General features: G+C 60.3%; 2 protein-coding genes and 1 pseudogene across 5 annotated transcripts; 2 read left to right on the forward strand and 1 right to left on the reverse strand.

Moving 5' to 3' along the window:
- Positions 1–42,980: 42,980 nt before the first annotated feature.
- Positions 42,981–199,655, forward strand: TRIO (trio Rho guanine nucleotide exchange factor). Of its 4 annotated transcripts, none has more exons than XM_055136851.1 (57): positions 42,981–43,146; positions 96,509–96,583; positions 101,352–101,466; positions 104,324–104,516; positions 106,410–106,922; positions 108,391–108,513; positions 112,911–113,102; positions 114,158–114,289; positions 115,509–115,739; positions 118,476–118,598; positions 119,964–120,155; positions 122,686–122,855; positions 123,133–123,307; positions 124,717–124,912; positions 125,445–125,611; positions 126,173–126,292; positions 127,527–127,718; positions 128,150–128,299; positions 129,317–129,431; positions 130,598–130,713; positions 132,281–132,403; positions 134,900–135,094; positions 135,172–135,287; positions 135,733–135,799; positions 136,437–136,546; positions 137,495–137,564; positions 137,836–137,925; positions 140,389–140,481; positions 141,606–141,717; positions 142,809–142,999; positions 144,406–144,507; positions 147,804–147,946; positions 148,054–148,153; positions 155,882–156,125; positions 169,166–169,458; positions 170,161–170,331; positions 171,711–171,806; positions 171,925–172,073; positions 173,906–173,972; positions 175,104–175,207; positions 177,053–177,122; positions 178,858–178,947; positions 179,789–179,881; positions 180,928–180,978; positions 181,186–181,263; positions 181,937–182,128; positions 185,165–185,342; positions 186,235–186,917; positions 189,573–189,820; positions 191,602–191,740; positions 192,249–192,276; positions 192,385–192,547; positions 193,089–193,210; positions 193,862–193,940; positions 194,894–195,094; positions 197,034–197,172; positions 197,450–199,655. In XM_055136851.1, the coding sequence occupies exons 1-57, from the start codon at positions 42,981–42,983 to the stop codon at positions 197,990–197,992; spliced, it is 9,189 nt and encodes a 3,062-aa protein (XP_054992826.1). In that variant the 3' UTR covers positions 197,993–199,655. The 4 variants fall into 4 exon arrangements, with proteins under 4 accessions (XP_054992826.1, XP_054992831.1, XP_054992837.1 ...); XM_055136856.1 differs by lacking the exon at positions 42,981–43,146 and adding an exon at positions 43,722–43,776; XM_055136862.1 differs by lacking the exons at positions 42,981–43,146; positions 191,602–191,740; positions 192,249–192,276; ... (4 more) ...; positions 197,034–197,172; positions 197,450–199,655 and adding an exon at positions 43,722–43,776 and having other exon boundaries at positions 186,235–186,441; positions 189,573–189,709.
- Positions 199,656–220,857: 21,202 nt separating this feature from the next.
- Positions 220,858–249,202, forward strand: OTULINL (OTU deubiquitinase with linear linkage specificity like). Its single transcript, XM_055141846.1, has 8 exons — positions 220,858–220,979; positions 238,653–238,812; positions 239,008–239,039; positions 239,407–239,498; positions 240,950–241,099; positions 244,464–244,592; positions 246,816–247,085; positions 248,715–249,202. The coding sequence occupies exons 1-8, from the start codon at positions 220,922–220,924 to the stop codon at positions 248,886–248,888; spliced, it is 1,065 nt and encodes a 354-aa protein (XP_054997821.1). The 5' UTR covers positions 220,858–220,921; the 3' UTR covers positions 248,889–249,202.
- Positions 242,869–242,951, reverse strand: LOC129401207 (U4 spliceosomal RNA; annotated as a pseudogene).
- Positions 249,203–279,326: the final 30,124 nt, after the last annotated feature.

Below are 279,326 nucleotides of genomic sequence, written 5' to 3' on the forward strand. Positions count from 1 at the left end.
AAGGAAGGAAGGAAGGGAAGGAGGAAGGAAGGAAGGAAGGAAGGAAGGAAGGAAGGAAGGAAGGAAGGAAGGAAGGAAGGAAGGAAGGAAGGAAGGAAGGGAGGGAGGGAGGGAGGAAGGGAGGGAGGGAGGGAGGAAGGGAGGGAGGGAAGGAGGAAGGAAGGAAGGAAGGGAAGGAGGAAAGAAGGAAGGAAGGAAGGAAGGAAGGAAGGAAGGAAGGAAGGAAGGAAGGAAGGAAGGAAGGAAGGAAGGAAGGAAGGAAGGAAGGAAGGAAGGAAGGGAGGGAGGGAGGGAGGGAGGGAGGGAGGGGAGGAAGGGAAGAAGGAAAGAAAGGAAGAGAGGGAGGAAGGGAGGGAGGAGGGAGGGAGGGAGGGAGGGAAGGAAGGAGGGGAGGAAGGGAAGAAGGAAAGAAAGGAAGAGAGGGAGGAAGGGAGGGAGGGAGGGAGAAAGGGAGGGAGGGAGGGAGGGAGGGAGGGAGGGAGTGCCACTCCAGGGTTAGTGCTTGGGGGGTCCGCGCAGTGTTGGGCTTGGGCCTGGGCCCCCACGCAAGGTGTGTACCCTCCCTCTGAGCCACATCTTTGACCCCCTGGGATTTCTCTGACTCCCAGGGAGCCTCTTGTCAGAGTGTTTCATTGTTCACCCATGATTCCCTTAGTCTTCAGGGAGCCGCCTGATGCGGGCGAGAGCTCCAGAAACCTTCCTTTCTCTGTCAAACTGCCTTCCTGCTGCCAGAGACACCCATAGCACAGGGTCACGGTCATTGCCTTGCAAGCAGCCGAGGCATTCTGATCCCGGCTACCGCGTGTCGTCCTGGGATCCCGGCCTGGGTAAGCCCTGAGCACAAAGCCAGGAGCAGCCTCGAGCACTGCTGGATATAGCCCCAAAACAGAGCACCAAAATCCAAAACAAAACAGCGTCTGTTTCTGGAAGAACAGTGGGGCTGTCTGTGGCCATGAAGTAGCTCTACCGGGGCCACCAGGCCACTGTCCGGACCGTGAGTCAGTGGAGACCCTGAGACCCAGAGTACGCAGAGGCCACTCACCCCGCCCGCATTCCCCGCCGCCTCTGCAGCCGCTCAGGGCCACTGGCCCCTTCCATGCCGGCGGAAAGGGGGTGCGGCACGAGGGACCCCATCCCGGGCCGCCGGGCGACCACACCACCAGGACCACGTCCCCTGCTCTCTGCTCACCTTTTTACCTCCCAAGGTTACCTTCTCTGGGCCAGGCAAGGTTGTTTGGGTTTGGGGTTTTGTTTGTTTGTGTCTGTGTGTTTACAAGCATATGTTGTCCAAACAACTGTTAATACAAAGTCTGGTTTATGCTCTTGCAGGAAGATTATTTCGGTTAGAGTTCTCATGCTTGTGAGCTACGGACAACTGGGGCAGTGAAGGACTATCAGGAGTCATCTACATGTTCCATACAAGGAGGAGGCTGAGGAGGGCGGGAGGAGGAGGGGGAGGAGGAGGAGGAAGAAGGAAGAAGGAAGAAGGAAGAAGGAAGGAAGAAGGGAGGGATAGTTCAAGAGATGGGATGGGAGGAAGGAAATAAAGCTGGCCACTCTGAGCCTGGAGTGATAGTACACTTGCCTTGTGCGTGGCCAGCCTGAGTTTGATCTAAGCATCCCGTGTCCTAGAGCACTGCCAGGGGGTGATTCCTGAGTGTTGAGTCAGGGTACCCCTGAGTATTGCCAGAGTGCTCCCACCTGCAAAAGACCACATTAGATACAATAGAGAGCATTCTATCGATTATAAAATGAGAAGCAATAACAAAGTTCTTTCCTAGAGTGCAGAGAGAGGACAGGTTGCATGGGGTGCTTGCCTTGAATGGATCAGAACCTGCTTTGAACCCAAGCACTACAGATGGTTCCCAGGGCAGCACCAGGGGTTAATCCTAAGCACAGAGTCAGGAATATCCTCTGAGCACTGACATGTGACCCCAACCTTCTCCCCACAAATGAAAACTATTCCCCACCAGAAACAACAGGTAGGACCAAGAATAACTGAAAATATTTGCTTTGACACAGCTAATTCTGTCAGTCATTATCCCACGTCAGTCATTATCCCACATTTTCTCCCAATTTTTATTGAGGCACCATGACTTGTAATAGTAATCATAGAGCTTCAATGAGCACAGCTTTCTACCACCAAATTGTCCTACGTTCTTTATATGCATTATTTTCCTTGATTCTTCTAATTATACTAGGAGCTAAGCATTTTGTCATCATCATAATTATTATTGTATCACACTTACTTTGCAGATAAGGAAACTGATAAGGAAGCTCATCCACTGCCGGTGGGAATGTCAACCAGTTTGACCTGTTTTAGAAACCATTAAGACACTTCTTTAAAACAAAATTAAGAACTGAGCTTCCACGTTGACCCAGCCATTCCACTTTTTGGTACCCACCCCAATGGTCTAAAGAACTTTTTTCAGAAAATGCATCCTTGCTCCTCTGTTCATGGCAGGATTATTCACAACAGCCAAAATTGGAAACAACCTCAGTGTCCATGAACAGACAACTGGATAAAGACAACACCATGGTACATATCCACAGTGGAATAGTCCCTGACTCTAAGAGAAGATGAAATCATGCATATGGGGAGATCTGCAGAGTACCATGCTGAGTGAAGTTAGCCTGAAGGAGAGAACAGACACAAAAGGATCTCTTTCACATGAGGGACCTTAAGAGACATAGAAGAGGAATAATAAATGTTCAACAGCAACAGAACCTGAGAACTGAGTTTGGGGGCGGGGGGGGTGGGGGCGGGGGCATGGGGCCCAGTATGGAAGAGGCCAGTGGGCAAGCCAGATGCCAGATGCCAGTAGTGGAGGGAGGGGTGGAGGGATGGGAGGTGATGGAATGTTGTACCCATAAAATTCTACATGGGCACAGCGGGGAGGGCATTTGCCTTGCACACAGCCGACCTGGGTTCGAATCCCAGCATCTCATATGGTGCCCTGAGCACCGCCAGGAGTGATTCCTGAGTGCAGAGCCGGGAGTAACCCCTGAGCATCGTCAGGTGTGACCCAAAAAGAAAAAAAAAATTCTACCAGCCATAGTACTATGAATCATGGCACTTAAAATATATATACTTTTTTTTAAAAAAAAAAGAAAGTAACTGAGCCCACAGAAAACCTCATTGCCTGAAGTCTCCCCGCTGTAGAAGCAGGATTCGAATCCAGATCCTTCTGCTCTCTGAACACGACACTGGGCAGAGCACTGCCAGGAATGAGAAAATCAGGTCAACACTGCAGGCCCTGCCAAGAGGGAGCATTTGTGCCATGCCCACTGTCTCTTATCCAGAGCCTCGGGTACCATTTGCCATGGAATTGGCACTCGGGTCGTTTTGTTTGTTTGTTTGTTTGTTTGTTTGTTTGTTTGTTTGTTTGTTTGGGGCCATGCCCAGCCATGCTCAGGGCTTACTCGTGACTCTGTGCTCAGGGATGATTTCTAGCAGTGCCCGGGGGACCAACTGTGGTGCCGGGGATCAAACCCACGTTGGATGTGTGTGAGGCAGGCGCGCTACCCATTGTACTATCTCTCTGCCCGCTCAAGTGGTTCTTCAATGAATGAACGAGAACTTCACAGGCCTGCGAGGGGCTTCGTGGCTGGAATCTGACGGCCGCCTTGCTGCTGCCTCGCAGTGAGAGCCCACCGCAAGGAGAAGCACCTCAGGCGAAGACACAGCCGTGATTCTGTTCGTGCGTCCTTACCACCCGGCACTCAGAGGGAAGCACAGGGCATTCTGGGTAGTGCTTGTCGCAGAGGCACCCCTGCGGGGCTGGAGCGATAGCACAGCAGGGAGGGTGTTTGCCTTGCACGAGGCTGACCTGGGTTCAATTCCCAGCATCCCGTATGGTCCCCTGAGCACTGCCAGGGATAATTCCTGAGTGCAGAGCCAGGAGTAACCCCTGTGCATCGCCAGGTGTGGCCCAAAAAGAAAAAAAAACAACAAGCAGAGGCAACCCTCGCAGACCCTGTCTTGCTGAAGCCACAGAACTACCCTTTGGGTTTATATGGAAGGGGGCAGTGCTCAGGGCTTCCTCCCGGCTCTGGACTCAGGGTCCACTCTGGGCAGTGATCAGGGAACCAGATGCAGTGTTGGGGATGGACCCTAGATGGACCGAGTGCAAGGCGAACACCCTACCCCCCCCCCCACAATGGCTCCTGTCCCTGTGAGGATTTAGTTCCACTTTTTTTTTAAGTGTTTTATTGGATCACCTTGAGACACAGTTACAAACTTGCATGATTATGTTTCAGTCACACCGGGATGGAGCACCCATCCCTCCACGAGTGCCCATTTTCCACCACCATTGTTCCCAGTGTCCCACCTGCCACCCCACTCCCTGCCTCTGCGGCAGGTACAATCCTTCTTATTCTCAATTTTTGGGCAATTTGAGTTGCAATACAGATACTGAGAGGCCAGCATGGTTGGTCCTTGGTCTACTTTCAGCACATATCTCCCATCCCGGGCGATCCCTCCAATGGTTGTTTATTTAGTGGTTCCTTCTCTCTCTCCCAACTGCCTTTTCCCCCAGCACGTGGGACCAGCTTCCAAACCACGGTGTGACCTTCCTGGCCTTTATCTCTACTGTCCTTAGGTGTTAGTCTCATATTAAGCTACTTTACATTCCACAAGTAAGTGCAGTCCCTCTATGTCTGTCCCTCTCTCTCTGACTCATTTCACTTAGCATGATACTCTCCACGCCCACCCGCTTGTATGTGCAATTCATGATTTCATCTCTTCTAACGGATTTAGTTCCACTTTACGAGCTGAGAACGCTGAGGGGCCCCGGAGAGGGCATTTGATGGGCTGAGTGTATGTGGTCCGTGCAGGATGTGCGCCCCCCCCCCCAAATTAGCATGAGGTCCTCTGAGCACAGAGAGACCCATGAGCACTGAGCACGTAGCACTGCACACCACTGAATGTGGCCCCCAAACCAAAGTCCCCAGACACGGAGGTTCCGGGGAGCAGCCAAGGGTCTCACCGGGCCCAACCTCACGGCCCCAGGCTCATTCTGATTTTCCTGGCAATCTCTGGTGAAGAACAAATGCTGAGACAGGAGCTGAAATCACTGTTTCCTGGATTCTTCCGGTCGGCTCAGCCCGGGCTGGCTGCCTGCTTGGGGGTGATGTCAGTGGGGCTGACGTGGCCAGGTGTCTTCCAAGACCCCCCCCCCCACGGCACGGGGCAGATGGCTCTCCTCCTAGCTGGGGTCTCGGGGGAAGCTGAGCGAGGTTCCGGGCACGGCCCTCACCCAGAGCCTCCGAACTTCCTTTCTGCAGTCGCCTCTTGATAATGCCACGGCGTGGAGCGACCAGGCTGGCCCTGCAGATGATGCTGGCCCCAGCCACCTGGGGCGGGAGCTGTCCCTGCAGTCATCTTCGGAAAATATGCTCTGTCACTCAGCTTTGTCATAAACCTGCGAGGAAGCCGTCCGGCTGCCGCGAAATTTCCATTTCCACACCGTTCTTCTGTGTGTTTAATTGGGCACAGAGTAATATTTGGTTTATTTTTCGAAACGGTTGCCAAGGTTACATTTGGGGCCGTAACTGTTATTAGTTCATACCCTCTTATGCCTTCTGAGGCTGTGCTAATTTTACCAAGCTCACAAGCCCAGCGCTTTGCATACTCAGGGGACCCGGGGCCTGGGTGTAGCTTCCTCAGCCGAGCCCCTATTCCCAGTAAGCCCCATAAGCCCTGGAAGTTCCCAGTTGTTCCGTGGGGACCGGGCAAGCTCAGCTCCATTGAAAGAGAAAAAAAACTATCATTAGTTTAATGTCATGATTGTTTGGGGGCTGGAGCGATAGCACAGCAGGTAAGGCGTTTGCCTTGTACACGGCTGACCCAAGTTCAATTCCTCCATCCCTCTCGGAGAGCCCGGCAAGCTACCGAGAGTATCCTGCCCACGTGGCAGAGCCTGGCAAGCTCCAGCTCCCCGTGGTGTATTCGATATGCCAAAAACAGTCACAACAAGTCTCACAATGGAGACGTTACTGGTGTCCACTCGAGCAAATCGATGAACAACGGGAGGACAGTGCTACAGTGCCACAGTTGTTTGGGGGCCACGCCCCAGTTGGCTAGCCAAGGGTCACTCCCAGAGATCTCAGGGAAAGCTTCTGCTCCAGTCCTTTGAACAGACTCTTGGTCAGTTTCCCTTCCCACGCGCACTCGTGTTTCAGTCAGACGAGGTGTTGTACGCCCCACAGTCCCTGGACGGGGGTTGTATCCCACCTCCCCATTTGTGAAACTGCTGCTTCCTTCCTGGCAGATTCTAGGCCACTTCCTCACCCCCCCTCCCCCAGTGCAAGCTGGGTCGAGCCCTGCTCCCTATCAGCCCCTAACTCTTTTTTTTTTTTAGGTTATTCTTACATTCAGTGACTATTTTATTTATTTATTTATTTATTTATTTATTTATTTATTTATTTTTGCAGATTCACACATTTTTATTCTTGTTTTTCCCTCATGCAATGTTTGAGAGCCCATCTCTCCACCAGTGTCCATTCTCCACCACCAATGAACCCAGTATCCCTCCCACCCCCGCAATCCCATCCTCCCACCCCACCCCACCTCTGTGGCGGGGCATTCCAATTTGATATCTCTCTCACCTTTTGGGTGTTGTGGTTTGCAATAAGGGTATTGAGTGGCCATCCTGTTCAGTCTCTAGTCTACTTTCAGCAGGCATCTCCCTTCCTGCGCAGGATCTCCAATCACAGTTTACTTGGTGTTCCCCTCTCTATCTGGGATGACTTTCCCCCAGCGTGTGAGGCCAGCTTCCAAGCTATGGAGCCAACCTCCTATCAGCCCCTAACTCTTGTCTGCAGCCTCCTGGGAGTTGATTTTGCCTCCACGGAGTCCCCGTCCTGTTGAAACACACCCAAGTCCCTCTTCCGCTCTTTGCCTACATACCTGAGCACGCCACCTCCTACATCGCAGGTGTTCTGCTGACAAGGGTTGACTGGATTGAACCTCACCCGGATATCCCGTACCGAGCCAATCTCACCGGGGTGGCCCAGATGGAGCAGGTGCAGCCTCCCCGCCTGCTCCAGATGGAATCCCGGTGTCCAGGAGCTTCTACAAACAAGGCCCAGGTATGAGGGTTCCAGGATTGAGTCTCCAAGCCTCATGTCGGCAGAGGCTCCGGCATGTCCCTCCCTGGCCCTCTGTCCACTCCTCAGCTTGGCTCTCATGCCCACAAGCTTCCGCCAGACGTCATCTTAGCGCATCAATAGCCCTGGTCCAGAGACTCCCAGTTGAATCCCCAAATGGAGTCGTGCCCTACAGAGATGTCTCTGGAACCCAACCATTGACAATGCAAGATTCCAGAAGCGCGCGGCCTCTCATGATATTCAAAATGAGCAATAGAAAACAAATTATCTAGCGTCTGCCCCTGGCAGGCAAGCTTGAATGGTGGTAGGGAAATTCGGGCAAAGCAAAATGCCAAAAAAAGTAGAGAGAGAGAGAGTATTGGGGAAATTATCTGCCATAGAGGCATGGGGAGGACTGGGATAGGGGGGATACTGGGGGCATTGGTGGTGGGGAATATGCACTGGTGGAGGGATGGGTGTTCCATAGTTGCATGGCTACATCTCAAACATGAAAGCTTTATAACTGTATCACACGGTGATTCAATAGAGTAAATAAATAAAATAAAAATAAACCTCACCAGGATGGTTCTTGCCACCAGCCATTGTCCAGAAACTCTTGGGTGTTGGGGCTGGAGCAATAGCACAGCGGGTAGGGCGTTTGCTTTGCACGCAGACAACACGGGTTCGATTCCCAACATCCCATATGGTCCCCTGAGCACCGCCAGGGATAATTTCTGAGTGCAGAGCCAAGAGTAACTCCTGCGCATCGCCGGGTGTGACCCCCCCAAAAAAGAAAAAAAAAAAACAAAACAGAAACTCTGGGCTGTTTAGGAGACCTCTCTTTCCTCTTTGGGGTGGAAAAGTCCTGGTGGGGGTGGGGGAGTTTCCTCCTTCACAGTCACCCACCCCTTCATCCAGCAGCTACTCCTTAACTCAGTAGATGTTTGGGTTTTTTTTTCTTTTTTGGGGGTCACACCCAGCGATGCACAGGGGTTACTCCTGGCTCTGCACTCAGGAATTACTCCTGGCGGTGCTTGGGGGACCATATGGGATGCTGGGATTCGAACCCGGGTCGGCTGCCAGCCAGGCAAATGCCCTACCCGCTGTGCTATCGCTCCAGCCCCCTTAACTCAGTAGATGTTTAACCGGAAATGTCAAAGCAAAAACCATACACTGAACCCACAGGGTGATTGAACATAAATCTAAATTGACCCGAAAATCATCCCACCTCTATTAGCAAAATTACCTTCACCCCAAGAAAGAGGCATCCGAAGTCACAGTTTACTGCAAATTAGTCTCCGTGAAGACCTGAAAGAGCTTCTGGTTCCCGTCGTCTCGTTCCCCACATGCCCGTGACCTGCCACTGGCTCTCCCTGTGACCACAGTCGCAGACGGAAGCTGCCGGCTGACCCGTCTTGATTCTGCCATTGGTCCACCTGCCTGTCCCAAAGAAAATCACAGGAGAAGGTCCCTCGGGAAGAAGGGCTCCTTGGCAGGAGGGCGCCTGCGGGATTGGGGGGTGCCTCTGGCCCCGCTCAGGCTGCAGGGAAAGCTCCCAAAGTGGGAAGTGGGGAGGCGGGGCCTGGCTTTGCACCAGGCTGAGCTCGGGTGACGTAACAGTCTCCAGGCACCCAGGCGTTTCCTCAGACAGCCGGGCTGATTTGTGGGGAGACAGGGAGGACGATGGAAGACTGCACAGTTGAGGGTCTGGAGCGATAGCACAGCAGGTCGGGCGTTTGCCTTGCACACAGCTGACCCGGGTTCGATTCCCAGGATCCTGTATGGTCCCCTGAGCACCGCCAGGAATAATTCCTGAGTGCATGAGCCAGGTGTGACCCTAAAAGCCAAAAAAAAAAGAGAAAAGTAAAGTGAAAGTAAAGTGAAATTTACCAGTTACACATGTGGGGTGGGGGGCTGGGGAGGTGGGGGGAAGGGGGGAGGTATACCGTGATTCTTGGTGGTGGAATATGTGCTCTGGTAAAGGGATGGGTGTTTGAGCATTGTATAACTGAGACTTAAACCGGAAACTTTTGTAACTTTCCACAAGGTGATTCAATAAAAAAATAAAATTAAAAAAAATGAAAAAAAAAGAAATATAAATTTTATCTGTTGAAAATTTAAAAAAAGGAAAGGAAAGGAAAGAAAAGAAAAGAAAAGAAAAGAAAAGAAAAGAAAAGAAAAGAAAAGAAAAGAAAAGAAAAGAAAAGAAAAGAAAAGAAAAGAAAAGAAAAGAAAAGGAAAACTACACAGTTGAGGTGCACACAATAAACAACAGAACTCTGCAACCAAATGGCCTAGGGCAGTGCTATTTGGTACATGTGGAAGAAGCTGGTCAAGTGCTGACTTGGAAGAGGAAAATGGGGGTCTGCTGGGGGGCGGGGGATGGGGTACTGGCTCCGCACTCAGAAATCACTCCTGGTGAGGCTCCGAGACCTATAGGATGCCGGGAATGGAGCTCGGAGCTGCCACATGCAAGGTAAACGCCTTCCCCGCTGTACTACCTTACCATCTTGGGGCCCGTCTTGATCCGATGAAGGTCAGCAGATTTCACCCAGTGGTTGCTCCCGGGAAGGAAGGGCTGTCTCGGCTCCCGCCAACCCTCAGGCCAGCGTGTCCTGTCCCTCTGCCCACAGAGAGAGCCCGTCTGCGTCCTGATGGCAGGAGGCACAGAGCTTTCACTCTTTTACCCCCTCCAGGCTGGGTGCCCCGCCCCGGTGGTCCTACCTATTCCCCACAGCTGGTCTTTCCTCCAGGGGAAAGGATGGCTGGCCGGGGCCCGGGCCCCCCAGGAGGGTGCTCAGAGATACCTTCCCCAAGCTCGAGCTGAGTCTTCGGAGATGTAAATGCCCGGTGCTTGCCACTCTCTCCCCAACTCCTCCAGGGAAGAGGGGGATAAGAATAACCCGTTTCCACAGCTCACACATCTCGACATGTCACAGCTGTGTCTGGCACATCCGCTGCAGGCCCCCCTCCCAGTGCAGCAAGGCTGCAGGATCGCTGGCTCTGAGCTCGCGGCTCGGAAGCAGAGCCTGAGACAAGAAAGGGCTGCTCTAAAGCACCGTTACCAGCATGCATGTTCCGCCCAGTCCTGCAGGGCATCAGGGGAGTGTGTGTGTGTGTGTGTGTGTGTGTGTGTGTGTGTGTGTGAGAGAGAGAGAGAGAGAGAGAGAGGGCGCCAGCCAGGAGTACCCCTGAGCATTGCCAGGTGTGACCCCAGAATTTAAAAAAAAAAAAAGAGAGATTGTGTCTGTGTAACTTTGTAACTGTATCACAGGGCAGTTTTTTTAAAAGAAATTTTTTTTTTAGTGTGTGTGTGTAGGGGGTGGGGTGCATCCACTGTCAAAGGCACAGGACCACCTAGGGCGAGGAGGAGGAGGAGGAGGAAGAGGAGGAGGAGGAAGAGGAGGAGGAGGAGGAGGAGGAGGAGGAGGAGGGGGAGGAGGAGGAGGAGGAGGGGGAGGAAGAGGAGGAGGAGGAAGAGGAGGAGGAGGAGGAGGAGGAGGAGGGGGAGGAGGAGGAGGAGGAGGGGGAGGAAGAGGAGGAGGAGGGGGAGGAAGAGGAGGAAGAGGAGGAGGAGGAAGAGGAGGAAGAGGAGGAGGAGGAAGAGGAGGAGGAGGAGGAGGAAGAGGAGGAAGAGGAGGAGGAGGAAGAGGAGGAAGAGGAGGAAGAGGAGGAGGAGGAGGAAGAGGAGGAGGAGGAGGAGGAAGAGGAGGGGGAGGAGGAGGAGGAGGAAGAGGAGGAGGAGGAGGAGGAGGAAGAGGAGGAAGAGGAGGAGGAGGAAGAGGAGGAAGAGGAGGAAGAGGAGGAAGAGGAGGGGGAGGAGGAGGAGGAGAAGGAGGAGGAGGAGGAGGAGGAGGAGGAGGAGGAGGAGGAGGAGGAGGAGGAGGAGGAGGAGGAGAAGGAGGAGGAGGAGGAAGCATTCAAGCATCCTCTGGCCCAGCCTGCCCTCCTCACAGACAGGCAAATGCCTCCAAGACCCGTCCCCTCAGAACGCTTCCACCTGCTTCCAGCCAGATTTTTGTTTGTGGTTTCTTTTTTTTTCCTTTTGGGGTCACACCGGCGATGCACAGGGGTCACTCCCGGCTCTGCACTCAGGAATTATTCCTCAGGGGACCCTATGAAATGCTGGGAATCGAACCCAGGTCGGCCGCATGCGAGGCAAACGCCCTCCCCGCTGTGCTGTCGCTCCAGCCCCAGCCAGCCCGTCTTTCCACCAGCCACTACCCCTGAGCTCTGCCCGGTCCCCGGCACCACCAGGACCTACAAACTGAGCCCTAAACCAAACAGGCACGACAGACAGCGTAGGCCAGCGTGCACTAGTTTGTCTTTCTCTAAAGGAAGGGAGACTGGAAGGCGAGGAGACTGATGAGAGAAAGAGGTAGAGGGATGAAGGAGGAGGACGGAAGGAAGGGGCGGAGGGACAATGCTACTAGAGAAGCCACACCCCAGGCCCTAAGCCAGCACTCTAAAGTAGACCTGGTTTGGGGCTGGAGCAATAGCACAGTGCGGAGGGCGTTTGCCTTGCATGCGGCCGACCCGGGTTCAATTCCCAGTATCCCATATGGTCCCCTGAGCACCGCCAGGAGTAATTCCTGAGTGCAGAGCCAGGAATAACCCCTGTGCATCGCCGGGTGTGACCCAAAAAGAAAAAAATAAAATAAATAAAATAAATAAAAATAAAGTAGACCTGGTTTTTAGCCAAAGTCAGGAAAGATATGAGTAACTGCATAAGAGCAATTGTGACCCAAGAATGCTACAATTAGAATTGCACCATAGCACTGTCCTCCCGTTGCTCATTGATTTGCTCGAGTAGGCACCAGTAACGTCTCCATTGTGAGACTTGTTGTGACTGTTTTTGGCATATCAAATATGCCACGGGGAGTTTGCCAGGCTCTGCTGTGCAGACGGGATACTCTCGGTAGCTTGCCAGGCTCTCTGAGACGGGCGGAGGAATCGAACCCGGGTCGGCTGCGTCCAAGGCAAATACCCTACCCACTGTGCTAATTAATTAAATTAATAAGATTGATACTTCTCCTAAACCTTAGTGGACCTATCACAGGCAATACTCTCCCCCTCCCAGTTCTGGGGCCACTTACCAGAATGTTCGAGAGCTACTCCTGGCTTGGTGTTTGGGGGTCGCTCCTAGCAGGGGCTCCTATGCAAATCACACGCTCCAGAACTTTGAACTATCTCCCTAGCTCTCGTGACATTTAAGAAAACAATATAGACGTATAATTTGTACATAGGAATGCAACCACACTGCCCCAAACTTAAACATGTTAGTCACATATAATTCCATTTCTTTAACATAACTGCCTACTTAATGCATTTATCATTAGCCTTTGGACAGTTTCTCCCAATCTTTTCTTTCTGGCTACATTTTTATATAAATTTGAAATCATTAGTGTATATTTGTGTATTCCTTTCTCAATGTTATATAAATTTGAAATCATGAGTGTATATTTGTGTGTTCCTTTCTCAAAGCTGTAATTTGTGATGTGGGCAGGAGTGTTTGGAACACACCCTGTGGGGCTCAGAGCATTCCTGGCTCTGCGCTCAGGAGTGACCCCTGGCCGTGCCCCAGAACATACGGGTGCCAGGGACTGAGCTGGGGCCTGCCGCCTGCCAGGCAAACACCTCAGACTCTGCACCATCTCTATTTTGCACTATCAGTTGGCTCTCTTGTTTCATGCATCACCATAAACACTGTTCCATAGACTATGCAATTATTATCTTACTATCACTAGTTTGCAATACGGCAAGAGCATTAAAAACATAATGAACATGAAAACGAGTGAAGAAACGCTCCCCAAATTTTGCCATATCATTGGTTTCTGATGGTTCCCCGTAGTCTACGGCGGTCAGCTCCGCCAAACACAGAAACAAAGCTTCGGGATCATTTCCTGTGCAATTCTTTTCGTGTATATTTTTTCCCGGGTCTGGGGCCACACCAGCAGTGCCCGGGTCCTCCCCGGCTACCCTTCACTAACCCCTGGCCTGTGAATAGCCCTGTGGGTTGACTGCAATACTTTGCCTGCTGCATCTTAAACTCAGAAAACCTATTCCGAAGTAGGACTTCCAGTTCTGCCCCAAACAGAGGTACCTGGGTGGTCCCTTCTACCTGGGAGCACTTTTGCAGGATGACTTGGAGAACACACGCGCGCGCGCACACACACACATACACACACACACACACACACACACACAACCTTTGCCTGTGGCTTCCTGTTTGCTGGGTTGGAGGAAGTCTCCCTGCGTTTACAGGGGGCCTGGAGAGGAAATCTAGGAATTCGATTCTTATCTCCGAACATGTCCCCCAAGGGCAGTGGGGACCTGGGCAGGGCGGCAGAGAGCAGAGGAAGGGCGTTGGCTGCCCACTTCCGGGACGATGACCCCCGCCAGTCCCACCCGCCCCGTTGTCACAGGCTCTTCAGAAGGTTCTGCCAGGCCCACGACATCCGTGAGACACGGACTGAGACAAAGGTCCTCAGGAAAGCGCGCCAGGAAGGAAACGTCCAGGAGAAAGTGCCTCTCGGTGGCCTTCCGGACAGCCAGCGCCAACCATTGTCCAGAAGCAGAAGGTTCCAGATTCAGAGTCCCTCTTCTGGGTCAGCGCAGCTCTGGACAGCAGTGGGGAGAGCTGGGATGCAGAGTCCAGAATCTCTCTCTCTCTCTCTCTCTCTCTCTCTCTCTCTCTCTCTCTCTCTCTCTCTCTCTCTCTCTCTCTCTCTCTCCCCCCACCCCTGCTTGCCTCCCCCACACCCGAAGCCCCCAGGAGGCAGTGAGCAGGGCCGCTGGCTCCTGGGCCTTCTCCCTCCTAGCCCTGGCACGCACCCACCTCCCACTCCCGCTCCTTGTAAACCTGAGTGGAAACATGCCACCACCACCACCACCCCCCCCCCCCCGCCTCCAACCCTGCCCCACGGACGCTCATCCGCACACCACACCGTGCAGGGGCATGAAGCACTGTCTGGTTCTTTTTTGGGTCACACCCAGCGATGCTCAGGGGTTATTCCTGGCTCTGCGCTCAGGAGTTAACCCCTGGTGGTGCTTGGGGAACCATATGGGATGCCAGGGATGGAACCTTGGTTGGCCGAATGCAAGGCAAACGCCCTCCCCACTGTACTATCATTCCAGCCCACGGTCTGATTCTTTTTTTTTTTTTGGATCACACCCGGCAATGCACAGGAGTTACTCCTGGCTCTGCACTCAGGAATTACTCCTGATGGTGCTCAGGGGACCATATGGGATGCTGGGAATCGAACCCGGGTCAGCTGCGTGCAAGGCAAATTCCCTACTGTGCTATCGCTCCAGCCCCCCACAGTCTGATTCTTTTGATGGCTGTTGCTGCTTTTGTTTTGGGGGAGCCACACCCAGAGGCGCCCAGGGGCCTACTCATGAGTTGGTGCTCTAGCGTCTAAACCCTCGCCTGTGCCCCAGCCCCCCGGAGCTGGCCCCGACCTCTTTTTTTTTTTTTTTTTTGGTTTTTGGGTCACACCCGGCAATGCACAGGGGTCACTCCTGGCTCATGCACTCAGGAATTACTCCTGGCGGTGCTCGGGGGGACCATATGGGATGCTGGGAATCGAACCCGGGTTGGCCGCGTGCAAGGCAAACGCCCTCCCCGCTGTGCTATCGCTCCAGCCCCAGGCCCTGACCTCTTGATGCTTTCATTTTACTATTTTCATCGAGTTTCGAGGCACCAGGCCTTGAACCCAGGCCTTCACACGTGCCAGGCAGTGCTCTAGCTTTTGCCCTCATGCCTCAGCCTCAAGTTCGACTTCTCGAATCTGCCCCAGTGACATCCCGTCCGGGAAGATGTAGGTAAGAGAACGCAAGATTTTAGAGCAGATGGACTGCTCGGGCAGGGGGTGGGCTGTGTGGTTCAGGGGTGGACACGGGGCCAGTCTGCAGAGACCCCGGGTACAGGGAGCATGGTGGAGGTAGAAATAGATTTCATCGTTTTAGGAAGGATGACATTCTCCCGGAAGCATGGCAAGCCTTTCCCAGCAACCTCTGTGTCATCACCGGCCTTTCCTGTGACACACGGGCTGGTCGCTGAGTCCGCCCCAGGGCAAAGGCTCAGCCTGGCTGCGGGTTGGCGCAGATGGATGGGGCAGGGGTGGCCGTCGGGACTGACACCGGGGGTGACCTCACTCCGCCTGCTGCCCGCTATTTTTAGCAGGGCTCAGGAAGGGGCCTTGACAAAACAATAAAACACTTCCTAAAAAGAGACAAGGGAAATTAGCTTAAAACAAAAGTGATGACTCAGACCCGGACTTCAGGGGGGTTTTCTTGGGGGGGGGGGGAGGAGGAGGGAGAAGCAGTAGAGGGAACGAATCCAGCAGTCTTCTGGGGCTACTCCGGACTCTGCTTGGGGGTCAGGGATGCTCAGGAGACAACGCCCCCGTGGGCATCCCGTCAGGGCTGGCTGCATGCAAGGCCAGCGCCTTGGTCCTGCCCTGTCCCCCACCCTAGCACTCATGCTGAAGTTGGACGCCAGGACAGGAGTGACCCTCACCTGAACCCTGAGTTGGGAGTCACCCCCTGAGCACCACTGGGTGTGCCCCACCCCCAGTGAATAAAATGCAAGGAAAACAAAAGTGAACTCCTGGTCCTTGACTCAGTCAACTTGAGGTCAACAGTCATCTGTAAGGAGATGGATAAGGAGAGAGACAGAGACAGAGACAGAGAGATACAGAGAGAGAGAGAGAGAGAGAGAGAGAGAGAGAGAGAGAGAGAGAGGGCACACACAAAAGGCCAGCGTGAGGAGGAGCCCAGGAACAGAAAGCTACAAAAAAGGATTTCCCTGAGGCCCTGGGCCCAGGGGGGTGGGCTCAGAGCCCAGGATCTAGCCTATCGCAAAGGCAAAAGCACTGGGGACATTTGGCACGGGAGCTCCCAGGAAGGGTCTTGCTGACGGGCTGGGAGTCGGAACTCTGGGAAGGGGCTGTCAGTTATGTAGGTGACCGTCCGCAGCGTCAGACAGAATACAGCAGGGAAGGCGCCGGCCTTGTGCGTGGCCAACCCACGTTCAGTCTCCCGTATCACAGAGCAGCCTCCGAGCCTGGCCAGGGGTGACTCCTGAACGCGGAGCCCGGAGTAAGCCCTGAGCACTCAGGCTGTGACTCCTAATAAATAAATAAATAAATAAATAAATAAATAAATAAATAAATAAATAAATAAATGGAAGAAAAGTCACCGCCTACTTCCATATGTTCCCAAACCCCACTTGCTGCTCCTCCTCTCCCTAAGACTCCGACTTCCCCAGCATGGAAGACCAAGAGTGAGCACCCCGGGCTCCTTCGGACACCTTCTCTCCTTGGGTGCACGAGTGGGTCCACAGGGACCCCATTGAGGGTCCCCACCCCTAAGTGGCCCTAGCCGTCATGCTGGATCGGCTCAGTGCTGAGGCGGGGAGAGGCAATGAGCCCCTCCGGCGTCCTTGAGAAGTGGTAGCGCCCTGGGGTGCCCTCCAGACACCTGTGTCCGCCAACCCTCCACTGACGCCTGTACTTAGCAGCAGAGCTCACTATCCTGACCTTAAGGCTCCCCGGGGACACCGACGGGGAATTTTGTTAGGCAGAGGGCACTGAAGTCACTGGCAAGGGTAGGTCACACGGTAGCAGGAAGGGCAGACCCCAGAACACCCAACAAACAATTGGAAGTATTAGCTCTTTCGGGGAAGGCTGCTTAGAAAATGTCCCTGCCTCTTATTTTTATTTTATTTTATTTTATTTTATTATTATTGAATCACCGTGAGATACAGTTACAAAGATTTCATGTTTGAGATTCTGCCATACAATGATCGACCACCCATCCCTCCACTAGTGCACATTCTCCACCACCGACGTCCCCATTATCTCCTCCCCTCATCCCAGTCCTCACCCTGCCTCTACGGCAGACAATTTCCCTAATACTCTCTCTCTACTTTGGGGGCATTATATTTGGCTCAAATTTCCCCACCACCATTCAAGCCTGCCTGCCAGGGCAGATGCTAGACAATTGATTTTCTATTGCTCACCTTGAATATGATGAGAGGTGGCCCCTGGGACTCTAAGATTGTAAAAGGTTGGGGTCCGGAGACATCTCTGTAGGGTGAATCCATGTTGGCATTCAACTGGGCACCTGGACCAGAGGTGTGGGTGCGCTAAGATGGCACCAGAGGCAGCTTGTGGGCGTGACACAGGATCCCTAGACGCTCTGAAAGAAGCAACCCCGACCTGCACACAATAAGGGAGAGTCAATGGGGAGAGAAGCCGACTCCCCGAGCCAGGGAAGTGCCTCTAGTGCTCCCCAGACACATCCCATTCTCCTGTTCAACAAAAGGGGGGTGGGGGGCATGGGCAGAGATCCTGCTGGCCAGACAACTCCATGATATCCAAACTGCTTGCCGTGGGCCAACCACTACTTCCGTTTGTTTCCTTTCCATGTTGGTGCTGCTGGGATCAAACTCAGGCCCGGACACCTGCAAGAAGCCTTTTTTTTTTTTTTTTTTGCTTTTTTGGGCCACACCCGGTGGTGCATGATGCTCAGGAATTACTCCTGGCAGTGCTCGAGGGACCATATGGGATGCTGGGAATCAAACTTGGGTCGGCAGCGTGCAAGACAAAGGCCCTACCCACTGTGCTATTGCTCCAGCCCCAAAGCCTGTTATTAATATCTTGTCTGTATGCTTTTCCTCTGCTAGACTTTAATCTAATTCCCATCAGGACCACCAGGTGCTCTTTTACTTATGTATTCGTTTCTGCAATCTGCACATGTACATGATACATCCTACCAGTGAACGAACGAGTGAATAAATGTGCAGGATGATGTTTATTGAATTTACCCCTGAAAGCTGCTCACAAAGGTCAGTGAGAGATGATACGGGATACAGAGCTGGTTCCAGAGCAGGTGGGGGGCTGATTTTAAAGGTTGGCATTATAGGGCTGGAGTGATAGCACAGTGGGTAGGGCGTTTGCCTTGCACGCGGCCGACCCGGGTTCAAATCCCAGCTTCCCATATGGTCCCCTGAGCACCGTCAGGGGTGATTCCTGAGTGCAGAGCCAGGAGTAACCCCTGTGCATTGCTGGGTGTGACCCAAAAAGAAAAAAAAAAAAGTTGGCATTAGGGGCAGGAGCAACAGCACAGCGGGTAGGGCGTTTGCCTTGCACGCAGCCGACCTGGGTTCCATCCCCCAGCATCCCATATGGCGCCCCCGAGCACCGCCAGAGTAATTCCTGAGTGCAAATCCAGGAGAACCCTGAGCATCGCTGGGTGTGACCCAAAAAGAAAAAAACAAATCCCTGACATCTCATATGGTCTCCCCACACCTCCGGCCCCATGCACCACCAGGAGTAAATTCTGAGTGCAGAGCCAGGAGTGAATCAGAGCATCCCCTAGTGTGACCCAAAAACTTAAAAAAAAGTTGGCATCTACAGGTCTAGCTACAAAAGTGACACATTTAGAAATAGGGCTGCTGCCGGAGGAGAAGGCGGCGCATTTATTCCCAGTCCAGGCCGGGGCGTAATCTTCAGTGTCCTCGTGGAGGCTTCTAGAAAGGCTTCTTTCAAAGGTCCATATTCTGCCCCACCCTGTGTTGGCAGCATGACGGCCAAGGGACGACTCACAGGACTCAGAGTGCCAAGGACTCTCAACCCCACCAGGCGGCTGTCTGTCCCAGGTGACAATAGTCAAACCTGCAATGTCAGCCTGAGACACAAAATTCTCAGACTGCATCTTCAGCAGGGCCCAGCTGATAGCGCAGCAGGTAGGGCATTCGCCTTGCATGCAGCGGACTTGGGTTCAATCCCCGGCACCCCAGAGAGTCCCCTGTTTCCTGCCAGAATTGATCCCTATAAATGCAGAGCCATGAGGAAGCCCCGAGCCCTGCTGGGTGTGGCCTCCTCCCACCACGAACCAAAGAACACCGACAAAGCAAAGCCAGACAAACAAACAGAAGACTCTCTTCAACACAGGCCCTGTATACCTAATACCGGCGGGCACCCGCCCTTCCCAGCCTGGATAGACGTTCCTCCTCTCCCAGGTCTCAAATATACGACAGGAGAGACATGAGCGTGTGTGCAGACAAGCCCTGTTTGATCCCTGCCACTGCAGAGGGTTCCCCGAGCGGGCAGGGCATTCGCTTTGCAGGCGGCTGAACCAGGTTCAATCCCGAGTCGCTCCAGGAGTGCAGAGCCAGGAGGAAGCTGTGAGCAGGGCTGGGTGTGGCCCCAAACAAACAAACACCAACCAAGCAAAACCCAAAAAGCAAACAAAAGAACAGATCTGTGATGCGGGCGCTCTGTGGGAACCTAATGCGGGAATTCTTCCTCTTCTCAAATATCGGACAGGACAGACGGTGCACAAGAGCGTGCAGGCAGCAACCCCGTTCATCCCTGCCACTGCGTAGGGTCCCCGAGCCCTACCTTCCAGGAGCGATCCTTGAGCCCCGAGCAAGGAATGAGCCCCGAGCACCACCAGGGATAGCCCCAAACAGAAAACGAAACGAAAACCCCACACGAATCCAGATTTCAATACAGTTGTTGCTTGTTTTTCGTTTAAGTTCTGACATTGATAGGCATTTGTTATTCTATAATGTTTGGGGGGGTGGGCGGCTGGAGTGAAAGCACAGTGGTAGGGCGTTCGCCTTTCACGAGGCCAACCCGAGTTCGATTCCTCCGCCCCTCTCGGAGAGCCCGGCAAGCTACCAAGAGTATTGCACCCACATGGCAGAGCCTGGCAAGCTCCCTGTGGCGTATTTGATATGCCAAACACAGTAACAAGTCTCACAATGGAGACGTTACTGGTGCCCACTCAAGCAAATCGATGAGCAACGGGATGACAGTAACAGTGAATGTTTGAGGGGCGTTGGAGCTGTCCCTGGCAGTGCTCGGGGGCTGCTCTCAGCCCTGGCTGCAGGAGTGATTTGCACCTGGCACCCAGAGCCCAGGGAGAGCCAGAGGCAACCCAGGCCAGGCACATGCTGCACCCTGTGTCCCACCTGAGCTTGTCACCTCTTATTTATTGGTTTCTCAGTTGGGCCTTCTAAGAATCACTCAGGAACGGGACGGGGAGCCGGGGTAGGGAGCGAGGAGGCAATCCTAGACACTCGGCAGGGCCCGAAGCGTCAACATAACTGCTCTGGTCCAGCGACAGGGGCCACGAGCACACACACACCCCCGCCCCGCCACCACTGGCAGTGCTCGAGGCACAGAGGAAGAGCACGTGGGCTCAGAGCTGAGGCGGGGGGCCCAGGGCACGCCAGTCCGACAGCCCGCCCTATGCGCTCTCTGAGCGGGCGACTTTTAAAAGAGACCCAGTGTTCGGGTCAATAGTTGGAAGCTTGCCAGAGTGTGTAGGGGGCAAAGGGCAGTTAGGATAGAGAAGGGACCAGTGTGATGATAATAGATGGGAGCGACCAGTTTAGACAGGAACTGAGCGCTGAACGCAGGTAACGGGACATGCATGATAACCTTTCGGTATCTGTGCTGCAAACCAGAAGGCCCAAAAGGGGAGAGACAGAGACAGAGAGACAGAGACAGAGACAGAGAGACAGAAAGAGAGAGACAGAGACAGACACGGAGAGACAGACAGAGATGGAGACAGAGACAGACAGAGAGACAGAAGACAGAGACAGAGGGAAGGAGGGAGAGGGCATGAGAGTGAAAGAGAGGGAGAAGAAAAGTGTCTGCCTTAGATAAAGTAGGAGATGGGGCGGAATGAGAACATGGGACACTGGTGGTGGGAAATGTTCACTGCTGAAGGGCCTGGTGCTGAAACATTATATGACCGAAACCCAATCGCCAACAGCTTTGTAACTGTGTATCTCACTGTGATTCAACTAAAAAAAGAAAGAATTAAAAACTAAAGAAATAAAATAGACCCAAATTGGAATCAAATAGCTATTCCATATGCCCGCATCTATTCTTCAGTTGGACCCGATGGCCCTGGACATAATCTTTACCTCCAGATCTTCGGAAAGTGAGGTTTAAACGGAGTCCGCCGCACTGGGGGAAGGAAATGAATGTGCGTTGGCCTGAGCCCAGCGTGGCACCGCTCGCCAGAGTGTAGGACGAGGAAGCAGAGCCCCGGACTAGCCTCTGCCTGGCGCCTGCAGACGCGTCTCTCGCAGGGCCGGACCCTCCCTCACTGCGGGACCCCTTACGGCCCTCACGGCACCGTCTCTCCGTTTCTGCCTCCAGGGCTGTGTCCAGAGAGCAGGACCCTTGCCTCCAGCCGAGGGGCTCTGCCACCTTACAGTGTCACAGACTGCCACGGGTTGCCCGCTGCGAGCAGGCCCCACGACCGTCACAGCTGACTTCCCAGAGTGAGAATAACCCACTTGCCTTGTCCTGAGCTGGGCAGTAAAAACCCCCGAACAGACCCTGCCCTGGGGCATGACCCTGGGCCAGCTCTCTGCCACCAGGACACTGTCGTCCTCAAGTGGGTGACAGCTGGCGTCCGTCCTCTCACAGTGCATCAGCAGCTGGGGTGATGCATCTTTTATGGAAGGGACATTTGGCAGGGACAGAGCAGGGTCTGCTACTAAAGTACCCTGAAATTCAGATACAGCAGCGAGTCCCGGAAGACCCCACAGCACCAGAGACCTCTCCGGGCCCCATACCGGGCCAGTATCACCGGAGCACCCCAGATGGAGCAGGTGCACTCTCCCCACCTACTCCAGATGGAATCCCGGCAACCAAGAGCTTCCGCAAGCAAGGCCCAGGGATGCGGGTCCCAGGACTAAGTCTCCAGGTACCACAGCAGTGGCAGAGGAATCGAGCTGTCCCTCCCTGGCTCTCTGCCCGCTTGGCATCCTGGCTGTCACGCCCACAATCTGCTTCCGGGCGCCAGCACAGCGCACCAGCAGTCCCGATCCAGAGATGCCCAATTTGAATCCCAAAATGGATTAGCGCCCCACAGAGATGTCTCTGGAACCCAACCACTGACCATCAAGGATTCCAGAAGCGAAAGCGGCCGTGCGCCTCTCATGAGATTCAAAGTGAGCAAGGGAAAATAATAAACGATCTAGCGTCTGCCCCTGGCTGGCAGGCTTGGATGGTGGTGGGAAAATTCGAGCAAACTATAATACCCCAAAGTAGAGGGAGAGTATGGGGGAAATTGTCTGCTATAGAGGCAGGGGGAGGGGTGGAGTGGGGGGAGGATACTGGGGACATGGGTGGTGGGGAGTGTGCACTGGTGGAGGGATGGGTGTTCCGTCATTGTATGTAACTGTATCTCGTGGTGATTCGATTAAAAAAAAAAAAACAACAACAACCTGAAATTCAGACCTGCTGAGAGTCAGACAGCAGCCAGGAAAAGATGGTGCCCTGGTCAATTCAGAGAAGGGAACACCAAGTAAAATGTGGTCGGAGGTCATGCAGGGGAGGGGTGACGCATGCCGAATGTAGACTAGAGACTGAACACAGTGGCCGCTCAACACCTTTATTGCAAACCACAACACCTAATCAGAGAGAGAGAACGAAAGGGAATACCCTGCCATAGTGGCAGTGTGGGGTGGGGGAGACGGGTCTGGGGAGGGTAGGAGGGACGCTGGGTTTACTGGTGGTGGAGAATGGGCACTGGTGAAGGGATGGGTTCTCGAACTTTGTATGGGGGAAACACGAGCACAAAAATGTATAAATCTGTAACTGTACCCTCACGGTGATTCACTAATTAAAAATAAAAATTTAAAAAAACACACACCGTGATTTAAAAAAAAGAAAAGAAAAGAAAAGAAGGTGCCCTGGGAGGGGGACGGAGAGAACCGAGCACGCAGCCCTGTGGGGACACGTGAGGGACCGAGCACGCAGCCCTCTGGGGATACGAGAGGGACTGACTGGACACATCTGTAGGCACACAGATGGCTTTTCCAGGCCCACACTGGCGTTGCTGGGCTCTGATGGACAAATCAGCTGCGAAGGGCCAGAGTTCAAGGCCAGCAGCTGTGCTGAGGAGGCGGAAGGACACCAGGAGCGGCCTCACCTGCCCCACCGTAGACCAAGGCTCTCAGGGGCCCCGGAGGCTGCATGCAGAGCGGCGCCTCACGGGATGCTGTTTGCAGAGACGGGGAGAGCTGCTGTCTGGGGGCCACACAGGAAGTGGGGGAGCGGCTCCAGGGGAGGCCTGACCGTTATTCTGACTGTCGCCGTCACTCAGGTAAGAGACCAGATTGACCCGTGGGGGTGCACAGCAGTAGACGGAGTTCAGAGACATGCAGGTGACAAGATCAGATCAAGAGCTTCTGGTGCCGGGGGTGGGGGTGCCTGGGGACGGAGCCCAGGTGGTTGAAGGGGACCCGTGAGCGGAGATGGAGTGGAGGGAGGAACCGGGATGATGGGAATCCCGGTGGGCTGGCCAGCACTGTCCCCGAATCCCTGCAGCCCCGGGGAAGGGATGCTTCATCTCCGCCTCTGTGGCGACTGGCACGCCCTGCAGCTCCCTGGCACCGTCCTGCTCCTGCTGGGAGCTCAGAAGCCACAGCCCGAGGGGGCGGAGACACGGGACAGGGACTGAGTCCCTTGCCTGGCAGGCAGCCCCCCTAGGTGCCATCCCGCCCTGCCAGAGCTCAGGCACGGGCCTGCCCTGCCACAGGAAAGCTCCCACTTCGGTCCCGGGGGTGTGGGATGCCGCCCCCCACCTCCCTGTCCTTTGTGTCATGACGGTGGGAATCTCTCGCTTCTCCCACGGCAGCTGCCCTGTGGATCTGAGTCCGTTCAGAGGGAACTCAGGGCCATCGGACACGAGTGTGGCCCCTCCCCGCAGGGCGCTTCACCAAGCCCCTCACAGCCCTCCTGGGCCCTTACGCCGCCTGCGGCTCCTCCGAACATGCCCCGCGCAGCTCTCCAGCAAGGTCCCTCACCCCTGCTCCTGTGACTGAGGTCACAGACACTAGTGAGACCTCCTTCAGGCGGGAGCCTCGTTCAGCTGAGTGCAGGGCACTGACCCAGGTCAGAGGTGTGTGAGGCAAATGCCCTCACCCCTGTCCTTTCTCTCTGGCCCCAGAAACTGTATCACTGTATCACTGTCATCCCGTTGCTCATCAATTTGCTGGAGCGGGCACCAGTAATGTCTCCATTGTGAGACTTGTTGTTACTGTTTTTGGCATATCGAATACACCACGGGGAGCTTGCCAAGCTCTGCCGTGCAGGCGAGATACTCTCAGTAGCTTGCCGGGTTCTCTGAGAGGGACGGAGGAATCGCACCCGGGTTGGCCACATGCAAGCAAACGCCATACCTCTGTGCTATTGCTCCAGCCCTATGGCCCCAGAAACATGGATTTTTATTTTTAATTTTTTTTGCTTTTTGGGTCACACCTGGCGATGCTCAGGGGTTACTACTCCTGGTTCTACACTCAAGAATTACTCCTGGAGGTGCTCAGGGGACCATGATATGAGACACCAGGGATTGAACCCGGGTCAGCTGAGGGCAAGGCAAATGCCTTCCCCACTGTCCTGTCTTTCCAGCCCTGAAACCTGGACTTTTCCCTGCGGTGCCGGACCCCAGTGGGTCTTCTCCCCCTGGGCCTCCCCACTCAGCATGACAAGGAGAGGACCCAGGCCAGCTCCCCACAGCAAGAGGAGAAGGAAGGAGCAGGAAGACCGGCTGGGAGGTAGCAGGGCCGGGACACAGCCCCGCCAGGCCCCTCCCTCTCTGGAGAGCGAGGTGGGAAATGGGCGTGCAAGTCAGCCAGGCAGCGTGCAAGAGGCGAGAAAGTGGAGTCAGTAGCTCTTTCCAGGCCTTTCCCGGCTAGCTTCTGCAGACCTCCCTTGCCTCTGGCTTTGGGGGATCAGCCGGCCTTGGAGACCGGACACCAGATCATCTGGCTCTAGGGAAAGAGCTAAGAGATTCCAGAAAATATACACATCTTGTGAGTGGGGGCAAAAATCAGGGATGCTGCCTCGTTTGCCAAGGCATCAAAAATCAGATGGGCCGGTCATGTAATGCGATTCAGAGGCGACCGCTGGACTAGAGCTGTTACCGACTGGATTCCATGGGACGTCAGAAGAGCTCGTGGCCGCCCACCAACTAGATGGTCAGATTTCTTCGTCAAATCCCTGAAGGAATGATTTGAGGCTCTTCCTGTTCCTGGAGCAAACAGATATCATTGGGCTGCACTAGCACGCGACAGGGACAAATGGAGATGTTACTGGCACCCGCTTGAGCAAATCGAAGATCAACAGGACTACAAGTGATACAAGTGAGTGGGGGCACTGGAAAACCTGCAGTAAATGATGTGGGTTAAGCCCTGGAGAGCTGAAGAGCTGGGGAGTAGCACGTGGGCCTGGGTGTTTACTGTGTCCCGTGCTGTGCCGACCTGTGGAAGAAGACGCAGGAAATGGACGACGGGGACCCAGGGTGGCCACACTTGCCAACACCACCACGACATGAAGAATCACGGTAGCAGCAAAAATCTGGGCTATGAAGAGATGCTTACAAAGAGAACCTGGCAAGCTCTCTTCATAAGAGACACTGACAGTGTCTTGCCCGCACGGCAGAGCCTGGCAAGCTCCCCATGGCGTATTCGATATATCAAAAACAGTAACAACAAGTCTCACAGTGGAGATGTTCCTGGTGCCCGCTCGAACAAATCGGTGAGCAACGGGATGACAATGCTACAGTGATACAGTGATGAATCAGTGATACAGTGATGAAGAGGGAGCAGGCGTCCTCCACCCACCTCTCTCGCCCAGCCGGAAGCTCCAGCCTGCTTTAGCCTTATCTAAAACATGGTGAGCTGGGGTTGCCGTTGTGGTCGGGAGCGCAATAGAGGTGCCGAAACGGGGATGTCTGTATAGAATCTACGCCACACGGCCCCTTCTCGTGCAAGGACATGCAGTCCCTGGGCTGTCCAGGAAGAGAAACACGCCTAGCAGAGTCCCCCTGGCGAGGTGATCTGCTCGCCAGCCGTGAAGGGCGTTTTCCCCATGGGCTCCGACGAGCCAATGAGAGGAGCGAACCCATCCGGGATGGAAGCCACGAGCGGCCACGGGGAATCGAGAGAAGCTCGATCAATCGATACCCACCAGGGAACAAGACTCTGCCTGGCTGTGCGGAGCTGGTGCTCCGTGGGTCTAGGTGTTGAAGCGGGACGAGGACAGCGGCACCTGTGTTCTACATCACCCCCCCCAAAGGCGCTTTCTGGATCCGGGAGACGGTACAGGGCTGGGTTTGATCCCGGCACCACCGGGACCGGACTCCGGCCCCTCCAGCCGCCGCTCTGGAGGCCCTGAGCACCACAGGGTCCAGGCAGCGTCCACACCAGGCTGGCGCTGAGCCGGCAGCCTGGTTGGCTGAGAACTGCCGCTGGGGGCCCCGAACCCCAACACCCGCCCCGCTCCCACCAAAATGAAGAGCAACAAAAACAAGGTTTGGGCCGGATCCATAGAACAGTGGGCGGGGCTCTTGCTGTGCATCTGGTTGACTTGGATTCAATCCCCAGCACCCCATAGGGTCCCCCTAAGCCCTGCCAGAAGTGCTCCCTGAGCACAGAGCCAGGAATAGTCCCCGAGGACCACGGGGAGTGGCCCCCAAACCCAACCCAACCCAACCCAACGGGGCATTTTCCCCAGGGGCTGTGCTCCATTTAACACGCGTGCTCTCTTACCCGAGCGTTCCCACCACCCGGTCAGAGATCGGGTTCAGGGCAAGGACGGGGATTGCTGAGAAGAGCAGCGTGACTGAGTTCAGTGCAGACCCACGACAAAGTCTCCAGTGGGCGGATTTGTGCTTTGCTCTTTTCTTTCTTGCCACAGGGTGCACGTGAGGCAGAGACCAAGGCTTGTGGGAATGTCCCTCCGGGCTGGTCCCATTCCCTGGCACAGACTGGCCCTGCTCCAAGCCTTGTCAAGGTCTGCGCCTCTGAGTAGCCTCTTCTGAACAGCCCAACCCACAATTAGAGACAAGTAATCTGAGGAAAAACAGTAACAACAGTAATCTGCCAAAAACAGTAACAAGTTTCACAGTGGAGACGTTACTGGCGCCCCCTCGAGCCAATCTGAGCAATGGGACTACAACAACAGTGCTAATCTAAGGAAAAGCTTACATCTTCCAGTGGGAGCCTATAGCTAGGCTAACACTCTGACTTAAAAATAAACGACAAGGGCCGGAGACATTGTCCAGCGGGAAGGTCACTTGCCTTGCACAGGACCCAACCGAGTTTGATCCCTGGCTCCACATGGACACCCCCGGGAGTGATCCCTGAGCACAAGACCAGGAGTGAGCCCAGGGAACCAGTGGGTGTGGCTCCCAAACAAAACATAAGCAAATAAATAACAGAAATCTGATTTTGCAACCCATGATTTCAACAAGACTGTATCTTTTTTTTTTTTCTTTTTGGGTCACACCCAGCAATGCACAGGGGTTACTCCTGGCTCTGCACTCAGGAATTACTCCTGGTGGTGCTCAGGGGACCATATGGGATGCTGGGAATCGAACCCGGGTTGTCTGCATGCAAGGCAAACGCCCTACCCACTGTGCTATCACTCCAGCCCCCAAAAGGCCTTTATAAAGCATTCTAAGTCTGTGGGGCAGGTATTGGTATCCCTGTCATGACACCACTGGGGTGTCCCCTACCTCTGCCCCCTCCCCCAAGAAAAATTCAGGTCAAGAGAGAGAGAGAGAGAGAGACAGAAAGAGAGAGACAGAGACAGAGAGAGACCGAGACAGAGAGACAGAGAGCTTCCTGAACCGAAGCATGTCCTTGTGACCCAGGGGCTCTCCCGCCTGGCCCTGCTTGCTCAGCCATGACGACCGCTGAGCATTGAACCAGGAGGAACTCCCGAGCACCACTGGGTATGCCCCCAAAACCAGAGGGGAGAAATGAAATCAAACAAAATGAAAAACAAATAAGAACAAGTCTTATACCCTAAACCAGGTATGGGCCCGGGAAGCCCCTCAGATATCCTCATTGATGAATTGGAATAAATGTGGATTTGGAATAAAGGCACCAGGAGAGTCCGAGATCGGGCTCTCAGAAGGTGGGGGGTGGGGGGGTGCAGGAAGCAAGGGCAAAGGGGCAGGAGGAGGGGGGCCCCACCCACCAAAGCCCCAGGAGCCCACTGACCTGATGGGGGCCGTCTAATGAGGACCAAGAGTGGCCGATGAGCACTGGATGGGGACTCTCCAGGGTGGAGGTCAGGGGCCTCAGCACGTGGGCAAGGTGCTTGCCCTGCATGTTTCTAACCCAGGTTCAATCCCCAGATCCCCATATGGTCCCCCGAGCACAAACCCTGATCACTGCTGTGTGTGGCCCAAAAGGATGAACTGAAACAGCGTGAAGGTCAGAATGAGAGCTGGGGTAGACCCCCCAGCCCCTGTTTATTCACACTCCGGAGGCTCCCCCAGATAGCTCCAGCCTCAGGCCCCGGCCAAAGCCACTGAGTCACGTGATCGAGAATTCCTCTTTCACGGGCTGGATACTCACCCGGATAGCACAGGTCTCACTAGCCCTCGGGCTCGGGTCCGTGAGGCCCAGGGGCTCTCCCGGGTGTAGACCCCTGCCCCACTGCCCTGGGCAGTACACCTCAGCTCCTGCCAAGGCCTCTCCACGTTCTGCCTCTCTGGAAGCAGAGCCCGGCGGTGAGTTGCTGGGTGAAGAGAGAAGCCCCCATGACGTGGTCAGGATGGGCTCTCATTGAGAGACTTATTGTTACTGTTTTTGGCATATCCAATACGCCACGGGTAGCTTGCCAGGCTCTGCCGCACGGGCTCGATACTCTCGGTAGCTTGCCGGGCTCTCCGAGAGGGGTGGAGGAATCGAACTTGGGCCTGCCGCGTGAAAGGCAAACACCCAACCGCTGTGCTATCGCTCCAGCCCACCCAAAAAACAAAGAACAAAAAGACTCTTACGCCGTGGGACCGGAGAGATCTCGGGGGTAGAGTGCCTGCCTTGCCTGTGTGAGGCCGGGAGCCTGTCCCCGGCATTGCCCAACGTCCCCAGCTCTGCTGTGTGTGGCCCCCAGGGCCACACCAGGACACGGTAGGACAATGTCCACAACCAGATTGTGCAGGCCTGCTCATGGCCGCAATCACAGCCCCACGCGGCAGAGCCTGGCAAGCTACCCGTGGCGTATTGGATATGCCAAAAACAGTAACAATAAGTCTCTCAATGAGAGATGTTACTGGTGCCCGCTCGAACAAATCAATGAGCAACAGGATGACAGTGACAGTTTTTTGGGTCACACCCGGTGATGCACAGGGGTTACTTCTGGCTCTGCACTCAGGAATCACACCTAGCAGTGCTGGGGGACCACATGGGATGCTGGAGATCAAACCCGGATCGGCCGCATGCAAGGCAAATTCTCTACCCGCTGTGCTATCCCTCTGGCCCCAAGAGTCTTAACTCTAATAAGACAAGTTAGAAAACTCCAAGGTAGAGAACAGTGGTTCAGACTTAGGAAGATAACTGTGGCAGGGAAGCAGCAAAAAAAAAAAAAAAAAATGGTGGGGGGAGTGGAGAAAACGTGACATCACTGAGGGGTCATAATACGCAATAGTGACTACCATCCATTTTGAGCCTTTGCTCTAGGTAGACCACATTCAGCACTCACACAGCCCGTAGGATATAAGGAATGTTTTTAATCCCCAGCCTATGGATGAGGGAATTAAGAATAAGGTTCTCATACTTACATAAATACTACAGCTAACTTAACTATTAAATCTGATCCTGATTTCCGAGCCATATCATTAGTTACTGTATTATACAGCCTCCCAAAAGAATTTGGATAAAAATATAAATTCTTGGGTCTCTGAAAGAGAAGATAAATCCACAGCGTTAAGGAAGATGAGAAAAGAGAGGAGCTTTGTTGAAGATCTTTTTGTCCCTTACAACTCAGGCTAATTGGTTCATCTGTCTAACCATTTAAAAATTTATTATCTAACCACCTACTTGCCCACAGATTCCTCCATTTATCTACCACCTACCCATTCGCCCACCCATTTGTCCGTCACCCATTAACCTACTCAACCATCCATCTACCACCTACCCATCCACCCACCCACCATTCATCTATCCATCACCCATCCACCACCCACCCACTCCCTCATCTACCACTCATGCACCACCCATCCATTGCCTTCCATCTACTCACCCATCAATCTACGTCTACCCATCCATTCATACCTCAATTCACTCATTTCTCCTCCTACCATTCCCAATTTTCTTCTGAAAAGCACTTGAGAAACAGAAAACTTGGGAGAAACAGAAAAGTTTTAAAAAACGAAATAGAGGCTGGAGAGATAGCACAGCGGGTGAGGCACTTGCCTTGCATGTGGTCGGCCTGGGTTCAATCCATGGCATCCCATATGGTCCCTCGAGCGACACCAGAAGTGATTTCTGAGTGTGGAGCCAGGAATAACCCCACAGCATTGCCAGTGTGGCCCCAAACCCAAATAATAAATAAACATCTATGAAAGAATAAAAGTCATGTGGCAAAGAAGAGTAAGCTACTGTAAAACCCATGCAAATAAGCATGTCACTGAATTCTGAGCATCTTGACTTCCAAGGAATAAAAAGAAACACGTCGTTTGCATGAGCTCATGAAAGGAAGCACAACCATCTGTCGGCAGAAACAAACTTTTCTACTACCAAATCTTAAAACAGCTAACACATGGGCCTTTATTTATTAAAAGGAAATTAAATAACATAAGGCCAGGAGCTTCAAATGCAGCTGAGTCCCAATAAAACTAGAGCACATAATGTTAAGTCTTCATTATTTCTGCAGGAGCCCGGGGTAAAAATAGTCTGGACATACTCTGGGGTGATTTTGGGGAGTTTCAGACCGGCAAAGTGTGATCTATAATTCTCCTGTAGTTAAGTAGAGGATCATTTTTGCCTTATCAATGGCTTCGCCAGTCCTATATGTCAGAGCTGAGGAAACGGGGAACCAAGGCCGGGGACCCACAGGGGCGGCTGGGAAGGAGGAGCGTGAGTGGATGGAAGAGCCTGGATTTTCAGTGGCTTCAAATGTCAGTCCCACCGTGTCAGACAAGTCCAGACACCGTATTTAAGAAATCTAGATCTGGGGCCGGAGCGATAGCACAGTGGGTAGGGCATTTGCCTTGCACGCGGCCGACCCGGGTTCGATCCCCGGCATCCCATATGGTTCCCCGAGCAGTGCCAGGAGTAATTCCTGAGTGCAAAGCCAGGAGTAACCCCTGAGCATCGCTGGGTGTGACCCAAAAAGCAAAAAAAAAAAAAAAAAAAAATCTAGATCTGTTCCTTCCCAGGGAGGCGGGGCCAATGTCCCCTGCGAGGTTGGCTGTGGGCTCTGACTGGGAAGGATGTCACACTTGTTCGGAGTCGAGAAGTCCCACCCGGAGCTCTTTCTGCACCACCCCGCTGCCAGGGGGCTCTCACCCTTCCCCAAGTCCTCCCGTTCTGTCTGTGCCCGAAGCTCAGGTGAACCCGCTTCTGTTGGGGATGCCAGTGGCCTTGTCTGGGGGTGGGGCCTGAGCAGTCTGACTCCGTCTAGGCCCCCGCCCCAGGCCCAGTGTCGGGTTTGAGATGCCGGTTGATGGGCGAACCCTTCCCCAGTGATGATGATGCTATGATGATTTGGCTCTGCCCTGGGCTCCCTTCCCCACCTGTCCCTTGGACGCTGACGCTTGTGGGCTCAAGATACCCCTCGTGGGGGCTGAAGCAATAGCACAGCGGGTAGGGCGTTTGCCTTGAACGAGGCCAACCCGGGTTCGAATCCCAGCATCTCATACGGTCCCCTGAGCACCGCCAGGGGTGATTCCTGAGTGCATGAGACAGGAGTTACCCCTGTGCATCACCAGGTGTGACCCAAAAAGCAAAAAAAAAAAAAAAAAGATACCCCTGGCGCCAGGGGGGCGCTTTTGCATCCCAAGACCACCAGTCTTTATTCTTCCCTGCCCAACTCTGGGCTAAAGAGGAAGCTCCCCCCCCCCCAAATGCGGACACTGTAGGCAGAGACTCTTGTCCATCTCATGACCCCCAAGGGCTGAAGGAGGTTCGGGACCCTCCTCTCCCGCCTCGTCTTTGGCGCTAAGCTGGCAAGGAAAAGGGAAGGGCCAGTGCCCGGCCCTCACAGAACCGTGGTACTCTGCAGAAGCCACGGCCACACTCTGCTCCATCAGGGACAAGGGACAGGTGCCTCGCCTTGCTTCTGGCTGGGGGAGGGAGGGAACCATCCCTTGCTTTGGTCACGGTCAGCGTCTGCTGTGGACAGTCCCCAGCTGACCCTGTGAGGGACGCAGCGGCCCCTGGAGCCTCAAGGTGGTGGGTGCGTCTTGCCCAAGGAGGTGTGCTTGGCACTCCCTCAGGGCACGGCCTCTGGCCCATGTGGGGTTTGACCCGAGAACGTGCTCAGATGCCATCTCCCTGCTGCCAGGTGCTGTCACGCACTGTCCCCATCTGGGAGGTTCTAAACAACACACACACATTTCCCCCCGTTCTGTGCGTGTGGCTTCAGCCAAGCCCATGGTGCCGGCCACGTTCGGGGGCTGATGGGCTCCCTTTGGAAGCTCTGTCTCTTCCCTGGGCCCCAGGGGGCTGCCGGGAGCCCCCTAGGTTTTCTTTGCTGAGCTCTCGCTCCCATTCATGAAGGTTCCACCCGCTGGAGCCACCCACTTCCCAGAGCCTCACCTTGGGGTTAGGGTTTCACCATAGAATTGGGGGAGAGGGGTGGAGACGGGTGGGGCTCGAGGGGTGGTGGCACAAGCATCCAACCCACAGTGACTGCCCCTGTTTGGGTTTAGCCTCAGATCATCAGCTTCATTGTTTTTTGTGGTGGCTTTTTTATTTTATTTTTTTTCCCAGCCTTTCCAGGTTGAAACTGCTTAATTGAGATCTGATTCCCTTCCCATTCAGGGCACCCACTCCAAGGAGACCCCTCCATGCTTCCTCGGTGCTTTCACAAGCTCATGCAATCCCCACCATGGTCCAATTTTAGAACCGTTTCCATCTCCTCTGCAAAGCAGCCCTGCACACATTAAAATTCATCTCCCAATTCATCTCCACCCCCCGCCCCCCGCCCAGTCCCTGGCAACCACGGCCGCTTTCTGCCTCTGAAGATTCGCCTTGTCTGAATAGTTCCCACAAACACACCAACATATCGTGTGGTCTCATGCGGCTTCTCGCTCCTAGCATCATGCTGGCAGGCTTCGTGTGGTAGCACGTGTCGGAGGTACGTGCTTTCTGCCATGCTAAGCACACACGGATCCACTGCGCGGATGGTCCTTGTCTCTGTACAGCCACTGAGAGACCTGCCCGTGGGTTCCCCGTTAAGGCACCGTGAGCAATGCCGGGAGGGACACTTGCCTACAGGGTTTTGCATGGGCACCTGTCTTCATTTCTTTTCCAGGCACACTAGGAGGCACGGACCAGCTGGGTCTGAAGACGCCCCTGTATTTAGCTCTTTGAGGAACTGTCAGATCGTTTTTCTCAAGTGGTGGCACTATTTGCCATCCCGGCCAACTCTGCAGGTGTTTCTGCTTTCTCTGTCTCCTTGTCCACACTAGGGCACATCTCTCAGAACCACGGTAGTGGGTGCCAAGTGGTGTCTCCTTCGGTCTACCTCGTTCCCACGTGGACATGGTGTTCCAGGCTTTCCACGGGGATACTGAGAGATAGAGAAGCACAGGCAGCACCATGACAGGCGCATAAAGAAGCCAGAAGAAGCAAGGCCTGGGTTTGGGTTCCAGAATTCCTGGACTTGAGCACAGATACCTGGAACTGAGTCACAATTTCCCCGAAGTGAGATAGCCACGGTGAGGTCAACTAAGGGTTACCAATCAGAGGCAGGTAGGAAAGTCCCTCTCCCTCCCCTATATAATCCTTATACAACTCTTATGCAACTCCTATGTAACTCCAACGTACACCCAATCAGCTAAGTACAAGTAGTGGAAAGCCCCCACACTGCGGCCAAAACAGGTCCACAGAAAGTCCCTGTTATATAGTGCTATGGTGTAAATGCCCCTCACTTTTGAAACTCGGGGCTGCTCATTCCGAAAAGGCTGCCACTGTGTTAGTGTGTCGGACGAGGGCTCAAGCTTGAGCTAGCCAATAAAGACCCTTTGCTTATTGCATTGCAATTTGTCTTCATGTGATTTCTCTGGGGCCATCTCGGCCCGGTTTAACAACACAATCCTTAGGGTTCTGTTTCCATGCTTGAAACCACGGGACTAAGAAGGGCTGCCAGATTCTGAAGCTTCTGAGAGTTTCTGTGTTTGTTTCAGGCCCACACCTGGTGGTGCTCAGGGTTTACTCCCGACTCTGCACTCGGGGATCACTCCTGGTGGTTGCTTGGGGGACCTTATGTGGTGCCAGGTATCGAAGCCAGGTCAGGCACACACAAGGCAAGCGTCCTAGCCTCCGCGCACTCTCTCCCTCTGTGTTTCTGAAAAATATCTGAATATTGCAGCTATGGAAAAGTCACATTGTCCACGAACTGTGAAATAATTCATCCCTCCCAGGGCCTTGGACAGCGGCCATAAATTGCAGCCTTCAATGCTGGACGGCAAAGTGATGCTTCCCCCTAAAGGGGATAAACAGAGCCCACCTCGCCTCACAGCCCTGCTCGCCAGTTCACCTTTGGGTTTGAGCTCACAGAGGTGGCACCAGAGTGAGATCTGCCTGTGTTGCCAGCCCAGCTCTCCCTGAACACACGGGCAGTGGCTGGCACCGTGAGCCTCCTCCCCAGAAGGGCACAGGGCACAGAGAGGGGGTTTGTTTTACCCACATCCCTTGATGTGCTTTTGCACCCTGAACCCCCACCGCTAAGATGTGAGAGGTGTGTCCAGCTTGGCCCAGGCCTGATGCCTTGTGAGGTGGGGGTCTCTGCACTTGTCCGGAGAAAACGTTCTGCTGGGGGCTCTGGAGAGGGAAGATGACATTACCTGTGGGGATGGGGGGGAGCTTAGAAGTGGTAAGTCCTTCAGCATCCCCGAGAGCCCCACGGCACTGCCCAGAATCTCGAACTCTGGGAGCAGAGAAAGGTGGAGAAGTCAGTTGCTGCTGGAACTGGACACATGGGTCGTGCTCGTGGCTCCAGGCTGGCTCAGCCTCCCTTTATTCCCTCCTTTGGGTCACTCCTTCTAATAGCTGCCCCTTGGGTCAACTAAGCTGGTGGTTCAGTGCGAGGGCTGGACCAGGCGGTGTCATTCATCAGTGCCACGGATTACACGGGGCCTTGAAAACCAGGCGGTGCTGGGAGATGAGCTGAGGCCAGCTGCATGCAAGGCATGTGCCTTCCCCCCGTTTCCTCCCCCTGACCCCTGAGCTTGGCACGTCTGGCGTGTCTCACTGGCCCCAGCCCCAGTATCCTCCGGCCTTCTTCCTGTGGACCCCCCCTTTGCCTCATTCTGCCGCACCAGCTTGCTGGCTGTCAGCCCATCGCACCTGCGAGTCAGCTCAGGGACGGTGACGCAATTTTTGCTGGTTCTGTTTGCTGTGGCTTCCACGAGTCTGCCGGCCAGGACGGGGCTCATTGACTGCTTACTGCATGAATGGGCCAGAGCTTCCAGAACAACACCAAGGAGGATGTGGAGCCCGCTGATGGTCTTCTGCGTGCGGTGAGCAACCTTTGGTGAGTGATCCGTGACCCTCAAGGATAAGTGTCTTCCTGCCCTGCAGATGAGTGTGGTTGGGACATTCTGCCTAGTGGGACATCCTCCACTAGGCAGAAGTGGCAAGACCAGCTCCAGGAAAAGGCAAAGAGAAGTTTTCCCCCGCCCCTTGCCTTTCGTTTGTCCCTCATTACTCGTAACCTAATCTACTAAGCCTCTCTATCAGGCACTAAGTGATAAAACCTTAAGAGGTTAGCCCTCCCACGGGGTTCGACCCCTCAGAGAGAAACCGTGAAGACCCAGAGTTGGTGAAAACTGGGAATGAATGAATCTTTCATGGCAGAATTTCAGACCCTGCTCCTTTTTCATTTGCTGGGCTGGCAACTCTTGGAATCCTGGGGCCCTGGGCTAGGAACTGGACGTCAGCGGCCAGTCAGCGGTGAGCTGGTTACGCCGAGGGTTTTGAAGCGGATGTGGCGAATCTAGACATCGCTGCATCTCCGGCACACCAGTGAGAAGGAAATTTTGCAACCCCCCAATCTGAGTTAATTCAAAGCCCAAGCTTCCTGCGTGACCCAGCTTGCCTCCTGCGAAATGAAGGTCTCCACGGATTCTGCCCCCAAACCCGGGCGAGGGAGCAGAGGCCTGTGGGCACCTGTGAGTGTCTTGTCCTCCCCACTGTCAGTTTGACTTGAACCCCTCCCGACCCTGGGCCCTGTTCCTTTCCTAAGCAGCCCCCATCCTTCTCCCCTCCGACCGGAGCCTCTCTGGAGGATGGGTCTTTTCTGTGGCATCTCAGTGACTGGGGGGCAATACCGGTGGGCAGGGGCTCAAGAGAGAGAGCCTCAGGGCCAGCCAGCAGCCCGGCGGCCCCCGCCTGTGTCTTAGGCCTTCGGCTGGGGACGCACGACTCAGCCTTTCTGGCTTAGGTCATCCCCCAGCCCAAGAGCAGCCGTGGCAGGGCTGGAGTGACAGTACAGTGGGGAAGGAGTTCGCTTTGCACCCAGCCGACCCAGGTTCGATTCCCAGAATCCCATATGGTTCCCTGAGCACCGCCAGGAGTAACCCCTGAACATCGCTGCTTCTGACCCAAAAAGCCTGTGTGTGTGTGTGTGTGTGTGTGTGTGTGTGTGTGTGTGTGTGTGTGTGTGAAGGAAACTTTTTTGTCTATTACTTCTCTGTTTTTTGGTCTTTTTTGGGGGGTGGGCACAACTGGGGGTTACACCTGGCTCTGTCCTCAGGACAGTCCTGGTGATACTCAGGAGACCATACTGAGCGGGGATTGAGTGGGGTCACTGTGACAGAACAGAGTAGTCACAGGACGACCTGCACAGCTGTCCTCTCTCTGGCCCTTTCGTGTATTTTTAAGAAAGAACTAGCACCTTCCAAGACAGGCCCATCTGGGGTGTTTGCCTGCCGAGGCCCCAGCCCCCAAAGGAACAGCTTTCCCCCACCTCTCCCCTCACCTCCCCTCTCCCCTCTCTCCTCTGCTCTCCTCTCTCCCCTCCTCTTCTCTCTTCCTCTCCCCTCCCTGCCTTCTCCTCCCCTCCCCTCATCTTCCCTCCCCTCTTCTCCCCTCCCCTTCTGTCCTCTCCCCTGTCCTCTGATCTCCTCTCCCCTCTCCCCTCCCCTCCGTTTCTCACTTCTCCCTTTTCCCTCCCTACCTCTCCTCTCCCCTCTCCCCTCCCCTCCTCTCCTCACCTCTTCCCCCTCTCCTGTCCTCTCTGCTCTCCTCTCCCCTCTCCCCTGTCCTCTCTGCTTCTCATCCTTCTATTCTCCCTCCTCCCCCCCCCCGTCCTTTTCCCTCCCCTTTCCCCTCTCCTTTACCCTTGGCTCTCCTCTCCCCTCCCCCCTCCCTCTTCTCTCCACTCTCCTCCCTTCCTCCCCTTCCCTCTGGCTCCAGGGTTTCTTTGGTAGAAGAATCTGGAGGGATCTGGCTGGTTTTGTTCAGGTTTGTTATTGTCTGGGGCCATCCCCAGTGGTGCTTAGGGCTCACTCCTGGCTCTGTACTCCTGATGGGGCTCGGACAACCACAGGGGGTGCAGGGGAGCAAACCTGGGTTGGCCAGGTGCATGCCCTACCTGCCGTGCTGCTGCTCCAGCCCCAGAACTGCCTGAACCAGGAACCCCACCTAGTGAGATCCCCGACTTCAGGCACTTCCTAAAGTTGGGGTCTTGGGGAACAGGACCCTCCTTTCTCTTGGGGAACAGGAGTTTCTCGTAGAGCTCTATGAAGAGCTGTACTGTCCTCGGGGTCGGTCTTTTGTTGGGGCGTAGGGTTTGGGCCACACCCAACAATGCTGACGGTGCTCAGGGAACCGTCCATGGTGCCGGAGGCTGAGCTGGGGTCAGCCACATGCAAGGCCAGTGCCCGGCCCCTTGTCACATGTCTCCAACCCAATCCTCCCTTTGGAGGGCACTTCACTGTCATCATCCTCTCCACGTTCAGAGGAGCAAAGACAGAGGAAGGGCGAGCACACGGACCCTTTGTAGGGAGGCCCAGCCTGCTCTGCGTGTGTGTCCCCCAGACCAGCCCCCTGTCACAGGGCACCACCGCTGAGAAGCAGAGAGTGGGAGATAAACCCGGGTGCTGGTGGAGAAGAGAGCAAGAATCCCCCGCCAACCCGCTGCGTCTGCCTCTCCGCTTTCTTGCTTTGCTTCCTCTGGGGGAGCTGGAGGGCACCACACGGGCAGTGCTCAGAGCTTTTACTCCTGACTTGGCCATGGCACAGGCAAGCGCCTCGACCCCTGGGTTATCCCTGAGGCTCCTCAGCTTGCAATGGATCTAGGCATGTGGACACCGAGGCCGCCCCATGTGCTGACTGCCAAGGATCCCAGGAGCCCCGTGGGGTGACTCGGGGTACTCGGTCAGATGCCAGCAGCCCCGTCCAGGGAGGCAGCTGAGCAGGGCCCCCCCAGCTGAGTTGGGAAGGTTGGGTGGGGTCAGCGCAGTCGTCAGGAAACCCTGTTCAGATCCCGCTCCCCGCGTTCGGGGGCAGAAAGGAGAGAAACCCAGAGGCACCTCTTCCTCTTCTCAGTCTGGGGGAGCTGGCAGCAATGCTCACACCCAGACACCCGCCTTCCACACAGCGGTCCTGGAATTCCCTCCACCCCAGCTCGAAGGATGCTTAGGCGGGCACCGGGCGGTCCACCCAGATGGCTGGTTTTGCCCCAGTCCCACACTGAAGGAAACTGCCAACACACGGCAGCCTCCCCCGAGAACCCTCCGACACTAGTTGGCCTTTCCGGCGGTACTTCTGAGTCTCACCACTAACGTACTCCCATTGCTCCGTGGCCACGCGTGCCCAGGCTCTCCCTCCAACCCACACTTGTCCCCCCCTGCCCCCAAATCCTTGGCCTTTCTCACTAGTGAGGCAGCAGCCCACGGGCTCTGCCTGCAGCCGCTGTTTGACCTGTAAAGGGACACAAAGGGACAGGAAGTGACAGGAAGTCTCTCGTACTGGCCTTCTGTGTCCCCCCAAGGCCCCCTCTGGACATCCATGGTAGAACACTCATGGGAGGGAAAAGGGATTTGGGATAGGAAAACTGTGATCCCTAAAGTACACCCATGGCATGCCAAAGACAATAGGTTTGGATGAAAGTGGGAGTGAGGTTTTCTTCCTGCAAAAGGAAATAACAGCTTTGCCATGGGGAGGCGAGGGAGGAGAAAGCATTAGTGCCTAATGGGGGGGGGGGCTGGGTGGGGAATGAGAAAGGAAGCCAGAGCTCAGCTCTCTGGGGGGACCCTGGAACAGTGAAAGCTTGCTTTCTGAGCTGGTTCTGGGGCCAAAGGGGGTCCCATCACCCCCACCTGCAGCAGTCTGTGGCCCATCAGCTTTGGGAACCCCTTGGGGCTGAGGAAGGGAAGGAAGAGGCAATAGCAGAAGGCGTCGGGTCACAGCAATGCCCAGGGCTTAGCAGGTGGGGGGGATACAGAGCTGGGCCTTACATCTGCCTCGATAGCCTCATGAGCCCCTGATACCCTGGCTAGGCCCCCCTGATTCCCTGCTACAGTGTAATAGCATCAACACCTTGGCGGTGACCTTGGGGACAAGGCGGGGTGGGTGGTGGGTGGGAAAGATTGCATCAAGAAAGTGCCCAGAGATCAAGCGCTCCTGAACGAGAAAGATGCTTTCCATCTTGCCGGGAACGGGAGCCGGAGTTAGAAATTAACTCAGGGGAAAGAGACGGGAACATTGTCAGCATACCTGAGCTGGTGGCCTGTGAAATTGGGACCGACTGCACTTTGGCTTTGGGACAGACGGCCCGCCCAGTGGAAGAAGCAGAAAAGCCCCCCCTCAGTGATCCATTAGAATAGATTTGGGTTTGGGGAGAAGTTGGGACGCTGGTGCCGGGGTTCACATCACTCAGAGTCTCACCCAGCGAGTTCGGTCGTGCGCGAACCTGGGCGACTTGTGACCTTGACGGTCTCCCCAGCTTTCCTTTCTGACTTGGGATCACCTTGACCGCTGGGGAGAGGATGGGTCAGGCAGACTGCAGAACGTGTCTGAAGTTCTTCCTCACGAGTGGACTGAGGAGACGGAGACGCACGGAGGAAAAGCGTCGTGGCCACCCTTCCCCGTCTCGGGCCGGCCCACCGCCACGACGGCGCGCTGCTGGGGGTCGCCGCGTCTGCCCCGCGTGTCCAGGTAAAGTCCCTCTCTCCCGTGGCCCCTTCCCACTGGCTCTCCTGGGCTTGTCCGTTCCGCTGGGCTCCCATTCCCCACTCCACCCTCCTTGCGGTCCAGAGTGCTGGACCAAGTTCTCGGCCTGCGCCTTCAGGAGGAAACCTGCCTGAGGGTTTTGGAATTCTTGGGTACAGGAGATAGTTAACCGCTGCCCCCGCCCCCCAGTTATTGATTTGTTTGTTGTTGTTGGTTTTGCTTATTTTTGACAGTGTAGACTCATGGAAGTTATTTGATACTTTGCACTATAAGAAAGTATTCTTTTGCTAGTTTGTTGTTTCGATTGGTCCAGATTTGACCACGGTTGACTCATACAATTGACTCCTGATGATTATTTTATTTTATTTCTTTAGGGAAGAGGGATGACACTGGGTTGTGCTCAGGGATCACTCCTGGAGGTTCCCAGGGTGCTATCTGGGGTGCTGGGAATTGAACTCCAGTCTTGCTGGATGCAAGGCCAACGCCCTTCCCAATGTATTATCTCTCCAGAACCCCCTTGTCTGTGTTCTTTTTTTAATTTTATTTTTGCCTTCCCAGCAGTGCTCAGGGGGCCCAGAGTCCACTCCTTGCTGATTCTTAGCAACTGGAGTGTCTAGGTTAGTGATAGGGCTGGGAACCACCAGGCAACAGGCTGGTGACGCTGGTGGTGAAACATGCAGGGAGGGGGGGTCAGGCTTGGATCCCTAAAGTGCTCATGCCAAGCACGCCGGGTCCCGAGCTATCTCCTCGGCTCCTCCTGTGGCCTTTGGATAACCGCCCCTCATTGTTGTGGTTGCTGATTTTTAAAAATGTGTTTTGTGCACTTCCTTACCTTCTGGCACAATAGGAGACACCGGACTCCTTTTGTTTGCTTCCTGCCCCAGCCCCACAGTGGCCAGGAGGTTCCTGGTTCTTTTTACTAGAGAAGACTGTGAAAAACATCTGTGTGCTGAGAGGGGGTGGGGGGGTGTGCCTGTTGCTACCCAGCCTTACTCCTAAACCCACCCAGCTCAGAGAGGCAAATATAGGTGCCCAGTCACCTAGGATTGTCACTGCATACCAACTCACATAAAAGTGAGCTGACACAGATGTCTCCAGCTGGAAGTCAGTGCCAGGAGGATGTGGCAGCTTTCTGGGGAGGGGGCTTATCTGTGACCTCCAGCAGGGAAGACCCTTGCACCCACCCACCGTTTCCAGAAGCGTTCGTTGCCAGTGGTTCCATGTCTTGCGGCCACATGAAACCGTGCAGGCGGCGGTTCGCGAATATCCTCCAGCCGGTGGTTTGGCGTGACCTTCCCGACAGCTGGATGTCACTTCCTTTGGCCTGCCCAGCCCCGGTCCCTTCCCCATCCCGGCTTCTAGACTGACCACCCACATTCCTTTCTGAGGGCGTGGGTGGGGTGGGGGGCTGTGCCCGCGCCCCCCTCGCCTCCCGGGGGATTGGAGCCCATCAGCCGTTCCCCCCCGCCCCCAGCCCCCTGCTCCTTTCCCAGCTAGGATGGAGCCCCTGCCTGCATGCGTGCCAGGCCCGCGGCTGCGCCAAAGGGAGACGCTCCGGCCCAGAGCCTGAGTCACCGGGCCCCCGCAGGCGGCCGCTGACGAATATGAAAGCAGCAGCTGGAGTGCCAAGGCGGGGAGGGGGGAGCGGCTCGCCGGGACTGGGAAGGTCCACCCCGCCGGGTCGGCGCGACCAGGTTGCAGCCCGGATCAGAGCCTCGCGCCCGGGCGGAGACGCGCGAGGTGCTACCGGGCTGTAGGGCTGCGGCCGCCGCCGCTGCGGCTGCGGCAGACCCCGCCCACAGCTGGGCCCCGCCCACCTCTGAGCACACTCTCAGGCCGCTAATGCTCCGCCCACCGCCGAGCTCACGCTCAGGTCGCCGCGGTAGCAGACTCCGCCCACCACCTCTAGGCTCCGCCCACATCCCCTCCGAGCGGACTCCCGAGCCGTGCTACCGCAGGCTCCGCCCACCTACGGGCCTCGCCCACCTCCGAGCTCACGCTCGGGCCGCCGCTACCGCAGGCTCCGCCCACCTACAGGCCCCGCCTATCACCGAGCCACGCTCGGGCCGCCCCCACAGCGGCAGGCTCCGCCCACAGCCAAGTCCCCGCCCATCGCGGAGCTCACTCTGGAACCGTTGCCCCTGCGGCAGGCTCCGCCCACCACCGAGCTCACTCTCGGGTCGCCGCCCCCACTGCGGCAGGCTCCGCCCACGGACAGGTCCCGCCCGTCGCCGAGCTCACTGTCGAACCGCTGCCGCCGCGGCAGTCCCCGCCCACCGACAGTCCCCGCCCACAAGCTTCAGGCCCCGCCCTCCGCCGAGCCCACGCTCGGGCCGCCGCCGAAGCCCGCCGGAAATGCCCGAAGCCCCTCTTTTTTCCCTTCCTCTCCTTTCGCCGCTCTCCCTTTTCCTTTCACCCGGGTTCCCGGGGCTGTGATTCCCCCTCCCCCCGCCTTCCTTCCCCATTTGCAACCAAGATGGAGGCGGGCGGCTGCCCCCGGCGCCCGTGAGCCCCGCGCCCGCCGCCGCCGCCGCCGCCCGCGCTCCGGCCGCCGCCGACCGGGGCCGAGGCTCCGCGCCCCGCGGGCCGAGCCGCCGCCGCCGCCCGCCGCCCCGGGGCCCCGCGTCCCGCCGCGGCGCCGCCAGGGCCCGCGCCAGGCGAGCGAGCGGCGCGCGGCGGCGGCCGGGGCGGCGGGGCCGGGCCGGGCGCGGCCATGAGCGGCAGCAGCAGCAGCGGCGGCGCCGCCGCCCCCGCCGCGTCCTCGGCGGGCCCTGCCGCCCCGGCCAGCGCGGCGGGCGCGGGCTGCGGGGGCGGCGCTGGCGACGGGGCCGAGGAGGCGGCCAAGGACCTGGCCGACATCGCCGCCTTCTTCCGATCGGGTGAGTGCGGCGGCTCGCGGGGCGCCCCGCGTCCCCGGCTCTTTGTCTGGGCCGCGGGCGGGCGGCGGCGGCGGGGACCGCCTGGGCGGAGGCCCCCGGGCCGGGCCCGGGCGCTCGGGGACCGCGGGCGCCGCTCCCGGGCCGGCGGGGCGGGTGTCACCCACGCGCGGACCCTCCCCGGTGGCCCCGGTGCCGGGCGGGGCCCCTCCGGGCCGGCGCCCGCGGACCCGTCCCCGTGCCCGGCCTCGCGCCGCACTTGGGCTCCGCGGGGCCGTCCCCGGCCCGGGCCGCACCCCCTGCCCGAGCTGCGGCGCGGCGGGGCCGCGGGCCATTGTCTCCGGGGGGCGGGGGCGGCCCGCGGTGGCCCCGGGTGCGGGCGGGGGAGCGGCGCTGCCAGGTGCTTCCCCGGCGCGGCGTGCTCGGGCCCCGGCCCCCGCGGGGAGGAGGCGCGGGGGGCGTGACCGGGCGTCCCCGGGACCGCGGCGGCGGCGGCGCCTCCCCGCGGCCCGGCCCAGATCCCGCGTCCCCGCGTCCCCGCGTCCCCGGCGGGGCCCGCGGCCAGGAGCGCAGTGCCGGCGCGGGCCGGGAGGATGCAGCGCCGGCGCCCGAGGTCGGAGGAGGGCGGGCCAGGTGCGGGGTGCGGGGGTCCGGGGGAGTCGGCGTTAGGGCGTGCACGGGGGCGCAGCGGGGTGGGGGAGGCTCAGGTATCCCCGGGGCGCGGGAGTGGGGGTAGGGGACCTCGGGGGAGGGTCAGATCCGCGTCCTCGGGCTTGGGTGAGGTCAGTGGGGGTCGAGCCCAGGACGCGGGGCGGCGTTGGGTGGCCGGTGGGGGACCGTCCCGCGCTCTGCCTTGCCCCCACCTCCCCAGGTTTCCCCCAGATTGGCGCGGTCGCCGCGGGGGGCCGCGCTACCCTGGAGTGGCTGGACCCCATTGGTTGTGGCTGGGAGTGACAGGCGGCGGCTCTGCGGAGTGCGCCCAGGACCGTGCTCCGGGAGGGCGGCAGAGGTTCCGGCGAACGCTGACGCCTGCAGGGGAAAGCCGGTCGCACCTCGGAGTAGCAGAACTGGGACGTCTTCCCTGGTGCCCCCGAGCTAGCGCCTAGCCTGGCCTCTCCGTTGTCGCGGCCACCTGTCACCCCTAGCAGAGCCTGTGCACACGCACGCACACATGCACGGGCAGCCGCCTGGGCTGGGCATGGGGGCGGGGGGCGGGGGGCGCCACCAGATCCGCCGAGCTCCCCCCGCGATGGTGCGCGCTGCCCAGGGCACACGGCTTTTGTTCCGGAGTCCCCCCAAAGACCCCCGCCAGCGCGGCACACCTAGCCCCCGGCTCGCTGGGGGGGGTGGGGGGTCTCTCTGCTGGGTGACCTGGCCCAGAACCCAGTACGGGGCAGAACTAGGTCGTGCCCCCCAGCCCCTTCCCCAAACGCTCCAACCGGGCTTCTTAGCAGGTTGACTCAGAACCCTGAGCCTGTTGGGATGGACGGGGTGGGAGGGGCAGGGGGAGCAGTGGGTCTCTCCCCAGGGTGCCTCATCTTTCCTCCCTGGGGCAGCCTTGAGCCCCAGAGAGAGCCCCTTCCCTGGAGGGGACCCCTTGTGCGGCGCGGCGGATGGGGTGGCCTTGGCGAGGAGACTGGGATGGCAGGTGGCTGTGATGGTGTGAGCAGCGCTGTCTCCTCTGAGGCTGCAGGAGCGTGGAGGGGGTGGGTTCCCGGGCTCCAGGGAAGACCTTGTGGGCGCGGGGACGAGCCTGTCCCCGCAGGTCCCCTCTGTCTCAGTCTGGGCTGGGGACTCCCCAGCCCCCCCCCCCCCCCGCTCCCTTTACCAGCGTCCCTCATTGTCTCCCTTGACTCGGTGAAAACCCCTCTTTGTAGGCACTGGGCACTGGCCTGGCGTGTGCCAGTCCTGAGTTCCGCCCCAGCCAAGCCCCCCCTCCCAGCCCCGTCCCCCCCGGGAGAATCCAAAGAGAGAGAAAGAGAGGCTTCTCTTCATCACCCCAGACAGCACCCGGCTGGCACCGCTGGCCGGCGGGAGGGCAGCTTCAGCCCCAGAACTTTGAAACAATCCGAGCAGTTCATAAATAGAACGGCCTGCCATGTGGTGGCTCCGTCACCGGAAGCGCCGGGCAGAGGCGCTGCCAAGGTCGGCCCGGGGGTGGGGACTGGAGTCCTGCCCTTGGACGGGGTCTGGGGAGAAGGGCCCGGGGCCCGCCTTTTCTCCCTGGGATTCTCTGGGTGCCTTCTGGGGGGGGGGGTGTGGGGTGGAGGGGTCATTTGTGGCTTCAGAACAGGACGTCCCTCCCCGGGGGTCGGTCCCACCTCCTAGGCTATCACTGCCGCTGCGTGGCACGGTTCTGCCCCAGACCCCCTGCTCCCAGCTCAGTTACCGTCCCTTCTGGGGGCGGGGGCAGTCGGTCAGTGCCCCTGCGTGAGCCCAGCACCCTAAGGAGACGAAGCCGATTTCAAAGCCAAATGGGTTGGGGCGGGGGTGGGGGCAGCATCCCAGAATTCACAGTCCAGTTTGGTTTTGTTTAAAATAATTTTTTAAAAAAAAAAAACAAGATGAATTGGGCTTCTCTGTCGGCGGCAGCAGGGGCGGCGGGGGGTCAGGCCCAGAAGCCCAGCCCCGACTCTGGCACTCTTTCCCCAACGCCTCGAAGGCCAGGACTTTTGCTTACATTGGTTCGCAACCCCGCAGGGACCAATCACTTTTATTGCCAATCTATTTTGGGGCTCTGTTCCTGTGGTCATAAATCATTCTTTCAAAGCTCTCTATTTAACCTTGCAAGAGAGAGTGTGTGTGTGTGTGTGTGTGTGTGTGTGAGTGTGTGTGTGTGTGTGTGAGTGTGTGTGTGTGTGTGTGCGCGCTCGTGCGCGCGTGGGGGGTTGGTGCTTACATAAATGCATTATTTTTAACCTGCCCGGCATGTTTTAGGTTGGCATTAAGTGCGTGTGTCGAGAAGGAAGATTTGTGGTTATTCTGAAGCATCGTGCTCGGCCTGACGGCCCATTTTCTTCGTGAAATTTCGCCTTCCCAGCGCGCGTGGCTGGGAAACGGGGTCTGTCGGCGTCCCTTGCTAAGTTCTCACCCCCAGGGCTGGAGCACGCATACGCGCGGGGGCACGGAGCCCCCCGGGAGTGGGAGAGCTGGTCTTGGCAGCTCTGCTTCCCATAACACTTGGGTAGCTGCTCCCCACCCCCCACCCCCCGTCCCCCCGCCTGGAAGTTTGGGCTTTGTGGGCACGGAGGGTGCGGGAAGTGAGTCCTGGTTACCGCGGAGAGGAGCAGCAGTCGGCCATGGACACTGGCTCTCCCTGGCGTCTGGGGATCGCCGTGGAGGGAAACCATCTGATGGCTCCGGTGATCCTAGAAGGGACTTCCTAGACATCACGGAAGCGCAGTGGAGAAGCGTTCAGCAGAGCTGACGCATAAACTGACTTATGGACAACATGGGGTAGTGATTTTTTTTTTTTTGCCCCCTCTGCCGTTTAACCATCCAAGATTCACCTGCAGACTTGGAGTCACTCACTGAGCCACCTAAATAATTAAGCATGGTTGAAACAGGACCAGTGGTTTTGCTCAGAAGGGGAAGCCCGTGGTTTAACACGCAGCCTTCAGCTGAGGGGGCTCCTGGGCCCTGGGGGTGGGGGTGAATTTGGGATGTGTCTCTCACTGGGGGCAGGAGACGCGTGTGCAGTGCTCGTACTCCAGATCAGCCGTGTCTGATATTTATTTCTCGTTTATTTACTTCGCATTGGGAGAAGAAAAATTTTCTCTCACCTCCTTGGCAGGATTCCAGAGAAAAGTCAGATTCTTAATCAATAGCCTGCCTTGACCGCCCGTGAAATGGCTTCTGTGGACGGGGCTGGGTGGTGTCTTTCTCTCGAAAGCACCCCGCCCCACTTCCTGCAGTGAGTTTGCTGGAGTGTCCCAGGGGCTGACCCACAAACTCCGTGTCCCTCCACCGGCAGGACTCACGGTGGCCCCCGGGTGCAGGGAGGAGAGGGCTGGGAGGGGGTGTCCGTTGGTGGGGACAGAGGGGCACCGCCGCCTTCCGGATTCTCCCGAGGAGGGCCATGTGCTCAGTCACTGTCTGCCCCGTGTTTCCCAGGGGGGCCAGGTGAGCCCGGCAGGTCCGTGTGTGTGGCCTGGGGACCAGCCCTGTCTCATGGCACCCGCGATGTTCCGGAGGGGACCGGGCAGGGGCCGAGGGAACGCTGCCCGTGTGGACGCCCAGGCTGACGGGTCACCCCACTGGGGCCCACTCGAGGGCCTGCTCCGTGCCTCTGAGCCCGGGCTGGGGCAGGGTCCTGCAGGGGCTTGTCTGTGCCTGGGGCCTCTGGCCCACCATGGATGCTTCTCTGTCAAGTCAGCCACAGCATGTGTGCTTGAGTATGTGTGTGGGTGCATGCTTGAGTACGTGCACGCATGTGTATGCACGTAGGTGCGTGTGTGCGTGTGCATGCATGTGTGTGCACCTGTGTGAGCGTGCATGTGAACGTGTGCATGCGTGCTTGTGTATGCGCGTGCGTGTGCGTGTCTGTGTGGGGCGTGTCCTCCCGGAGCACGCGCCAGCCAGTGCACACCTGCTGACGGGGCGCACCCTGCCAGCCTTCCCGCCTCGCTCCCGGGAGACTCCCTCTGTGTCCATGCCCCCCACCCTCGCCTGAGTGTCCTGCGGGTTCCTGCCACGTGGCTGGGGCATGTGGGGTGGGGGCAGGAGGGGGCTCCTGGGCCTTGTTCCCCGAGGAGCGTGGGCGTGAGGCGGGAACCCTGGCTGGCTGCCAGGGGCGCTGTGGCCGGCTCTAACCTCGTTTTGGTGATAAATATACCCGCGATGTAGATCAGTGCCCGTTTTAATTAGCCGCGTGTCGACTCTTGTCCAGCGGCGGAGAGCGGGCGCGGGTGGGGGCGGGCGGAGCCTGTGGCTCGGGAGCGTCACGCACGGTGGGCTCCAGGCTCCTGGTCAGTTTGCTTCGGCCCCGCGGAGACCCTGGGCCCGGGCCCTGCGGGGGGTGTCTGACTGGCTTCTGCAGGGGCCCTGCTGGCGCCTCCCACGTCGTCCCCCTTGTCTTGTGCGCTCTGGGAAAGAGGGGCAGGCCCGGGGGCGCCCTGCCCTGCCCTGGGGGGCTCGGCCTTTGCTGCCCAGCCTGTGGTGGCGGGTCGGGCCCGCCAGCAGGGCCAGAGGAAGCGGTCTCAGGGGTGACGCGCTGAGGGGCTGCTCGGGGGGCCTCTGTGCAGAGGGGCTGCAGGCTCGAGACAGAGGGGCTGCTGAGGAGTCACCGGGTGAGTGGGGAGGGGCGGGGAAGTCGTTTGGGGGCTGTTGCGGATGCCGGCAGGGATGGCCTAGGACTGTCACCCCGCCAATGCCAAGGAGAGCTTTTCTTCTTTTTCCACTTGGATTTGGGGCCACACCTCCCAGTGCCTGGGTGCTCGGCCATCATTCCTGGCAGTGCTCGGGGTTGAACCCGGGCTGCCTGCAGGGCAAGCGCCTTAACTGCTGTCACGCGTCAGCTGCACCCACTCCGGTTGTTGTCGAGTGTTCGTTTAGAACAGCAGTTTGAAGGGGCTGACGGCAACCTGGGGAAATAGTGGTTACGGGTCAGAGTTCGGCGCACAGTGAACTGTCGCTCGGTGCCGACAGTCAGATATCCCCGAAGGAATGCGGGTGGTGGGAAGGGTACAGTTGCTGGGCTTGGCGTGTGCGAGGGAGACCAGGGGGGCCCCGACGGAAGGCACCCCAATGAGTCCCCGTTCCAGGGTTGCCGTGGCATCGTCGGGTCCCGGGTCCGGCTCAGGTATCCCCCTGGCCTGGAGCTGGGCGTCTCGTCCCTGCAGTTCGCACCTGTGTGCGGTCACCGTGAGAGGGGCGGCACCTGGTGAGCCCAGCAGGGACAGTGCTGGCCTTGCACGTGCCCACCCGGATTTGGTTCCCGGCACCCCTTTGTGGCCCCCGTAAGGGGAAGTGCCACTCCTGGTGAGCGTGTGTGCGCCCTGCGGTGACTCCGGGCTGGCACAATCAGCTCTTGAGCCTCCAGGACCTGGAAGGGTCACAGATGGCGCGTGCCCCAGGGCCCCACCACCTCCTGTGCCACCCCCCGCGGGCACCACAGCTGGGCGTCCCAGCAGCAGCCCAAGATGGACGGGCAGATGGAGAGGGACTTCCAGGGCCAGCCCCAACCACTGAGGAGGCTGTCCCGTGTGGCCCCGGGCGGCTGTGTGGGAGCCGCGGCCTGGGTCCGGCTGACACACCAGCCCAGACCGAGTGTCCCCTAGACCCGCTGCCCGTCTGCCCAGCGGGCGCCCAGGGAGAAGCGGAAACAGGCGGGTCTGTGCTGGGGTTGGTGGGTCGATGCCTCGCGTGGGGCTCCTGTGTCCCCTGCGCTTGCCTCTCTCCCGCGGCCCCCCGCGGCTGTGCCCCAGTAACCCCCACCCCCCGCTCCGTCCGTGCGGGGCCAGTCCTGGCCGGGCCAGAGCAGGGCACCGCCCACGGTTCTCATCCCTCCCCGAGGGTGCTCCCCAGGCCCCCAGCTCTTCTCTGACCGGCTTGCCCTGTCCTAGGGGCCAGTAGCGCCTTTGGAACTTGGCCCCCGGGGTGTGGGCGCCTGTGAGCCACCAGCGAGGCCCGTGGCGGGTTCAGATGCCCGCGACTCGGGGCTGTGCCCATGCGTGTCGCGCGCCTAGAGCCTTTCCCTCTGGTGGGCGTGTGCCGTTAGGCGGGGGATGGCGGCCATCCTGCCTGCAGGGCTGGAGCCGGAGCCGGGACCCCTCTCACTGTGTCCCGCACCCAGGCAGGGCGCCATGTGATCGGTCTCAAACCTGCCCGCGTGGGGACAGTGAGTCCAGGGCGTGAGGCTTGGCTGAGCTGCCCGGTGGCCCGGGTCTGGGCCCTGTAATTTAGTCTTTGTCTCTCTTCTCTTCCCTAATTGGGTGCTGGGAAATGGCCCGGTGAGCCGCGCCCCCGGGCATGCGGGTGGCGCTTTCTCCGGCTGCCGTAGGACGCTGGGGCTGAGCGTGTGCCCGGACAGCTGCCAGGAGAGGCATGTCTGTCTGTCTGCCTGTCTGTCTGTCTGTCCGGCCGCCCCACCGTTGCTTTGCCTGGCAGCAGGGCTGGCCCGGGTCTCTGCATCTGCCGGCGACGTGGACGGTGCATGTGCATGTGTAGTGTGACTCTCCTGTCTGTCCCTGCAGCTGAGGCCTCTCTGGGCCCAGGCGGTCTCAGCTCCGCTCTTCGTGGGGTGCAGTTTCTCGTTGGTCAGTTCCCACGGGGCGCCCCCTCCCCGCCTGGTCTGCTTTGACGGGGTGTTTGCTCGGGGTCAGAGCCGCTGGACTGGGGCTCCTCTCCCATGAGCATGCTCCGTGGGGGCCAGCTGTGGCCAGCCTGGGAGTGACCTCTCTAGGACACCAAGGCCCGTGGACAGGAGGCAGCTCGAGCTCCTGGGAAGCTGCAGTGCACCTTCCCTCCCTCTCCTCGGGGGTGCCCGAGGCGTTCGGGAGGCTGGGCTTTCTCTCTGACCCTCCCTTTCGGGGACACTGGGGAGTGAGAGAGTGGGCTTGGGCACCGTCCAGTGCGAGAGGGACGGTCTTCGGCTTGACTGCAGAGTCCAATGTAGGGTGGCCGCCTTGGGCCTGACCGCAGAGCCCAGTGCAGGGTGGCCGCCTTGGGCCTGACCGCAGAGTCCAGTGCAGGGTGGCCGCCTTGGGCCTGACCGCAGAGCCCAGTGCGAGGGTGGCCACCTTTCCCTGGCCGCAGAGCCCAGTGCAGGGTGGCCGCTTTGGGCCTGACCGCAGAGTCCAGTGTAGGGTGGCTGCCTTGGGCCTGACCGCAGAGTCTAGTGCGAGGGTGTCCGCCTTGGGCCTGACCGCAGAGCCCAGTGCAGGGTGTCCGCCTTGGGCCTGACCGCAGAGCCCAGTGCAGGGTGTCCGCCTTGGGCCTGACCGCAGAGTCCAGTGTAGGGTGGCCGCCTTGGGCCTGACCACAGAGCCCAGTGCGAGGGTGGCCACCTTTCCCTGGCCGCAGAGCCCAGTGCAGGGTGGCCGCCTTGGGCCTGACCGCAGAGTCCAGTGCAGGGTGGCCGCCTTGGGCCTGGCCGCAGAGTCCAGTGCAGGGTGGCCGCCTTGGGCCTGACCGCAGAGCCCAGTGCGAGGGTGGCCACCTTTCCCTGGCCGCAGAGCCCAGTGCAGGGTGGCCGCTTTGGGCCTGACCGCAGAGTCCAGTGTAGGGTGGCTGCCTTGGGCCTGACCGCAGAGTCTAGTGCGAGGGTGTCCGCCTTGGGCCTGACCGCAGAGCCCAGTGCAGGGTGTCCGCCTTGGGCCTGACCGCAGAGCCCAGTGCAGGGTGTCCGCCTTGGGCCTGACCGCAGAGCCCAGTGCAGGGTGGCCGCCTTGGGCCTGACCGCAGAGTCCAGTGTAGGGTGGCCGCCTTGGGCCTGACCGCAGAGCCCAGTGCGAGGGTGGCCACCTTTCCCTGGCCGCAGAGCCCAGTGCAGGGTGGCCGCCTTGGGCCTGACCGCAGAGTCCAGTGTAGGGTGGCCGCCTTGGGCCTGGCCGCAGAGCCCAGTGCAGGGTGGCCGCCTTGGGCCTGGCCGCAGAGCCCAGTGCAGGGTGGCCGCCTTGGGCCTGGCCGCAGAGCCCAGTGCAGGGTGGCTGCCTTGGGTCTGGCCACAGAGCCCAGTGCAGGGTGGCTGCCTTGGGCCTGGCCGCAGAGCCCAGTGCAGGGTGGCTGCCTTGGGCCTGACCGCAGAGTCCAGTGTAGGGTGGCCGCCTTGGGCCTGACCGCAGAGCCCAGTGCGAGGGTGGCCGCCTTGGGCCTGACCGCAGAGCCCAGTGCAGGGTGGCTGCCTTGGGTCTGGCCGCAGAGTCCGCCCTGAGCCCCGCACTCGCAGGCCCGTGGAGCTCGGCTGTATGGCGAATTAGTCGGGAGGCCGCTGTTATTTTTGGCTTTTCTCTTGGCACGTGTCTTCGTCGCTGATTACATAGAAAGTTTGTGAGCCTTTCTTTTGAGGGGGAGCAAAAGATGCTCGCCTTTAACGGGGGAGGGGTGGGGGTTGGGTCCTCCCCAGCTTGCGCCTGCTGTGCTCCGTACGAGGGGCTCGGCCCCCCGTCCACTGTGGGCGAGGCACACGCCTTAACCAGCTGAGCACTGTCTCTTCAGCTGCACGGTTTGGGGGCCGGGGGCCACAGCCAGTGGTGCTCAGCAAGTGTCTGACTCCCCGGGCTATCTATCTCTCTGACTCCCCAGACTTTCTGTTTTGGCAGGGGTGGGGGGTCGAGACCCACATCTTGCTGTGCTCGGGCTCACTCCTGGCCTTGCCCTCAGGGATCACTCCTGGCGGGCTCAGGGGACCCTACGGGACGCGGGGATCGAACCCAGGTCGGCTGCGTGCAAGGCCAGTGCCTTCTCCCCAGCGCTGTTTCTCTGGCCCCCAGGACTTGCTCTTTCTCTGTTTCTGTTTTTGGGCGCTGCTCGGGGTGCGGTGCGCTCCTGACTCTGCACGCAGGGTGGCGGGCGTGGGGGGTGGCGGGGGCGTGTGCTGGCAGCAGGGTGGGCGGGCAAGGCTCGTCCTTCGCCCACCGAGCGCTTGTTCGGCTGGATGCGCGGGCAGGGTTCTGGGAAGTGCCAGGGGACGCCGTCGGCAGGTGCCGTCACCTGCGTGGGAGGCCTCCTCGGGGTCCGGCTCTGCCTGCCTGCGCGGTGAGTCCCCTCCCCAGGAGCCTCCCCTAGCTCCCGCTGCCCCCCCGGGCCCTGGGTTTCCAGGGCAGCCCTCGATGCCCGCGTGGTCGGGCTCTGGGAGACGGGCCCTTTGTACTCGCCTGCAGCCGGACGTCGGGCGGGCGGGAGACCCCTGACCTTCTAGGGGGAGGGGCTCTTGGGTGTCGGGAAACCCGAGCACACCGGAGGCTGTGAACAGGGGCCCGGGACTGGCCGTTGCAGGCTCAGCCGTCATGGAGAAGGCCCACGCGTTCCCTGGCTCTGTGGAAGGGCCGAAGGCCAGCGGCTCACTCACTGCTGCAGGGACGGCCGTGCGTGCCGGCCCCGGGCTGTCTCTCGTCCCGGTCCTCTGGCCCTGCCGACACGGAGGGCGGCGTCCACTCTGATGCCCTGGGGGAGGGCAGCCTGGCAAGTGGCCACGTGGGGAGAGAGGAAGCGTGCACGTGGGGGCGGGGGGGGGTAGGTCCCCCGGGGGCACCTCCCCCCCTCTCCCTCTTTCCTCGCCTTGTGGGGTCAGCCACATGCAAGGCCCTGCCCACTGCACGAACCCTGCGTGATCCCGTCCTCTGAGCGCCAGGAGAGGGAAGAGAGGCCGTTCCCGCCGCGGGCTCGCCTTCGCCTGACGGCGTATCCGGGGCGTCCTCGGTGAGCCTGACTGGGTCACCGTGTGGAGCCCAGGGCAGCCTCTGCCAGGGGAGGGGGCAGCGGGACGTGTCCTGGCCAGGGCGAAGCGCGTGCCGCGCGCAGTGGAGGTTTGGGTCTTCTTGGCCGTGTCCTGGGGAGGGTGAGGGACGCCATCTGCCTGTGTGCCCCCCCTGCACCGCCAGAGTCCTCTTGTTGGTGAGCCGACTGGTGGACAGACAGACAGACCACCGATGCGCCACCTTGGAAGCCGGCGTGACTCGGTTGCTCAGCTGGCTGCCCCCAGGGACCCCAAACCCGTGTCCATTTGCATAAACTTGCAGAAGTGCCGGGCAGGACTTTGAGAATCTTGAGAACCGAGTGACGCTTGAGACAGGAGCACTGTAGCCCCGCCCCCGGGAGACACCCCGGAAGGAATGTGTGTGACCCCGAAGTTTCTCTGGGGTATGGGCCCCGAGCGAAACGAGCTTGTTGGCATGTTCTGAAACCGCTGCTCCCAGGCGTGTGTGTGCATGTGCGTGCATGTGTGTGCACATGTGTGTTTGTGTATGTACAGAGCACTTGCTGTGCTGCAGGGGGCGTGTGGACTCTCCCTGGGGGGCGCTGACCTTTCCAGTGTTCAGTCTGTCGTCCCTGGCCCCGGGTTCAGGTGCCCCGCTCAGAGTTCTGTGGTGCTTGCAGGGCTTTTCATGTTCACAGTCTCGGTGGGCATCACTCCGTACACACGCCCGTCCTGCCAGGAGCAGCAGCAGCGTCGCCAGGCGCTGGGAGACGGGAGGGATGCCCTGGCGGGGGGAGCGTCCTGTCTGGGCTAGAGGCGGGGTGGGCAGCTGCTGTTGTCCCCCCCCCTCCATCTTCCTCCCTCTCTCTTCCCCCCTCCCCGCTACCTCCCTCCGCCCCCTCGCGTGTGCTGGGTGTAGTGTAGGGCCGGCAGCTCGGAGAGGCCGCAGGCCAGCTGCGTCTTCTCTGGCTGGAGGCTGGCGGTGCCCGTCAGGAGACAGGGTCCTCCCGCCTCACGTCTCGGCTGAAGGGGGCGGCTGTGGCGGTGCCTCTCCTGTGCCAGCTGGGGCCTGGGTGACGGTGGATTCCCCCCCCGCCCCCCACCCCCTCAGTCACAGGCACAGCAGCTTATCTACAGGTGAGCTCTGCGACACCCACGAGGCAGCCGGTCTCCCCGCAGAGGTGGTGCCGGGTGCGAGTGGGCACACGGACAGCGCGGGAAGGCCAGAGCCCGGGTGGCGGGCGCACGGCTTCTCTCTCCTTCACGCACGCAGCGTGAGCGTGGGGTCACGATAAAGAAGCCAAGAGCCCTGCCTTCCGGGCCTGCTGTCAGTGGCCACCTTCTCCCCGGCCGGTCACGGACTGGGCCTTCACTCTGCGACTGCCCGTGGGCTCCGCCTCCTTTTCTGCAAGCCCCGGAGAGGGCAGGGCGCCCCAGGCCCTGCCTCGAGGGAGGAGCTGGGAAACAGAACCCGTTTGGGTCCGGCCCGGCCGTGCCTTAGGGGTCCCTCCCCCCCACCCGCTGCCTTGGCGTCTGGGTGGGACCCTTTGTCACCAAGGACCCCCCGAGTGGTGTGGACCTGTCACAGCCGCCCAAGGCAGCCACCCCAGCGGGGCTGGCCGCAAGGGAAGATTCTGGATGCTTCCAGACGCGACACCCTCTGCGGCCCCGCCCGGCACACCCCACTCTCTCCGGCCTTCGAGCCCCTGCTCTTCTGCTTCCCCTGGGGAGTCGCATTTGCCCGCCTGTGCTGGGGGTGCCTCCGGCCCCTCCGGGCTGCGGCCGAAGGGGACCAGCGACTGGCCGAGGGGCACCTGCGGCTGCTGGGCCCAGATTGGGGCCAAGCGGGGCCCCGGAGCTGGGGCTTCCCGAGCCCTGGGAACGCAGAGGCGCGGCGGGTGCGACGGGCCCTGGCCGCCCCCGCCCGAGTCTGCCCCAGCCCGTGCACACGGCGTGCGGTACGTGGCAGGGTGTGCAGGTGGTGGGGCCTTGGCCCCCCACTGTCTGGAGGGAGTGGGGGAGTGGGCGCGTCCATCTGTGAGGGCCGTGTCATGCTGGCCAGGCGGGGGAGGGAGAGGGGTCACGGCGGGGGCGGGGACAGGGACAGCCTCCACGCGTGCTCTGGTGCCGCTGAGGTTCCAGGGACGCGTGGCTCCCCTCCTCATGCTCTCCTGGCCCGTGTTCTCTGCACGGATACTCGGGCCCGTCTTCCGATGGCTGCACACACCCTGTTCTCTCACTCAAAGGCAGAGGTTTAAAGGAGTGTGATCTGGGACACACACACACACACACGTACACGCACGCACACATGTACACGCACGCACACACACTGGCCCTGATTTAGGGGGAAACATTTAAAACATTTCAGGAATACCGCTTTTATCTTAGCGTTTAGAACTCACGTCCAGTTCCTTTCACTCTTGGCCACTCTGCCTCTTGGTGCTCAGGGCTTACTCCTGGCTCGGTGCTCAGGGATCACTCCCGGCAGTGATCGAGGGACCGTCTGTGCTGCCAGGGATGGGACTCCGGCCAGCCGCGTGCGCCTCGCTCTACTCTGACCTCGCGTGTAGTTGAGTTTCGTGGGTGTGGGTGGGCCTCCAGGCAGGGCTCCGGGGGCCGCAGGGCCATTCCCGGCAGTACTCGCTTGGACGGCTCCCCCCAGGGCCCCCCAGGCTGTGCCCAGGGGTGCTGGGCAGGGGGGGGGGGCGGGGTTGTCCACCCTGGAGCCTCGTGTGGGCCGGGCTCACACGCACCCTGGCCCTCGGCATGCCCGCCCCCTGCCCTGTCGGCAAGCCCGAGGGGCCCTCAGCCCCGGAGCTCTCCCCCGCCGGCTCCAGCCTGAGGGCCAGTCCTCCCCTCCCCCCCCGAAAGGCAGCTGCTGCTCTGCGCCCCCGGGTACGAGCGCCCGGACTCCCGCACGGTGGCGGGCAGAGCCATCCTGCTCGTGTGGGGCCACCTTGGGTGGTGCTCAGGGCTGGCTCAGGGCTCTGTGCTCGGGGCTCACTCCGGGCAGCACTCAGAGACCCCGTGTGTGCTGGGAATTGAACCGGGATCCGCTGTGTGCCAGACACGTGCCTTTCTCGCTGTCTGACCTCTCGGGACCCTTGTCACACATTCCTAACACGGTTTCAGCTTGTTTAATTCTCGCTTGTTATAAGTGTTCATCAAACAACTTGCTTTGGGTTTGTTTCCAGGTGCCACCTGATTGTGACCAGGGGTTACTCTTCGCCTGGTGCTCAGGGCTCCTGGCAGTGCTCGGGGGATCGTGTAGTGAAGGGAATCAACCTGGGGTCCCCACATGCGGACCAGGCTCCTCCCGCCCCTAGAGTCATCCCCCTGCCCAGCACTCTGCCCGGAACAGACCGTCCCCGCCTCCGTCCCCCCGAGTCTCGTTTCATCTGTGATGGATTTCTTCTCAGGGGCCACACGCCCGAGAGCTGGGAGCTGCTCCCTGCCACGCGCGGGCTGGCTGCTCGGTGCTCCTGCTCGGTGTTCCATGCAGTGCTGGGGGGCCCGGCTGCACTCAGGGCACTGCCGGGCACCTGCCCTGCCCTTCGGAGCCCTGAGCATCCATGGAGGGGCCACCTGCAGCCTGCGGTGTCCTGGGGTCCCGAGCTGCTGTGCGCCTGGGGATGCGTGTTGGCTGACGCGGCGCCTGCTCCCCCCGGCGCCCCTGCCCCGTGGGTGTTCTCGCCAGCCCACGAGTCGTGCAGGGCCTGACTCAGATGGAGGAATTCCTCCTTCGCAGTGACTCACTCCGAGGGCTGCCTCATGGCTCCGTGTCAGGGCTGGGGGGCTCAGAAACGGCAGCGACAGCGCGGGCGGTGCGGGCACAGACCTGCAGAGCGCCCGGGGGAGGGGCCTCCCCAGGTGGGGGCAGGCGGGGCAGGCGGCTGGGTCAGGGACGGGGACAGGAGGCTCCGCCCCAGCGACTAACCCGCTTCCCGCCCAGACCTGGATTAGCCGCCCAGACCTGGATTAGCCGTTAGCAGACTTGTTTACGGTGGGGTCAGGAGGGCCCGCTTGTTGCTGTTGTTCTGTTCTGGGGCCACACCTGTTTGTGGGTGCTCAGGGGACCCTGCGGTGCCGGGGCTGGGCCCCTGGGCCCCCAGGCCCGTGCTCAGCCCTTTGCAGCTGCAGTGTAGCCGGGCCGAGCCCTGTCCTGTCTCAGAGCCCGACCCCGCCCTGCTCTGCTGCTCGGAGCCAGCCCCGCGGTGCCGACACCGACACTGTCGTCCTGCTCCCCTCTCAGTGCTCCCCCATGCTGGGCCCTCGCTTGTCACTGCCCTCTGCGGTGGCACTCTTCCCGGACTGTTCACGTCCTCTGGAGTTGCAGCCCTGCCCGCCACAGTGACCCCATGTGCCTGCAAATCCTGCTGTGATCCTGCTGATTTATTTTTATTTTACTTTATTTTTTTTATTTTTGGGTCATACCCGGTGATGCTCTGCCGTGCAGGGGGGAACTCTTGGTAGCTTGCCGGGCTCTCCGAGAGGGACGGAGGAATCGAACCCGGGTCGGCCGCGTGCAAGGCAAATGCCCTCCCCACAGTGCTGTCGCTCCGGCCCCATGGATTGGGTTATTGAGGTGTGGCCATGGCACAGGGCTCTCGCCTGGTGGGAACAGGGACCGTTTCTGTGCCAGGGGTGGAACCCGGCTCAGCTGCACAAGGATGCGCCTTACCCGTGTTCTCTCGGGTCCTTTCTTGTTCTCTAACTAGGACAGCAGTGAAGGGGAGTCGAAGGCGTGCTGCGCCGGTGTTTGCTCATCGCTCTTGCCTGCTGGGTACTAGGCCTCCCGCCTCCTGCCCTCCCCCTCCATCCTTCTCTGCCCTCCCCTCCCCTCCCCTCTCCCCTGGTCCCTCTCTCTCCCTCTCCCCTCCCTCTCCCCTCTCTCCTCTCTCCCTCCCCCCTGGCTTTCCCTCTCCCTCACTCAGCTGTTTCTCCCTCCCCGCTTCTCTCCCCCTCCCCCCCTCCTTTCCCCTCCCCTCTCCTTCCTTCGCACTTCCTGGATCAGACCTGGGGCCTAGAACCTCTGAGCTACATCCCCGGCCAACACTGCCTTTTAAAATCTTTAACAATAATTTGGAAAGGCGGCGCTGAGCCGTCCCTTCTGGGGGTCTCCACAGCCGTGTCGGGGCTGGTGCCAGGCCCCCAGCGGCGAGCGCCCTTGCTCCGGCTTTGAGCCCTTTCTCTGGCCACTGCTTTTCGAGTTCTTTTGTTTCATTTTGGTTTGGGGCACACCCTGCTTGAGACTAGTTCTCTAGGGTGGCTTTATGGTGTGGACATTGTTTAATCTCTCTTCATTCCACTCGGCCAGCCAGGGGTGTGCCGTTCTCTGTGTGGCCGTGGGTAGGCAGAGTCCCCTCCTTATTTAGCAGTCGGGATCTGGGTTTCGGGACCTTCATGCTGGCCCCTGGGCCTTCGCCCCTCCCTTGAGCCAGGGTGGACCCTGCTTGAGCCAGGCAGCAAACCCTCGTCCTTGAGTGCCTGCCTGTGCCACGGGCTCTGAGGGGCAGCTTTGGGCTGAGGCTGCAGACTCCAGGCCCTGCCCTCCGGCCGTTTCCTCCTGTTTTGGTTTTGTTTTGGACTCCCCCGCCCCAGTGGTTGCTCCTGGGACCGTCTGTGGTGTCAGGGTCCAGCCAGGCGACTGCGGCAAGGCGAGTGCCCTGGCCCGTGATGCTAATGCTCTAGCAACCCCTGGATCCCGGGCGTCCAGTCTGGCTTGGCATGGGGAGGCCCCGATATAAGTAGCGAGAATAAATAAACATAAAGGGAATATTGTTATATCCGTAGGAATTAATTTTTTAAAGTTTTAGCCACTTGCACGGAGACCGCACAGCCGGGTTCAGAGGGCTGTCCTGAGTGTGCCCTGGCACCAGCCTTGATGGAGCGGAGATGAACCCAAGCTGTCAGCCTGAGAAACCCCTGGCGCGGGGGCCGCCCAGTGCCAACCCCCAGTCAGAGCCGCCGCTGGCCTCAGGTCAGACATCCTGGGGGATATTGGGGAGAGACTCGGAGATGCTCAAAACCCTAGAGTGTTAAAGAGCTATAAAGAATATTCAGGATACCCAATTCAGCTCGATTCGCCAAAAAGGACAGGAAATAAATAAACCGGGCATTTGTTTATACTACTGGTTGCATGTCCCCCAAGAGGGGGAAAAAGAAACCTTGTTTATGTTCAGCAAAAACTGTACATACAGCTGATTATTATAAGCTGTGGAAGAGAAGCAATATTTTATAGAAGTTTGCCAGGAATACGTGTTTTTATGACAGAAGGCTGGTGCCTAAATCTCTCTGGCCTCTGTAGGTTATTGTCAGTGGACTAGAACTACAGGAATGCCATATGTATATATATATATATATATATATATATATATGGGCTGGAGTGATAGCACAGCGGGTAGGGCGTTTGCCATACACGAGGCCAACCCAGGTTGGATTCCTCTGCCCCTCTCAGAGAGTCTTGCAAGCTACTGAGTATCCCTGGCAAGCTACCCATGGTGTATTTGATATGCCAAAAACAGTAACAGTAAATCTCACAATGGAGACGTTACTGGTGCCCATTCGAGCAAATCGATGAACAACGGGAGGATAGTGCTACAGTATATATATAACATTGCTCATCGATTTGCTTGATCGGGCACCAGTAACATCTCCATTGTGAGACTTGTTGTTATTTATTTATTTAGCATATTGAATATACCACGGGTAGCTTGCCAGGCTCTGCTGTGGGGGCGAGATAGCTCTCGGTAGCTTGCAGGGCTCTCCGAGAGGGGTGGAGGAATCAAACCTGGGTCGGCCGCATGCAAGGCAAACGCCCTGCTGCTGTGACTGATACACATACACACACACATTGGGTTTTGGGTTACCCTCCGGCAGTGCTCAGGGGTTACTCCTGCTCTGCAGTCAGGAATCACTCCTGGTGGTGCTTGGGGAACCAGATGGGATGCCGGGGATCGAACCCGGGTCCGCCACGTGCAAGGCAGATGCCCTCCACCTGCCGTAATAGGGCCCTGGTATCTGAAGGATTCCAGAGTAGCACCGTGGAAGCCAGTGCCCTGAATGTAGGCCGCAGCCGGAGCCCAGGGTCAGAATTAGAGCGGGTTATTTGGGGCGCGCGGCACGGGGTGGGGCTGGGGAGAGGCCTGCAGGGGCGGGGCGCTTGTTTCCTAGGATGTCAAGGTCTGGGGCCCGTATGAGGACGTCACTGCCAGGTAGCAGACAGGCAGCTCTGTCGCTGATTCTGTGTGACAGCCAGTTTCCCCAGGCCGAGGTTTCTTGGGCTTGCTTGTTCTTGTTTTTTTCCCCCCTTTTTGATTGTTTTTGTGCCACCTCCCACCTGGCTCCGGAGCCCTTCCCTGTTCCAGCCCCCGAGGGCAAGGAGCCTCAAGGTTCGGGGGCCCGGAACGCCCCCAGGGGTCCTGGGGCTTGGCCTTGCTGGCCGATGCCCGCCCGTGGCCTGTTGGAGGACCCGACTTCAAGGGCTTTGTTGCTGTTGTTCTTTCTTTCTTTTTTTAACTCAGAACCTTGCTTGGGCCTGGGGTGTACCCCGCTGCTCACAACTTCTCGCACCGCACCCCCCCAGTGCACCCCACCCCTCCCCGAGCCCCCAGCACCCCTCCCTTTCAACCTCCCTCTGCCCCCCAATATTTTCATTGTGGCTTTTCAGTTTCCGGCCTTCGGGTCACAGCCGGCTGTGCTCGGGGTCCTGGCTCTGCACTCTGGCATCACTCCTGGCGGGCTCGGGGGACCATCGGGGTGCCCGGGATTGAACCTGGCGAGGCAAGACTTAGGCAAGCCTGCTCTGCTGTGCTCTCTCTGGCGCCCCTCTTCAGGCAGATTGCATCCTGGAGCCAAAGGGGGACTTCCCCCCAGGAGCTGGAGCGCCCCTCCATCTCCCCAGGGAAGTGCAGAGGCTGGGGAGGGGCCGGGCAACTCAGGGACCCCAGACAGCTCCCCCTGCCCCCCCAGAGTTCCTCACCCCCCCAGGCACTTGGCTGGCGGGCCTCTCTGGATGGGGCCCTGTACCTTCCCCTCCCCCGCAGGGGAGAGGGTCGGGAGTGGGGCCTGCCCTGCCAGCCTCTAGGGACAGTGAGGCAGGGCTCAGGCGGGGCTGGTTCTTCTCCTGGCTGCAGGGGGGAGAGATGCGCCCGGGGCCTGGGACCCAGGAGCTTCCTGCCTCCTGTCCCTGTATTTCGTGTGCCTGGAAGCTTCAGTCTGCAGGAAGCAGCTCGGGGACAGGCGGCTCCTGGAGAGACCCTGGCTGACCCCCAGACCCCGCTCTCCTCCTCTCCTCGGGGGCGTGGGCTGCCCACCGGGCTTCCTTCCACCCACCATTACTCACCCAAGCCTTCTCCCCCCACCCCCCACACACACCTCTAGTAATGAGGCAATCCACATTTTTATTTGTCCTCCGCTTAAAATTCTGTATTCTGGGGTTGGAGCGATAGCACAGCAGGTAGCGCATTTTCCTTGCACGCGGCCGACTCGGGTTCGATTCCCAGCATCCCATGTTGGTCCCCCGAGGACCGCCAGGAGTCATTCCTGAGTGCAAAGCCAGGAGTAACCCCTGAGCATCGCTGGGTGTGACCCAAAAGCACATACATAAATAAATAGAAATCTGGAAGGGTCTGGATGATTGCAGCATAGACGTTCAGGGAAAGACAGTACCAGAGTAGATCTCCCTGGGTCTGGAAGCACAACCTTGATCGACTGAGCCTGAGGCCAAGGAGGTTTCCCAACCTCCTTTCTCAGCATTAGCTATGACAAGAACGAAAGGCAGGTGTGACGGTCGATCCACGTTGTCTACGGGACATCTTAGTAAAACACGCCCTGGTGCGTTCAGGCTCCCTGAGGGCCCGGAGAGCGCGCCCATGGGGGTGGAGCACGCGCCTGGCACGCAGGGGGCCCCGATTGGATCCCTGGCATCACGTGGTCCCCCGGCAGCCCCTGGGAGGGAGCCTGAGCGCAGCCATGTGGCCTAGACCTGTTCTGTGTGTCCGGTGTCTGCCTCACGTGTGTTCCTGGCCCTGGACTTCCCGTGGCTTCCTTGGTGCACTCCGGGCTGTTCGCCGCTTCTCTGCCAGGTCCTGGGTGCGGGGGTCATTCGGGCTCCGCCGTCCTTGGACGTCCCTGCCTCCCAGCAGCCTCCCGCACACCTGGCCCCGCCCTCCAGCCTGGGTGCCCGAGGTCCAGGGGGCGGTCCCCGGGCAGGGGTGGGCTGTGGGCCCAGGAAGCCGCCTAGACGGTCGGAGACGGCGAGTGGCCACACAGCTGGTGCCTGGCGGTGGCCTTTACAGGCCCAGCCCGGAGCCGGCGTCCCAGGCGAGGGGACCGTGTAGCCTTTCCCGAGGAGAAGGGCGTGCCCAGGGCTGACCTTGGAGTGTCGACGTGCGCCTGGACAGTCCCTCCCCCGCAGGACAGGGGCCCTGTGCCGGGCTGGCGGCCGGGGCGGGGCGTTGGATAAGGCCGTGATTGAGCGGAGTCGTCAATGGGGCTGTTCAGAGCGGACCCCGCCCCCTTCAGACCGGGACCCCCAGGCCCTGCTCCTCCGGGGGCTGAATCGCTCCTTCATGGGCGAGCTCCGCGGGGTCAGGATGCAGGGCCTGGCCCGAGTCCTGCCCGTCTTCACCCGCGCCCAGAAGGGGCCTTTGTGTTCCCCCAGCTCAGGCCCTGTCTCGGGGGCGGGGGGTGGGGGGGAGCGTTCTGTGGCGGGTCAGAGCCCCTCCCCCCCTGCCTGCTGCCTCCCACCCGGGCCCTCCAGCCCCCCAGACTGCAGGCCCCGAGTCTAAGCTCCGACCCTTCCTCCAGCCTGCAGGGGCCCGGTTCCCTGCCCGTGGTCACCTTCTGAAATGCTGTTTGCAAACGCCCTGGAAGGGCACCAGGGTGTCAGGGGACGCTGGTGGGGGCTGCCTGCTGGGCCTGTCGTGAGAGTGCGGAAAAGCAGGGGGCCTAGAGTTAAAAAAAAAGGAGAAAAAGCCAGAACATTCCTTTTTTTTTTTTTCTTTTTTGGGTCACACCCGGCGATGCACAGGGGTTACTCCTGGCTCTGCACTCAGGAATGACTCCTGGCGGTGCTCGGGGGACCCTGTGCGATGCCGGGGATTGAACTTGGGTTGGCTGCGTGCAAGGCAAACGCCCTCCCCGCTGTGCTGTCGCTCCAGCCCCCAAAACATTCTTTTGACTCGTTCTGCCCTCAAAATTCCTCAGTAGTACAGACATTTTAATAAATCAGAAGTAACACGTGTTAAAACTCGTCGGTATCTGGCAACCTGGAATGTTAGATTGTAATGTATTTTACATTAACTTCTTTTTTTTTTCATTTCCAGAGGGCAGCTTGGAGAAAAGTAATAATGACTGTAATATATTGTCAGGACTCTGTATTATTCTCTTGTTTTCCAGTACAATCTCTTGAAATAACCTAGATTTTTAAAAAATAAGAAGAACTAGTCCCATGCTGGTATTTTCAGGCGGTGTGGCCTGAATTTCCGTGCTGAGCTTTGCCAGGTGCCTGGAGCTTCCTGTTCCCGTGGGTTAGAAGGAGTTGCCGTCAGGACCCTGACCCGAGGGGTCCGCTCACCCCACCCCCTCTACCTTCACTTGTGTAATTGTGTCAAATAATAGCTGTCAGGATTATTTTTTTATTTTTTTAAATTAAAAAATTTATTTTATGAAGCAGTTCACAATATTTGATGACATTTAATATTCAAACACCAAATCCCACCACCCTTACACCGTCCCACCACCCTGTATTGGATGTTTCCATCCCGAACCCCAATCCCTGCCCCCGGGCAGATCGATATATTTTGTATTGTTTGTTATGAAAAACTGCTGAAAACGCTACAAAAAAGTACCCTCAGAGGAAAGAGGGTGAGGATCGTAGTATTTCACCCAGGGGCCACTAGCCCTTCTATAAGAGATCATGCACATGTTGTTAGAGGCTGAGCCTTGTGTGCTTTTATATATACTTGTAAAAAAATTACTTCCCTCTAAGGTTGGTTGCCTCCTGCTTTGCGGTGTCCCTGGGGTCCGGGTGTGTGGTGTGCGGTGTGCAGGAGTAGGTAACTGTGGCTGAGGCCCGGCCGAGCGAGCGTGGCGGCCGTTGAGTCCTGGAGGGTTTCGGCTGCCGGGGCTGGGTCCCTCGGGGTGGGGCGGGGTCTCACCTGCCCCCCTCTGGGGCGCCCCTAGTCAGACAGCCTGGCGCAGGGTCTGGGTATGGCGAGAGTCCTGCTATGCTCCCTTGCGGGGGAGAAGGACATACAGTCTGCAGTCAGTATCCTTACCTAAGTAAATACGCTTTTCTGGGCTTCCAAAGAAATATAACTTAATTGCATTCATTAATGAGACTCGGTTTTAGCTCTGACAATCACACACAGTCATAATGCCGAGTTCTGCAGTGTATTTGGAGTCACCTGGCCCCTCCCCCGGTGCCCCTCTGCGGGGTCACCCCTGAGCACCAATGGGTGTGCCCCCTTAGAGCCAGATCAGAATCAAAGCCCCGAAGCCCGCCTGAAATGTGTCAGGACCACCTGATGGCGGAGAGTAAAATATAGATAATCGACTGGTAAGACCCTGAACATTTGTTATTTGAGTTTCTTATTTTTCTGTGTAAGCTAGAAAATATTTTGTTCAGTGAAATCTTTCGGGAATTAAAAACCAAACTAAGGTCTAAAGAAAATGGCCTTTGCTCCCACTCCCTTTTAGAACGTCCCTGCTTCTCTTACATGAATTATCAGGAAAAATTGACAGTGGAAAATGACAGTGCTTTTTCTTCTTTGTTTTCCAGATTTATTTTGACTTTGTGATTGTAGTCGAGGTAACGGGTGCAGGAGCGTCAGTGTTTTTGGCCATTGATGTACAGTTACTGCCCCTCCGCCATGTCTCTGTCCCCTCGGGCCCCTCGCGCCCCTGCCCTCCCCCTGGTTTGTATCAAGGCCCAGGTCATGCTTCTTCCCGGGCTGTCTCCAGACCACAGGTGTGTGACACCCCCTGGTTCTCTGAGTGTCGTCACTCGGCAGGACACCCTCCAGTTGTGTGCAGGACTCGGGGACCGTCCAGGTCCCGTCGCTTCCCAGTCCCCTGAGCTCTCGGCCCGTGCTGTGTTGGTGGGCTTGGGCTGTCCGCACGCCTGGCTGCTGGTGCCAGGCCGCAGCGGGCACGAGTGCGTGTCCGTGTCCCTGAGCTGGTGTTTCTGCAGCCGGGGGTGAGAGGCCGTGGCATGGCCGGGCCGTGTGGGAGCGCAGGTCCGGGTTGGGTTTCTCTCCTTCCCTTCCCAGGGCAGTCGTGCACTCGGGCAGGGCGCTCCAGCCTCCTCTCGCCCGCTGAGACTGAGCGGACAGTGAGTGCTGATCTTTAATCATTATTGTCTCTTCTTGTTTGCAAATACGCTCCCTCACGGGCCTTCACCAGCGTCGGCGGGCGCTGGAGAGGCGACGCTGGCCCAGCGCTGCCTGGTCGAGCTCGCAGCCCTGCCTCTCTGCAGCGTAGATGTCACCCACTCCTGGCTGCCCGGACACAGAGGTGTCCCGGGCCACTGGCGGGCTGCTGGGCCCTCGTGGTCATCCTGCCATCTGCTCAGTGACTGTGCTGGGCTGTGAGTGGCAGGCCTGGGGGGGGGCGGGGAGGTGTGTGTGTGTGTGTGTGTGTCTGTGTGTCTGTGTGTGTGTGTGTGTCCATCCATCCTTCAGAGGGTGCCTCAGTGGCCCTTCCCTTGGGACCCGCGTCCTCGGAGCCCGGGGTCCTGGCCCTGCAGGACGGGCGGGAGTCTCCTGCGAGCCTCCTGGGGACCTGCTGAGTCCGAGACGGTGCGGGCAGCCGGGGCCTGTGCTGGTCCCGTTGTCTGCACTTGGTCCTCCCTACGGCCAGCGTTCTGCGCCGTGCGTGTCGGGTGCGGGGGAAGCCAGGCCCTCGCCAGCAGGGCGGGCGGGCGCGCTCTGTGCTCTGCCCGCACCTGTGGGTGGGGTTTGGCTGCAGGGCCGGTGTCCCCCCCTCCGTCCTCGCTCTCCAGCCCCTCTGCATTGCCGTTCCTGGGCCCCTCTTGAGTCCGGGCGCCAGCATCTCGGGGCAGTGGGGTCCCCACCTGCTCCTGACCACCACGGGCCGGAGCGCCGTGCAGCCAGGACAGGGAAGGGTGTCCCAGCGACGTGCATGCCTCCTCGGGAAGCCCTGGCTCTGCGTCTCGGGGGCCACTCCCAGGGAGTCTTGGCCCAGGCGCAGTCTCCTCCCGGTGGGCTCTCAGGCCGGCCCTGCTGCCCTCACAGGGCCGGTTCCCGTGTGTGTGTGTGTGTGTGTGTGTGTGTGTGTGTGTGTGTGTGTGTGTAACAGGGCACAGGGGCCATGGAGTGAGCATCAGTGAATGTCAGTGAGCTGCACACGTTCAGGATGATCTCAGTCATTTTTAAGTGAGTGAATCCTGAACACCCACATCCTGCGTTTAAGCCCCCCCCACCCCGAATCCGGGGGCCTCTGCCCTCTTGCCCCCTTCCCTCTCTCCTTCCTTTCCCTCCTCCTTATGAGGCTCAGAACCCGTGTTCTCAGACCCAAAGCTGGAGTACAAACAAGATTATGGAGGATTACAGGAGAACTCGTTTTTTTTTTTTCTTTTCTTTCTTTTTCGTTTTTCCCTCCCCCATGGAAATTGACTGACATGACCCAGAAGGAAGTGTGTGACGGTGTTACCAGCTCAGCGCCTTCCTTCCGGCCCGAGCAGGAGGGACCGTCCGCTCCTGGTGCCAGGACCAGCCTGAGGTCAGCATTTCAGTGTGCAGACACCCCCCACAGCCCCTGGCTCGGCCCGGCCCAGCCCTGCCATCCTCCACCCGGTGGTGGGCTCCCAGGCAGGGGTGCTGTTGGTCCGAGGGCCCCTAGGACAGGGTGAGGACAGACACCTCGTGATCCGAGGATGCGGCACCTGGAGAAAGCCGGAGAAAGAGGTACCACATGGTCTGAAGGTGGAGAGTGGCCTGGCCACCAGGAAGGAAACATTGTAACATTTTGAAAGGGATCTAATTGAGAAGCAGGTTTGCCTGGATGTGGCAAATTGATGACGTGTTTTCAGAATAGAAGTTTCAAGTGGAGTATTTTCTTGCTGTCACCGGAGTGAAGAAAAAAAAAGGCATTTTAATTTTCTTGACTGGGAATTGTCTTGGGTCTGCCAGGTAGGTGTCTTAGGGTTCCTTCCACGCCGCCAGCGTTGTACGTGTGCCCTGCCCCCAGCTCCCGTGCCATCGGCGTGAGGCGGGTTGTGCTTAGGCCAGAGTTTTGTGTTGGTGGTTGTTTGGGGCCATACGTGACCCTGTTGCTCAGGGCCCACTCGGGGCTCTGCATTCAGGAATGATTCCTGCAGTATTCGGGGGACCATATGTGGTGGTGGGGGGGGGTCACACCCGGGTCAGCTGTGTGCAGGGCAGGCGCGCACCCTGCTGTACTGTTGCCCTGTGCCCCTCTGTCCCAGACACAGGACTTTCCACAGCCCCGTGATTGTGTTTGCTTGTTTGTTTGACGGCGTGTGGGCTTGTCCGTTTGTAATTGCATGTTCTTGGGTAGAGGAACCAGGTGGGGGCATTGGTAGAAATCTGTCCTCTGGGGGCCACAGAGATGGCACAGTGGGTAGGGTCTTACTGGCCAGGTTTGGTCACCGGCACCCCATCTGGTCCCCTGAGGAGTAAGGGGTAAGCCCTGAGCACAGTCGGGTGTGGCCCCCCAACAAAACCGAAACCGAAAACTAAACAGAAACAGAAGAGGGAGGAAGTCTGTTCCGAGCGGAGCCTGCACAGGACCCCAGGGCCCCGCTGGCCGGTGGGTCCCGCCGGTGTCTGCTCAGGGAGCCCCGGAGTGCTGCTCTCCTGGCGCTTCTTGACTCTCCTCGGCCTCTCCCCGGTGACCAGTGACCGGGCGCTGGCCGCTCTGAGAGGCGGGGGCCCTCCTTGTCCCGACGTCTGCCTGGCTGTCTCGAGGCTCCCTGCCAGGAAGCTCCTGGAAGCGCTGATTCCCACTCGTGCCCCAGTGAGCGGTTTCCAGATGCTGCTTTAGGCAGCCGGGCCCACGGCGTCATGAGCCGCCTTCCGGAGAGACTTCTGGAAGGGGGGCAGACACTGCGAGCCCGGGCCCCGCGGTGTCTGCGTGTCAGCCCGACTCCGTGAGGCTCCGCAGGGCCGCAAACCGCACGCTGGACTTGAGTGCGGTCCGGTCCAGTGTGCCTCCGTCCTTCAGAGCACATTTCCTGAGCCGGGGGGGTCCGGCCGCCCCGGGCTTGTCCTGCCTCGCCCCCAGCTTAGAGCTCTCAAACCCTCGACCCCTTTCCTTTTCAAGGATGGAGACTACCTGGCCTCTCACGTTCAGGAGCCCGAGGACAGACGGACAGATGCGCCTCACGGTCCTGGTCTGGACGCTGGGGAGTGCAGGGCCAGACGGCCCCGCCCCCATGGGCTTCCCGAGCCCCCACTTGCAGGAGGACCGGAGGAATTTGTTGGTGTTGGGTCTGCCTGTGTGTGTGTGTGTGTGTGTGTGTGTGTGTGTGTGTGTGTGTGTGTGTGTGTGTGTGTGTGTGTGTGTGTGTGTGTGTGTGCTCAGCCTTGCGCTCACCTCAGGCACCGCCTTCTCCTGCTGCAGGTCCCGGGCGCAGAGCCGCATGGCCTGGTTATGCCGGGCCGCCAACACTGTCCTCGTGCCAGGCAAACCCCTGCTGCCGTCAGGTTCCCCGGGAGCCCCGGGCACGTAGGGCCGAGGGCCTGGTAGCACCAGCAGGAAAGAAATCCCTGGCGGGGAGCAGCCCAGGTGCTGGGAGGGGAAGGGGCCTCTGGAGAATCGTCCAGCTCAGCCCTGTCTGTCTGTCTGTCTGTCTGTCTGCTGGGTCAGACGACGCAAACATGGTACTGGGGAGACTCCCGGCTCTTTCTCTCCCCACTTGGGAGTGTAGCATTGTATTGCTGGGCGCGGCAAAGCTGTGTCCAGGCCACGGTCAGCCGGCGCAGGAGGCAGCAGGGCGGGCCGGCGGTGACCGGAGGGCTGGACACGCGCTTGCACACGAGAGGCCCCGGCTCCCTGGCCTGTGTGGCCTGCTGCCGCCCCCACCCCCCACCCCACCCCCAGAGCCCTCCCCGCCAGCGGGAACCAGGAACTCCCCGAGAGCGCCGTGGCCGCGTGGCTCGAGGCCGAGCAGTGAAGCAGAGGCCCGAGGGCACCCCGGGGAGGGCCCTGCTGCTGGCCGTGGGCTCCTCGCAGGGGCTTGTCCCCCCCCTCCGCCCCCCACCGTGTGCCTTGCGTCCAGGAGCTCTTGGGTTTCTGAACCAGAAAATGGAGTTTCGTCACGGGCTCCGCCTTTCAAAGCTCTGAGGAAACAGATGCCGCCTGAGCGCGTGTGTCGTAGGGGTGCGCCCAGGCCCTCTGTTCCCGGGGTTCCCCGGTGATGGAAGCCGGGCGCGGGATCTCCCGGTCGGAGGAGGAGGCTGTGCCGAGCGCGAGCCTGCCGCTGAGCCGCCGGGTGGGTTTGCGGCAGGAGCCCGGCGCCGTCCCTGCATCCTTTGTCATCGTTTGGGCTCTGACCGAGGCTCACCTGGCGGTGCTCAGGGAACACACGAGGTGCTGGGGCCAAGCCTGGGACTGCCGTGCGCACTGCCCAGTACTGCCCTCTCCCCAGATCGTGGCGGCGACCCAGCCGCCCTCAGGCCTGCCCCTTCAGGGCCTTGCTGTGACCGCCCGCCCCACGTCCGGGCTGCCAGGGCCGCTCTGGTGCCCCACAGGGCAGAGTGTGCGCTGGCAGCGGTGGGCAGGCAGTTGGCCGCTCTGTTTCCGGAGATGTCAGGGGGATGCAGGGCCGGGGGATCCCGGACACACTCGCTCCCTCGGCGACAGTGACCCCAGCAGTGGCCCGAGGGCTCTCCTCGGGTGCCACGGTGGGGCAGCACAAGCTGGCGGGCGGGGGGCGTCTGTCGGAAGGGCCCTTCCTGCCCTGTGCTTGCTGGAACCCACTTCTGTCCTGCCTGCGCCACCCCGGCCGCCACAGACGAGTCCTTGGCGCGGGTCTCGGGCTTGCCCTGCGGAAGGGACGAGTTTGGCTGTGGGTCCCTGTCGCCTGCGTCTTGTTCCCTCCCCCCATACACACACATGCACACACACACATGGGCACACACACATGGAAACGTCCTGCAGGGGGCCGGTTGGGCAGGCGAGTCGGGGACCGCATCCCGCCGGACGTGCTCTGGTTTCTGGCGTGGCTTCGGGTTGGTGCTGGCTGTCGCTGGCACGCCGGGGAGTCCGGAGTGTGGGCTCGGGGCTCTGGAAGGACTCTGCGGGCCGCGCAGGTGCCGGGTGTGACTGACACCGCCTGTGTTTGCTTGAGCTCGGGTCTGCAACACGTGACTGTGCAGCCCCCGGGCCCGCAGCCTCCAGGAGAAGGCCTCTGGGCCCGGGCTCCAGGGGCGCTTTGGGGAATGCGTGTGCATGTGTGTGTATGTGTGTGCTTGTATGTGCGCACACGTGTCTGTGTACATGTGTGTGTGTGTCCGTGTGCATATGTGTGTGTGTGTGTGTGCTTGTGAGCTCCCTGCTGCAGAGGCCCGTGCGTGGGTTAGAACTGGGGCTGGAGTGTGGGTGTGACACCCTCCCGCCACAGCTGAAAGCGCCTGTGAACCACGTGGGCCTGGACCAGCCCCTCAGTGAACCTTTCACGGCTCGGCCGAGGGCAGCAGAGGGGCCTGGGGGGCGGGGAGGGAAGGCCAGTTACGGGGGAGCAGCGGGCAGTCTCCCAGGGGCTCAGGCTCGCCCGCCCGGGGCCGCCAAGAGATGCGTCCCCACCCCAGGGCGGCCAGGAGCACGTGTCCCCTCTCCACTGACGGGCCCGACACTTGCCGCCGTCTCCCTGGGGCCAGGGCTACCTCAGGGAGGCCTGCGGAGAGTGCCACCCAGAGGGTCCCGTTGGCGGGAACCTTCTGGAAAAGGCACAGGACGGGAGGAAGCTGGGGCCCTGGGATGGAGTGACGCACGCCTCAGGAAGCCCCTGTGCGGGCGGTTGCGCAAGTCTCTTCTCCGTGTTCTGTTGTTTTTAGGCTCCGCCCGGCGCTGCTCGGGTCAGTCCCCGGCGGTGCCTGCCAGGGATGGACGCAGGGCTGCACCCGGCCCCCTCGGCGCTCTCCTCCCCGCCCCCCAGCCCCCAAGGGTAGCGCAGGAAGGGCCCTTTCCAGCCCGCTGCGCCACTGCACGGGGCTGACACGGGTTCCATTCCTGGCCCCACTGAGGGTCTCCTGAGCCCTCTGGGGTGGGCCCGAGCGCGGGGCCAGAAGCAAGCCCTGAGCACCGCCATCTGGGCCAGGGAACTGGAAGATAAGTAAAGGAGCACCCCAGCTTCTGAGATGGTGCCTCAGCTCAGAGAGGAGCTGGGCCGGGGTGGAGACTGGGGGCCCTAGGGCGGCTCCTGGCACTCCAGGTGCCCTGAGTGCGTCCGCCGTCCGCTGCGGGCTCTGGCCCGAGCCTTCAGACCCTCCCGGCATCTTCCCTGCAGGAGCACCTTCCCCGGCATCTCCGAGTCTGCTGGGTGGCAGTCGCCCCAAGCTGCTGCCCTCGTGGGACCCGCCCCGGGTCCCGTCTGTGCCACCCTGGTGCCCGCTCTCCTCACTCGCGGGTCTGTCCTCTCCGCCCCGCGTCCTGCCGCTTCTCCTGCGGTGGCTCTGCGCCCGCCTCCCCCACCGCCACAGCCTCCCAGAGCTCTGCCCCAGGCGTGGGCGTGACCCGGGGGTCGCTGACCACTAGTCTGCCCGTCAGCGGGTCCAGACTGGGGCCGGAGAGAGAGTGCAGTGCGGAGTCTGCCTCGCACGCGGCCGGCTTGGGTTCGACCCTCGGCACCCCGCGTGGTCCTCCAGGGCCCCAAACCAAGATAGATGCATGGTTGAAATTCTGTGCTTTGCATGCAGGTGACTCGCAGGGCCACCCTCTCCCCCGGGCCCCTCCCCCGCCTCAGCCCCTCCCCGGGACATGGCTCCGTCCCTGTGTGGGTCCTTCGCGGGCTGTGTTCTCTGATCCTCTGCGGCTGCCTCTCTGTGTGGTGGTTGTTCTGGTGGCTGATCGAGCTTGCTCCTGGCTCTGTGCTCAGGGGTCACTCCCAGCAGGCTCGGGGGACCAGGGGTGCTGGGGTGGAGCCTGGGTTACGTCAGTGAGGGCGGCTGCTCCGGCCCGCTGTGCTGCGCGTTTCTCAGTCCCGGTTGGTGGGTTCGTGGTGTGGGCGAGGGGCGGTGAGGAGTGTCTGGAGGACCCGTGTCCTCTCCCCTTCCCTCCCCGGAAACGGCGCGGCTGCCTCCTGCGTGGCCGCCCTCTCCCCCAGGTAGTGAGCTCAAGTGAAGCCGCTGATAAGTGAGGGTTCCCGGCAGGGCCTGGGAGGAGGTGTGAGGGGCCAGACAGCGAGTGCCTGGGACACGGTGCGGGTCCCCCAGTGTGTGACGTCATGTGGGTCCCCGAGGTATAGCGGGTGTGTGAGACATCGTGTGTGTCCCTGAGGTATAGCGGGTGTGTGTGACATTGTGCGGGTCCCCCGGGTATAGCGGATGTGTGTGACATCGTGTGTCCCTGAGGTACAGCGGGTGTGTGAGACATCGTGTGTGTCCCTGAGGTATAGCGGGTGTGTGTGACATCGTGCGGGTCCCCGAGGTACAGCGGGTGTGTGTGACATCGTGCAGGTCCCCCGGTATAGCGGGTGTGCGTGACATCGTGCGGGTCCCCGAGGTACAGCGGGTGTGTGTGACATTCTGTAGTTCCCAAGGTATAGTGAATACATATGAGACATCTTGCAGGTCCCTGAGGTAGATTAAGTATCTGTGAGACATAGTGTGGGTCCCCGAGGTGTAGCAGGTGCGTGTGACATCGTGCGGGTCCCCAAGGCAGGTGAGTGCGGTGTGTGCTAGCACGTGTGCCTGAGGGTGGATGAGAGTGTGTGCGTGTATGACCATGTGGATGTGTGTGTGTGTGTGTGTGTGAGAGAGAGAGAGAGAGTGAGAGTGTTTCCTCGGAATGACATCGCCACGAGATGTGCGGAAGTGTTTCCAGCTTCTGGCTGTGGCCGGGCCGATTATTGACGATGTGTCATCGAGTCTGTCTCGAGCGTGTATCAGGACCGTCTCTGGAAAGGCAGCAGGAGGCAGGCGCGGAGACTTCCCTCCTGCCCGGCCGGGCTGCTGTCCGTCCCCTTTGCGTGAACAGATGCAACCCGGGGGTGCGTCTTTGCGAGCGAGATGGGCGTGGAGAGAGCAGGAGAGCCGTACACACTAGAGGAGGGCAGCCCCGTGTCAGCTGCTCTGACACCGGTGCCCAGTGGTGCCGCCAAGCCTCCCAGCAAACCGCGAGCTCCATGGGTCCGGGCTGGGTGCCTCCCCCTCGCCGCAGCCTCACGCATGCCCAGGCACGCACACGTGTCACTGTCAGTGACCTCAGCTCCCAGGCACGCAGGGCAGAGTGTGTTGTGCAAAGTCTGTCCGAGACCTGATGGCTGGCCCCGACCCACCGGGCCCCGGGCGCGCCCGAGGCAGGGCTGGACCGGGCTGCCGCATGCTCTTGACCTGTGGACACCACGGGCCAGGACGCAGGCTCACTTTTCTGGTTCCTGCTGAGCGGCCAGGCGGGGGAGTGTCCTGGGAGCCCTGTCCTGCGGGTCCACGGGGTCCGAGCCTGAGCAGAGTGCCCGGTGCCCACTCCGGCGCGTTTCTTCCCAGCAGTCAGGATCCAGCGCACATGCTGGGTGCGGGGGACAGTGTGCCGTCAGGGTCGCGCTGGGCCGTGTTAGAGTCGCTCCTGGCCTGGGCCGGAGGGGGAGGACCCGGGCGGGCACTTGCCCTGCACACGTGTGTGGCTGAGGGGCAGTTCCTGAGCACAGCACTGCCGGCGGTGGCCCCTAGACAGAGGAATTGGTTCTGTCTGACCAGGGAGGGTTGAGTGTGTAGGGCCACACTGACCCACACGCACACGAACACACACACACACACACACACACACACACACACACACACACACACAGAGCGACAAGGTCCTGTGTCTTGGCGAGGTCTGGCCGAAGGGCTCCTGGGATACGGGATGAAGGGAAGAATGATTTCCCCTTCCTCATCCTCCGCTCTCCTGCCCTCCCAGTCCCCCCTCCCTCTCCATCCTTCTCCCTCCCGCCCCTCTCCCAACCCTCCCCCAGCGCACCCCTTTGAACCGCCCCCCTGAGCCCTGTAATTATCTCCCTGGCAGGGGAGCAGCTGCACGCCCCTCCCCTTCTTTCTTCCCAAACTGGTTTGTGGCCAGGCGCTTTCACTATGGAGGTGACCTAACGAAGCAGCAGTCTCCCGGGCGGGCGGGAAGTGACCCAGGGAGGCTCAGTCCCAGAGGGAAGACCCGGCCGGCTCCCACTCCCCGACCCTCCCCATCCCCTCCTGTGGCCGCTGTGTCCTGCGGCGCCTGGGAAGGACAAGTCCAGCGCTGTCCTACTGGTCCTCGAGGGAAGGAAGACGGGGAAGATTTCCGCCCCCGCGGGGGACTCACGCAAGGAGGTGCCCATCACCCGGGTCCGAGGCTGGCAGCTGGGGCCCCGTGTGGGAAGTGAGCACAGGTGGAAGGAGAATGGGGTTTTGTGTGAGACTTGGGGTCTTGGACTCTCCCCACAGTGCTCGAGAGCCCTGAGGACTCTGCCTTGGCGACCCTCCACCTTCCTTGGCAAGGACCCGGGATGTGGGGCTGGCGGTGACCTAGACTCTCCTGGGGGTGCTTGGGGGGCCTCTGGGCTGCGCCTGGGGGTGCTGGGGACGGAGGGGGCCCGTCCTTCTGACCCAGCGTGGGGCCTGCGGCTGGGTGCTTGTTGGCCGGCACCCACTGGCCACATAGAGGAAGGATCGGCACTGCGGGCCCACGGGAGGGGCAGGCTGACCTGCAGGGCGACCTGTGCCGTGTCCAGCTGGGAAATGGCCAGGACCCCGGGGAGGGAAGGCCAGGGAGCCTCACGGGGCACTCGCTGACCCTCTGAGCTCACCCCTGTGCTCACACCCCGAGCTCCGGGCCTCGAGGATGCAGGCACCGCTGGCCGCCAGGACGGGCATGGCAGGAGGACGGGTCACGGAGGGGACGGGCCTCCGCCCAGACGGCTGGGCGCGTCGCGTCTGACCCCGCGGGGCCTGGGGGCAGGGGCCCAGGTGATCTGTCACTCGCCGCCCGAGGCTGCTGTTGAAATCAGGCTGTATCATGGTCACTTCCTGTGCCGCGGATTGGAAATTGGCCAACATCGTGGTCACTTTCTTTTCTTTTTAATTCATTTTTCTTTTTATTTTTTTTTTGCAATTTTTATACATTTTATCTTCATAAAGTAGTTCACAGTAGCTCATTACAGATAATATTCAAACACCCGCCCATCCAGCGAGCATCTTCCCACCACTAGGAGAGGGAGGTGTGTGAAGGTTGTTGTATTTCATTCTAGGGCCGTTTAAGCCTGTGGATAAGAGAATACGAGCAAGTATGTTAGAAACAAACACGTGTGTGCTACTGTAGGTAACATCAGCCGGTTAGAGCATAAGCGGTCGTGAGGCCACACCGCTCTCTTCCGGGAGCTCTAGTTTATAGTCTCCGGATATTCGCTGTTGGTGGGAAGAACTTGGCGCCTGGGGGCAGTTGGTGGGTGTGGCTGCCAAGCTACTGGGAAACTGGGGTCCTGGGTGGAGGAGGCCCAGTCCCCATCCGAGTAGGCTTGGAAATCTCAGCCCCGGGTCCCGCACACCTGGGTTCCTCTGCCGGTTCCTTCATGGGTGAAGGATCGTCCGAGCATGTGGCTGTGAGCATGGCTGTGACTGGGTTCTGGACGGTTTTGGCTGCTGGGCTCTGCTCAGTCAGGGCGGGGAGGGAGACTTAACCCGTCCCCCCTCCAAGGTGCCCCAGTGAAGACAGCCTGGCGCGGGGGCAGCAGATTCTGCCCATGGTCACTTTCTACCCAGCAGATCGGAAATCGGTCAATATCCTGGTTACTCTCTGCTCAAATGGATTGAAAGTCAGTCAATCTCGTGGTCACTTTCTAGCCAGCGGATCGGAAATCTGTCAATCTCGAGCTCACTTTCTAACGAGTGGATCAGAAATCAGTCAATATCGTGGTCCCTTCCTGAGCAGCGGGGTGCAGACCAGCCCATGCAGTGTCCCTCCTAAGCCGCGCTTACTTGCCGGCGCGGTGCTGGCTCGGGCACCGCCGTAGGTGTGGGACTAGCCCCCCCCCCCCCCGGCCTTTCTGTAGCCCCGTCCGGTGTGTGGGCACTCGCTGCTTAGGGGCAGCCCGTGACCAGCCGAGCGCCCCGGAGCCAGAGCCAGCCCGACTGAGGTGACGTCCTCCCCGCTCACACCGGCGGCCGTGGTGACTGCCTCTCTGTACTGACTGGTAACCTCACAGACAGGGGCTGGGAAGGCTGGCCAGGGGAGGGCAAACCGAGTGCCGAGACTTTCATTGCTGGTGAGAACTCATCTCCCGACACTTGCTTTGAGCCCGTGAGGAGCGCCTGGAGGGGGAGGCCATGCGTTTCCCGGCACCCGCCCAGACCTGCTGCCCGCAGGCTTGTCTTAGGGGTTTCCACTCGGGAACCTCCAAATCTGGTTCTCAGTGATGCACCCACCTCCCCGCAGACTCCCCGCAGCCCCCGAGTGAGGAGCCGGCCAGGTCCTAAGGGCTGTTTCCGCTGTGCGTTGTAGCGACGGTGTTCACTGGTGAGATTTGGTCAGCTGTGGCTGGGAGTGACGGCTCTGGCCCAGAGACGCAGCCCCTTTCGTACCCTTTCATGGTCCGTTCTCGAATGGCTGGAGCGCGTGTGTTTGCAGACCCCACCTGGCAGTTGTTGGGGACTGCTCCCAGCTCGGTGCTCCTGGGCAGTGGTCAGGGGCTTGCGGACCCTGGGGGTCGGCCTGGGCCTCCTGCATGCTTATCTCTGACCCTCAGGATCAAACCGTGACCCCTCACTTACTTCATTCACGGGGACATTTATTCATGACCTTGAACTTCAGTTGCTTCTGTCCACCGAGAGACTCGGGGTGTCTGAGGGCCAGTGGCCCTGTGCAGAGGCCACCAGTGGCCGTGCGAAGTGCGTGTGGCTCGGCTTCCTGCGCGGTTGGTGGGTGGAGACCAGGACCCGGAGGGCTGAGACTGGCCGCCTCCGTGTGTCACCGTCCCCTCTGCGAGCCCGGGTGGACCCCGAGGGGAGCCCCAAGGACTCTGACGTTCCCCGCGGGGCCGTCGCCTGGCAAGAAGGTGACCGGTGTCGGCTGGGGCAGTCGCGGGCTCTTCTGTGGTGGGGCCCACAGCGCTGCACCCGGAGCTGGTGGGTGGACGCGATGTCCCTCGAGCTGCTCCTGTCCCGACCTGGCTGCAGAGTCCACTCGTGCGTCACGGTGCTCAGCCCCCTCGGCCGCTTCCTGGCCCCGTGGCCTGAAGAGGGGTGACCCGAGGAGAGGGGGCGTTCAGCCTCTTGCCTCGTCTGGGTGGGCCGTGTGGGCAGGGGTCTGGGAGCCGGGGTTCCGGGTGCCCCCGGGAGGTTGCGTGAGAGCAGGTGGACTCCCCAGCCACCAGCGCTGTCCCTGTGCCCCTGTGGCCCTGGTCGGTCTGTGTTTCCGCCAGGTGGGACCCGCAGAACAGGGTCAGGGGTCACGTCTCCCGCCAGCAGTGCCCTTTTTCTGCTTTCCGGCCTGGTGGCCTGGGCTGCTCGGTCAGTGGCCAGGAGTGGGGGAGGGGTCAGTGCTCAGCTCGGGCAGCGGGGCTGGAGTCAGCTGTGGCCACCAGCGCAGGGCTGTGACCCCGTGTCCTGGGCGGCCTGGAGCCGGGAGGGTCCTCCGTGCCTGGCGTGGGTGGGCAGGGGAGGTCTCACGACCGGCGGCATCGTAGAGCTCGGCGAGGGCCGCCCTCTCGGCGTGTGGGTGTCTGGTGTTGGGCTCAGCTGCAGACGCTTCGTTTCCCGGCCCCTGCAGGAGTCAGAGCCGAGGGCTCAGGGCTCTGTGTCCGGGGAGCCGGAGAGGTGCCCGGGAGGTGCCTGGTGTTGAGGTGGCAGGTGGCAGCCCACAGTATCATGGACAGGAAAGTTTCAGGGACATCGCCTCCGCCCTGTCCTCTTCCGGCCACAGCCCCCTGAGGAAGGGCCGCAGCTCCCCCTCCCTCTCGTGGCCCTTCCCAGAGGAGGAGGGGGTGTCAGCAGGCCGTGCCTGTGTGCCTGGGCCCCGGGAGGGCCACTGTCCTGGGCACTTGCCATGTCCGTCCCCAGGGTCACTGGCTCGGTCAGTTCTCAGCCAGCCTGGCCCCTGGGTTCCGGGGACGCCTGGAGGGGTCTGCAGGACACGCCCGGCAGTGCGGGGCCGCTGTGCATAGGTAACCCGTTCCTCTCTCTCCTGGCCTGGCACTGACGTTTCGGTGCAGTTTCTGCTCCTGGGGTTTGAGCTCGGGTATGTTTGGGGTGAGAAGTCCCTCTCGGTAACGGTGGTGGGGGCCCCGGCAGGGTTTGAGACGGGGCTGCCCTGCCCTGTTCCCCCCGGGACCCGGGGCTATTCTGGGATGCGATCAGATGCTCGGCGGAGGGTGAGCCCGTGGCGGGAGTCCCGCTAGGGACGAGGCGACAGATGGGCCCCGGCGCGGGGTCAGTTGCCCGGCAACCCCGCGGTCTGGGGGAGCTCCAGGGAGGCAGGTGACTCGCAGGGACGCGAGTCCCTGGGCTCTGAGTAAGCTCTCGAGAGTGAAATTCCTCCCGCCTCCAGAACACGTGTCTGTGGAACCCTCCCGGCAGGAGTCTGCTCGGTCGGGGAAATCGTTCCCGATGTCACTTGTCTGAGTCCCGGCGGTGGGGACCAGCCTGTGCCCTTGGTCTTGCCTGCCCTCCCCCACTCCCGGCCGGCTCTGTCGGCACGTGTGGCAGAGGGACTCCAGCACCCGAAACCAGCTTTGTAAGAAGTGGGGTTTAAGGAGCTTTTTGATTCCCCCTCTCCCACGTCTGGCCCTTTATCTACTTTCATTCAGCACACATCGCCCCTCCTGAACGGCCCCTCCAACCATCACTGACTCAGTGACCCCTTCTCCATCCCAGCTGCCTTCTCCCCAGGTCATGGGGCAGGCTTCCAGCTATGGGGCAATCCCCCTGGCCCTTGTGTCTACTGTCCTTGGGCGTCAGTCTCATGTTGTGTTCTTTCATATTCCACAAATGGGTGCAGGCCTCCTATGTCTGTCCTCTCTCTCTGACTCACTTCACCTAGCATGAGCTTTGAAGAAGCTCCTTAATACGTCTATACAAAGGAATACTACGCAGCTGTCAGGAAAGATGAAGTCATGAAGTTTGCTTCTAAGTGGATGGCCGCTTAGAAAGAGGAGGCGTGCAGGTGCCGGGGGGGCCCGTCCCTCGCCAGTCACGGCAGAGCTTGCAGGTAGCCTCGGAAGCTCCCGGCTCTGCTTGCGGCTCCCCCTGCCCCTCCTGGGAGGGTTGAGCTGGGGAGACGGTGGCCAGAGTTCTGCCCGCCTGGCTCGGTCCTGCTGTCACGGAAGCGCTTGGTTCCCGCAGGTACCTGGCCGGGTCGGCTGCCAGGGTTCACTGGCAGATCTGACCAGGGGGCGGGGCGAGAACCGTTTTTCATGTTCCCCGCCCCCGGGAACTTCTCCAACCCCGACTCAGAGGTGCCCGGGTCTCTGTGGCTCACCCTGGTGGCCCCGGGACGGGCATTGCGGCCCAGGTGTGGCCCAGCCGTCCGGCAGGGCCCCGGGGTGCTGGTTCCTGGCCAGCTGGGGTGTCCCGGCTGACTCCAGCAGCTGAGCAGCCATCGAGTCAGACTCGCCCTTTCACTGGCCCGTTCTGGAGGGCAGGCGCAGCTGGTCCTCCCTCAGCCCCCACCCGGCCGCCGCTGAAAGGGAGGGCCTTGTCCCTCGGGGCCGCCTGCCCCGCCCCTGCTTCCCTGTGCCGTCCGCGGCTCTGCTCTGCGAGGTCGTGCCGTCTCGGCACGCGGTGCGGCCCTGCCGAGCCCTCAGGGCCTGCGCTCCGTGGGCAGCGCTTTATCGCCAGCCCCGGTGGCCTTGGCCGCCCCGACGATGGACTCGGGCATCATGGAGAGTGAGGTGTGGCAGTGGCTTCGTGGAGACTCTGACCCCTGCTGGCCCCAGAGTCTGGCCGCAGCTGTGAGATGAGTCGAGCTCTCAACGTGTGTGACGCCGGCGCTTAAATGATGAGAAACCATCTGCTTCGATCAGGCCCCGCTCAAGTGTGAGCCACCGTGATCCCCGGGACCCTGCGACCAGGCGGCCGCATTGCAGACACAGCACTGGCCGGGGCGGCCCTGTGGTCCCTGGTCCAGGGAGGATCTAGGGGAGTGGCTGGGAACAGATAGGAGTGGCAGAGGACCCCCGGACGTTGAGTGGGTTGTGCTGCAGGTAGGGGAGTAGCCGCGCGGTCCCGGAGCTGGTGACCCACCGGGGAGTGAGGGACTGGTCGGGGCCTGCCCAGGGGCAGTCCCGGGACGGGTGCGTGTGGGGTGCCCTGGGAGCCCTGCGGAGTCGCCGTGGAGCCCGCCGGGGCCTGCGCTCACGGAGTCAGCATTGGCAGCAGTCGTACGTTTGGGTCTTGCTGGGAGTGGCGTGGTGGAGACTGTCCCCGGCTGCTCGTCCCGGTCCTGGGAGCTGTGACAGCTTCCTGGGAGCAGCGCATGAGGCCACCCTCACCCCCACAGGCAGGAGCGTCTTGGAGGCGCTTTCTTTGCACAGAGACCCGGGATGACACTTCGAGAATGCCTGGCTGTAAACTCTGCGCTCCTTTCAGATGCTGTAAGTGCAGGATCCTGATTTGAGATGACGGTTTCAGGGTAAAATACATCACTTTGCTCTTTAAATTGTATTTTATGGAGGGATATAAAATATATAAAAGCAAGGGTTCCCCTCCCCCTAAATCACATTCCAATCATTGGGAAGTTTGAAGTATTAACAAAGTGTTAAGAAATGACAGGGAAAGCAGCCATTTCTTATAACTAAAGAAACTGTCACTTCAAATAACTAAAGCTCAAGGAAGTGTTCATTTGGACAGTTATCAGAGAAAAATCACACCTATTCCCGAGCCACATGCAGAATGGAAGGGAGACCCAGGGAGTACATTTTGCCACGGCAAGACATTTCAGATGTGTTTCCTGACAGTTTAAAATAATATTTTTAGCATCTCCTGGTGCAGCTGGGTTCATTCGTCCAAACTGACCTAAATCCCAGAGACCACAGAGGTGGGAGAAACCTTCGGCCCCGGCGGGAGGCGGTGGGTGTTTGGCCGGGGGGTCTTGGCCTCACCCCTCGTGCCTGGTTTTGGGGTAAATGGAAAGTGTCGGCGGTCCAGGGCAGTTTCAGAGGGCGAGTCTGTGGGATGTCGGCCCGCGTGTGGCTCCGTCAGAGGGAGCTTTGATTCGCAGGCTGGGAGTCGGGGGAATGAGGTGTCTGTTTCCCTCTCCCCTCTGATGCCCTGTCTGAAAGCCACGGGTGAAACCTGGCACTGTTACGTCCCTGATCTGCCCTAGCTGCGTGAATCCTCGGGGCGTGAGGGGTCATGGGGAGTTTGGGGCAGTTGGGAGTGTTTTGTGGTTCCGCCCTCGGCCTCCGCCTCACAGCCGTGGCGGAGTTTGGTACGGCCAAACGTGATTGGTACGGCCACTTGGCCAGCACATCCGCTTAACAAGTTTCTTACGCTCGGAGCACAGCGAGTCTCTCGGCTCGTTTCCTCAGACAGATAGTTCAAGTGACGGAGTCGTGCTGATCCGAAATCCGCCGGTGGGTTGAAAGCCACCTCCATCCCCACCCAGAACTCTGAAGTCCCCGCACACTGTCAGACTTAATGGCGGCAACGGTGGGGTACTCTCAGTGGACCCATGTCTAATGGCTGCGACGGTGGGGTACTCTCAGTGGACCCATGTCTGCTCGCTGTCTGGGATGACATGGTCGTTTTACGTTTGGAAGCATCTCAATGTGTCTTAAGTGTCTTAATGGCCCACTCTCCCATGTTTATTCTGGCTGGAGTCTCGTAGCGAGCTATGTGCCTGATGCTTTCTGTCCAGGTAGGACTGGGGGTCAGGAACAGCAGTTAGAGGGCCGGAGCGATAGCACAGCGGGTAGGACGTTTGCCTTGCATGGGGCCGACCCAGGTTCGATCCCCAGCATCCCTTATGGTCCCCCGAGCACCGCCAGGAGTAATTCCTGAGTGCAGAGCCAGGAGTGACCCCTGAGCATCGCTGGGTGTGACCCAAAAAAGAAAAAAGAAAAGAGAAAGAGAGAGAAAAAAGGGAACTGCAGTTAGAGCACCCATACGCGCGCACACACGCGTGCGCGCGCGCACTCTCCATTTCTCCAGAGACGTGCAGGTCAAGGACTCCACTCTTACTCTGTGCTTCGAGAGAGGAACCCCACTGACCCCGAACGCCCGGCCCTCCTTCCCATATGAGTTGCTCTCCACCAGACCCAAACTTTGTTGTTGTTCCTAGAGGCGTTGTGGGCACGTGCGGGACAGCAGAGCTGAGCTTGCTAGGGTGGAGGCTGAGGGTTGAGGCGACCCCTGGACATTGTGGTGGAGGGACGGGGCGAAGGCCCAAAGCATTGGCCCTCACAGCCTGCTCCCTCTCACGCAAAGATCACGGGCGTGAAATAAGGAAAGATGGAAGTGATTTCCGAAGAGTGTCACAAGGAAGGTAATGTGTGTGGGGATTAAAAAAAAAATCCAAAGCCCTTGGGGGCTGGAGTGATAGCATAGCGAGTAGGGCGTTTGCCTTGCACGCGGCCGACCCGGGTTCAAATCCCAGCATCCCATATGGTCCCCTGAGCACCGCCGGGGGTGATTCCTGAGTGCAGAGCCAGGAGTAACCCCTGTGCATCGCCAGGTGTGACCCAAAAACCAAAAAAAAAAAATTAAAAAAAAAAATCCAAAGCCCAAACTCAGCCCCTGACCGACTTTGACCCGGTGGCCTCCTCCTTGGCCACGGGCCGGGACGGAGCCGGGCAGTGGGGAGCCCTGGGGGAACCCTGGCGCCCCATCACGGCTCTGCAGCGCCAGCCCCGCCCCACCCCACCCGGCTCTCTGCAGTGCGGGCCTGGGCACGGACCTGCGCGGCCCTCTCACTCCTCGTCTCCCTCCCGGCCGCGCTGCCCGGCCATCTCCGTGCCCTTGCGGCAGGGCGCCAGGAGCTGGGCGGTTCTGCCAAGGCTTCAGTGCCGACTTCCCACACGCCCTGCGCCCCCCGCTTGGCGGTGCCGCCCCCGGCTGGGAGGCTCAGGAAGGGGCTCTCAGGCGGTGAGTCACTGCAGTGAGGCGTAGGGCCCGGAGTTTGGGTTTAGTCTCCCCGAGAGATGTAGCAGCAGGCAACGTGGGGGGAAGCGGCCCGCCCCTGCTCCCCTGTCCCCGGGGAGGGTGGGACGTGGCCCGCAGGACGAGTCACCAGCTGGCGTCCGCTTCGGGGGACTGCTTCGGCCCTCTTGGACCATCTGGGGTGCAGCACCCCGTTGTACAGGTTGGGGCAGGGTCTGCAGTGTCTGCCTGTGGCAAGAAAACATCTTGACATCCGAGACGGCCTGGAGGACAGGCACGGAGGGAACACTGTCGGGTGCAGCGGGTCCACACACGGTCGGTCACAGTCACGGAGGGGACGCTGTCGGGTGCAGCGGGTCCGCACAGTCGGTCACGGGCGCGGAGGGGACGCTGTCGGGTGCAGCGGGTCCGCGCACAGCCGGTCACACTAGGAACTGCCCCATCTCTCACCTGGAACCCCGGAGGTTTCGCTCTGGCCGACCCTCCTTTCGAACCAGGCCTGTTTCTCAGGGTTCGGCCTTTCGTGTCTCTCCAACGGGCAGGGCTCCGCGGCCTCCTGGGTCCAGGTTCTGGGAGCCGAGGCCTGGCCATGGCCCTGTGGGCGCGGGGGCGGGGCAGCCCTCTCGGGCCGTGGTTTGCCAGTCTGGCCGCCACCCCGGGCTGGCCCGGGAACTCCCCTCTCGAGCGTGCCTCGGCGGCAGGTGATGAGCGTAGGCCTGTGACAGTCGCTGTAGCTCCGCAATGGTTTCCTGAGCCTGCCCCCCCGCCCCCGCCCGCCCGCGTGCTGTGGGCAGTTGCATTTGTGCGTTATCAGCATTAACCGCATATTTGGGCGGAGATCCACGCCAGGCATCTGTTGACCAGCCAGCTGCGTGCCCAGGGCCCATGCCGGGCCTTCTGGCTTCTGCACGGAGCCGGGGAGGCGGCAGCCAGCCGTGCTAGGCCGGGGCAGGAGCTCCGCGTCCTGGGAGTCCGGGACCCGGCCATCAGGAACTGGTCAGACTCCGCACACACCCCCCCCACGGGCTGGGGTTGGGGGGGGGGGGGTTCCGGGGCGCGGTTGGGGGCGGGAGGCGGTCACCCGTGTGGTGAAATGCTGACGCTGCCCTTGTCTCCTCTTCCCTGCTGTGGTGGCGGCCGTGTGTGGGGTTCATGCGCTTGGTGTCCGGGGGTTACCCCCACACCCCCGGGGTGGCGGTGGGGGCAGTGCCCGGCAGGCGGCTCCTTCCAGGCGGGCCTCCGAGCCCCTGGGACTTGTGTGAAGCCGTGCTGGGAGCTTGGGGCGCTGAGCCCTGCTCCTCACCCCGCTGGGAGGAGTGAAGACGCCGTCTGATTCTCCCCTCTCAGGACTCCCCTGGGGACCCCCCGCCCTGCCCCTGACCTTATTCTTGGTGAAAGATGCTGAGGCCGCCAGGAGGGTTTTATTCGGAGACGTTTCCGAACCTCCGCGTTCACAGGGGATGTGGGCGTCTGGGGCGGGGAGTTTGCCTCCGTGCGTCTGAACTCGTCACACCCGGTGCACCATCAGAGGGGTCAGAGACTGGCCGTGTGTCTCAGGGAGCGGGAGGACGCTGAGGGATGGAGCCAGGGAGGAATTGCGGGGATGCGGAACCTCGTGTGCTGTTTGCATCATTGTCCACTGAGACCGTGAAGTCCGTCCCGAACGCTCACTTGGGGTTTCCTCCACGGACATGCTGGGAGGGGGGCCTGGGAGGGCCCAGAAAGCGGGTGTCAGCCTTGGGGGCCGGAGGATGGTGCAGCGCAGAGGGCGTCTTGCACGCAGCCTGCCTGGGTTCGATCCCCGCCCCGGCTTCCCATTTGATCCACCCCAGCATGGCCATGAGTGATTCCCAAGTGCAGAGACAGGAGTAACCCCTGAGCACCTCCAGTGTGACCCGACAAGCCACGATAAATAAGGAGAAGACTGGCCTTAGGAGACGTTTCTAGGGGTGCAGAATTGGCACTCGGTTTCCTTTTGTAGGCTGGTCTTTATATTGCTGCGGCGATGGACGAATTTTAAATCCCAACAGTCCGATTTGAGGATTCTTCACAGTTGAATGTCTGTGTGTGTGGAAAAGGCCAAGACATGCCCCACTGGGCCGCAGCTTCTTCTCTCTTACCCGACTCTTCAGTCGCATGTGCTGGTACTGCTGGTGCATGGCCAGTGACCCGCCACTGGACACATTTGTTTTGCTGGGAGTCCAGTTTATTTGAGTACTGTGCCTTTTCAAACCCTTTAGCGTCACTGAGAACCGAGTGGCACCGTTACAGCTCCAGGGCTGCTCTAAGTGCAGCTGTGGTCACTAGAGGCAGTCAGTGCCGCTGTCGACCACGTCTGGACTGTGGGGACTCTTCTCACTGCTGTCGTGCTGGGGCCACGGGCTCAGAGCCACTGGGAAGCCGGCCCCGGGCCTCAGGGCGCCCGAGGGGTCCCGGCGGGCCGGGCCAGCACAGCCTGCTCTCCTCCCCGTCATTCCCACGAGCACCTGTGTCCGTGGCCCCGGGCTCCCTGCTCGGGGGGTCGTAGAGAGACTGCGGTCCCCACATCACGGCCAGCCAGGAGGGCCAGCTCCGCTCTCCGTGACTCAGCCGCTGTGCGTGCGAAAGCTGCCCGTCCCGGCGGCCCTTCACGTCGAGGTTGGGGTGCATGTGCGTGGCACGGGGAGGGGGCTTCTCTGTGCTCCCGGGAGGAGCTGGGGCAGAGCGAGGGCCAGGCGGCCACCTCTGCTGGGTCCCTGGTGGGGTTCCCCCGGGTGGGCAGCCACACAGGTGCCTGAGGGAACTGGGGTCCTCACTGATAGGGCAGACGTGCTGGGGCCTGGCGGGTTCTGTCCCCCTTCCGAAGACCCTCACTCCCTGCTCTGGGGACTGTGCCTTGGCTGTCAGCCGGGGGGACAGCGGAGTCCCCCTGGACGTGGTCATGGAGCCCCAGGAGCGCGGAGGGGGTTTGGGCCTCGCTGGGAATCAGGGTGGGGTCTGCACGCATGTGCAGGGACCCCCGGTGGCAGCCTGAGGGGGCAGGGTGGGCGGCTGGGCGGTGCTCGGGCCTCAGGTTTCTGTGGCCCCTGCCCGGGTGTGAGGCTCTAAATCAGGTCATTGTGAGCGCCCAGCACCTGTTGGAAACGCTGGCCGCGCTCCCGCGGTGCAATCCCAGGAATCCGAGCCCGCCCTCTGAGCGCGGCTCCTCTCTGCCGGACCGTTCCTTCTGAGCGTGCGCACTAGCGGCCCGCACAGGCCCCCCGCCCCCCCGACACACACAGACACACACACAGACACACGCAGACACACACGCCCTGTTCTCGAAGAAGGGCTTCATTCTTCCTCACGCAGCTGCTCACAGATATCTCACTTGTGTAGGACGCGTGCTTGTTGCTTGTGGCCATCGTGGCCCGCCGGGGCGCATGGGGTGGGGGGCTCGAGGCCACGTGCTGGCCACTGCGGGGCCGGCTGTGCGCAGGGCGTGGAGAGGTTGTGCGCGCACGGGCCAGATTTCGGGCTCGGGGCCAGAGTGGACGCAGGCTCTGGGTGTGGCGTCTGTCCCGCCGCCCTGCGCCCCCCAGGGGTTCCCCTGCACCCAAGCTTGGCCCCCGCGTTTGCTGGCAGTCTTGGCGGCTGGGGTGCTGCCCATCTCCCTGGCGGGGCGGGCGTGGCCAGCGGGCAGCCCGGCAGATGCCCTCCTGAAGCGCCCGCTCCCCCGAACCGCCAGCTTGGGCCCCGGGCGCCTCCTCCCGCTGCCCCGCTGTCCACGTCGATGGCACCGGCCTTCTACTGGGCAACGACCGGCAGCGAGCACTGTCCCCACTGCCGGCTGCGCCCGAGCCCCTTTCTTCCCGCCGGCCCCGCCGCTCCCCCGGCTCTTTCCCTACCCCCACCCTGCTCCTGTCTGTCCCCTGCGGCCCCGGGCATCTCCGGCAGGGCCTGGGGCCAGGAGGGGGAGCAGGCGGCCCCTGCTTGCCTGGGCTCTGGGCTCTGTGTCTCCGTCTCGGCACGTCTCCGCATCTCTGCATCTCTGTGTCTCCGTCTCTGCATCTCTGTGTTTCCGTCTCTGCATCTCTGTGTCTCCATCTCTGCATCTCTGTGTCTCCGTCTCTGCATCTCCATGTCTCCATCTCTGCATGTCTTTGTGCTCCTCTCCCTGTGTTCATCTATGCTGGCCTTTGGAACCCCTGGTCCCCGCCCGCTCTCTCTACACACACACACACACACACACACACACACACACACACACACATCCCGGGCACTGTGCAGGGACCGTGACGGGGCCAGACTGGGGCTCTGGGGGTCGGTGACCTGCAGATGGGCCTACCGGGGTGCGTGGCTGAGAAGCGCCCTCCCCCTCTTGGACACCACAGTGGCCCCGGTCCCTGCTGCCGGGCTCACAGCTGGGGCATGTGCACAGCCCGGGAAGTGCCCGCCATGGGGCCCCAGGCTCTGCCCTGTGTCAGACTGGGGGGGGGGGCAGGAGGACGTGCAGCCCAGGGAGGGGGGCTGGCTCTCGGGGTGCCTCTGAGCAGGGGTCCTCGGGGTCGCTGGGAGGGAGCGGAGGGGACGCCTGCAGCCCCCCCGCCTGCCCTCCTGGGTGCCAGTCCCTGCGCCCGCCCCGAGTTCCTGGGTGCGTCTGGGGTGCGGGCTCGGGGTCCGGCTTTACTTTGGCCCCGGAGGCGGCCGGGTGCTTCCCGAGGCAGGAGCTGCACCATCTGTGCCGCCCCGCCGCCTGCCGCCCGCCGCGCAGCCCCGCACAAAGGAGCTGATGTCATCCTTCCCGGCCAGGCACGTGGCCGCGTGCCGTCACCGTGCTCAGGGACGCGGGGACACCTGGGCCTCTGCAGTGACGCGCCTCCTGCTCATTGCCAGCTGCGGGGGGAGGGGAGGATGCTCGGTTGCCACTAGCAACCACATGGCAGCCTGTTCCGGGCCGGTCCTGTGATCAGAAGGCGGTGGGAAGGGGCTGCAGGGCGCAGCGTGTGTGTGTGTGTGTGTGTGTGTGTGTGTGTGTGTGTGTGTCCCCGCCCCCCTCCCCCGCCTGCGCTGGCCCCTCCTGCCCCTCGCCCCGCCCTGGCCCCCAGCTCCGCACAGGCGGCCAAGGGGCGGGAGTGGCTGCTCCCCGGGCCCCTCCAAAGCTGTGAAGGGTTTGTGTGTGTGTGTGTGTGTGTGCGTGCGCGCGCGCGCATGAGTGAGTGCACTTGTGAGTGTGTGCTTGTGTGTGCGGACAGGTGGCTGGGAGCCGGAGGCAGGGAGTGCCCCTTTAATCATTCATAGCCCGCCCCGAGAGGGAAGTGGCTGAGGTTGATCCTGTCACTGTCACTGCTGGTGTGAGGAGCGGCTCCCTTCCTCGGAGGCTGCTGGCGCTGGCCGGAGCCCGGCGTGTGGAGGCGCATCCCTGCTGGGCACGGCCGTGTGGCTTCGTCCCGGGCGTCCCTGCTGTCGCAGCACCAGGGGCAGGGCAGTGCCACCCGCCTTGCAGCTAAGAAGGAGGTGCAGAGGCTCTGTGTGCAGGGGTGGGTGTGGACGGGGCCAGCCCTGCCCGCCCTTCCCTGAGAGCCCTGCTCCAGCCTGGCCCCTGGTCAGGTGAATGTAGAGCTCCCTCTCTCTCTCTCTCTCTCTCTCTCTCTCTCTCTCTCTCACACACACACACACACACACACACAATTACCCCTCTACACTTTTGCACACACACACACACACTCCATATCTACACATACACGCATTCCTCCACGTGTGCGCGCACACAGACACGCACACCTCTCACACCTCTGGCTCCCACACGCACACGCACACCCCCCTCTCCCATGGTCTGAGCGCTCTGTCCTCTGGAAGAAGCGCTTAGTGGGGGTCTCCTGGGCCATGGGTGTCCCCGTCTGGGCGGCAGCAGCCCCACGGTGGAGAGCTAGGGGAGTGCGAAGTGCGCCCCCCCCCCCCCGCAGGTGTGCTCTGGCAGAGGCGAGGGCAGGCTCCCCGTCCTCCCGTCTCCACACACTCCCTCCCCCTGCGGGAGTTGGCCAGAGTGCGCCAGGCCTGGAGGGCACCAGCCCAGTCCTGTTCACTTGGGTGTTAGAACTCATCCTCCGTTGGTGTATGTCAGTGCTTTGATTCAGCAGGTTCATTTTCTTCCTCTTTTCTGTTTAACTCGGGGGGGGGGGGTGTTGCTCCAAGGTTCCTCAAGAATCACCCCCGGTGGGTGGGTGGGGGTGGGATTCCATATGGGATGAGGGGTCGAACCTGGGCTGGCTACATCCAAGCAAGGGCCCTGCCCGTTGTACTCTCCGCAGCCCTGGTCCGTTTTCTCTCAGCCCAGCGGGTCCCTGGATTTCAGTGGTGTGCTTCCGCTCCGTGCCAGGGGGGCTTTGAGGTGGGGGGTGGGGGCAGGGGAGAGAGGTGGAGTGAGTTCCCCCTTCACGTGTCCTCAGACATCAGTGGCAGAGCGCCCTTTTTCTCAGTCCCGTTGGTGATGTTGACAGCCGTGAGGAATCCAGGAGATAGAAGGAAGGGCCTTGTTTATGAGACCCCTGCCCCCCCCCCGCCCCCGCGCGCGCTTCCGCCACTCTTGGAAAGGAGGAGTTGGGCAGGAGTTTCCGCTCCAGCACGTGCTGTCTGTCTGTCTGTCTGTCGCCTGCTGGCACCCGTCCAGCACGTGCTGTCTGTCTGTCTGTCTGTCTGTCTGTCGCCTGCTGGCTCCCGTCCCCCTACCAGGAGTCTCCCCACACCTCCCCTGGCCTCTGCAGGGAGCCTGGAAGGTTCTGTGGGTGCGGGGATGGCAGAGCTGCCAGGGTGGTGCCCGACGCGTGTGGGGCCCCTGGGGGTTCTACTCACGACCGCACGGGTGCAGCGCAGGGCTCTCCTCCAGGAACACAGGTAGAGCTGTTTCGCAGGACCAGCCCTAGAAGGTTCTAGAAGGTGCCCAGATTGCTGGCCTTCTTAGGCGCCTCTCTCCTCTGTCTTGAGGGCGCGTGTTGGTTCCGAGAACCACAGTTTGGCCCCCTGGAGGGCGCGTGGGGCAGGTCTGGGGGCATCCCGGGGCGGCCGGGCTCGCCATGAGGGGACTCGGGGTCATGTTTCCGCTTCACTGAGGGTCCCGCGGGCCACTGGCTCGTGTCAGGGGAGCGAGAGGAAGGTCAGTGGGCGGCCGGAGGCCCCGAGGGCGGGACCAGGCCTGGCCGGGGTCTTGCTGGGGAGCAGGCGCGGAGAGGTGCCGCAGGGCGCCACATCGCACCTGCCCGCCGCCTGTCACAGCGCCCCCGCCTGCGCCGCCCTCTGGGCCACACGCTGACCACCAGGCATTGCCTTCCCGGGAGACCGGCCGGCCACTCGCAGTCAGGACGCCCCTGGGTGCTCCAGGGACACGGCCCCGCTTGGCCAAGCCACCTGCCCACCTCGTGCCCGGGGCAGGGGCGGGCGTCGCTGCCTGCAGCCTGTGCGGCAGGTGCAGAGCGGGTGCCCGGGGCCAGCCCAGTGCCCCCCGCACCCCACACGGTCCCCCGAGTCCTGCCAAGAGCAACCCCTGAGCACCTCTGGGTGTGGCCCCCGAGCCAACAATTGAAACAGAAATCAACCAAGGGGAGGTCAGGGGTCACTGTGACTGGTCTGATGGCATCTCAGCGGGGCCTGGCACAGGCTCGACCACCTGATTCACGGGTCTCCTCTCAGCTGCCTCAGGGGTTCGCTTTCTACAGATTCTACAGAGGGTGTTTCTGGAGTGGGAATGGGTGTGTGTGTAGGGCGCGCGTGCGCGCGCGCGCGCGCGCACACACACACACACACACACACACACACGTCTTCCCAGCAGCCTGTGTGCTGCTGTGCAGTGAAGCAGGTCACCTGGAGTAGGTCCGCGGGTGTCAGTGTGCAGTGTGTGGTTCATGTGTGTATGTGTGTGCATGTACTGTGTGATGTGTGAATGCATGCATGTACATGCGTGTGTACTGTGTGATGTGTGAATGCATGTGTGTGTGCATGTGTGCACGATGTGTGAGTGAGGATGAGGTGACGGGCCCTGGAGCCCCACGTGGCCTGTGTCCTGGCTCTGGGCCGCCAGGGTGGGGGGACGGGCTTTCTCTCTGTCCCGCTAGTTCCTGGGGGTACAAAGGTCAGTGGCCCAGTCTCCCCCACCTTTGTTTGGCCCCTGAGACCCACGAGGTAGACCTCCCTCTAGTAATACTCTCCTTTGTTCGCTGTCGAAGCGTTTCCTTCCGGTAGCCCCCAAATCACGCTTTTAAATGGACACATAGTTAAATCATCAGGCGCTGGAAGTCGACATTGTTTCCTATGCCCCGAAATGCGTGCAGGAGGTATTTTACTTGCACCGAAGGGTGTCTAGACTGCTGGGGGGGGGGGGTCAGCGCCGCTGTCATGGGTGTGGACTGTCCTCTGCCCAGAGACCTCAGTGCCCCCGCCCTGCCTCCGCCCCACGCGCTGCCCTTTCCTCCTTAGGGGGGTGACGTGGGGGTGAATCCGGGGCCCGGCAGCCCCGAGCAGGGGAACGACAGCTGTGGTTCCGCCCTGCCCCCGCCCCCGCCCCTCCAGCCGCCCTCCGTGCCCGGTGTGCAGGGGGCCTGATTGCTTCCCGGTCACTTAGTTCACTTGGTCACTCAGCGGCCGGCCGGGCTGCTGCCTTTGTACCTTCCCCGCCCCTCCCGCCCTCTCCCCCGTGCATCCCCGCTGCCGATCGGGCAGGCAGGGGAGTGTGACTAATCCTGCGGGCACTGCAGAGCCGCTCGCGGCCGCAGAGGGTGACGTCAGCCGGCGCGGTGCGCAGGCGCCGGGGCTGCGGGGACGCTGGAGGGGGTGCAGGGGTTCGGGGGACACAGGGGGCCGCTGGAGGGGGTGCGGGGGATACGGGGGGGCCGCTGGAGGGGGCGCGGGGGGCCGCTGGAGGGGGTGCGGGGGGTGGGGGCTGCTGCAGGGGGCGGGGCGCGGTTGCGGGGGCGCTGGTGGGGGGGCGCGCGGTGCTCCCCGGAACCTGGCCAGGGGGCCGGATTCTTTGGATTCGCCCCACCGAGATGTCCAGGCCGAGCCGAGGCCGAGCCGAGAGGCGGCTGTTCCGACCCGGGGGGACAGTCCTGCTTTTCTGCGTTCTGCTTTTCCCCTGTTTAACACAACACCTATTTTCCCGGTTTCATTTACTGTGTAAAATGCCAAGTTACCAGCATCTGTCAGGAGTTTGGGGAGGAAATGGGGAAATCTTTTTTTTTTTAATCTCTTTTAGATTAGAATTTTAAGATTGCGATTCAATTTTGAATTTATTTTGCAGTAACTTTAAAATTTTTTTCTTAATCTATGATATTTCTCAGATTAAAAAACAAAATCTTAGGATGGGTTTGATGTTCCTTTTCTGATGTTCTCATTTTTTTCTATCGAGTACCTGGGAGGTGCCGAGCTGGGGCCCCTGTGGTGGGCGAGACCCCTTGGGAGGGTGTGGGGCTGAGGGTGAGGAGCCCAGCCCCGGGTCCGAGAGGGATCCGAGAGAGATCCAAGAGAGGCCTCTCCTTGCCGAGGGAGAGAGTGTTTCCCCTCAGCGCAGAGGCTGCTTCCCTTGGGCGAGGGTGGGTCATGGAGCACCAGCTGAAGAGCCAGTGGGGTTGCAGGAGTAGTGGGTAAAGGAGTGTCCCCCCTCCCTCCCTCCTTCCATCCCTCTCTCTCTCCCTCCCTCCCTCCTTCCACCCCTCCCTCCTCCCTCCCCTTCCTTCCCTTCCTTCCTTCCTTCCTTCCTTCCTTCCTTCCTTCCTTCCTTCCTTCCTTCCTTCCTTCCTTCCCTCCCTCCTTTCCTTCCTTCCTTACTTCCATCCTTCCTTCCCTCCTGCCCTTTCCCCCTCCTTCCATCCTTCTTTCCCTTTTCTCTCGCTTCCTCCCTCCTTCCTCCTATCTTCCCTTTCTTCTTCCTTCCCTCCCTTCCATTCTCCCTTCCTCCTTCTTCCATCCTTTCCCTCTTCCTCCCTTTCATCCTTCCCTTCATTCCCTCTGTCCCTCCCTCCCCTCCTCTTCGCTTCCCTTTTCCTCTCCCTCCTTCCTTCCCCTCCCTGTGTTGACACCCCACCCCCTTTCCTGGGCCTGTCTCAGCAGGAAGCAAACAGACCTACCCCCACTGGCGGGCAGCATGGGCAGGTCACTGGGGGACATTCGGGAGGCTGGACAGGGTGTCCAGTGGGGAATTTGGACACAGCCCCAGACCCCCCCCAGAGTGACCCCTGAGTGCAGGGGCAGGAGTCAGCCCTGAGCACGGTGAGGTTCCACCCAAACCCAAAGTCATGAGAAAGACAGGCCTTTTGGAGCTGGAGGGGAACGGCATCTCGGAGGGACTTGCCGCTGAACCAAACAGCAATTTCTAAGCTGAAAGAATCAGTTTTGGCCAGTCATGTGCTGAAGCTAGAAGTTGTGGGTATTTTTTATGAATAGATCAAAACTTCTCAGCATTCCAGCTTGTTTTAGGAAAAATCATTGTGTTGACGTGAAACTGGTAAAGAGCAAGGGAAACCGTAACTGCATAATTCAGACCCACGAGCACCGCAGAGGCCCCGCCACAGGGGGAAGGTGGGCGACCCTGCGCGCCGGCGTCCCCGGCGGGGCGGGAGGTCTGCGTGTGCCCTCGGGACAGACCGTGCTCGCAGGGTCTGAGAGGCCTTTCGTGGCTGAATTCTTCTGAATTCTTGATGCTTTTCACTGGAATTTGTGTAAGTTATTTTTTTTTATGTGTTTTTTTTTAAAACGATTTTGTTATTGAATCACCGTGGGGTAAACTTAGACCCTTACAGCGCTGTTCATGATTGGGTTTCAGCCATACAGTGCTCCAGCTCCCGGACCTCCACCAGTGACTGTCCCCAGGTGCCCCCCATCTCTCTCCCCCCCCCCCACTCAGTCCCACACTTCCTCCCTAAAGCTGAAGCCAGAGCAGACATACTATCTAGGTTGTTGCCACAGTCGCCACAAACTCACTTTCTGGACTTGGTTTTAGGTTTCTCCTTTTCAAAAGGGGTGTGGGGAGGCACCACATAGGGCCCCTCCCCCAGCCCCGCCAGGAGTGACCCCCCAGAGGGCAGACCCAGGAGTCGGCCTGAACCCCCGGGAGTGCCCCCGCAAGCGAGCAAGCAAGTCTAGTCCATGTAGCGTGTGTAGCGTGACTCGGCGTGTGCGGGGACCACGAGAGTCCTGGGACCCATTAACATGTGTGTCCATCACACGGGAAAGGGTGGCACCCCCGACCCCCAGTGGCGGCCAGTCACGTGCATTGCCCTCTGGAAAGGCACGGGGGAGGAATGGAGGCTGGACACTGGATGGAGCTGGGCGTGGGTTGGATTGCGGGCTGCGGGCTTCTCGTGTGTGTGTGTGTGTGTGTACACGGGTGGTGTGTGGGCGCCAGCAGGAACGGCTTCTAGCCCCGGGAATGATGCCAGCCCTGGGATTTGGGGTCTTGCCCTCAGGTTGGGGCCCTGTGCCAGGGGGCCCACGGGGGCACTTGCAGTCTTCCTGCGGGGGCGGGGGAGTGGTGGCAGACCCTGGGAGAAGGACCCACTTTCCAGCCCCGTTGGGCCCTTGGTGGCTACGGTGACGTCTCCCCGTGGCTGGGCCCAGAGGGTGCGGCCAGGTGAGTGGCGGGCCTGGCTGTGTCCTTCTGGGGTGAGGGCAGGCTGGCGTGGGTTCAGATCCCGCCCTTGCACGGGTCGTGGGCCGGCTGAGCAGTGCCCGAGCGTCCCGGACCCCGGGGCATCCTCTCAGGGAGCCAGACCTCGGGCAGCAGCCAGGACCTGACAGCTGAGGCTCAGCAAACAGTGCTGGAGGTGTTTGTGTGTGTTCTTTGGACGGCCAGGGTTCGCTTGAAAAAACAGAAAAAATCAAACTGCACCTTGCCCGAGCCCGGGCGCCGGCAAAGGGCTCTGGACGGAGCCTCTCGCCCTGCCCCGGTGAGGTCGGCCAGAGGCGCCTTCGCGCTCCGAACTGGGGCTCCTGCCCCCCTGCGGGCTGCCTGCTGCGGCTGCCCCCCCGCATCCCGCCTCTTGCCCTGGTGGCACTGCCCGGAGAGAGCTGTTTCGGGGGCTCATCTGCAGCCGGGCCGGCCCAGCACCCGCGCCCGCGACCCAGCGGGGCCTGTCCTGCACCTTCACACCTCCCCGTCCGTCCATCTGACCGAGTGACCCACTCGCATGCGATTTCAGTACCGAGAGGCAGGGAAGGGTCCGAGGCCAGGAACATTTTCCTAGACTGCTGACCCCCTGGCCCTGCTGAGCCCGCCCACGGCCCGCACCCGAGGCCCCTGGTCTGCGGCTTCCTAGCGGAGCCTCGGGGGGCCGCGCGGCACATCCAGAGCTGCCGTGGACTCGGGCGAGCTGGGCCTCAGCAGCTGCCCCTCGGCCGGGCCCAAGGTGCCTGTCCCGCGCTCCCAGTCACCCTGTGAGGTGCGGGGGCCCTGGGGAGAGGCTTCTCGGGGCCACCACCACTCCAGCTGGTGACGTTCCTCAGGGTTCATGACCCAGAAAGCTCGCAGGACAGAGCCCGGCTATTTATACTCCCGCGCTGCTGCCCTGGTTATTTTTAACCTGCCACCTGCCGGCAGGAGGAGGCTCGGGGCGCCCCCTGCCGGCGCCGCTGGCCTCTGTCCGCGGATCCTGTTCCCGGTGTCTCGGTGTCCACCCGTCAGGCCAGCAGCATCCTGGGCGCAGAGTTGACCCCGCCGCCGTGCGGTGGGGCATCGCGTGGGTGGCCCTGATCGGCTGTCGCCCAGCTGACCTGCTCTCCCCCTCTTGTGTTCCAGGGTTTCGGAAAAACGATGAGATGAAAGCGATGGACGTTTTGCCCATTTTGAAAGAGAAGGTCGCTTACCTCTCAGGTAAAGTCGCTTCCTTGCCTGCTCACGGCCCTCCGCGCCCCGTGTGACCGGCCGCCTGGGCGAGTCAGAGAACATGGGCTCACGTGTGTGTGCACGCATGTGAGAGAGACTCTAGAGACAGACTCGCGTGGGCACGGGGTGTGTGTGTGTGTTTGTGTGTGTGTGTGTGACTAGAGACAGACTCACCTCTGTGTGCCGAGCTCACATGTGTGTGCCTCACATGTGTGTGCGCACATGTGAGAGAGACTCTAGAGACAGACTCACCTGGGCACAGGGTGTGTGCGCGTGTGTGTGTGTGTGACTAGAGACAGACCTCTGTGTGCCGAGCTCACATGTGTGTGCACACATGTGAGAGAAACTCTAGAGACAGACTCACCTGGGCACAGGGGTGTGTGTGTGTGTGTGTGTGTGTGTGTGTGTGTGTGTGTGTGTGTGTGTGTGTGTGTGACTAGAGGCAGACTCACCTCTGTGTGCCGAGCTCTCCGGGGTGTGGCATGGGTCCCGGTGCGTGGCCCTGAGTCCCTGCCGGCTCCTGGGCTCTGTCCTGGTCTTCCGGAGCCCTCTGCGTGGGGCTGAGAGCCCCGAGGGCCGCCTGCTGGGTCCTCCCAGCCCAGCCCGTGCCCAGGCTCCCGTGGGGGCACCCGTCCCCGCTGCAGAGGGGCGGCCGTGGGCTGCTGCTTCTGCCCTGTCCCGTCTTAGTCTCTCTGTTAGGGGGCTGCCGGGGGTCACTGTCCTGCGGTGGCGGAGCTCAGGGGCACACCCGCAGGCCCGGCCCTTCCTCACTGCTGCCCGGCGCCCCCTGCAGGACGAGGGCTGGTAGCCGCCAGCTGCTTCTCGCAGGCCTTCCGGGTTGCACCTCCCTTCCCGCGTGTCCCCCGGTGTTGCTCAGGCATGGGGCGCCTCGGGGTGTCTCCTTGGGGACGCCGCTGGCCCCCTTGCATGTGTTCCATTCCTGCGTGCGGGCCACCGTCCCCCCCCACCCGGGCATTTTGTTGCTCTTACCCTCTCGCCCAGCGGGGTCTCCTGCCCGCCGTCCAACCGTCCGAGGACTTTGTTGAAGCCTCTCTAGTCCCCTGCGCTTCCGGAAGCCTCCCGGGAGAGGGAGACGCCTGGAGAGACCGAAAGCACACGTGGGCTCCCTCCACAGCAGCAGCGCCCCCTGCTGGACCTTTGCTCACAAAGCGACCAGGCGGCTTCTCGGCCTCTCACCGTCCTGGTCCACCTCACCGTGGCGAGCGGGCTCACCTGTTCATTCCACCTTCCTCGTCAGCCTCGCTCCTGGGACGGCTAGGACAGCAGCAGGTCACAGGGGCTGCTGTTTATTCCCACGCGTGCTTTATTGGCCGGTAGTGCTAATGCAGAGTTTTTGGATTATTTAGTCTGTGTGTGTGTGTGTGTGTGCGCGTGTGTGTGTCCCTCATGCATGCGCACGTGCACATACACACACACACACACACACACACACACACACACATACACACACTTTGTTTCCAGTGCTGGGACTGAGCTCAAACCCTGGCACATGGCAGGCCGCACCTGTCTCCACTGAGCCGAATCTCAGGCCCTGCTTGACGGCATTCTTAGCCGAGAACTAAGATCCCCGGCACCCCAGGTGGTCCCTGAGCACTGCCAGGAGGGATCCCTGAGTGCAGAGCCAGGAGTGTGCCCTGAGCACTGCCGGGCATCCACTCCCAGCCCCCCAAGTCTTATAAATGAGAGGGGGCCTCTGTTTCGGGGAGGGGTGTTCTCCTTTGCAGGGTCAGGCCGGAGCGTGGGCGGGGCTCCCTGCTCCAGCTTTGTGTCTCGAGTCCTCAGTTGTGCAGGGCTGCGATCTCGCCGCCCGCACCCAGGGGCTTCACGCCCTCTAAGGACATGACCATCCGCTCATCCTCACTGTTGAGGGAAACGTGTTTTTCGTCTCAGGTCACAAACTAGAACAGCGTACCAGGTAAGGTATGCACGGGGCTCCGGGATGGAGTGCCCGGCCGTGTGCGTCCTAGGTTCAAACCCGGAGAAATAGGACACACAGACAGCCCCATGTCCCGTCACATACACAGCCCTGTGTCATGTCAGACGCACAGATAGTTCCGTGTCCTGTCACACACGCAGAGTCCCATGTCCATCAGACACACAGACAGTCCCGTGTTTGTCCCATCACACAGACAGACAGTCCCGTGTTCATCAGACACACAGTCCCATGTCCCATCACACGCACAGACAGTGCCGTGTCCTGTCACATACACAGACAGTCCCGTGTTCCGTCACACACACAGACAGTCCTGTGTCCCATCACACAGACACACAGTCCTGCGTCCCATCACACAGACACACAGTCCTGTGTCCCATCACATGCACAGACAGTGCCGTGTCCCATTACCCGGCAATGCTCAGAGTTCCTCCTGGCTCTGTGCTCAGGAACTACTCCTGGTGGTGCTCGGGGGACCGTATGTGGTGCTGGGGTCAGCTACAGGCAAGGCAACCCCCGCTGTCCTGTCTCTCAGGCCCCTGACTGTGTTTCTGAGCAGTGGGGGTGGGGCGGGGTCCGCAAGGCGCGTCCGGGTCTGACTCTGCCCAGAGGTATTTCCACCTCGTCTGGGGGGAGTCGGGCCCCTGTCTGGGGGTGCTGGCATGTGCTGGCTCCCTCGAGGCTGGGAGGGCGGCCTGCAGAGAGCTCTGCTCTACGGGACAGGGAGAGGCATGCGTGCGGCTCAGCGGTCCCCGGAAAGTCACGGGGCCCCCGAATGCCTTTCCTGGAAGGTGGACAGGGTCCCCGAATGCCTTTCCTGGAAGGTGGACAGGGCCCCCGAATGCCTTTCCTGGAAGGTGGACAGGGCCCCTGATGCCTTTCCTGGAAGGTGGACAGGGCCCCTGATGCCTTTCCTGGAAGGTGGACAGGGCCCCCGAATGCCTTTCCTGGAAGGTGGACAGGGTCCCCGAATGCCATTCCTGGAAGGTGGACAGGGCCCCTGATGCCTTTCCTGGAAGGTGGACAGGGCCCCCGAATGCCTTTCCTGGAAGGTGGACAGGGTCCCCAAATGCCATTCCTGGAAGGTGGACAGGGCCCCTGATGCCTTTCCTGGAAGGTGGACAGGGCCCCCGAATGCCTTTCCTGGAAGGTGGACAGGGCCCCTGATGCCTTTCCTGGAAGGTGGACAGGGCTGTTTAGTGCCTTTTCTGAAAGGTGGACAGGGCTCCTTAATGCTGTTTCCTGGAGATTGGGCAGGGCTACTTGATGCCATTTTCCGGGAGGTGGACAGGGCCACCAAGTGCCAGCTGAGCGCAGGGCTGAGTCTGGGCTGAGGGGTCACTCCCGGCAGTTCCAGGGATCAGACTGACTGGGGGTGGCTAGGAAACAGTGCCTTCCCGCCGCACCCCCAAGCACCCCCTCCCCTAACCGGAACCCAGAGCCTCCCACAGACGAGACAGCTCTAGGGCCGCCCAGAACGGGAGCTCTGACAATGGAGTTTCTTCGTCCTGACCTGGCTGGGCTGGCGACCCCGTGCCCCAGAGGTCAGGGCCCCGGTCTCCCTTCTCGGGCTTTGCTCTCAGCACCCCGGCTCCAGGGTCCAGAGTGATCGGGCCCGAGGGGGTGCAGTGCACACCCTCACTCACGCGCACCCCAGCCTCCAGCCCAGCACTCAACGCCGCTCCTGGGAGGGTGGATGGACCACCTGACGCCATTCCCTGCCAGGTACACAGGGCCACCTGACGTCATTCCCTGCAAGGTACACGGGCCACTTGACGCCATTCCCTGCAAGGTACACGGGCCCACTAGACACCATTCCCTGCAAGGTACACGGGCCCACTAGACACCATTCCCTGCAAGGTACACGGGGCCACTCGACCCCATTCCCTGCAAGGTACACGGGGCCACTTGACGCCATTCCCTGCAAGGTACACGGGCCCACCTGACGGCATTCCCTGCAAGGTACACGGGCCCACTAGACACCATTCCCTGCAAGGTACACGGGCCCACTAGACACCATTCCCTGCAAGGTACACGGGCCCACTAGACACCATTCCCTGCAAGGTACACGGGGCCACTAGACAGCATTCCCTGCAAGGTACACGGGCCCACTAGACACCATTCCCTGCAAGGTATACGGGCCCACTAGACAGCATTCCCTGCAAGGTACACGGGCCCACTAGACGGCATTCCCTGCAAGGTACACGGGCCACTTAATGTTTCCCCTTCCGTGCAGCGACCTTGGCAGCAGAGACCCCAGCAGGGGAGTCTGTGACGGGCAGCCTGGAAGGGCCCGGTGCTGCCTGAGGTGCTTTCACACATACGGCACCTGCGTGCCCCGTGCTCCCCCACCCCCGCCCCCGCCGTGTGCGGTGCGTGCTGCTCTGCGCATTTGAGCGGGACGACTGACTTGGAGCAGAGCGGCAGCTGCGGAAGTCACTGCCTGAAGTCACGGCGGGTCTCGGGGGAGTGGGAGGTGCAGGTGCAGGGTGGGGTCCCCCGAACTGGAGCCCTGAGGCCTCTCGGAGCTGCGGGGGCTCCAGAGGCTTCCTGGGTGCTGGTGACCCGTCGTCGGCTCTGGGCAGCATTCGATGTTGCCCCGAAGGTTGTGTGCGGCCCTTCTCCTTCCTTCCACCCTCCAACCGGGTGCGCTGGCCCTGAGGGGGTACTGCCCAGGGCTGCTGCCTGGGGGCGCCACTCCCTCCCTAGTTACCCAGACCCAGGGCCCGCGGGGAGCATGCCCGCCTTCTTCTCTCGGGAGGCCCCGGGAGGGAAGCTCAGGTGCCGGCCGCTCTCTTCCAGGCGGCAGAGACAAGCGCGGCGGCCCCATCCTCACCTTCCCGGCTCGCAGCAACCACGACAGAATACGGCAGGAGGACCTCCGGAGGCTCATCTCCTACCTGGCCTGCATCCCCAGGTGAGTCCTGGGGGGGCCGGCGAGGGCCGAGATACGAGTGGGGCACCCTGGCAGGGCGGGTCCTGAGGGCCACCTCGAGGCTTGGGGTGGGCAGCAAGGCCAGGGAGTAGCTTAGCCCAGGCCCGAGACCACGAGTTCGATTCTCAGCATCACGTGGGCCCCAGAGCCTGAGAGGGAGGAAGACCCGCGCCTGCACCTCAGTTTCCGTGTTACACGTCTGTGTTGATTGTAAACATATAAACATAGAACTTTCCATTTCATGGCTGTGGCGGGCAGAAGCCAGTCAGGTGTACTCAGGATCACCTGGGTGACCCAGTTTAAACACAGCATGCCCGTGGCGGGTGCAGGCAGCAGCACACGAGACACTGGAGGGACAAATGCCCCCACCCCCGCCCCCGCCCCCTGCCCCCAGTCACGCTGGGCCGCGCAGAGAGCCAAGATCTCACGCTCACGTTTTGCAGCGCTTGGCCCTGGAGTGTTTGCTGACCTGCCCCAGGACAGCTCCTGTCCCCACAGACCGTCCACTCAGCTTCTGTCCCCACAGACTGTCCACTCAGCCTCTGTCCCCACAGACCATAACTTAGCCTCTGTCCCCACAGACCATCCACCAGCCTCTGTCCCCACAAACCATCCACTTAGCCTCTGTCCCCACAGACCATCCACTCAGCCTCTGTCCCCACAGGCCATCCACCCAGCCTCTGTCCCCACAGACCGACCACTCAGCCTCTGTCCCCACGGACCGTCCTCTCAGCTTCTGTCCCCACGGGCCATCCACTCAGCCTCTGTCCCCACAGGCCATCCACTCAGCCTCTGTCCCCATGGACCGTCCACTCAGCCTCTGTCCCCACAGACCGTCCAACCCAGCCTCTGTCCCCACAGACCGTCCTCTCAGCCTCTGCCCCACAGACCGTCCACCCAGCCTCTGTCTCCACAGACCATCCTCAGCCTCTGTCCCCACAGACCGTCCACCCAGCCTCTGTCCCCACAGACTGTCCACCCAGCCTCTGTCCCCACAGACCGTCCACTCAGCCTCTGTCGCCACAGACCGTCCTCTCAGCCTCTGTCCCCACAGACCGTCCACCCAGCCTCTGTCCCCACAGACCTTCCACCCAGCCTCTGTCCCCACAGACCGTCCACCCAGCCTCTGTCCCCACAGACCGTCCACTCAGCCTCTGTCCCCACGGACTGTCCTCTCGGCTTATACCACGGACCATCCACTCGGCCTCGACAGCTCAGACACTGGGAGATATTTCTGTGACGTGTCACTCTTCTGTTAGACGCTCACTCCACTGACTGGACTGTTAGCTGTCCTGGTGCCATAATTTCACGTGCCTGGCGTGGGTGCGGGGAGAGAGGGAGAGGACGGTCTTCTGGGCTGCCTTAGACAAGAGAGAGCAAGAAATTGTTAAAAGCTTCCCCTACCAGTGTGCGTGTGGCTTGTCACCATCTCCTGGTGAGGGCAGTTTGTTTCTGGGCTTTTCATTCAGACACGTTTCTGGGGGAGGTTGCCCGCCTCAGAGGACCGTCAGTCTGCCGTGACCCAGGGCCTCTGGGGCAGGAAGGCCCGTTCCCTTGCCCAGGGAGCCACGCCGTGCTGGAACCCGGGTCTCAGCACCCCAACGTGCCCCTGCCCTGGCCCGTGTGTGTTCTCTCGGCTTCGGGGTGCTCAGGCTGGGATTGCAGACAATGAGCCAGTCCCCCGGCCCCGACGTGGCTGAAGGAAGCTTCTCTGCGTGTGTGGTTGCCGGCAGGGCGAGGCTGGGTCCTCAGAGGCCGTGGCCTCGATGCTCACGTGCCTTCGGGGACTTCACTCACGCACACACACACACACACACACACACACTTCTACACTCACTCTCAGACATACTCTGACACATACATATGCACTTCCATACTCACATTCAGACACTTACACACATTTATACACACACGGTGACACACATTTGTATACTCTCGCACACTTTCATATGCAATTACACACGCATACTCTCCACACCCGAAGACACACACACATCCAAACGCTTCTCACACACACACATATTCACTCACACTCATTCACACACAGACACATGCGCCCCACACACTCAAACACACGCACACACACATTACTCTCCCGCACATCAGGTGTGCTCATGTACACACTCAGACACCCATATAACTCTCCACAAATGTTGCCTCCACATCACACACACATTTACACCACACTCGTTCACATGCCAAATACACCTTCCACACATCACATACATCACATATATCACACGCGCATTCACACACACGCTCATTCACACTCCCCACACAAACACACACCCTCTACATACACCTCCATACATCACACACAGACGCCCCAAATACCCACCATGACACACACACACACACACACACTCTTACACCCCACATACTCAGAAACACCCACAGCACACACCTACTTATTTACACATACCCTCACATACACATCACAAACACCCCCATACACCACACACACACACACACACACACACACCATGCAAGTGGGTGGAAGCGGCAGATGTGCCTTAGCGTTAGGCTGAAGCATTGTCTCCCCACAGAACCCCCCAGAAAAGTGCCGGGGACCCCAGGACCCCACTCAGGGCAGCTGGAGTTTGGGGGGGCGTGTCTAGGGGGCTCCTGCGCATCCCCCCTCCTGTGTGCCAGCAGTTCACACTCAGCCCTGATGCAGAGCGAGCGTTCCTGAGGTCTCTGGCGTTTGGGAGACACTCGTCCCAGCGTGCCCGTGTTCCTGGTGCCCGTGCGGGCCATTCGGCAGGACGCAGAGCGGGGCGGGGGCTGTCCAGTGGCCGGGCTTCCCGCAGCCGCCGTAGCCCGCTCCCTGTCCCCCCAGTGAAGAAGTGTGCAAGCGCGGCTTCACGGTCATCGTGGACATGCGCGGCTCCAAGTGGGACTCCATCAAGCCGCTGCTGAAGATCCTGCAGGAGTCCTTCCCCTGCTGCATCCACGTGGCGCTCATCATCAAGCCCGACAACTTCTGGCAGAAGCAGAGGACCAACTTCGGCAGCTCCAAGTTTGAGTTTGAGGTAACGTTCTCCTCGGCGGCGGCGGACAGGGCAGGTGGCTTTCAGCGCGGGAGACTGGTCCCCGTGCTCCCGCACCGAGAGCCCGGCCGCCAGTCGGGGAGAAGCGGGGTGATGGAGGCTCCCGCCCTAGCCCCTCCGCTCGCAGGAGGGGTGGGATGGGACCCACGTGCCAGGGTGCTCCGCTCAGTCCACGGGACAGCCCAGACCCCTGGCCTCTCTCCCTGGCGCTGGGACCCATCTCCCGAGGCTCGGGGCCCACATCGTGATTTAACGAGCTGCTCACCGAAGCACGTCTTCCTGCTGGCGGGAAACTCAAGTCAGGACACGCGTTTGGCTGCAGAGATGTGGCCCCTCTGCAGGGGCTCCTGGTGGGAGCGCCGGCTGGTAGTGCGAGGGAGGGTGGGTGCCTGGATGAGCCAGATTCTAGAAACATCTAGAAACATCTGCTCTGCTTGTAGGTGAAACCTGTCCCGCTTAATGTGCTTAAGGCCGGGGGTTAATTCCCAGCCGCTGTGAGGAATCTTAGCTCCCTTACCACTCATGAAATACCCGCGGTGGGGCTGGAGTGAGAGGACAGCTGGCAGGGCGCTGGCCTTGCACGTGGCTGACCTGGGTTCGATTCCCAATGACCCATATGGTCCCCGAAGCACCGCCAAGAGTGATCCCTGATTGCAAAGCTAGGATGACCCCTGCGTATTGCCAGGTGTGGCACCAAAAACAAAAATCAAACCCTGAGATGATCATTGTGGTCAGGTAGCCCAACAGACCTACTCTGAGATGATCATTGTTAGTCAGCCCGACAGACCAACCCAGTCAATCATTGTCAGTCAGCCTGACAGACCAACCCTGAGAGAATCATTGTTAGTCAGCCCGACAGACCAACCCAGAGTCAATCATTGTCAGTCAGCCTGACAGGCCAACCCTGAGATGATCACCGACAGACCAACTCAGAGTCAGTCATCGTCAGTCAGCATGACAGACCAACCCTGAGAAGATCACTGTAGTCAATCAGACAGACAGATAAACCCGAGTTTTTATCATTGTCTGTCAACCCAACAGACCAACCCTGAGATGATCATTGTCAGTCAGCCTCAGACCAACCCCGAAATAAGCATTGTCAGTCAAATCAACAGATCAACCCCAAGACAATCATTGTTGTCAGTCAGCCTGACAGACCAACCCTGAGACAATCCTTGTAGTCAGCCTGGCAGACCAGCCCTGAGATAATTATTGTAGCCTGATAGACCAACACAGAGACTATCATTGTCAGTCAGCCCAACAGACCAAGCTTGAGATGATCATTGTCAGTCAGCTTGACAGACCAATCCTGAGACAAGCATTATCAGTCAGTCCAACAGACCAACCCTGAGATGATTGTTGTAGTCAGTCAGATGGACAGACCAAACTGAGACTATAACTATCTGTCAACCCGGCAGACCAACCCTGTGATGATCATTGTAGTCTGACCAACCCAAGACCATCATTGGCAGTCAGCCTGACATTCCAGCCCCAGGAAGATCACTATAGTCAGCCAGCCAGACCAACCCGAGACTATCATTGTCTGTCAGCCTGACAGACCAACCCTGAGATATTCCTTGTCAGCCCAACAGACCAACCCCGAGACGATCATTGTAGTCAGCCCGACAGACCAACCCTGACACGATCTCTGGTCACTCAGCCCGACAAGTGCGTGTGGCTCCAGTGGGCCGGGCCCCCCACAGTTCCTGCTTCCCTCACCCACGTGCGCTTCATTGAGGCTGGACCGTGGTGTGCTGTGGTGCCCGTAGGGATTACATGGGGTCTGCAGGTCCGTGACGTGTGGCGTTGGCGGGGGCCGGGATCCCACCCCGTGCCCCTCTTCTCATGCCAGTCTCTCCCTTGTGCCCCCCGAAGACGAACATGGTCTCCCTGGAGGGCCTGACCAAGGTGGTGGACCCGTCGCAGCTGACGCCCGAGTTCGACGGCTGCCTGGAGTACAACCACGAGGAGTGGATCGAGATCCGCGTGGCCTTCGAGGACTACGTGAGCAACGCGGCACACATGCTGTCGAGGCTGGAGGAGCTGCAGGAGCTGCTGGCCAAGAAGGAGCTGCCGCCCGACCTGGACGGGGCGCGGGGCATGATCGAGGAGCACGCGCAGCTCAAGAAGAAGGTCATCAAGGCGCCCATCGAGGACCTGGACCTGGAGGGCCAGAAGCTGCTGCAGCGGATCCAGAGCAGCGACAGCTTCCCCAGGAAGAGCTCGGGCTCGGGCAACGCCGACCTGCAGAGCCTGCTGCCCCGCGTGTCCGCCATGCTGGACCGCCTGCACTCCACGCGCCAGCACCTGCACCAGATGTGGCACCTGCGCAAGCTCAAGCTGGACCAGTGCTTCCAGCTGCGGCTCTTCGAGCAGGACGCCGAGAAGGTGGGCCACCCCCCGGGCACGGAAGCCTGGGCTGAGACCCGCTTTCCCCAGCCGTCCCTGCGTGTGCCCGCGCATGCGGAGCCGCGCCCAGAAAGGCAGCCGCAGCCGGGGCCGCTTGCTCCGCGTCCAGGGGCAGGAGAATGGCTCAGCTTTTCTTCTGTAGAACTTAGGGGTTTTTTTTTGTTGTTGTTTTTTCTTTTTTTTTCTTTTTGGGTCACACCCGGCGATGCACAGGGGTCACTCCTGGCTCATGCACTCAGGAATTACTCCTGGCAGTGCTCACAGGACCATATGGGATGCTGGGAATCGAACCCGGGTTGGCCGTGTGCAAGGCAAGCGCCCTCCCCACTGTGCTATCACTCCAGCCTTTCTTCTGTAGAACTTAGATACCCGCGTTCTGTATTTATTTGTTTTATAAAGCTGCTGAAGCTGTGACTGAAATGCAGAAGTATATTTTGAATTTAAACCGTGATTCTTTTTTTTTTTTAATTTTAATTGAATCACCGTGAGATAGAGCATTACAACGTTGGTCATGTTGGGTTTCAGTCACACAGTGTTCCAGCACGCATCCCTCCACCAGTGTAAACTCACAGCACCAGTGTCCCCAGCTTCCCCCTGACCCTTTCAAACCACCCCTCACCCCCGCCTGCCTCAGTGACCGGTACCCCTCCTCCCTCCCTCCCTCCCTCCCTCCCTCCCTCCCTCCCTCCCTCCCTCCCTCATTTTCGGCATCATGGTTAGCGAGACATTCTGAGAGGTCATCACAGTCCAGCTTTTGCTCAGCTCTTGTCCAGAGTGACCGTTTCCAAGTAGCCTTGTCATGACGGACCCTCCTCTGTCTCAGCTACTCTCCATCCCCCACAGCCTCGTGGTCATTTCCAGCCATTGGCTAGTCCGTAGGATGTTTTAAAAGAGTAAAAGCACCACCATAGATGTTGTCTGCCTGACCGCGCCTTCCCGAAGGCGGCGGCTCACAGCGCCGTCCCCGAGCGCCTGACGCACCTGCCGGGCCCAGCGGGGCCAGTGGTGCGGTCGGTCAGGTTCTCCTGGCGTCTGCGAACACAGCCCAGCGTCCAACTTTGGTTCTAGAACCTTCCGGGGGTTCCCCATGGCCCTCCTCACGGGCCCCTCGTCCCCTTCCCACCCCCGTCAGAGTCTGCGGGGAGGGCCAGCGTTGGCAGCGGGCTTTCCTGAGGACGCCTCGCACCGTAGCCGGCCCGGGGCAGTGGCCTGGCCCCGCTGTAGGGGGTGTGTGGCCGGCGCCGGGGACCCCGTGAGGCGCCTTCCTCCCCTCTGGCCCCCCTTTCTGCCGCCCTGGGGGCACGAGGACTGAGTGATGTTCTCTATCCGCGGAGGGGTGCTGGGCAGAGTACGAGTGGGGACCCCGTGTCGGAGGAGCAGCGGGTGGTCTGGGGCTTCCCCTGGGCCGCTCCTCTCCCCACCCTCACCGCGACTCTCCTCCGGGCAGATGTTCGACTGGATCACGCACAACAAGGGCCTGTTTCTGAACAGCTACACGGAGATTGGGACCAGCCACCCCCATGCCATGGACCTCCAGACTCAACACAACCACTTCGCCATGAACTGCATGGTGAGGCGTGCGCAGCAGACGGGGCATGGGCCAGGGGCACTGTGCGGGCCAGGAAGGGTTCCACGGCGAGCGTGCGGGCGTGTGAGCTGGCATGATCTGAACCCGTGACTCGGCCGTGGCTGCCCCCTGGCTGGCTCCTGGGCTCGGCCTCCCGCAGGCTGCAGTACTCCGGAAGGGGTGGTGGGACCCCAGGCCCTGGAAGCTTCTGGGCGTCTCTGGTGCTGCCCTCACCCTCCGCGGGCCCCGCTGCAGACGGGCAAAGCCGGCGGGGTCTGCGGAGCACCTCGGCTGCCTGGGGAGCCGGGCCTGCAGGGCGGCTCCACGGGGCGCAGAGGCCCTTGCCAGCGCCTGGGGGCTCGGCTGGACGGCGGCCGCCGGCTCTGCTCCTTTGGGAGCGTCGAAGGCCCGTGGAGACAGGCTCTGCGCGTCGGTCCGGAAGGTGTCGCTTCGTCCTTCGGTCAGTTCTGAGCCCCAGTCTAGCAAATAATGTCGTTGCAGTTTTTATTAATTTATTTATTTTAAGGGCTGGAGCGATAGCACAGCGGTTGGGTGTTCGCCTTTCACGCAGCCGACCCGAGTTTGATTCTTCCGCCCCTCTCGGAGAGCCCGGCAAGCTACTGAGAGTATCTCTCCTGCTCGGCTGAGCCTGGCAAGCTACCCGTGCGTATTGGATATGCCAAAGACAGTAACAATAAGTCTCTCAATGAGAGACGTTACTGGTGCCCGCTCGAACAAATCGATCAGCAACGGGATTTATTTTAAAGAGCTTGGCACCTTTTTCTAGGGCTTGAGGTATGAATCTTGCTGTCTTAGCTCGTAGAACCGGGCCCTAGACTCAGGTGAAGAGTCAGCTTTAGGGGGAAGGGTCTCGGGGCTTCTTCCTAACGGCATCTGTCCATTTTCATAGTATTCGGGAACCAGAGCACTTTAAATCACAGTCCAGGAAGGAAGGGGAGCTCTACTTCCTGCCCCATCTCCCAACTTTATTTCGATCAAATGAGAGAAAGGGTCCAAATTGGCACGGGCCACTGGAACCAAAGCTGTGTGGGTGAAGGCGTTCACGACTGGTTTTTTTTGGGTCACACCCGGCTCTGCACTCAGGAATCACTCCTGATGGTGCTCAGCGGACCATATGGGATGGTGGGATTTGAACCCGAGACAGCCGCATGTGAGGCAAACGCCCTCCCCTCTGTCCTATTGCTCCAGTTTCAAGATTTTACTTCTTGCCTCTGGTTTCCACATGCCCACGGGTATTCCTTGCCAGCCTCTGGTCTGCGAAGTGGGGGTGATAGCCGCTTTCCACAGACTTTACTCTGCGTCTGTAAAGCCTGGCAAATGCCCTACCTGCTGTGCTCTCGCTCCAACCCGACCCAGGTTCAATTCCTCCGCCCCTCTCGGAGAGCCCGGCAAGCTACCGAGAGTGTCTCTCCCTCACGGCAGAGCCTGGCAAGCTCCCTGTGGTGTATTCGATATGCCAAAAACAGTAACAAGTCCCACAATGGAAACGTTACTGGTGCCCGCTCGAGAAAATCGATGGGCAGCGGGATGACAGTGCTAGAGTGCTACAGTGTAAAGCACGGGGCAGTATTGGGCACGTGACAGTTGACCAACAGCATATCAGTGACAGTTACCAACTCTCTGAGGATCCTGTTGGAGCAAGAGACTCTAAAGTCAGATAATGCATGTGTTTTATTCTTTATGGTTTTATTTATTTTTCGATTTTTGGGTTCTGGCCCACACCCGGCAGTGCTCAGAGCTTACTCCTAGTTCTGTGCTCAGGGATCACTCCTGGCAGTACCTAAGAAGCCATATGTGGTGCCAGGCATAGAACTGGGGTTGGCACCACGCACGGCGAGCATGTCAGTACCATCTCTTTCCAGCCCGTCTATTTTGTTTAAAAAAAAATTTTTTTTTTTTGGGTCACACCCGGCAATGCACAGGGGTTACTCCTGGCTCTGCACTCAGGAATTACTGCTGCCGGTGCTCGGGGGAACCTATGGGATGCTGGGATTCGAACCTGGGTCAGCCGCATGCAAGGCAAACGTCCTACCCGCTGTGCTATTGCTCCAGCCCCCATAAAAAACTTTATTTTAAAAAACTTTTTGGTTTGGGGGTTTTCAGGCCACGGCGGTGTCACGAGTGCTCCTGGCTCTGTGCTCAGGGGGACCACGTGGCGCTGGGGATTGAACCCGAGTCTCCTACACACAGAGCACACGGTCAGCCTGGAGCATCTCTCTAGCCCCTGCCGCTTCTTTTTTTTTTTTTTAATTTTAAGTTTTTATTTTATTGAATCACCATGAAAAAAATATAAAGCTTTCAGGTTTAAGTCTCAGTCATATAATGATTGAACCCCCATCCCTTCACCAGTGCACATGTTCCACCACCAAGAACCCCAATATACCCCCCTCCCACCCACCCCCTGCCTAAGTAGCTAATGATCTTCACTTTATTCTCTCTATACCTTGAATACATTCAATATTTCAATAGAGAACTCACTATTATCGTTTGGAATTTCCCCCCAACAATCAGGCCTGCTGAAAAGGCATCATTTAATAATTTCTTTTCATTGTTGAAAGGGAAGACTCCATGAGCTCGAGGCTGTGCGGTTTTGGGTTTCTGATATTTTAGCTCAGTTCACAGTCTAGATGCATTTCTGTAAGAAGCCCCTCTGGGTGCCAAAATAGGCTAGGAAACCTCTGGGATCATAGTCTTTAGGAGCAGAGGGTCCGTTTCGAGCGAGGCTGCTCCGGATCTTATCTGGGCCGAGGGCGTGCCAGTAACGCCCACTTCCCATGATCGCCTATGAGCCACAAAACTGCAAAAATCATACCTCTGGGTTGGGGGTCTTAGAAGTTGGCTCTCGCCACGTGGATATTGCTGCCGCCGCCATTTTCCACACAGAAAAACAGGGTGGAGAGGAAATATCCATCCCAGGGCGGCACGGAGTTGTAGCACAGCTCACAGTCTAGATGCATTTCTGTAAGAAGCCGCTCTGGGTGCCAAAATGGGTTAGAAGGCCTCTGGGATCATAGTCTTTAGGAGCAGAGGGTCTGTTTCGTGCTCAGCAGCTCCGGATCTATCTGGGCCGAGCCCCTGCCGCTTCTTAAGGAAAGAGAATTCAGTACAGGATGATTGTTTCGTTCGTTTGGAGCCACGCCTGGCGGTGCTTAGACCTTACTCTTGGCGGGGTCCGGGGGATCCACTGTGGTGCCGGGGTCGAGCCCGGGTGGGCTGCGTGCCTGCTGGCTGTCCTCCCCTGCGGCCCCTCAGTAGTTTGCATTCTGTTTCTGTTGCTTTCCTGAGGTTTGGAGTGAGAGGCCGGCCGTGCCCTGCAGGGGGCGCTGTCGGGAGTGGCCCTGCGCTCCCTCTCACCTCCCTGGGGGCTCAGGAGACCCCAGGGGCTGGACTGCACGCTGGAGGGACACTGGCCTCTGGGGCACAGCACTGCCCACTGGCTGGAGGCTGCAGTGCCGAGAGTGTGGGGTGGCCCTGTCCGGCCGGGCGCTGCCCCGTGTCCTGGTGTGGGCGTGGGTCTGTCCCCCCACGGGCTGGGGTCAGCCGCCCAGAGCTCTGGGGGACCCGGAAGCCCCTATGGCACGCTGAGGAGAAGGCGTTGGTTTGGGCATCGGAGCTGCTGCCCAGCCAGCCAGCGAGGCCAGCAGCTGCCCTCGCCCGGTGCCCACCCTGCCACCCGCCCCTGTGAGCCCGTTTGGAACTCAGAGACTCAGCGCTGTGCCCGCTAGGCCCCCAGGTGGGGGCTCGGGGGGAGGTGGGGGTGCGTGAGAGAGGCCCCGGGAGAGAAGGGCCATGGGCGGGGCCGGGGCGAGGGGTCCCCACGCTGCAGGCTCTGGGTGGTCGGCGGGGGGAGGCTTGGCTGTGGAGTGGGCTTGGCCTGTTGGACACGCTGGTGCGTCCGAGGCCAGCCCAGGCGCTGCTGTGACTGCAGGGGCCGCTCGGAGGGGCTCAGAGGGTGGGCGTCGGAGGTGGCCACTCTCTGGGCTCTCGGGCGTCACCACCTTCGAGGTCAGAGGGGGCGTCGGAGAGCGGCTTCTCAGCTGGACACCGCCCACGGTGACCGCGGCATTGTGCTGTCCCCTCGCCTGTCCCTGCGGCTTCTCTTGGGCCCCGAGCGGTGGCCGGGCGCTGGGAGGAGGAGCCTTGCCCACCCACAGAGGCCTTGGCTCGCTCCTTCTGGCTGTGACCGGGTGAGCCCGAGGGAGGGGGCGTGCCCGGGCCACCCGCCCGTGGGCTGGCAGCCTGCCCGGCGGGGAGTTCGGACGCAGAGAACGCCAGGCCGCCCAGGGCCTCGGGAGGCTGCTGCGTCCTTGCGCCCGCCCGCGGGGGTGTGTCCCGGGGCCGCCCCTGACCAGCCCGCCCCGCCCTGCCCCGCCCCGCAGAACGTGTACGTGAACATCAACCGCATCATGTCGGTGGCCGGGCGGCTGGTGGAGTCGGGCCACTACGCCGCGCAGCAGATCAAGCAGATCGCGGGGCAGCTGGAGCAGGAGTGGAAGGCCTTCGCCGCCGCCCTGGACGAGCGCAGCACCCTGCTGGACATGTCGTCCGTCTTCCACCAGAAGGCCGAGAAGGTCAGTGCCCGGGCCCCCTCCCCTCTGCCCCGGGCGCTGGGCTGCCCGTCACACCCCTGCGTGCCCGCCCGGGGCCTGGTCCTCGACAAGCACTGGGGGTGGGCGCGGCTGTCTACACTCTCCTCCCTTCCTGCCGCCTGCCCCCTCTCAGGCCTCTGCCCTGCCGGGACCCCCGTCCTCACTCGCCCCTCAGCGCCCTGCCGGGATGCCCAGCTCGATGCCTCCCCACCCCCCACCCTTGAGGCCTGCTGTGCTCCCGGGACACGGCTGCCTGCAGTGAGGGCGTCCAGGCGGGGCTCGTCCCCCCGGCTGGTCAGTGTCCCCCCTGGTGCCGGGGTGTGACTGTCCTTTTGGAGTCCGCTGGGCCCGGCCTGACCGCCTGCTCGCACTAGCAGGGCGCCTGTGGGCCCGTGCAGAGAGGCCCGGGGTGCGCTGCTGTGTGGCTGACCCGCGTCCCTTCACCCCCTCTCCCGGCCCCTGCCCATACGAGAGGCCATTTCCTGTCCAGAAGCAGCACCAGGGTCAGGAGGCTATTGTCCTCTGAGTCCTTGGTCACGAATCTGGGTTGGAATTCGGAGGTGAGGCTCCTCCCACTGCTGCCGTGGCCGCCCAGGCTGAGGCTGCACGGGCGGGAGTGGACGGCAGGGTTCGGGCCCTCCGAGGAGGGAGACACTGGGTTTCTCCTCACTGAGGCCCCTGGGGCGCCCTGGGGAGACCTGAGAGGAAGTGACGTGGGGGTCCACCTGGCGTCCGTGCCAAGGGGGCAGGGCCCGGGCGTACTCGGGCAGCTGTGTCCCCATCTCGGTGTGGGCGGCGTGGGCGGCGTGGACAGGGGGACCGAGGACTGCTCCTAAGGGGGCTGCAGGGCGATGCCCCGCGCGGGCCCGGGAGGAGGCCGAGAGTGGCCGCTGCCTGGGCTCTCGGGGCAGGGCGGAGCCTCGGGGCAGGCCCAGCCGAGCAGGATGCCCTGTGTCCCCGGGTCCTGGAGGCCCGCCCTGAGCAGTCACTGGAGACGTCCGTGTGCTCGCCCTCACGCCCGTCCTCTCGCCTGGCAGTACATGAGCAACGTGGACCCGTGGTGCAAGGCCTGCGGGGAGGTGGACCTGCCCTCGGAGCTGCAGGACCTGGAGGACGCCATCCACCACCACCAGGGCATCTACGAGCACATCACCGTGGCCTACGCAGAGGTGAGTGTGTGTGTGTGTGCGCGCGCGTGTGTGTATGTGTGTTTGTGTTTGCATGTGTGGGGGGTGTGAGTCTGAGTGTGTGCATGTGTGTGCATACGTGACGTTGCGGTGTGTGTGCCTGTGTGTGCATGCACACTGTATGTATGTGTGTGTGTGAATGAGCATATGTATGTACACGAGGGGTGTGTGTGTGTGTGTGTGTGTGTGTGTGTGTGTGTGTGTGACTGGAAGGCCGGGAGACTGTCCAGGCCTTCCTTGTCCTGTGTCCTGGGCAGACCTTAGCAGGTTGGGTTTTCCGGTGCGTGTTTGCCTCTGCGAGGAGGCTTGCTCTGCGCTCCTTGCGCATCCTGTGATGGCAGGGCCGTTACTGTGAGTCCACTGGATTCGAACCCGGGCCTAGTGGGCAGGGAACCATCCACCCTGGCCCAGCAGGAGACAGGAAGTCCCCGTTGCTCTTGATTCCAGAACTTCCTCCACCAAACAGCTGTGCCTCCTGACCTCAGGGCCTCGGGCTGGGTCTCCCGACTGGGCTGTGTGAGCACCGGAGCCGGTCCGCTCCCCGCCGTGACAGCTGGCCCCACGCCCTTGCTTCTCTCCGAGGCCTTTCTGCCTGCCGCTGCCACTGCAGAACCTTCAGATTTTCTGGCTCCTTTCCCCCCACCGTTAAAATGAAAAAAGTGTTACACGAAACCTTAAAAAAAATTGTTTTGGTATTACCGAAAATAAAGCCGGGTTCTCCGATTGTGCGGCGAGCTGCGACCGTTAGGCCTGCATCTTGCCAGAGGAGGCTGCTGTGATGAAGAGCAGCCCCGGGCGCTCCGCCAGTGACGTCACTCGTCACTGTGGCAGCGTCCGAGCTCGCGCAGGGGGACCCGCTTTAAGTTTATTCCCTTCCTGGAGGGATGGCGCGAGTGAGGTCAGATGGGAAGGGCAGTTCGGGATTTCTCCCACGGGTGCCAAGGGGGCACGGGAACTAGTGGCAAAGGCACCACGGCAAGGAGACCGGAACCACACCGGGGGGTCGGCCAGAGGGTCCCGGGAGGGAGGCGGGGCCCCGGAGAGGCTGTGAGTCGTGGACACCGGAAGCCACCAGTAGCAGCTGTGGAGCTGCAGAGCCCCAGTTGGTGCCAGTGCTCTGGGCCAGCAGACCAGCGGTGTCCCCCCCTCTCTCCTGAGCCTCGCCCGCCCCGCCCCCTGACCCGGCGTCTCTTTGCGGCAGGTGAGCCAGGACGGGAAGTCACTCCTGGACAAGCTGCAGCGGCCGCTCACTCCCGGCAGCTCCGACTCCCTTACCGCCTCGGCCAACTACTCCAAGGCCGTGCGCCACGTCCTCGACGCCATCCACGAGGTGCTGCACCACCAGCGGCAGCTGGAGAACATCTGGCAGCACCGCAAGGTCCGGCTCCACCAGCGGCTGCAGCTGTGCGTCTTCCAGCAGGATGTCCAGCAGGTCGGTGCCGGGCGGGGCCAGCACACACTCACACGTGCGTCTCACATGCTCCACACACTTCACATGCTCCCTCACGCTCGCACATGCCGCATACACCTCACATGCTCTCACACTCGCATCTCACATGCTCTCTCCCCCACAAACTCATACACATGACTCACATGCTCGCAGATACCTCACACGCACACACATACCCCTCCCATTCTCACATACACACACATCTCCCGTATCTTACATGCTCACACACATCTCACACACTCCCAGACACCTCACACATTCACACACATGTCCCATATCTCACACACATCTCACACTAACATGTGTCTCACGCTTACATGCATCTCACATCTAGCTCACATGCTTCCATACAAACACACATTTCCCATCTTACCCACTCATATACACAACTCATTCTCAGTCTCAAATGCATGTTATATGCGCCCACATGTCTCACACAAAATCTCATACACTCCCAGACACCTCACATGCTCTTACACACACACACACACACACACACACACACACATACAATCTCCCATCTCACATACTCATACACACGTCTCAGTACTCAGTTTCACGTGCATCTTACATGCTCCCACACATCTCATGCATCTCAAATACTCCCACACATCTCACACACTCACAATCTCACACACGTCTAACACACTCCCACACATCTTGCACACACCCCCACACATCTTGCACACACCGTACACACTCCCTCACACCTCACATGCTCATACATGTCTCACAAACTCACGCTCAGTATTACATGCGTCTCTTACACTCTCAGATGTCTCACACGCATCTCACATTATTCCCACACATCTCACATGCTCACACACAGTTTCACATGCATCTCACGCTCACACAGTCTCACATGCATCTCACATGTTCCCACACATCTCCCACGCTCATACACATACATCTCCCATATCTCACACACTCACACATACACATTTCACGTGCGCATTTCACATGTTCATACACATGTGCTCACATATCTTTCACACATTTTACACCTCTCTCACACATCTCACATCATGCTCCAACACATCTTACATATTCACACATCTCACATTTCACACTCATCTCACATTCTCAGTCCTGTAGACAGTGCAGTGCACATACATATGTATGCACTTACGTCTTGCGTTCAAACACACCTCACACTCAAACACATACCTTACACACTCATACACACCTCACGTACTCACATATCTCATGCACACATCTCACCCGCTCATACACATTTCACATGTTCGTACATATAGCACACTTTGTATTTTCATGTCAGTAACATACTCATCACACACATGCATATATCACACACAGCACACTTCTCTATCTCATCACGTCACTGACATCAAACACAGCGATACACATATGCCACACATTCGTGGACACATCACACACCACCTCAAACACACACCACACACATACAGTATGCCTATAATAGCATAATGTGCTTCAAAGCATGCGTATCTCACCAAGTACACGCATATGCCACCTTCCATGGATTACATATCACATATCTCACAGCACATACACGCTACCAGATCACAGCTGTACTCTTACATATATGTGTCACATCACACCCTCACACGTACATACCACATCAGACTCATATGTTCTTACCATATAACAGACTTAGAGACACTCACGCACATGTAGCATCAGAATAGTACATGTTCCCACCTCCTCTCTCTCTCTCTCTCTCTCTCTCTCTCTCTCTCACACACACACACACACACACACACACACACCATCAGACCTGGACCACCTCTGAGTAGCCCTGGGTATGGCTCGTGCTCCTCCGTGGCCCTGTTGGGAGTGGCTGTGACGTGGGCACGGACTCCCCGTGTGCACCGTCCATCCCTGGCCATGGCCTCTCTCTGGAGCCCCGTCCCCCCGGCTTTCAGGGTGTGGACAGTCCCTGGGGGCAAGTTGGCGTCGGGGGAGGGGTGCGGGCTGGAGCCCCGGACCGCAGAGGTCCTGCCTGCTGCTCCTCTGCCCCCAGCTCAGCCAGGGGATCCCCGTGGCTCCCCACACACACACCCCAAGTCTGATGGGGGGAGCAGGGGGCTTGGCCGGGCTCCTAACCCCGCGCCCGGAGGCTCCCTGCGCTTTGGGCCGCGCTGAGACCAGAGTCACACTCCCGTCCCGGGGCCCCTTTCAATGGCAGGACTCAAAAGGGTGTGTTTGCTGCCTTGTCAGTTCTGTAGGTGTCAGCCCGGCGCCCGGGGCCACTGCCCGGCCTCACTGGGGCGCTCCTGCTGGTGGGGGGTGGCAGCTGCCAGAGCACGCTGAGCTCAGAGGACAGTGCTCCTCAGAGCCCGAGTTCCCGGGCACATTTTGAGTCTACTGGAGGAAAGACAGAGACCGCCAACCCGGCGTTCACGTGCGCCATCTGGGCCCTCCGAAGGAAGGACAGAGAACGCGCCTCTTGGCTCAGCCTGGCAGGGGTCTGTGCCCTCGGGGGAACCCACGAGCGGCTGGGGCAGCTGTGCAGGAGGGACGGCGTCCCCGTGTCCGGCCCGCCCCACATTAGGCCTCCAGTGCACAGCCAGGGGTCACTCCCGAGCCCCTGGGTGCGGTCAGCGCCCCCTTCACCATGTCCGGGAGGGGAGAGTACTGGGTGCGCCCACGTGCCGACCGGAGTGGCCAACGGGGGACTCCACGGGCATGTGTCCCTGGGGCCGCCGGCCGTAGGCTCACGCTCCTGCGCCTCCCCAGGTGCTGGACTGGATCGAGAACCACGGCGAGGCCTTTCTGAGCAAGCACACGGGCGTGGGCAAGTCGCTGCACCGTGCCCGCGCCCTGCAGAAGCGCCACGAGGACTTTGAGGAAGTGGCACAGGTGAGGCGGGCCGGGTGGGGCTCCGGGGAGGAGGCTCAGTCCTTGGGACCACCGGGAGGGGCGTCCCCATGAAGCCCGCTTGTCTTGGGCGCTTCTTTTATTCATTTTTTTTCTTTTTGGGTCACACCCAGCAGTGCTCAGGGGTCACTCCTGGCTCTGCACTCAGGAATTACTCCTGGCAGTGCTTGGGGACCCTATGGGATGCCGGGAATCGAACCCGGGTCGGCCACGTGCAAGGCAAACGCCCTCCCTGCTGTGCTATCGCTCTGGCCCCTTGTCCCGGATGCTTCTGCTGTCACTCATTTCCCAGCTGAGTCAGTTCGGGGACGGCCACTCCCTGGCCCCAGGAGCCCGGGGTTCTTGCACCTCTCCATGGGGCCGAAGCTGGTTCTCTGAACCGTGGGTGCCCGGGGACGGTGAGGAGTGGGGGACGCGGGGAGCAGGGCCCGGGCCGGCCTCGGTGCAGCTGTGCAGCTCAGGAGGGGGCAGGCAGCAGGGCGTGAGGGCCGGCCTGGAGTGTGACCAGAGAGAAACGGGTGCCATGGGGGCAGGGACGGGAAGACCCTCTCGTGGACTCAGTGGGCGGAGCGCTTGAGTGAGGCCCATACAGCTGTGGGGCAGGGGCCCCGAGCACCTCTGGGCCGAGTCGCTTCCTCCCAGGGCGTCCCTCGGGAAGAGGCCGACGCAGCCCCCCCGCTGTCCCGGCCCCCCAGAGCCTTTCCACGTCTTGGCCCTCGGCGCCGAGGACCTTTGTGGTGTTGCTGAGGCTTGACACAGCTCCTGGCGACAGTCCCGAGTTGGGGGCGGCTCAGGCCCCGCCCTCAGGTGGAGAGGCTGGTCCCCCCGCCCCCCCACCCCCGTGCTGCAGACTCCACTGTGTCCCCCTTCCCCGCTGGGCAGGGGTGGGGGGAGCCACCCAAGAGATCCCCGGGAAGTGAGCAGCTCACTCCGAGCCTGGGGTCCCGCCCCCCTGCCGCTCCAGTGGTTTCACTTCCCCGCGCCCGGCCACAGCCGCCTGCCGAGCACCGAGCCCGTGCAGAGACGCGTCTGCGGCTGAGCTCCGCTGCCTGGGGTCCGTGGGGTTCCTTCCAAGGGTGCATTTTCCTCCAAGGGGGAAAAAACACAGAAAACAAACCCTGGAGCGAGTGCCCTTGCGTGGGAACTGCTGAGCGTGAGCCGGCGCTGCAGCCCCCGTGGGTGGGCGCTGGGCCGGCGGGCGCCCGCCCGGGGCTCGTCATTCTGAAAGTCAGGGAACCTGGAACTTGGCGCCCGCCCCGTCGCACACGGGGAGGGGAGGCGGGGCGGGGCGAGCCCAGGCCGGACGCCGGCTCCTCACCCCCGGCCGTGCCCACGCCCTCCCCCCAGAACACCTACACCAATGCCGACAAGCTGCTGGAGGCGGCCGAGCAGCTGGCGCAGACGGGCGAGTGCGACCCCGAGGAGATCTACCAGGCGGCCCACCAGCTCGAGGACCGCATCCAGGACTTCGTGCGGCGCGTGGAGCAGCGCAAGGTGCTGCTGGACATGTCGGTGTCCTTCCACACGCACGTCAAGGAGGTGAGCGCCGGGCCCCTCGGACCCCCGAGAGAGGCTCCCCCGTGTGCTTGCAACCACGGAGACGGCCGTGCTCGGGGCAGCGTTCCGGGACGGCCGGAAGTTCCCCGGGCTCGGCCTTGGCTGCCCGCTGGCCGTCCGCTGGGTGCCCGGACAGTCGGTGCCGCTCCCTCTCAGCTTGCGGCTCCGGGGCCAGAGCCCGGGTCCCGCCTGCGCTGTCCCTCCGCCACCTTCGCGCTCAGAACCGGGCCCCAGGGGCCGGCTCGAGGGTGCGACCGGGAGGGCACTGCCCCCCCCCCCCCCCCCCGCCGTGCTGCCCCGGGTCCGTCGGAGAGATTCCTGAGGGCAGCCAGGGGCGAGGCCCGAGCATCGCCAGCTGTGCCCCCAGACAGAGAAAAGCAAGACACTGGGCCCTGTGTTCACGGCCGTCCCCTCCGGGGCGTGGGGGGACCCATGCTGGGCCCGGCCCAAGCGTCCTGCCCTCCCGGGTTCCGGGAACGCTTGGTGCCTTGGGCTCGGTCTGCTCTTGGCCCTGTCTCACGCGGACAAAGGTGAATCCAGGCAGGAGGAAAGGGGGACTCCGTTCCACCAGAGAGCTGAGGGCCTCAACCGCCTGCCCCCTCGCCCTCGGGCTCCATCCCAGCTCTCCCGAGCCGAGGGCTGGCGGCCAGGCGGGGCAGCCTCCTTGCTCTGGGGCAGGGCTCTGCAGCCTCTCCTCGGGCCCCGATGCCTTCGCGTCCCCGTGCATGGGTTTCTGGGGAGCCCTGAATGGGCTTCATGCCGCCATCAGACCAGACGCCCCCAGGGCCCTCGTACAGTCCCGGTCGCTCGTCCACTCGGGTGGGCCCGGGGCTCCTGGGCAGAGCATCGCCAGGATTTGGCTTTGGACGTTCAAGCTTTTATTTGGGCCTTTTGGCCTCTTTGGCGCATTGGCTGGAAGCTCGTCTGTCTGTCTGTGTGTCAGGGGACTTGGCTTGTTTCACTTCTGCTTCACCCCTGCACGCGGACCTTCCCAGAGATGTGTACGTTACTTTTTTAATTTTTTTTTTTTTTGGCATTTCGGTTCATACCCAGGATGCTCAGGAGTCACTCCTGGCTCTGCACTCAGGAATCACTCCTGGCGGTGCTCGGGGGACCCTATGGGATGCCGGGATTCGAACCCGGGTCTGCCGCATGCAAGGCAAATGCCCTCCCCACTGTGCTATGGCTCCAGCCCTGTGTAGGGGCCACACTCAGTGGTGCTTGGGGCTTACTCCTGACTCTGTGCTCAGGGGTCACCCTTGGTGGGCCCAGGGCGCCCTGTGGGGTAGCAAGGATGGAGCCAGGGTTGGCCAGGTGCAAGGGAAGCGCCCCTCCCCGCCGTCCCACCGCTCCAGCCCACGTCTGTGCCTGTAAGCAGAGCCCGCCTAGCTGTTGCTTCAGGGTTCTGTTGTTAAGCTGACGACAGTGACACAGAGGAACAGCTCGGCCAGGGCCCCTTCCCCAGCTGCCCCATGGGCCCCCTGCAGCCCCTGCGCTGAGGTCACCCCAGGCCTGTGCCCGTGTGTGTGTGTTTGTGTCTTTGCGTCTGAGTGTCTGTGTATCTGTGTGTGTCCGTGTGTATCTGTATCTTCACGTGTGACTCCCTCGTGTGGGTCCGCGTGGGCTGTACGCCGGGACGGAGGCCCATGGGAAAGGACTGGGCTGGGTGTCGCGGGTCAGACCCAGTGGTTCTGCCCCAGAAGCAGGCCTCGTGGGCTCGGCGCCTGTCCCCGGCCCGTCCGTGCTCACTCCCTCTCTGTCCGCTTGCACCGTTCCTCGTCCAGATCCCATCCGGCAGTGGACGCACCATGTGGCTCTCCCGCGCCTTCTCGTCAGCGGCTTTGAGTCTGCTCGGGAGCAGCTTGTGGGAAACTCAGTGTCCTGGGCACTCAGTGACCTCTGGGGCCCGTGGACTGTCAGGGCTGCCGGCCCCACCGGCGGCCTCCGGCTGCCGTGCTGCCCCCTTCCTCCTGGTGACCCACGGGGTGGCCGTGGGTGAGAATCGAGAAGCCAGTGAGCTGGCACAGCGCCCAGGTGGACGCACCCTCCAGGGGGCCACAGGACCACGGCTGGTGGCCTGATGGGCACTAAGCCGAGGGAATACTGGGTGTCCCTCATCTCGGGTCGCCTGACAGCACACGTGTGATGCGTATGTGTGCGCGCATGTGCCTGTGTGTATGAGTCTGTGTGTGCACGTGTACCTGTGTGTGTGAATTGGGGTGTGTGCTTGTGCAAGTCTGTACCTGTGAGTCAGTGCGCGTGCGTGTGCCTGTGTGTTATGAGTCTACGTGCGCATGTGCGTGAGTCGGTGTGTGCATGTGTGCCTGTGTGCGTGTGCCTGTGTGTGCGTGAGTTGGTGTGTGCGTGTGCCTGTGTGCGTCTTGGCGTGTGCCCATATGCCTGCATGTGCAAGTCTGTGCATGCACGTGTGCCTGCGTGTGAGTTTGTGTGCACACGTGCTTGCGTGTGAGTCGCTGCGTGTGCGTGCCTCACCGTGCATCCCCGCCCCCAGCTGTGGACGTGGCTGGAGGAGCTGCAGAAGGAGCTGCTGGATGACGTGTACGCGGAGTCAGTGGAGGCTGTGCAGGACCTCATCAAGCGCTTCGGGCAGCAGCAGCAGACGACCCTGCAGGTGACGGTCAACGTCATCAAGGAGGGCGAGGACCTGATCCAGCAGCTGAGGTGGGCGCGCAGCCCCGCCCCCCCGCCCCTGGAACCCGGCGGCCAGGCTGCTTCCCCTCTCGCTGCCCGGGTGCCCCAGGAGGAGCAGGGACATGGGTGCTGTCCCCGGGAGGCAGGCGGGAGGGACACGGGAGGCCCCGGCCGTCTCACACGGGCCACGTGTTCCTGTGCGGGGGACACGGCAGCCCTCGACCCACTGTCTGCGCGAGCGGCCGGGGCTGTCGAGAGCTCGCAGGCGGGAGGCAGCCGAGTGGGTGACCCGCCGTGCCCGCCGCAGGGACTCGGCCATCTCCAGCAACAAGACGCCGCACAACAGCTCCATCAGCCACATCGAGACGGTGCTGCAGCAGCTGGACGAGGCGCAGGCGCAGATGGAGGAGCTCTTCCAGGAGCGCAAGGTCAAGCTGGAGCTCTTCCTGCAGCTGCGCATCTTCGAGCGCGACGCCATCGACGTGAGTCGCCCCGGGGCTCTCGCACGCTGGACTCTCGCGCCAGTATGGACGCGGGGAAGTAGGACCCAGGGGAGCATTTGCCGCTTCAGCGCGAGGTGTGGCACAGTCTCACAGAGCAGCCCGTGCTGCTCTCCGGCGCTGACGGCCGGGGTCCGGGTCATCTCTGTCTCCTCTCCCGGGGCAAGGCTGCCAGCTGGACGGGCTGGGGACGCTGGTGGGGCCTGTGGGCCAGCCCCACCGGGCAGGGCTCCAGGCTCCAGCCTCTCGGCTCCCTCCCCAGCCCTGGCCTGCTGCTGTTTGGTTTCCTTGGGGCCTTACTGGGCTCACCTCAGGGGTCACTCCTGGCAGAGCTCCAGGGACCGTCGGTGCCAGGATAGAACCCGGGTGGGCTGCGTGCAAGGCAAACACCTGGCCCGTGGGGGCAGAGAGGAGGTTAGGGCGTGGGCACCCCGCATATCCCCAGCAGGCCGGGGAGGGCATCGCTGGGTGTGACCCATGCCCCACCTCCGCCCCGCACAGAGGAGGAAACCTTCGGACCCACAGGACTAGGGAGGCTCCTCAGGGCCCGCCCTGCCCTCCGCTCAGCCTCCCTTCGCTGTCACTGGAGCATGGCAGGGGCTCGGCAGGAATCCTCAGCCCGTCCCACCACACCCCTGGGCCTGCCTTGGTCCCTCGGAAGCACGAAGGCCGGCCTGCCTCCCTCCCCTGGCCCTGCCACAGGGTCAGCCTGTCCGCAAGGACTGTCGCCCGGCCCTTCCCGCCTCGGCTTGTCCAAGGATCCGGCCGTTTGTCCACCCTGAGCTCCACAGCAGGTGCCTTTGCCTGGCCCGTGCCCCCTGCCCACCAGCCCTGCCACGCACACACGAGCGCGGGGGCCAGAGCTGAGTAGGTCGGGCCCGTCTGCACACACGCCCGCGGGCTGCGTCCTGCACTCGTCCATCCACCCCCGTCGGCCCCAGCTCTTCCCAGAGACCCGCCGGGCGGGGCCGGCCTGACCCACCTTGTCCCCCTCAGCATTCCTGGGGTCGTTGATCCCTGTCTGACCATCAGAACGGTCAGCGCCCTGGGGTCTCCAGAAGGGAGTGCTGGGCGGACAGCCTGAGTCACTCGGCTGCTGCGCCCACCCCGGGGAGGACCCGTCGCGACGGGGCCCGTCCTGTCCTCGCCGGTCTGTGGGACTTAGGACACCAGAGCGGCACGTGCTCTTCCCTCCTTCTCTTTCTCTGTGTGTGTGTGTGTCTCTCTCTCTCTCACTCTCTATCTCCGTGTGTGTGTCTCTGTCTTACTGTCTGCCCCTCTCCCCTCTGGGCTTTCTCTTGGTTTGGCCCTGCTCGGGGGTCTGTCCTCAGCACCCCAGTGTCCCTGTGGCCAGCCGCCTGCGGAGGTGCTGACCGCTCTCCCCCCGCCAGATCATCTCGGACCTGGAGTCGTGGAACGACGAGCTGTCGCAGCAGATGAGCGACTTCGACACGGAGGACCTCACGCTGGCCGAGCAGCGGCTGCAGCACCACGCCGACAAGGCGCTCACCATGAACAACCTCACCTTCGACGTCATCCACCAGGGCCAGGACCTGCTGCAGTACGTGACCGAGGTGCAGGCCTCCGGTAAGCAGCGTGGCGGGCCGTGCTCCCGGCCGGGAGCTCCCCCCTGCCCCCCGACGGCCAGGTCTGCCGCTTGTTTCCTCACGTTTGATTTGGACCTGGGGCAGGGGGGCGGGGAGCAGCTCGCGGCCTCCAGGACTCAGGCTGGCGTGAGGATGCGGGGTCCCCATGGGATCCCCGCACTGCCAAATCACAGCCCTCCCCCTGGGCCTCCCTTCCCCTCCTTCCTGCCTTTCCTTGGTCGCCGTCCCACCAGCAGGTGTCGCTAGACTCACGTGCACATAGGCCTTGCGTCCTTGGTCTCGAAGGCGTTGGACACCCGCCCCGGCGCCCCTTCTCCCGGGCCCCTTGGTGCTCCCTGAGCGTCTGCTGGGGACGCGGGGGACAGTGGCGGTGGCGGGAGCCCTCGTGGCCCAGCCCCCTCTGCGGGGGTCCCATGTCCCTGTTACCGGCAGGACCAGGATTCAGTGCGGGGGTCTGGGCTGGCCCTGGTGCCGTCCACGGGGGCCCTCAGGCACGCGCTCCCTGCCCGCAGGCGTGGAGCTGCTGTGCGACCGTGACGTGGACATGGCCACGCGCGTCCAGGACCTGCTGGAGTTCCTGCACGAGAAGCAGCAGGAGCTGGACGTGGCGGCCGAGCAGCACCGCAAGCACCTGGAGCAGTGCGTGCAGCTGCGACACTTGCAGGCCGAGGTCAAGCAGGTAGGCGGGGCGGCACGCCTGTGCACGCCTGCACGCGTGTGCACGTGTGTGCGTGTGTGGAGTGAAGGTCTCGGGTCGGGCCCAGCGCCAGCGCCCAGGCCCCGTTGGTCCTTCACCCCGGCATCGCTGTCGGTGAGATGGAATCACTCTCCGCGCCTTGGGGTGCGGGGGGAGGCGGGGTCAGCCCACAGTGCTCGGGGCTTACTCCCGGCTGCATGCTTCGGGGCCCCAAGCGCGGGCCGGCCACACGCAGAGCCGCTTTCCCGGCCATCTCCACCGACGGCCCTGCATCCCCCAGCTACCACTTACAGAACCCACTGGGAGAACTCAGGCCCCAGCACCCTGGAAGGCTGCAGGGTCGTAGGGTCGTACGGTCTGAAGAAGAGGGTACTTGGGGGCTTCTGTGAGCAGCCCTGCCCCAACCCCTTGGGGAGCCGAGGTGTGTTCTGGGGCCCCCACCACACCCAGCATGGCCGCCGGGGAGCCACCATGTGTTTCGGGGGCCCCCCGCCACACCCAGCAGGGCCGCCGGGTTGCTGCAGGAGACCGCCTGTGTTTCAGGTGCTGGGCTGGATCCGCAACGGCGAGTCGATGCTGAACGCGGGGCTGATCACGGCCAGCTCGCTGCAGGAGGCTGAGCAGCTGCAGCGCGAGCACGAGCAGTTCCAGCACGCCATCGAGGTGCGGGGCTGGTGTGTGTGTGCGCGCGTGTGCGTGGCCCCGTCCACCCCGTCCTGCTCTCCCGGCCGGGCTCCCAGAGGCCAGCAGGTGTGGCCAGCGTGTGTGTGTGTGTGTCTGGGCTCCCAGAGGCCAGCAGGTGTGGCCAGCGTGTGTGTGTGTGTGTCTGGGCTCCCAGAGGCCAGCAGGTGTGGCCAGTGTGTGTGTGTGTCCATCCTGATCTCCTGACTGGGCTCCCAGGGGCCGGCGGCGGTGGGGGGGTGTCCGTCCCTGTCCAGGTCTCTGGGCCTGCCCCAGGTTCTAGTCCTTCCCCGCACTGCTTCTCAGGCCCAAATCCACCAAATGCAGCGCCCCCCCCAGTGGCCGGCCGACCCCAGGCGCAGCTCCTGACTCCGCGGGGTCAGCCCCCGTTCGCTCTCCCCGCCAGCAGCTGTCCCTGCTGCTCACACACGCTCAGGGAGGCCTCAGAGTGGCCGTCTCAGCGGACCCTGCCCTCCAGAGGCGGGAGCGGGCTGTCACCTGGGACGGGCAGAGCCGCTGACTCCCCAGCACCTGCTTCCGCTGGGCCGCTCGCAGCCTCCGTTAGAGTGTGTGTGTGTGTGTGTGTGTGTGTGTGAGAGAGAGAGAGTGTGTGTGTGTGCGTGAGAGAGAGAGAGAGTGCGTGCGCGTGCTGAGAGGGGCCAGCAGGCCAGCAGTGCTGGGGGCCTCCGGGGCCACCCCTGGCAGTGCTTACTTTGAAGGCCACGTGGACAGGACCTGGGTCTGGGGCCCAGCCCCCTCCTTCCTCCCAGCCCCTGGGACGTGTTTTCAAGGGATTTTCAGAACCCACGTGTAGGTGCGGGGACCCAACACGACATGGAGACCCAGAGCCCGGCCTCTGCCCAGCCCCCGCTGCCCTCTGCGCCCGGGCGCCCCTTTGGGCTGACCCTGGGCTGTTGTTGGGTAGCGAGAACACATGTGTGCACAGACCCTGGGCCCCCTGGGCCCCCCAACCCCTCTACCCACCCTGGACCTAACGGGATGGGCCCCGAGAACGGTCCTCAGCCTCCCTAGTTTAAAGGACCCCGAGCCCTTGACCTACCGCCCTCGAGCTGAGCGCGGGAGGTCGAGGGGGACTGAGACGCGTGTCCTCGGGCGCGCAAGGTCCTCTCGCCCTTGGCCTGGGTGCCCGTGACAGGGAGGCCGGGCGGGCGGGTGCCTCTCCCCGCCGCGCGTCACGCCCCCGTCTCCGTTGCAGAAGACGCACCAGAGCGCCCTGCAGGTGCAGCAGAAGGCGGAGGCCATGCTGCAGGCCGGCCACTACGACATGGACACCATCCGCGACTGCGCCGAGAAGGTGGCCTCGCACTGGCAGCAGCTCATGCTGAAGATGGAGGACCGCCTCAAGCTGGTCAACGCCTCCGTGGCCTTCTACAAGACCTCCGAGCAGGTCGGCCCCGCACAGGGACCCTGCCCTCGGTGCCGCGGCCCGGGCTGAGGCGGCGGGGATGCCCGTGGGAGCTCGGTGCCCACAGCCCTGCACGCCGGACGCTTGTCCTGGTGTAGCGTCATTTCTCTCCTGAATACTAGGATCGGGGGGAGAGAGAGACAGAGGAGAGACAGAGAGGGAGAGATAGAGGGAGAGAGACAGAGAGAGGGAGAGAGTGGGAATGACAGAGATAGAGATGAAGAGAAGGAGACACAAAGATGAAGAGAGACAGGAGAGAGGCTGGGACGGGGGGTTGCACGTCTGAAACGGGAGATGCGGCTGCCCTGGGAGCTGTCCCGTCACTGGGGAAAGGGGCCCGGCTGTCTGCCCCGCAGCGGCCCCTTCCCGGGCCCCGCCTCCCCCGAGGCTGAGCGTCCCCCGCGCTGCCGCAGGTGTGCAGCGTGCTGGAGAGCCTGGAGCAGGAGTACAAGCGGGAGGAGGACTGGTGTGGGGGCGCCGACAAGCTGGGCCCCAATTCCGAGACGGACCACGTCACCCCCATGATCAGCAAGCACCTGGAGCAGAAGGAGGCGTTCCTGAAGGTGGGCGGGGCTGACGGGGCGACGTGTCCAGGGCTTCCCGGTGGGCGCCAGGAGGCCACCAGGGCCTGTGGGGGCGGGGGGGCGGTTTCCAGGCTCCCATCAGCTTAGAAACGGGCCTGGCAGGGGCACACCTTGGAGGGGCTGTTTCGGGGCTCCCGGGGTCTACGGGGCTGTTTGGGGTACACCGTCCCGACCTGTTCCTGGGACAGCCGGTGACTCTGGCCCTGCTGAAATGGTGCTCGCTGTCTGTCCCGACGATGCCGACAGTTTAGCCTGGCCCTGAAAATTCTCTCCACTAACTCGCTCCCTTGGGGCCTTGGCCCGCAGTGACCGGCGGGCCCAGTGGCGGGGAGATGGCCTGGGTCTCCGAAGTTCGGGGTACCCGGTGCTGACAGGTTGAGGGAAATTCCCTCTTCCGTCAAACAAAATGAAGTGCCACTTAGCATAGGTATGGAGGGAATCTTGGTGGAACGATAAGAGAAAAAAATATTACCTGCTTGGCTCAGCTGCTTCCTTCGCTAGGAGTCCACAGTGTCTGCTCTGGAGCTACACACACACGCCCCATCAGCGCGTGTATTTCCCCCCCCCACACACACACACACACACACACGCACATGTGTCCCGGCCCCCGAGCGGCGTATCCCGAGCGGACAGGGCCTCTGAAGGAAGGGTGTCCCCGGTTCCAGGGCAGGGAATGAGTCGCCCCCCCCCCCCCCGGTCAGCCCTATAGTCTTGGATGCCACGCTCACGTCCTTTCCTCTTCGACTCTGGCTTGCCCCCTCCCTCGCACAGGGACCCCCCAGCCTCCCCGGCCAGGCCCTGTCCTCCGCGGGCCCCGTGTGCTCACCCAGCCAGCGGCTCCGGAGTGCCCCCACCAGGGCCAGGTGCCAGACCCCGTGGCCTCTCCGCAGGTGGCCGGGGCTCTTGGCGTTGGCTCCGGGTGGGGTTTCTGCTGTGGGGGGCAGCCCCGCCCCCAGCTCGCCCTGCTCACCCCTCGGGGCGCCCTCTCTCCCGCAGGCCTGCACGCTGGCCAGGAGGAACGCGGACGTGTTCCTCAAGTACCTGCACAGGAACAGCGTGAACATGCCGGGCATGGTGACGCACGCCAAGGTCCCCGAGCAGCAGGTGAAAAGTGAGTGACCGGCCACACGGGCGGGCGGGCTGGGGGGCGAGCGTGCGGGGCAGCCCCTGCCCGAGGAGGGGAGAGTGGGAGCCAAAGCGCCCCGCAGGCAGCCGAGGTGCAGGGCGCAGCGAGAGGTGGCCCCAGCCTCTGGCCACCGCTCCGTCACCGCGTGGGAGGGACATCCAGTCGGGCCGGGCTCCATCCCTGCTCCCCACCCCAGGGTCCCCTGACCACCACCAGGTGTAGCCCCCAAGCCAGAAACACACAGAAAAGCTCATGAACCCGGGGGTGCCACAACACTGCATGTGAAGAAGTAGGTGCGTGGGAACGAGCGAGAAGCTCGGCGTGAGCTCTGGGGGGCCGGGGTGGCCAGAGGGACGGACGGAGGGGAGCCTGTCCACACGGGCCGTTGTGAAGTCGGCGTGACGTGGAGACAGAAGTGCTGAGTGCTAAGTAGGCTGAGGTGGTCACGGAGCCAGTGCTCCATCCGGCTGCCACTGGGGCCGGCGGTGGGCGGGAGTCGGTCGTGGCCGAGGCACCATCCCACCCACCTTTGGTGACAAGGTACCAGGGTCTGGTTTCCAGAATAGTCTGTGCGGCGCCTGCAGCTCTGGGTGCAGAGACAGACATCCCTGTGCTTCCCCACCGTCTCGCCCCATTCACGCGTGCTCTTTGCGTCTGTCCGGCTCGGAGTCAACACCTTCCTCCTCCACGTCCCTCCAGTCCCGTCTGCTCCCATCGGGGCTGCGTGTGTGCGAGGGGGAGAGTGTGCCGGGCTCTCGAGCTCCCCCACCCCTACACACACACACACACACACACACACACACACACACACACACACACGTGCCCCACTTGCTCTTGTGTGTCAGGGCATGATGGCCTCCGAAGTGTGGGGGAGAAGTGTTCTCTCTGGCAGCCTGTTCAGGCGAGGCAGGCTGTCAGGGGGCTGAGGGTCCCTCTGGAGCTGGGGGGAGCCCAGGGCATCCGGCCACGGAGGCTGTGGTAGGCCTGAGCTCACAGCAGTGTCTGTCCACCCACGCCCCATCAGCGACATGGGACACTGAGCAGGGCGGGCAGGCGGGCTCCCACGGGAAGCCGGTGGTGGACTCACTCTGCACGGGAGCGGCCGCCCTGCGTCCCAGTGCCGACGCCTCCCCGTCCCCACGTCCCTGCAGATATCTTGAACGAGCTCTTCCAGCGGGAGAACAGGGTCTTGCACTACTGGACCATGCGGAAGCGGCGGCTGGACCAGTGTCAGCAGTACGTGGTCTTCGAGCGCAGCGCCAAGCAGGTGAGCCCCCCGCCGCCCCCCGCCTCGGCCCGCTGCCCCGCGGGGGAGCAGCGACAGGGAAACCCAGGTCAAGTGGCGGGAGCCGGATTCCAGGCCGAGCAGAGACTGCCAACTTCCTGGCCGCGGTTTCCTTCCGCTCCGGGAGGCCGGAGGGCCGGGGACAGGCGCTGGCTGTGGGGTGATGTCAGCCTCAGGGACCTGGGGCACCGCCGTGGCCAGGCTGCCACTTGGGTCCGGGCGGGGTCGTCTCAGAGTCGGGCTGACCCCCAGTGCACAAACGGAGCTCCCTGCATCTCCCTGAGGCCCAGGAGGAGTCACCGCTCGAGCAGTGACCACGCAGGCCCTTGTCCTGGGGCCCGTCCCCGGGGCCCCGATGCTCTGACAGCTGCGGGCCGGCCCGTCCTGGGGCAGAACTCACTCGGACACGTCGCCCAGACGCGCTCATGCTGAGCTGCCCACCACCCGCTGTTCGGAATTAAAAAAAAAAAAGCAGATTTCTTGGCCCCCTCCCTGGAGTCCTGCCCCCTGGCCGAGTCACCAGCAAGTGCCCCGCAGCTGGGCCCCGGCCCTAAGCTCCCGGCCCCCCTCCGGGGCGCACCGGGCAGGTGGGTTCGCCTCACGCACAGCCTCCGGGAGGGGGGTCAGTGCTCTAGTCACCTTCGCCCCCCCCCCATTGGTCCTGTTGTGGCCACCACCCGCGGCCCCGGGTCCCTCTGCGAGTCCCAGAGACTTGCTGCCTCTTGTGCCGGCCACCCAGGTGCCCGTGGCACCTCTCGGGCCACGGTCAGGCTTCAGCTGCCCCCGGCCCACTTGAGCCTGTCCCCCGGGCCAAGGACCAGTGCCAGGCGGCGCCCCCTCGGTCGCCCGGCCGGACTCCGCCAAAGCCCCCGGCCAGTGAGCCGCTATGATTGACGTGGGCCTTGGCGCCCATGTCGTTTCTGCCCGGTGCATCGTCGCAGCTGCCACTCGGGCCGTGGCTGTGGGGGACCCGAAAGTCCCAGTGGGTGGCTGAGACCACGGAAGGCCGGTGGGAGGCGACTCTCCTCAGCTCCGTCCCAGAGCGTCGTGGCCTTTCCCGGGAGAGGCTGGTCAGAGGCCGCGGCAGCTGCGTGCCTGAGAAGCCCTGAGAAAGCAGGACGGGATGGAGGGGCTCACACTGCCCTGCAGGCGAACCTCAGTGCCCACCCCCGCCAGAGATCAGCCAGGTGACCCGCATGCTCCATCAGTGGCTACACTCGCTCTCATCAGCACCAGCGGCAGCACCCTGTGCCGCTTCATTCTCTCCAGCTGGCCCCAGCGGGGACTTCCCGGCTGTGGTGGGTCCGTGCCCCCTACCCCCCCAACCCCCCCACAAACAGGGTCACTGCAGCAGGCCCAGGAATGAAGGCCGAGACTCCCCGCAGGGACGCCGGGGCTGCCCAGTGACGGTCTCCCGGCCCACGCCTGCCCACCAGTGCTCTCTGCCGTGACCCGGTTCCCAAATGCCAGCTGAGCACCCCCCCCCAAGAAGCCCGGCCCCCCTGAGGGAGGACCCCGTGACGCGCGCTGACCTGTCACTTCCCCACAGGCGCTGGAGTGGATCCACGACAACGGGGACTTCTACCTGTCCACCCACACGTCCACCGGCTCCAGCCTCCAGCACACGCAGGAGCTGCTCAAGGAGCACGAGGAGTTCCAGATCACGGCCAAGGTGAGGCCTCAGAGAGTGCTTTACCCCGCCCCCGCCCCGCCCCCGCCCCGCCCTGGCCCGGCCTCGCCCCGCCCCGCCCCACCCTAGGCTGGTCCAGGCCCCGCCCCAGGCCCTGCCCCAGGCCCTGCCCCAGCAGGAACCTCGCCTGTTTGTCCTTTCCATGGTCCCTCTGACTCTGGCCTTTTTTGCATCCCACGCTGGGCCCCTTGGCCCCGGGTCCCTCGTGCTTGGGGGCAGGGCGGGGCCACAGCCTCCAACGCTGCAGTCAGACCCCCCCCCTACACCCTGCTGCATGCACCAAGCAGCAAAATGCAGATTTAAGCCCGAATGGGCGAGCACCCCCTCCCCGCCGCCCCACGGCCAAGCCTGCAATACGCAGACGCGAACCCTCGTGATCCTGGGGCCCCTCAATGGCGGGGGCAGGTGGTCCCTGTCGGGCTTCCCAGAAAGGGCCTGCGTGGTCGGGGCCACGTGCCTTCAGGGTCAGGGGTGAGAAAGTGTGTTGAGTGACACGGGTTCAGTTTCCGGCCACCAAGGACGCAAATGAAAAGTAGGGTTTGTCCGCCCACTCTGCCTTTCCGGGCCTCCGAGGGAGTCACTCGCTACTTTGTATCCCTTTGTATCCTGCCATGCGCTACTTTGTATCCTGGCAAGGTGGTCAGGCTCCCTATCAGCGCCAGGGCTTTTGGCCCCGCCCCTGCCTCCGCCCCCACACCCCTCCTGCTTTCCTTCCTGGAACCCCATCTCTATGCTGGCCGGGTACAGCCCAGTGGCCGCAGGCTGGCCTCTGTGGGCAGTTGATGGACAGTCTCAGGCCGCCGAGGTGGGGACTGCCCAGTCCTGCCGCTTGCAGGTAAGGATCTGGTCCCCGTGACGGGTCTCTGGGCCCTGCCTGCACACGCGTATGTCGTGGCGGTGACGTCCTCACGTCAGGTGGCCACAGGGGTGCCGGCTTACGGTGGAAGAGGGTCACAAGGGCTGCGTGCCCAATGTTAGCAGCTCGGGGAGGCTGGGAGGGGGGTTCCCTGTACGGCGCCCAAGTTTGCTGCTTTTCTAGACACAGTAAACAAGAGAATTGGGTCGAGCCTTCACACGGCAGCCCCTGAGCAGTTCCCCTTCGTGGTCTGTGTGTTGGGGGGTGGGGGGAGCAGCCGCCTGGCCCCTGCTCGCCGCACACCCAGGAAGAGGCCAGAAGGTGTGGAGCCCTCAGGAGCAGAGCGCGCGAGAGGCGTGGGAGAGAGCACGGCCCAGGCCGGGCCCACTGGGGCGGGGGCACGCTCAGTTCTCACACGCGTCGCACAGAGTTTGCATTTACCCTTCCTAAACACTTTTACTTACTTTGATTATTTTGTTTGACGTGGGGCCACACCCGACAGGGCTCAGAGCTCACTCCTGGCGGGCTCCGGGTATCACATGGGCTGCCCAGGATCGAACCCAAGTCAGCCGCCCGGCCCCATGTCAGCTCCCTGAAGTGTAGCGCCCCCGGCCTGGCGGAGGGGCACGGGGAAGGCAGGGCGCAGGCCGGGCTGCCGAGGGCAGCTTTGTGAGGGGTGACTGGGGGGAGGGAACGGAGAGCGGCTTCTCCGCGTTCAGGACGCACGGCTGCTGCGGGGGAGACGGGCGGGTCAGGCTCGCCCCGATTCCACTGTCACCCGGGAGATGGGCAGAGGTCAGGCCTGGGGGGCATTTGCCGGGGATGTGGAGGGTGGCTGCGCGTGCTTGTGTGGGGAGAGGCCACGGGTGGGCATGAGGGCTGGGATCGGAGGCAGGCCCGGCCCTGCCTGCATCCCTGCACTCACCCGAGCTCGGGGGCAGAGCAGTGCCTGTGTGCAGCTGTGACGGAGAAAGTCAGAGGGAAAGACACACTCAGACACATGTGCAGCCATGCACAGACACACGTGTTAGACACAGGTACACATGCAGACACGTGCAACACAGGCACACAGATACACTAAAACGCTCCCTCACACACACCTACACACAGTTACTCACAGTGCACACACACTGATGTGCACACACAGGTATGCAGACACACGTGCAGACATGTGTACACACAGGCACACACACTCACACTCCCGCTCATACAGTCCACTCACACCCTTACACTCACAAGTACACTGGCCCCCACACTCGCATGCTCTCTCTCGCTCTCTCTCTCTCTCTCTCTCTCACACACACACACACACACACACACACTGCGTTCCCCTCTCCATTCTGCTGGTCTTCTGAGTGCCACCAGAGGCAGAGGCAGAGCAAGCCCGAGCAGGTGTCTTTGGGGTTAGAAAGGCAGTGTTTGGGGCAGTCCAGGAGAGCGGGTGAGCAGAGGGCCAGGGAGTGGACAGGGCGGGCTGCCCTGCACCGCTGTGTTGGAAGCGCGTGGAATGGACCAGAACCTTCCAGGCTGTTGGGCTGCGCTGAGGGCCGAGCTGCCGTGGCCCTGCCCGGCTGGCTGGCGCGTTGGCTCACAATAGTCTCCCTCGTGTTTGTTTCCTGCAGCAAACCAAAGAGAGGGTGAAGCTGTTAATCCAGCTGGCGGACGGCTTTTGTGAAAAGGGGCATGCCCACGCCACGGAGATCAAGAAATGCGTGACGGCCGTGGATAAGCGGTACCGCGACTTCTCCCTGCGGATGGAGAAGTACCGGACCTCGCTGGAGAAAGCGCTGGGCATCTCCTCGGATTCCAACAAATCGGTAAACAGCCTCCTGTGCGGCGGGGGCAGGGGCGGGGGCTGCCCCGGCCCCGGTGCTCACCGCCCTCCGCCCCACAGAGCAAGAGTCTACAGCTGGACATAATCCCCGCCAGCATCCCGGGCTCCGAGGTCAAGCTTCGGGACGCCGCGCATGAGCTGAACGAGGAGAAGCGGAAGTCGGCCCGCAGGAAAGAGTGAGTGTGCTCTCGATGGTTGTTTGTTTGGGGGCCACTCCTGGCTCTGTGCTCAGGAATTCCTCTCTCGGTGCTCCGGGGACCACATGGGATGCCGGGGATTAAACCTGGTCGGCCGCATGCAAGGCCAACACCCCCCTCCCCTCCCCCCGCCACTGTCCTGTCGCCCAGACACGCTGTGGGCACTCTTGTGCTCTGACGCCCCTGCCCGCTGCGAGGGGGGCGGGGCCTGTCTGGGTGCCCGTGTCGCCCAGGGCCTGAGAGCGGGCAGGCCGACCGAGGGCCAGTGGTGGCACTCAGGTGATGGCAGGCGGGTCCTCACCCTCTGCCCATGCACGTGTCCCTGTGGGGTGCTCACAGCGGGCCAGGGCGGGGCAGGGCGTGTCCATGGAGCCGCTGGACGCGCCCAGTGCCTCGCCCTCCGCTGACCGTGCCCGTGTTCCAGGTTCATCATGGCCGAGCTGATCCAGACGGAGAAGGCCTACGTCAGGGACCTGCGGGAGTGCATGGACGTACGTGCCGCCCCTGGGGACGCCAATTCCCTGGGACTCTGCTCCTGGCCGCGCTCCAGAGCGTGCTGGCTCAGCGGCCCCGGGGCCCCGCGCTCCCGAGTTCGCTTGCTCGATCACAGGGCTGGCCCAGAGACGCGCTGACTCAGCGCCCTCCCCTCCGCCCCTCTGCCAGGGCAGCCTGGCTGCTCCGAACTCTGGCTTCAGGGACGTGTGGAGCCTCTGTGTGTGCCCCATGCTGCACACACAACGTGTGTATATGCACACACATACACACAAACACGCACACATACACACACACACACACACACACACACACACACACACAGTGCTGATGGGCAGCAAGGGCTCAGCTGACCCAGATTCAACCCCTGGCATGGCGTAAGATTACCCGAGCCCCGCTGAGTACGCCCGTAACACCCCTGCGAAAGGGAAAAGGATGCATCGCCTACAAGGGATAGTTTCCTAAGACACTCACACCCACACCAGAGTTGTTCTCTTCCGAGGAGAGAGGTTTGCATTCCCGGCTGCGTGTGTGTGTGTGTGTGTGTGTGTGTGTGTGTGTGTGTGTGTGTATGCATGTGTGCATGCGGGCGTGGGGCGCGGTAGTGCCGGTCCGACTCGCCCGTGCTTGCTGCAGACGTACCTGTGGGAGATGACGAGCGGCGTGGAGGAGATCCCCCCCGGCATCGTCAACAAGGAGCTGGTCATCTTCGGGAACATGCAGGAGATCTACGAGTTCCACCACAAGTGAGTGGCTTTGCCGCGCACACCCACAGATGAGCCACGCGCCAGCCTCTGAGGTTAGGGGGACCCGCTCGTCCCGGGCCAGGGGCTCCAGGTCATCGGGAGGAGGAACCGAGGCCCGACCAGCAGGAGCCGTCGGCCGTGGCTGCTCGTGCGCAGGGCCCCGTTCTCATTCAGGAGACGGTGACGGGAGCGTGGCCGGGGCCCGCTGCAGAGCTCGGGTGACACCCGGGCTCCTTCCTGCCCCCACCACGTGAGCCATCAGGCTTGGCACTGCCCCTCCCCCACTCCCAAGGATAAATACTTTACACGCGTCTCGAAGGGCTGGGGGGAGGAGATGTGGGTGAGGGCACTTGCCTTCTGCACAGTCAACCTGGGCGCGAGCCCCAGGGAGCCCCATCAGTCCCCTGAGCCCCAAGCCAGGAGTCAGCCCTGCGTGCCCCCAGGTGTGGTCTCCCCGCCCCGCCCCAATAAGAGGCAGATTGCTGTGGCAGCAGCTACTTGAGCAGCGCCTGAGGCCCCGTCACCAGAGCTGAGTGGACGCTGGGACCAGAGCTCCGGGGTCTCCCGTGCTCACCTGCCCCCGGCCAGCAGCAGGCCCTGAAACGCCCGTGATTCTGGCTGAGCGCGACCTCGAAACCGAACTCGCGTCGTCTCCCAAGGGAGCTGTGAGCAAGGCCGCTGCTGCACCAGTGAAAGCCCCCAGCTCTGCCCTAGGGGCCGTGGGCACCCCCCCCAAGCTTTGTCCTAGAATCCGGGGCGCCCCCACCCTGCTCTAGGGGTCGTGGGCACCCCCCTACCCTGTCCTAGAATCTGTGGGCACCCCCAGCCCTGCCCTAGGGGCCGTGGGCGTCCCTAGCCCTGCCCTCGGGGCCGTGGGGTTTCGTGCTCGTCTCTGCCTTTGGCCGGGCATGCCACTGACGCTTCCTGTCCCCTTCTCCGTTCCCGCAGCATTTTCCTCAAGGAGCTGGAGAAGTACGAGCAGCTGCCAGAGGACGTCGGGCACTGCTTCGTCACTTGGGTAACTGGCAGGGCCCCAGCTGCTGTCCCTGCTGCTGTCTCCTGGCGATGGGGGGCGGGTGGGGGGCGTCCGTCCCTGGGGCACCTGCCCGCTGCAGACTGGACCCACCCTCGGGCATCCCCCTCTCGGCGCCGAAAGCAGGATGGTCTGAGGACAGGGCGGCCGGGCAGGCAGCTTCCCAGAGCACTGCTTCCCGAGCTGTCCCCCCTGAAGGGAGCCCCGGGGGCCCCGGGCGCTGCGGGCAGAGCCCTGAGCCGGCCTCCGTCTACAGGCAGACAAGTTTCAGATGTACGTCACGTACTGCAAGAACAAGCCCGACTCCACCCAGCTCATCCTGGAGCACGCGGGCTCCTACTTTGACGTAAGTGGGTCTCTCGGGGTGGGTGCAGGGAGAGCCGTCACCCCGCTCCAGCCCCGCGCCAATATTGTCATGTTTTCATTTTCTAACCCATCACGTTTATGCTGGGCATAAATTCTGTCGTGATTTCAAAGTGTCCTTCAGAAAACCCCTTTCTGAGGACCTGAGAAAGTCCAGCAAGGCCGTAAGCTCAGATGTAATACGGGCTCGCGGGGGTGTCAGACAGAAGAGGCCTCAGTTTCCCCAGGACACGCAGAGCCTGAGGGGTTACTGTGTAAGAAACTAAGCGGCTCTTGAAAATGAAACCAATGACTGGGCCCTCCCGCGGGGGGCTGCTCGGGATGCCCGAACCCGGGTCTGGCCCGCTGAGCTCTCGCCCCGCTCCTGAGCGCTTTCCAGCCACTGTTCCCTCCGTCCTGGCTTCACATCCCAGTTTCCACAAGCGGCCCGCAGGAGAGTCTTACAGACTCTTCCATCGCGACTCGGCCCGCTGAGTGATCCACGTGCAGTGCTCACCTGGGCACAGACATCGACGTGGCTCATCCGAGTCTCAGATATTTCTGGGAGGTTGTACGTGGAAAAAGACAGTGGGCCCGTGACCCTGACACGGGAGAGTTTCATTCTACGTTTCCAGAGCATCGTCACTTGTGGGCCAGATGCATTCTGGTGCCAAAAATGCGGTGTCTCGGTGCGCGAGGCATGTTCTCTGTCGACCTGGCGTGATCCGCTCTCCTCCCGACGGTGGGAGAGTGAGGACGAGTGTCGGGCTGGAGACGGCTCCGAGGGCTGCCCGGGGCTCTGCCCCCGCCCCACAGGCCTCCCGCCCCAGGTGTGACCCGGAGAGGGAAAAAGAAGAGCGGGCACCCCCAGCCCCTCCCCGCCGTAGGGGACCCTCGGGACTCCTCGGGGCGTTTGTCTGCTCGGGGCCCGAGCTCTGTCTCGCAGCACCGTCCGTCATGCAGATGTGGCGCTCGGGCGGTTGTCTTCACTTCACACCGTCCTGCAACTTGGCCACGAGTGGTCACGAGTGACACGTGGTCCCACGCAGTTGGGCTTAGCGAGCCCGTGGCTCCAGGGCCACACGCAGCGTGCCAGCCGTTCCGGGCTGACAGTGCCTTGGACACCTGCTGGCCCGGCCCTGCCCCTGTCACCGGGGCGGCCAGGAGGCTCCCAGTGAGGACACGGGCTCTCGGAGGCCTGAGGGACCCGAGCAGAGAGGCCACAGTGCCTGTCCCCCTCTCAGCCCACCTCTGCCCCGTGCCCCCCGCGGCGAGGGGTGAGAGCAGCGAGGGTCTCTGAGAAGCGGCCCGGCGGTCTTGCACGCGCAGGCGCCAGTTCCCTGGCCGAGTTGGGTGCTTGTTAGCCCGGGGAAGCGGAGCTCATGGGGCCCTTCTGCAGCCGGAGCCCAGGAAAGGGTCGCGGGATGTCTCCAGAATTGGCAGCCTGGGAAACTGGAGTGATAGGACAGTGGGTAAGGCCTCGCCTCGCATGCAGCTGACCCGGTTCAAGCCTCGAACCTGCCAGGAGTAAGCCCTGAGCGCTGCTGGTCCTGCTCAGAAGGAAAAAAAAAAGTTGTTGGGTTGGGGTCAGGAGACTGGGATGTGCTTTATTTTCCCTTTTGCTTTTGCTGTTTGGGTCACACCCGGCGATGCTCAGGGGTTACTCCTGGCTCTGCACTCAGGAATTAGCCCTAGCAGTGCTGGGGGACCCTATGGGATACTGGGAATCAAGCCCGGGTCAGCCGTGTGCAAGGCAAATGCCCTCCCTGCTCTGCTGTGCTCCGGCCCCTGGGACGTGCTTCTCTCGACCGTGCATGGCCTGTGTGTGGCCAAGCCGTGCCGGGTGCCGCAGAGCGACTCTCTCCAGACACCAAGGTCTGGGTCAGCGTCCACGACCAGGACTGGGGAGCTCGAGAGCCCGGCTGAGCGAACCTAGGCTCCTTCCACCGGAAATTCCAGAACTTGCGGAATCATCGGTGGAAATGGCAGCCAGCGGCCTCCGGGTGCGGGTGGGGGCGGCTGGCAGGACAGGCAGGCGGGTGGCACTGCTGTGTCGCGGTCAGAAGCTCTCGGAAGGAGACATAGGCCTGCGCAAACACTGGGCTGGCTGGGACCCTGCCCCCACCCCCTCCGTGTGGCCTCTGCCCCAGAGAACACCTGTCCCAGCCGTGTTCTTTCCCTGGTCCCGGGGAGCCCCGCCGGGTGTGTGTGTGTGTGTGTGTGTGTGTGTGTGTGTGCGTGTGTGTGTGTGTGTGTGTGCGTGTGCCTGTCCGAGGGGTGAAGACTGTCTTCTTACTCTGTTTGTGTGTGTGCGTGTGCACGCGTGCCTGTCTGAGGGGTGAGGACATGTCTTCTTTCTGTGTGTGTGTATGTGTGTATGTGCGTGCGCGCCTGTCTGAGGGTTGAGGACGTGTCTTCTCACTCTGGCTGACCCCGGGCCCTTTCATCGGCTCTGTCCCCCTTCCAGGAGATCCAGCAGCGACACGGGCTGGCCAACTCCATCTCCTCGTACCTTATCAAGCCCGTCCAGCGGATAACCAAGTACCAGCTGCTCCTAAAGGTACAGGCCACGGGGCGCGGTGGCCGTCCTTGGGGTAGGATGGGGGTCGCCTCTCGTGTCCTCAGATGGGAGGGACGTGGGTTCTCCGGGTGACGCTTGAGTACGGACGTGAGCCGTCTGCCACCTGTCCCCCGCTTACCCGGGCACTGCTCAGGGCCCTGGGTCAGCCCTGGGCCCTGTTCCTGGGCAGCCTCCGAGTTGGCCGGCAGGCCCGTGTCCCCACTCCCAGAGACGGGAAAGAGGCACTGTCCGTCCCGTGTCCCTGCCCCTGTCCAGCCCGCGGACATAGCCTCCTCCAGCGGACTCAGCTCCAGGTGCTCGTCTGTGGGAAGAGTCTGGTCGCCAGGTCTCGGGTGGCTGCACTGGTTATTGTCAGTGACGTGTCTGGAGCAGCGTTCAGACGAGGCCCAGCCCCCCCTGTTGTCCTGGGTCGAGGTCAGCGGCAGGGCCCTTCTCTGCCGGGGGCCTCTGCTGTTGCCAGCCTCCCGGGGACCAGTTGTTCAGAAGCACCTACCCTGGCTGTCCCCGTCAGCACCTGAACCGGAGCCTGTGTGTCCCCAACAACCGGGCCCTGGGGGCTGGAACGATAGCACAGCAGGGAAGGCGTTTGCCTTGTACGCGGCCGACCCGGGTTCAATCCCCGGCATCCCATAGGGTTCTCCTAGCACCACCAGGAGCAATTCCTGTGTGCAGAGCCAGGAGTAACCCCTGTGCATCGCCAGGTGTGACCCAAAAAGCAAAAAAACATAAAACAAACCAAAACACCAAGCCCTGCCCTGGGTCCACACACCCAGACCCGTGAGGCGTGAGCGTCCTCCCTGGCTCTGTCTCCAGGGGGCAGCAGCGAGTAGGGGGCTGTGTCCCGACAGGGAAGCTGCTCAGCGCCGTGCCCACCCCTGATCGGCCCGGCGGCCCGGGTCCGAAAGGTGGTGAGCCTCCGGCCCGCCAGGGGCTGCCCTGGACCAGGACGGCGTTGCCAGGCGTGCCCGGCCGTCCTGAAGCTGGCACGCGTGCAGGCCCGTTTCCCGACTCCGCCGGGAGGAGCGTCCCCCCAAGGGCGGCCCCGCTGCCGTGTCCCCGGGCTGGTCTCCCGCACAGTGCTCACTCGCCCGCGGTGTCCGCAGGAGCTGCTCACGTGCTGCGAGGAGGGCAAGGGCGAGATCAAGGACGGGCTGGAGGTGATGCTCAGCGTGCCCAAGCGCGCCAACGACGCCATGCACCTCAGCATGCTGGAAGGTGAGCGGCCGGTTCGGGCTGCGTAGCGCTTAGGGGCACATGTTTCCGGTTCTGTTTGTTTCCTGTTTTGTTCCCCCCGGTGCTCCGGGCTCCCTCCTGGCCGAGCGTGAGGGGCCCCGTGGGGTCCTGCAGATGGAGCTGGTCTGCTGCCTGCACGGCGAGCTCCTTACCCGCGGCGCGGTCCCTGGGCGCCCGCCGTTCCCTCTCGGAAAGACCTCCTTCCTGGGAGGGCCCCCCGGCTCTGCCTCCCTGGAGTCGGGTCCTGTCCCTGCCTCAGAGGACACAGCCTCACCCGGCCGGGACCTTGCGGGTGCAGGGTGGCACCAAGGGCAGGGCCGGTCCCGCTTGGTCCCGCCTCCGCCCCCGTCCCGGGCTTTGGTGGAGCAAACCTCGTCCTGCCTTCTCGGCTGGGCAGAGCCGTCCCCAGGCACTTCCATGGCCCTGCGGGGCCAGAAGGCTGCTGAGCGGGGAAGGAGTGTCCCCTCACCGGGCTGAGCCAACCCCCCCACCCCGGGGCAGGGTGCAGGGCTGGGTGCAGGGCTTGGCTGATCCTGAGTCAGATGCAGCCTTTTGAGGGGACTCGGGGCTCCCGTGCTCTCCCGCGCCACTCGAGGGCCAGGCACGCTTTCCCCTCCACCTTCCTTTGCTAGGGTCCGGGAGAGGCAGCCCCAGGACACGGCACTTGCCTGTGGTCAGCCCCGCCGCAGGGCCAGCCCGGGCAGCACCACATCCGGGGCCCCTGCCTGGCCACGAGGGTCCCCCCGGCCTCCTGAGCAATTGCCTGGGAGCCCCCCCACCTGCCCAGCCTCGGCCCCACTCGGGGAGGACCAGGCGGGCCAGGGACAGGCGGGCAGGCACCGTGGGGGGAGATGGGGGTGCTCAGGCTTGCGGGCCGTGTGGGGCCAAGGAATCCGGCCGGCACAGAAGGGGCCGTTCACCGTGGGGGCGGGGCAGGCACCTGGCAGCAGCCTGTCTGGGCAGGAGGCCACGGTCAGCGGGGCCGAGAGTTTCCCCCCCCCCCCGGGGTGTCCGGGTCCCCCTCACGGCGGCCGTGACCATCCTCCTCCTCCTCGCCCTTCTCTCCGCCCCAGGGTTTGACGAGAATATCGAGTCTCAGGGAGAACTCATCCTTCAGGAGTCCTTCCAGGTGTGGGACCCCAAGACCTTGATCCGGAAGGGTCGGGAGCGGCACCTCTTCCTTTTCGAGATGTCCTTGGTGTTCAGCAAGGAAGTGAAAGATTCCAGTGGGAGAAGCAAGTACCTTTATAAGAGCAAACTGTTTGTGAGTATCGGCCCCCAGGCCCGGCTCATGACTGGGGCGGGGGGGGGGGGGGGGGGGGGGCTCACGGTGCCCGTGTGTGCGGTGGTGTGTTCTTTGCTGGAGCTCAGTCCGAGTGAGACCCCTAGAGGGCGCCCGGGAGCTGGGACGCGCCTTCCCCGGCTCCCGAGACGCTGGGTCCGGGCCTTGCCTCAGCCGCTGCCTCGACCGACCTCTCGGGCCGTGAGGAAGTTGTCGTGCCTTCACAGCCGCCACCCATATGGCTGCGCGAGGCTGGGTGTGACACGTGCGGGGCACGGGGCGGCCGTGTGCGGGCCCCTCCCGGAGAGCTCGCTGCACCCAGGAGCTTTGCTGCTTTTCATCCTCATGACAAATGAACCCCGGGCCAGGGCGACGGGGCAGCGTGCGGAGCACTGGACTTGCACGTGGCTGCCCTGGGGTCCGTCTCGGCCGCCCTCACCTGGTCCCCCGAGCCCGCCCTGAGTGGCCTCTGAGGACAGAGCCCGGAGTAAGCCCCGAGCACTGCCGGCTGCGCCCTCCCCCGACGGACGCGAATAGGAGGAATAGATGTAGAGGGGCCGTGCACGGGGCTGACCCGGGTTCGGAGCCCCGCTGGGAGTTACCCTGGGCGTAGAGCCAGGCATGAGTCCTGAGCACCGTCAGGGGAGCTCAGAACGTGGCTCCTCTGCACAGGTGTGTCCCCCCCGCCCCTCCCCCGGAAACCCCCGGAGCCTCTGAGCCTGCCGGGCTCAGGCTAATGATTTTCTCTCTCTCTCACACAACCCCCGACCCTCCCCGCTCTCATCTGGGCCCCGGCCCGCTGGCCGGCAGCCCACCTTGCGTCACCACCCCCGTCGATCCTAACGGGGAGGAGGAATGCAGCCGCGCTGGCCGGCCGGGGTTTGCTCCAGCCGGGCCTCGGGGACGCGGCTGGCCCCGGGCCAGGCGGCTCCATCTTCACTTCATCTATCTTCTCACTGCCCGGGTCCCCGGGGTGGGGGCGGGGGGCCCTCCGGTGCTCTTAGCCGGTGATTCACTTCCTTCGACTTCCTCTGCGGGAGGCTGGGAGTGGGGGTGGGAGGGCCCCCACCTCAGGAATGAGCTTCCCCCTCTCTCTGCTGCCGCGGCCGCCCGGCTCAGGCCCTCGGGAGCCCCGGGCCGGACTCACAGAGCCCCCGGGCCCCCCAGACCGCACATGCGGGCCCCTTGGGAGTGGCCAGTCCAGCCGAGAGGGCCTGCGGGCGCCTCCTCTGTTGGCCGGCCTCGGAGGAAGGCCAGGCGGCCCACGGCCTCTCCCCGTCCCCACTGAGGTGACACAGCGTGTCCTGGGGACGGGACGGGCTGGTCATCGCCACTGTCCCCCGCCGGCACGTCCCTGGCACTGACGGCACCGTCCGTCTCTCCCGCAGACCTCAGAGCTGGGCGTCACGGAACACGTGGAGGGCGATCCCTGCAAGTTCGCACTGTGGGTGGGGCGGACGCCCACCTCCGACAACAAGATCGTCCTCAAGGTACGTGCCAGGGGGCTGGGGAAGGCGCGGCGAGACCCTGGGGGTCCCCCCCCCCGCCCCGCACTGCCGGGCTCAGAGTGGACGCTCCGTGTCCTCGGGGGCTGGTCGCTGAGCTGGGCCCTTGCCGCCCTCCGACCTGTGCGCGGGCGGTGGCCGGTGGGCTGCGCACCTCCTCCAGGCTCAGGGAGGGTCACGGGTTCCACGCCGGCTCTCCGCGGCCAGGCTCGGCCTGCGCACTCGGCCTTGGCTTCCTCGAGAAACCCAGCCGGGGGTGTCCTGGGCAGCCTCTGAGAGGGCCAGCGTGCCGGTGCCCCCCGAGAGTGACCAGGCCTCTGCGCCCACCCCATGGCGCCTCTTCAGCTTTCCCAGGAAAGAATATATTGGGGCCGGAGTGGTAGCACAGCGGGGAGGGCGTTTGCCTTGCACGCGGCTGACCCATGTTTGGTCCCCGGTAGCCCATAGGGTCCCCTGAGCGCTGCCAGGAGTAATTGCTGAGTGTGGGCCAGGAGTGACCCCTGAGCATTGCTGGGTGTGACCCAAAAAGCAAGATAAAATAAAAGTTCCTTAAAGGAATGAAAATACTGGAGCCAGAGCAATAGTACAGTAGTGGGCAAGGGGCCTGCCTGCATGCAGCCAGCCTGGGTTCGATCCCCAGCAGCCCAAAGGGTCCCCCGAGCCCACCAGGAGTGATCCCCGAGAGCACAGAAGCCCTGAGCACTGCTGGGTGGGCACCCAAACAAAACCAGAATAAAATACTGAGTAATAAAGATGTCCAGAATTATTTTAAAAAGAGAGGAAAAATGGGGGCTGGAGCGATAGCACAGTGGGTAGGGCATTTGCCTTGCACGCGGCCAACCCGGGTTCAATTCCCAGCATCCCATATGGTCCCCTGAGCACCGCCAGGAGTAATTCCTGAGTGCAGAGCCAGGAGTAACTAACCCCTGTGCATCGCCAGGTGTGACCCCTCTCCCCCAAAAAAAGAGAGAAATGTATTGAAAGGTTAGTAGAAGAAAAGGACACCCCGAGTGGGCGGGAGCGTGGTGTGGGACCGGGCGAGGCACGGCCCGTCTTGGCTTTTATAGAACTGGGTCTCTGTTGCCGGCCGGAGGGTGAGGGTTCCTTCTTTCCCAGAGACTCCGTGTTAATTTGGGGCCCATTTGTGCGGCCGAGATAAGATGAGTATCTCGCGCTCCACTTAGGCTGGTGGGAACGGCCTGTTTGGGACTTTTCGGGGCATAGATCCTGCCCAGGTATTGCCCCTTTATCTCTGTGTGTCCTGGGAAAGTGTCGCTGCCCACTCGGAGCCGGGACTGCGCAGGAATGAGGACGGGGAGACGCGGCTGCTGGCCCCCGCTGGGGAGGGGAAACTGAGGCTTCCTCTCGGACCAGGGCTCTCCTCGGGGCGGGGGTGAGGACGGTTTCCCCAGGAGATGACCCTGCAGTGATCTGAAGGGCTCACACACCCAAGGGACATTTTGATTTTGATTTTTCTTTTGAACTTTCAATTTTTTTTTCTTTTTTTTCTTTTTGGGTCACACCCAGCAATGCACAAGGGTCATTCCTGGCTCATGCACTCAGGAATCACCCCTCGCGGTGCTCAGGGGACCATATGGGATGCTGGGATTTGTACCCGGGTCGGCTGCATGCAAGGCAAACGCCCTCCCCGCTGTGCTGTTGCTCCAGCCCCTGAACTTTCGAATTTTTACTTATTATTTTTCGCTCTTTTGATTGAATCACTGTGGGCTGAAGCTGCCTGTGGCTGGGTTCGAGTCCTGCCCGGTCCCGACACCCGTCCCTCCACCTGTGCGCGGCTCCCAGCACCAGCGTCCCGGGTGCCCGGTGCTTCCGACTTCATCGTCTCTGGGCGGGGGAAATTCCCTGGACCCCCCACCTCGAACCCCCGTCCTGACCACGCTGACCCTCCCCTGGAGTAGCCGGGCTCCGGGGGTGACCTGCAGACGGAGAGGCCGGGGCAGCTCCCGCGGGCGCCCCACCTTCCTCTCCGGGGCTCTGTGGCCTTCCCCGCACAGCGGAGTCTCTCATCCTTGCGGCCCTCTCTCGGGCTCTGTGACGATCGAGACGGAGGCCGGTGCGTCTCTGAGGCCGTTCCCGGGGGGGCGTGGTGGGTCTTGTCGGGAAGACTCCGGCCCGGCCGGCCTGAGGAAGGTGCGTTGCATGGAGAGATCCCTCGGGCCCCTCGGCTCGGAGCTCCTGACGCAGATGGGACCTGGAATCTCGGGGCTCGTTGGAGCATTCGTGCACCTAGTGACAGCCAGGGAGGCCAGTGTGGGGCCAGGGTGCGAGCACGGGACCCGGGGGTCACGGCGAGGGCTGCCGGCCAGCTGTGCTGTGAGACCCTTCTCTGGGGACGTCGAGGCACCAGGCCTCAGGCTCGCCGCAGCAGCTGCGGGAGTGACGTGCCCTCAGCCCAGAGACGCCCGTGGAGAGCGGGGACAGGAGGGAGGAGGACAGACTGTTGCCCTGGCCACAGAGGTGACCAGTGACCGTGCAGCGGCCTCCCTCGGTCCCGGGGCTGGCTCTGACCCTCCCTCTCCCCGGCCTCGCCCGCCCGCTCGCTTGGGGCCGTGAGAATCTCCTCGCTCCTGAGCCGTAATGACAGTTTTCCTCAGTGTCTCCAGACTGCCAGACGACGGCCCTTCCAGATCCTTCCTTTGTTTAGCCACCCCAACGCCCGTGTCGGGCGCTTAAATCCCCCAGCTCTGTGGTTTCCAAGTTCTTCTCTTGGGAGACGCGTATTTATCTCATGTGTAGACACCCCCCGCCCCCGTCCCCCGTCCCTCTGCCGCGAGGGTCTGATGAGAGACAGGGGGGCAGCTCCTCCCCGCATTCCACCTCGGGACCCAGATGAGGGGGTGTCCGGGCCCCCCGTGCACAGCCCTGAGCTCCTGCCCCTCACGCCGTGACCGTTGGAGTCAGCGGGAGCAGGCCCCTCACCTCCCTGCTCTCTCCACCCCCTCCTCACGCCTCACCCCCCTGCCCCCGCCTCCTGCCTCTTCGTTTCTCTCAGTGAAACTCTCGCTGCCTCTAAATAAATGAGTAAAATGCGGCTCCGGATCACACGGACAGAACAGTTGTGGCAGGAAGGGCCGTTCCCAGGGGTGGGCTGGCCCCTGAGCCAGACCCTCACCCCGAGACCACGGCTGCTGGTGCCCCCGGCCTGGGGTGGCTGGGGGAGGGGACTGGGTGACGGGGCGTTGTCGGGGGTCTGTGGGGCTAGGCCGAGGGAGGCCGAGGGCCCCCGGCCCCGCCGCCCCTGATGGCCCCACCCCCGCCAGGCCTCGAGCATCGAGAACAAGCAGGACTGGATCAAGCACATCCGCGAGGTGATCCAGGAGCGGACGGTGCACCTGCAGGGCGCCCTCAAGGAGCCCATCCACCTCCCCAAGACGGCGCCCGCCCCGCGCCAGAAGGGACGCAGGTCGGTGGCCGCCCGGCCCGAGTATGGGAACAGGGGCGCCGGGGCACGAGGGCGGGCGGGTGGGCGGCGGCTCCCGGCAGGCGCGGCAGCGGCCCGTGTCTCCCCAGGGACGGCGAGGACCTGGACAGCCAGGGCGACGGCAGCAGCCAGCCCGACACCATCTCCATCGCGTCCCGGACGTCGCAGAACACGCTGGACAGCGACAAGGTGGGCAGGGCGTGGGGCGGGCGGAGACCCCTGCTGCTCCCCGCGGCCCGGCCATCCAGGACCCCCCGCAGGCAGCTGTCGCGGTGCCGAGCCCGTCCGGGCCCTGCCCAGCCTCTCCCGACATCCTTCTTGAGCGTGGCCCACGGCAGGGGAGCAGCCGGCCCGAGCCCTGGCTGTGCAGGGCCGCGGGGAGGCCCGGGCTCACCGGACGCCCAGGTGCCCCCGTGAGGGCCTCGGGAGGGGCGGTGTCCCCACCCACCCCCGGTCTGTCCCCTGGGTCAGGACCGCCTGCCCCCTTCCTGGAACGCTGAGGCCACCGCAAGGGCTGTGGGCACGTGTGGAGTCCAGAACCCCCAGCCCTGCCGTCACCACCGTCGGGGTGACCCCTGCGGTCCTGGGGCCCGGCCAGGTGGCAGGACAGCCCCCAGGGCTATGCCGTCGTGCCCAGGACGCAGCAGGTGAATCGGAGCCCAGGGTTGATACCGCGCCCACGAGCCAAGTGGCCGCAGAGTGGCGAGGACAGGGAGACGGGCGGCGTGCTCGGGACTTGGGTACCGATGCCCCATCCCGGCCCTCAGACTGTCCCGGGCCCTGGGCTCCTTCCGCCCGGAGCGTCTCCACTGGGCCCAGCCCGGCCCAGGACACGCACGCTCGGGTCCGAGTCCACTGTGGCTGAGTCAGGTCGGCTCTGAGACGGGTCGCTAGTGAACGGCGGAGCTGGAAGTGCCAGAGACCCAGGCCGCTCGCCAGCTGTGCCAGCCTCCCGGGGGGCCGTCGGGGAGAGGCCTGGCCCTGGGGGCGGGAGTGGGACCCTCCCCGGGCTCCGCCTCTCTACCGAGGAACTGGCCCGAGTGCCGGGACCTCAGAAGCCCTGGGGCTCCCCGGCACGTGGCTGAGCCCACCCCCACCCCGCGCTGGCGCTCAGGCTGGACCCCCGAGCTGGGGTGGGCTGCTCCGCGCCCCCCACCCCTGGGCGAGTGTGAGCCCAGAGCCGCCCAGAGCCCCTCCCCAGACAGCACGGGGGGGTGAGGAGCCAGCCCCTCCCGGGGCTGTTGGCAAACAGGCCTGCGGCTTCTGTCCCCGCGGGAGTCAGCCCCCTGCCCCCTCCCTGGGCGGCAGGGCTGCAGCGGGCTCTGCGCTGGGGTGCCAGCCTCCACGGGGCCGGGCCTCGGAGTCACGATCCGCGTGATCACACGCGGCTGACCCAGGGTCCGTGCCCGGCACCCCACCTGGTCCCCCGAGCACCAGCAGGGTCCCTGTGCGGAGAGCCAGGCGTCAGCCCTGAGCACTGCCGGGTGTCACGCATATGCAGACACACATCTGCATAGACACAGTCACACAGACGCACACACATACACAGTCACAGACACACGTGTGTCCTCCGACATATACTCACATAGTCACTCACACGTACACTCAGACACACGTTCACACACATGTACGTACACTCACCTGTGGACACTCAGTCACTGGCAGACATGCTGACACACATGTGCTCAGACACATTCCCATCCCCTCATACACATATAAACACAAACACCAAAAAGCAAAAAGGGAACTGGGACGGGGAGTCTGCCCAAGCCTGAGGGTCCCGGAGGCCAGTGGGGGGCCGGGAGGCTGCTTTCCGCGTGGGGTTGGGCGAGGGGCCTGGGGGGACGAGGGCGCCATGCCCGCCTGCCTCAGGGAGTCTCGCGGCCAGCCTGTTCCTTCTCTGCCAGGTGGCTTGGGACCCGGCAGGCGCGTCTGGCCCCGGGGTCCAGAGCTCTGTCTGGTCTCTGTCCCGGCAGCCGGCAGGCGGGGAGATGCCCCCCCAACCCCCCAACACACCCCCCCCCCCCCCGCCCGCCTGAGCTTTGCCCTCTCAGCGGCTCGTCGGAGGGCCCCAGAGGCGGGCCGGAAGTGTGTCTGGGAGGGGCTGCTTCCCCGGGGGCCCCGTCAGCCCACCCGGCCTCCGCTCTCTGGACCCCATCAGCCCTCAAGTATGCTGTCGGGTCTCCGTTCCAGCAGGGAGTGGAGCATCGCCTCCTGCTGATGCTCACGCTGCGGGGCCTGGCCCCCCTGAAAAGGGAGAGAGTGATCTTAGGAAAATTCCAGTCGGGTTCCAAAGAAATCAGACGCTTGCCAGGTTCTTATCTCACTGGTCCCCAGCCTGTGTCCCCGGGGCGGGGCGGGGGCCCGAGAGCCAGCGTGGAGGGGTGAGCCCGAGAGAGCCGGTTTACCCCGGGCCGCGGGGCACGTGGGCTCCCGCAGCGTCTGTCTGTCTGTCCTGGCCGCGGGTGCGAGGACGCCAGGCCGGCTGCAGTGGGAGGCAGCGGAGGCCGCAGAGACAGAGGCCGACCAGGACCAGCATCTGGGGCCCAGATGCGCCTTGGAGATGCGCCCGGGGGAGGCCGGAGCCTCCGGTGTGGGGGGGGGGGGGCACTGTGCGCTTTCCCTCTCCGGAGTCTCTGGGGGAGAGTGCTCCCGCCGCCCGGCCCGAGCCCGGCCCTACGATGCAGCCGCCCGCGGGTCCTGGCCCGGCTACATTCGCGCTGCCCCTGTTCTTATTCTGGGGCCACACCCGGCAGTGCTCGAGGCTGACTCCAGCTCCGCACTCAGTGCTCGGGGGACCGTGCGGGATTCTGGGGCTGAACCCGGTGGGCCGCATGCAGGCAGATGCCCTCCCTCTGTGCTGTGCCCCCCCGCCCCCCCCCCCCCGCAGCTTCTAAACCTGCATCTCGGCTGCACCGGTGGTCGCTTCCCTGAACGGGAGCATCGTGGAGAGTCTCAAATTCATTGTTTTAAAATAAGTCCCCCCCTCCCCTTCCATCAGTGCTTGGAGTTTGCTCCCAGCGCTGCCCTCAGGGGTCACTTCGGGCAGATCTCCAGGGACCATTCGGGGTGCGAGAGATCCAGCCCAGCTTGGCCGCGTCCAAGGACAGTGCCCTACACTGCCCATTGGACTGTCTCCCCGGCCCCTGAAAGTCATCTTTTCCCTTGTGTCCGCACCAGCCCTCGTCCTACTGTGCCTGTGGGGTCCGGGGGCCTCAGGCCTCGCCTTCGGGCAGGAAGCCGGCGAGGCATCTCGGGGGCTCCGGGTAGCCGGGGGCCTGCCCGAGTCCTGGCCCTGCTCGGGCCAGCGAGCTGGACGCCCAGTGGCAGGTGGGCTCGACAGGAAGTACGGGCCGCCTCGGGCCCCTCTGGGCCTCCGGGCCAGGCAGCTGCGCCCAGCAAGCCGCAGCCGTGAGGGGCCTCCCCGCCCCCCGCACTCCTGCCCACCCCCTCACTGTCCCCACCGAGGAGTGCGAGTCCTGTCCGTCCCGTGGGGGCACCTCTGCCGTGCTGCCCGGCAGGAAGCAGGGCACTGACGCCCCTCCCCCCCCGACCAGCAGCCGGGCTGAGGAGTGGGCTCGGTGCCGGCCGTCCTTTCTGCTTGTTCCCGTGTGGGGTTTCTCCCCTGCTAAGTGGCTGTGGCGCTGTCATTGGTAAAGAGGGATTCTTTGCTTTGGGTCGTTTTCAGTATTCTCATAAAACCACAAAATGCCTGTAGTCATGGGTGACTTAGCCGAACAGCCTGCAGTCTGCGCCTGCATGCACACACATACATACACATACACGCGCACACACAGACACATGCATGCACACACGCGCACACACTAAGCTAGAAAGCACGGTCTAAGGCGGAGCCGACGTCAGGCGTGGCGGACATGGCCCGCCACCGTCCCTGGGCGTCCCTGGGGAGCTCAGGGACCCTCTCCCCTCCGCCGTGCAGCCCGAGACCCGCAGCCCTGCACGCATGACAGGCTTGTCTGAGGGGGCCGGGTTCCTCCGGCCGACAGGCAGCTGGGCGCTCCCCTCCCCTCCCCCTCCCCACTCCTCTCCCTTCCTTCCTCCCCTCTCCCCACTCCCCTTCCACATCAATCCCTGAAGCTTCTCACTAACTGTACACAGCCCAGCCTGCCCTGCTGCCTCTCAGTGCTGGCGTCTGTTCCCAGAACGTTCCAAGGGAGGGGACGCGACACGGCGTGCAGGCCAGCGCCCCATCCCTCAGCCTCTCCGCGCTCCCCAGCTGGATGGCGCAGGCCCAGAGGCTTCCGGGAAGCCAGTGTGTGGCCTCGGGAGTGGGGGGCGGGGGGAGCGCCTCACTCACACACACACACACACACACACACACACACACACACATATCTGCACAGACACAGTCAGACAGATGCACATGTGTCCTCCGACATACACTCACATAGTCACTCACCTGCACACTCAGACACACGTTCACACACATGGACTTACACTCACCTGTGGACACTCAGTCATTGGCATACATGCTGATACACATGTGCTCAGACACATTCCCATCCCCTCATACACATATACTCAGGCACTCATGCTCACGGTCACACATGGTCACAGCTGTACCCACATACAGATACACATGTACACTCACACATGCACTTACATGCACACACATGTGCTTATGCATATACTCACGCTCATACATACAGTCTCTCCCTCACCCTCCACCCCTGCAGATTTGGGGGATCTGAGACATTTCTGCCCCGCCTGTGTCGGGGGTCCTCGGGGGCCCGGGGGCAGCTTCTCTGCAGGTGGCCTGGCGAGGCTGAGAGGTGGGGTGGCCGCCCGGGGCGGGGAGGGCAGGGGGCGTCCTCTCCGATCTGGAGGGGGCCGGGTGGTCTTGCCCCTTTCACTCCCGCCGGGGCCCGGCTCTGCAGGTGGCCGCTCTCTCCCCCTTTCCTCGGCCTGACACCCCCTGCCGTAGATGTGGGCGACGTGGGGAGGCCCTGCCCGCACGCCCAGCCCGGCCATCGCCCGCTCACTGCATCCCGGGAGCAGCCGAGTCCTCGTGCCCATGGCCAGGTGGGCCGGGGACGGTCCCTCGGAGCAAACTCCGGGAAACAGCCCGGCGGGAGCTCCCGTGTGGAGCTGTGGGCCCACGGGCCAGGTTTGTTCTTCGGTCCTGGGGGAGAGAGCCCACCCAGGGCCCGTGTGTGGCCCTGCACCGCCAAGGCCTGGTCCCCAGCTGCTCTCTGCACTTTGCTGCTTACGGTCGAAATGGTGGGGGCGAAGAAGAATGTTTCTCATTCTCCTCCCGGGAGTTTCTCAGGGGTGCGAGTGAGCGCGGAAGGGGGCGTTTCTGAGCTGCCGCCCGAGTCAGAACCCCCCCCCCCCCGAGCCCGGCAGGGAAACGGGCAGTGGTGAAAAGGGCCCACGAAACACAGTTGGCCCGGAACCGGGGCTTTTATTCAGCTGTCACCCTTTCCAGAGTAACGGGCCGGCTCCTGGGTGGGGGCCGGCGACGCCCTCAGCCGTCCTGGGGGCACCCACACGAACGGCCTGACGGCAGAGCACTGGGTGGCCGTGCAGGCCTCGCCCAAGGCACCCCAGGGAGAAGGAAAGTGTCTCCACACAGCAAGCCTGGCTGCCCTTCTGTGGTGAGCTGCTGAGGCTGGAATGCAGGCGGCGCCCCCTCTGTCCTGGGGCCCCCATCAGTCCCCCCACGGGTGCGGTGGAACCCCGGGTTCTCGAGGGCGACGCGGAAGTTGGGCTTTTTTTTCTGTCATGCTACTTCGAGCACAGTGTGAACCAGACTCTGCTGGCGCTCGGCTTTGCCAGGAGGCTCCTGCAGGCCTTGGTGGGGGAGAGCAGGCAAGGAGAGAACTCTGAGTACGGGAGGCGTTATCAGAACAGGCCAGATTTTTTTCTTGCGCTGTCAAGTACGCAGATGTTTCCAATAGTGTTTTGATTGCTCTGTGAGGGGCTTTAAAAAAAAAATAAAGATCAGCGCCAGGAATCGACTCACTCGGCGCAGGCCCGCGCCCCTTCCCACCCTTCCCCCAGCCCAAGTGAGCCCGTGGCTAGGAGCCACCTGAAAAATTAATAACGCTCTTGAGAAAGGGGTGGGGGGAAGAGGGGGGAGGTGATGGATGGCCCCCAGGCCAGCCATGGGAAGCAGGAAAGGGAGCACCTCCACAGCAGGAAAGGACATTCCCCCTCCCCGCCCCCTCCCTGGCCCCCCTCCCCGCCCCCGCCCCCCTCCCCCAGGTTAACCTCTCAGTGTCTGGGCTTTAGCGGGGAAACCTCTGTTCCAGACTGCATTCCTGCCCTGGGTTACTCGGGGGAAACCGTGTGCTGGTCGAAGGGCTTAAAAGTCAGCCACCCCGTGGGGGGCCGGGCAGAGCTGCCGGGGCCCGGCCCACACTGGCGCGTTAGGGTGGACGCACTTTGCCGCGCGCGCGTGTGTTGTGTGGGGGCTGCCCTGCTCTCCGCGCACGTGCTTCCTGCTCTGAGACTGCAGACGGTCCCCGCGTGGGGCTGGCAGACGGTGCGGGTATGGCGGCCCCGGGGACAGCGCCCCCAGACTCGGACGCCGCCCCCCCCCCCGCCCCCATCTCGCTGGGCCTGCGCTCCACACATGCCTGGCCCCCCTCTCCGGGGCATGGGGGGCACGGACGGCGTCACACAGGCAGCGGCTGCCCCCCCACCCCGCCCCGGCAGCACGGATGGCAGCTTCTCTCGGAGCAGACGGGGCGCAGAAGGGCGCGAGCAGAGCCCGTTCCCGTCCGGCCCGTCCCCGCCGCCCTGCCAGCACCAGCAGGGGATGGCGTCTTCCACAGACACACACACACACACACACACACACACACACACGGCCTCTTCCACAGACACACACACACACGCACACACACGTCTCTGCCCCGGCTCCGTGCCCGCGATGGCCCAGCAGGGAGCCAGGCCCTGCACGCCCCCCACCCTCCCAGCGTCTCCCTCCTTCCCCGTCTCTGGAGGTCCGGGGGCAGGTGCCCGAGGCGGTCACTAGGAGACCAGAGTGACAAGGTAGAGGTCCTGCTACCCAGGCGCGGCTGGGGGTGCGGGGTCAGGGGTCACTGGCTGCACTCGGGACCCCAGCTGGGGCCGGGGGGTATGTCGGACGCACATCCAAGAGCGCCAGGAAGCCCGGCGGGGGTGTTGGCCGGCCCCAGGCATGGCGCCCATGGGCACGGAGGGGGACTCTTCCAGCCGGTCCCGAGGCCCGTGGGACGCTGGAGCCTGTGTCTGGGTGACGCTCAGGCGGCGGGGGGGGAAGGGAAGCGCTGGCTTCCTGGACGTCGGTCTGCGGCTTGGGACGCAGAGCCTGGTGTGGGCTGGGCACGGAGCAGGGCTGTCCACTGAGTGTCCTGCGGGGCAGCCTGGCCTGTGCATCTGGGGCCCCCAGCCCGCTCGCACCCTGCACTCAGTGTCTCCATCCAGGCCCCCCCAGCAGCCGCACAGAAATCTCACATTCACACACACACTCACGTAAGCATACACAGACACACACACACACGTACACAGACACACAAGCACACACAGACACAATACAGACATACACGCACATACACACACACACATACACAATCACACATACAAACTCATACATACAAACACATGTACACAACACAGACACAAACACGTTCACAGCACAGACACACATGCACATACACACACACACACACACATGCACACGTGCCTCACTTCACAGTGTCGAGTCCGTTGCTCACTTTTGTGTTTTGTTTCCTTTTTGGGGCGGGGGTGGGTGAGAGGCCCCTCAGGGGCCGCTCCTGGGGCGGGCCGAGGGTCTCCGGGCCCTCTGCTCCCTCTCCCTGGCCCGTGGCCGTCTCAGGAACCAGGCGCCCCCGTCCCACAGCCTCGGCCCGCCCCCCGCGCTGGCTGACCCGCGCCCTCTCCCCGCAGCTCTCGGGCGGCTGCGAGCTGACGGTGGTGATCCACGACTTCACGGCCTGCAACAGCACCGAGCTGACCATCCGGCGCGGCCAGACGGTGGAGGTGCTGGAGCGGCCCCACGACAAGCCCGACTGGTGCCTGGTGCGCACCACGGACCGCTCGCCCGCCGCCGAGGGCCTGGTGCCCTGCGGGTCCCTGTGCATCGCCCACTCGCGGAGCAGCATGGAGATGGAGGGCATCTTCAACCACAAAGGTGGGCGCCGCGGGCACGGGGACACAGGGGCATCTCCGATCCCAGAGGAGGGGGCTCGGGGACACAGGGGCATCTCCGACCCCGGAGGAGGGGGCGCAGGGACACAGGGGCATCTCCGACCCCGGAGGAGGGGGCGCGGGGACACAGGGGCATCTCCAATCCCGGAGGAGGGGGCACGGGGACACAGGGGCATCTCCGACCCCGGAGGAGGGGGCGCGGGGACACAGGGGCATCTCCGATCCCAGAGGAGGGGGCTCGGGGACACAGGGGCATCTCCGATCACGGAGGAGGGGGCGCGGGGACACAGGGGCATCTCCGATCCCAGAGGAGGGGGCTCGGGGACACAGGGGGCATCTCCGACCCTGGAGGAGGGGACGCGGGGCCACAGGGGCATCTCCGACCCTGGAGGAGGGGACGCGGGGCCACAGGGGGCATCTCTGACCCCGGAGGAGGGGGCACGGGGACACAGGGGGCATCTCCGACCCCGGAGGAGGGGGCACGGGGCCACAGGGGGCATCTCCGACCCTGGAGGAGGGGATGCGGGGCTACAGGGGGCATCTCCGACCCCGGAGGAGGGGGCGAGGGGACACAGAGGCATCTCCGACCCTGGAGGAGGGGACGCGGGGCCACAGGGGGCATCTCCGACCCTGGAGGAGGGGGCACGGGGCCACAGGGGGCATCTTCAGCCACAGGGGCAGGGGCGCCTATGGCCTGCGGGTGCTGCTGTGGGTGGCTCAGTCCTGGGCAGCATCAGCTCTGCAGAGCTCAGCGCCGTCTCTGGCCTCGGGACCCTCAGGGGCCCCAGACTCCGCCCCGGGGTGCCGAGCCGAGGCCTGCCCGTGGCCTGGCTGGGCCACTGCCCGCTCGCTGTCGCCACACCTGCCCCGCCCGGAGAAGCGGCAAGGAACCGCGTGTCATTTGTGAGACACGGCGCGGCCCCTGGGTCTGCCGCTGCTGTCCGCTGCCTGGCGTGGGCGCGCGGGCACGCGGCGCTGCTTCCTGCCTGCCGTCAGTTCCGGAGCACACCTGCAGCTTCCCGCGTGCCCCCGCGCCCTCCGCGGGCACCGGAGCCCCTCCACTGCTGTTTAGTCATAGGCTAAATCGGGCCGCGCTGAGCTCACCCCGTGCTGACGGCCCCGCCCGGCCTGGGCCTAAGTACAACCTGCCCCGCGGTGAGGAGCTGGAATTATTAGCCTCTCATCGCCCGGAGCCTCAGGCGGCAAGGCAGAGACGCCCCCATGGGGGATGGGGGGTGGGGAGAGGGTCCCAGGGGTCCGAGCAGGCCCTCCCCTCAGCCCGTCGCCCGCACCCCCAGTCAGGCTGGGGCCGCAGGTCTGAGCCCGGGAGCGCGCCCCGGGGCTGGCTGTTGGCGGAGGAGGCGGGAACTGGCTGGCCGCAAATAGCGCCTGTCCCCAGGCTCTGCGCCCACAGCGTTCCCGCTGCCCGTGCCGCCAGGCGGGGAAGGGGGCGTTGGGGCCGGAAGCGGGCACGGCGGGGGTGCGGGCTTGCTCTCAGCGCTCAGCCCCGCTCTGCCCCCCGCCCTCCCGCAGGGCCAGGGCGGCTGCTCCCTGCACAGGGACACACGCACACGGGCACACGGCACAAGACAGACGCACGTGGACACGCACATGCTCTCACAGAGGCGTTTCCTCACTGACCCAGGCTGCCGAGTCCGGCCCCATTTGCCCTGGGGTCTGATGAAAGAGGCTTGCTGCCCTCCTGCTGGTTGGGCAGACCCTCCGCCACCCCGCACGCCCCCATAACCGCTGTGGAAGGGGACAGGGAGATGCCACTCGCAGTGTGGAGGGGCCTGCCGAGGGCCCATCAGTGAGCCGCAGAGCGCCGTGGCCCAGCGCCCAGGCCACCGTGGACACCTCTCTGGCTGTCAGGCGGCCTGCGGGATGTACGCACACTGGCACACTCGCACACACTCACACCCACACACCTGTATATGCACACACCCACATACATACACATGAGCACACACATACACACACTCACACGTACTGAAACATACACTCGGACATGTACACTCACACATGTACTTACACGCACTCACACATACTCATACACACGTGTGCACACCCACCTACGCTCACACAGTCGTATATCCTCACATGCACTCACACATACATGTACCCATACTATACACGTACATGGATACTCATGTACTCACTTATACTCACGTGCACTTCACACGTGCACACACACACGTGCATTCATTCCCGTCCCCACATGCCGCTCTGGGTCCCGCCACCCAGAGCCCGGGGGACGGGTGTGGGGGGCATCATTTCAGAAGGTGGCGCCCACCGCTGCGGGCAGCCACGTGACCCATCTGTGCTGTGGCCACCGCGGCTGCCCCGCCCCGGCTGAGGCGCAGCGGGTGTCCCCCGAGCCCCCGGGTGCCGGATCCTGAGGCGGGAGGACAGGCCAGTGCCTGCCCCGGCCCCGGCCCGGCTGCCGGCCTCAGCTCCTGCTCCCACTCACCCCCCGCTTGTCCCCCAGCCCGACCCCCTTCGGCCCTGTTGGGCCCGGGGGTGTCCCTCCGGAAATCAGCCCCCGTAGCCAGAGCCAGCGCGGCGACCCACTTCCCGTCCCGTGTCTGCCCCCAAGCACGTGGGTGACCACCCTCGTCCTGTCCTCCCGGCCCCGAGGCTGGCCCTGGCTTTCATCCTCCCCCCGGCTCTGTGCCTGTCTGTGTGGGGCAGTGCTCCCTGCAGTGCTCCGGGGCCACACCCGGGTCCCCCTAGGGGTCAGCCCGCAGCCCCAGAGCCTCAGGAAAGCAGGGTGGCCGCCAGCCTGTCTCCTCCAGGCTCTGGCCTGTGCCGGCCTTGGCCCGGGGTGGGCGGGGGGGCTGATGCTGACGCGGCCCCGGGTGCCCCGCGCTGCTCTCACGGCCTGGAGCACGTGCCCGGCGGGGTCTCGGTGCCTCCTGTCGGAAGGCTTGGGAAAGAGCGGTTTTCGGCGGGTCGGAGCAGCTGCTAAATCCCTGTGGGAGAGGAGCTGGGCCTGGGGCGGGGGGGGGGGGGGGGGCAGAACAAAGGCCCGGGGGCCCTCTGCGAGCGCTGTCTCCGGCTGACGCCCCAGCCCCGTGATTACCGGCTCTGCAATTAGGGAGCCCGCAGCGGGCGGCCCTGCCCGGGCTTCACGGCCGAGGTATTTTCGGGTCCTGCTTCCCGTCCTGGCTTGACGACACAGGGCGGGGGGTGGGGGGGCCCACCGTCAGCAACTGTTGACACTGTCCCCGGCCCAGGATCCCAAAATTACAGATGTGGAGGAGCTGTAAACAGTGACGCAGGCGCCCCTTCCCACACTCCTCCCCCAGCCGCCCTGGGCGGAGGGGGGGGGCAGGTACCTGGGGGGCTGGCTGGAGCCCCAGGCCTGCGCTGTGCGCCCACCCGGGGGGAAGCCGCCTGCCCCCGGGACGTTCCGTCGGGTTCGGGGTCTCCGGGGCCGGACCCCGGGCCCCCTGTGTGCCAGGCGGGTGCCCCTCGGACCAGGAGGCTGGGCTGGCCGGCGGAGGGAGTGTGCGTGTGCCAGAAGGTGCCACCAGCTCTGCGGCTGCCGAGGGTGACAGCCCTCCCCCCCCAATGGGCCAGAGCTTCGTGCCCCCCCCCCCGCCCGCCGGATGCCCCCTCCCCAGCCTCTCTCCAATCCTGCCGGTGGCTGGCGAGAGCCACGCCCAGGAGGGGGCGGGAGCGCGCCCCCCCCCCACCCGCCTCCCCATAAAGGTGCTTTTGTGGCAGGAGCCGCAGGAAAGGGGGTGCAGGGAGGGTCCCCCGGCTGCCACGCACAGGCCCGGCTTTGTGCTGGAGCTGGGAAGCCGAGAGGGAGGGAGGGAAGGGGGCGCCCGCGCTGGACGCAGGCGGCTGGGCAGGCTCAGCCCCCTCCGCGGGGACGCACGGCCTGGACACGCGCCCCCACCCACCCCCGGTGCTGGGACCTGCGGCTTCACGCCGGGGTCATCCTCAGGCCAGCTCAGGCGCCTGGGGCCTGCCCGTCCCCTCACTCGTCCCCTGGAGAGCCCTCAGCTGTGCGCACAGCCCCCCGGCCCAGCTCCCGTCCGAGCCCCGACGGGTGCCGCAGGTGTGTGCCCTCGGGCCCTGGCCGGGCCTCCGACACCCCTACAAACGGCCACTAGGCCATGTGCATCCTGCTGTTGCTCTTCAGGGGGCCACTCCCCCCTTTGGTGCTCAAGGAGCATGTGGTATTGGGATTCGAACCCAGGGCCCTCGTTTCTGAGCCTGTCTACACTATGCCTCCCTCCCCTCCCTTCCCCTTCCCTCCACTGCCCTTCCCCTCCCCTCTGCTCTCCCCTCCTCTCTACCCTTTCCTCCTTACCCCTTCCCTCTCCCTCCGCTTTCCTCACCCTCCCTCCTCCTCCACTCCCTTGTGCTGTGTCCTCTCTCCTCTCCCTCCTTCCCTCCCCTTTGCCCTCCTCTCCTCTCCCCTCCCCTGTCCCTTCCTCCCCTCCTATCTACTCTCCCCTCCTTCTACCCTCCTCTCCTCCCTACCCTTCCCTCCTCACCCATTCTTTCCCCCATACTCCCCTCCACCCTCCCCTACCCTCTCTCCTCTCTCCTTCCCCTTCCCCTCCCTCCCCAGACATCCCACCTGTGTGGGGCCCCTGGTTCTCCATGGAGTCTGTGGTGCTCTTTCACGGGGGCTCCGCTCGTGTTGCGGGCCCGAGCTCCTCTCTGAGTGCTCCCACGGGCGACTGTGCCCGTGCCTTTGGCTCCATGCGAGCGTGGCTTCCTTCCCGTCACAGAGGGGTCGCTGCCCCGGGCAGCCGGGGCGGAGAATGTCTTAATGAACGGCCCTCGCTTGGCTGGCTGTGTTTCTGGAAAGGGGCGAAGTGAAATATTTAACAGGGGTTGGCACGGAGGAAACCTCAGAATGTCAATTACACTGATTTCCTTCAGGACAGTTTTGCTGCTGCTTTTTTGGGGTGGGGGCGCCGCAGGGGGAGAGGCTGCTGACGGGGACCTGGCCAGCCTGTGTGCACATCCCGGGGGGGACTCGGGGCCGGGAGCGGGCAGCAGGGAGGCCCCCAGGACCTGTGAGGGTGCCAGTGGTGCAGCTAGCCGGGCTGCCGGAGCGGACGGGGCCGAGCGGGCTCAAGTCAGTGCCCCCCCTCCCTTCCTCTTGCCTCCTCTTCTTGTCAGGCTTTGTTCACTGTCCCCAGCGTAGGGACTGGACGCCCTGCTGCCCTCACGCGCCCTCCCCGTAGTGGCAACTCTTTCCCTTTAATGAGTCGGAGGCAAGTACACCAGGGGACCCTGCTTTTCATTCTTGGGTTTTTTTCCTAACGAGTGGAGACAACCTCGCAAATAAGTAACTGAGAGGTCAGAGCGGAGAGGCCGAGAGGTCACGGGCGCCCTTGGGCGGGAGCTCGAGCAGGGGGGGGTGGGGGGGGGGGCAGTTCTGATGTGCAGGGAATCTTCGGGGAGCGGAGGGGCAGGGGAGGGGGCCAGGCCGGGGCGACAGCCGCGGGGCCCTGGACCCTTCCGGCGTCCCGCCCCGCGCCCGCGTGGCCCTGGGGCGCGCGGGTCTGTTTCTCATGAGCGGGAGCGGCATTGCAGCCCCGTGATGTCAGCGCTTGGCCGCCCGCCCCACGGCGAGTGAGTGTTTCTCTCGCGCGCTATCAAATCGCAGGGGGAGGCCCCGCCTGCCCGCCCGCCCGCCCGCCGCTGGCCGGCAGGGAGGGAGCCGAGGAGAGCAGGAACATCTGGCTGCCAGCGTCTCCAGCCCATAGAGGCCCCGCGGAGGCTGCACGCCAGCCCGGCTCTCCCGCGTGGGAGCCCGCAGCCGCCCGCCGGTGGGGAAGGAAGGAGCTCCGCGGGCCGGCCGGCCCCTCTCGGCCCCTCTGTGCCCCCGCTCGCCCGCCGGGCGCCCCGCCCCCGCCATGCCCAACGGGAGTCAGCCTGCCGACCGCCTGGACACGCTGTCCCCCGCCGGCCAGCCCGGGCCCTGCAAGTACTGGATCCTGGACCTAGGTACCCCCCCCTCGCCCCCGTGCTTGGAGCGGATGCCCGGGGGCTTTCTGCGGGCTGCTGCGTTCCCGGAGTCGGGGGGTCAAGGTGCCTGTGCTGGGGGGCTGCTGAGGGCAGGGCAGGAAGGTGAGCATTGCCCCCCACTCCCGGCTCCTGGCAGGACGGGGATGCCGCCGCCGGCTGCCTCAGGCAGCTTCCTTAGGGTCTTTGTCCGGCTGCGTTTCCCCCCCCCAGACCCAGACTCGGGGTCTTGTCGGCCCTGCAGGGACCCCGGAGACCCCCTCTCGGCAGACAGAGTGGGGATGCGGAGCTAGGCGGGGAGGGGGCTCGAGCAGCGAGCCCGGGGGAACTGCGGGTAGGACCGGGAACTTAGAGCCGGGGGCGGGGGGGGGGGGGCGCGCTGAGGGCAGGGGGTGCTGAGAGCAGAGGGCGGGCCGGGGCACGGTGCAGCCTGACGGCAGGGAAGGTGCTGAGCGCCGCGGCCTCTGCTAGCCGGGACTCTCGAGGGGCGGGGGACACATCTCTGAGCGCCGCGGCAGGTGGGCGGGGGGGCCCAGGGAAGATGGGGGGGGGCTAGGCCGAGCCCCGGGCAGAGCCTTGGCCCTGACATTCCAGAGAGACGAAACTGCCTTTGGCGCAGGCCCCTGGCCCGTACAGGGGCGGGGGCGTGCCGGGCGGCCGTGCTGAGCACGGGCTGCCGTTATGTTCCTCCCGGCCCGCGGTCACCGGGCGGTCAGCGTCCCCGCCCGTGCCCCCTTATCGGGCTCCGGCAGGAGGCGTCCGAGCCCACGAAGGACGCGGTGGCCGGAAGGGGCAGTGGGTCACCCTGAGGTCCCCTGCCAAGAGTAACCCCTGTGCAGTGGAAGGACCCAGCCACTCCCGGCCCCCATCACCGGCTCCCGCCGACCGTCACTTCCTGGCCGTGAGCCCCCAGCGGGTGTCCCTGCCCCGTGCCCACGAGCACCCCGATTTCAGACCCTGGCGGGCGGGTTCGCTAGACCTGCGCGCTCCTCAGAGCCCCGAGGAACCCTCCTGAGGGACGTGACTGGACACGCTGCTGCAGGCACGGAGACAGGAGCCTGCTCGGGCTCCCCTCTCCCCACCGCGCCCTGAAGGAACGCTCTCAGGGCAGGGTCTTCCCGGGCCGTGAGGCGGATCACCCCCTCGGTGTGAGGAGAAATGCTCTCTGGGTGGGATCGTGGGGGGAGGGGGTGATGATCCTCCCAGAGTGAGGAGAAATGCTTGCTGGGAGGGGTCTCCCTGGTCCAGGGGGACTGATGATCCCCTCAGTGTGAGGAGAAATGCTCCCTCGACGGGGTCTCCCTGGTTCCAGGGGGCTGATGATCCCTCAGCGTGAGGAGAAATGCTTGCTGGGAGGGGTCTCCCTGGTCTAGGGAGCTGATGATCCCCTCAGTGTGAGGAGAAATGCCCCCTCGACGGAGTCTCCCTGGGTCCAGGGGGCTGATGATCCCTCAGCGTGAGGAGAAATGCTCCTGAGGAGAAATGCTCCTGGACGGGTCTCCCTGGGGTTGTGGGCGGCTGCCGATCCCCTCAGTCTGAGGAGAAACCCTCACTAGACGGGGTCTCCCTGGGGCCGTGGGGGCTGATGAGCCCCTCAGCGTGAAGCTTCGTGAGAGTGAACAAGTCCTCACATGGGTCCGCTGTGCCTGGAGAGCTGCAGTCCCGTCTCCCCACACTGGCCTGGGGACTCCGGGACCGTTTCCCGGACGCCTCGGCCATGCACGGCAGTCTGAGGCCTCTCGGCTGATCCCGAGGAGAAGCCCCCCAGCGACCTTGACTGACACCCCAGTGCTTGCCCCGGTGCCGTCCCCGCATGGCACACAGTCCTGAGCACTGCCAGGTGAGGTGCATAGACAGAGACCGCGCCGGTAGCTCCAGAGTGCCCGGCAGGCCGCTGTGCGAGTTTGCCGCCTTCCTGCGCCCACCCCCCCCCCCCCGCGCCCCCTCCTGCCCAGCCCCCGGCCCGGAGCTGCGGCTGTCAGACGCCCTTGGGAAGAGGCGGTTCTCCTGCTCCCAGACACCGGCCGTGAGCGTTTCCCAGGGCCAGATGGGAACCGTCTTGCCTAGAGCCATCTGCCCACGCCCCCTCGATGGGTCCCAGGGGCAGCCCGGGGAGAGCTGGAGCTGCAGAGGTGAGGCGAGGGCGCAGGCGGCCGGTCCCTCCGGAAGGGCTCCTGGACCCGCTCTCCAGCTCGGCCCCTCTGCAGGGCACCTGGAACCAATCGCAGGGCCTGGGCTGCCCCACAGGCGCCCGAGCCGGCCCGCTCCAGCCCCTCCCAGCCGCCCAGGCTTGGTTTTCTGTTTCCAGGAGGAATGCGGCTCCTCACGGTTACAGTTTGTTTTTCTGGAGGAAACATTTCCGATGGGTCCAGGGGAGCCGGCTGCAGCTCTCCGCCCCGCCCCCTTCTCGCTCTTTGTCTTCTTGGGGCGTCTGGCCCTGCTCAGAGCTTACGCCCCGCTCTGCACTCAGGATTCACTCCTGGTACTGCTCGGGGATGGATGGGATGCCGGGGATTGAACCCGGGTCCGCTGCATGCAAGGAAATGCCCTGCCCAGTATTCTCTCTCTCTCTGTCTCTCTCTCTCTTCCCTCTCTGTCTCTCTCCTCTCTCTGTCTCTCTCTCCTCCCTCTCTCTCTGTCTCTGTCTCTCTCCTCTCTCTCTCTCTGTCTCTCTCCTCCCTCTCTGTCTCTCTCCTCCCTCTCTGTCTCTCTCCTCCCTCTCTGTCTCTCTCCTCCCTCTCTGTCTCTCTCCTCCCTCTCTCTGTCTCTCTGCCTCTCTCCTCTCTCTCCTATCTCTCTCTCTCCTCTTTCTCCTCTCTCTGTCTCTGTCTCTCCTCTTTCTGCCTCTCTCCTCTCTCTCCTCCCTGTCTCTCTGTCTCTGTCTCTCTGTCTCTGTCTCTCTCTCTCTCTCTCTCTCCCATACCCAGCGATGCTCAGGGGTTACTCCTGCCTGTGCACTCAGCAGTTATTCCTGGCAGTGCTCAAGGGGACCTTATGGGATGCCAAGGATCGAACCCGGGTCTGCCATGTGCCCTCCCCACTGTCCTGTTGCTCTGACCCAGTCCCAGGTCCCTGCTACCCTAAGTGCCCCAGAGGCCCGCAGACCTTCTGTTTCCCAGGAGGAGAGGAACGCCCCAGGGGCCAAACCCCCAGATTGCTCCCCGCCCCCAGCCCCGGTGGGGAGGGAATTCTCTGTCCCTTCCCGGCCGCTGAGTGAGCCAGGGCTTAGGCGGACGCGGGCGCAGCGTGCTGGGGCAGGGGCACCGGAGAGCCCGCCGTGCCCTTGTCCTGTGTCCCGCTGCTCTGGGCCCCCCCCCCCGGGCGGCTTCCGCCTGCCCCCACCCCCGCAAACGCGCCCGCTGCTCCGTTCTCCAGAAACTGCTCGTGGGGGACTGGGTTTTATTGGGAAGGGCGGGGAGGTGTTTTTCCTCCTGAAACATGCATTTTTAAATCATTTCCACTTGTGTTCACTCTTGGCGCCAAGCCAAGGCGTCTGCAGTGCTCAGAGCCTCTGTGGGCCCACGTGGGGGTGGGGGGCTGCAGCCCCCAGACCCCGGCCTGGGGGCAGCCGAGGGGGAGACACGCCGACAGGAACCTGCCCTCCCCGGGGACCCCGAGACCCGAGGGCTCCTCCTGCGCATCTGGAACTCGCCCCGCCGTCCCGCCGGCCGCCCTCTGCCCCGCACGGGGCCAGCGCGGATTTATGGCTTCCTGGGCCGGGGGGAATGTCTGCCAGGTGCGGGGGCCCAAGCCCGAGCAGCGGCCAGGGCTGAGCTGTGGGAGCTGAGAGAGTGAGTTAGAGGGGGTCTCCACTTCCTCTTGCTGCCTGAGGCCAGGCCATGGGGGGCTGCTGCAGGCGCGGGGGTGGGGGTGCAGCCACAGGCGAGCGTGGACGGGCACTGCCGCCCTGTGCTCCGAGCCTGGCCCTTGAGCACCGCATCTGGGCACTCCGGGGACGGCTCTGCAGAGGTCCGGGCTGCGCTGGGTTTGGAGACCTTCTGGTGCCACCAGATCCCACACACACACACACAGACTCACGCACACAGGCATGCAGACACACACAGACTCACACACACAGACTCACACACACAGGCGTGCAGACCACACAGACTCACACGCACACACAGACTCACACACACAGGCGTGCAGACCACACAGACTCACACGCACACACAGACTCACACACACAGGCGTGCAGACACACACAGACTCACACGCACACAGGCATGCAGACACACAGACTCACACACACAGACTCACATGCACACAGGCATGCAGACACACACAGACTCACACACACACAGACTCACACGCACACAGGCATGCAGACACACACAGACTCACACACACAGACTCACATGCACACAGGCATGCAGACACACACAGACTCACACACACACAGACTCACACGCACATAGGCGTGTAGACACACACAGACACACACACACAGACTCACACACACACACAGACACACACACAGACACACACACAGACTCACACGCACACAGGCCTGCAGACACACAGACTCACACGCACACAGGCCTGCAGACACACAGACTCACACACACACAGGCCTGCAGACACACACAGACTCACACACAGGCCTGCAGACACACACAGACACACACACACACAGGCATGCAGACACACAGACTCACGCACACAGACTCACACACAGACTCACGCACACAGGCGTGCAGACACACACAGACACACACACAGACTCACACGCACACAGGCCTGCAGACACACAGACTCACACACACAGCTGCCCCTTGTGGGCCTCGTGGCCCCCCAGCAGTGTCGTGGGACTGCTCAGGAGAGAGCTCAGTGCCGGCTGGGGCCCGCACACACGCGAGGAAGGGTCTCTGGGTGTGTTGTTCCCGCCCTGGTAGGCGCCTCCGCCCACTCACGGGTGCCAGGTGCGGAGTTGTTCCAGGCCCTGCTGGGCAAGCCCCTCCCCCCAGACACACACACACACACACACACACACACACACACACACACACACACACAGTCCCCAGAGCTCCGTGTCCTGTCTGGGCTCTGAAAACCAGTGCTCAGAGGAGGGTAGGCACACGTGAAGCGCGTGTCTGCCCGGCCGCCCCTGCCCGCCTGCAGGGCCCTCCTGGGTTCCTGCCCGCTCTTCACGCCTGCTGGGGGCTGGCCAGGCCACCCCCGCCCCCTCCCTCCTCCTCCTCCTGGCCGGGGGCGGGAGCCCCTGGGGAGCTGCCCTATCCCCCACACCACGCTGTCCCCAGACGCACAGGCCGAGCCCGTCCGGGGACCCCGGGGCTTCAGGACAGGGACGGGCCATCGAGTCATTTGCGAGGCCAGACGCTGGGCCGCGCTGTCTGCCCTGGAATCTGGCCGGATGGGCAGCGGGTGGCGGGTACCCACAGCCGTGCGGGGCACCGGCCCCCCTCTCCGAGGGACAGCAGCGTGCGGCTCTGCGAGGGACAGGAGTCCGGCCCCCGTGGCCTGGGCTGTGTGGCTGGACAGGGTGTCAGGGCCCCAGGGCCTCACGGGCTTGCTCGGGGCTGGGGGAGGGGGAGAGGGGTCCTCGCCCCCTCCCACACCCTGCTCCCCCGCCCGGCGGGCCCCGGGTGGGCTGGCTTTCTTCTCCCCGCTGTCGGGGCCCTGAGGGGAGCTACGGGCTCCCTGGAAACGTTCATGAGCGCGCGCGGCTTCTCGCCGGCAGGGCCGCTCGCAGGCAGCTGTTGGCTTCCTGGAAGCAGGGACCGTGCCTTTCGGGGGGGTGGGGGGGAGAGACAGGCGGGGCCTGTCCGGGATCTGACGCTGCCAACTGAAAACCAGAACAGAGCCGTGAGCCAGGGCGCGTCAGCTGGCCCTCTGTCCCCGCTGTGACTAGGGCTGTTCCTGCAGCCCAGCACACACGCACGTTCCCCCCCAACCCCCCGTGGAGGCCTTCACGGCCCGGCAGCACTGGGAGCTTGAGGACCCCCAGCCGTCACCCCCAGTGGTTCTCGCCGTGTCCCAGAGCCCTCGGCCGGAAGCTCCCTGCTGAGAGCAAGCTGGCGGGGGGCACAGAAGGCCACCGGGAGCCCCGTGCTCAGCGCTGGGCCCTTGCGGCATCTCTGCCTCGGGACCCCTGGCCTGCCCGGCACAGACGGGTGCTGTGTCCACAGGCCTGGCGGGGGCCGCGCTCAGCGGTGCTCAGGGCTTACTCCTGGCCGGGGGGCTCAGGGTGTGTGGTGCTGGGGATCGCACCCAGGCCCGCCAAGCCCCCTCTGTCGCTGCCCCCACTCGCCCCCTGCCTACGAGGAACACGGCGTGGGCTGTGCCTGTCACCGTGCCTGGGCAGGGTTGAGGGGCAGTGCCCCTCCTGCACGGGATACAGGCCACTGACCACCGGCCACTGCTGGGGGCCCAGGCAGCGCTGAATTGGCACCCGCTGTGTGTTGGCACACCCCCTGCAGGACAACTCAGCCTCTCAGTGCTCCTGGACACCTCCTCCAGGCAGCCTGCCAAAGGTCCCCTCTCCTCAGCCCTCCTGAGCTGCGTCTCCCCCGCCCCCTACTTCCTTGAGTGCCAGCTCTGGGGTCCAGGCCCTGCTGGTGTGGGAGTGGATTCCCATCGTCTCTGTCCGCGTGCCGGGTGCAGTGGGCGCTTGAGAAGGGGACTGGGACGGTGTCCTGGCCCAGACCTCGCTAGCCCCTCCTGTCCCTCTGCCCTCTGGCGTCGCCCCGAGTGCCCAGGGAAGGCCCTCCCACACGCCATGCGGCTGTGGGAGAGAGCACCCTCCCGTGAGCACCCGGAAAGGGGAGGGGGCTCGAATGGACCGTGGAGGACCCTTCCCCAGCCTGGCAGTCTTGCGGGGAGAGGGAGCGACTGTCACCTTCCTGGGCCCCTGCAGGGAGGGCGCAGACACGCGGCTTCCGGGGTCTCCGTGACCGCGGGTGGGCTGGGGGGGCCGGGCCCGGCGGTTGGCTCAGCCGAGCCCTCTGGGGTCGCCCCCGCGCCCGCGCCCCGCGCTCACGGCCGCCCCCGCCCCGCCCCCCGCAGACTCGCTGTCCGTGTCCAGCAACGACGCCAGCCCGCCCGCCTCGGTGGCGGCGCTGCAGCCGCACGTGCTGGGCGCGCAGAGCTCGCCGGGCCCCAAGCGGCCGGGGAACACGCTGCGCAAGTGGCTCACCAGCCCCGTGCGCCGGCTCAGCAGCGGCAAGGCCGACGGGCACGTCAAGAAGCTGGCGCACAAGCACAAGAAGAGCCGCGAGGTGCGCAAGAGCGCCGACGCCGGCTCGCAGAAGGACTCGGACGACAGCGCCGCCACCCCGCAGGACGAGACCCTGGAGGAGGTGCGCGCGCCCGCCCAGCCCCCTGCCCCGCCCCGCCCCCTACCTCTGCCCCCGCCCCCTGCCTCTGCCGTCAGACAGGCACCCAGGACCCTGCCGCTGCAGCTGCTATCTGACAGCTTCCTGGTCCCGCGCCTGCGGTCAGCCGGGCTCTGGACCCAGGCCTTCCCCGTCCGCAGGGGCCCCTGTTTCTTGCCCCTCCCCCTCCTCCTGGCACAGCCTTCAGCTGTGCGGTGCGCTTGGGGGGACACCTGCTCCCCTCACCTGCCCGAAGACTCTCCCGCACCCCCGGGGTAAGGCCCGCCCCAGGGTGCCCTCCTCCAGGCGCCCTGCCGCACCTTCAGTGCCGGGGGGCTGCAGAAGGGCCCCGTGTTTGCCTTTCAGCTTAGATGACTCCCCCACCAACCACCCGCCTAGTCCCGCCCAGACTGGGCAAGGGCGGGGGGCATGGGGTGGACTTAGTGCAAGTCCTGGGCCTGTCCACCGGCCGCCTTGTCCCTCTGTGCCCTTCACCGGGCTGGAGTCAGTTTCCCCCAGAGGGGAGGGACCGAGACTGGGCCCACCCGCTCTCCGCGTGGGGGAAGTCGGGGCTGAGGCCTGCCAGGACACGTGGTGGCCGCGGGTTGCTGCCCCCCTCGAGAGTCCCCCGCCCCCCTCGGGCCCCCCACCCGCCCGCGTCTCAGGCGCGTGTCCGTGTGCTTGCAGAGAGGCCGGAACGAGGGCCTGAGCAGCGGGACCCTGTCCAAGTCGTCGTCCTCGGGCATGCAGAGCTGCGGGGAGGAGGAGGGCGAGGAGGGCGCGGACGCCGTGCCCCTGCCCCCGCCCATGGCCATCCAGCAGCACAGCCTGCTCCAGCCCGACGCGCAGGACGACAAGGTGAGCCGGGCGGGCCCGTCCGTGGGAGGGCGGGGACGGGGCTGGGCCAGGGGGTCCGGGGGACGCCCCCCGCTCCTCTCCCCAGCGTGCCGACACTCCCGCTCCTGCGGTCGGCCCAGAGGCCCCAGGCGGCCGGCGGGGAGAGTGTTCACGAGGTTGTCACTGGTGCTTGGTTCCCTGTTATGGCACCAACTACGTTTTCTGAGGCGAACGTTTCCATCGGTTTCCCGCTTTTTTCTTCCGTTTCCTTCCCTGACGCTCTCCTTTGTCCCGGTGCGGGGGCTTGCTCAGTTCACCAGATTTCATGAGTTGGAAACGGCCAGGGTCCCGGGATTAATAGTTGTGAGACCTCATGCACAGCCGTGAGGCCCCTGATGGCCAGCCGTGAGGCCCCTGATGGTCAACCGTGAGGCCTTGATGGTCAGCTGTGAGGTGATGGTCAGCGGTGAGGCCCCTGCTGGCCAGCCGTGGTACCTGTGGTGGACAGAGCCCCTTCTCCGTGCCGGGCGTCCGCTCCCCGCTGTGTTCCCGCAGCGAGGTGCCCGGCGGGCGCGGGCCCTGACCGCCCCTTCTCTCCCCCCGCTGTGTGGCGCTGGCTGCAGCATTTCGTCGACGTGTGCTCTGTGTCCGTGTGGGCCGGGCTCCCCTACCTCTCCGCCTGACCCCCGCCCGCCCCAGCCCCGGCCTCTCCGCCAGCATCTCCGGCCGATGCGTGCGCGCGAAGGCCCCCGGGGCCCGGCCCGTCCGTCTGCGTGCGCTGGGTCTGGCGACAGCAGCCCGCGGCTTGCCCTTCCCCCCCCCCCCCCCCCGCACCCCTCCTGGCCCCCAGTCACCTGCAAACAGGCCCTGTTTGCGAACCGCTGAACTCGAGCCCAGCCCCGGACCCTCCTCCCCCGCCCCCCGCCGCCCTGCTGCCCGCTGCCCGTTTCTAGCCCCCGGTGGTGTCGAAGGCCGAGAGGCCCCCAACTGTGCCCAGCACTGGTCCCGGGGAAGTGGATGGACGGACATGGTGAGCGCGTCCCTGCCCCGCCTGGCCCCTTCTCAGGCCAAGATGGTCCAGAGCCTCCTGCGGGCCTCCTGGTGAGCCCAGTGCCCCTCCGCCGTCTCCCACCCCTCTGTCAGGGCGTCCTGGGGGCGCCCAACCCCCCCACTTTGGGGAACCGGCTGTGCCGGGCCCCGGTGCTCCCGCCTCGCCCCCAAACGGGCTCTGTGGAATGTCCTTTCGGAGGCCGTCAGCTGCCCGGAAATAAACGCCAACAAAGACAGACGCCTGGTCTCCTTGTCTGCAAGGGCTTCTGGGAAGCGGCCGCGCCTGCAGGGGCATATCCGGCCGCCGGTGACTGATTCGGCCCCCTCCCCCCGCCTCCCCCCGCCTCCAGGCCTCCTCTCGACTCCTGGTCCGCCCCACCAGCTCCGAGACGCCCAGCGCCGCCGAGCTCGTCAGCGCCATCGAGGAGCTGGTCAAGAGCAAGATGGTGAGGCTCCTGCCGGGGCAGGGGCGGGGCCGGGCGGGGGGCGCTGCAGGGCCCGTCCCTCGGGTGTCCCCCAGGGCAGCTGCCCTGGGGCCCGGGCACACCCTCGCGTCCCTTCCAGGCGCTGGAAGATCGGCCCAGCTCCCTCCTGGTGGACCCAGGGGACAGCAGCAGCCCGTCCTTCAACCCTTCCGACAACTCACTCCTGTCCTCGTCCTCGCCCATCGACGAGATGGAAGAGAGGAAGTGCAGCTCCCTGAAGAGACGGCGGTACGCGCGGGCACCTCCTGTCCCCTAGGGCCTCGGCGGGCGCCTCCTGTCCCATAAGGCCGCAGCGGGCAGCCTCCTGTCCCCTAGGGCCGCAGCGGGTGCCTCCTGTCCCCTAAGGACAGGCCCGCGGTGGGCGCCTCCTGTCCCCTGAGGCCGGGGCGGGCACCTCCTGTCCCCTGAGGCCGGGGCGGGCACCTCCTGTCCCCTAAGGCCATGGCGGGCACCTCCTGTCCCCTGAGGCCGCGGCGGGCGCCTCCTGTCCCCTAGGGCCGCGGCGGGCACCTCCTGTCCCCTAAGGCCAGGCCCGCGGCGGGCGCCTCCTGTCCCCTAAGGCCGAGGCGGGCACCTCCTGTCCCCTAGGGCCGCAGCGGGTGCCTTCTGTCCCCTAAGGACAGGCCCGCGGTGGGCGCCTCCTGTCCCCTGAGGCCGCGGCGGGCACCTCCCCTGTCCCCAGAGGGAAGGGGCCAGGACTCCCCCAGACAGCGGGGGTTGGGGCGGGCCTCAGGGAGTCACCGTGTCTAGCCCTCAGGGTCCACAGGCACAGGATGGGAACGAGCTCGACTCGTCCTGTCCCTGCTGCGGGGCAACTTCGGCCTCTGCTGCCCCTTGCCACTCTCCAGATAGTCTCTTTTCGTTTGGGGGGGTCTGGAGGGGGCTTTGGTTTGTTCTGTGTTTCTGTTGCTGTTGGTTGGTTTGGGGCCAGCTGCTCGGCCTTACTCCTGGCTCTGCACTCAGGCATTACTTCTGGCGGTGCTCGGGGTACCGTAGGGGGTGCCAGGGATCAAACCCGGGTCCGCCACCTGCCAGCCAAGCACCCCCACCCCCCCCACACACTTTTCTGGTGCTCCGGCCCCCCGTCTCTTCCTTTCTCCTGCGCTGTGGTTAGCACACGCTCTACCTTTCCTCGACCTGGGGTCCAAGTGTGTTTCTGAACCATCCGGGTCGTCAGTACGCGGCCACCCTCCAGCCCCTCCCCTCCCCGCCCGCCCTGTCCACCCACACCCGCCCCTCCCCCGCTCCTCTCTGTGCCTGGGGCTGGGCCGGATTGGGGGCTGGGACCGCCCCCCCAACTCTCTTCTTTTCATCCTTTCTGTTCCATCCGCGAGGATATGGCGTGGATTCCGCCGCCCTCCCCAGCCCCACGCGGGACCTTAGTGATGTTCCTTAGTCCCGGGAAGCAGCTCATGTCGGGGAGGCCCCAGGAATGTTGCAGAATCTTAAGTTTAGCCTGGGCCCTGGAGAGGCGCAAACACGCTGCTCGTGGGGGGGGGGGGGGGGGCGGAGACGCGTCCGGTGCGGACCGAGCCCCCCTCCAGTGGCCGCGCCAACCCCGCTGGTGGACGGGAGGGAGCTTCTCAGCCCAGTGGCGGTACCCGCCATGCTCATCACATCTCTGACTCGAGGGATGTCAGCGGTCAGTGGCCTTGGCAGGGAAAGAGACGCTTTTCCACGGAGAAGCGCTCGCTTCAGCTTCGAACACGGGGGCCGGGGCTTTCCCTGCGTGGCCGCGATGCTGCCCCGGAGCAGGGCCAGGGAGAAAAGGCTGGGGGGAGGTGCCTGAGCAGCACCCGGTCCCCCGAGCCCAGCCAGGTGCGGCCCCCAAATCACAGCGGCAGAACTGCTGAATCAGTCAGCCCCCAGGACCTGTGGGCCGAGCAGGGACCCTTCCCCAGTCTCGGGTGCCATGGGGCGCCCTGTGTGGGCCTGAGTGTGGCCTGGGACATTCAGGCCCGGCGCCCGGCATGCCAGGGGGAGGTGATCGTGACCCTTCCCCTGAGGAACTGGGAAGTGTGGGCGGTCACCGCGGCTTCTCTCTCTCTCTCTCCCCCCAGCTACGTGTTGCAAGAATTAGTAGAGACGGAGCGCGACTACGTGCGGGATCTCGGCTGTGTGGTTGAGGTATGCGTCCCCAGCTGGAGCAAGCCAGGGGCCAGAGAGATAGCACTGTGGGTAGCGTGCTCACCTGGCTTATGGTTGTTAGGTTGAGCGATCGATGAGTCAGGGGCACAGGGACACGCAAAGCATGTGGAATGTTGAGGCTCCAGCCACTTAGCACCGACCGGCTTTTGCAGTCTCCCTGTATTGGGTGATCCGAGCATCTAGCACACTTCAGAGTACAGAAGATCAGACACCTCAAAGTGCTTATTGTCCTGTAGCCTAGTATCTAAGGCTCAGCGTTCCTGGTGAAGCAGACAGACCAGCTCGTGATCCTTTACTTCCCGCTTCCCGTAAGTTCCACATCAGAGCCCACGCAAGCCCGCACAGCAGCCCGCAAGCTGTTTGCTTAACGTTCGCCCCAGCATAGCACAGTTATCTCGAGCGAAAAGCAGCTACTGCGGCGTGCTGAGCCCAGCCCAGCCCACTCAGAGTTCCTCACGGTTTGCAAGGCAGCATCTTTGAAACATCCTCATGACTCTGGTCAGGCTCCACTACACGGTTCCGTCCCGGGCACCCCTTAGCACCTGGGTCTGCCCCCAAAGACCAGAAATAACCGGCAGGGTGTTGAGTACCTGACCGAGGTTCACGATGGCTTTCAGGGGCCAGCAGACTCCTCAGTAGGGTTCGCCCTAGAGGGCCAGTCCCCGTCCTTGGTCAGTGTTAAGTCGTCGGTTCGACCATCGAGTTGATCACGCGCGGGTCGGGCGGGAAGGAGCCCGGGAGAGCAGGTGTGGCCCCAGAAGCGTTCTCCCCGAGACCCACCTGCACGCGGAGCTTGGCGTGTGCCCGCGGCCACGCGTCTTCCCGCCGCTCGGGGGGCCGCCGTCCGCGTGACTCGGGCGCACACTAAGGCCCCTGTCGAGTGAATCCCAGAAATGGGGTGAGCGTGGGTGGACGCGGTTCCTCCGGGCGCAATGCTGAGAACGCAGGGGATGACGACGGGGCAGGCCAGACGCTTCCCTGTCCCCCGCCAGTGCAGAGGCTCGCAGCGGGGACCCGCCTGCACCCTCCCATGGGGAGTCAGGTGGGCAGCCCCGGGACAGCCCCGGGAGCCGGGGCCATCACCCACGGGAGCTGCCCCCCCGCCCGCAGGGCTACATGGCGCTGATGAAGGAGGACGGCGTCCCCGACGACATGAAGGGCAAGGACAAGATCGTGTTCGGCAACATCCACCAGATCTACGACTGGCACCGAGAGTACGTAGCCCGGCCTGCGAGGGCCTCTCGGGGGGCACGTCTCATGAACCGGAAGGGGCCCCTGCCTCCAGGCCCCCTGCGGCCCCTCCCCGGGGTCGTGACACCACATCCCCCCGTGCCGGGGGTTTGGGGTGAGCAGCCGAGTGCGTCCGTGCGAGGCCCTCGGTGCCCTTAGCGGCAGAGTGGCAGCCGCCTGCCGGACACACGGACAGCGACCAGGCCTCGGGGGGATGGGGGGCAGAGGCTCTCCCTGACCTAACCCAGACAGGGTCCACAGGCCACTGGGCCTGTGAGGGCCGGTCGCCCCGGGTTCCCCTGAGTCCTGCTTCTCCATACCCATCACGGGGCCGGACAGACAGCACGGCGGGCCGGGCACTGGCCTCGCACGCAGCTGACCCAGGTCCAGTCCCCCGCGTCCAGCATCCCCAGCCCCCCAGGAGTGATCCCTGAGCACTGTCGGGCCTGGCCCCAGACAAACAAGCGATCGTGATTGTTAGGGATTCCCCAGCCCGGCCACGGCATGCTGTAGACCGCCTCAGGGGGCGCGGCGTGGCTCCCCCGAAAGGCCCGGCTCCTGCACCTGCACGGACACCGGGGACATGAGGAGAGCCCCCCCCCCCCCCCCCGCAAAGCCCAGTGTGCGGAGAGGCCCCTGGGGCTGTGGGCTCCCCCCCCCACACACACACACACACACGTCCCACGGCTGCTTTCCTCGTGCTGACGGGAGCCAGAAGCCACGTGGGAGCCCCCGGGATGGAGCCAGCAGCAGCCAGGGCTCTGCAGAGCCCCAGACACTAGCGGGGTCCACGCCCCTCCAGCACATGTCAGAGCGAGGAGACCCTCGCCCCCCTCCCCCACCGCTCTTAGCTCTGCACTCATCCCCACCTGTGATTTCCCTGGGGGTGACGTTTTTACCACCAGAATCTGAGTCCTGGAATACTCGGGGAGAGAGACCCAAATGGGCATAGCTGGGGCCGGAGCCATAGCACAGCGGGTAAGGCCTTTGCCTTGCATGTGGCCGACCCAGGTTCCATTCCCAGCATCCCATAGGGTTCCCCGAGCACTGCTTCCAGGAGTAATTCCTGAGTGCAGAGCCAGGAGTAACCCGAGCATTGCTGGGTGTGAGCCCCCACCAAAAAAAATGGGCACAGGTGCCAAGGTCGGTGTTCCATATCTCTGATTGCCCAGTCTGACCCCCGGTATATACGCTCGAGGGCGATAGCGCAGTGGGGAGGGCGCTTGCTTTGCACACCGCCGACTTGGGTTCAGTCCCCAGCGTCCCACATGGTCCCTGGAGCACCACCAGGAGTGATTCCTGAGTGCCGCCGGGTGTGGCCCCAAAACAGTAACAACCACAACAAAAATCGTAAGATGGATGAGAACCTTATTGTCGGCACAAGGACCAAATGATTTCAGAACAGACCTGAGGGCCGGGGAGAGAACTCCTGGGGCTGGCGCACGTGCTGGGCCCGGCTCAGCTCTGGCAGCACACGGTCCCCCAGAACAGGCAAGGAGGTCAGGCTGAAACCTGGGACACCCTGGGCTCTGGACTCACACTGCTTCCCCCCCCCCCCGCCCCTGATTTTATTTTATTTAATGGGTTACTTGACTCTCCGGCCAGGAAAATGTGTCCTGTTTGGTCTCTGGAGTCAAACTGCCCGTGGGAGGGATGGTCACGGCCTCAGGCCCCAGGCTCCCTGGCTGCTGCCCGCGCCTCTGTGTCCAGTGCGGGCGCACGCTGGCCACTCCCGCTGGCCTGTGGAGAGGGACCGCTGGGCAAAGATGAGCCTCGTCTGCGGCCCAAGGGCTGGAGTCCGGCTCTCAAGTCGCCTCCTCTCGTTGCAGCTTTTTTTTAGGAGAGTTGGAGAAGTGCCTTGAAGATCCGGAAAAACTAGGATCCCTTTTTGTTAAACATGTACGTACCATGTTCCTGGTCCCCCGTCCCGCTTTCGGAGGGCCTGCCCAGTGAGGGAGGACCTGGGAGGCCCGGTGTGGAGGGGGGTTCAGGCCCGGGGTTCCCCTGGGCGGGTGAGCTGACAGCGCCACCTAGTGGTTGGCGTGGGGGCCCTGCAGGGTTTCTGGGCACAGAGCGGGGATACATCCCTGTGTCCTCGCCACGTCATGTGTGTTTCAGAAATGCATGTGATACAAGAGACTGTTTGGGAAACAATTTTTTATTTTTCAAAAATGAGTCACAAGTTTTTGCGTTTTTGTTGCCACAAGTCTCTTTCATGTCTTACCCGAAGATGGGTGACTTATTTGTTCTGCTTCTGCATTTTATTTTGAGGGGGGTGTTAAAATATTTGAGGACAGTAAGATTATCCTCAGAGAAGCAGGGAGTCGGAAGGGAACCGGCACTGTGTGAGCTTCCACGCCGGTTAGTTTCCGGGTGAGAGGCTGGGTGCCCGCGGGCCGGGCGCCTGCCCTACTGCGTGTGATGCCACCGCGCGGCTCCCTCAGCCCCGCGCCCGGACTCTCCCGGCGGAAGTTCTAGCCTTTGGCCTGACCCCTCCGCGCCCTCCCCCTGGGCACGTCCGGCCGCGCGTTCACCTTCGGAACACAAGCCCGTGTAGGTGCTTGCGGGGATGCCCGCCTGGTGCCCGCGGGCACGGAGTTGGGACTGGGCACCCGTTGCTCTCTGGACTAGACGCGGCCCCCGTGACGGCGGCTGCCCTTGCCCACAGCCCAGCCCGGCGCCTGCGTTCCCGCGAGAGCACTGTGCAGTGGGTGCCCCTGGGAGGGGACCCTAGACTGTGCTGAAGGGCCCATCGTTGTGACTGTCTCTGGTCCCTCTCCAGGGACGTCCCGAGGCAGAACTGCGTGTGGGTGGGTGCCAGCGCCGCACAGAGGGAAGGAAATGAGCTGGAGGGTTATTTGGTGCTCGTTTTCATTGAGGTGGTTTTTTGTTGTTGTTGTTTTGCTTTTTGGGGTTTTTTGTTTGTTTTGGTTTCTTTTCTTTTTGGGTCACACCCAGCGATGCACAGGGGTTACTCATGGCTCTGCACTCAGGAATTACTCCTGGCAGTGCTCGGGGATCCTATGGGATGCTGGGAATCGAATCCGGGTCGGCTGTATGCAAGGCATTTGCCCTCCCCACTGTGCTATTGCTCCAGCCCCAAATTGAGTGTTTTTTAATACTGATTTTTATTTTTATTGAGTCGCCAGGAGAAAGAGCATGGCAAAACTATTCATGGTCGGGTTTCAGTGTCACCGTGTTCCAGCACCCATCCCTCCACCTGTGCAGTTTCCCAGCACCAGGGTCCCCGGTTCCCTCCTACGCCCCCCACCCCCCCCCAGCCCTGCCTGCCTCTGTGGCGGGCCACCTCTCCTCCCTCTTGCGGTACAGACGCTGAGAGGTCATCCTGTGCCTTTACCTCCTTTCAGCACTCAGTTCCCGTCCAGAGGGGTCATGTCCTGGCCCCTCTCTGTCTTCTCCACCCTCTGCCCCCCTTCCCACACACACACACACACACACACACACACACACACAAAAACACATCCTTGTGGTTTCCGACCACTGACCAGTCCTGGCCCTTTGGGAATTGTTCACGCTTGATGCAAAGCCTCGGGGACCGTCCCCAGAATAGGGGAGGGGCTGTGCTGCCCGGGGGCCCAGGGCCGGGTCTGACCGTCTGTGCTTCCGTCCCCAGGAGAGAAGGTTGCACATGTACATAGTGTATTGTCAGAACAAACCAAAGTCTGAGCACATTGTCTCAGAGTACATCGATACCTTTTTTGAGGTAAGACCCACAGTCCGCATGACGTTGCTAAATCCCCCCTTGCCCGAAGATGTTCAGAAATCAGAGTAGGCGTTTCCCGAGAGACGGCCTCCGCCCAGCCTCCTGTGCGGGAGGGCTGAGCCCGGCCTTGCTTCCCGGGGAGCAGAGAAGTGGGCGTGAAGACCGTCAGGGGTCCAGTTCCCGGGTCACATGCAGACCACGGTCACTGTCACCGTGAGGGCGACTGTCAGTTCCGTGTGCATACGCACACATGTGCAGGCGTGTGTGTGCGTGCGTGAGCACTGATATGCAGCACCAGGTCACACATTAAACTTCGCTTTAGATCTTTTGTCATTCATCCTTTGAAATTTAAGGTCCCCAAATTATTCACTGTGTAAAGATTAAATACGTGCGTGGGAGGTGGTGGGCTGGAGCCATAGCACAGCGGGTGGGGCATCTGCCTTGCATGCGGACGACCCGGGTTTGATTCCTCCACCCCTCTCAGAGAGCACGGCAAGCTACCAAGAGTATCTCGCCTGTACGGCAGAGCCTGGCAAGCTCCCTGTGGCGTATTCGATATGCCAAACACAGTAACAACAAGTCTCAGATGGAGATGTTACTGGTGCCAGCTCCAGCAAATCCATGAGCGACAGGATGACAGAGTGACAGTGCTGGGAGGTGTGGGGGGGGGGGCGGGATAGCCTTTAAGTGGTTCTCAGAACAACTGACTCGGGAACGTCCTGGTGTCAGACACCCTCGTGGGCACCGCAGGTGGCCCTGGGTGGTTGGGCGGGTTCCCCTGCCCTTCAGGCCGCCCCACAGGTGACAGCCCTGAGGTGGGGTTTGTGCTTTGGACCTGCAGGACCTGAAGCAGCGGCTGGGGCACCGGCTGCAGCTCACAGATCTGCTCATCAAGCCAGTGCAGAGAATCATGAAGTACCAGCTGCTCCTCAAGGTGGGCGGCTCAGCCCGGGGGCGGGGAGGGGGTGGGGAGGGGGGCCTGCCCTCGGAAGGAGCCAGCAGCCCAGCTGTTTCTCGCCGCTGGTACTTGAGAGCAGCATTTGTCGACCAGGGGTGTAGGGCCCCCGTGTGCCACTGCCTAAAGTATTCCGAAGGGGCACAGGTGAAAGAAACGGGGTGCACAGCTCGAGACTGGGGGTCGATCAGAAAGGCCAGGACAGCCCCAGGAAGGGAACAGGGCCAGGGGGTAGATGTTTATAATAAATCTGTGGGAAAGCCGTTTAATTATTAAATATTAATATTTAATGTGCAGATATTAAATGGTATAATTTCACTGCTTTAGAGGAAACTTTTTTTTTTTTCAAAAAGCTTTCTCCACCCCCCCCCCCCAGACCCTGGAGGCTCTTTAATGGACCTTTTTAAAAACCTTTTTATGGTTGAGGTTCTGTGGTTTACAGTACCGATCGTCACGGTTTCAAATTTACAGAATTCCAACTCCACAGCCCTCTCCCAACTCAGTGTTGCCTTTGGCCCCTTGTTGCTGCCTCGCTGTTTAAGACCCACATATGAGAGAGCATTCTCTACCCATTCCTTTCTTGCTGACTTCACTCAGCCTGAGGCCCTCTAGTTCCATCTATTTTGCAGCAATTGCATGATTCCACTCTTTTCAGAGCTGCGTACTATTCCATCGTGTCTACAGACCACAACATTTGTTCATCTGTAGTTGGGTATTTGGGTGCTTTCTCCCCTGTTTTTTTTTTCTATTCTGTCCGTTTTCCATTTCCTCTCAGATAGCAGTCCACTGTCGACCCCGTGTCTTTGGGTCCTGGTGTCTGGGGTCTAGTTAAGTATTTGCAGCAGGCAGTGTGTGTGACGCCCCTGCCCCGCCCCCCCCCCCCCCAGCGCTGAGGGCTCACAGCTCCAGCTGAAGTCCCAAACACCTCTTTAGTCCACACCCTGCCAAGCCCATCTCTCAGATCCCGGCTGCAGAGAGAGGGGAGGGCGGTCCTGGCCCTCACTGCGCCCCCGTTTCCCTCGCAGGACTTCCTCAAGTACTCCAAGAAGGCCAGCCTGGACACGTCGGAATTGGAGGTGCGTGGGCCGGGGTCTGCTGGGCCTGGGTTTGTGGCGGGCGTGGTCTCTGATGGGCGGGGTCTCTGCTGGACTGGGCTCTCTGCGGGGCGGGCTCTCTGCAGGGCGGGGTCTCCTAGGGGCGGGCTCTCAGCTGGACTGGGCTCTGCGGGGCGGGGTCTTGCCGGTGGAGCCTGTGCCTGGTGCTGACCCCTGTCCCGCCCGCAGCGCGCCGTGGAGGTCATGTGTATCGTCCCCAAGCGGTGCAACGACATGATGAACGTGGGCCGGCTGCAGGGGTTCGACGTAAGCACCACCTCATCGCGCGCCCCGACCCCTGCACCCACCGGGCACTGCCCCCGGCCCTCCCCTGCACCCGTGGGTGCTGCGGCTCACCTTCCTTCCGTGCCTTGACCCCGCCGGTGCTCCCCCTGCACGAGCCTCAGCTCTTCGGGGCGTCTGCAGTGGAGTTTCTCCCCCCCCACCCCGGGTCGCGGGTGCAGGGGGAGGGCTCCTCTCCGTCCCGCTGTGAACCCGCCTACCAGACCCCCAGACTCTCTGGCTTCGGCCCTGGATGTATGCAAAGGCCATCCTTTACTTGAGGCCGCTGAGCTGACTGCCGGGCCCAGGGGGGTGCGGTGGGCAGGGAGGGGGGCTGCCCGCTCCCAGGCCCCGCCCCCAGCAAGTCAGATACCCATCGCAGGACAGGAAACGGAACCTAGGGCCGGGGCAGTAGTCCAGTGGGGAGGGTGTTTGCCTTGCACGCAGCCAGCCGGGGGTTCAATCCCGCATCCATATGGTCCCCCGAGCACTTCCAGGAGTAACCCCTGAGCATCTCCAGGTGTGACCCAAAAAGCAAAAAAAAAGGGAAAAACTGAGGTCTAGGTCCCCGGGCCCCCAGCAGACACGCCCTTGTTCTGGGCCGGGCCCGCAGGAACTGGGAGCCCTGACTCGATCTCCCCGTGTGCCTCCCCCACAGGGTAAAATCGTGGCCCAGGGCAAGCTGCTCCTGCAGGACACGTTCCTGGTCACCGACCAGGACGCGGGCCTCCTGCCGCGCTGCCGGGAGCGGCGGGTCTTCCTCTTTGAGCAGATCGTCATCTTCAGCGAGCCGCTGGACAAGAAGAAGGGCTTCTCCATGCCTGGCTTCCTGTTCAAGAACAGCATCAAGGTACGCGCCTCCCCCGCCCACAGGGCCCTTCCGCCAGCCTGAGTCCCCGTCCAGGGGCACGTGCCTCAGGAATTTTCTAGAAGCTTCCAGAGTCTTGGATTCCCCCTGTCCCACCCCTGCCTGTGGCCTCCAGGGACTGTCACTGCCCCGCCTCCACAACGAGCCGGCCGCAGCCCAGCCACTTTGGCGCCCTAAGTCCCCAGACCCGGGTCTGGTCGGGCAGCCAGGCCAGAGCCGAGCCCCCCTCTCGCCCCGGGAGCCCCCTGCCGGCCTGCACGGCCACACGGGCCTGCCGTGACACACCACACATGGCTGAGGCGCCAGCAGAAGGGCCTGGGAGACGCAGGCACACGCATGCGCACGCACACACACACACACACACACACACACACACACAGAGCTGTAGCCTCGCTGCCTGTGGCCCTGAGATGAGATGTGCCCCCCCCCGCCCCGCCCCTGCAGCCCCAGTCACGTGAGCATGACAGTGCTGCTGGGGAGAGTCCCCTGAGGACGCGGCTGGGCCTCAGCCCCCCCACCTTCCCCCACACTGCCGTGTCCCCCCCAGCCCCCTGGCTGTCCCCACTCCCCACTGTTCTCACTGTAAGACTCCTGGCGGGAACTCCCCTCCGTCAGTCACCCCAGAAGCCTCAGCCTCCGTTGCCGGACGTGTTGAGTGAAACTGTGACCGCCTGGGAACTGTCGAGGTTTGGCTCACATGGAGGTGAGGCAGGACAGGCCGTGCTAGGGCCACATCACCGTGATCTGGGCGCTTCCTGAAGCGCCTGGTGCCCGACCCTCCCCATGATGCAGGAGTTCTATGTGCCATGGGGAGGGGGGGGTTTCAATCCCCGGCACCCCAGATGGTCCCTGAGCCAGCCAGGAACAATTCCTGACTGCAGAGCAGGGGTGAGCCCCGAGCACTGACAAATGTGTGGCCCCAAAAAGAAAGTGCCACTGGGGGTCGGGGAGGTGGCCAAGAAGTCACTGTGCAGCTCACAGGATCCACACACCTCACTGGCACCTGCATACCCTCACACAGTTCTTCACCTCGTTCGTACACCTGTGTGTGTGTGTGTGTGTGTAAGAGGTTATAAAAATAAGAAAATTTATTTTTTTAAAAAATCAATGGTATACGTACATATACATACAAACTGGGAAGAATGTATACCTAAATCAAGGGTATTTCTGAGTGGTGGCTCTACTACATTGATAGAATAAGTATGTCGATTAGGATGAGAATGGAGGTGAGATTCAAACACATGATGGGATTTGGTTTGTGACAGGACAAAGTATCCTCTCCTGAGAGGATGCAGGAAAGATAATGACAGTTGAAAAGACAAGTTGTCAGTAGTTGCATGGAAGATAACACGCGGGAAGGTTATGAGTCCGAGCTCTCGGATCAGTGGCTAGAATGGGGTGGAATGGGAAAGCAGCCGGGAAGGAGAGGGGAGCAACCAACCAGACTGTATAATCCCTACTGAAACCGCCCCTCGGCCCGCAGAGGACTGAGTATCTGGATGCTCTCGCAGACCTGTTTGGGACTGGAAAAGAGAGTCCAGCCTTAACACCAGTGAACTGGGTGAATATTTGATAGAAACTGTCATTCGAGGATACAGCAGACCCTTGGCTTGTGGTGGGTTTCCTTTAGCAGAGGGAGTCCTCGTGCAGGTCGACAGCTGAGCCCCTTCCGGACAGCTCTAGCAGGCAATTGCCATGTGGAAGAAACTAGATGCTTTGACTGTGCATAGTAACGGAACTCAGACGGCTTCTCTCTTGCCCGTTAAGCAGTATCGTTCCTCTGGTGCGGAGAATGTCCTAAGAATGTGTCTGCCTCCGTGTGTGTGTGTGTGTGTTCCAGTATAGTAAAGACACTTTCCTCCTTCTCTCTGTCCCCGTAAACCCTCTCTCCGCCCTCCCGGTTACGCCGTCTCTTGCTCACGTTCTGTAATACCACAGCTCCTTGCAGCAGGAGGGAGCGAAGCCAGAGCCTCGGGGGAATGACCTTCTCGTGTCGTTCTCTAGAGGTGTCAGGGACTAGCTGACACAGACACCTCTGAGAGGAAGGACCACCTGAAGGACCCAGCAGGTCCCAGGGGAGACCCCGTCCATGCTCCTCACGGACACCCGCCCACCCCTCAAGAGCCCCACCTCTGGGCCTGGCCCTGGTGGCCCCTTCGAGTCCGTGGATCGTGGCTGGCCACTGCCCCCCAGTGCCACTTGTTGTGGCCCCACACGAGTGTCACAGAAAAGCCCCAGGATACCCCCGGGCCTGAGAGAGTCCTCCAGAGAGGGCACGTGCCCTGCTGAGCTCTGGCACCACGTAGGTTCGTTCCCCTGGGCCCTGCCAGGAGCGAGTCTGAGGCCCACGAGCACAGGAAGTCACAGAGGAGAAAAGCAGACGGTCTGCCCGCTGCGGGCAGCGCAGTCGGCTTCCTCTGGGACGCACCGTGAGCACTGGCGCCACGGCCGAGTGCAGGCTCGTGGCCTCAAGTGGCAGAGACAGCACTGCGTTTGTCCCGCAGCCAGCGCCGCCAGCCGCGCCCACGGTGCCCTGGCCTGCCCCAGCCTGCCCCGGTCGTGCCCGGCGTCCTCCCGGCCTGCCCCAGCCGTGCCCAGTATCTCCTGGCCTGCCCCGGCCGTGCCCAGGGTCCTCCCGGCCGTGCCCGGCGTCCTCCCGGCCCGCCTCCTGACGCTGAGCCCCGCCCCAGGGTCTCCTTCCCTCCATTCCTCGGTCACTCTGCACAAGCCTGAAGCATTGGGTCGTTGACTTATTTCTCTGTGCGGGGCCACTCCTGGTGGGCTCAGGGCCCACTCCTGGTGGGCTTAGGGGGTTCCCGCACTCATCACAGCGTCACAGCTGTACTGGGGGTGCTGGGGGAGAGCAGCGGGGAGGGCATCTGCGTGCACGGCCAGTGCCCTCGCTGCTGTCCATCATCTCGGGCCTTTGAGGGTGGGCTGGTGAGGCTTCAGCCGAGCCCCGCGGGTGTGGGGACGCGGCCCCGGCTCACGCGCCGCCCCTCGTGCCGCTGCTTGAAGGTGAGCTGCCTGTGTCTGGAGGAGAACGTGGACAACGACCCCTGCAAGTTTGCGCTGACGTCGCGAACGGGCGAGGCGCTGGAGACCTTCATCCTGCACGCGTCCAGCCCCGGCGCCCGGCAGGCCTGGATTCACGAGATCAACCAGATTTTGGAAAACCAGCGCAATTTTTTAAACGGTACCTCCCGCCTGTGCGCCCTCCCTCCTGCGCGCCTCCCGCCCCGCCCAGGCCCGCGACCCTCTGAGTGCTGGGCCTCCGGTGTGCCCGGGGGTTCGGGCGCCCAGTCGCGCGGCACGGGGAAGTTGGTGCGCGCCGCCAGGAGCAGCCCAGTGCTCCGGTGCCCGCGGCCAGGCAGAATCTGCCCTGCAGCCCTCCGGGGTCCTCCCGGCTCGCCCGCCCCCTGGGGCTCCCCCTGCTGGCCTCCCTCTGCAGTTGCTGCCGCTCCTTGAATTTCACCTGGTGGCCACCGAGGTCGGAGGTGGTCCAGGGATTCCGTTTCCAGGGTTGATGGGGAGCCTCCGACCTCTGGCTGGCACACTCAGGGGGAGGGGATGGGGGTGGGTCTACACCGGCCCCTCACGCCCTAAGGCAGTCGCCCTGCAGAACGTGTGCCTCCTGGGGCTCGTTGGTGTCTGCACGGCCTGAGCCAAAGCCCCGCGCACCCCAAGTGCCCTGAGCCCCGCGCGCTGAGCCCCCAAGTTCCTGATTCCCTCACATCCCGAGCCCCTGATTTCCCGCATCCCGCGCGCCCTGAGCCCCCAATTACCCCGCACCCTGACTGCCCCGAGCCCCCGATTTCCCGCACCCCAAGGGTCCTGGGCCCCAGATTCCCCTGCACACCAGTTAGCCCGCACCCCGAGCCCCCGGTTTCCCCGCACCCTGCGCGCCCTGCGCCCCCGACTCCCCCTCACCCCACGCGCCCTGAGCCCCCAGTTCCCCCGCGCGCCCCAAGCCCCCGATTACCCCGCACCTCGAGTTCCCTGAGCCGCCAATTCCCCTGCACCCCGATTCCCCCGCACCCCGGTTCCCCCGCGCCCGGTTCCCCGCCCTGACCGCGCCTGTCTTGCAGCCTTGACGTCGCCCATCGAGTACCAGAGGAACCACAGCGGGGGCGGCGGGGCCGCGGGCCCGGGCGGCGGCGGCGGCAACCACGGCGCGGGCCCCGCGGGCACCGGCCGGAGCAGGCCCTCCCGGATCCCCCAGCCCGTCCGACACCACTCCCCCGTGCTGGTCTCCTCCGCGCCCCCCGGCCAGGCGGAGGCCGACAAGATGTCAGGTACGTCCACCCCCGGCCCGGCCCCGCCGGCCGGCGAAGGTCCCCCGCGAGAGGCCGAGCCAACCCCCAGGACGAAGGCGCCGGAGAGCCCCCGCCAGGGCGCCGACCCCAGCGGCGGCTGCCGGGACGCGCGCGCGCCCCCCGACGACGGCCGCGCCCCGCCTGCGCGCCCCAGCCCGGGCGCCCTCCCACTCGGCAAGGCCCGGCCCGGCGCCGCGTCGCCGCTGCACTCGCCGCTCACCTCCGCCGCCGCCGCCAGGGAGCCCCCCGGCAGCCCCCTGCAGAAGGGGGGCTCCTTCTGGAGCTCCGTGCCCGCCTCGCCCGCCAGCCGGCCGGGCTCCTTCACCTTCCCGGGGGACAGTGACTCCCTGCAGCGGCCAGCGCCCCGCCACGCGGCCCCCGCCAAGGACACGGACCGCATGAGCACGTGCTCCTCGGCCAGCGAGCAGTCCGTGCAGTCCACCCAGAGCAATGGGGTAAGCACGCCCGGCAGCCTCCGCCTCTGTCGCGCCAGCTCTTCTGAACCCCACTAACCCGGCTCGCCGGCCTCGGCCTCGACTCCTGCGCTCCACTCCGCCCCGCAGCCCGCGTGGACCTGGACACGCCGCGGCCGCCTCTAACCCTTCCGCTCCGCTCCGCTCCGGGACCGCCGCTCTCGTCTCTACTAACTCACTCGCCCTGTCTGGCTTTGTGTGTGTCCCCTCCGCCACCACGGCGCCGCCCCCACGGGCACACGCCGCACACGTGTGTCCCTGCGCCCCTCCTGGCCTCTCTCCACCGGCACCTGCACTGACCGCCCTCGTCTCTCGGTTGCGTCCTTCTCTGCCTTAAGTTCATCTTCGCAGCGTTTTTTCAGGGGTGGCGGGTGGGGTGTGTGGTTGTTTTTTTTTTCCCTTTTGAATTTGAACTCCTCCGCTGGAGAGAACGACAGCCCCTCGAGGAAACACCACCTCAGAGCAGAACACGGCTGACGGGCGGGGAGGGAAGGGCTTCTCGGGGGAATCCTGACCCCCCCACCCCCACCCCCTAGTTTCCCGCTGGAGGGGAGACCCCCGAGATGGGGCTTCTGCCCCGGGAGTGGGGTTAGGTGGGGTGTACCTGCGCCTCTGTCGGCGCCCCCCACCCCCCCCACACACACACACTCGGCGCCTCCCGCCCGACTCTCTCCCTCCCGAGAGCTGGCGGGGCACTGCACCCTGAAAGGCGTGCGTGAGAGAGAACTGTCCCGCGAGTGTATGTCGATGGCTTGATCGGTTTTTAAATACATTTCCCTCAAAGGGGGTCTGTGTCTCTCTTTATGAACACCGCAAAACCTCTTCTTTGCATGCCTCTCTCTCGCCTCTGGGGGGGGCCTGTCGCAGTTAGCCCTTCCTCCGCCCTCCTCTTCCTGCTGCGCTCGGGGAGTCCCTGGGGAGGGGTGCCCTGCTCGCTCCGGCACCTGGCCCATTAGGGGTGAAACGTGGGGTTTGCAGGCGGGGGCGGGGGTGACTTCCCGAAGTTGGCAGCTTGCTCCTGAGCTGGGCACAGGAGTTGCTCAGTGAACCCCCACGACTGGCCCGGCACAGACGCCCCTCCCTCCGCATCCCTGGTGAGCCCCACTCACCGTGCCCAGGGTTAAAGCAGGGACCCCACTGCCTGCTGGGGAGCTGGAAAGGGCCCCAGGATGCTGCAGAGCCGCCCTGGAAAGGCGCTCACACACGCCCGCGCACACACACACGCACAGCTCCATGGAGCTGTCTCCGGTCACAGCTGTGCCTCCTTCTGGAAAGTTCTGCTGAGTGCAGGGGCATGTACCCGGAGAGTGTCCATGCAGGGCCCCCAAAGTGGCCACACGAGCCGCCTGCACCCTCCCACGCACGCCCCAGGAAGGACGACGAGGTGCCCCACTTTCTCCTGGATGCCCGTGGCCCCTGCAGGCCCCCCCCCCCGCCGTGCCCTGTGGGGCCCGTCACCGTGACCGTGGGCATAGCCCGAGTCAGGGGCGGGTGTGAGTGAGGCGTGCTCTGAATGCCTGGCACACAGGTGCGGCTGTTCCAGGTGGAATATATCCTCCCACGGCGGAGACGAGGGTGGCGTGGCCGAGCCCTTCCCCGTGCCAGCCCTGTGTGCCCCCCGGGACGGGGCGGGCAGCAGAGACAGGCGTGCTGAGCCCGGGGCCGGCCTGGCTGCTCCGCTCTGCACCACTGCCAGGAGAGACCATTTCACTGGCTGCCACAGCTCAGGGGGAAGTTCACCCAGTGCTCCCTGGAACCTGGCTTCCTTGAGCTAACAGAAAGCCCCCACAGTTGCACCTGAGGCAGCTCTGGCCCTTCCCATCCCCCATCGTCCCGGTGCCACCTGGCCCAGGGGTCCAGCATGCCCCGCAGTGGGAAAGGCTGGGCCTGATGCCTCTCCTGGCCCCGCCTCCGCCAGGCGCATCTTGCTGGCTTTCCCGGGCCCGACCTCAAGGGGGCACTGCTGGGCCTCCCCCTGCACCGCCGGCCGGCCGGGCACCAGCAGCCCTGGGCTGAGTGAGAAGCCTGTGCCAGGGCCACCAGGCGCGGCCGAGCCAGCACCCGCCTCGCCACGGCCCAGCTCTGAGCATCAGTCGTGGTGACCGCTACAGCTGCAGAGGGCGAAGAGACCTGTGGACTCGGCCAGCCTTTGCCACGCGTGACGGCTTGGCACCAAAAAAAAAAAAAAAGCCAAAGAAAAGAAAAAGCAAAGCTGCCATTTGCATTCCTTCTGCCGACTCGAGGTGGCCTCAGAAAGCGTCTCGGCCTCGCTGTGGAGACGGGGCCCGGCCTGAGCTCCCGGACACGGAGGGCGCAGAGTAGGGGCAGGCGGCTTCTCCAGGCGGCGTCCACTCCCACGACAGCCAGGCCTCCTGGGCAGCTGGCGAAGGGGCCAGCACCGAGGGACGGTCCCCGAGGACGGCAGCGACGGCGCGGGCCTCCCTCCCTCTGCCGAAGGACCACGGAGCCCAGCCCGTGTGGCCGGACCACGGGATACAGAGCTGGCCGCCTCGTGGGGGGGGCCTCCTCTCACGCCCCAGAGTGCCGGGGGGCGAGGGTGACGGACGGGGCCGGCCGGACGAGAGGGAGCGCGTGGCGGGGGCCGGCCCGCCGCAGCGCCCACCTTTGTCTCCGCAGAGTGAAAGCAGCAGCAGTAGCAACATCTCCGCCATGTTGGTGACGCACGATTACACGGCAGTGAAGGAGGATGAGATAAACGTCTGCCAAGGAGAGGTCGTTCAGGTTCTGGCCAGCAACCAGCAAAACATGTTCCTGGTGTTCCGCGCCGCCACTGACCAGTGCCCCGCCGCCGAGGGCTGGATCCCGGGCCTGGTCCTGGGACACACCAGCGCGCTCATCACGGAGAACCCCGACGGGACTCTCAAGTGAGTGGCCGCGGCCAGGCCCAGGGCGTGGCGGGGGGGCCCGGACACCCAGTCTGTGGCTCTGGGGAGAACCAAGCGGAGGCCGCAGCCACGCCCAGCTGGGAGGGCGTTAGCTCTGCGGGTGGCTGGCCCAGACTCCGTCTCCGGCATCCCAGACGGTCACTGAGCCCTGCCAGGGGTGATTCCTGAGCCCCCCGCCAGGGGTGGACCCCACAAAAAGAAGAGAGCCGCGCCACTCTCCCGCCGGCTGCTTCGGGCTGGGGGAGGCAGGTTTCGAACCCCCCAGAACTGGGGCCCAGATGGTGGCACAGGCTCGTCAGCACTCGGGGTCTGCGGAACCCTGGGCTTGGGGGGACAGCTGGGGTGCAGGTCACAGGCGGTTGGTGTCCGGGGTGGCGCCTGCGGCCTCTCTTCGTTCTAGTTCCAGGATCTCACTCCGGTTCCTAAAGCGAGACCTCCCTAGGCCCCGTGTGACGGCAGTCTGCACGCTCTCGAGAGCATGGCTGAGGGTGTGTGCGTGCGCATGTAAGAGTGAACGTGTCTGAATATGCTTCTCGTGAGAACACGTGGAAGTGAGTGACTCTGGAAAAGCACCTGCATGCGCGTACACATGTGTCTGTATACAAAAAAGTACATGGATATATGTATATGTGTGTGAAGAAATATGAATGTATGCACATGTGTGCGAGTATGTGATATGTGAGAGTATGTGAGAATTCATGGATGTGTGTGCATGTGTGCGAGTATGTGGGTCTGTGTACATGTGTGTGAAAGTTCATGGATGTGTATGCATGTGTTTGAGTATATGGGTCTGTGTACATGTGTGTGAAAGTTCATGGATGTGTGTACATGTGTGTGAGTGTAGATCTGTACATGTGTGAAAGTTCATGGGTGTGTGTACATGTGTGTGAAAGTTCATGGATATGTGTACATGTGTGTGAGTATGTGGATCTGTACATGTGTGAAAGTTCATGGGTGTGTGTACATGTGTGTGAAAGTTCATGGATGTGTGTTCATGTGTGCAGCTGTCCATTTTTGGGAACCACGGTGCCCTCGTGGCGACCAGCAGTGGACACGGTCCCCGGAGCCCCGCTGCCCACGGCTTGGGAAACCGGCCTCAGCTCCCCGCAGGCCTCCCCACCACGCACGGAGGCTTTCGGCTTTGCGCTCCAGATGTCTGGGGACCTCGAGACCCCGTAGAGCTGACCGTGAACATACTGACCATTCCGGGGCCCCTGCTGTACTGGGGGTCTACCCCGGGGTTCCTGCGTGCAAGCACACGGCCTGGCCTCTCGAGCCCGCTCCGGCCCTGTCTCCCTCTGCCTCTCTGGAGGGGGGGCAGCGCGGCTGGCCAGCTCAGGACCTCTCCCGGCTCTGCACTCAGTGCTCTGCCCTGTGCTTCCCGGGCACCCTGGCTGCGGGGTCGGTCTTTAGAAAACCGGGGGGTGGGTCCTGTCCCGGAGAACCCAGGGAAGGTGAGGCGGGTTCTCAGGCACAGTGCAGGGGCCACCCCCGTGCCCTGCCCACGTGGCCGCTCTCTGCAGCGTCAGTCGACCACAGACCAAAGCTCAGTCACGCGGCTTCCTGAGAGCCGGAGGCCACGGCCCCGAGACGACCCCGTCCCTGCAGTCTCTGACGGCCTGTCCCGGGTCCTGGCGGGTGAATCCCCGCGGGGCTCCGAGTTAGCCTCGGTCTCGGGCATCCACGGGGGGCGGCCTTGGCACCTGAGTCCCCTGGACGTGAAGGGGTCTCCCGATTAAGGCCGTTCCCCCCCCCCCCAGGAAGTCCACTTCTTGGCACACAGCACTCCGTTTAAGGAAAAAATCTGAGAAAAAAGAAAAAGACGGCAAACGGGAAGGCAAGTTGGAGAACGGATATCGGAAGTCCCGGGAAGGGGCCAGCAGCAAGGTATCGGTGAAGGTGAGTGCGGGGTGAGGGCCCCGCCCGGGGCCTGGCCGTGCAGGGCACAGAGCCACCCAGGCTGACACGTGCCCGTCTGGGCTCCAGCCAGTTCCCGGCAGTGCTCCCTCCGCTCCTCCCTCTACGATCAGTTTGCCCTAAACTGGGCTGGGGTGGCAGGGTGCCTGGCTCCAGTCCCCAGCACAACAGGGTCACACGCCCTGTCCCTGCACTGACTCCTGAGCACTGAGGAGCTCTGGCAAAAAATTTAAAAAACAAATCAGGAGAGAAAAGAAAATCAAAGGCCCGGGTCAGGGTGGCGTCCTCGGGCGGAATTCAGGGTCTGGATCCGTCACCACCACCCGCCCCATCCTGTGCAAGGGGGGGAATGCGCCCCCGAGTCAGTGCCAGTGTTTGGCCCGAGGACAGGAGGGGCTGTGCCAGGGCTCCGGGAGCTGGGGACAGGTGTCCCCTGTCCCGTCTGTCCGCCGTGTGCCGAGGCTCACGCCCGCCTGCTCTTCCCTTTCAGCTTCTCAACCCCAGCTACATTTATGACGGTGAGTCCCGCGGACGGGGGCGGAGCCGGGGCTCGGCGGGGCTCTGGGCTCGGGTGCCGGGAGAAACGGGCGACCCGCTCACACCCCCTGCCCACTCCCCCCGCACAGTACCCCCAGATTTCGTCGTTCCCTTGAGCGAGGTCACGTGTGAGATGGGAGAGACCGCTGTTCTCCGCTGTCGTGTCTGTGGCCGCCCCACGGCCTCCATCACCTGGAAAGGCCCCGAGCACAACACCCTGAGCAGCGACGGCCACTACAGCATCTCCTACAGGTGAGCCCCTCCCTTCCTGGGTCCCAGGCTAGCCCCGCACCTCCTGAGACTCCCAGGCTAGCCCCTTACTTCCTGAGACCCCCCAGGCTAGCCCCACACTTCCTGAGACTCCCAGGCTGGCCCCTCACTTCCTGAGACCCCCAGGCTAGCCCCTCACTCCCTAAGCCCCATACTGGAGCCCCTCACTCTCTGGGCCCCATACTAGCCCCTCACTTCCTGAGACCCCCAGGCTGGCCCCTCACTTCCTTAGACCCCCCCCAGGCTGGCCCCTCACTTCCTGAGACACCCCAGGCTGGCCCCTCACTTTCTGAGACCCCCAGGCTGGCCCCTCACTTCCTGAGACCCCCAGGCTGACCCCTCACTCCCTGGGCCCCCCAGGCTAGTGCCTCACTTCCTGAGACCCCCAGGCTAGCCCCTCACTCCCTGGGCCCCCCATGCTGGAGCCCTCGCTTCCCGGGGCCTGGGCAGGCTAGGCCAGGCCCGTCCCTTCCTGGGGCCCCTGGGGCTAGCGGCCGGGGCCTGACTCGGGTCGCCCTGGCAGTGACTTGGGCGAGGCCTCTCTGAAGATCGTGGGCGTGACCACGGACGACGACGGCATCTACACGTGCATCGCGGTGAACGACATGGGTTCCGCCTCGTCTTCGGCCAGTCTGAGGGTGCTAGGTAAGTGCTCCCGAGGCCGGGACCCCGAGTTCAGCCCTCCCCCCCTGCCCACATGGCCCTCGGCTGAACCCTGTAATCTGAGACAGAGGGGTGCAAGCTGACGGGGGTCTCGGGGTCCAGGTGGGCCCCTAACATAGGGAGCACGGTGGTTCTCAGAGCCCCGTTCTGGCATCCCCTGGTCTCCCGTGGGCTGGCACTGCCCTGAGTGGGCCCCGCCCTTCTCCCGCGAGGGTCAGGGCAGGCGCGTCCACTTCACCTCCGCGGGCCCTGAGCCCAGAGGCAGCCCCTTCCCCAGGCCCCTTCGTGTCCTGTTGCCCGTCCCTGCAGCCAGCCGCTGGGAGAGGGGGCGGGGGAGGGGCTCCAAGTCAGGCCAGGGCCCTGCCACCCCTCCCTGAGGCCTCCCAGCCCACACACAGACACCGGAACTGGGCTGGGGGTGGGATCCCGGTACCACCAGAGGCAGAAAAGGAAAAGGTGGCAGATGAGTTGGGACTGAGGACCCAGGAAGCGTCCCCGTTCCGGGAGCCAGCCCAGGGGCCAGAAAGACTGTCCCGACCTCGAGAGGGAAGACCTGGAGCCGGCAGAGGGGGCTTGGGGGGGGGGGGGCGTCTTCCCAGCCGGCTCAGGGGACACGCTGGCCTCTCCCCGTAGGTCCAGGGCGTGATGGCATCGTGGTGACCTGGAAGGACAACTTTGACGCCTTGTACAGCGAGGTGGCCGAGCTTGGCAGGTATGACGTCACTCCCAGGGGTGGGGCTGGGCCCGGGGAGGCGAGGGGGGGGGCTGGAGGGGGGAGGGGGGCGAGTGGGTGCCCTGGTCCAGCGAGGGAGACTCGGCAAGTCGGGTGTCCTGAGAGCACCTCCCTTGGGCGCTGAGCAGAGGAAGGCCCCGGGCGGCGAAGTCAGGGCTGTGCCCGCCCTGCAGGGCCCACGCTGCCACCCGCTGCCATCTGGCAGTCACTCTGCCGGCTCGGGACGAGCGTGGGCCGGCCCCAGGCGGGCGGGATCTGGGGACAGCTCTCGGAGTGTCTCGTTGCACTGGACCCTGGCGGCAGCCTGGCTCTGCTGCCCCCCCCCCCACCAGAAGGGCAGCCAGGCGGGGGCGGTGCCCCCGGGCAGCTTCTCCCCCCAGCCCGCCCGCCCAGCACTCGGCCACCTGCCCCTGCTGTCCCCTGGCAGAGCAGCAGGTCTGGGCTGCTTCCCAAAACCCCTTCCAGCCTCCGGCCGCGCTGGTGGCCGTCCTGGGCCACGTGTCTGCCACTGCTGTCCTTCGGTACGAGTGTGTGACTGAAGGGACAGGGTCCCGGGGGTCTCCCCTGGGCTGTTGGCTGTCACTGCCCCGCCCCATCCACGGACCTGGCACCTCACCTGGCGCACTGGCCCCCTGCTGCCCTCTCCCCACTAGGGGACTGCTCAGAGCCCGCCCCTCCCCCCTCAGGCCCATCCCCTGGGGTAGCAGGCTCCCCCTACACCAAGGTGGGCCGGAACCCAAGAGACCCCTCAAGACCCCTCAGCGGTCCCTCCAGTCTCCAGTGGCGAGGGGCGTTCCCAGAGGCGTGTCAGGGCATTCCCAGGGTGCAGGAAGTGGGTCACCCTGGCAGAGAGAGACACGGAGCCCCCGCAGGCCCTCGGGAGGTTGGGGGGTCCCGCAGTTCTGAAGGTGCCCCTCCCGCCCGCCTCCCAGGGGCCGGTTCTCTGTTGTCAAGAAATGCGATCAGAAGGGAACCAAGCGCGCAGTGGCCACCAAGTTCGTGAACAAGAAGTTGATGAAGCGCGACCAGGTCACCCACGAGCTGGGGATCCTGCAGAACCTCCAGCATCCGCTGCTGGTGGGCCTCTTGGATACCTTCGAGACCCCCACCAGTTACGTCCTGGTGCTGGAAATGTGCGTATGCCCCGCCGGGTCCCATCCCTGGCCACACCCCCGGCTGCCAGCCCCGCCCCGGCCCCACCCCTAGCCGCCAGCCACGCCCCAGTCACGCCCCGGTTACACCCACTGACTGCCAGTCACTCCCAAGCCACGCCCTGGTTATGCCCACTGGTTGCCTGCCAGCCACGCCCCTCGCCTGGCCCTGTTGCTTCTAGCCCCGATGTCTGAGCATGCCTCATGGGGGACGACTCTCAGGAGTGGGGCCCCAAGGCATAGCCGTTTGTTGGGGGCCATGCCCAGTGATGCTCCAGGCCGACTCCTGGCTCTGCTCTTAGGGAGAACTCCTGGCAGGCCCGTATGGGGTTCCCAGGATCCAAGCCGGGTGGACCCTGAAAGGCAGATGCCCCCCGTGCCACTGTCACTCTGCAGCCGCAGTGTTACAGCTTTCGGGTAACCACGGATGCGGGTGTGCGGCCCCTGCCGCCCTGGAGGGGCCCCCGGTCCCCAGGATCCCGAGAAGCCCAGGGGCCAGGGTGCAAGACTCTGGCTGGCCATCTCAGGCCCTGCATCCTGCCCACCACCCCCCAGTCCCCGGCCTGAGGCATTGGGGGTGTCATCCGACCCTGAGCCATGCAGGCAGCACCCCACCCCCCAGGCTGTGCGCCCACCCGCGCCCCTTCCTAGGAGTAGCAAACCAAAGGAAGGGGACCCCCACAGACCCAGGACCACCTCCGGCCTCTCATCGTGGGGTGCACAGGAACTGCCCTCCCGCCCCTCCTTGCCGGGACCCCTCACGGCCCCAAGAATGGTGGTGACCCTAGAGGCCCCACAGGGGCCCTCCAGCCCCCTGGATCTGGGAGTCGTTCACCCCTGCTGCGCTTTCTCCGTTCCTGCCCAGCTGACCTCTCAGAAAGCAGGCGGGGTGGGGCGGACACGCCTTGCAGCCCAAGTCCGTGCCAAGCTTCCCGTCTGGCCCCCTGAGCAGCGCCAGGGCGAGGGGCAAGCCCCCCCCCCCCCACACACACACACATACACACCAACGCAACACAGCAAAGCCCAGGGGATCCCAGGCTCCCCTGAGCCCGTCAGGAAGTAGGACGTGCTCTTCCCAGGCAGAGACGGCCGGCCCAGAGCAGTGCTGGGCAGGGGGGACCACCAGGCGAACCCGGCGCTCACAGAGACACTGTGACCCAGGGGAGCGGCAGGCCTTGAGCAGGGGCCGCCGAGGCCCCCTGAGACGCTGCGGGTTGTGTGCGGCAAACGTGAGTCAGGCGCGTTTGTTGGAAGCACTCTGCCCGCCCCAGCTCTCTGGGGGATACTGAGTCATTCCCAAGGGCCTGAGAGACGGCACAGCAGGGGGGTGTTTGCCTTGCACGCAGCTGACCTGGGCCCGGGCCCCCGGCCCCCCTCCCGCCCCCTGGACACAGCCAGGTGTACCCCCAGCCCAGACATTTTAGAAGAGGAATCTTGCAGCCTCAAGCCTTAACAAGTCCCACCCGAAACACCTTCAGGTCGCCCTGTGCCCACACGGGGCCCGCCGTGTGCCTGTCCCGTGCCAGCACGCATGCACAGGCCCTCTGCTACATCTCTCTTAGAGGCGAGTCTCAGTGCAGGCCTGTCCACTGTCCCTGCGTCCTGGTGCCCTCGATAGGGGACACGCCATGCCCCCCCCCATGTCCCCAGTGATCGAACACGGGACCCCCTCCCCCAGCACTGTAGGCGCAGCCCTAGTGGGTCAGAGACCCCCAGGACTGGCCCCCCCAGGTCACGATCACCGAGACCATACACACACACACACACACACACACACACACACACACAGTGCACACACACGCACACAGCCTCCCTCTGGAAACAGGCCAGCAGTGGGCGGGGGGCAGCCCTGAGAGCCCCGGGGCCACACTGGCCTGTCCTTGGTGACTGACCGCAGCCCGGTGTCCCCCCCGCCCCCCAGGGCCGACCAGGGCCGTCTCCTGGACTGTGTGGTGCGCTGGGGAGACCTCACGGAGGGGAAGATCAGGGCGTACCTGGGGGAGGTGCTGGAAGCCGTCCGATACCTTCACAACTGCAGGATCGCACACCTGGACCTAAAGGTGAGTACTCTCAGCTGCTCACGCCCACAGTGCTCGGGGCTCCCAGGGGCCAGGCGGGCGGGGACGGCAGCTTCCCGTTGCCTGAGCTGAAGAATGGCTCTCCGAGGTGTCAAGTCTGGTGCATCAGACAGAACCCGCCATCAGCTTGACCCGGGTCTGGCTGACTTAGGAGGGGGGGAGGCCAGTGGCTGGGGCTGCACTGCAGGGCTCCCCCGAAGAGGCAGGCCCGCCCCACGGGGGCTGTTGCGGTGACTCGTCCCTCCCCCCCCCGCCCTAGCCCGAGAACATCCTGGTGGACCAGAGTGCGGCCAAGCCCACCGTGAAGCTGGCCGACTTCGGCGATGCCGTGCAGCTGACCACCACCTACCACATCCACCAGCTGCTAGGGAACCCCGAGTTCGCCGCCCCCGAGATCATCCTGGGCAACCCGGTCTCCCTGACGTCGGACACGTGGAGCGTGGGGGTGCTCACCTACGTCCTGCTGAGCGGCGTGTCCCCCTTCCTGGACGACAGCACGGAGGAGACCTGCGTGAACATTTGCCGGCTGGACTTCAGCTTCCCCGAGGGCTACTTCGAAGGGGTGAGCCAGGAGGCCAAGGACTTCGTGTGCCTGCTCCTGCAGGAGGACCCTGCCCGGCGCCCCTCGGCGGCCCTGGCCCTGCGGGAGCAGTGGCTGCAGGCGGGCCACGCCCCCGGCGCGGGCGTCCTGGACACGTCCAGGCTGACTTCCTTCATTGAGCGGCGCAAACACCAGAACGACGTGCGATCCATCCGGACCATGAGAACCTTCCTCCAGAGCAGACTCGCGGCCCGGGTCTGAGCGACCGCGGAGCCGCCTCTCATTCTCTTTCACCTGCCGACCAGCTGTTAATCTGAACTCTGACGAGAAAACGCCAACCAACCGGACCGAGTGCTGCGTCTGTTGTTGATCGTTGCGACCTGGCCTCTCCTCGCGCGAGCCGGGCTGGACGACCTCCTCTCTTGCTGTGTCACAGTCTTTTATTCAGGTTTCTGCAAAAAAAAAAAAAAAAAAGTTTAAAAAAAAATAACTTTTTTAAAGGAACACAAATAGAATTTTGCAAATTTACCGTTTTCCAAGATGTATTCAAGGAAATGAAATAAATGCCTATGTTCTACCACTCGGTATTAAGGAACCAAGCCGAGATCCCTCTGTCTCTGGGGCGGACCCCCCGCAGGGCCCGCAGCTGGGGGGGCGACCCCAGGAAGAGGCTTCTGGAACATGCATTCAACCTCAGACTTTTGCATACAAACAGAATGAATGGTTTTGCTCTGATGAAATGTAGGCCTTACTTGTATATAAGACTTGGTCCTGCCTTCCGGCTCGGGTCACCCCTTCAGCCTCCCACCCCGACACTGGGGGGGAGGTTGGGGGGAGAAGGAGGGGTGGCCCGGGGGGCGGGGCTGAGAGGACCCCGCCCCGCCCCCAAGCCGTCAATCAGATTGTGGTGCAGGACCGTCAAACGGAAGTACTGCAAACGCGCGCATTGGGGTTTTTTGGGGGTTTTATTTCCTATCATGTGCAATGTTGTGGCTTTAACATTTTATGCAACTATTTATGAAGACCTCTGTTGTACCTGTAATAAATACATAGAAAAAGCACACACTTCGTCCGGTGAGCTTTATGGTTTTGTGCGTGTGTGTGCGCGCGCGCGCGCGTGTGTGTGCGTGCGTGCGTGAGTGTGCGTGTGCGCGGGGTGAGGACCGGGCGGGAGGGTTGGCTTGGTGCGTGCGTGTGCGGGGTGGGCTGGGGTGGGGGTGGCCCGGGCCATCTGTTCTGGGAGAGTTACCTCTACGTGAAATTCGTTGCTTTTGAGGACTGTTAAGACAAAAATAAATAAATAAATGATTTCATACTCGGAATATCAAACTGGATAATAGGGTGATGTTTTCCAATCGATTGTGCTATTATTCAGAATGCCAAAGTATTATTCCCTCCCCCCCAAAATCAGCCCGGGCATTTGCTACTTTTTACACTTTTCTGTACAAAAAGCTGGCTGGATTTTGAGCCTCTGGTAAGAAAGAAGCCGGCGGGGCGCGGCGGGCCGGAGGCTGGTTTTGGGGGGTCTGTCCGGGCACAGGGCACCGCCCGGGGCTGCGGCGCTGGGCACATCCACCCTGCCCGGCTGGCTTTGCCCTTGGGAAAGACACCGGGCAGGGGACCCACGACCCCGCACCGCAGCTTCCGAGGCATTTTATTTATTCTTTCCTCGGGCTTTGCGTTTGTTTCTTGTAAAATTGTACAGAAACTTTTTAAGAGAAATCGGATTCCAAACTGGACGTGTGTTCCTACCCTCACGCCTTCTGTTTGTGTATCGTTCCTCCCATGGTTTCCGTTGGACTTTGCCATTGTTTTGCATGTACATTTCTTTGTACAGAGACCTGACATGTTTACACAGTATGATGTGATGTAAATATTTTATTTTGCCATCAGTTATTTTAAAAAATTAAACATATTTGCCTGATGTTTGTGTTGGGCCTTTTCTTTGCTGGTGCATCAGGAAAAGACAAAAGCGAGGGGGCCTGGGGAGGGCTCCGGAGGGGAAGGGGTTTGGGGCTCAGGACCCACCACACACCACCAGCGTCGGGGCTGCTGAGACAGCTGGCACTGCGGTGTAAAGCAGCTGTGCTCCACTTAGTACGGTGGTCAGGGTACGGCCAATAACCCAGATGCCCGGTGACAGATGAGCAGAAGTTGTGGGGTGCATACATAATGGAGTACTGTATTATACAGCTCTAAGAAAGAACAGAATGATGTGGTTGGCTGCAACCTGGATGGGACTAGAGGACGTGCTATGTGTCAGAAGGAGAAGGACAGACACAGAGTGATCTCTTTCACGTGTGGGACTTAGGCACAGCAATGTAGCAACAGGACCAAAGGCAAGGGAAGAAGTAATCCCACAACTGAGTCGGTGGGTGGGCGGCAGGGAGGGGTGAAAGGGAGGAGCCTGATTGGGGGGGGGGCATGGGAAACCATCGTTAACAATATTTTTGTAAAGCACAGCACCTCAATTAAAAAAGTTTGAAAAATAAAGCAGCTTTTTTTTTTTTTTTTTTTTTTTTTTGCTTTTTGGGTCACACCCAGCGATGCTCAGGGGTTACTCCTGGCTTTGCACTCAGGAATTACTCCTGGCGGTGCTTGGGGGACCATATGGGATGCCGGGGATCGAACCCGGGTCGGCCGCGTGCAAGGCAAACGCCCTACCCGCTGTGCTATTGCTCCGGCCCCTAAAGCAGCTATTTCTAGTGTGTTGGCCAGAGGGCCAAGGGCCGGTGGTCTTGGGACGGGAGCAGAAAGGCCAGTGCCCGCCACAGGGCAGGCTGCACAAGGGGTGGGGGCAGGCAGGGAGGTGGCGGGAGGGAAACTGGGGACATGGGTGATGGGAAACGTGCCCTGGTGAAGGGAAACTTGTAACATTGTATGCCTGAAACCTGATCTCGTACAACTTTGTAACTGTGTATCTTGTGGTGAGTGGAGGAAAAAAAAAAGTTGCAGGCTAGAGCGCCTGGTTCAGAGGGCACCCCGGGTCCGGCACCTGCACCCCACGGGCCCCACTCACTCGTGCAGGTGCTGGTCCGCCAGCCGGCCTGGGCCAGTGTCATATGCCTGCTCCCGGGCCACTGCTCTCCACAGAGGAAGAGGCCAGGCTCCGAGCTGAAGTGGTTGTTGCTGGGTGTTTGTGGAGGACGGCGTGACAGAGCTGCCTCTGGTGGGAATAAGGACAGGAGGCTGAGAGGGAGGAAGGGAAAGAGGGAGAGATGAAAGGGAGGGAGAGAAGAGAAAAGGAGAGGGGAGAAGAGAGGAAAGAAGGGAGGGGAGGAGAGAGGAGAGGGGAGTGGAGAAGAGAGGAGGAGTGGAGAAGAGAGGAGAGGAGAGGGGAGGGGAGGAGAGAGGAGAGGGGAGTGGAGAAGAGAGGAGAGGAGAGGAGAGAGGAGGGGAGGAGAGGAGAGGGGAGTGGAGAAGAGAGGGGAGGGGGGAGGAGAGAGGAGAGGAGAGTGGAGAAGAGGAGAGGAGAGGAGAGAGGGGAGGGGAGGAGAGAGGAGAGGGGAGTGGAGAAGAGAGGGGAGGGGAGGGGAGGGGAGAGGGGAGGGGAGGCAAGGGAGGCCAGCAGGAGCCCAGGGCTGCCCACTGGGTCGACCATGAGCCACGGCTCCCCGCCTGGCAGCCAGCACGAGTGATGCCACCCTTCAAGGGGCACCCGACGTCGTCGACACTGACGACCACAGGAGCAGGCAGGGGCGGCGGGACTGGCTGCGGGACCTGCTCGCTGCAGGGCTGCAGCTGGCGTCACACACAGCACCACCCCAGCCGGGGTCCGTGGGGTGTCCCGAGGGGCCTGGGACGAGGGGGGCAGACAGCAGGCGATGCGGGGGCCCAGGGCCAGCCTCTCTGCTCTCCCAAAGAGACGTCCCAGGGACTTGGCCTTGGTGTCCCCCACGTGGGGTGCACACGCACCTCCACGCCCCTCCCCTCGCACCCGCTGCACCCAGAAGGAATGCACGCGCCTTCCAGCGGGGCCCGGACAGCCTCATCCCGAGTCGGCTCCTTTGTCCAGCTTAATCTGCTGGGGTGAGCAGGGGACAGTCGCCCTCTCTGATGCTCAGAAGTGACGGGAGAGGGAGCGGCCGTGACAGGGGCTAGGCCGGCGTGCAGACTCCCAACCCAGGTTCAATGCCCTTCCCCGCAGGTCGTGTGCCCTGAGCACCCCAGGGTTCCCTCCTGAGCACGGGGCCAGGAACGGCCCCTCCGAAAGCCAAGGGCCAGGGTGCAGGTCCAGGGTTCCGGCAGGAGCGGGGGGTCGCAATGCATTGTGGGTCACAGAGGAACCCCCCCCCAAATCCAGGGCCTTGGGGGAAGCCGATTTCCCGGGGGCCCTGGGGGCGGGGGTCTGTGGTCCTGGGGTCGCTGGGGGGCAGTGCCCTGGGAACATCAACCTGGGTCAGAGCCCCCGTCCCTGTCCCCCGTCCTGGTGCTGTTTTCCATTTCTGAAGGCTGGGCTGCTCCGGTTCAGCCGCCACCGCCGGCCGCCCCGGGCCTCTGGGGCTGCTGGATGTCACGGAAATGCGCTTCGACAGGACAAAGTCAGAGCGAGCGACACAGAGGCAGAGGCAGGGCACACCCACTGCAGAGAGCCGCCTCCCGGCCCGGCCAGGGAAGGTATGGTAATGAGCTGGTTTCCATATTATTCTAACATACCGGCCAACCAAGCTCCTCACTCGGGTGGGCTCTAGTTTACAATCCAGAAACCCACGGGGACCGGCTTTCCCAGAGGCCAGGCACTGTTTGGGGGCTCCCACCCTGGGCCCCGGTGGCTGGCCAGTGTTTCCCCACTTTCTCCTCGCCACGCAAGGCCCCGTCAAGGCACCCCTCTTGGGAAGTCCCCGGGGAGCAAAGGCCCCAGCTGGCAGGACCCCGGGCCCAAGGAAGAGGCGTGGGCTTTGGGCCGGGTTCCCCAGGGGTGCTCAGGCGCCTGGGCCCCCCCGCATGGTTCTCGGCCTCGCCGGCCGGGGACTCCATATACAGCGGTGCTCGGGGGCTTCCGGGGGACCACAGGTGCGGAACATCAACCTGGGTCAGAGCCCCCGTCCCTGTCCCCCGTCCTGGCGCTGTTTTCCATTTCTGAAGGCTGGGCTGCTCCGGTTCAGCCGCCACCGCCGGCCGCCCCGGGCCTCTGGGGCTGCTGGATGTCACGGAAATGCGCTTCGACAGGACAAAGTCAGAGCGAGCGACACAGAGGCAGAGGCAGGGCACACCCACTGCAGAGAGCCGCCTCCCGGCCCGGCCAGGGAAGGTATGGTAATGAGCTGGTTTCCATATTATTCTAACATACCGGCCATGCAAGAGAAAAGATGCAAAGTGGGGATTTCTGCGAGCATGAAAGTCCCCTCCTGTCCAGCTGCTATTCCGACAGGCTCACCTCGGACGGGCGACCTCAGGGAGACGTGACACTCGGGAGGGCGAGTGGGTCTAAAGTGACAGCACACACTTGGCGGCCTTTGCCTGTCCACCTGGCCTGCCAGGGTGGCCTCCTTACGCTCCGCAGGGACCCGCCTTCTCTGAGGACACGGGCTCGGCGGGGGTCACCTCTGTGTGTCTCCTCACTTGAGCCCACTCGGATTCCTGCCCAGGCCCCTCGGGGGCCCCTGAGCAACGCTGCAGTCGAGAACCAGCCACCCGCTTGGCCACGATCACCCGAGTGTCCCCCCGGGCCCCGGAGCGTGGCTCAAAGAACGAAAAAGAGAGACGTGGGACCTTTCCTCAGCTGTCACTGTGCCCCACCCCTGACACGGTGTCGGCTTCTCTCCCACTCCCGGAAGTCAGGAGCGGAGAATTTGTACCGGGGGTGGGGGGCGGGGGGCACCTCGGAACAGCTCTGCTCTGCTCTGTCGCAGGGACGTCTGGTCCTCCTTGACTCGGGGCATGTCCGTGCTGTCTCAAAAGCCTGGGGGGGGGGGGGCGGCTGGAGTGATAGCACAGCGGGTAGGGCGTTTGCCTTGCACGCGGCAGACCCGGGTTCGATTCCCAGCATCCCATATGGTCCTCTGAGCACCGCCAGGGGAGATTCCTGAGTGCAGAGCCAGGAGTAACCCCTGTGCATTGCCAGGTGTGACCCAAAAAGCAAAAAAAAAAAACAAAAAAACAATCAAAAGCCTGGGGGGGTGGCGGGTAGGGGAGGGGCAGGATGTCGGTGAGAGCCGGAAATGATCACCTGGACAAGAACTGAGTGTTAGAAGTAGGTAACGGGATAGACTGGACAACCTTTCAGTATCTGTGATGCAAACCACAACGACCAAAAGGAAAAAGAGAGACAGTGACAGAAACAGAGAGACAGAAAGAGGGAGACAGACAGAGACAGAGAAACAGAGAGACAGAGAGAGATAGAAAGAGAGAGACAGAGAGACAGAGAAACAGACAGAGAGGCAGAGAGAAACAGAGAGACAGAGACAGAGAGAGACAGAGAAAGGGAGGTAGAATGAGAGAGAGGGAGGGAGGGAGGGAGGGAGGGAGGGGGGAGAGAGAGAGAGAGGAGTGCCTGCCATGGCGCACAGAAGCACAGAAGCAGGCTGGGAAGGTGACGGAGGGACCTGGGGTCTCTGGTGCTGGGGACTGAGCACTGGTGGAGGGGTGGGTGTGGGAACACTGCATGACTGGAACCCGGTCGTGAACAGCTTCGTAGGGTCTGTCTCACAGAGATCAATAATAAAACCTTAATAAGCAAAGGCCTCGGGCGCGGGCGCCTGGCTCCCGGGTGGCCTCGCACGTCCTGCCTGCGGCCAGGGCCGTCTCCAGGCCGAGGCCGTGCTGAGTCGCTCGTCTCTGCCCTGACACAGCCAGGCCCCTACTGAGCCCGCGGGAGCCCCACGCGCCGGTCTCCCCAGGACTCTGCCGAGAGCCCCAGCTGGTTCTGTGGCCCCGGGCTCCACGGCCGTGTTGACTGAGGCGCCGGCGTGCCCTCGGTACTGGCGTTTGCAGGACCGCGTGCTTCCGTGGCCAGCTGGAAACTCGGGCTGGCGGCTGGAATCCTGACTTTGGGGGAGGGAAACTCCAGCCGGCCCAGGCCGTCAGCACAGGCACAGGCCGCCTCGCTTGGAGCAGCAGAGCCCTGGGAGCCGGGAAGCCGGCGCCTTGCCTTGCCCGATGCCAGCCTCGCACCCGGGCCCGCCCTCCAGCAGAGGCCTCTGTGCTGGGTCGGTCGCTTAGCAGTCACCGATTGTCAGGGAGGGGACGGCCCCGAGAGAAGGTGGACGGGACAGTGCCTGGAGGTAAACAAAACAGCTGCCAGAGGAAGGGCAGAGATCAGAGACTGCAGCCTCTGCGCCCGGGAAGCTCCCCTGCGCGGCCGGATGCTGTGTGCGTGTGTGTGTGAGTGTGTGGGTGTGTGTGTGTGTGTGAGTGTGTGTGTGTGTGAGACTGTGTGTGTGGGTGAGTGTGGGGGTGTGTGTGTGTGAGTGTGTGGGGTGTGTGTGTGTGTGAGTGTGTGTGTGGTGTGTGCATGTGTGATGGTGTGAGTCTGAATGTGTATGAAAGTGGTGTGTGTGGATGGTGTGTGTGAGTATGATTGTGAGTGTGTGTGATATGTGTACGTTATGAGTGTGTGTGTGGGTGTGTGTGGTATGTGTATGAGTGTGTATAATGTGTGTATGTGTGTATGGTATGTGCATGTGTGTGTGGTGTGTATATGGGTGAGTGTGTGTGAGTGTGAGTGTGTGTGTGATATGTGTATGTGTGTATGATGTGTGTGAGTGTGTAGTGTATGAGTGTGTGGTGTATGAGTGTGTGTGATGTATGTGAGTGTGTGTGGTGTGTATGTGAGTATGAGTGTGTGTGATGCGTGAGTGTGAGTGTGTGTGAATGTGTATGTGGTATGTGTATGATATATGTGGTGTGTGTGTGAGTGTGAGTGTGTATGTGGCAGGGAGGCAGTCTTGCCCAGCTTCTCCCAGTTTCCCTTCCTTCCCACCTGCTCCTGGCGGGAACAGAGGGGTCCTGCCCCCGAGAGGGGCCAGAAGCTAAGGAGAGCGGGGATGGAGCTGTCGGCCGATCGGGCCCAGTGACAGGACAGAGCGCCAGGAGAGACCAGAGTGACGTGGACGGATGAAGGACACAGGAACCCCAGAGGCCATAGTGAGACGGAACATGGAGTCCTGCCCTGCGCTGCCTCTCCTCCCCTCCCCCTCCCCCTCCCCTCCCCACCTCCTTCCTCCCCCTCCGCTCCCCTCCTCTCCCCTCCCCCTCCCCACCTCCCTCCTCCCCCTCCCCTCCCCTCCCTCTTCCCTCCCCCCCTTTCTTTCCCCTCCCCTCAGTTTTATTTTTGGGGCCACACCCAGCTGTGCTCGGGCTCACTCCAGGCTCTGTGCTTGGGCTCACTCCTGGCAGGGCCCGAGGGGACAGACGCGGGTCGGGGAATGGAACTTGGGTTTCCGCGTGCAAGGTTAGTGCCCGCCCACTGCCCTATCTCTGCGCCCGCCCACAGCCTCCCTGCAGCTGCTCGGGACTCTAACTCGTCGGCCTCCGGACCACGCGAATCTTCCACTCACCACTCAGGGGCCCACTCAGCGATCAGTCGCTTGGGTGTGGCCGGATGGCAGCGGCTGTCATCCTCCGTCCCTGTACGGGCCCCGGTGGCTGCCCGGCCCCCCCACCCACCGTTCCCTGCTGCAGGCGCGAGTGGGAAGCCACGGAGAGACACAGAGAGCCGCGTGCCATGCCAGGAGTCTGCACCTCGCTCCCTCCTGGCCAGCCGCTGCCCCACGGCCTGAGCCTGGAAGCAGAGCAGAGTCGGAGGAACTGTTTCAGCCCCAGGGAGAAGACGGAAAACTCGGGTTCCGGGACTCACCAGATGCGCTAAACCAGAACCTGCATGTTAGTACCCTTTGCCCAGCCCATCCCTCGGGAAAGGCTGAGCCCTCTTCTCTGCGGCAGGTCTATCTCATCAAAGGCACAGTGGGGGGAGGGGGCTGGAGCGATAGTAAAATGGAGAGGGCATCTGCCTTGCACGCAGCTGACTGGGGTTCGATTCCCAGCATCCCATATGGTCCCCTGAGCACCGCCAGGAGTAATTCCTGAGTGCAGAGCCAGGAGTGACTCCTGTGCATCGTCGGGTGTGACCCAAAAAGCAAAAAAAGAAGGAAGCGGACCTATACTCACTCACTGAAGGTGGAGTTTGGAAAATGATGAGACGAGGGGAAATCTAGTGGGAGCCCCACGAGCGCCCCTGGCATCTGCGCCCTGAGACCAGCAGTTGGGACGGGGTGGCGGGGTGGGGGTGGGGGGCAGGCGAGGGCAGAGTGAGCGCCGGTGCGAGAGGCCGTGAGTCAGGCCCCCTTGTCCAGCCGACCTCCCTCCAGGGAGGTCACCATGCCCGGCCCTGTTCTCCTTGCACGATAAACAAAACAGAGCACTTATGCGCAGCCCAGCAAACAATGTCCCACAGAGGAAGATCCATAAATTACTGCAACAGCTTGGAAGCAAACCAAGGCCGCCGGCCGGGGACAAGAAGTATGTCAGCAGAATATATAGCCAGCCAGGAACCACGGAGCCATAAAACAGGTTCATGGCTCCAAAGCCCACAGATCTTCTCCGCTGCCGCCTCACCCTCCCTTCCCTGTCGAGTCAGTGATCACACTGCAGTGACACGTCTGCTAACGTAAGCTCAGCCTCCCACACTGCAGTGACACGTCTGCTAGTGTAAGCTCAGCCTCCCACACTGCAGTGACACGTCTGCTAGTGTCAGCTCAGCCTCCCACACTGCAGTGACACGTCTGCTAGTGTAAGCTCAGCCTCCCACACTGCAGTGACACGTCTGCTAGTGTCAGCTCAGCCTCCCACACTGCAGTGACACGTCTGCTAGTGTCAGCTCAGCCTCCCACACTGCAGTGACACGTCTGCTAGTGTCAGCTCAGCCTCCCACACTGCAGTGACACGTCTGCTAGTGTCAGCTCAGCCTCCCACACTGCAGTGACACGTCTGCTAGTGTCAGCTCAGCCTCCCACACTGCAGTGACACGTCTGCTAGTGTCAGCTCAGCCTCGCATGGAAACGCTCGGGTGTCAGGACATTTTCAGGGCCCAGGGAGATTAAGGTGTTTGCCTTTCACGTGAGCAGTTGCAGGTGCATCTTCAAAACAATTATTTTCATCTGCTTTTTGATTGCTTTGGCCAAGGGAGGGAGGGAAGGAGGGAGGGTGGGGGAGTTGAAACTCGTGTTTGTCTTTAGCCAGAAATCCGGTGAGCAGGAGGGCAGCCCTGGGCAGGCCCAGCGCGTCCCGCCTTCGGCCCAGCCCGAAGGGCCTCAGCATCCTCACCAAATGGTCCTGGTGGGCCAGGGCGGACGGGAGAAGCAGCGGGAAGCCCGTCTCCTTCCTGTCTGTCTCTAGGTCACACCAGGGTGATGGGTCACCCTGTCTGCCCAGGAGCCGCACGGTGGGAGCCCCCGGGAACCCTGCACGACTGTGCTCCGAGCCCAGCTGGCAGCCAGGAAGGCCTGGGCCACGCGAGGAGCCAGCTGGGCCAGCGGGTGCTGTCGGGGCAGGCAGGGGGCGGCGGCTGGGGGTCACCTCCGGGGCCCCGGTTTGCAGCTCCGCGCTTACCCGGACCTGCTTCTCATCAAGGCCTGGGGGTGTCTCCTGCTCCGAGTTGGAGGCCCCCTGGCAGGCTTCCAGACCTTCCACAGTGCCCCGTCACGGCACCAGCTCATGCCCAGGTCAGGCCCAAACAGGAGGGGCGGGAGCCACGGTACAGCGTGGAGGGCACCGACCTTGCACTCGGATGACCAGGTTCGATCCCCTCAGAAGTGATTCCTGAGTGCAGGGGAGGGGTAACCCCTGAGCACCCCCAGGTATGGGCAAACCAAGAAAAAACCCAAACAGGACCCCAAGCCCCAGCCTCTGGGCGGAGGACACGGGTGATGACACCACCTGCCCCTCCCCCAGGCTGCCCCTACAGCTCCGAGACTGAAGGGGTCCCCCAAGGGTCCCCCGAGGCGGAGGCGGAAGGGAGCCAGCACAGCCCCCAGAGGGAGGGCCAGGCGGGGCGAAGTCTCACGCAGGGAAACGGAGTCAGCCCTGCTCCCTCCCAGTTGGGAGCCCCCACTCGGGGGAGGACCCGGAATTCTCCTCACATACCCAGGTCAGGCGGGGGTCCAGCACCCCACTTGTCAAGGTCCCGAGTGCGGGTCTGCGCCAGGCCCCTCTGAGCCCCAATTCCCACCTCACCCCAACACTTTCTCCAGCAGAGCGGTGCTCAGTCCCCCCAGCACCTCTCAGGGCTCAGTCCCGGGGGACAGCCCCCCACACATTTCAGACGCCATCGCAGGGAGCATTCTTCCCCGGCAACCCACAAGTTCTGTAAAACTTGGCTGCAAGGCGGCAGTTCCGGGACCCCGGCCCCAGGGGAAGAGAGACGCAGGGGGAGGGGGTGCACTGGGCACAGTGGCTTCGGTCTCAGTGTAGTCCCATGCCTGGCCCGCCCCGTGCAGCAGTGCTCACCCGCCTGGGAGCTTCCTGAGCACCCCCCAACACACACACACACACACACACACACACACACACACACACTTGTGAGGTTTTATGGACACTTCCGCCCGTGACCGTGGGCAGTGCCCATCTCTGCCCTTCCCCGGGGGGGGGGGTGTGGAAGCTCCTCGAGTGTCACCCCGGCTTGGTCTCTCCACTGTCTGGCCCTCCCGCTCCCTCCGAAGGCCCCGTGGCATGTACCAGTCACAGCGCAGCAAGTGTGACGAGCCCAGGCCCCGTGGCGGGCTGAGCCGGAGGAGGCCATCTGGCTGCGTGCGGGCTGGTCGGGAGGGCGTCACAGTGTCCACGTTTTCGGGGAAAGCGGGCGTGTTCCTGGACAAGAGCTGTGGGCTAAGAGCCCGAGTGGGGGGGGGGCTCTTGCCTTGCACGCGGCTGGCCCAGGGTCGATCCCCCTCACGCCATAGGGTCCCCCCAGCCCACCAGGAGTGATCCTTGAGTGCAGAGCCAGGAGTAAGCCCGCAGCACTGCCCAGGGTGCCCCCATCCCCCCAGTAAAGGGCAGGCACAGCAAAGGCCCCCGCGTGAACACAGGCTGCACAGGGGGGGCGCCCAGGAAGGGGCCCAGAGCGGAGGGTCTGTGGGTCAGACGGGGGGCAGGCCTGCCCGCAGCTGCGCCCTGCCGGCCCCTTATCAGCACGCTGGCAGCGCCCCGGAAGCCTGCTCACATTTTCCAGGCCATAAACCCGCAGCAGGTTTTGCTTGGCTCCCGTCCCCGGGAGAACCCGTCTCCCCCACGGGAGGAGGAGGCCAGCCCCGGGCAGGGAGCAAAGGTTGGCGGGTGAGGGCACGCCCAGAGCCAGGACGCGGCTGCCACCCAGCCGTGCCCAGGTCCCCGGGCCGGCCCAAACCCGAGAGCGCAGCGGGAAAGCTGTCCCGGCCCCTCACTCAGACCCTGGGGGCTTCCTTTCCTCGGAATCCCTAGCTCCCAGGGGCGGGACCCCGAGATTTCCTTGGCGAAACTGGCGAGGGCAGCCCACAGTCCCGCCCTGTGCCTGTGCCATGGCTGCTTCTCTGCACCCGTCTCACAGCACGGTTGCTCCTCGGGTCCGGCTGGATCTGCTCAAAGACGGCCCCGGGGTTCTCAGAAGACGTTTCTCAAGGGCTGCTTCAGTCAGAAAGCACACACATGCATGGACACACACAGCAGTAAACACACACACACGTACACACACACAACCATAAACACACACGCGTGCATGCATGCACACAACCATAAACACACACACACATGCACACACGCACAACCATAAACACACATGTGCATGCATACACAATGATAAACACACAACCATAAACACACATGTGCATGCATACACCATGCATGATAAAAATACACATGCATACACACAACCATACACACACATGGACACACACATATAGCCATAAATACACATATGCATGCACATACAACCATAAACACACACATTTACACATATATAGCCATAAACACACACATGCACGCACACATACAGCTAAAAATACAATCATGCACGCACACATACATCCATAAACACACATGCATGCACACACAGTCATAAACACAAGCCACAGCAGCCACGCCAAGGGGCAGTTCCGAAACCACACCCCCCAGGAACGCTTGCCAGGGGATCGTGGGGGCCGGGACAGGCAGGAGGGACCCTTTGTGGTGGGAGGGGCGATTGTATGTATGTGTGCATGTGCGTGTGCATGTGTGTTGCATGAGTGAGCGTATGAGTGTGTGTATACATGTGTGAGTACACATATGTGCATGTATGTGAGAGTCTGTGAGTGTGAGCGTGTGTGAGTATGTATACATGTATAGGATTGTATATGTGTGTGTGCACGTATGGGAAAGTGTGAGTGTGTGAGTATGAGTGTGTGTGAGTGTATGTGTGTGTGTGCACGTGGGTGTGTGCGCCTATGTATTAGAGTGTAAGTGTGTGAGTATGTGTGTGAGTGTGTGCATATGTACATGTGTGTGTGTAGTGAGTGCATGTGTGTGCATGTGTGCGAAAGGGTGTATGTGTGTGAGAGTGTGTGTAGATGTGTGTGGCAGTGTGCCTGTGTAATCCTGAGTAGGAGCAAATCACACCTGCGGTTCTCGTCTGTCTGGACACTCAGGCTGAAAGCTCTTTGCTCCTGGGCTGGGAGGGAAAGACCTGGATGAAGCGACTTCCCCTTCCTCACTTCAGTACACGGTGGCTCCTGTCAGAACTCACTCCTCCTTTGACCCCGGGGTCTGGGGGAGGGAGCTAATCCTGAGTCTCCCCCTCCCTCAGTGCAGGGGAGGGGAGAAGGGAGTTCAGGAAGGTCAATGGAGCCTTTTCGATACTTTTTTTGAAAACACATTTAAATCTCGTGGGACGTTTCTGCAGCTCCCAGTGCTCCGAGAGCCAGAGAGCGAGCTCAGTGGGCGAGGCAGGCCTTGCATGCGTGGGGCCCGGGCTGGAGTCCCAGCACCGCGTGACCCCCCCAGGAGGGACCCCCGAGGACAGAGCCAGATGTCACCCCTGAGAACTGCCAGGGATGTTCTCAGCGGCCCCACGACTCAGAAACATCTTTATGGAGATAAAAGTGACAACATTATAGGGCGAAATGACTCAATGTCTGTGGGGCTGCACACACAGTGCTCCCCAGAGGGGCAGAAATAAGACTCAGAGGCATAACCAAAGCAGACCAGGAGGCTACGAGTCCTGGCAACTTTCCAGTCTGTTCTCAGGCGACTATCAGTCCCGTGCTCGCCCTGTTCATCCACATGGTTTGCTCTAAAATTGGATGTTGGGACTTCTGAATAATGTGGAAATTTAATCCATTGATTCTTTTTCCTTTCTTTCTTTTCCTTCTTTCTTTTGCTTTTTGGGTCCCATCCAGAGATGCTCAGGGGTTCCTCCTGGCTCTGCACTCAGGAATTACCCCTGGCGCTGCTCAGGGGACCATATGGGATGCTGGGAATCAAACCTGGGTCGGCCTCATGCAAGGCAAACGCCCTCCCCGCTGTGCTATCGCTCCAGCCCCATCCGGGCCCCGCATTTGGGAAGCAGTAAACAAGAAAGCAGTGCCGAGCAGAGCGGGGGGCCCTTTGGTGGTCCCTGGAATAACTCAGCTTTTGCCTCAGGTTCCTCTGTGGCCGAGCACTCCCCGGGGGCCCCTCACCCCACACCACTCAGGAGACCACGGTGAGGATGGACTCAGAGACAGAGAGTCTTTGCATGCTGCTGGGACTCTCCATCTCTCCTTTCCTTGCCCCTTCCCACCCTACGGGACGCCAGCGTTGGCCAATGGGCCAGCCATCCCCAAGGGCAGCACTGCTCCGGGCACGGACACAATCTCCACCATGTGGAGGCCGAACCCGGGTCCTACTTTCCCTGCCCAGAGCCTCCATCCGCTGGTCACGGAGGGGACGGCGATGCCAGCTGTCCATGACCACTCACCCCCCAGTGTCTCTTTGTCTTCATCCTTTTTCTTTCATCCTTTCCTTTTATTACTTTTTTTTTCTTTTTTGGGGTCACACCTAGCGATGCTCAAGGGGTTACTCCTGGCAGTGCTCGGGGGACCACATGGGATGCCGGGGATCGAACTCAGGCCAGCCGCATGCAAGGCAAACGCCCTCCCCGCTGGACTGTCACTCAGACCCCTTTAATCCTTCCTTAAGGCACCATGATTCATGCAGTTACCCATAGCTGAGTGTCAGGGATAAGATGTTCCAGCACCACCCCCACCTCCGCCCCTGCCCCCAGTGCCCCCTTCTTGCCCCAGGCCCTTCAGGGCTGTACCACACCAGCTCTGGGGCCACGCGCACTTTGTGGCAGAACCAGAGTGTCAGGACTTGTGCACAGAGAAAGCTGAACACGGTTCGGAGGCATCCAGAAGGAGGAGTGCGGGCACGCTGCCCGGAAGGCAGGACAGGGCGCTGCCCGGTGTGGCAGGAAAGCCGCCCCGCGCCCATTCAGAACCACCCAGGCCCTTGCACCCGCTGCTGTCTCCCTCTCGGCCCGGGAAGCAGACGGGGTGCTGAGCTCTGGGATGAGACGCACAGACCGAACCCAGATTGGTTGGGGGGCCACACCTGCTATTCCCGGCTCAGGAGTAACTCCCGGAGGGGCTCAGGCAGCTATAAGCGGAGCCGGGACTCGAACCCGTACCGGCGGCATACAAAGGATGCTCCTGGCCCCAGTAACCAGCCCTCGGGCCCCTAATCCAGCTTTTGGCTGGAGGCCAGGGAGGAGGGAGGCGCGGGAAGGTCGGGAAGAAATGAGGCCACAGTCTTCAGCAGGCCAGCGCGGTGCGCGGGGGTGGTGGATGGTGTGTTGGCCCCCAATAAAGAAGGGGTGATTCTGGGGCGGGGTGGGACGGTGTGAGCTACTCTGGGCTTCTGAGCACTGTGTGGGGTGAGCTGTGGATGTTGGATTTGGAGGGGGTGGGTGCTGTCAGGAGCGGGGCACGGTCTGAGTCACGGCCACGGCGCGCACGGAGCTCAGGACTCGGCCCCTAAGGTCCTGGCAGAGACAGTGCACGAATTTCTTCCCGGGGCCCAGGCCGATTAGGGTTCTGCTCCCCACAGTCAGGTCCTGGCTGGCAGCGGCTCACTGGGCAGTGGTGACCCTCGCCCTCGGTCTACCCTCAGTAGGGAGCGGAGGGCGGGGACTGGCCTCGGGAAGTCTGAGGTGGGGGCGGGGCCACCCAGGTGGACGTGTCCGGCAGTCAGAGCAGCTGGGCCTTGAGCAAAGGCTAATAGCAATTCTTTCTGACCCAATCGCATAGCCAGCACGGTCTCCTCGCCTTTAGGGGCCCTGAGAGCACCCCAGGGTGCTGGGGAGGAGCAGGGCTTTTGATTCCGGGACATCACCCAGCAGCTATTAGGGCTCACTCCGGGCTCTGCACGCAGAGATGACTCCTGGCGGTGCTCAGGGGACCCTGTGGATCTGTTGCGTGTTAGGCGAGCGCCCTCCCCACTGGACTGTCGCTCCCGCTTTGGAGAGGGGCTTTTTTTTTTTTTTTTTTTGCTTTTTGGGCCATACCTGGCGATGCACAGGGCTTACTCCTGGCTCTGCACTCAGGAATTACTCCTGGCTCTGCACTCAGGAATTACTCCTGGCGGTGCTCAGGGGACCCTATGGGATGCTGGGAATCGAACCCAGTTGGCCGCGTGCAAGGCAAATGCCCTCCCCGCTGTGCTATCGCTCCAGCCCCTGGAGAGGGTCTTTTGAAATCTACAGCCACAGGGAAACAGACTGGGGTGAGTTCCCAAGAGTCACAGCAAGGCCGTTTAAGAAAACCAAGTTCCTAGGAAGAGGAACAGTTGGTTGGTCTCTCTGGGGTGGATTTCTGCACACATTGGTAGCTGGGGGTCTCCAAATGTTTGAATGTGGCACACACAAGCCCACGGCCTGCCTGCCGGCTAGCTGGCACCCAGGGCCACAGGACATCACCGCTCCTGAAATAGTTTTGCTCTTGAGAGGTTACTTTTATTTATTTATTTATTATTGAATCACCATGAGATACAGTTACAAGCTTTCATGTTTGAGTTTCAGTCATACAGTGATCGAACACCCATCCCTCCACCAGTGCACATTCCCCACCACCAATGTCCCCAGTATACCCCCCTTTCCAGCCCTCCTCCGCCTCCATGGCAGACAATCTCCCCCATACTCTCTCTCTCCCTTTGGGCATTATGGTTTGCAATACAGATACTGAGAGGCCATCACGTTTGGTCCTTTATCTACTTTCAGCACACATCTCCCATCCCAAATGATTCCTCCAAGAGGTTACTTTTAGCTCAGATTCTTCTTTTTCCCCTGTTTTATTTTTTCCCTCTCTCTTTCTTGTGAGGTTTCACTGCATTCACAGAGACCATTGCTCAAGAGGAAGACAGCCACATTTTGTTTCTCACGCTCACTGACTCACTTTAAATGGAGTAAAAGAAATGGTTTCTTCTTAAGGTCTCACTCTGCTCATGTTGACGTCTTCTCAGGAAGCGCTGATCTGCTGATTATGTTGTAGTTTCTCCAAACAGAGACTTCATTGAAGTGTATTTACGTATTTACTGTTTTTCTATTTACCATAAAGTATATTAAATATTTACCATTTACACAAGGTAGAGTAGTAGCATATAAGGTTACATATAAACATGCAATATTGCATAGTATTTACTCAGATGCATATACTACATTTCTCTCTACTCAACAGTAAGTAGATATATAATTAAAGCACGTGACATTTGCTTTCCTTTGAGGGGACGCGCTAAACTTGGGTGCTCAGGGCTTACTCCTTGCTCTGCACGCAGGGACCACCCACTAGCAGGCTCTCCATATGAGGCGCCAGGGATCAAATCTGGGTTGGCCACATGCAAGTTAAGTGTCCATCCCCCTAACCCCTGTTGTCCTACCTTTCTGGCCCTGAACGCCTGGTTTCTGAAAGTTAGGGGAGCTTCTTTTTCTCTCTCACCTGTCCCTTCTGCATTATCCTTCCCTCATCCAAAAGCATGTTGTCCAGCTTTCCCCAAGCTCATTCTTTGCTTTTCTAGGTTATTTTCCACTCTTCTGGTTGTTTGGGGGTAGAAGAGATGACTCCTGTGCTCACCAACTCGTCTTACACACCTCCAGCCCTGGGCATTCGGTCACTTGAATTTTCTTTCTGATCTGGTTCCTTGCAACGTTTCCAAAAGGCTCACACTTCAGCGTGTGACTTTGTCTTTTGGGTCTGGAATACAGGAAGGTCTGAACCCACATGGCGGTGACCCCATTCACCTTTCTTTGTATTGCATTAGGGAGCCACTGTCAGAACGTGCAGCAAAATGATCTTTTCACGTACATGCTTTATGGGGCATGGCGCCTGCTCCCCCCCCCCCCAGGCTTTGAAAAAAGGCAGGAGGGAAGGAGGGAGTGTCCTGGGTTGGCAGGTGGGTCCTTGGAGAGTGTCATCGGTGGACTCAGTCCTGGGGAAGGAAGAGCAGAAATAGGTGGACTCGTGCCCGGGGATGAGGAGGAAGGCAGCTGGGGGCCTGCGCGAGTCCAGCGTCGTCCCTGGATTCAGCCCGTGCTCGAGTGTCATCGCCCACCAGGGGCCCTGAGAGAGAACACCCGGCCCCCGGCTCCAGCTGCTCACAAGTGAAATGTGGAATGAGGCAAGATCTAGGACGGTTAGCTCTCGCACCCCGGACACACTGAGAACAGCAGGGGTGGTTGGATGGCAGGGTGGCCCAGCCGGGGTGCGAAATCAGACAGGCGGTGGGTGCGGAATCACTTCCGGGGCATTGCAGGTGTGCACTGTGTCTGAGTCAGCCCGGTGAGAGGCCCAGAAGGCAAGTGGAGGGGGAGAGTGTGCCTCTCCCTTCCTGTCGCAGCCGGCAGGAAGCCGGGAGGGAACTGGGGAAGAGGAAAGCCATCACATTTGCTAAAAAGGAAGTTAAGGAAATGCTATGCTCTGAGCTGGACCACCGCAAAAGCGTGACATTTTCCAGCCCTACACCACCCCCGCGTCTCTCAGTTCCCTCTGCGGGCTCTCAGCTGACCGCGTGTCACCGCCCAGCCTCGGGGCGCTCTTGTTCTCCTTGTACCAACAGCATCTCTCAGAACGACCCAGGACTTGTAGGCGCCGAGACCTAACGTGCCATGGTTTGATGACGCATGTCGCTTGCACAGCGGGCAGGATCTCGGACCAAGGAACACACTCTGAGTGCCCGGTTAGTGAGTGAGTGTGTAAGCAGAAACAGCATCTCTGCAGACAACGGGGTATTCTTGGCCCTTCGGAACATGCGCTACAACATGCAGAAATGTTGAAGACCCGAGGAACCGAAGTGGGATGAACCAGCCACAAAGGGATGGGAGAGCACTGCAGGACGCCAGTCACGAGGAGGCAGAAATCAGAGAGCGACCGATGGCAGGAAGGAAGGGGAAGGACGGCAGAGAGGGGCTGGCGGAGAAGGAATCAGAGTGTGGTCCGGTGGGAGGAGTTTCCACAGAAGCAGAGAACACTTGCTCCCAAAGAGCCCGGGATGTGCTCCTGAGCCCGAGAGCGGGCTCCTTGGCACTGCCCCACGTGCCCAGTGTGCCAAGTGCAATAGTGGGGCCCCGCCACACTACTCCCCGGAGCCGTCACAAGGTGCAGTATCTCTGCCTTATTGCAACCAGGGGGCATGAGCACCAAACTGAATGTCAACCCCCAGCAAGCTCCACGGCCAGTGAGACTCTCCGTAGGAATGGAGACGGCTGTTACCAGCCAACGGGTGGTGGGTTCCCCTGACAACGAAGACAGCTTTCCTAGCTTGAGCTTGATCTCAACAGGAGGGATCCTTGCATATGTGAAAGATGTGTCAGACCAACAGTGGGGGGAGAGTCGGGGGTGGATTTTTTGTTTTTTCAATGTGTTTGGTGGATCTGGAAGGTCCCATTCCTTTGGCAGAGTTCAAATGGTCAAGAAAATTTTATGAGAGGGGCTGGAGTGATAGCACAGCGGGTAGGGCGTTTGCCTTGCACGCAGCCAACCCGGGTTCGATTCCCAGCATCCCATATGGTCCTCTGAGCACCGTCAGGGGTGATTCCTGAGTGCAGAGCCAGGTGTGACCCAAAAAAGAAAAAAAAATTATGAGAGAAAAACTTCAAAGAATATAGTCAGGGGCTATGGACCTGGTTGAACTAACTTACTCCCTTCCTTCCTTCCTTCCTTCCTTCCTTCCTTCCTTCCTTCCTTCCTTCCTTCCTTCCTTCCTTCCTTCCTTCCTTCCTTCCTTCCTTCCTTCTTCCTTCTTTCTTCCTTCTTTCCTCCTTCCCTCTATTTGGAATATATCAATGATTCTCAAGACAAACTGGAGAGATAGTGGGGGCTGGAACGATAGTACAGTGGGTAGGGCATTTGCATTGCATGATCCAGCATCCCGTATGGTCCCCTGAGCACCGCCAGGAGTAATTCCTGAGTGCAGAGCCAGGAGTAACCCCTGTGCATTGCCAGGTGTGACCCAAAAAGCCAAAAATAAATAAATAAATAAATAAATAAATAAACTGGGGCTCCTGTTCACTCATTCTTGCTCTGGATAAAACTCTCCCAATACAGTCACTTCTGGGGCCCACCACAGCATTGCCTTTGTCTGAAACTGTTTTAAGATCAGTTTTTAAGGTCAGTGCAGTGATTTCTGCCAACATTTCAGCTGAGGCCACTGCTCTGGAGTCTTTGTAAGTGAAATCTTTAGCCTCCCTAAACACTCTCAGAATACCTACCCATAAATATTCGAGCTGAGAGCGAGGCACTGGGAATCCTAGGCTGGATTCCTGCCCTCAGAGAGATCCCAACCCAGTATTTTTAAAGTCAATAACCTCACAATGATCGAGACATGTAATGAAACACACAAGGAGAGCTCAGAGAAATAATCAGGAATATCTATGTGAGGGTCTGGTAGATGACGCCAAGGACTGGAGCATGTATCTTCTGCATGCGGGCCCGTGTTTGTTCCTCAGATCATGGTCCCCGGAGCATCACCAGGAGCAATCCCTGAGCACTGAGCTGGGTGTAACCCAAAAACTAACGGGAAAAGAAGAGGGGGGAGAGAGAGGGAGAGAGAAGGAGAGAGAGGGAGAGAGAGAGGAAAAAGGAGAGAGAGGGAAAGAGAGGGAGAGAGAGAAGGAGAAAAGGAGAGATGGAGGGAGAAAGAGGGAGAGAGAGAAAAAGAGAGAGGGGGAGGGAGAGAGAAGAAAGAGAGAGAGGAGAGAGGAAGGGAGAGAGGAGAGGGAGGAGGGAGGGAGAGAGAAGGAGAGAGAGGGAGAGAGGGCGAGAGGAAGATCAAAGGAGAAAAGGAGAGAAAGAAGGAGGGGAGAGAGAAGGAAAGAGAGAGAGGGAGAGAGAGAGGGAGAGAGACATCCATATGTATTCATGGCTTACTGGACTCATCTTTTCATCTTTACAATGAGTCTCTTATGGATAAGCGTCACTCTAAGAGTCTTGTGCATGTTTAACCATTTCACCATGAAATGCCCTCATGATGAAGATAGTTTTATGTGTCCCATTTTACAGGTGAAAAAAACTGAGGTACAGAGAAGTTTCGTAACGTGTGTAAAAACCATGTGGATAGCAGATAGCAATCTAGCTCCATGCACCACACCAAGAAGTCTCTCAGAGATGTTTAGAGTAGCGTGGAACGTTATGGCAAACCACAGGAAGCCCCAGAATCCCTAACACGAGTTCAAGGGAAGGGGAGGCTGAGTGGAAATGGCTGTGGTCATAAACATGATCGTGTGGGAGAACGTTGCTGACTCACCGGTTTGCGGTTCAAGGACTTGAGCAAATTTTGTTTTATTATCCCACAAGAAATTAGTCCCGGTATTTTCAGCTTCTAGGAGAGACAATTTGTACTCATCGTGGCTCATAATCTTGTTTGGGTTTTATGAGGCACAGCAATTTCAAGTCATTTATTTTGTAAGTAAATATCTCTGTACACACAAGTCATGGTTTATATCTGTAGAAAAACGACCTATCCAAAATCTGATTTGGAGAGAAGAAATTGTTTCCAAACATGCACCAGAGTTGGGGAACATTTTCCTTTTATCGTCTGTGAATCATGGGGTGGCAAAATGGTGCGTGACTGGAGAAATGAGACCCAGATTCAAACTCTGACTCGTGTAACCAAACCCTACCTGGAAGTGGCAATGACACCGGCCCTCATGGGCAGTAAAGAGTGAGTGAAGAACAAGTGTTAGGGCTTTACCAGGGCATCTCAGGTCAGTTACCAGCACCCCCCTGGCATCAAATCCATTTCTATTACTCTGGAGTCTTCAGAGACCCCCCCTCCATCATTTGCACTGAGACCTGAAAAAAAGGGGGGTTTCATTCCGTGCACACGTTACTGTTTCCTGAGATCTCCAAAAATTCCCCATGTTTCTTGACTTCATGGAATTTCTGTTCTGAAGGTGCCAAACTCTCCGACCACACAAGCCCGCTTGCGTCTGGAATTGTGTGTCTACTGGAGAAAGAGGAACTGTTGAGCAGAATTTTCATTTTGTTCCCTTTTCTTCTGAAAAGGAAAAACAAAACAAACCAGAACAACGTTGTCCCATGTGATTAGGAAACCGGGGGCCCAGGGCGGGCGTCTTTCTGTAGCTGCATATTTCCACTCCCACTTTCCCCCCCCCCTTCTGATAAACCACTTTATCAGCGGGTTCATTTGGCCCATGACGCGCCAGTAAGTGCCCTGCGCGTCCCCGCGCGGGCCGCGGGCGGAGAGAAGGACCCTCGCCCGTGCTGGCTCCAGCGCGGGGCCCGGTGGGCAGTGCCAGGCGCGACGCGCGTCGGGGATGGGCACCTCCTGCACCCTCGGAGAGGTGCCAGGCTCCATCCCTCTCCCCGCACCGCCACCCTCCGCGGTTCCAGGCTCGCGTCCCCGAGGACCGCGGCCGGGAGCTCCCCCGGCGTTGGCCGAGGCCCCGGGAATCCCGGGGGTCCCCGGGACGGCGCCGCTTCCGGCATCCCCGAGGAACGCGCCGCGTCCGGGCACAGCCCACGCCGGGGTTCCCGTCGCCGGGAGGGGCCCCGCCCACCAGGCGGGCCCCGCCCACCCAGGCCCCGCCCCGGCCCGCCGCGTCTCCCTCTCATTGGCCGTGCGGTGTGTCACTTGGGCGTCTGGGCGGGCGCGCAGCCTGTCGTCCCCGCCCCGCGCCCCGCGGGCTGGAAGCGAGTTGGGGCGACGGCCGGCGGCCGCCGCGTCGTCCCTGGGTGCCGCGGACGGAGGGTCGTTATGGCAGCGCCCAGGAGCCCCCCGACGGCGCGGGAGCGGCCTCGAGCCCCAGCTGCAGGTGGGCCGCGGGCTGCGCCGGGCGGGGCAGGGCTGGGTGTGGCCGCCGCAGCTGCCGTGGGCTCAGGGTCGAGGTGGGGGGGGGGGGGTGCCACCCCAGCAGGGATCCCGGGGGTGGGAGAGCCGCGTGCCCCCGGGGGTGCGGGGGTTTGCGGAGAGAGTGTCTGCCGGGGGGCAGCGTCGGGGCATCGGGTCCGCCTTTGGAGAACGTCTTCCTAGAGCACCTGGCAGCGAGCCACCTGCTGGCTGGGGAGCTGGACCCCGGGAGGGGTGCAGGGGTATCTGGAGGAGAGCGGGAGGGGAACGGGAGAGCAGGTGGGGAGCAGGAGGGGTGCAGGGGGAGCCGGTGGGGAGCAGGGAGGGCGTGCAGGAGGGAAGCAGGGAGAGCAGGGGTTGCGGGAGGGGAGCAGCTGGGGAGCCGAGGAGGGGGGAGTCGCAGGGGGGAGCTGATGGGGAGCAGGGCAGAGCCAGAGGGGAGCAGGAGGGAGCAGGGGGAGTGCAGGGAGAGCAGGACGGGAACGGGGAGAGCAGGGGGGGTGCAGGAGGGAGGCAGGGGGTAGCAGGGGGAGCATAGCAGGGACGCAGCAGGGGGGCCCGGCCCCGGGGAGAGCTTCCTTCCGTGTCCCCCCACCCCTCCCAGAGGGAAGTCGCCGAGTTGGCGCTTTTGCCGGCGGAGGATGTGGCCCACACCTTGGCCGCTGTCGGGGAGCGCAGGAAAACGACTTTTTAGCAGAAAGGGCGGCGCGAGGACGCGCGGCCGCGCAGGTGGCGCAGGGGTGGGGCGGGGGGGCCCCGCCCGTGCGCGCGCGCCCCGGGGCCTCTGCCGGGCGCTCGGGGGCCGGGTGGCGAGTGACCGGGTGGGGAGTGACCGGGGATTTTCCTTCGCCGTCTCCAACTGCGCCCTCGCTCCCAGCCCCGGGGAGTGTGAGCCTGTTTCTCCGCGTGGGGCGCGTTTGCTTTTCCGTGTCTGGGGCGCCCGCCCCCGGGGGCGACGGTGGAGAGGTGGGGGGAGCCCGCCGGTGAATTGGGGGGCGGGGTACGTGCACGAAGCTCAGAGTTTAGGTTCCAGGGTTACAAGAAGTCGGCAGGTGCCCCCACTTCTTGTTTAGTACTGTGTGCGGCTGGAGTGACTTTTGAGTCACACGGTACCTTTTTTGGGAGGGGGGTTTCTCCGTGGGGTGTGGCAGGAAGCCAGAGGTGAGACCCACATCCCCGCTCCCCTCCCCCCGCCAGACCCCCCCGGACCTCCCGGAGTCCAGCCCTGGCCCAGGGGAGAGTTCTGTGACCCACTTCCCCTCCCATTCTCCGAGGTTTGGGGGATGAACTCATTCGCAGCCTTTCTGCACCTTGGGTTGTTAGGGAATTAGCCAAATAGTTCCTGTGGGTGTGGGCATCCCGAGGTTTTATGATGTTATTTTCTTCCCCTCTTGCTTGCCTCGTTTTTTTGGCAGAGAGAGGAACTGTTGGGAGTGGAAGCAGGGGCCCAGCTGAGGGGGGGAAAAGAAAAAAGAAAAAGTTGGTTTAGGAGGCAGCAAGGTACCACTCCGGGAGTCACGTAGTCGCCTGGAATTTTCCCTGCCCCGGGTTCCAGGTGAGCCAGTGGACATTCTTTCCTCTTGGTCCGCCGGCAGGGTCCGCACTCGGAGTCTGGCAGCGGAAGAATGTGGTTCCAGGATTGAGTTATGGAAAACTCCACCCCCGCCCCCCTCGGAAACCTAGTCCAGGGCTTAGGAACATAGTTCCCCTTCTTTGCTGGAGAAGGGAGAGGGGGGCTGGGCGGGGCTTAGAATCAGGGGCCAGGGTGAGCCCCGGCAGCTCTTTAACTAACCCTTTAACCAACCCCCAGTTCTCGGGTAAAAAGACCAGGATTCCACACCCTCTCCCTTCCCCTGTCGTTGCAGTGTGTGTGTGTGTGTGTGTGTGTGTGGCGGGGGGGGGGGGTAGTCCCACACTGGCTGTGTTGCTGAGGCTCGAACTCGTGGCTTTCACGCATGCCAGGCAACCCTCTTCCCCCAAGACACATCCCTGGAGCCCGCGAGTCCCATCTCTGGAGGGAATGACAGCCAGTCCCACTCGAGTATAAGGGCATGAGCGGGCGGAGGATGTGCCAGCCCTTTGCCCCGTTTCCTTTTAAGGACCCTGCACGGCACAAGACGGGACAGACAGAATCAGGACAGCTGCAGGGCAGAGACACCCAAGGCCAGAGGCAGGGAGGAGGGACGGCAGAGCGCAGGGCTCCCAGCAGCCTGAGTTTGGGGAAGGGGGGTTAGCGGTGCTCTGAGACACTCTTGCCTCTGGCCAGCCTCAAGGTCATGAAGGGCCCGATCAGTGGCTTTGAGGCCCCGGGCGATGCTTTGCAGAGTCCATGGCCCTCTGTGGTGTAGGGGTTGAGGGGAAAGACAGGACCGTAATTTCCAGCCCCGTTCTCAGGACCACAAGGCTTCCTGGCGCCCCGGGGCTGGCCGGGGTGGGTGGGGGGAGTGGGGGGGAGAGGGAGCAGGTGTGCCCCGAATGAGGGCCGGCACCCAGCAGCCACGAGCACCCACTGCAGCCAGGCGCCCGGCAGCTCTCCCCTTCTCCCCTTCTCGTCCTTCTTCTTGTGTGGTCTTGAAGGGGAATCTGTGTCTGGCTGTGCTCAGGCCTTGCTCCTGGCTCTGTGCTCAAGGAACACTCCTGGCAGGACCATATATGGTGCCCGGGATCCAACCCAGGTCCGCGAGGGCCCTGCCCGCTGCTCCACGCTGCCTTGAGCTCCCAGTTGTGCTTTTGTGTCTTTCCAGTTTGTTGCGAGGTTCTGGGCAAGCTTTTGTTATTTGCGGGGAAGCTGGGCATGAAATGAAAAGGTCTTTTTAAATTTTTTTCTATTTGGACCGTACCCAGAGATGCTCAGGGTGACTCCTGGCTCTGTGCTCAGGAATTGCTCCTGGCGATGCTCGGGGCATCCTACAGGATGCTGGGGATTGAGCCCAGCTCGGCAAACACCTTCCCCGCTGGCCCCAAATGAAGAGTTTTTTTTTTTTCTTTTTGGGTCACACCTGGCAATGCACAGGGGTTACTTCTGGCTCTGCACTCAGGAATCACCCCTGGCGGTGCTCAGGGGACCATATGGGATGCTGGGAATCGAACCCGGGTCGGCCGCGTGCAAGGCAAATGCCCTACCCGCTATACTATTGCTCCAGCCCCCAAATGAAGAGTTTTAAAGGAGCAGCCGTGGCTGCTGTTTCCTGAGTGCCTCAGCTGTGACTTGCCGAGGTCCGGGACCTCGTCTGGCCCATCATTAGCACTCAGTGTTGGTGCTTTATTTTCTTAATTCATTTTTATCGGGGGGAGGGGATAGTTTTGGGGCCACACCTAGCACAGCTCAGGGCCTCCTAGCTCTGTGCTCAGGATCATGTGTGACAGAAGCTAGCCATAGGAGGTGCCGGGAGGGGTGGGGAGGGTCTCGCCCGCCCCCCTTGGGGCGCCTGGAGTGAGACAGCCTGGCCTGGGGTTGTCACTGTTCTGAAAAGTCGTTCTTAAGGGCTCAGCTGCAGGCAGGACCTTAATCTGCCCCTGCCTCTCTGGCCCCAGCAGCCTCTTGTTTACTCTCAGCGTTCCCCGAGACTCTGAGACAGTTGAGGGTTTTTTGGTGGAGGGATGGGACTGTCGCCATTTTTTTTTTTAAATTTTGTAAAGTAGTTCATAATATTTCGTGCCATTTAATGTTCAAACACCAGTCCCACTACCATGAAGCCTTCCGACCACCATATCTGGGATGTTCCCATCCCAAACCCCAATCCCTGTCCCAAAGCGGAACCAAATAATATATTTTATATTGTTGGTTATGAAACACCACGGAAAATGTTGTTAAAAGTTGTGCCTTGGGTGCTTTTATATACACATCTGTAAAAAAAAGAAAATTCCCTCTGAGATTGGCTGCCTCCTGCTTTGGACTCCGTCAGAGGTGGTGCGGTGCTCTTGGAGTACGGGTAGGGCGTGTGGCATGAGCCAGGAATCGTTCACTCCTGGATGGGGCTCAGCCTGGGCTGTGGAGAGTGGCCGGGAACAGGGTGGCAGTTGGGTCCCTTGGGGCGGGGAGGGGTCTCACCCGCCCCCGTCCGGGGCGCCCCGAGTGAAACAGCCTGGTGCGGGGTTGTCGACATCCTTAAAAGCAGTTCCCTGCGGTGCGCGCTCATGCACTCGGAAGTGGACAGTTCCTCTCAGGGCTGTCCCCGTCAGCTGGTGTCCAAGCGTGGCCTTGGTCCGGGGAAGCATTTCCGATGCCATCTCTGACCTTTCCCCCAGGCGACCCCGTGTCTCTGCTGAGCTGGTGCAGGTCCAAACAGCTGCCCACCTGGGGGCTGGCCAGCACCAACTGGGGTGCGGAGAGAATGGGGTGCAGGTGGCCAAATGTGGGTGGCCAAAGCCGGCTGGAGAGTTGGCATCTTTCCCAGACCTGGCACCCTCCAGGCTCGTGTCTGCCCTCCGGGAGCTGGCCCCTGGCAGAGGGGGCCCAAGCGTGGACGGTGGGACAGCGTGTGCCCAGAGGGGGGCCCCGAGCCGGGCTCCTTGCCGGCCTGGCGGTCACCTAGAGGGAAATTCTTTTCTTCTTTAAAAATAGCTTGAGGTCAGAGGGCCGAGAAAACAAATGCTGGGTGTGTGTGTGTGTGTGTGTGTGTGTGTCTGTGTCTGTGTGTGTGTCTGTGTGTGTGTGTGTGTGTGTCTGTGTGTGTCTGTGTGTGTGTGTTGGGGGAATCCCAGACGCGCACAGAGAGATTCAGACCCCACAGCGTCCCTGAGGCGGTCATCAAGCCGCTGGCCCGCCCTGGACGCTGCTGCCCGTGCGTTTCTGGGAGATGGATCGACGCCAAATGGGCCCCAGCTGGGGCTGCCGCATGTTGGGGCGAGGTTGGAAAGGGTTTGAGGGGGTGGGTTTAGAGCTACGCCCTGCACTGCTGGGGCTTTCTTCTATCATGGGCGGGGCTTGGGGGCCATTCGTGGTCCTGGGGAAGGAGATCAAGGCACCGTGTAGGCAAGAGGGTCAGCACTTTGTAGCCTCTCCGGGCCCAAGGTGGAGACTGGGCAGGTGCAGGCACAGGGCCTCCCCCTGGCTCCCTGGACGGGGCACGGCTGCTGTCCTTCGGGGCGGGAACTCCCTGGACTGCCCCTGCGGCCATCACCGAGGCCAGCCCTGTTCTCTCTCTCTCTCTGCCGTTGGATGCGTGGGCATGGCGCGGAGTGACCAGCCCCGGGGATCTGGGCAGTGCTGCCCGGACACTCGGGACGTGTGCAGAGTTCCCAGAACTCCAACCGTGCAGTGGGGATCCCTCCCCCGCCCCTCCCAGACACCCCACCCCCAACCCCAGCGTCGCCTTGTCTTGTTTTGTTTTTTGTTTTGCTTTTTTGGGTCACACCCGGTGATGCACAGGGTTCACTCCTGGCTCATGCACTCAGGAATCACTCCTGGCGGTGCTCAGGGGACCATATGGGATGCTGGGATTCGAACCCGGGTCGGCCGCGTGCAAGGCAAACGCTCTACCCGCTGTGCTATTGCTCCAGCCCCAGCGTCGTCCTGTCTTAATCCTCCCGATCCTGAAGCTCTTTTGGCTCTGATCGGAGCCAGCTTCGTCCTGCCGGCCGGCGTCGGTGCATGCTGGGTCGCCACGTTCTCCCCTTCCTCGCTGTGTCCAGGGCTGGTGCACAGACCCGGGCGATGTCGACAAAGGGCTCTCGAGCTCAGGCCTGCCAGGTGTGAAAGGCCCGTTCCATGGCGAGCACGTTCAGCCTGCTGTCCTGGCTCCCACGGGAGTCTGTCCCCTGGGACACTGTCCTCTGGGAAAGGTCCGGTCCCTTTGGACAGGTGCAGCTCCTGGCGGTGCTCACGGCCTCCTCTTGGCTCTGCTCTCAGGAATCCCTCCTAGCAGTGCTCGGGACCGTGAGGGATGCCGGGGATCAAACCCGGGTCGGCCCTGAGCAGGGCAAGCGCCCTCCCTGCTGTACTGTCCTTCTGGCCCCTGTCCGGTGGCTTCTGGTCCAGTTACACCCTCAGAGTGGAGGCCTGTCTGTCCGGGTGTCAGTCTGCAATTAATGTAGTGGCGAAACGGCTCCGTGACTCTTCCCGGTACATCCACCGGAAACGTTTCTCTGTGCTCCTGCTCCCTGTAGTCTTTTGTTCGGGCCAGGTTCCTTATTTATTTATTTATTTTTTTTTTTGCTTTTTGGGTCACACCCGGCAATGCACAGGGGTTACTCCTGACTCTGCACTCAGGAATCACTCCTGGTGGTGCTCGGGGGACCATACGGGATGCTGGGAATCGAACCCTGGTCGACCGCGTGCAAGGCAAACGCCCTACCCGCTGTGCTATTGCTCCAGCCCCACATTTTTCTGTTTTCTTATTCTGGAACTTGGCACTTGGAGAGACGGGTGGCTCCATTTTTTAAATGAAGAGGATGGAAAAAAAAATGATGGGTGCAGTTGTTGGGATTTCCTGGTTCACAAAACCACCCAAAACCCAGGTCATAAAACTCCCTCCATCCCCCGCCCCCTCCCTCCAGATAGCAGGGGGAACTCTGGCCGGAGACATCGCCACTGCAACAAGCCTCCATCAGGCCTTTGGGCCGATGTCTGTGGCTGCTGGAAGCCTCCGTCACCTCTTTCTCTGCTTAGCTTGTTCCGCATTTTCTTGGTCTTTTTTTTTAATTTTTATTTTTTAATTTTTTTTTCGGTCACACCCGGCAATGCACAGGGGCTACTCCTGGCTCTGCACTCAGGAATCACTCCTGGCGGTGCTCAGGGGACCCTATGGGATGCTGGGAATCGAACCCGGGTCGGCCGCATGCAAGGCAAACACCCTCTCCACTGTGCTATTGCTCCAGCCCCTAAAATTTTTTATTATTGAATCCCTGTGGGGTACAGTTACAGACTTACAAACTTCCGTGCTTGCGTTTCAGTCATACAGTGGTCGAGTGCCCACCCCTCCCCCGGTGCCCATCCTCCACCACCAATGGTCCCAGCATCCCTCCCACATTTGATGACTGCTGGGAGTCTTCTGCAGAGCCTGGCTTCCGGAACCACCCGACACCTGGTCTCTGGGACCATCAGAAGCCAGGCTCCAGACTGAGTTCCCCCTCCCGCCCACCCCAGTGCAGAGAAGCGACTGTCACCATCAGGAGTGAGTGTTCAACCTCATTCATGGCCCAGGGGAAGCCCCCCGGGGACCCCGGAGTAGCCAGCCGTGGTCCAAGGACGAAGATAGAAGCCAACCGGTGTGTGATCAGAGTATTCTGGTGTTGCCCGGAGGGTCCGTCCCCGCAGTGCAGGAGAAGTGGGCCTGCCCGTCCTCCTAGTGCGGGCCGGGAGAAGGCTTACCCACAAGTGCCGTGGGTATCTGTGTCCACACGAAGGCCTCTCAGTTCCAGAAAGCCAGAGGCAGGGCCGGGGGCCGGCGTGGAGGAAGCAGAACGGCCGACTGGAAAGGGGAAGTGAGAATCCAGCCCCGAGGATCCCCCATCACCACCGTCTGGCTGGGAGGGGACCCAGGGCGCCGGTGTGGCCTCCCTGCCACCAGTGTACACACCGGACTCCCGGCGGGCTCCAGAGATAGTGCGGGCAGCCGGGTGCTTGCATGGCACGCGGCCGAGCGGGATTTGGTCCCCCTCCCGCCTGCCCGGAGGGATCCCTGAGTGCCCAGCCGGGAGTGAGCCCCCGGGTACCCCTGGGGTTGGCCCCCAAACAGAAACCAAATAAGCAGAAGCGAAAACAAGCATAAAAGGGGCTGGAGCGATAGCACAGCGGGGAGGGCGTTTGCCTTGCACGCGGCCGACCTGGGTTCGATCCCCGGCATCCCATATGGTCCCCTGAGCACTGCCAGGAGTAATTCCTGAGTGCAAAGCCAGGAGTAACCCCTGAGCATCGCTGGGTGTGACCCAAAAAGCAAAAAAAAAAAAAAAAAGAAAACAAACATAAAACAAACAGCCGACCCGGAGCCCGCTTGGCTGGCGTGGGCTCAGGCCCTGGAGAGGGCGGTCCAGCCCCGCGCCGCTTCCTCTGAGAGCCGGGCGTCCACTTCAGTCTCCCCGCAGTGCCTGCCTCCCTGCCTTCCCCTTCCCTTTCCTGGGACTGTGGCCGGGGGGGGGGGGGCACACACAACCCTGGTGCTCTCCGGGCTTCCCCAGTCTCAGTCGCCGCTTCCGAATCTTCAAATGTGGAGCGGGTCCCCGGGCACCGGGCTCGAGGCGTGGGGTGCCAGCCCGGGTGCTCCTGTGCCTCCTGGGCAGCTGTTGGTGTCCGCATGGGGGACAGCGGGGGGTCCGGGCCCTGTGCGGGTCTTACCATGCCACAGCTGAGCGAGAATTGCAGGGGGAGCAGAGGGGGGGCACAGGGCGGGGCGGGGCGGGGGCCGCCCTTGGCCAGTCAGGGTCGGGATCTTCTTCCTCCTCCACAGTGCTCAGGGTGTCTTCCCAGCCAGGCGTGGTTTTTCTTCTTCTTTTTTTTTTTCTTTTTTGGGTCACACCCGGAGATGCACAGGTGTTACTCCTGGCTCTGCACTCAGGAATAACCCCTGGTGGTGCTCAGGGGACCATATGGGATGCTGGGAATCGAACCCGGGTCAGCCACGCCCTACCCGCTGTGCTATCACTCCAGCCCCCCAGCCAGACGTGTTTATTTGTAGGTACTTTTTTGTAGCTTATTTGTAGGTACTTTTTCGGCAGTGGGGCTCCAGAGTGGCGCTCAGGAGGCCCGCCCCCCCCCTGTCCAGTGGTTGGTGGTCCTGTGCTGTGGTCCGAGGGTGCTGCTCGGGCCCGTGGTCTTGGGGGACACGCCACCTCCTGGGACCTTTGGGGACACTTGATGATTCTGGGGCCGTCCAGGTTGCCCAGGTGGTGCCGGGGATTGAATCCGGGTCCCGCAGGTGTCCCCCATCACTCCTGGACTGTCCCCCCAGCCCCGGGTGGGGCAGGTGCCGGGTAAGGTCTTGAGTCTGCTGGAGCCTGGGCTGTTTCCCGGCGCCCCGTGAGCCACAGGTCTGGTCTCCTGACTCGCCCCTCAGCCTCCTGACGGGGCCACTGGCGTGTGGTGGCCCCTGCTGACCACTGACCGCTGACCACTGACCGCTGATGGCGCCTGGCCCGCCCGCCTCCGGAGCCCAGAGAGGGAAGCTGAGTCTCCAGCACCTTGAAACCGTCCTGTCAAGTCTCTGCTTCCCCCCCCCCCCACTTCCCGCTTTGTGTCTCCTCGGGTGTCGTCAGGGAAAACACCTCACCGCTTCCAACACGCGTGTTCAGGAGGGACGGTGAATCCTCAGGCAAAGGCTGTTCCTGACACTTAGTAACAAGGACATCCCCCCAAAGGTGAAGCGTGTCCAAGGCCGGAGGGCACCTCCCAGGGCTGGGACAGACCCCATGGTGTTGGGGCTGCCCCTGAGCCTGGTCTCTCTGTTGACCCCTACCTCATGGCCCAGGGCGGCTGCTGGGCACCAGTCGTCACACTCACATTGAGAGTAAGTGACTAACACCGTAGGGAGGTGGCAGGTATAAGGAAGACTGACCCCCCGCCAACGGCCCCGTCTAAAAGGTGCACATTGCTCTTAGAATTCACCCAGGGGGCTGGAGCTATAGTACCGCAGGGAGGGCATTTGCCTTACATGTGGCCGACCCGGGTTCAATCCCTGGCATCACATATAGTCCCCCGAACACCGCCAGGAGTAACTCAGAGCGTCGCTTGGTGTGACCCTCCCCCCAAAAAAAAGAATTTACCCAGTTGGCATCAAGAGCCGGTTCGTTCTGAGCAGCCACGTGTCCAGGACAATCTCTGTGAGAGAAGAGACAGAGTTGGAAGGAAACCGCTAAGCCCTCTCACGGGGACATGCGGCTGGGTGCTGAGTCCGTGCATTCAGTCACATGTTTGCACCAAGTATCTGTGAGCCATCTGGCGTGGGTTGTGGGGACACCGACCCTGTTCCGGCCCTCTGGGTGTTCACCGGCGTGGGTTGACAGGCCCAGGTCCAGCCAAAACCTAGGTGCAGACACAGTGCTGCCTGCAGGTGGGAAGCGGTGTGGGGGGGAGCGGCTCTGCTCAGGGGAGTGACATTTGAGCAGAGAGCAGGAAAATAAGAACGTTCCAGATGTTCCACTGAGCCCCCCGGGAGTGATCCCTGAGCTGGCAGTAAGTTCTGGATATGGCCCGGTGTGGCCCCAGAGAATGTTCCAGAAGGAGGAGCGGGCAGAGGCAGGACTAAAGGTGGCCAGTCTTCTCGGGGCTTGGGGAGGAGGGGAGAGGACAGGGAGGACTCAGGCTGGGTCTGGGAGCTCTAGTGACCCACAGTCCTGGGGGCCCCGAGAAGGAGCCGTGTCACGGGATGGGGAAGTGTTGACGTGAGCACCTGGTCCAGCCAGGATGAGGTGGCCGCCCTCCCCAAGCCTGCACTGCCCCCCAGAGCCCTTTCATTTTCATTTCAGCAGAGTTTCGCTCTGGACAGGCTGTGCACGAGGGAGGGCAAGAGACAGTGCAGCCTTACAGCGGGCGGGTGGGGCGCTTGCGGCCAACCTGGATTTTATTTTTATTTTTTTGCCTTTTTGGGTCACACCTGGCAATGCTCAGGGGTTACTCCTGGCTCTGCACTCAGGAATTACTCCTGACGGTGCTCGGGGGACCCTATGGGATGCTGGGGATCGAACCTGGGTCGGCCGCGTGCAAGGCAAACGCCCTCCCCGCTGTGCTATCGCTCCAGCCCCTGGACTTGATTCTTGAGCACCTCTAGGAGTGATCCCTGAGCACAGCTGGGTGTGCCCGCGCCCCCCCGCCCCCGCCCCAAGAGGAAAAAGTAAAGAAAACTGGCCCCTCGGGCGCGGGTAGGGGGCGGGGAAGCCAGGCCGAGCTGACAGGGCCCCCGCCGGCTTGACGGGTGAGAGTTTTCTCTCCGGCAGGATTTCTGCAGCTGGAGGTTTAGGAAATGATGAACCGGTGCTTGTCGGAGCACGAGGACATATTTGAGATAACAGGCTGGCCCAGGGCAGCGGAGCCTGGAGAGGGGCTGGAGCCAGCGGGGAGCAGCCTCGGCCAGACCGCCCGCGGGGTGCCAGGGCTGTGTGGCTCCAGACCCCCCGCCCCCGCCCCCGGAGACTCTGGTCATGCTGCAGCCTCTGTGGTGCTGGCAGATTGCGTGTGGAATCGCGGGGTGGCACGGATGCTGCCCCGGCACACACAGTGCCCTGGGGTCGGCCTGTAGAGCCCCTGATCTCTCTAGGAGAGCCGGGCTGGGGCCGGAGGCCACGATGGCAGTGAGGACACTAGCCTTGTGCATGGCCCACCTCACCCTCAGTGGTTACCCGAACATTGCCGGGAGGGAGCCCGGAGCACAGAGCCAGGAGTGAGCCCCGAGCACAGAGCAAGGAGTGAGCCCTGAGCACGGAGCCGGGAGTGAGTCCTGAGCACAGAGCCAGGAGTTAGCCTGGAGCACAGAGCCAGGAGTGAGTCCTGAGCACAGAGCCAGGAGTGAGCCCCGAGCACAGAGCAGGGAGTGAGCCCTGAGTGCAGTCATGAATGAGCCCTGAGCACAGAGCTGGGAGTCAGCCCTGAGCACCGCCCGCCCCGGCCTCTCGCTCCAGCCGTCCCGGAGGCTGCTGAGGTCAGAGGACACACGGGAACGCTCCCCCCACTGAGGCCCGGCAGGAGAGCCGCCGCCTCCCTTCCCGGGCTCCCCGGAATGTTGCTCAGAGGCCGAGTCTCCGGAGCTTCTGCCGCAGCGTCCAGCTGGAAGTGACCCCACAAGGGGACCAGCCCGCACCCCAGAGACAGCAGCCAGGCCCCAGGGCACCTCTGGGTGCAGGGGACTCGCCCCAGGGCCTCTCCGCCTGCCTCTGGCAGGAGCTCTCGTGCTGCAGGGGTCTCGGGGGCTGCGAGGGGGCCGTGCACGCTCCCCCCTCGGGAGGTGGGGGGCCGTCTGCACTGCCGTTAGAGGTTGGCTGATCAAGTCCTAGTAAACCGCGACTGCGTCCGTTCCGATCACCTGGAACATGGCTGCTTAACCGGGTTGTCGACCCGTTATGGGGACCTGGAACTTCTTCACCGTTGGCTTCAAAATTAATTTCTTGGAGCCAGAGAGATAGGGCAGAGGTTACAGGCATTTGGACCCGTCAGTGAACCCGCTCTGGTTTCTTCCATTCCTGGCAGCTCTGATGGTCCCCTGAGCACCACCAGGGTCACTCCGAGCACAGCGCCCCCCGCCCTGACTTCTTTATGACTTCTTACCCAGGTGTGCCATTTGCAGACCTATTTTAGGTAGCCTAACCGTTTCTCCAGGCATGGGGTATTGGACCATTTTTTTTTGCTTTTTGGGTCACACCCGGCAATGCACAGGGGTTCCTCCTGGCTCTGCACTCAGGAATCACCCCTGGCGGTGCTCAGGGGACCCTGTGGGATGCTAGGAATTGAACCTGGGTTGGCCGCATGCAAGGCAAACGCCCTCCCCGCTGTGCTATTGCTCCAGCTCCAATGGGTTTGTTGGACCATTGACTGAAACCCGATCATGAACAGCTTTGTAATGGTCTCTCTTACGGTGATTTAATTTAAAAAAATTTTTTTTTCAAAAAAAGCAAATTTCTCCAGGTAGAAGGTGTCACAAAAAGAAAAAGCTAGGAAAAAAGCTCTGGGGTAGGAGCCAGAGAGATCAGTAGAGGGTTACAGCACCGCATATGATCCCGAGCTCCCCGCCAGGAGCCATCTCTGAGCCCGGGACTAAGCCCTGAGCACAGAACCAGGAGTGACCCCCAGCCTTGCCAGGACAAGGTGGCCCAGCTCCCCACTTTTAAGAAAAAAAGACCTGACCTGCAGTGGTGCTTCCCAAAGTGGGCACAGGAATGCCGGGGGCCTTAGAAGCCTTGGGTGTAGCTGAGTCGGGAGGGGGTGTGTTCAGTTAAAGAAGGTAGTTCTGGCTGGAGCGATAGCACAGCGGATAAGGCGTGCCTTGCACGAGGCTGACCCGGGTTCAGTTCCTCCGCCCCTCTTGGAAAAGCCGGCAAGCTACCGAGAGTATCCCACCCGCACAGCAGAGCCTGGCAAGCTACCCGTGGCATATTCGGTATGCCAAAAACAGTAACAAGTCTCTCAATGGAGACATTACTGGTGCCCGCTCCAGCAAATCGATGAGCAACGGGATGACAGTGACAGTTTTGGAGAATGGGATGGCACTGAGTTTTATATATATATATATATATATATATATATATATATATATATATATATAATTAAAATTTTTATACATATTTAAAAAATTTTATATATACATATATATAATTAAAAAAAATTTTAAAGACCAATTAGGCTGTGTGAGTGCGCTCCACCCACTGGCCAACTTGACCTTGTTTGGGTCGGGCTTAAACCCCAACAATGTTTTTTTGATTGCTGAGAAACAGAATCAAACACATGCCGTTTCCGGGCTGGTGACAGTGAGGTGAAGCTCGCCACTTCCGGTGGTGGCAGTTGCGACGAGAGCCTTCGTGGGACCCTGCCCTACTCGCAGGCAGACTCGAGCACTGGGGCCAAGCACCCTCTCTGCGCCCTCCGTGGAGGCGGCGGCCACGGCTCCAGCGGGCGGCTTACACTAAGTGTAGAATTGACCGGACGGGGCGGGGGACCCTGGGTCCTGGGGGCAGGTGGTGGAGAGGGAGATGGCCTTGGCCCTCAGGGCTCAGTTTGACCCCCTCGAAGGGCCCCGGGCGGAGCTTCACCGTATCAGAGAATCGTGAGATTTGGATCAATAAGGCCCTTCAGAGAGGAAAGGGCCCTCTGCCCGGGGCGAGTCTGTTCCTGTGAGGCCCCATCAGATAGGGGGACGGAGAGATCGCACAGAGGATAGTGCTCAGGGCTGGCGCTGCATTTGGGCCCCCTATGCGCGCATGCGCGCACACACACATGCACACACACACACACACACACATACACACACCCTTGCACATGTGGGCACACGTACCCATATGCACATAAGCGTGCGCACACACAGGCATGCATGCACACACCTAGGCACACAAGCACACAGGCTTACATGCTGGCGTACACATAGGCATGTACGCAGACACATAGGTATTCACATATGTGCACACAGGCGTGAGTGCTGGCACACACAGGCATGCACACATACACATGCACACACAGGCATGTACATACACAGAGGCTTGCATGCTGGCGCACACACAGGCATGCACACAAGTATGCATGTGCACAAATAGGCATGCACGTAGGCACACATGTGCACATAGGTATGCACACATGCACACAGGCTTGCATGATGGCACACACAGGTGTGCATACAAGCCTGCACGTCTACACACAGGCACACACTCATACACAGAGGCATGTACATGCACACACCCACACACAGGTCTGGCCGTGCTGGACGTGTAGCTCGAGGGGCCTGCTCTGGGGCCCCCTCAGCCCCTCGGGCCCGGACAGCCCCCAGCCGGGCCCCGCGTCTGGAGGAAGTTGCAGGCAGGGCTGGGCCCAGACCCACGGCCCGAACTTTGCAGACAGAACCGTGCGGGGGTGCTGTCACGGGCCTTCCCGAGCAGGAGGGGCCGCCTGACTGCGGGATCAGCCCTGCGCCCAGAGTCCACTCATCACAGGGGGACGGGCACCAGCTGCGGCCCCCATGGGTGGGGGGGACCCTCAGAGCCACCTCCCTGCAACCGCTGCTGCCTCGGGAGAGCCCCGGGGGTGTCCACGCGCGCCGACTTCTCAGTGAGTGACCACCGTGACCAGCATGTGGACACAGGGGCCTGTTGCTGCCCCGCCCCCGCTGTGCGGTCACCCACTGTGGACTGCCCAGGTCAGCGGCTGTGAGACAGGGTGACCCGGGGGAGGGGAGGAAGGCGGGAACCTTCAGCCAGCACCTGTGTGGACTATCCAGAAGCAGATTCGAATTTCCTGGGGACTTGGGGTGCGGGGGGCGTCTCCTAAGCAGTGCCCAAGAGCCTGGGGGTCTCATCCCGCGGTTTTCAGCCGCCTGGACCAGCGGTTCGCAGCTTGCGGGCACCGGACATGCGGTGCCCCTTGGAGCTGCCCTGCTGGGGGTTCCCCTGTCCGTCCCCGGCTGGAGCTGGGCTCGGCCTCCTGTGGCCCCACCAGCGCCAGCAGCGGGCACGGAGGATGGCCTGGCTCACCCAGGCACCCTCGCGATTTCCACGGAGACCACCAGGTAGAGCTGGGCTCCCCCCACCCCCCACCAGGCCCGAGGCCCCGGAGTCCCGGCAGCCCGGCCCGGCAGCTAACCACGCGGCTTCCGGCTTTGCGGTGTCTTCAGTTTTGTTTCCAGGTGTTTTTCTCCCCCCTCTCGGGCTTCCTGTTTGAGAGCTGTGTCGTTGCAGCCCCGGCATCCCTCGAAGAGTGGAAAGGAGGACGTCTAAGTAGCGCCTCGGCACCATGCAAACTAGTGGTTCTGGGCCGTGGCCGCATCTGCAGGCAGGGGTGAGGGTTGCGGGCATGCGGCTGCGCCTGGGCCCTGGGCGTCACGGGTCGTCCCTGGGTGCCTGAGCCCCGCAGCCAGCTCGGGGCCAGGCAGAGCAAAGGCTTACAGGGAGGCTAAACTTGTTTTGGGGGGTTGGGGGGTGGGAGATGAGATGTGGGCTACACCTGGGAGTGCTCAGGGCTCATTCCCAGCTCTGTGCTCAGGGCTCATTCCTGGCCCTGTGCTCAGGGCTCACTCCTGGCTCTGTGCTCAGGGCTCACTCCTGGCTCTGTGCTCAGGGCTCACTCCCAGCTCTGTGCCCAGGGATTACTCCCGGCTCTGTGCTCAGGGCTCACTCCTGGCTCTGTGCTCAGGGCTTACTCCCGGCTCTGTGCTTGGGGCTCACTCCTGGCTGTGTGCTTGGGACTCACTCCTGGCTCTGTGCTCAGGGCTCACTCCCGGCTTTGTGCTCGGGGCTGACTCCCGGCTTTGTGCTCGGGGCTCACTCCCGACAGCACTCAGGGGACGATGTGGGCTGGAACCCAGGATGGGTGCGTGTCTGGGTGCGTGCAGGGCGCATGCCTTCCCGCAGGGTCCTGGCGGGCCGTGCGGCCGAGGCTGGGGGTGAAGGTGCAGCCTGGTCTCGGGCTTTGGGCCGGGGAAGGGGTGCAGAGAGCCGCAGTGTGGGACTGGCCCGGCCCCTGAGTGCTGCCCCAGTGACCCCGCCCTCCGGAAGCATGCTCTGCGGGACCACTCCCGCCCCCTAGAACACGCTGTCTGGGCCCCCCCAGCCCTGACTGCTGCGCTCGGCTCGAGTGGCCCGGCCAGACCTCTGGGCGCGGCAGGACCCCGGGGTGGGTGCCCGGGCGCCAACTGCTCCTGTGGGTTCTCCCGGCAGATGCCGTCGCCCAGCCCTGCAACGGCTGGTGGAGAGACCACGTGCAGCCCCCCTCACCCAGGAGCACGAGCCTCTGGGCCGCGGGACCCCCGTTCCTGGAGAGACGTAGCCGCCGCTTGGAGACTGGGCGGTGCTTGTTCTTGGGTGGTGCTCGGTGTGGCAGCACAGGTCCAGGCAGGCTCCGGCCCTGAAAGTGGCCTGAGGCCCTCAGGACCGTGGGAGGGGGCTCTGAGCAGCGGGGCCGGTGGGAGTGGCCTATGTGTCGGGGAAGAAGGTGGGGAGGGGAGGGGAGAGGGGGCTCTGCGGGGTGGGGGGGATGGCCACGCCCTCACCCTGCAGGCGCCTCCTCCCTGTGCTGCGGGCAGGCAGGGGTGGAGGGGCTGCAGGCCGCTTCAGATTCTGGCCTGGGGGAGCTGGATCTCAAGTCATTGGAGGTCGGCGTCCACTGTTGACACTAATGAGGCCCGTGTCGGAACTCAGAATCCCTCACCCGTAGAAAGCCCTTAAAAATGTTCGTGTTGAGGGGCTGGAGTGATAGCACAGTGGGTAGGGCGTTTGCCTTGCATGCAGCCGACCCGGGTTCGAATCCCAGCATCCCATATGGTCCCCTGAGCACCACCAGGGGTAATTCCTGAGTGCATGAACCAGGAGTGACCCCTGTGCATTGCCGGGTGTGACCCAAAAAGCAAAAAAGAAAAAAAAAATGTTCGTGCCGAAAGTAACAGAGTGGGAGACTGACACCCAAGGATAGCAGAGGTAGGGGCCAGGAGGGTCGCTCCACGGCTTGAAAGCCGCTCTCACATGCTGGGGGGAGAGGCAGCTGGGATAGAGAAGGGAGCACCAAGTAAAGGGTGCCTGGAGGGCCCGCTCAGGATGGGAGATGAGAGCTGAAAGCAGACTGGACCGAACAGGATGGCCACTTAGTACCTGTATGGCAAACCACAACGCCCAAAGGAGAGAGAGAAAGTGAAAGGGATTGTACGTGCCACAGAGGCGGGGGTGGGGGGTGGGGTGGGGGTGACGGGAGGGAAACTGGGCACATGGGTGGTGGGGAATGGGCACTGGGGGAGGGATGGGCACTGGACCAGTGTATGACTGAAACGTAAGCACGCAAGTTTGTCAGTCTGTAACTGTACCTCATGGTGAGTCACTAAAATAAAAAGGGCCTGAAGATCCCGTAGCAGGCAGGCACTTGCCTCGCGCACGTGGCTGACCTGGGTCTGATCCCCAGCATCCCAGGAGAGACCCCCGAGCACAGCCGGGTGTGGCTCCCACCCCGTGTTTGTGTTGGCACCTCATGCCTGGAGGTGAGGTGAGGTGAGAGGAGCTGAGGGCTCTCATTATTAACCCTTCGCAGGCAGCGGCCCGGTCCACTCCTGGGTCCTGGTTGCCGGCCAAGCCTTGGAGGCGGCGTGGAGAACGGCCAAGGGGTCGGTGGGCCTGGTGACGTCCGTCCTGATGGCCGCTCTCTGCTACTTGAGGGGGCTGCAGCTGTCCTCGGGACACCAGCTGAAGTGGTAGGTACCCATGGCCTGGACGTGCCACTGCTGTAAGGGGCCCGAGGGAGCGGGGTCGGGAGGCCCGGCCTGGCACGCAGGAGGCCTCGGGTTGGAGCCCGGCATCCCCCAAGAGGTAAAAATGGATTGAACTTCAGTATTTCCAGTCGCCTTGGTGTTCAGAGCGGAGTTCACGCTGTTGCCTTTCTCTTCCAGGTGGGTCGGCTATCTGCAGAGGAAATTTAAAAGTAAGTATCTCCACACAGCGTTTCCAGCTCCTGTGCTTGCTTCCTAGTTTACACACACACACACACACACACACACACACACATCATCATCATCATCATCATCCACTGTGCGCTTCTTAATTTCCGTATGTACATACACACACACCACCCAAACAAGCACGCACCAACTCTGTTTGCTTCCAGAATTATCCACATCCACACACACCATCTCTTGTGTTTGCTTCCTCATTTCCATGCACGCGGCGCGCACGCACAGACACACACACACACAGACACACATGCACGAGCGCGCACACACACCTCGCGTTTGAGGGGCGGGAGGGGGCAGGAGCGTGGCCCTAACTGCCGCTGCGTTCCCATTGCCCAGGGAACCTGAGCGTGGAGGCGGAAGTGGATCTGCTCAGCTACTGCACCCGAGAGTGGAGAGGAGAGAGTCCCCGGGCAGCACTGATGAGGAAGGTGCGTGTGTGTGTGTGTGTGTGTGTGTGTGTGTGTGTGTGTGTGTGTATGGAAATTAGGAAACTGTGTGTGTATGAAAATTAGGAAGCTCTGTGTGTGTGTGTGTGTTCGCGCGCACATGGAACTTAGGACGCAAACACAGGAGATGGTGTGTGTGTGTGTGTGTGTGTGTGTGGATAATTTAGGAAGCAAACACAGTTGACTGTGTGTTTGCTTAGATGGTGTGTATGTACATATGGAAATTTAGCACACAGTAAATGGTGTGTGAGTGTGTATCAGGAAGCAAATACTCAGGATGTGTGTGTTGGTCTGTGCATTAGGGATTCATGTGTGTGATGCTGAGAATATTTGTATGTGTTTTGCTGGGGATGTGTGTGTTGTATGTGGGGTGTGCGTGTTGGTGTGAGCATTAGGAATACATATGTGTGTTGCTGGGACTATGTCTATGTGTTTTGTTGGGGTTGTGTGTGTTTTGTGTGTGTGTCTTACTGGGTAGTATGTTGGGGGGTGTGTGTGTGTAAAGTGTTGGGGGTTAAAGCCCAGGACCTCATACATGTCCCACGTGTGCTCTTCCGCTGAGCCCCATCTCTGGCCCTGGACCGGGGGCAAATATTCCTGGCAGTGCTCACTCGCCTTGTCATTAGGGGGAAAAAATAGGGGAAAATGCTCAGGAAGAGTCTTACAAGGAGGGCATGTGAGCTGGGCTTGCCTAGGCCCGGGGTCACTGCTGGGTGCAGTCCTGGTAGCCCCCAGGACCCCCAGGTGTCACCCCGGTGTCCCCAGCACCTCAGGACCCGAGTAGCACCACAGCCTTAGGAGCAGGACCTGAACCCTCCAGGCTGACTGTGAAGGGACCCATCCCTGAGCACTGAAACAAAAGCATGGGTGGTGTTCTCTCTCTCTCTCTCTCTCTCTCTCTCTCTCTCTCTCTCTCTCTCTTTCTCTCTCTCTCTCTCTCTTTCTCTTTCTCTCTCTCTTCCTTTTTTTTCTTTCTTCTTTCCTTTTTGCTTTTGCTTTTGCTTTTGGACCACACCTAGCAGTGCTCAGGGCTCTGTGCTCAGATGTCCCTCCTGGAGGGACCCAGGGGACCACATGGGTGCCAGCGATCGACTCTGGATGGGCTGCACGCAAGGCAAGTGCCCTTCCCCCTCGGGCTACTTTCCGGCCCAACCGAGGGTTTTTCACCGCGGGCAAGTCCTGCTCATCCTCTCTCCAAATTGCCCTGCCCGGCCGAGAACATCAGCTCCGAGGCCCTGACGTGCACAGCCCCCTCCCCCCCACCCCCCCACGGCCACCTGCCAGCCTGGTCACCTTCCCGCCCCCTCGTTCCTTGCTCTTGGTTGGGGGGGGCATCAGAGCAGTGCCCCAGACAGCACCGAGGCCCCGTGTCCTCCTGCGCTGGTCCAGTGGCAGTACTGACCCCCGTTTCTTCCTCCGGTGCACCCCGAAAGGCTTATGAAGATCTGTCCCGGCGGCTCCGCATCAAGTGCGTCCGGCCGGTCAGGAGCGACCACTACGCGGCGCTGAGGGCAGTGCTGTTCCAGGTGCTCAGCCAGGGCCTCCCGCTGCCCTCCTGGACCAAGGAGAAGGACATGGTGAAGGTAGGCGGCTGCGCGGGGCGCTGGTGGGGGGGCTCCGCGGGGCGGGCGGCTCCCCCACCCACCCCCCGGGTCTGTGCGTGGGCGCGGAACGCGGCCTCCGGGTGAGCACGCCGAGAGCCGCACACGCGCCCTGGGCGCTCTGCCAAGGCGGGCAGTGTGGACCCGCGCGCCCCCACCTTTTCCCGCGCTGCAGGACGGCTCAGGGGTCCAGGCGTCTCCCTTGCATGTGGCCAGCCCGGGTTCCATCGCTGGTGTCCCTTAGAGACCCCCCTTCCCCAAAGCATCACCAAGAGTGATCCCTGAGCTCAGAGCCGGGGGGTAAGACCTGAGCACCGCGGGGTGTGGCTCCGAAACAATCAAAAGCCCAAGTTTTTTGTTTTGTTTTGTTTTTACTTTTTGGGTCACACCCAGCGATGCACAGGGGTCACTCCTGGCTCTGCACTCAGGAATTACTCCTGGTGGTGCTCGGGGGACCATATGGGATGGTGGGAATTGAACCCAGGTTGGCCGCATGCAAGGCAAACGCCCTCCCCGCTGTGCTATCGCTCCAGTCCCCAAAGCCCAAGTTTTTGGCCTTCCTGTGCCCCCCATGCTACTGGGCCCACCGAGGGCCATCTGCCATCTGCCCTGGGGCTAAGCAAGCCCTGGAAGCCCCCTCTCATGCCTCACACTCAGGTGTCTCTCACCCAGTCCCTGGAGGCCCCAGTAGGTCCCTTTTTCCCCCCCGTAAAGCATCATCGCCCTTGAATGAGTCACGTGTGGGCTCTGGAGCTGGGCTCTGTGCCCGGAGCACGCCGTGGAGTTGTAGCTCACTCCAAGTGCTGGGCCTGAGACAGCACCAGCACATTCCACCTCCCCACGGAGGGACCGTCTGCAGGGTTTGTCCTTTCTTTCTTCCTTTCTTTCTTCCTTTTCTTTCTTTCTTTCTTTCTTTCTTTCTTTCTTTCTTTCTTTCTTTCTTTCTTTCTTTCTTCCTTCCTTCCTTCCTTCCTTCCTTCCTTCCTTTCTTTCTTTCTTTCTTTCTTTCTTTCTTTCTTTCTTTCTTTCTTTCTTTCTTTCTTTCTTTCTTTCTTTTTGCAACAGTGAATAAAACTGTCATGAACGTTCAGTGACCATAAGTTTTCATTCCTTTTGGTAAATCCGGGGGCTGAGATCTCAGGGAGCCTAAGGGAAGGTGTACAGGGGACTTCGGAGAAACCTCCCCAGCTATTTCCGGGCAATGCTAATTCCATATGGCATCCCCCGCCCCCCCACACACACATGTAAGCGCCCCCTTCTTAACGGTCCATCAGCTTTGGTTGAGTGTGTGTGTATTGATAGCATCGTGTCTACCTGGAGAGTGAACCCGTGGAGCCTTTTGTGCATGCGCTTATTTGCCGTCCTATCGACTTCCCGAGGTGTTAAAATGATTCAGCCATTTTTCTTCTTTTATTGGATTGTTTGTGTCCTTAGCGATCAAGTTGGGAGGGACCTTTTCCTATTCTGGCTCTGGTGCTTTATCACTTAGATGACGTGCAGATATTTCTCCTCGTCCGCAGCTTGTCTGTTTTTTCAAGTTTTCAATGGTGTAAGGCAACAGATTCTTTTTTTTTTTTTTTGCTTTTTGAGTCACACCCAGCAATGCACAGGGGTTACTCCTGGCTCTGCACTCAGGAATTACTCCTGGCGGTGCTCAGGGGACCATATGGGACGCTGGGACTCGAACCCGGGTTGGCAGTGTGCAAGGCAAACACCCTACCCACTGTGCTATCACTCCAGCCCCGGCAACAGATTCTTGGGAAAAGTTTTCAATTAGCAATAATCGTGCCTCGGATAAACCTCATTGGCTACGATACTGCCACAGCGCAAAGCTCCCGGCAACAGATTCTTGATGAAGAACAGGACAGGAATGTCTATTTATTTATTTATTTTTGGTTTGGAGGCCACCCCCTGCAGTTCTCGGGGCTCCTGACTGTGGTGCAGGGATCACTCCCGGCAGGGCTCGGAGGACTAAATGGGATTCCAAAGACCCGGCCCGGCTTGGCTGCGTGCAAGGCCAGCGCCCCGCCCGCTGTACTGTCGTTCCTGCCCCTGAACCCTTATTTGAATGTAGTGCAGGCCTAGTGCAGGCGGCGCATTTAAAGATAGAAGAGCAAGAATGGAAGGAGCCCTATTAAGGTAGTCACACAGGTTCTGTTTCCGTAACCTTTTCTTAGTTTAGAGTTGTTTTCATTAGTTCCACTTCCTCTGGAAAATCCCGGACAAGATAGGGATGATACTTTTGGAAGCGAGATTTACATCTCTCGTCACCTTTTTTTCACCCTCACGAGAGTTCTGTAAAACACATACCATAGTCTTCCGTTCGCAGGGGAGGGGGTGGTGCAGCAGAGGTTAAGTGTTCGGTAGGGGGTAAGGGGTGACTCAGCTGCTGAGTCTCAGAGTGAGGACAGAGCCCGAAGCATGCCCTCTGAAACCGGGCACTGCGTGGGGGCGGGGGGGCGGGGAGACTCTGTTACTCTTCCTTGCTTGGTTAAAAATAATTTCTGGGGGGCTGGAGTGATAGCACAGCGGGTAGGGCGTTTGCCTTGCATGCGGCCGACCCGGGTTCGATCCCTGGCATCCCATAGGGTCCCCCAAGCACTGCCAGGAGTAATTCCTGAGTGCAAAGCCAGGAGTAACCCCTGAGCATCGCTGGGTGTGACCCAAAAAGAAAAAAAAATTTCTGAAGGGATACACCTTAGGTGCAATCCCCGACATCCCATAGGGTCCCCCGAGCACCACCAGGAGTAATTCCTGAGTGCAGAGCCAGTAGTAACCCCTGAGCAATGCCAGGTGTGACCCAAAAACCTAAAAAAAAATTATTTTAAGAATATGATTCATGTTCTAGAGAAATTGCACAGGAGATAAGGTGCTTACTTTGCAATGGCCAATCCCAGCTGAGTCCCCAGCACTGCGTATGGGCCCCGGATCCACCAGGAGTGACTCCTGAGCCCTGAGCATGGAGCCAGGACTCGGCTCTGAGCACTGTCAAGTGTGACCCCAAACCAAACACACACACACACACACACACACACACACACTTTTTTGTTTCTGTTTTGGGGGCCACACTCAGCAATTCTCAGGCCTTACTCCTGGGTTTGCACTCAGGAATCACTCCTGGTGGGACTTGGGGGGACAGTAGGGCTTCCAGGACTCAAACCCAGGTCAGTTGCATGCACGGCAAGCCCGCTCCCTGCTGTACTGTCTCTCCGGTGTATGTAGTCGCCGCCACGGTGTGTTTAGTAGAGATGGCCAAGGGAGGTGAGATGGTGCGCCGTGACGAACCCCCGGTCACGGGTGATCCGTGTTCAGAACTGACCCCTGCCGGCCCCCACTTCCTCCCCAGCTTCCTGAAAAGCTGTTCTTCTCACAAGGCTGCAACTGGCTCCAGCAGTACAGCTTCGGGCCCGAGAAATACACAGGCTCGAATGTGTTCGGAAAGTTACGTAAATGCGTGGAGTTGCTGAAGACCCAGGTGGGTATTGGGGTTGGGGGGAGACGGGGAATGAGCACGGGGCAGGGGTGGGGTGGGGCGTGGCCCAGAACCCACCCAAGTCTCTGTGTCAGCAGGAAACACAGACAGAAACGCCTCTGGTGGTGGCGGGGGTGGTTCCCCTACCCTTCTCCTTCCCACTGCGGGCTGAGGACAATCCTGTGGTCATTAATGTCCTTGGGGGCGACACTGGCGCCCCCTACTGGTGGTTTAACTTGACTTGGTGCCCGTGGGCTGGCCAGAAACCTGTCCCCCCCCCCCCACCAGAAGACGTGGTGGAATCCAGACAGAGCGCGTTAGAACCTGCCCTGCTCACAGCCGGGAGGGAGCAAAATGTTGTCATTTGACCGAGAACTTTTCCTGCCTCGGGCCAGTGGGATAACACAGCGGGGACAGCTCTTGCCTTGCCCGAAGCTGGCCAGGTTCGAGCCCAACCCCCCATCTGGTCCCCTGGAACCAGGCCAGAAGTGATCCCTGAGCACTGATGGGTGGTGGCCTCAAAACCGAAAAGGAAAAGAAGGAATTTTTCCTGCTTTTTAACAATGACATAGATTTTTGGGTCACTGAAATAAATCCTTGCCGGGGTGTGGCGGGTGGCGGGGGGGAATAACTAGCATTACTTTTTATTTGGCTTTTATTTGGAGACCACATCTGGGGTTCCCATAGCCCACTTCTGGCTCAGGGCTCAGGAGACCGTATGGGGTGCCGGGGACGGAACCCGGGTTGGCCAGGTGCGAGGCAAGCGCCCTCCCCACTGTGCTGTTGCTGTGGCCACGACTAGCATTTCTGTGTCCGAGCTTCCCGGTCTGCAAGGCAGAAGTAGGAATCGTGTCCCCGTGTCATTGCTGTGGGAGTCTGCTGAGTGAGCTCATGCCAAGTGCGTTCAGCTGCGCCTGTGTGTTCGAGAACAGCCCCTGTGTTGGGCTGGAGCCATAGCACAGCGCATAGAGTGTTTGCCTCGTACGTGGCCAACCCAGGTTTGATTCCCAGCATCCTATGTGGTCCTCCGAGCACCGCCAGGAGTATTTCAAGAGTAGCCCCTGTGTCCGCCCAGGATCTGAAGGTGTGTCCAGAACACTGACTGGCTTGGTCCTGCACCCGATGAGTGGTAAAAATAACATTTCCTCCTGGTGGGAATCAGGTCAGCTGGAGGTCAGGGAGTTACCTCTGGAGTCGGGGTGCAAAGACAAAGTTCAGTCCCCAGCACCGGATGTGCCCAGAGTTCTTCCAGGCGGACCCCTGAGTGCCTCATGCACTGCTGGGTCCGAGCAGCACCACCTCCCTGGGCCTCAGCACGGGACCATCTGGACTAGTTGGGCCAAGCAGCACCGGAAGTGGCCCCTGGTCTTCCCAGCACTTGGGAACCTTGTGCAAATGAACTGCCAAAAGAAATAAAGCAGAGGGGCTGGAGAGATAGCACAGCGGGTAGGGCGTTTGCCTTGCACGCGGCCGACTCGGGTTCAAATCCCAGCATCCCATATGGTCCCCTGAGCACGGCCAGGGGTAATTCCTGAGTGCAGAGCCAGGAGTAACCCTGTGCATTGCCGGGTGTGACCCAAAAAGCAAAAAAAAAAAAAAAAAAAAAAAGAAATAAAGCAGAAACCCAGAGTTGGACACCTTGTGGTTCATCTTTGGTTGCTCTAAGCATGCTTTATTTTTGTTTTCTTTTCTTTATTTTTGTTTTGTTTTCTTTTAGCGTCTCCATTGTGAGACTTGTTGTTACTGTTTTTGGCATATCAAATATGCCACGGGTAGCATGCCAGGCTCTGCGTGTGGGCGGGATACTCTCTGTAGCTTGCTGGGCTTTCTGAGAGAAATGGAGGAATTGAACCCAGGTCGGCTGCGTGCAAGGCAAACTCCCTTCCCACAGTGCTGTCACTCCAGCCCCAATGGAGATGTTACTGGTGCGCACTCGAGCAAATCAGTGAGCCACGGGATGACACTGATACAGTTTTATTTTGTTCTTTTGTTTTTCTGTCACACCCGGTGATGCTCAGGGGATACTCCTGGCTGTGCACTCAGGAATCACTCCTGGTGGTGCTTGGGAGACCCTGTGGGATGCTGGGGACCAAACTTGGGTCGGCCACACGCGAGGCAAACACCCTCCCTGCTGTGCTGTCACTCTCAGTCCGATTCCCAGAAAGGTGGCATCTCTGCACTTGCCTTCTGTCCTTGCGCGTTTCACGTGTCCATCTGCCTTTTCAGTGGGCCGAGTTTAGTGGGATCAGAGACCCTCACAAGCGAGGGAGGATGTGCAACGTCCTTTTTTCCGACGCCATTCTGGAGTACAAGCTCTACGAAGCCTTGAAGTTCCTCATGCTCTATCAAGTCACTGAAGTTTATGAACAAATGAAGACGAAGAAGGTCATCCCCCCTCTCTTCCGACACCTCTTCTCACGGGAAACCTCCCCGGACCCCCTAAGCTTCATGATGAATCACCTGAATTCCGTGGGCGACACCTGTGGGCTCGAGCAGGTAAATGGGGCGGAAGAGTCAGGTGTGTTTGAGGAAGGGGGAGGGGCGGGGAGGCGGAGGTGTGTGGAGGGTGGAGTGGGTGATGAGAGGTGCTGCCGGGAAACGCTGGGTCGATGGGATTCAGAGTCGGATAAGAGTGATTAAACCGGGACTGCAGCTGTAGAATAGCATTTGCCTTGATCCCAGCATCCCATATGGTCCCCCGAGCACTGCCAGGAGTAATTCCTGAGTGCAGAGCCAGGAGGAACCCCTGAGCATCGCCAGGTGTGACCCGAAGTACTAAAAAATATAAGAGCGATAAGCTCTCTGGTTCTGCAGGTGCTGCAGGTGGCCAAGCCCCCTTCCCTCTGCCTCACCCCCCCACAGCCACTCTCGCAGGTAAGGGAACCCGGAGAAGTGTCCGTGGCTCCTTGGCAGCAGAGAGAAAGACATCATTGGATTGCTTTAAATCCAGGAAAAAATGTTTTTCTGTCTCCATAGAGATCTCTTTTCTTTTTCTCTGCTTGGAGGCACACAGAGTTAGCTGGCATTTTGTATACACATTGATTTTCTTTTTTTTTTTTTGGTTTTTGGGTCACACCCGCCGATGCACAGGGGTCACTCCTGGCTCTGCACTCAGGAATTACTCCTGGCGGTGCAGAGGGGGGACCATATGGAATGCTGGGATTTGAACCCGGGTCGGCTGCGTGCAAGGCAGATGCCCTACCTGCTGTGCTATGGCTCCAGCCCCCAAACAGATTATTTTTCAAGTAGGTTTTTTCAACAGCGTGGTTTTCTTTTCTTTTCCTTTCCTTTCTTTTCTTTCTTTCTTTTTTTTTTCTTTTTGGGCCACACCCAGCGATGCACAGGGGTTACTCCTGGCTTTGCACTCAGGAATTACTGGCGGTGCTCGGGGGGACCATAAGGGATGCTGGGAATCGAACCAGGGTCCACCGCGTGCTAGGCAGACGCCCTACCACAGCATGGTTTTTATGATGAACATTTATTCTTTTTCTTTTTCTTCTTTATTGAATCACCGTGAGAGACAGTTACAATGCTTTCATGTTTGAGATTCAGCCATACAATGATCCAGTGACCACACACCCGTTCCTCCACCGGTGCACATTCTCCACCACCAATGCCCCCACTATCCCCCCCCACCCCGCCCCGTCCCATCCCAGTCCTCCCCCTGCCTCTGTGCAGACAGTTTCCGAGACACCCTCTCTCTCCTTTTCCGTACTGTATTTTGGATGAGCATGTATTCGGAATGGATTAGCTGTTTTGTTTGTCTGTTAGCTTGGGGGCCACCTCCGTAGGGCTCGGGCGCTGGGCCTGACTGTGGGGTGTATGTGGGGTTCCACCCTGCAGGCTCAGGGGCCTCCCGCACCTGCCGGGGTCCCCGCCCCCCCTATTCTCTTTCATTTGCCGCTTCCCTTTCAACGGCTTCATCTCCCACCCCTCAGTGGGATGTGCTTGCTGCCCGCCCCGGGGCCCATAGTGGACGATTGTCCCTCTCTGTGTCCACTCTGGCTCCCCTGGGGATCTGGGAACAAGCCTGTCACCTCAGCAGCCCACAGCAGGACTCGCTGGGGCGGGCGGGGGCAGGAACCTGGCCCGGGCCCGGGTGACCTCTGTCTCCTCCCCTTCCAGATGGATCTGTTTGTCCTCGGACACTCCCTGGAAGTGAAGATAAAGGTGTTCCGACTGTTCCGGTTCAACTGCAGGGACTTTGAAGTCTGCTACCCGGAGGAGCCTCCCCGGGAGTGGCCGCAAGTGCCCCTGCTGGCCGAGAACGACTGCCACTACCACATCCCTGTCTTCTAGGGCCCGCGTGGACGGGGCGTGGCCCTCTCGCCCATGCGGCCGATGGCGCTCACCTGTGGCCAGAAAAGCCTCTGTAGCCATTGAAAGTGTGGGACCTTCTTCCTGGGCTCCTGGCGCCCCCCAGCGGCGAGCGGCACAGGGCCGGCCAGCCAGGTGTCCAGGGGGCCTCTGCGAGCAGCTGCCCTTCCCGACCTGGACTTGGGGTGACGGGCTGAGCCGTGTTTAAGGGCTCCCTGCCCGCCCTGCGTGCCGTGGGCTTGGAGGGCACAGGGAGGTGTGATCCGGACGGGAACTGCAGGGCAGGGAGGGGCAGAGAGAAGCGGGCAGGGGCGGGGCGGGGCGGGGAGAGCCAACCTGGGGAGAATTTGCCTCTTGTGTCTACGTTCATTAACAATCTCGTGGCTTTAGGGGCTGGAGCGGGAGCACCGCGGGGAGGGCGTTTGCCTTGCATGTGGCCGACCCGGGTTCGATCCCCGGCATCCCATAGGAGTCATCACCAGGAGTAATTCCTGACTTCAGAGCCCCGAGTAACCCCTGAGCATCGCCAGGTGTGACCCAAAAGGCAAGAGAAAGAAAAAGAATCTTGGCTTTGGGGCCAGAGAGGAAACGGGGGGCTGGTGCTTGCCCTGCCTGCAGCTGAGCCGCGTCGGAGCCCCAGTGCCACAATATGGTCCTGAGCACAGAGCCGGGAGTAACCCCGAGCACTGCCAGTGTGCTCTCCTTTCGCTCCCCACCCCCACCTAAGAACCTTGGCTTTGAGGCTGGGGAGGTGGTTCTGAGAGGCCGGAGTTCACGCCGGGGCCCAGAGGTTCCACGTCCGATCCCCAACACCACATGGTACCCTGAGGGCCACCAGGAGTGCCCCCTCCTCAAGGAAGAATCTTGGGGCCGGAGCGATAGCATAGCGGGGAGGGTGTTTGCCTTGCAGGCAGCCAACTGGGTTCTATTCCCAGCATCCCATATGGACCCCTGAGCACCGCCAGGGGTAATTCCTGAGTGCAGAGCCAGGAGTGACCCCTGCGCATCGGCGGGTGTGACCCAAAAAAAGCCAAAAAAAAAAAAGAATCTTGCTGGGCCAAAGAGATAGTACAGCGGGTAGGGTGTTCACCTTGCATGCAGCCGACTCAGGTACGATCCCCAGCATCCTTCTGGTCCCCCGAGCACCACCAGGGGTAATTCCTGAGTTCAGAGACAGGAGTAACCTATGAGCACTGCCGGGTGTGGCTCCCCCCCAAAAAACATAAAGCATCGTGCCTTTGACTAATTTGGGTTCCTCATAAACATGGCCTTACTTTCTAAGCATTATCTTCCTAGGAATCTTAATCTTGATCGGTATGGAATATTCTAGAAAAGAACTGCTTAATTAAAATTATGTGTGTATAACACTATACATAGATACATGTACAGGTATAGTTTTATACATACATATAGACATACCTAACCACTACTTTTGTAATGTAAAATTTTTTTATCTCTTCATTTTTTTTGTTATTGTTGTCCATTTTAATGTGTTTTGTAGAGAAAAAGATAAATCCTGTAAATTATGATGATCGAGGAATGATTGTTGACATGTCAAGAAAACATTAAATGCTGGTATATTAATATGTAATGATGTGTAGTTACTGTCTGGAATCTTATTGTGGAAAGCAAAATAATGCATGCTGTCTCTCTGTCTCTGTTTCTCTCTCTCTCTCTCTCTCTCTCACACACACACACATATACACAAAGAAGAAAGAAAATCCTCCAAATGCCTCCTTCAAATCTTCTATTTCAATGATTTCTCAAAAGAGCCAGTATTTAAATCTAATATCTACGTGTCTCACGGCAGAGCCTGGAAAGCTCCCCATGGTGTGTTCGATATACCAAAAACAATAACAATAACAGGCCTCATTCCCCTGACCCTGAAAAAAGCCTCCAATCATTGGGAAAGATGAGTAAGGAGAAGATGTTAAAATCTCAGGGCTGGGAAAAATGGAGACATTACTGGCACCCGCTCGAATAAATTGATGAACAACGGGATGACAGTGATCCAGTGACACAGTGATCTACATGACTATTTATTTGTGAGGAAATGTCCTTTTCACACAATGTGGTTTTGCCCCTCAATTTAAAGGATTTTTGCCACACCTGATCCCAGCACACAGCTCAGGATAAATCCCTTAGTGGGTTGATTTGTCAGAGTTACAGGCTGCCAATCTCTGTAAAATACCAGTCTTCTTTCAATCCTGAATGACCGGGGGTGAGAGTGCCACTGGGTCTGAAGACAGGAGGCCAGTGCTAAAGAAGATACTAATGCCACAGGCGTCTGAACGCTCAAAAGAGGCCAGAAGGGCAAAGGGATGAGCCCCGGCAGCCTGCCCGAGAAGCAGGAGGGTGGATGTTAGCTCCAACACGGAAGAGCAGTTCCTAGGTGCACCATCCCACCTGACTGACAGAAGACGATGCGGAAACGCTGTGAGAACCTCGAGTCACATAGGCTCGGTCTCTCCTGAGAGGGATGCTGACTCGGAAGTTCAGAATAGGTCCCGGGCAACATTTTCAAAATGACTATTCTGTTGATTCAATGCAGTTCAAAACAGACATGATTTGAGATGAAATAAAGGGTGACCTGGGAACCCCACCTGAATCTCCTAGTTTTGTTGCCAGAGTTTGAGGTTTGTTTTCACTGGACATTGCCTATTCTGGGCTTTTTTCTCTTTATATCCCACATACAAGTTAGATCATCCAATATTTGTCTTACTCCCTCTGACTTATTTCACCTCACGTGACCATCCTCTCCCCCACCTCCTGTTCTATCCAGGTTGTAGCAAAGGGCAAGATTCCTCTTCTCTAATGACTGAATCTTCCACTGTGTTCACATCCCACGTTCTTTATCCTCCTGTTCCCGGCTGGGAGGAACCCGGGCTGTCTTCAGATCCTGACTATCGTAAAGAACACAGCAATGGGCTTTTGTGACTGAAATCTCCAGGCTTTTGTGGAGTTGGGAATGGGTGACCTCCCCCCATTTCCCTGTCCTTCCCAGAGCCTGGCAGCCATGCCCACAAATTGCCTCCGGTGCCATAGGAGCTCATTAATAGCCATGATCCAGACACAGATAAATCTCAGAATCGAAACACAAGCTGCAGAGTAACCTCCAGTTGTATCACCCTGTTTAAAATTTTAGAATCCCTGAAGTGCATGGCCACAAATTCTCTGCTGCTCTGATGTACCAAGTGTAGCTCACCACATTGGATGGGGTTAAGGTAGAAGGCAATTGATCTCGATCGAAAAATAAATAAATATGAGCACACAAGGCTCAACATGTCACAGTATGTTCAGAATCTCTCACATAAGGGCTTAATGGCTCTAGGGTGAGATGCAACAATCTTCACATTTTCCTCTAAGGAAAATTTTTGCATCATTTTTGGTGCATTATTCATAACAAGCCATATAAAATATAAGATTTAGCATCTGCTTTTGGGGCAGGCTTGGGATTTGGTGGGAAAATTCAAAATAATGGTGGTGGGAAGGTATAATGGTGGTGAGATTGGTGTTGAAATATTGAATGTAATCAGTGTGAATCACTTGTATCACTTGTCTTCCGGTTGCTCATCTATTTGCTCAAGCAGGCGCCAGTAACTTCCCTGTCACATGCCAGTGTAGCCCAGTGGTATCTGCTCACTCCAGGAACACAAAGAGCCTCAAACCATTCATTCAGGGTTTTGATGAAGAAGTCTGACCATCTTGTTGGTGGGCAGCCACGCTGATTTTTGATGTCTCATGGAATGCAGTCAGTAACAGCTCTAGTCCAGCGGTCGTCTTCAAATAGCAATATGTGTTCAACCCATCTGATTTTCGACACCTTGGCAAACGAGGCATCGTCTCTGATTCTCAATCATTAATGAAGGTTGGAACTCCCGATTCCTTCTCTCACTCGAGTGAAACGTGATACTCCAAGCATAGCTCTTTTGATTCCTCTTTGGGAGACCCGAATAGCGTTCTCATCCTATTTTCGTAGGGCCCAGTCTGCGAGGCATATGTTAGTGCAAATGAATGTGAATAGCGGTATGAAAATAAAATTTTAATAAAAGAAGCAGGTTTAATTCCTCTACTGTTACCTGGATTTATTTCGCTTTCCCACGCTGTGCCACTGAATCACACCCTGTCTCAGCATTGTCTCCAGTCTGAAAGATCCGCAGTGGAGAGGGCCAGTGTGAAGGAGGCGGAGGTGTCCAAGGGGACCCGGCAGACCGTGTTTTCCTTCGTGAGGAGATGACCACGGGTAAACGCCCTGGGGACACTAGCGTTTGAAGAGTCCTCAGGAAAACGGTCTTCCCTCTACGCCCCTTGGTGACTTGAGTCAGCCAAAGTCATTTCCATCCTTGGGCGCCCAGGAGGAAACCTCGGCCTGGTCTGGAGTTTGGCAGATGCCCCAGTCCCAGCCCAGGTGGTCCCCCAGCCCAGCTCTGGAAGTCCTGCTTGCTGCTCAACCACTCCAGGTGACATTAATTCCACCTATCCAGCTCAGTCTCAGCAGCCTTCATTCCTGAACTCCGCCCTGGGAAATGGGTGCGAGACAGATCTACTCGGCAAATCACACGCCACCCACAGTTGCTCCTCCTGTCCCTCAGTGTAGACAGGCCAAGGGGAGACGAGCAGCCCCCGCGCCCAGCCCTCCCTCAGGTCTCCCAGGAGGCCAGAGGACAAAGACCCTCAGCACAGCAGGAACTCAAGGAAACCCCAACGCCCTGGGTCAGTTCTCCCCGTCACTTCTCTGTCACTCTCTCTGTCATTTCTCCGAGGACTTCCTGATGGGTTAACTCTGGAAGGAAGTGTTGGTTATCATTAGGAAGAAGATGACTTTCATAGATTTTTGGGGTCAAGGAAAGACAATTTCAATTCTAAGCTGGTCTTGGGGATAAAAACAGTATCACATTTTCCTGAATAGTCTGAAAGTGCTGGTAATTAATTCCACATTCAAGAAGCTAAATTCCTTTGTTCGTCTGGGGGCCACACCCAGCAAGGCTCAGGGGTTACTCCTGGCTCTCAGAAATTACTCCTGGCGGTACTCAGGGACCATATGGGATGCTGGAGATTGAACCCAGGTCTGCCGCATGTAAGGCAGATGCCCTACCTGCTGTACTATTGCTCCAGACCCAAGAAGATACATTTTTAAGGATTAATAACTGACCAGTTATGTGAAAACCTATGCATATAGAATAAAGAGGACTGATTCAGAATTAGCACCAGTTTTTTTTTTTTTTTTTTTTTTTTTTGCTTTTTGGGTCACACCCAGCAATGCTCAGGGATTACTCCTGGCTTTGCACTCAGGAATTACTCCTGACAGTGCTTGGGGGACCATATGGGATGCCGGGGATCGAACCCGGGTCGGCTGCGTGCAAGGCAAATGCCCTACCCGCTGTGCTATCGATCCGGCCTCAGCACCAGTTTTCTTTCGAATAGCAATTTCCTTTCTATTTTTTTTAAATTAAATTTTTGTTTTCCTGTTTGAAAGTAAACACTGTGATTTACAAAATTGTTCACGGTAGAGTCATTTCAGGTATTCAATGTTCCAACACAAATCCCACTACAGTTGTGACCTTCCCTCCACCCATGTCCCAAGTTACATTCCTGCTCCACCCCCAAACCCCCAGCTTTCTCCCTTAGTAATTTCAATTCTAAGCTAGGCTTGGGGGATAGAAACAACATCACATTTTCTGAATATTCTGAAAGTGCTGGTAATTAATTCCACATTCAAGATGACTAAATTATTTTGTGTAGGAGTCACACCCAAAACAAAGGGGTCACTCCTGGCTCTGCAATTAACAGACATATAATAATTGACTTTATAATTGCTTGTTGGGCTGGAGCGATAGCACAGTGGTTGGGCATTCGCCTTTCTCGCAGCTGACCCGTGTTCGATTCCTCCTCCCCTCTCGGAGAGCCCGGCAAGCTACTGAGAGTATCTCGCCCGCATGGCAGAGCCTGGCAAGCTCCCCGTGCGTGTTGGATATGCCAAAAACTGTAACAACAAGCCTCTCAATGAGAGACGTTATTGGTGCCTGCTCGAACAAATCTATGAGCAACGGGATGACAGTGACAGTGATATTGCTTGTCACAAGATATATCTCACAGTGGTGTCACCAAAGTCAAGGAGGGTTTTCTGAGCTGGGAGGCGCGCACGAGCCTCTAAGCTGCTTAAAACTGAGTTCAGTGGATGTCTCTGTGCCTTCCCCTCTAACGTTCCGTGCTCCCGTCGGCTGCCAGCCCTGTGACTTTGGAGAGTCCTCAGCCGCCATGTCACTAGCTTGACCCGTGCAGGCCGTCTCAGGCCCACCATGTTCAGCGTGGCTCTAACTTCCCTCCCTTAGTAGAGATCTCTTATAACTGAGCTTATGGACCCGAGAGAGCGAAGCGAGTAAGGACCTTGCCTTGCACACAGCCCTGGTTTGAACCCTGGCACCTCCCATGGTCTCTTGAGCATCACCTTGCACAGAGCCAGGAATCTAGCCCTGAGCATCACCAGGTGTGACCTCAAGACAAGATGAAACTACACTTCTGCTCATCGAACTGTGTTTCACACTGCTTAGCAAGGCTAGACAAGGTGTGGGGAAAAAAGAAGAAAAAGAAAAAGAAAGAAGAAGAAAATACATGGATTTAAGAGCTGAGAAGATGCCTCAGTGGTTAGGGGCTCCTACTTTGCACGTGCTGGGACCTGAGTTTGAATCCTGGCATCACGGGGTTCCCTGAGCACTGCCGAGTCTAGCATTTGAGGACCCCTCACCCGCACCATTTCTTGAGTAACCTTGGCGGTCCTCGGTACTGCCGGCTAAAGAAGCTCTACCAGCCCAGCTGACTGAGTACCACCAGGAGTGATCTCGGACCCCCTGAGCACTGTTGTGGAAGATGCTCTGTGTGTGTGTGTGTGTATATGGGCATCTGTGTGTGCATGTGTGTGTGCGTGTGTGTATGTGTGTGTGTGAGTGTGTGTGTGTTTAGTGGGTCTAAAACCATAGTGGTCTACTGGGATGCACAGCACAGTGGGGTGTTGTTCCGTTACTTAGAGTTGACTAGACTGCTTACTCTCTCTGTAGCTGGGCTGCTTCCTCAAAACCCTATTTTGTCACAATCTATTTTGAAGTCAGACGCAGGATTAAGCAGGTACCATCACTGCGACCACTCCTCTTTAATTTGTACAACGCATTTGGGCCTTCCCCGAATTCACCTTGGTTGGACTGCTGGGGGCCTCCTGACAGCCCAGACCACGGAGGTTCACCCGGGCTCCGTTCCTGGGAAGGAACCACCCATTTGCTCATGTCAACTTGGCTTCTAAGTGATGGAGACCACTCAGGCCCGGCCCAGAGAGGGCGCTCTATGGGTCCAGAAGTGTGTCTGTACGTGTCCACATGTCTATACTTGGAGATGCCGGAGAGTTTGAGAAAACGAGCCGTGGGTGCAGTTCCCGATCCAGCATGGGTGAGAGATGTGGGAGAGGAAAGACCCTGGCTGGTGTCGGGAAAACTCCCACTAGTGTCAGAAACGAACACATTTCTGTCTCGAGCTCCTCTCCTGGTCCTTAAAGTCAGTGCATCAGACTCCCCCACTGTAACTGAAGCCATTCTGCACCCCAAGGGCTCATAGTTTGTAATGACTCTGGGAACATGTAGTCAAGAGAAGTTCTTCCTTCCTTCCTTCCTTCCTCTTTCTTCCTTTCTTTCTTCCTTCCTTCCTTCCTTCCTTCCTTCCTTCCTTCCTTTCTTTCTTTCTTTCTTTCTTTCTTTCTTTCTTTCTTTCTTTCTTTCTTTCTTTCTTTCTTTCTTTCTTTCTTTCTTTCTTCCTTCCTTCCTTCCTTCCTTCCTTCCTTCCTTCCCTTCCTTCCTTCCTTCCTTCCTTCCTTCCTTCCTTCCTTCCTTCCTTCCTTCCTTCCTTCCTTCCTTCCTTCCTTCCTTCCTTCCTTTCTTTCTTTCTTTCTTTCTTTCTTTCTTTCTTTCTTTCTTTCTTTCTTTCTTTCTTTCTTTCTTTCTCTTTCTCTCTTCCTTCCTTCCTTCCTTCCTTCCTTCCTTCCTTCCTTCCTTCCTTCCTTCCTTCCTTCCTTCCTTCCTTTCTTTCTTCCTTCCTTCCTTCCTTTCTTTTTTTTTTGCTTTTTGAGTCACACGGAGTGATGCATGGGGGTTACTCCTAGCTCTGCCCTCAGGAATTACTCTTGGTGGTGCTCAGGGGACCATATGGGATGCTGGGAATCGAACCTGGGTCAGCTGAGTGCAAGGCAAACACCCTACCCGCTGTGCTATCGCTCCAGCCTCACGAGAATTTATTAAAAGTAGCACTGTCATCCCGTTGTTCATCTACTTGCTCGAGTGGTCACCAGTACCATCTTCACTGTGAGACTTGAATGTTACTGTTTTTGGAATATTGTATATGCCACGGGTAACTTGCCAGGCTCTGCCATGCAGGCGGGATACTCTTAGTAGCTTGCCGGGCTCTCCGAGAGGGATGAGGAATCGAACCCGAGTCGGCCATGTGCAAGACAAACGTCCTACCCGTTGTGCTGTCGCTCCAGCCCATTAAAAGTTTATTACAAGTTAAAAAAAATTATATTTGCTCTAGATGTTTTCAGCTGAGTTGCGTGGCCTATGAGGCCCATTTCCATCTAAGTCATTGATTTAAAATAGTAATGGGTCCCAGGATGCTACTCTGAATTTCAGGGATATTCTTCCCCTGTGAAACAGCCTATTTGTCAACGAAGATTGTTCGCTCGTTTCCCAGCATAGAAAACCTCAGAGGAAAGCAGAGAGAGTTCGGCAGTTCAGGTGAGGTGTCGGGGAACGTTTGGCAGTTTTGCTTTGCTCACCCACCCGTGCAAAAAGGTGGGATGAAGGTCAAACCCGGAGCGGACGGTGCTTCTCAGATGGAGAGAAAGTCTCGCCTCCTGTGTCTGCTGGTTTTTGAGGCCCAGCGCCAAGGCCACTCCCAGGACCTGCCACGCTGTCACGCCCGGTCCTGTCCTCTGCTCCGCCTCAGGGCTTCGTGAGAGGACACCACACTCTGCGAAGAAGAGCAGCTGAGGGGGCTGGAGTGATAGCACAGCGGGGAGGGCGTTTGTCTTGCACGCAGTCGACCCGGGCTTGATTCCCAGCATCCCATATGGTCCCCCGAGCACCGCCAGGGGTAATTCCTGAGTGCAGAGCCAGGAGTAACCCCTGTGCATCGCCAGGTGTGACCCAAAAAGCAAAAAAAAGAAAAAAAAGAAAAAAAAAGAAAAGCAGCTGAGGCAAGAGACCCGAAAAACCAGTGGGGTGTTCTAGAAGTTTCTGGGAGATCCCACATAGATACATTTATGACTTCCATAAATAAGGGAGGTGCAGAGCTAACATGATGCCTGATGGAAATTATGTTTGTTCTAGAACAGTGAATCCTGGGAGAGGGGCTTCGCGGGAGGGCACAGCCCCCACAGGTGTGACAGCCGAGGGCTGGCCCACTACCCCCACCAAAACAAGTTTTAAACGATTGCTAGCATTGTAGGTGAGGAGAAAAGATAAAAGATCTCTCTAATTTGAAGCTTCCTTTAGCTGTAATTAAGCATGTTGGAACAGATGCGAGGGGTGAAAGAAAAGCAGTGTCAACGGATATTTGACTCAGGCTGGGCTCAGCAAATTGTAGGTGAGAAAGTAGTTTTCCATTTAGAGCCTATTTTCCCAGGCCCTAATAAAGCAGGTTTTGTTTTGTTTTGTTTTTGCTTTTTGGGTCACACTCAGCGATGCTCAGGGGTTACTCCTGGCTCTGCACTCAGGAATTACACTTGGCAGTGCTCAGGGGACCATATGGGATGCCCTGGATCGAACCTGGGTCAGCTGCATGCAAGGCAAACGCCCTACCCGCTGTACTTTCACTCCGGCCCCTAATAAAGCAGTTTAATCTGTCTGGGAGAGCACTTTCACTGGGGTCACCATTCCACAGTGTGTTTTTATGTCAATTGAGTTTTGATTTTTGGGGCAACACCCAGCAATGCTGGAGGCTTGGTATTCTGGCTCTGCATTCAGGGATCACTCCTCGAGGGGCTCAGGGACCATACGGGGTGCTGGGATCTAACCTGGGTTTGCTCCGTGCAAGGCAGGCGCCCTGCCCATTGTACCACCTCTGTGGCCCCTGTCCCACCTGTCTTGATAAGAGCAGCAAATTGCAAAGACCTGAACAGGAAACACCACAGAGATCTTTGCAAAGCTGATTTAAGTGACGTTTCCCCCGTGAAGCCTGGGTCAGTGGTGTTCTATGAACAAGTTGTGGTGAGAGGAAAGGTCGCAAAATGTCCAACCCTTGTGACACTTTGGTCAAGCGATCAAATGTACCCTGGACAGCCAATGGCCCTGGGAGTTTCCCCCCGGTCTCAGTTTCGGTACTGATTCTCACAGGTGGGCAGAATGGTGGCTCGGCAGACCCGGGGGAGCCGTGACACAGGAGTTTCAGGCCAGAGGCGTGAGGCCATGCCGGGCGTGTGCGGGGAGGGCCGGGTGCGGGGTTTTGCCCAGAGGGGAAGTCAGGGCTTGCTTTTGTTGTGCTTCATTTTGTTCGGGGGCCACCCTCAGCGCTGCTCAGGACTTACTCCTGATTCTGTGCTCAGGGATCACCCCAGGGTGGGGGCGGGGGACCTTGCGTGGTGCCTTGGATTGAACTTGGGCCAGCTCTGTGTGAGGGAAGCCCCCTTAAGCCCTGGACTATCTCTCTGGCCCTTGCTTGCTTTTTAAAAAATGTGATTCCCTGAGCCACTGATGTACCAAGAGTAGCACACCACGTTTGATGGGGTGTAATGTAGAAGGCCACACACACACACACACACACACACACACACACATACAAGCATCCAAGGGGCGGGCTGTAACAACATGTCAGTGATCTCTTATGCAAGGGATTAATGGCTCCATGGTGAGATACAACGCTTTTCACACAGGTTCCGCTAAGGAAATTTTTTTTGATCATTATCAGCGGACTATGCATAATAAGCAATACAAAATGACTTAATCCGCACGAACTTTGGGGGCAGGTTTGGGGGATGGTGGAAAATGTTGAAATAATGGTGGTGGGATGATGTAATGGTGTTGGGATTGGGATTGGAATGTTGAATGGAACAAATGATTGTGAGCACCCTAAAGATAAATTAAAAAAATTTAAAATATTTTTGTTTTTTTGTTTCTGTGCATTTAGCCATTCATTTATTCATTTATTCATTTTTGTTGTATTTATGTTTCTGTGCATTTAGACATTCATTTATTCATTTATTTCTGCCCAATTCCATTCCTGTCCAGACAGTGACAGCAGGTTTCATGGTGTGTGTCTGTCTCGGGGTTCCTGGCTTAAGGAGTGAATGGGGCTCCGCCTTCCCCGCACCCCCCCAGCCCCCTTAAAAAGCCCTGGAAGGAGGGGGAGGGGAATTATTACCTGGATCAGTGGTACCAGCCAGCTTCCACCAGGTGGCTAAGCCCTGCAGAGATACTTTATCCAGACTAGATAAAGGGTCAGTCAGCTCATCCCAATTACATTTGTGGTGGGATGGAAGTAAAGATTAGTTTTAGTTTGGGGGCTGGAGCAATATAGTATAGGAGGTAAGGCACTTGCCTTGCATGCGGCTGACCTGGGTTTGATCCCCAGCATCCCGTATAGTCCCCCGAGCACTGCCAGGAGTGATCCCTGAGGGTAGAGCCAGGAGTAACCTTTGAACACTGCTGGATGTAACCCCAAACTTATTTTTAGTTTTTATTTTATTTTATTTTTTGCTTTTTGAGTCACACCTGGTAATACTCAGGGATTTCTCCTGGCTCTGCACTCAGGAATTACTCCTGGCGGTGCTCGGGGGACCCTATGGGATGCCAGGGATTGAACTCAGGTAAGCTGCATGCAAGGCAAATGCCCTCCCCGCTGGACTATCACTCCAGCCCCTTATTCTTAGTTTTTATTTTTATTTATTTTTTATTTTATTTATTTTTTATTATTATTTTTTTTTGCTTTTTGGGTCACACCCAGCAATGCACAGGGGTTATTTGTGGCTCTGCACTCAGAAATTACCCCTGTCGGTGCTCAGGGGACCATATGGGATGCTGGGATTTGAACCCGGGTCGGCCACGTGCAAGGCAAACGCCCTACCCGCTGTGCTATCTCTCCAGCCCCTATTTTTAGTTTTTAATAATAAAAAAAATCCTAAGTGACTAAACGCGTGGAGTGGAGAGAGCTCAGAGGCCTGTAGCACGTGCTTTGCATGCAACGGGCCGAGTTCCAGTCCCCGGTCGTCGTTCCCTTCCTGGGCCGATGTGGCCGTCCGGGTAGCTGGGAAGATAACGCATGTGTCTGAAACGCAGACCGGCTCCCCCAGGCCCTTCCCCTCGCCCGGAGAGTGACGTGGATTCTTTGTCCCTCTAAAGGCGCCTCTGTCGCCTCCAGTAGCTTTACTGGCCTCCACGACTTGAATCACGCGGCCGAGGTTGGCTTTGGCTCCGTGCGCTTCCTCCGGGTCCCATGATGACTTCCTGAATTTGTTGTTCATCCAGGGTAGAAAGGTTTTACGGGCAGCGGAAACTGGCTTCTCTGCACCTACCCCCGCGTGCCAAGGTCACCGCTGGCTGCCTGGAAACTGGGCCGCAGGATTCCCAACACTTCTGCCCCCGGCGCATGCTTCCTGTCCTGAAAAGAGCCGTGGGTCCTCTCCGCCTCTCCTGACTTCACGGAGTGTCTCGGAGTGTCCCGTCTGTGAGGGCAGAGTCCAGGCCGGGGACAGAGAGGGCCTCCGCACCCCGAGAAGGACAAGCCCAGCGGTTCTCACCACAGTCAGGGGGCACTGTGGCACTCTGGACACCGAGATCAGGGAAAACATGGGAAATTCACGGCGGGACCATGGTGGGCACTGAGACGGAGAGAGAGTTCAAGGTTGTAAGCGGATATTCTACCCAAACCATTTCTCGATCGACTCGTGTGAGGAGACATGAAACTAAACAGCAAAAAAATTTTATTTATTTTTTTAGTTAGTGAGTCACTGTGAGGGTGCAGTTACAGATTTATACATTTTTGTGCTCATGTTTCCCTCATACAAAGTTTGAGAACCCATCCCTTCACCAGTGCCCATTCTCCACCACCAGTAAACCCAGCATCCCTCCCACCCCCCCAATCCCGTCTCCCTCCACCCCACCCTGCCACTGTGGCAGGGCATTTCCTTTTGTTCTCTCTCTCTAATTAGGTGTTGTGGTTTGCAATAAAGGTGTTGAGTGGCCACTGTGTTCAGTCTCTAGTCTACATTCAGCCCGCATCACCCTTCCCCCGCATGGCCTCCAACCACATTTTACTTGGTGTTCCCTTTTCTGAGTTGCCCTCTCCCCAGAATGTGAGGCCAACTTCCAAGCCATGGAGTCAACCTCCTGGTACTTATTTCTACTATTCTTGGGTGTTAGTCTCCTACTCTGTCATTCTATATTCCACAGATGAGTGCAGTCTTTCTATGTCTGTCTCCTCTTTCTGACTCATTTCACTTACCACGATACTTTCCATGCTAAACAGCAAAATTTTTTAAAAAATTATTTTTTTAATTTTGGGTCCTAACTGGAGGGAGTTTGGGGTCATACTTAGAGAGGGCCAAGGGGGACCATACATAGTGTTGGGGATTGAACCCTGGATGGCTTCACACGAGGCAAGTTCTCTACCCATTGTACTGTTGCACCAGCCCCTTACCAACATTTAGAGATGAATAGTGCCAGGAACTACTCCTGGCAGTGCTCACAGGCCCTATGGAATGCTGGGGATTGAATCCATGTCAGCCACGTGCAAGGCAAACAGCCTCTGCCACTGTGCTATGGCTCCAACCCCCAAAGATGATGCTCTAACTCCATAATTTTAATGTTATATGCAGATTGTCTTGATGTTCTTAAAACAACAAATGGAGGAAAAGTAAATCTGCAGCTGTAGAAGCCAGAGACACAGTAAACGGGCAGGTCACAAGACCAACCCAGGTTTGATCCCCGCCTCTCTATATCCTCACCCAAGCCTTGCCAGGAGTGATCCCTGAGCTCAGAGGCAGGGGTAAGCCCTGAGCACCACTGAGTATGTCCCTCCCCCAACCACACCCCCAAGAAATCTCCAAATAGCTATAAGGCTATGATGTTAAAAAAAAATTAGTAGTGCAATAAATCAAGCCGTGGGCAGAGTGATTTTTTTTTTAAACTTTGAAACCATACAGAAAAGGGCCATGAAACTGGCTCAGTGGTTTAAGGGATTTCCTGGCAAGTGCAAGGTTGTGCATCTGGGGTCAGGATGATGCTGCAGTTTGTGATCCCAGGTGAGAAGGACCCAGAAGCTGGTTTACTGCTTGAAGGTCTTGTTCGGGCGAGTGCGAGGCTCTGTGCCCCTCTGCCCGCTGAGGCAACCCTGCCCCGCCTGCTCCGGGGGTTCCCCGGCAGGAAGGATGTCTCCTTCACTCGTCACCAACGGGGCTTCTCGTTCGCTAAAGCACCCAGGTGAAGCGCGAGGCCCTAAGTTTAATCCCTGGTGTCACGCATGCACCAAGGCAGCCCAGCCAACCCGGGGTCTGTGGTCGCTGGCATAAAGAGAATTATTCCTGCAGGCAGGTGGGGAGGGAGAACTCCTGGGTGAGTGAGTCAAGCACGGCTGTAAAAATGAGCACCTCCAAGCAGTCATTCAAGTTTTATCCTAATGGCATCGACTGGACGTGCGCCTGAGAAGGAAGCACCTTGGAGAGCAGAGGCTGTTGACGCTGTCGCCATAGTTACCAAACTGTGGCCCCGAAGCCACTTAATCCTGCTTGGGGGAAAAGAAGTGAGTAAACAAGCTCCAAGGCCATTTTTCATACCAGACTCATAAGCCACCCTACCGATAATGAAAATCATAAAGTCGATTGCTGTGTTGGACAAGCGTGATGAAATATTGCTGCTAGAGACTTGTTACTATTTTTTGCTCGAGTGGGCACCAGTAACGTCTCCATTGTGAAACTTGTTGTTACTGTTTTTGGCATATCCAGTATGCCACGGGGAGCTTGCCAGGCTCTGCTGTGTGAGTTCCTCCTCCTCCTCCTCCTCCTCCTCCTCCTCCTCCTCCTCCTTCTTCTTCTTCTTCTTCCTCCTCCCCCTCCCTCCTCTTCCTCCCCCCTCTTCCTTCCCACACCTGGTGATATTCAGGACTGATTCTTGGCTCTCTACTGAGGAATCACTCTTCGTGGGGTCCATATGGGGTGCCAGGGATCAAACTCAGGTTGGCTGCATGCAACACAAGTGCCTTACCCATTGTGCTATATTTGTGCTTTCTTTCGGCCCCTTATTTTAATTTTCATCCCTGAGGGAAATAACTATGTAAGGAAAGATTAATATCACATAGGATGTAAAATGGAAATAGAAAGAACACTATTATAAGACTCTTATGTAACATCCACATATTATTTAAAGAAGACTTGCTAAGTCAAGGCTTTATAGTATATAAACACTAACCCAATGACCGAAAGCTAAAAAGTAGAGCTGACAAACCAATAGCAGGAAATTAAGGGGGGGGGAATAAGCAGAAAACAGGTGGGATAAAGAAAGAACAAATAATAAGATGGCATATTTCATCTCATCCATCAGTGGAAGTGGTTTATAAACCCCTCAACCTCTAAGAACACGTTAGGTGCCATCAACTGAAAGGATCACTGTGACGTACTGTGAAGTGCTGAAAGTAATAGGAGGCACCGCATCTGATTCGGCACGGATCCCCATTTCAGAAGCAGCCAGGAAAAGTGCTCCTCCCAGCTCTTTCATCTCTATCTCTCTATTTCTAAACAATAGAAAGATAGGGAGATAGTTGATGGAAAATTCCTGGCTCGCTGGGACAGACAGAGAGATTTGAGAATGCAACATGTGGAAGGGTAAATATTGACTTGTTAGCATTGATCTCTTCCCAGGGGAGTGGGTGGACGAGGTCGGGGAGACAAAAGGTGATGGACAAAATGCAAACGTGCGCGTGACAAAGTGTCCCAAACCTCATGACATGCACTCAATGACATTACTGCTGACAACAAAAAGGAGTTCTGGACACAGACCAGGGCGAGGTGACTGTGTGGAAGCAACAGAAGGACTTAGCGCAGACAGTGGGTCTTTTCATTCTTAGTCTCTGGAACCTTAACGTGGTCTTTCGAAGAAAATGTTCCAGAACTCATTTGTGGAATGTAAAATAATGTAAGATGAGACTGACACCCAAGGACAGTAGACACAAAAGCCAGGAAGATTGCTCCATGGTTGGAAGTCTGCCTTATAAGCAGGGGGAGAAGGCAGCTGGGATAGAGAAGGGGTCACTAAGTCAGTGATGGTTGGAGGGATCGTTCAGGATGGGAGATGTGTGCTGAAGTAAATGAAGGACCAAACGTGATGGTCTCTCAGTAACTGTATTGCAAACCATAATGCCCCAAAGCAGAGAGATAGTGTCTGGGGGAAATTGTCTGCCATAGAGGCAGGGGGAGGGTTGGGATGGGTGGGGGATACTGGGGACATGGGTGGTGGAGAATGTGCACTGGTGGAGGGATGGGTGTTCGATCATTGTATAACTGAAACCCAAACATGAAAGCTTTGTAACTGTATCTCACTGTAATTCAATAATAAAGAAAATTCAGTAAAGAAAGAAAAAAACGTTGCAGGGATAAAACTAGGAGGTTTGGACAAACGGAGAAGTGTATTTTATACAGTGTATAGGAGTATTCTTGAGTCTGTGATTTGATGGAAGGAAACAGACGGGTGTGACGAAGCCCCGGGAGAGACCCGTCAGGGTTAACGCGTTGGCATGCAGCAGGCGCTGGCACCAGCACTGCCTGTTACTGGAAAGTGCTTACTCAGCGTGGCCAGAAACGCCCCCCAAAGTTAGAAATGAGTGGCTTGTTGTTCTTGGGTTGCAAGTAGCGGGCATTGACTTTGGCTGGCTTCAAGGAAAGAAAATGATTGGGAATAATAGAGAACTCGTCTTAGAATAGAGGCCGCTGTGGCAGGAGGAAGAAGGCAGGAAGGTCAACAAGGAGAAGGCCCAGGGCTGGGGCCGTTTGCTCAGCTGGTTGCATGGAAATGAAAGGATTCCCGACGGACCTTCTTGGGCCAGCGAGATAGAGCAGCACAGCGGGTAAGGCACCAGCCTCGCACACACAGCCGGGTCGCCGGGTTCGATCAGAAAGCCACAGGTTTGCTCTCCTCAGGAAGGAGAGGACTCTATTCCTCTAAGGCTGGTGAGCCTCAGGGCTCGGTCAGAAATGTCCTCGGACCTCTTAGAGAACAGCTCGACTTAAGGCAAAGGGAATAAGGGGAATAAGGGACATGGGTGAGAGCTCAGGTCCCCGCCGCCCCGCCTGTTCCCTGTAGAAGTCAATCATACTTTTTGGGGTGATGTTTTTCCTCTTGAAGAAGCAGCGCGTGGCCTCATGGGATCCGTCAGAGTCAAGCATCCTGCACGAGGTCACTGGACAGAGAATATTAATGGGGTTCGTAAAACAGCAGCTTAACTTGAACCACTGGACCGAGAAGGCAACGGGTGCTCAGGCAATGGGTCCACGGACACGTAGTCTGTCTCTACCAGGGCATCACATCCGCCTGCCCGCCTCCACTCACCCAGATGAAAACCCAAGGTCACGGGGTTAGGCGGGATTCTGCTGTTCAAACATTCATATTATTAAATTCTCAAATGTTGCAGAATTCCTTTATTATAGGGCTCAGCGTGAACGTTCAGCCTGCAGTAAATTCTATTGACAGAATCGCTCAGATTGCAATATTGGTAAAGAATGTGCATCTGGAATTTGGACGTAAGTTCACCTTTGGACTAAGTTTAGGAAGGCAAAGAGATTCACACATTTAATCCTTTCTCTCTCCTCAGAAGTGAACCCATTTCGAGGAGCTGGAGCAATAGTATAGCGGGTAGAGCATCTGCCTTGCACGTGGCCAACCTGGGTTCGTTTCCCAGCATCCCATATGGTCCTCTGAGCACCGCCAGGGATGATTCCTGAGTGCAGAGCCAGGAGTAACCCCTGTGCATTGCCAGGTGTGACCCATAAAGCAAAAAAAAAAAAAAAAAAGAGGTGAACCCATTTCAAGACCAGATTCCCATGAATGTCTTCAAAGTTTGAGCCCACCTACAACATGTTTTGGGGGGTGATTCTTACTCCACAGACTTTTTACTACTTCTTGGACCACGTGTGGCTGTGTTCAGGGCTTACTCTTGGCTCTGCACTCAGGAATCACTCCTGGCAGGGCTTGGGGGATCACGTGGGTTGCCAACCATCAAAGCCAGCTCCAGGGCTCTGAGCAAGTGCCTTGCCTATTGTCAGATCTCCCCAGCCCTCCTGTACAACTTTCAGGAGAATTAAGCTTAAGCCTGTAATAAATAATGATTTATTGAATACTACTCTTGTATATGTGGGAAAATAAACTAAAATCTTCTGGATAGGATTCACCATTCTAATTCAAGTAAGAACATTTATGACTCATGGGAGGAGGTGAAAATACGAAGATTACCAGGAGAAATTTATTCCTACCCTCGAGGATGACTTTGAGGGGTTCAAGACTTTAGTGGAAGAAATAATTGCAGATATGGAAATACCAATAAAACTGACAGGAGCCTGAAGATTATTTGTCCCAATCATAAAATATGAGCAGGTGAGGCTGGTGAGATAATACAGTCGGTATTTGCCTTGTATGAGGCCAAGCCAGGGTTGATCCCCGGTACCACATATGGTCCCCCAAGTCTGAAGAAGCTATTTGTGAGTACAGAGCCAGAAGTAACCCCTGAGTAACTTCCAGGTGTGGCCTCAAAGCCAAAAGATAAAATGGATGAGCAGAATATTGTATATTGCAAGGAAATGTTTATGAAAGGAAGAGTTAATTAATACCCCCAAACTTCACTGTGGGTGTATTTTAAGAAATTCTCAGGGCTCAAGACAGATGACTTTGTGTGCAAATACTTAGATTCCTGACACCACATATGGCTTATATGGGTCACAGAGCACTCCCAGGAGTGATCCTTGAGCACAGAACCAGGACTAAATCACAGCTGGGTGTTACTACTTACCCTCAGAAAAAAACATTTTTTTCATTTCACCAAAATTTAGCAGCCAGGACTCCGATGAGTCATCAGCTCCCCATAGTGAAGCGTTTGTCTCAACAATGAAACCATCACCAGTTAAGAGGTTCACTTGCTGCTTCTTAACATGTTACTGTCACTGTCATTCCGTTTCTCATCAATTTGCTCGAGTGGGCACAAGTAATGTCTCTGTTGTGAAACTTGTTACTGTTTTTGGCACATCAAATACGCCACAGGTAGCTTGCCAGGCTCTGCCATGTGGGCGGGCGAGATACTGTCAGTAGCTTGCAGGGCTCTCCAAGAGGGACGGAGGAATTGAACCGGGTTGGCCGCATGCAAGGCAAACACCCTACCAGCTGTGCTATCGCTCCCCCCCTTCTTAACATGTACACACATTAATTTAAAGGTGGATACATTGTTGTTTTATGCCAAATGGTACTGAAAAGTTAACAGTCTAAGCATCTTCTTAACATGTATACACATTAATTTAAACACGTGTACACTGTTGCTTTAGGCCAAAAGGTACTGAGAATTTAAGTCTACCATATTGTTAAGTGTGTGAAATGTCAAGGGACTCACTGTTTATAATGTTTTCTTTAGTCATGCTCTGGAATAGAACCTACATATATTCAAGATTTACTTGCATCAACTAACTGGGTTAAATACTGGGGTAAATCTTTTGCTTCTTTGTCAAGTGCTCAAAGACATATATAAAGGCAATCATGTGTACACACACATAGAGGCAATCATAAATGGCATAACTTTTGGTGGTGTTGAAGGAAGCATACTAGAAGTGTTCCTTTGTGAAATTTGCTGGGCCTGTGTCATCTTTCTATGCTTGTTGCTGTTTTGGGGTCACACCTGGAGGTGTTCAGGGCTTACTCCTGGCTCTGTTGTTTGGGAGCCACACCCAAAGTTGTTCAGGACTTACTCCTGGATCTTAGGGATCATTCCTGGAAGGGCTTGGAGGACCACATGGGGTGCTGGGGATGGAGCCTGGGTGGGCTGTGTGTGAGGCAAATGCCCTACCCGGGAACACCTTCTCAGGACCCTGAGAACAGCGGGTACATGGAGCTGTCCTTGGTACTGAACACACCTGCCCAATTTCTGTACCAGTTTTCTGCTGGACTTCTATCACCAATGACAACGAGACTGGGGCGTGTTTTATCTTCTTCCATTTTAAGAAATAGAACAATTTTTAGGGGGGGCTGGAGTGATAGTACAGCAGAGAAGGCGTTTGCTTGCATATGGCCGACCCGGGTTTGATCCCTGGCATTTCATAGGGTCCCCCGAGCACCACTAGAAGTAATTCCTGAGTGCAGAGCCAGGAGTGAGCCCTGAGCATCGCTGGGTGTGACCCAAAAAGTCAAAAAAAAAGAAAGAAAGAAAAGAAATGTCACCTTTGAGTTACTGTTTACATGCCATTGAGCACATCATTCAAACATAAAATGTACAGAGCAGGGCAAGTAATACCGCTGAAGGGCACCTGTCTCAAGTGTGGGAGGTCCCAGATCTGATCCCTGGCACCAGTAAGTAAATAATCTTAAAGTGTACAATTAATCAGATGTCAGCATAGTCACAAGGTTGTGTAATCATCACCACCCTCTGATTTGAGAATACCCCACACCGGTCAGTGGTCACTCCCCACTCCTCATCCCTCAGCCACGGCATCCTGGAGTCCACTGCATTTCTCTAGTTTGCTTATTTTGAACCTTTCAGGGAAATGGAATCATACGACATGTGGCCTTTGTCACTAGCTCCTCAGGCAAATCATAAATCAGAAGTTTACCCCTAATGTGTCAATATTTCTTGACTTTTCTTTGGCAAGTAAAAACCCATTTCATGGATCTAGCATGTCTTACTAATTGGGGCATCAGACTTTGGACTTTTCGGTTCCGTTGCTATGAACATCCATGTCAAAGTTTGTATATGTATCTGTTGTGCGCATATACTTTTCTTTCTCTTAAGCATAAACCTGGGTTTTATGATCTCTATATTTCATAAGCCTGAAATTGCTGGGTTTTGTGATCTCTATATTTCAAAAAGTTGGGGCTGGAGAGACAGTGCAGTGGCTAGGACCCTTGCCTTACAGGTTTGAACCGGATCTGATCCCCAGCAACTGGCATCTCATATTTTTCCTGAGCACCTCCAGGAGTGATTCCTGAGTGCAGCTCTGAGAGCACTCCCTGAGCATCACCAGGTGTGGCCCAAAAACCAATGTGTGTGTTTGTGGTGTGCATGTGTGTGTGTATTTCAAGAAGCTGATGAACAATTTTCCAAAACATCTATGTGGTTTTTTTTTTGCTTTTTTTTTTGGGTCACACCCGGCGATGCACAGGGGTCACTCCTGGGTCATGCACTCAGGAATCACCCCTGGCGGTGCTCAGGGGACCATATGGGATGCTGGGATTCGAACCCAGGTCGGCTGCATGCAAGGCAAATGCCCTACCCGCTGTGTTATCACTCCAGCCCCTATGTGGTTTTTTTTTTTTTATCCCTACAGCAATGAGCAATGATCTCACATCCTTGACATCATTTGTTATTATTTGCCTTATTGATTATATATGTATGCACAACTTTGGTGACATTAATTAAGTTAAATTTTGAGCAAAATAACTGTGTTCAGGGACCCCTCTTAGTTTATTTCTCAGAGTTTGCTCCTAGTGGTGCTCAGGGGAGTGTGTAGCGCCTGGGACAGTACCCAGTTCTCCTGCATGTAAAGTGTATGTTCCAGCCCATAGAGTTTCTAGTCTCAGTTTTAAAGTTTTGATACTGTGGGGGCAGGGGCAAAGGGTTGGACCAGACCTGGAGATACTCACGGGCTATATCTGCTCTGTGCGCAGAAGTCATTCCTGGTGATGCTTGGGAGAACCATATGTGGTATCAGGGATCAGACGTGAGTGTGGCGGGTGGATGATTTTCTTACATTAAACATTTTTTTATCAGGGTCATTCCAGGTAGGGATAGAGTGACAGTACAGTGGGCAACACGCTTGCCTTACACGTGGCCAACAGGGTTCAATCTCTGGGACCCCAGATGGCCCCCAACCCCCGTCAGGAATGACCTCTGAATGCAGAACCAGGAGTAGGAACTGAGCTCTGCTGGCTGTGCCTTAAAGCACACAAAAACATAAGAACACAGATTCAATCCATGCAATATGGGCCAAGGTTCAGTGCTTGAATCCAGTGGCTCAGTACTCGGCTCTGAGGTACTCAGGGACCACCTGGATAACACTCAACATTACCTGGAAGGGTGTGCAGTGCTGTGGGGTGAACTCAGGGCAACGGGCATGCAAGGTACATGCTCTACCATCTAAATTACCTCCCCAGCCCTCTGCCTTCTGGGTTTTAGCTATCCTGGTGGGTGTGAAGTTGTATTATATTATGGTTTTGATGTGTACTTACATTTTTCGTAAGACTAATGGTGTTGGGGCAGTAAAAAAAAACAGGAGGGAGAGAGAGGAGAGGAGAGAAGCGGAGAGGAGAGGAGAGGAGAGGAGAGGAGAGGAGAGGAGAGGAGAGGAGAGGAGAGGAGAGGAGAGGAGAGGAGAGGAGAGGAGAGGAGAGGAGAGGAGAGGAGAGGAGAGGTACAGGACACAGGGCACTTGCCTTGCATGTAGTCGATCCTGGTTCAATCCCTGGCACCACATATGGTCCCTATGTGCTGCCAAGGCCACTCAGGAGCACAAAGGCCAGAGTAGTCCCTGAGCACTGCTGTGTGTGGTCTTCAAACTCCCTTCAAGCTACTCAAACTGAAAAAACTAATGGTGTAGAACATCTTTTTTTCTCTTTTCATTTTTGTTAAGACACCATGATTCATAAAGTAGAGTTGTTTCAGGCATACAGTGTCCCAACACGACACCACCACCCGCCCTCCACCCAAGCCCCAAAGTTCCGAGCCCGCACCCTTCGCGGGCATATACAACATTTATTCCATATTACTTGCTCCAACAAAACTTAAAGGAATGGAAGTTTGAATTATTAGAAAATAAATCAATAAACTCAATTGTAATGATTGATTGCTAAGTGATTTTAATCAGTAAAAATAAGATGTTAATTCATTTCCAAGAATATGTAAAATCCCTTATCAAGCTAGAAGTAAATACACTTTTCTTAATCTAGTGGAAGGTAACAGCTTGAGTAAGTGCTCATCTCACAGTGAGTCAAATCTTGAAAAAATGATAATCAGCAGGCCTTTCCACTTGCCGCTCCATCATTGCAGGGGAGGCCGCCTCTGCTGACGTCACTGGGTCTTGTCACATTGGGAGGGGTCAGAGATCCTTCGGGCTCAGTTCGGCAGACCCCACACCTGTCCTGAGCCACATGAGTAAGTGCCATACTCAACGCCACTTGTTGGGAAGTTTGCCCTAACCTTCAGAGAAACTCTTTTAATGCTTCTTGCAAAACTGGTCTCAAGGCTATGAATTCCCTGAGCTGTTGAATGCCCATGAAGCTCTGTATCCTTCAAATCTGAATGATAATCTAGCTGGATAGAGTATTCTTGGGGAGGTTTTGTCTTGTTGAGTTTTTTGTACTATATCCCTCCATTGTCTTCTGGTTCAAAGAGTTTCATTGATAGATAAGCTGTATATCTCATGGGCCTTCCTTTGTATGTAAGTTCCTTTTTTGATCTTGTTGCTTTCAGTATTCTCTCTCTATCGTTGGCTTTTGTCATTTTGAGTTCACTGTGTCTTGGAGTCTTCCGAGTTGAGTCTGTTTTCTCTGGGCCTCTTGGATCCCTGTGTCTGTAATCCTCAACTCTGGGAAATTCTTATCAATGATTTCTTTATCTATTTTTTAAATCAATTTTTCCTTCTTATTCTTCAGGGACTTTGATGATTCTTATAATTTTTCCTCTTGAACTCAGTCCCTGGCTCTCTGGTATGCTGCTCATTTCTTTTCAAAAAATTTCTCCACCTTCGGGGCTGGAGCGATAGCACAGCGGGTAGGGCGTTTGCCTTGCATGCGGCCGACCCGGGTTCAATCCCCAGCATCCCATATGGTCCCCCAAGCACTGTCAGGAGTAATTCCTGAGTGCAAAGCCAGGAGTAACCCCTGAGCGTCACTGGGTGTGAGCCAAAAAGCAAAAAAAAAAAAAAAATTCTCCACCTTCTACTGTTTCCTAGATGTTTCCTCATTCTTGTTTTGGAACTCCTCAATCTTTTGCTCAAATTTTAATATTCTGCTACTCAAAGCCTCTATTGACTTTTTAATTTTTTTTTTTGCTTTTTGGGTCACACCTGGAAATGCACAGGGGTTACTCCTGGCTCTGCACTCAGGAATTACTCCTGGCAGTGCTCAGGGGACCATATGGGATGCTGGGAATCGAACCCGGGTCGGCCGCGTGCAAGGCAAACGCCCTCCCCTCTGTGCTATCGCTCCAGCCCCTTGATTGACTTTTTAAGATGTCACCTACCATGTTCTTCATTTCTGATTATAGTGACTTTTATTTTGACTCATACTTTCTTCAATTTTGCTCTCTATTTGAGCTCATTGAACATCTTCATCAGGGTGTCACTAAAAACATTGAGGATTTCGTGGTGTTTTTTATGTCTTTGGTGGTATTGTTTTCACTCACACTGAACTTGGTGGGTTTCTACCTGTTTCTCCCCACTGGTTTTCTAGTGTTCTCCCTGTGCTGAGGATGAGTCTTTATGTCAAGTCCCCCTGGGAGATGCTGGGGATTAAACCTGGGCTTGCGCTCTTCTGTCTCCACCCGTCGTCAGCAAATGAGAGGCAGAATAACTGTGACACTGTGTAATTCGTCAAGTAGAGATGTCACGTGGCTGCTTATGCAACTGTGTACTTCAGGACCTGTGGTGTGGGCTCCTTCATGTGGCTCAGGTCAGGTTTGGGGTCTGCCCAACTGAGCCCGAAGGATCTCTGACCCCTCCCAATGCGACAAGACCCAGTGACGTCAGCGGAGGCAGACTCCCCTGCAATGACAGAGCAGCAAGGCCTGCTGATTATCATTTTTTAAAGATTTTTTAATTGAGTCACTGTGAGATAGATGCTTACAAAGCTATTGTGATTAGGTTTCAGTCATACATCCCATCCCAACACCCATCCCTCTTCTAGGGTACAGTTCCCAGCACCAGTGTCCCCAGGTTCCCTCCCATCACCCCCACCCCCACCCCTGCCTGCCTCTATGGCAGGCGCTTTCCTTCTCTCTCTCTCTCTCTCTCTCTCTCTCTCTCTCTCTCCACACACCTCTCCTTTTGGGCATTGTGATTTGCAATACAGATATTGAAAGATTATCACATATATTCCTTTACCTACTTTTAACACTCAGTTCTTATCTAGTGTGATAATTTTCAGCTATTGTCATATTGGTCTCTTTTCTTGAACACCTACCCTCCAACCCACATACATTTGTGGTAGATTCCAACCACTGACCAGTCCTCCTATCCCTGTTTACCCTGGCCTTGGATATTAGTCTTCTACTATATATTTTTTATAGCCCACAAATGAATGCAGTCCATGTATATCTATCCCTCTCTTTCTGACTCATTTCATTCAGCATGATATTCCCCATGTCCATCCATTTATAGGCAAATTTCATGACTTCATTTTTCCTAACATCTGAGTAGTATTCCACTGTAGATGTGCCATGATTTCTTTATCCATTCATCTGTTCTTGGGCACTCAGGTTGTTTCCAGATTCTGGCTATTGTGAACAGTTTGTAGCACCCTGCTGATTATCTTTTACTGAATATTTTGGTCATTGGACTGGAGCGATAGCACAGTGGGTAAGGCGTTTACCTTGCATGCAGCTGACCCAGGTTTTATTCCTCCGCCCCTCTCGGAGAGCCCGGCAAGCTACCGAGAGTATCTCACCCACATGGCAGAGCCTGGCAAGCTAACCGTGGCATATTCGATGTGCCAAAAACAATAACAAGTCTCACAATGGAGATGTTACTGGTGCCCACTCAAGCAAATTGATGAACAATAGGATGACAGTGCTACAGTGCTACAGTTATCTTTTTTTGCTTTTCGGGTCACACCCAGCGATGCACAGGGGTTACTCCTGGCTCTGCACTCAGGAATTTCTCCTGGTGGTGCCGGGGGACCATATGGGATGCTGGGAATCGAACTCGGGTCGGCTGCGTGCAAGGCAAACGCCCTACCCGCTGTGCTATCACTCCAGCCCGCTACAGTTATCTTTTAGAAGAAAAGCCTATTTAAATTATTCACCAATTTAAAAGTTTTAGTTGTCTTTTCTTTTTACTATGGAGGTGGTAGAGTTCTTTGTATATTAGAAATATAAGCACTTTGTCAGATACATAATTTGGATGAATTTCTTCCCAGTCTGTAAAGTGTCTCTCTGCTGTCTTGGTGGTACACAGGAATATGTTGAGATGTTTTTGGGGGTGGGGCAAGGTCACACCAGGCAATGCTCAGGGGTTCCTTCTGGCTCTGCACTCAGAAATTACTCCTGGTGGTGCTCAGGACACCATATGGGATGCGGGAGATTGGACCCCGATCAGCCTCCTGCAAATCTTCCCTGCTGCATTATCTCTGAGGTCTCCAAAGACTATGTCCTTCAACAGTGATTCTCCTCAAGCCCTCCCTCGGCGTCCTTTAAGGCGTCTGAGTGGAATGTAATGCTAGTTTCTGTGCTCTGAGAGGGACCTCGTTTATAAATCATCGCTGGGGAACAGTATGTGACAGGAAATGGTGGTTCTCTGGTAAACTGGATGACAAGCACGTGTCACTTCTGTCCTATGCGGGGTCTGCGTGCCTCCAACACTAGGTGTTGCTCTTAACCCAAGTGCATGAGCCTCTTAGTCAAACACACTCTGTTTGAAAATGATAGCTGGGAAACAAGGAAAAGGAAGCACAGAAATATTCAGCCCATGACCTGTTTTCCTGTACCAATTTTTGGCCAAACAAAACAAAACAAACAAACAAACAAACTCCACCCAACTGTACAGAGACAGATTACTCTATTTTTAAATAGGAAAATATTGCCTTCTGCAAGAGTTCCCACTTAGAGGAAAATAAGGGGGAAAATTTCAGGGAAAGAGAGATAGGACAGGAGTTAAGGCTCTTACTTGCCTTGCATGCAGCTGACCCAGGCACATATGGTTCCCCAGGTACTGCTAGGAGTTAGCCCTGAGCACATAGATAGGAGTAGGAATTGAACAAATCAAGAATGAAAAGAAGAAGAAGAAGAAGAAGAAGAAGAAGAAGAAGAAGAAGAAGAAGAAGAAGAAGAAGAAGAAGAAGAAGAAGAAGATGATGAAGAAGGAGGAGGAGTAAGAGGAGGAGAACGAGGAAGAAGAAGAAGAAGAAGAAGAAGAAGAAGAAGAAGAAGAAGAAGAAGAAGAAGAAGAAGAAGGAGAAGAAGAAGAAGAAGGAGGAGGAGGAGGATGAAGAGGAGGAGGAGGAGAAGAAGAAGAAGGAGAAGAAGAAGGAGGAGGAGGAGGAGGAGGATGAAGAGGAGGAGGAGAAGAAGAAGGAGGAGGAGGAGGAGGAGGAGAAGGAGAAGAAGAAGAAGAAGAAGAAGAAGAAGAAGAAGAAGAAGAAGAAGAAGAAGAAGAAGAAGAAGAAGAAGAAGAAGAAGAAGAAGAAGAAGAAGAAGTAGGAGGAGGAGGAGGGGAAGGAGAAGGAGGAGGAGGGGAAGGAGAAGGAGGAGGAGGAGGAGGGGAAGGAGAAGGAGGAGGAGGAGAAGGAGGAAGAAGAAAGGAGAGGGGAGGGGAGGGGAGGGGAGAGGAAGGGAGGGGAGGGGAGGGGAGAGGAAGATGTCAGGGCTAGAGACGGAGGTGGTAAGGTGCTTGCCTCGCATGCAGCCAACCCCAGTTTTTATCCCAAAACTATGCATGGTCCCAAGAAACACTAGGGATCCCTCCTGAGCACAGAGCCAGGAATAACCCCTGAGCACGGCCAGATGTTGCCCACCCTTCTCACTCCAAAAGAAAAAAGAAATCTATGAACAGAACGATCAACTTTATTGACTATTATTTTTTAAAAGTTCTAAATACACCTTTTTAGTGGCCCAAAAGTGGCACATTTAGCACCAAGAGATGGCCGAGGGGCCAAAAGTGCCTGCTGTGCAAGCTCGAAACGGGAGTTCAGTGCCCAGCGGCACTCACTGCTGTCTGGGTTCCTGACGCTGCAACCGTGAGTGTCTCTGGCATACAGCCAGCTGTGTGTGCAGGCACCACAAGCAGCTAGAAGGCCACGCAAGTGACAGGGAGTGACCCAGACTGAAGCTTACTGCTATGCAAGAGGAAAGCAGGGGACAGACGGAGGCTGGAACTGGAGCAGGAGCATCAGGCAGCCATAGTGACCCCATGGAACCCGCCAGAACCTAACCTTCCACGGCTGCTTCACCTCGGCCGGGAACAGCGGGGGCTGCAGCTGGAGCAAGGGCACCACAGTCCCCTGTCCCTTCTCTGCTTGTGTTGCAGTGACGCTGGGTGCACACACTTGGTTGTGCTGTACCCTTCAGCTGTGGTCCCGGCACACCCGTGTACACGAGACGGCTCACTCTGTCCGGGCAAGGGATCCCAAAGGGCAGTGCTGCTGCTTGTGGCAGGCGACCACTGAACTATCCCCAGGCCCCAAGCCACGGACGTTTCTGGAAAGACAGACTTGGAGGGTGGCTTGGAGCTCAACCTTAAAAGCCAACTGGACTGTGCTAGAATCCTGACTCACGTTCCTACTTGGTGAAATGGGTCAAACGAAGTTTCTCGTGGTGCGTTAATGCGTGGAGTCAGGTTCTGTGAGGGACAATGTGGCTTAGAATAATACATGCCAGAGATTTTCCTTCTGCCTGTACCCCGGAGTGTGGCATTTAGGGGCCCCCCTGGTTTCCTGCTGAGGTGAGTGTTAGACTCTTGAGAAGAGTTCTGGCCAGCTCTTCATTGACCCTGCCCGCTTTTTCAAGGCCTTGCCCTACACATCTCTTGTCCTGGGGTCTCACATTCCTTTTGCTCTGGTGAGTGAGTGTAAGGGGAAGACAGATCTGAATCTCCGTATTTCATTCCCAGAGTCTCTGAGTCTATTTCAGCACGATCTCTCAGCCCTGGTTTTCTTTCTCTTGGAGTCTCGCTGCCTGTTTGAAGGGTAAGCGACACCCTGCCTTGACTTGCAGGGGTGCCCTAATGATGGTGGCTCACCCTCACCCTCTTAATTCCCAGATACATGCTTCCAGATCACAGGAGATGCTCATGTATGTGAAAGATGTGGAAGGTACAAGTGTATCTTTCAAAAAAAATCTGCCTCTGGGGGTCGGAGTGATAATACAGCTGTTTCTTGCACACAGCTGACCCAGGTTCGATCCCCAGTACCCCATATGGATGGTCTCTTGAGCACCTCTAGGATTAATTCCTAAGTGCAGAGCCAAGAGTAACCCCTGAGCATTGCTGGGTGTAACGCAAAAAAGACAAAAAAACAAAACAAACAAACAAACAAACAAAACAAAACACACAGAAAAGAAACCTCTCTCCTAGGAAGTTCCAATTCTTTTTGGAGAGGTTTTCATCCCCTAAAATCCTCATAACTGGGGCCGGGGCTGGCCCTCCCCTCCCCTGTCAACACAGTACTCGGTTCTCAGTTTTAGGCTCCTTCCCCTGGGCCGCTCTGCCTTCCTGAGAGGTGGAACGGGGCCTCAAAGGTGACTGAGGGATTGTAAAGGGAGATGAGGGGTTGTGATATTTAGCTGCATATAAAGAGCGCAGGCAAGAAAAGGAAGCGGGTTCAGTGTGCAGCGAGGGGGCCTGCGGCACAGGAAGAGAAGGAAGGCAGGAAGGAGCTACGTGACAGCATGAGATAAGGGGCAGAGAGTGAGCTGGGAACTGGACTCTCTCTCTCTCTCTCTCTCTCTCTCTCTCTGGCTTCTGGGTCACACCCCGTGGTACTCAGGGTATTATTCCTGGCTTTGTGCTCAGGGATCACTCCTCACGGGGCCATATTAAGGTGCCGAGGCTCAAAGATGGGTTGACTGGGTGCAAGTCATCTGGCCCTGTGAACTGGACCGTCCTAAGGTGCTGGGGTGTGGCCGTCAGCATAAGTTGTGAAGCAAAGCAGTGTGACGGCTTCGGCGTGGAGGGCTTGAAGAGCTGAAAGCCGCTGGGGTGAATCCACATTGATGAGGCCCAGAGTTCGCTCCTGTCTCTGTGTTGAGAGTGATCGTAGGACACAGAGGACACAGGTGGCAAATGCAATGTGGGCGTGTGTCCTGGGGAGTTACTGCAGTGGGGTGAGGTTGGAGCGGGGGAGGGGCCTGCCTTTCAAACTGTCATCTTCTTCGTGATTATTTGATCGCCCTCTTCAAAGCTCTGTTGAGGCCCTATTTGGGAAAGAGGCAGGAAATAGATTTTCTCCTGGAAAACCAGCTGTGAAGTGTTAATCTAAATCACACCTGACCTGACTCAGGATGGCC

Source organism: Sorex araneus, chromosome 1, assembly GCF_027595985.1.
Source record: "Sorex araneus isolate mSorAra2 chromosome 1, mSorAra2.pri, whole genome shotgun sequence".
NCBI classification, from domain to species: domain Eukaryota; kingdom Metazoa; phylum Chordata; class Mammalia; order Eulipotyphla; family Soricidae; genus Sorex; species Sorex araneus.

What these genes read in the sequence shown, in the direction of transcription:
- TRIO (XM_055136851.1), top strand. Translation starts at nt 42,981, where the DNA reads ATGAGCGGCAGCAGCAGCAGCGGCGGCGCCGCCGCCCCCGCCGCGTCC. An exon ending in ATCTACGAGTTCCACCACAA is followed by an intron (nt 136,547 to 137,494) that starts GTGAGTGGCTTT and finishes CCGTTCCCGCAG; the next exon opens with CATTTTCCTCAAGGAGCTGG. An exon ending in GCAGCAAGGTATCGGTGAAG is followed by an intron (nt 191,741 to 192,248) that starts GTGAGTGCGGGG and finishes CTTCCCTTTCAG; the next exon opens with CTTCTCAACCCCAGCTACAT.
- OTULINL (XM_055141846.1), top strand. Translation starts at nt 220,922, where the DNA reads ATGGCAGCGCCCAGGAGCCCCCCGACGGCGCGGGAGCGGCCTCGAGCC. An exon ending in GCCTCGAGCCCCAGCTGCAG is followed by an intron (nt 220,980 to 238,652) that starts GTGGGCCGCGGG and finishes AACCCTTCGCAG; the next exon opens with GCAGCGGCCCGGTCCACTCC. An exon ending in TGGAGTTGCTGAAGACCCAG is followed by an intron (nt 244,593 to 246,815) that starts GTGGGTATTGGG and finishes CTGCCTTTTCAG; the next exon opens with TGGGCCGAGTTTAGTGGGAT.